This window comes from Ochotona princeps, chromosome 11 (assembly GCF_030435755.1).
Source record: "Ochotona princeps isolate mOchPri1 chromosome 11, mOchPri1.hap1, whole genome shotgun sequence".
Classification (NCBI taxonomy): domain Eukaryota; kingdom Metazoa; phylum Chordata; class Mammalia; order Lagomorpha; family Ochotonidae; genus Ochotona; species Ochotona princeps.
The window spans coordinates 14,538,174-14,826,531 of NC_080842.1; the positions used below are offsets into that span (position 1 = coordinate 14,538,174).

General features: G+C 41.8%; 2 protein-coding genes and 1 long non-coding RNA gene across 3 annotated transcripts; 2 read left to right on the top strand and 1 right to left on the bottom strand.

The window, feature by feature from the left end:
• The first annotated feature begins 21,343 nt into the window (after nucleotides 1–21,343).
• On the top strand, nucleotides 21,344–34,124 carry DUSP4 (dual specificity phosphatase 4). Its single transcript, XM_004592688.2, has 4 exons — nucleotides 21,344–22,204; nucleotides 31,036–31,181; nucleotides 32,734–32,953; nucleotides 33,467–34,124. Exons 1-4 carry the CDS (start codon nucleotides 21,793–21,795, stop codon nucleotides 33,850–33,852), a joined length of 1,164 nt encoding a protein of 387 aa, XP_004592745.1. The 5' UTR covers nucleotides 21,344–21,792; the 3' UTR covers nucleotides 33,853–34,124.
• A 13,272-nt stretch (nucleotides 34,125–47,396) lies between these two features.
• Nucleotides 47,397–220,784, bottom strand: TNKS (tankyrase). The gene is made up of 27 exons (XM_058669847.1): nucleotides 219,992–220,784; nucleotides 196,070–196,294; nucleotides 169,608–169,703; nucleotides 130,090–130,126; nucleotides 129,304–129,379; nucleotides 112,940–113,034; nucleotides 111,598–111,664; nucleotides 110,714–110,900; nucleotides 109,680–109,801; nucleotides 107,883–107,974; nucleotides 107,711–107,789; nucleotides 94,783–94,954; nucleotides 88,449–88,528; nucleotides 85,794–85,939; nucleotides 82,977–83,142; nucleotides 81,342–81,561; nucleotides 80,915–81,024; nucleotides 72,522–72,710; nucleotides 66,261–66,498; nucleotides 65,188–65,270; nucleotides 59,177–59,297; nucleotides 57,703–57,800; nucleotides 55,478–55,552; nucleotides 54,605–54,710; nucleotides 53,846–54,032; nucleotides 50,722–50,878; nucleotides 47,397–47,651 (listed from the first exon to the last, which is right to left on the bottom strand). The coding sequence occupies exons 1-27, from the start codon at nucleotides 220,644–220,646 to the stop codon at nucleotides 47,565–47,567; spliced, it is 3,966 nt and encodes a 1,321-aa protein (XP_058525830.1). The 5' UTR covers nucleotides 220,647–220,784; the 3' UTR covers nucleotides 47,397–47,564.
• Nucleotides 86,614–89,776, top strand: LOC131481370 (uncharacterized). The gene is made up of 3 exons (XR_009246257.1): nucleotides 86,614–86,674; nucleotides 88,457–88,597; nucleotides 89,669–89,776. It is a non-coding gene; the product is annotated as an uncharacterized LOC131481370 (long non-coding RNA).
• Nucleotides 220,785–288,358: the final 67,574 nt, after the last annotated feature.

Sequence of the window (288,358 nt, forward strand, 5' to 3'; positions counted from 1 at the left end):
ACAGCGCTGCAAAATGAGAAAAGCCACCTGTCCTAAAAGGGAATGTTCTGGGACTGTAGCAGGCAAATTTCTTTCTTTAAAAATTAAAAAACAGGGCCCGGCGGCGTGGCCTAGCGGCTAAAGTCCTCGCCTTGAAAGCCCCGGGATCCCATATGGGCGCCGGTTCTAATCCCGGCAGCTCCACTTCCCATCCAGCTCCCTGCTTGTGGCCTGGGAAAGCAGTTGGGGACGGCCCAATGCATTGGGACCCTGCACCCGCGTGGGAGACCTGGAAGAGGTTCCAGGTTCCCGGGATCGGATTGGCGCGCATCGGCCCGTTGCGGCTCACTTGGGGAGTGAATCATCGGACGGAACATCTTCCTCTCTGTCTCTCCTCCTCTGTATATCTGACTGTAATAAAATGAATAAATCTTTAAAAAAAAAAATTAAAAAAACAAAAACAAAATGATCTGTCCTGTTTATTTAAAAGACAAATCTGAGAGAGGTAGAGAGAGTAGAGGAGAGAGAGGTCTTCAATCCCCTGGCTCACTCCCCAGATGGCTTCAATGGCCAGGGTGGGGACAGGAACCTGGAACTCCATCCAGGTCTCTCATGTGGGTATAAGTGGTCTAAGCACTTGAGCCATCTTCCACAGTTCTTCCAGCCTTGGTCCTCCATGGGAGCAATACCATTCTTGGGTCTGTGGATATCCAGGGGTACAAGTGGGGCAGGGGAGAGCACTGTTTATTCCTCACTCTGAAAATCCATGAACTCTGTCCTTATGTCCCAGGACATGGTCTAAACCTCTCTCCCTCGCTCACATGATCCTCTGCATCCTGGAAGGCTTGTCCTGCTGAGGAGCAAGGCTTTGTGGAAGCAACAGGATTCAGCGTGTCCGATGGGACAACCTGCTTCCTCCTTTCCACTCAATGATTCATTTAACATGGGGTCCTTCCCCTTAATTCATGGGAGGTTTGTCCCAAGACTCCCCTAGTGGGTGCCTGAGATGGCAGATAATGCTAGACCCTACATAAACCAATTCTTTTCTTCCATAAATGGAGACCTATGTTAATATTTAATTTATAAATTGGGCACAAGAAGAGATCAGCATTAGCTATTACTAAATTGAGCACTTAAACATTATACTATGAATAAAATTTATTTACAACTACTGTGCCATTTTTTTTCCTGGAATGTTCCATTTAATATTTTCAGACCTCGGTTGATGACAGGTGACTGAAAGAGCCTTGCTTTATTGCTGAATTACCTTCATGATTTCCTGAAGTACCTGGCAAAGAATTCTGCGACTTTGTTCAGTGCCAGTGACTATGAAGTGGCTCCCCCTGAATACCACAGGAAAGCCGTGTGAGAGGCTCGCTCAGTCACTCACCCACTCACTCACTTACTCACTAATGTTTGCATCTCTGTAAACACGTTTTTGTTCTAGTCCTCTTGTACAAATGATGTACTTTGAAGATGTTAGTGTATAACAGAATTGATGTTTGTTTTCTGTTTGATTTTAAACAGAAAAATTAAAAAGGGTTGCAGCTCCCTTTTTCCTTTTCTTACTTTACTCATTTCAAAGTTGCTGCCAGTGTATTCAGTGACGGACAGCAGAGGGACGTGCTGTAGAGTATTCTATTGCCTAGTTGACAGCTGCTTTTGAATGCTGGTGGTTCTCGTCCTTTGACACTGCGCACTTTTATAATATGTGTTAATGCTCTATGACAAGATGCTCTGACTCCTAGTGCCAAAGGTTCAATTCCGTGTATATAACTGAACACACGCATCCATTTATGCTTTTTTCTCCCCCCTTTTCTTCTTTTTTTATGGTGCTTAAAGTAAAGAGCCCACCCTTGGCAAGTCATCCATGTTGTTCCTTAGGCATTTTATCTTTGCTCAGTTGCACACAGCCGCTGCACACACCGGGAGCACTTCTTGTGTGTGTATGCTCTCTCTTAGTGCTGAGTGTTATCTTTTTTATCCTAGTACGCTGACCAGGACTGAGTCTCAGCCCTCATTCCTTGAACAGGCTCAGGGAACTCTGCGTTTCCTATTCTGGGTCTTTCACCCACTCAGCAAACATGCAGGGTTCAGGACCCCGTGGGAGTACACCCACAAGTCAGGTAGGCGTCCACTGCCTACAAGGGGAGAGGTGCATTGCAAAATAAAATATCCACGTGGGTTTATTTCCATTTGGACCTATTATGAAAGAAGCTATCAGTTAGTTTTGTGGACACGTAACTTCCTTCACCTTGGGTTAATACACTGACCCAGCCTCCATTATTGGATGAATAGATCAATTGTGGTGCATCCATTCAACGGAATATTATTCAGAAATAAAGAGGAATGAACCACTGGTACTTGCAGCCACATGGAAAACTTCCAAAACCATTGTGATAGGCCAGAGCAGCCAGGCACAAAAGAGCTTGTTCTGTATGCTTCTATTTATATAATGCTCTGGAATTGCAAAACTCATCTGTGGTGAGAGAAATTGGGACAGGAGTTGCCCTTGGCTAGTGGGGGGTGGAGGTTGCCTGGAAAGCTGCAGGAAGAGAGGCCTTGATCTTGCCCAGAGAACTGGTTACACAGGGGCGAATGTTCTCCAAAACTCACCACACTGTGTCCTTGATACCTGTGCCTTTCACAGACAAACTGCACCTCAATAAAGATGCACTTAGGAACGTAACTGGTGCTAGGTTCAGGTGCATCTGCAACAGACATGGCCAAATGTTCAGGTATGGTGGGATTGGTGCTGGAAACACACGTGTGTTTGTCGTATTGTTTTTGTGCTTTTTCTTATACTTGAAACAATTCATAGATTTTAAATATTAAAAGTGAAGAAAGGGGGAAGGGGCAGTGCAGTGGCTCAACAGGCTAATCCTCCACCCTGTGAGGTCAGCATTCCATAGGGGCACAGGTTCGTGTCCCGGTTACTTCACTTCTCATCCAGCTCCCTGCTTGTGGCCTGCAAAATCAGTGGAGGATGACCCAAAGCCTTGGGACCCTGCACCCACATGGGAGACCTGGAAGAAGTTCCTAGCTTCTGGCTTCAGATCAGCTCAACTCTGGCCATTATAGCCATGCGGGGAGTGGATGAGCAGATGGAAAATCTTTTTCTGTCTCTCCTTCTCTCTGTAAATTTGCCTTTCCAATGAAAATAAATAAATCTTTCTTAAACAATGGAACTAACAGAAATAAAATTCATACTCACCAGAGGAGTGGAGAGCAGCCATGGGCTGTGTTCTTGTGAAGAACAGAGCTGCAGTCAGCAGGTGCATGTGGTGGAAAAGTCCTGCTCTCTCCTCTTTGCCCAACACATTCTTCAATGCCTAGCCCTGATTTACCTCCACGACTCTTAAGTGCACTGATCTGGAAGACAGAGGAAGCATCAAGAATAGAGAGACAGTGTGGAGCCTGATCTGATAGCAGTCAGAGATGTGAGGCCAGCTGCCAGGGCCAGCCCTCTTCGTTCCACCTGGAGAGAAAAAGATAAACGGAACATTCTGGAAATGGCCATCCAGATACAAAGGGCCGGGGGCGGGGGTGTAGTGTTGGGAGGTACTAGCTGTTCCATGATGTCACAGAGTGAATGGCTCTGCTATCAGGGCACACCTGCTGCCAAGTGTAACCCTAACTGCAGACCTGCTCCTGTGTCACCCTCTCCCCTGCAGGAACAGGCGGACCCAGTGCACACTGGCTTTTCTATCACTTAGGGTTCTAAAGTTGTCAGTAACAGAAAACCATGCTGGCTAACCTGAGCAAGAAAGCAAGGCAGTTCCCACAGCAGCAAGGAGAGTGACTAAACCATCAGGCCTGGAAGGATGGGATCTGGAGGTATGCAACACAGTCAAGTTCTCGGTCCCCAAGGGGTCTGCTCAGGAGCCAGAGCCTGGGGACCAGCACTGTGGCATAGCACATAAAGCCGTCATGTCCCACATGGGCACCAGCTTCAGTCCTGGCTGCTGCTGCACTTCCGGTCCAGCTTCCTGCTAATGTGCCTAGCAAAGCAGTGAGCCAGAGGATGGAAGATCTTTCTGTCTGTATCTCCTTTTCTCTGTAAATCTGCCTTTCCAATTAAAAATACGTAAATATTTAAAACAATAACTAAGAGTACATTTAAGTCTCTTTTTCTAAAGTTTATTTGAGAGGTAGAGAGAGAGTTCACATTATCTGGCTCAAGACTGGGCTGTGACACAGGCAGAAACCATGCACTCAAGCTGAGTTTCCCACACAGGCGACAGGAATTCAGTCATTGGAGCTGTGACTGCTGTCCCCAGGGTAAGTCTTGGTGGGAAACTCGAATTAGGAGGTGGAGCTGGGCATCGAACCCAGGCATCCCAACATGGGATACCATTTAATACCCCTCACCAGAGGGAATTTTAAATGTTCGCACTCAAGTTAACTATGCAAAAAATCACGTTCATCAGCCCAGCTCAGCCTTTCTACAATTTACATGTTTTTCAAAAGGTCACATAAACATGTGTAATTTTTTGCTAATTTGTAAGCCACTTTTTAAAAAAGATTTATTTAATTTTTTATTATAAAGTCAGATATGTAGAGAGGAGGAAAGACAGAGAGGAAGATCTTCCGTCCATTGATTTACTCCCCAAGCAGCTGCAACAGCCAGAGCTTAACCGATCCGAAACCAGGAGCCCGGAGCCTCTTTTGGGTCTCCAACACAGGTGCAGGGTCCCAAGGCTTTGGGCTGTCCTTGACCGCTTTCCTAGGCCACAATCATGGAACTGGATGGGAAGTAGGGTTGCTGGGGCTAGAGCCAGTGCCCATATGGGATCCTGGCACGTGCAAGGCAAGGACTTCAGCAGCTAGGTCACAGTGCTGGGCCCCACTTTCTTTTTTTAAGACTTCTGGTGCTCCCCTTTGCAAAGGGACACAAGGTCAGCATCCCGTGCAGGCCAGGCTCAGTATGGTCTTCAACTACCCCGATCTACAAGGCACAGGCCAGGCCTCTCAGTCCTGTGCACAGCCTCTCTTGCCTCTGCCGAGACACTTTGTCCTTTAACCATAGCTGTCACCCTTCCTGCACAACCAGCTGGACTGCCCTGACTTCCTGCCTCTTTCTGCTCCCACAGGCCCTGGTGCAATCCTTCACCCAGAGTCCTGGTCGTCACCTGCAGAGGGCTCTCCTTGGTGAGTGGTGGCTCCTGGGAAAGGCATGGAGCCCAGCTTTGATTTGTGCCCCAGCATGCACAGGGCATGATCGCAAAACAAAACAAAACAAAACAAACAAACAAAAAAAACAGTGTGATTTGTTGCAAATAGTACTTCAAAGTCAAGGCTGTGCCTTTCATGTTTCTTCCTGCTTCTTATTTTCTAAAGATTTACTTATATTGGAGTTTTTTTTTTTTTTTTTTTTTTTTTTGGAAAGTTTTACAGAGAGGAGAAACAGAAATATTTTTTATCTGCTGGTTCACTCCCAAAGTAGCTGCCATGGCCAAAGCTGAGCCAATCTGAAGCAGGAGCCAGGACCTTCTTCTGGGCCTCCCACGCAGGTACAGGTTCCCATAGCTTTGGGTTGTCCTCGACTGCTTTCCCAGGCCACAACCAGGGAGCTGAATGGGAAGTAGGGTAGCTGGGACACAAACCAGTGCCCATATGGGAACCTGACTCTTGCAAGGTAAGGATTTAGCCACTTCCAATGGTCAGTAAGTCCCCTCAAACTTAGAGTGAAAGGATCAGCTGTAATGTGGGGGACGGGGAGCAGTGTGCACATTTCCAGTTGATTCACAACACAGTTTGAAGTCTCTTGAGATGGGCTCTAGCCCTGGATTTGCGTCACCGAGGTATGGGGCAACCCTTGGACATTGCCAGGATTTGCATAAGGCTCTTGTGGGAGTGCACAGAGAGCAGGGGAGGGTGAAATGGTGTGAGCACCCACAAAGCTTGGCAAGAGATCCAGGAGCAGGGCATGCGGGGGTGGAGAGAACAGTGTGAGTGTAAGTATTCCGGAAGGGAAACATACAACAAATCCTCCATGACACACAGCTCTAGAGAACATCAGGGTCAGCCTGGCTGGTGACCGGGCGACACTGGGACAGGGAAGGGGTGTCCCCCTGTAGAGTACATGCATGTGGTAGGCCCTGGAGGATCAGAGATCATGGGTACTCAGGAAACAGGATCAGAATCTGGAGCTTGGGGCAAGGAGACAAGAGGCTGATGCAGTCTTCTAGGCGAGCAGTCAGGAAGCCTGGATTTGGGCATGGGGAGAAAGGCAGGTTGCCAAGAAGGTGGTCAAATATGAGGCTGTGAGAAGTCAGGGGTGGCAATGAAAGCGGCCACTGCGAAGTGCACCTCCCCATGCTGACTGTCTGGTGATGCACAGATACGGCCACTCCTGGAGGCATGGTGGCTGCCTGGTAGCCTTAAGGATGGACTGCTCCTCAGTGTGGGGATGGAGGGACAGAAGGGCAGGAAACTGCAAATTACAGTGGCAGTTGACAATGTGATCAGCCCTAACACATCTACAGCTGACACTGCGGTCCCTTTGGGGTCTTGATGCTCCACCCAGTTGGAGCAGCTTCTTCTCCAGAGAGTGGGAGTTCAATGAGCAGCATCAAGTACAGCTGGGAAAGGCCTGACCAGCAGACCCAGACAAGGCACAGATGCAGGAGTCAGAACCCAAGCTCACCAGCGACTTGGAGCAGCAGAAATCAGTAAGTCATGGTTAAAAAAAAAAAAAAAAGCCAGATCTGGGTGCTGACCAGGACCATTGTAAGGCCACCAGACCAACTGAGGAGTCTACCAACTGGTGGGGGAAGGCTCCAAGCATCGACGCAGGCTTGGCTGATGGACAGCGAAGCCAAGGGACAGCTGTGTCCTCAAGGACAAACTAGGGAGGCTGGGAAATTCACTTCCAATTCAATATTCTCTGCCCCAAGCAGACTGGTGCTCTGGAAAGCCCAATGCCTATTTAAAAAAAAAAAAAATTCCCCCTTTTTGGAAAGGGAGATTTACAGAGGGCAGGAGACACACAGACAGAAAGATCTTCCATCCACTGGTTCGCTGCCCAAAAGGACACAATGACTGGAACTGAGCCAATGTGAAGCCAGGATACAGGAACTTCTTTCAGGTTTCCTATCATGGGTGCAAGGGCCCAAGGATTTGAGCTATCCTCTGCTGCTTTCCTAGACCATAACCAGGGAGCTAGATCAGAAGTGGAACATCCAGGACTCAAACCAGAACCCATATGGAATGTTGGCACCATAGGTTGGAGGAGTAGCCTGTTGAGACACCCCGCTGGCCCCAAATCAATGCTTATTGAACCTTTATCCATTTTCTGGTATGGAGAAGACGATGCTTTTGAGCCTGCAATACCTTTAACCACTTGAACACAGAACTACCCCTGCTTAGCAAAATGGACTTCATTTCCAGTCTTTTCTTCCCCTTTTTGCACTTTCTGCAGAAGATGGGAATGAGCAGTGGAAGGGCAGGAAGACGGGAAAGGATGTGGCCATGGTCAAGTGTACCGTGGCTGCCGTCCACATGGCTGGCCTCATGTGCACTCTGACACTATTTCTCCACCACAGCCCTCAACCTCAGGGGAACCCCCAATCTGGCAAAGCTGGTGGAACAGGGTAGAGGGGTGGGGGTGGCACTGCGGGTCCGAAATCCAGCAGCCCTGGATGCTGCCTTGGAGTAAAGAGCGCCCTCCTGATCTTCAGTTGCGCCCTCCTCGCATTGCCTTCTGGAGTGAGGAAAGCCAGGCTCTCCTGCTTCTCCCCCATGTGTCTCAACTGCTCTGAGCAATTCCTGCTGACTCTCCTGACAGAGGAACAGGTCATCTTACCAGCCTGGGAAGCTGTTGATCACTGGCATCTGACAGCTAGTACAAGCGCTGTTTGCCTTGGCCCTTCTCCAAGGCTAGTGCGTTCCCATTGCAATCTGCAGCCACCCTGGGATCTCCACCAGATCTCTCCCCTCCCCCTGTGGGTCTCAGGGCAAATGTCCCTTGGTGGGAACCTAAGGCCGATCAAGCCTTGGCTGTACTTGTGGGAACCTGGACAAGAGATATAGACTCCAGGAGACTACAACATGTCAAGAAGTAGGTGTTAGAGATGGGCCCAGGAATAACGCATCTCTCTCATCTCTAGGTGAGTGAGTCCTTGGGGGCCCCCCAGAATTGCAGGCACATTCCTAGGTCTAGAGTCAAGAGGACTGGATACGGAGCCAATGCCAGTGCCCGACAGCATCAAGTACAGTGGTAACACTGACTCCTCAGGTGCTTGTGCAGGTGGTCTATTTTGTTTCCACCTCTGAGCAGAAACAACTGGAGCTCAGAGACACTAGGAAGCTGAGCTAAGGTCGCAAGGCTAGAAGGGACAGAGTTGGGGTCCAAGTCCAGCTGTAGCTGTCTCAGGAACCCCAGCACTATATGCCACATGGAGCTACCTCTGGCAGGAGGAAAAGGAAAAGCAGTGGTGAGGGGCACAGGTTCCTGCCGGGAAAATAAGCACAGGATGTGAAGTCCTAACCTCCCACTCCCTCGAGCCTGATGTACACGGAGATAGAGTCTTCAAGGGGTGACTATGTTAACATAAGTCATTAAGAAGAGGAGATTAGGATCTGGATGTACCTCCAAGTTGGGGTCCTGTGTGATGGCTGCCCTACCAGACACAGACAGGTCCCAACCACAGAGGAAGCTCTTTGCTTTTGAGGCCCCCTGGGGGCATTTACTTGGAGTTTGCTTCAGAACGGGATCCCACTCAATAGGAAGGGAGGGAGCTTGAGAAATTGTAGGCATTCACAAAACCCTTTAACTGACTGCATACTTGGTACACAGTTCAACCTGTATCACACGTCCCTGGCCACCATTTTTTCCCCATCAGTCCTCCTAACAGCCACCATCCATAATCTCCTCTCACACCAGGATCTGAAGGAATGAAGAGTGGGATGGACAGACACTGCTCCTTCTTGGCTCAAGGTCAACACAAGCTGGCCTTGAGGGCATTGGCCAGTAGGACAAAAAGCACTTCAGCAACTGCTTTTCTCCTCCATAACAGTCACAGGGAAATGCAGCGCATCCCATTGCTGGATGCTCTTTCATCTTCCTTGTTCCCACCTGTCCATCATCACCCTGCAACTGCTAATGGCCTTCACGGATGACTGATTCTGGAAGCACCAGCAACTGAGAAACCCAGACTGGAGGTAGACAGTGTGCAGTGCCTGAACTTTACAGGCATTTGATTTGAGCACATCCAGTGATGGGTGGACATGAGTTAACAATCGCAAAAAGCCCTGGGGATTGCCGGGGAACCAGAGGATCTCGTTCTCTCCCATTCAAATGCAATGAAAGTACTGCTAACAGTGCAGTTAGCTCCCCTGTTTTCCACCTTATACATCCTGGGGGAAAGATCCTGCTCTAGAATCTTTTATACTAACATCTGTGCACAATATTTAATGGCATGCTTAGCCTGTTTCACCATTACTTTCATGTATAAAACAGAATCAGGGGGAAAAAAAATCTGGTACCTGCCCTAGAAAAAATGTTCCACTTAGAATTTCACTACAAGCATGAAAATAATCCCTTCTGAGGGGAAAGAAGCCGTGGATGTGGTGTTTACGCCCCAGGCCAGGAAGTCACCCTCTAACTTGACTTCTGCTCTCAGCAGCCTTGCATACGCTCAGTGCATACCAGTGGGACAGGTGCTGCGCACTTTGGTCAGACGGAAGCAACTCATTTGCTCAGAAGTCACCACAAAGCACGCAAGATCACTAAACTGGCCAAAGTGGGGTGAGACTGGGAAACACCTGGGGCTCTTAGATTATTGATCAAGTACAAGGACAATGTTACAGCTTATCAGATAGTTTAGGTTCCACCCGAAGGCACATGTGCAGGAGGGTGTGCCCCAAAATCATGTTAATGGTGAATACTTGATCTATTTCAGGCATCCAAGAATGGACCCAGTGGAAGGTTTTTAGGCTGCTGGAGGTCTGGCCTGAGAAGGCAGCTCTCTCTACAAAAGCCAACTTCAGCCCTGCTGCTTTCTCTCTGCTTCCGTTCATGGTGAGCGAGCTTCCTCCATCCATCACTCTCATCAGGTGCTGCACTCATGAAACTACCAATCTCAGACTTTGAACCTCCAAAACCAAGGACCACAAAACCGTTTCCTTTCCTTTGTTGTCAAAGGACCAATATGAAGTCCAGGAGAAGCCGGCCAGGCAGTGCCAGCCGTGGGCTCCAATGTCTGATCGGGTCACTCCAGGGAGAGTTGTGGCCTTAGGTACCCAGGTGACAATGATCACTGTCATACAAGCTGAGTAGCCTGATGGCACCAGCAACAGTTACAGAGTGTTTGAAGGAAGGGAGGAAGTACACTCTGGGCAGGGGGACCGGCAGGCTGGGCTGCAGGTCACAGGATGACTCTTGGCATCCCCTCTGCCCAACACAAAGGTGGAGAAATTAGTAAGTTCACAGATCTATGTGTCATATCTTCTGTGTATATCCCTGGTCTGAACATCCAAGAATAGACCTGGCCGTAGCTGGGCGGAAAATAGGGTAAGGGCTGTAACGTGAACTGGCCAGAATAGTATTAAGAATATTTTAATTATGTTACAGAAAATAGGAAAAGCTGAGCTGGCCATTGTAGCACAGCACACTAAGCTACCACCTGCGATGCCAACATCCCTTAAGAGCACTAGCTACTTCCGGGATTGACTGCTCCACATCCAGTGCAGTTGCCTGTTAATGTGTCTGGAAAGGAGGCAGAAGACGGCCCCCTGGGGTCAGAATGTTGGTTCAACAGGTGATCCTCTGCCTGCAGCGCTGGCATCCCATTTGGGTGCCCGTTCATGTTCTAGCTGCTCCACTTCCGACCCAGCTCCCTGCTTATGACCTGGGAAAGCAGTCAAGATGGCTCAAGTGCTTGGGATCCTATAACCATGTGGGAAACCAAAAGAAGATCCTGGCTCCTGGTTTCAGATCAGTTCAGTTCTGGTCACTGTGGCCCTGTGGGGAGTGAACCATCAGATGAAAGATCTTATCCTCTGTGTTTCCTTCTGCCTATATATATATATTTTAAAGACTTATTTGTTTCTTTTATTGGAAAAGCAAATATACAGAAGAAGAAGATACAGAGAGAAAGATCTTCTGGCTGCTGATTCACAAGTGGCCACAATAGCTGGAGGTGAGCTGATCTGAAGCCAGGAGCCAGGAACTTTCTCCAAGTCTCCCACATGGGTGCAGGATCCCAAGGCTTTGGGGTATCCTCGACTGCCTTCCCAGGCCACAAGCAGGGAGCTGGACAGGAAGTGGAGTAGCTGGGATACAAACTGGCAGCACCCATATGGGATCCCAGCACACGCAAGATGAGGATTTAGCCACTAGGCTATTGTGCTGGGCCTACCTCCTTCACTCTATAAATCTACCTTTCCAACAAAAATGAATCTTAAAAAGAAGAAGAACAAGAAGCAGTGTGGGGAGGAAGGGGAGGAGAAGAAGGTGGCTCCAATACTTGAACCTCTGATACTCATGTGGGAGATCCAGCTAGTTCTGGTTCCTAAATTCAGTCTGGCCTAGCCCTGGCCCTTGGGGCCATTTGGGGAGTGAAGAGATCTCTCTGTATCTCTGTCTCTCCTTCTGGCTCTCTAAATATTCCTTTAAATAAAAAGCAAATCTTACAAAAAAGAAAAACTAATGTTAGCTGTAGAAAAACAAACAGAGCTTAAGAATACTGTACCTGGAATGAGCAGGGTGGCATAACGAGCTAATCCTCTGTCTGTGGAGCTGGCATCCTCTACAGGCGCCAGTTCATGTCCAGGCTGCTCTGCTTCCTGAAGCAGCTCCATGCTTATAACCTGAGGAAGCTACTGCTTATGGCCTGAGAAAGGATGGGCCAAGGCCTTGGGACCCTGCATCCGTGCGGCAGGCCTGAAAGGAGCTCCTGGCTCCCAGCTTCAGACCTGCCTAGCCCTAGCCCTAGCCGACGCAACCAACTGGGGAGTGAATCAGCAGATAGAAGATCTCTCTCTCTCTCTCTCTGTCTCTGTGTTTCCCCTTCTCTCTGTAACTGATTTTTCAAATAAAATACATACATTTTAAAAAGAGTACTGTACATTGACTTTCAAAATGATAAAATAGGTGATTTTGCTGGAAAAGTTAAATATAGAATTAATTTATGATCTAAGAGTTTCACTTTCAGATATAGTCCCCCAAACAATGGAAAGGGAGAATTTAAAGAGATATTCACACCAGTGTTCACACTTCCATTATTCATAATAGCCCAAAGGTGGGAACAACTCCAATATTCACCGACAGATGGGTGAACAGTGTTCTGTTTTTTTTTTTTTTCTTTTTAGTGTGCCATATTATTCAACCTTTAACAGGAATGAAATTCTGCCACATGCTACAGGATGGCTGAACCTTGAAGACACTATGCTGAGTGAAATAAACCAGACATCCAGGACAAATATCAAGTGATCCTACTTACGCAAAACACCTGCAACAGGCACAGTCAGAGACAGCGAGGTTGCCGGGACCTGGGGGAAGGGGTGACGGGATTTACTGTTTCACGCCTAGAATTTGGGATGAGGAGAACGTGGGATAGTGGTGATGGTCCCTTAGGCCGCTGATTTGTAGCTAGAAAATGGCTTGAACAGTACATTTCACATTCTGGTCATGTCATCAGAACTTTGAAGCAAGGATGAGACAAAGAAGGCCTTGGCTGCAAGAGTCCCAGTGGATGCGATTATGCCGTCTGTGGGATGACAGCTGTGTTATCCCAATGTCAGCCACCGTTGGTGACACCATTTGCTTCCATCTGGCACTATGTGTGCTTTCCCTCGAAACACAGAGCACACCAGTGAACGGCTGCTTAGCCGCCATGGACTGGCCAGGCAGCCTCACCCCTTTGTCTGAGAGTGCAAGGCTGCTTCCGCTTCAGGCCCCTTTGCCCAGCGGAGCCTCTCGCTCGGTGCTGGCTGTGCAGCTGCCGACAGGGCAGGGGACATGGGTCAGTTGGACACTGGGCACCCAAGGGCCTTGCGGTAAGGTCCTGTCACTTGCTCACACTGTATCTAATGCTTTCACTACGGCACTGATTCTACATCTTAAAAACAACAACAACAACAACACATTAATTTTATTTGAAAGGCAGAATTACAGAGAGGAGAGACAAAGAGAGAGAGAATTTGTCATTCGTTGATTCACTCCCAGACAGCTGCAGCAGCCAGAGCTGGGCCTATCTGAAGCCAGGAACCAGGAGCTTTTTCTGGGTCTCCCATGTGGGTTCAGGGATCCCAAGACTTGGGCCACTCTCTGCTGCTTTCCCAGGCCATAAGTAGGGAGCAGACAAACAGTGCCTATCTGGGATGCTGGCACCGCTGGCTGAGGCTTAGCCTACTGTGCCACGGCACCAGCCCCGGCTCTCAAATCTCATTATGGTCTGAGAGCCTTGTTCCACGACCATAAGGAGGGACTTGCCAAGTAGCCTAATTGGAGGTGACCACTGCATGGAAGAGGTGACCACTGCATGGTGAGGTGACCACTGCATGGGTGAGGTGACCACTGAATTGGTGATGTTACTCATATGCTGCTGGAACAAAGATGAACACAGCAACAAAGAGAAAGCAGTCAAAGCAGAAGACAGCAAGGATCGAAGCAAGTGAGATCAGGAATGGAGCATACTTGCTGCAGGAAAGACACTGCTTGGCTAAACAGGGATGGTGTGGAGGCATACAACGGGACAGAAGAGAAGGAAGATGAGCAGTCCAGCATGACGGGAAGCAGCAGGTACAACCTCAGAGTCTTTCTATTACGTTGTCCAACAGGCAAACACCTGGGCTAACATCTGGGCCAGTTGAACAGCCTGGCTTGATGACAGACAGAACACACCTGTGCTTTGCAGCACGTCTGTAGTTCTGCCGCCTGCACCTCCATGGAGAGCAGAACGCATCGGTCAGCAACGCCACGCCACTGACACCTCCTAGTGTCTAGGAGGTAGTGACGATGCTCGCCATGAATCATCCAGCTAACGTTCCCCACAGAAAGATGTAGAGCGTGAAGGTCAAACTCACCCAAGGGTCCCCAGCTACTGCCATGGAAACCCATGTCTACCTGGCTGCAAGGCTCCTGCCCTTGGTCAAGGCACCCAATTAAACTGAGGTATGGGGATGGGGCAGCTTAAGTTCAAGGCAGGGGCAAGTTCCAAACCTAGAAGAGAAGACAGATCTGGCTCCCAGGTTACTTGGTGGGGACCATGACAGAGAGGATGATGAGATACACTGTGAGTTTGGGAACAAAGAGAAATAAATCAGACTGAAAATAGAGTTGGCTGGGTGCTAATTAGCTACCCTCTAAAAAGCAGGATAAACAGCAGGATGTAATTACCCATTGCTAAAAGGGGACCCAGGGTGTTTCCCTGGGTGGGTAAACCCCTGGGGGGTGGTTATGCTAATTCCAACTGCAGAAGGAGGCCGCAGCAGACAGTTTTCTGCAGAAGGTGGCGCATTTTGCTAGGGGGGGATCCAGAAAGCCCAAATAATTGTTGCAAAAGGAGAAAACAGAATTCTAGTAAAGACCAGATTTTGAGGAGAGAAAGGAGTGGGGGTAGGGTGCAGGGTGACCACGTCAGCTGTGGGAAGCGAGAGCAGAGGGGGCATGGCCGTGGTTCCTCATCAGAGTGACAGCCTGCTGAGAAGCCTGCAGTGGGATGGGGATGGGGGAGGGCTCTTTGCTACCCCCTGCCTCTTCCTTTTTTGTCCCCTCCCAGGGTTCCTAATCCCACTAGCTGGGAGAGGCAATTGGAGACCTCTTGACTTCTGAAAACCACTATTTCAGCTGCTGGAGTTTCCAGTTGCCGGGGTCGAAAACACGACCTTAGAAAACCACTTGCTTTATGCTAAATGCTATGTTATGGACTGATCTTTATTTAGAAGTAGTTGGTTCTTTCTACCTACCCAAAAACTCGGACGATAGGGCTTTTGAGCCTCAGAGGGACCACAGTGTTTCCAAGGCTTCTGATGAGCTGGACGGCACCTGCTCTAACCAAAGCTCTGGCTGCAGGTACTGCTGTTTCCCTGACTGGATTGGACCATTTATTGTTACTATGATGAGACACCTGAAGAAGGCTAAACTGCACAGAGAACAGAGGTTACTGAGGTCACACTTCAGCTCTGAACATTTCAGGTTCAAATGGTTTCGGAAGGGTTTTGGTGAGGACCTCCTGTCAGTGACGTCAGAACTGGGCATGCATGTGAGAGGAGAGGTGACATTGGTAGACAGGAAATCAGAGAGACATTCAGTGTCAGGCTTGGGTTTTTATCACAAGTGCTGTCTGTGGAACACACTCCAGGAGTCTAGCATCTCTTCCCAGGGCAACACCCTGAGGACCTAAGGATTTCCCACTGGGCCTCGCCTCCCCCCTTTTAAATATCTTTTGCCCACTTTTATTCACTTAAAAATCATTCTTTTTTAAAGTTTTAGATGAAAGAGATCTCCCATTATTTGGTTTGATGCCTCCAACAAATCAAGGCCAAGCCGGGTCAATGGCAAAAGCCAGGAACTCCATCCTGGTCTTCTACATGTATGGCTGGGACCAAAGTACTGGAGCCACCCACCTGCCGCCCCCTCCCAAGGTGTGCATTGGCAGGGCGACAGAGGCAGGAGCAGAGCCCGGAGTCAGATCCAGGCACTCCAATGAGAACTGTGGGTGTGTTAAGCAGGGGCTTCACTGCTCTGCCCGGCACGTTGTTCTTGTTTTCAATAACAGGAGATTGACTTAAGTCAGCATGATTTTTGCGTTCACTTCTCAATATGGCATGTTAACAATGCATTTCACAGCTCCAAAATGAATCTATTCTGATCACATACTTTTAATATTTGATCCAGAGAATATATCCACAGCTGGATCCTTAGAAAAACAAGGGAGACGTTTTACTGTCCTCTAAAGGGCACCTCAGGATTGCGCCCTTTCCCCTGCTTTACAGATGGTAAAGCTGAGTTACAGGCCAGCCGGCTGCAGTAGGATGGCGGGGAAGCGAGGTGGGGCTCACACCTGGGTCCTCTGACATAGCTTCTCCGTCAGGCTTCCCATCATCCTGGCTCCCTCATAGTTTCAGACAACTGCTCACTCGGGTATTTTTAGCAGCCAGCCCACTGGAGAAAGGAAAGGGGCGGAAGGCCCAAGGGCAGCATGAATGTCAGAGTTAAGATTACAGTCTTAAAAAATAAATTCGAGCCCTATAAGGTCAAAAACAACACTTCAAGGGTCACACTGAAGCACTGAAGCACACCGATGCCTTTTTCTTCTGAATCTGGTCGGCGTTCGTCTGTCCTCACTGCCTCCATCCTGCCCTCTGACAACATACAGCGGCAGGCACACCCAGCATGCTGCGTGCCTGGGGAGTTTTCTGAAGGCACACTCCACTGTGTTTGATACCTTTGTTGCTCCCGGCAAGTTCAGCATTTGTGGAATGAAGGAATGAAAGCCCAGCAAAGCATCTATACACAACTAGAGAAACCAACACAAAGATGAACACACTTTGAATTTCCTGCTTAGAGAAATATCTACAAAAAACAAAACCACTTTGAAGTTTTTTTTTGTTTTTGTTTTTGTTTTTTAAGAAACATGATTCTTCTTTAGGATCTTTTGGGGCATTATTTGAGATCTGATTCAATAGTAACAAAAGAGCCTGGCACAGCAGCTGGGCGGCTAAAGTCCTTGCCTTGCATGCACCAAGACTTCTTATGGATGCCAGTTTGTGTCCCAGCTGCTTCATTTCCCTTCCAGCTCCCTGCCTGTGGCATGTTAAAGCCATCCAGGATGGCTCAAAGCCTTGGAAGGAACCCTGCACCTGCGTGGGAGACCCGGAAGAAGTTCCTGGCTTTGGATTGGCTCAGTTCCAGCCATTGCAGCCACTTGGGGAGTGAACCAGCACACAGATGTTTCTCTCAGTCTCTTCTCTCTGTAAATCTCCCTTTCCAATAAAAATAAATAAATCTTTAAAGATATAGTGACACAATTACAACTATGTTCTCTGTGAGTGTATATGTTAAAGAAGAGGCAGAAGGGAGCTGGCGATGGTTTTGGGGTCTTGCTATTTCAGTGCACAGGCCTTGGGCTGCAGAGATGAAGAGTTTGGGGAACGTTGGGTTTGTGGCTTGACAAGAACCCTCCTGATTGCACAATGGCAGACCTGAGACGCATCCCATCTGAATTCTCCATCTGGCAGGGAATAGGCGAAAGCCTCCTTAGGGCTGTGTCAAAGCCGCTTAGCGATAGGGTGACAGTAGACACTGAATAGTTCACACACACTGAATAGGTCTCAAGTGAAATATAATATATCAAATTTTTTTGGCACCAAAATAAACTCATTTCAGTTCTTTAAAGACTTGTTTATTTGAAAGCGAGAGTTAGAGGGAGAGAAAGAGACAGATGTTGGCAACGAAATCACTTGAGCGCATCCCTTAGAACATGCTCCACAAGGGGGGGCCTGGGATGACAGTATACTGGGGAGGGTACTGGGGAGGCTGGGCGTGGTCTCTCCCATTGTAGACTCCCTTCTCTCAGATATAGGAAGAAAAAGAAAATGTGTAAACAGTAGTCTTGCCCATTTCCTCTTGATCCTTGACCCTTCCCATCCCAATCAACTATGTAAACATCATCAAGGGGGGAGGGGGGGAGAGGCATCTGCTGGTTCACTCTCTCCCTCCCCCTCCCCCCTCTTCAAATGCCTGTCACGCACAAGGTTGAGCCAGGCAGGTGCTAGGAGCTTCTTCCTCCTAGGTGGATGCAGGGGCCCTAGGACCTAGGTGTCTTCTGCTGCTTTCTCAGGGAACTGGATCAGAAAAGGAGCAGCCAGAACTGGGATGCCACCATTGCAAGTGGTGGCTTTACTCTCTGTGCTGCAAAACTCATCCTTTAATTTCATTTTTCCATGCATTTTCCGGAGCCCCCTAGGAGTAAAGGAAGCATCTGAGAAATTCTCTGCAGAGACAGCGAATTGAACGCCTAGCATTTAAATCATTAGCACGGGCTCCGGTTAGTACTCAGAGAAACAGGGGCTGCCAAAGACCTCAGTCACCAAACCAGGGCTAAAACCCCTCCAGGCTAGGCTCCTGGCCTGTGGACCACGCTTGGGGCCACTTCTCGACTCTTGGTTTATAAAGGCTGAAGGAGAACGCACGATGTGGGTGGGCTTTGCTGAAGCCTGCTAAGTTTGTCCAAGCTACCTTCCAGCGAGCCCTCCCTCCTCCCCCAAAGGGAGAGCCACCTGCAGGATTTTTCTGTCTGCTGCACCTGCATTAATTCATTCACGATGTGTCAGGCAAGTCCTTCTCAGGTACCCTGGGCCCGGGTGGTGAGTCAGAGGCTGACATGGAAACCAGAATAGAAGCTCCGGTCCTCTCTGGGGGAGCTCTGAATTCCCAGATCACCCAACTCTCTAATTGGAAAGAAATGTTCAAGGGGAGCAGGACTGCTTCCAGAGCCTCACGGCGACGAACAAGGTCCATGGAAGCCGCGGCGGATGAAAGAGAGGCTGGGCTTAGTTGTCAGTGAATTTTAGCAAGTATTTTCACCCTGGGCTTTACTGCCGAATGTAAACAAAATGCCTCTCCGTGGAAAAGCTAAGCCCGAGTAGTGCAGATCTGCGTTAATTAAATTAAATTTGAAGACAGTCCAGCTCTGTATCTTCCTATGGACGTCTTTGTTTACTCCCAGATCTGGTGACTGACAAGCGGTTCCGCAAGCTTCCTGTGTTAAGTGATGGTTTTCCCCCTCCCCAGCCCGCTGGGCAAGTGAAGGAAGTTTTGTTACCTAGCCTTCAGCGGCCGCGAAGTATCCCTTACGTTTTGTTTATTACACGGTGCACCAAATGGTGTATGCACTTAAATAAATAAATAAAAAGACACACACGCGCGTGCTAATCTGGGGAGCTGACATAGTAACCAAACAGAATGCCGTCATTAAAATCTCATTTGCGGAAATGCAGGCAGCTGAAGGCTAATTCCCGGACCAGGGGACTGCTGCCGTTAGTTTCAAGACTCCAGGCCTTCGGAGTTCGCAGGGGAAGCGACTCCAGCCTTGGACGCCTGATTCAAGTCCGTCGCGGCGGCCCTCCAGGGAGCAGGGCGCAGGCGCAGCGCGCACACGCGGACACTCACACGAGCCCGCCCACACGCCCTGCCGCGTGACTCGCCCGCGGGCTGCCGGACTTGGCCAGTACGGACGACTGTCAGGTGCAGAAAGCAACTCTTTGTTCCCTGGGCATTCTCCTCCTCCTTCTCCCCCCGCCCCCGGGCCCCGAACTGGACTGTTACTGGCGTGCCGCGTGAGCGCTGGGCGCTGGTCGGGCTGGTGAGGAGGCGTCCACGGCGCAGAGGGGCGACAAAAGGCAGGCAGAGCTGGGCCCGGGGACCTTACCCTTCCCCGTCCCCCTACCTCCTGCGACACTTGCGAAATTGACTCGGACCTGCCCGCCACTGAGAGGCTCTCTGAAGAACTGTTCTGGCGAAATCTTTGTAGAGAAATCGGGGTTCTCTTGGGGACTGTTGAGGGCCGCATTTCCGAATCACCAGGAAAAGCGGAACTGTCTGGAGACACCTTGGACAGGGCGCATTCCTGGCGCACCCACGGGATCAGGTTAGACAGGGTCCGGAAGCCAGCCCTGCAGAAAGAGGAATGCGACGGGGGGCCTGATTCATCGTCCCCCCCGGGGAGGTCGTACTGTGCGCCTCTGACCGCCAACGGAATGCCCGGCGCCCCGGCTCCTTTGCAGGGACTAGGGTGAGCGCGTCCCTTGGGCGCACAACTTAAAGGGGCTGCGGAAAAGTTCCTAAAAAAAAGTCTTTGTGCCCGTGTACTAAAACATGCAAAACTTCACAATGAACGAAAAACTAAATTAGAAAGTAGAGACAGGATCCGTGCGGTGCGGTACTGATCCCCTTTGGAGCCCCCAGGCCCAGCCAGCCACGACCCCGGGAGGTAGGAGTCGAGGCGCTGTGGGTGGGAGGCTCAGGTCGGAGACCTCGGAAATGGAGGCCCCGCTGAGCCCCGGCTGGGGGTTGGGGCTGGTGGCCCGGGGGACCGGAGGTGAGAGCTCCAGAAAGCCGCTGATCCAGGAACAAAAGCCTGCGGGGAAGGGCGAGCGGGGAGGTCCCCGCTGGGCTGGGGCGGGACCGGCGCGCCTCCCGGAACGGTCCTGGAGACCCAGCTCCTGAGGATTCAAGCGGCTGCGTCCCTTAATCCCCCCTCGCTCGGAGATTAATTCTCACTAACAAGACTTGGCAAGATGTCGGGCGAATAATTTTTGATTTCCGTGAGGTCTCCACCGCGTGCGCGCACCAGCTCCGTGCCAAAAGCGACCTCGGGGAAATTAAATGCATTAAGCACAACGGGAGGAGGTGAGGGAACTGGAACGCGGGATGCAAAGAAACCTGAATCGGCCCTCGCGCTGGCGAAATCCTCTCCAAAGGTCATTGCTCGGCCGCTTTTCAGGATTTCGCCCCTCACCAAATGCGGACCCCAGTTGTCATTTCCTGCGGAGATAATTCACACATGTGCGAGAAGGAGCAAAGCGTCCCCCGCCTCCCAAAGCCAGAAACGTCAGCCAGCCAGGGTTAAACAAACATCTTTCGGGAAGCGTGGACAGATGCGAAGCGCGGAACCACACGCGGGCCATTCACGCTCCTTCGGGGTCGTAAAGCCACCAGCCCCCACACCTCACCCCCGCTCCTGGGCAGCGGGGTGGCGGGAGGGGGAAGAGCCTTCGCTTTCATCTCGTAACTTAGGGTTTGCCAACGTTCCGTGGGAGCTACAAAGCTCCACGAGAAGGAAATGGATCGCAAGCTAACGCCTGCGTTAAGAGCGCGCCTGTTGGGGCCGGGCGCACACGCTAAGTTCGGGACGCTGGGGGCCAGGGCGAGGGATTCCGGGCAGTGCCGGGTGGTCTCCGCGTCACAAGCCCCTCTTCACTTGCGTTCGGGGGAGAAATCTGCGGCTGGCTTCTAAGGGTGCGAGGTGCGGAGCACGGGATCCAAATGGAAAGAGCCTCAAGCCCTGGCCTGCTAGTGCCGGCGTCCGTTCCTCTGTGCCCCTCGCGGCTGCGGAAGCGGCGGCTCAGCCACTCCGGTCGCGCCGGAGGCGAGCGGCGGTCTCCGGGCCCCGGGGCGGAGGGCTACGGGCGCCCCCGCCGCGCTCCCATTCACAAAGTCCGGGCGCAGCCGCCTGCCAGCAGGTCGGAGGCCGCCTCCCTCTCCCTCCAGGTCTCACTTTTATGAATGGGCCTGGCTGAGCGCAGCGAGCGGCCTGTTTACTCCGCTCTTTGTGACGTCGCGGCCCCGTGACTGGGCGCGAGCCGCCGGCTGCTCCATTCACGCGCCGGGGCGGGGAAGAGGCAGGCGGGAGGGCGCGGGGCCGAGCCTGGAGGAGGCGGAGCTTCTCAGGGTAGTAATGCGTGCCCTCCCCGGGGGAGCCAGAGGAACATTAATAACCCTATCCGCCGTGGAGGGAGCTCAGCCGGGTAGTGCGCGCGGCTCCGACCGTGCTTGGGCGATCCGCGGCGCCGCCGGCCGCGCCATCGAGCGGGTTAAACGGACACGCACTCCCCGCCACTGCTCGCACCTCCGTCCGGGTCCCAGGCGAGCCGCCCAGCCCGGGAGCCCGAGGCCGCTCCGCCTGCTATGTAACCGAGAGGTGGCGGGAGGAAGGGGAAGGGGAGAAGCTGGCCGGGCGAGGAGCGTCTGGGGGTCCAAGTTTGCGGCCACTTGAGCAGGCGCCAGCGCGCAGCCCTCGCCTGACCCTTCCTGCATCCCTGCTGGCCCGGGTGCCCTTGGCTTCCTCGCGTTTGCCGGCGACCATGGTGACGATGGAGGAGCTGCGGGAGATGGACTGCAGCGTGCTCAAAAGGCTGATGAACCGGGACGAGGGCGGCGGCGGCGGCGCCCTGGGGCTGCTGAGCGGCGGCAAGTGCCTGCTGCTGGACTGCAGACCGTTCCTGGCGCACAGCGCGGGTTACATCCGCGGCTCGGTCAATGTGCGCTGTAACACGATCGTGCGGCGCCGAGCCAAGGGCTCCGTGAGCCTCGAGCAGATCCTGCCCGCCGAGGACGAGGTGCGCGCCCGTCTGCGTTCCGGCCTCTACTCGGCCGTCATCGTGTACGACGAGCGCAGCCCGCGCGCCGAGAGCCTGCGGGAAGACAGCACCGTGTCGCTGGTGGTGCAGGCGCTGCGCCGCAACGCCGAACGCACCGACATCTGTCTGCTCAAAGGTAAACGCCGGCGTCCCAAAAGCGAGCGGAAGCGCGCTCTGGGGCCTGCACGCCTTCGGGGGCCGGGGAGAGGCGTCCCCATGGCGACTCGTTGGCCCTGGGGCATGACCGCGTGGGGGTTGCCGGTTTTGGTGTCTCTCTCTGCTTTGGGGGGCGAGCTCCCAACTTCCCGGGTGCTGTGCAACTGCGTTTCTGCCCTTTTTGTGGCTACACCGCTTGTACATGTACTCGCTAACGCTTCTGGCCTCGTGGGTGAAGCCAGCCGTCTACGTGGGACTTCTTTGAGTCCGGGGGAGTACTCCCCGGTGTGGGAATGGGGTAGATAGAACCCGCCGTGGACGAGGGAGCGTTCGGCCCCGTCGTCGGCTCTATTGGAAACCAACCGTGGGCAAAATACAGCAAAGAGGCATGGGTGGCAGACGAGGTGGGAAGCGATTTTCGCGACCAACTGTCCAACTCCGGACGCCTAGTGGGAAATGGTCGGCTTGCCTCCCAACACACACCCCAGTTCACACACACACAGTCACATGCACCCGCGCAGGGCTACTTTAGGGTTCTGGGAGCCGGCAGCTGGGGGACGGAAGAGTAGAAGCCTGTCTCTTCACCTCCGCAGTCCCTGGCAGGGGAGACACCCCCACGATCTTTTTGTTCAGACCGGGTCTCTGGGCTATCTGACGGCGCGTGCCTGATGGAAGAGAACCCTGGCCAATCTAGGCTAGCGGCGCCGGGGCGCGAGCGTAAGAGAGGGGTTAGGCCGAGTCCTGTGGTCTTTGAGCAGGCGGAAACCCCTAAATGACTCCGAAGTCGTTGCCGCCAAGGCGCGCCCGCCGCACCTGCCGGGCCGGGGTTGGTGGGGGAGTCTAGGCTCACCCCCACCACTTGCCGCGCCGCGCTCCTTCTCCGCCTCTGCTTCCCGACCCCGACCCCGACCCCGGCCGCAGCATTCCGCGCATTCCTGTGTCTCGGCTTCCGAAGTCGAGAGGCGGTTCCGAGCCGCGCCATCAAAGAGCCGCCCCCCTTTCCCTGAAGGCGCCTTTTGCCCCCTCCCGCTTCTCCCCCACCTCTCTCCCTACCTGTTCTCCGGGGAAGGAAGGGAGAGGAGGCGGAAACCTGGAGACCTGTCCCCCTCTGCCCTCTGTAAAGCACGACCAGGCCGAGCTGCGCCTGCCAGCCGGGATACCCCTGTAACAGCGGGGGGCTTTGTTCTCCGCAGTTGTTTCCTGACCATTTGACCTGTCAGCTGCTGGGGAAAAAGGCTGTCTTGACCTTTGGTTGAACTGCTAAGGCGATTTTGCTGGGGCTTTTTTTCTCTTTATTTTTCTGTTAGGGCTGCCTTGGGCACCTCTGTTGGGAGACCTAGACCCACCCACCCCCCCGCTGCCCTGGTTTCCAAATTGCTTTAAGAGACCGCGCCGGGGAAGCAGCGACTTTGCGGTGCCGAGAACCCCATTCTCCCGCCTCCCACGCGGCAGGTACCTGGGCGACCTCCACGGTGGGCATCTGCGACGTGGTCTTAGCGCTCAGGCGCCAGTGTCAGGACGAATTGGGAAGGCACGCAAGGCCCTTCGAGGCCGGGGACCGGCCGCCAAGCCCGAGTGCGCGCGTCCCCTCGCGGACCTATGCGCGCAGGAGCATCCGGGAACGCCGGATCGCTCGGGCCCCACGTGCAGTCTGCGTTTGTTTTGTTTTGTTTTCCTTCCTGCGGGGACCTCCCCAGAGCGGCAGCTCGGGGACTCTAGGCCTTGGTGCTTCAGGAACGCCAGCAGTTAGATCCCGGACATCATGGGCGGTTACCCTCTACTGACAGCGTTCTGCGCCACGTAGATGCTGAGGTCCCCACTGGATGAGACAGGAGGCTTCGGGGAGAGCGCCAGTTTCCTGGCAGGGGGTTCGGGGTGAGGTGCCTGGCCGTCTCCCGAGGCCTGCACAGCCTGCGACGCGGCCAGGGGGGCCAGCCTTTGCTGCGCGCCAAAGGGGGCAACCTCAACCTCCTGGGAGATGGAGATGGGATGGGGTTCGGGGTGGGGGGCAGTTTTAGCATCTGACAGGGAAAAGTAGCGCCCTTCGAACAACCTCCTTTCTCCCACTGCCCCCAGCAGTAGCCAGAAGTTGAACTGGAACCCGTGCTTTTTTTTTTTTTTTTTTGGAGGGTGGGCTACTGCCCAGCCTGTTGGTCAGTGGTGGGCGAAGAGCTGGGAGGTGACCCGGCCACGCTGTGTGGGGCTTCCCAGGGAGATGTTTTCTTGGAGCCGAGGCCGCCTGGTAACTCAGGCCCTTTGTCCTCCCTGCCCTCTGTGTGCGAAGGCTTCCGCAGGGAACATGGGAAGACAACCCCCCTTGCCCCCCCAACCTCCCTGCTCTGCCTCCACGCCGGCGAGGAAGGTGCAGCCTGAGGTTGGGGTGGTGGGAGGGGGTATGGAGCTAGGTCTGAAGGTTCCCAGGGACCGGAGTTCTGCGTGTGTGTGAGGAGGGGGAGGATGTGGCTTCCTGGGGCGGACCTGCGGTGCAGGGATCTAAAGAGAAAAAAGACCAGAGAGCAGAGCCTCTCGGCTAATCTTGGGTAAATGCCTGAACTGATGAAGGTTGGCATAATCTGGTTCCCACCGGAGCTGCTAGTTTGACTCTTACTAGAAAATGAAGGCTTTCATTGTGTCTCATTTCTCCCCTCCGGTGGCAGGGACTTGGGTGAGCAGGTGGGTGAGGGCGGTGATAGTTCGGGTCGCCTCCCTGGCTAGGGAGGCAGACAGTAGAAAGCCATGCCTTTCCTCCCAGCCAAGACCTAATCTGAGGCTAATCATGCATCGCATTAAAAAATCCGGTTTCCCTCTTGATGTCACTTGGAATGGCAAACTGTTACTCAGGGTTAGTGCCGAGTAACGGATTCCATCCTGGAATTCCTAAGATGTGAGTAGTTTTGACTTCAAGTCCCTTCTGGCTTTTTTCTACAAAGCCTCATGTTTTGTTGAAAGCAGTAAGTCACAATTTACAGGATTTTCTTTATTTTTGCTGGTCAAAGATTGCCATTGCGATCACTTTTTAAAATTATTTTACTTGAAAGAGTTATAGAGAAAGGTCTTCCGTCAGCTGGTTCTCATCACCTGGCTACAGTTAGCAGAGCTGAGCCAATCCAAAGGCAGGAAGTAGGAGCTTCTTCAAACTGTCTCTCATGCGGTTTCAGGGTCCCAAGGCTTTGGGCCATCCTCTGCTGCTTTCCCAGGCCACAAGCAGGGAGCTGGACGGGAAATGGGGTCGCTGGAAATCAAACTGGTGTCCACATGGGGGTCGGTGATGCTTTGCAAGTGTTAAGATTAGCCAATTGAGCCATTGTGCCAGGCCCTAAAGTCTATTTTAACCTAAAATCCTGTAAGTAATTTTCAGGAAGGGTTAAGGGATTTCCAATCTTGTTTCTGTTTTGGGTGCTGGTGGTGATTTTATCCCAGCACATGTTTCCTTTGGAATCCCTTCACGCTTCTCTGATCTTTCATCTCTGACATAGAATTTGAACTCCTGGTTTAAAGAAAGGAAAAGAAGATAGAAGTTAGTTGTCAGCTGGGGTGTGTGTCCTTTCTGACCAAGTTGGGAGGAGCACCTGGGGTTACTCCAGTGTCCCCCTGAAGGTTGGAATTCATGTACCTGGTTAGGACTCTGCCACAAGCTGCTTTCCCTGGGCCCGGCCTTTGACCTCTGCTGCCTTGGCAATCAGGAATGCCAAGGCAGAGGGTGGGACCGAGCAGGCCTGCAGCTGGCATGCCGGGACCTGCCTTGTGGCATCCCTCTGTGTGCTGCGTCTCTGGGTGCCTCGGTCTCTATCTCCGGACCTCCGGAGGACCTGCCCAGCTGGCCCTCATTCTGTACTGGAAGTGGAAGGGCCTGACTTTTCTTGTACCTGTGCAATGGGTGACGCTCCTTACAGCTCATGGTGGGAGACACAGTTGAATACCCACCTATTGGCATCTCATAAAGGCACTGGTTTGAGTCCCCGTTACTCCCCTCTCAATCCAGCTCTCTGTCAATGTGGTTGGGAAAGTAGCGGCGGACGGGCCGAATGCTAGGCCCCCTGCACCCACGTGGGAGACCTGGAAGAAGCTCTTGGCTGCTGCTCTCTGTCTTCAGCCTGGCCCAGCCCTGGCCGCTGTGGCCGCTGTGGCCATCTGGGAAGTGTAGCAGCAGGTGTCCATCTGTCTCTCTCCCTCTCTGTGTAGCTCTGCCTTTTTAATAAGCCAGTTTATAAGGAAAAGTGGACCTGAAAGAGAATGCCCACCCGCTGTCGTCATTTGTTAAGGTAATTACCATGATTGGAGCAAGCAGACTGTTCCTTGCAGCCAAGAGACATCTCCACACTCCAGGTGTGCCTTGGGGTATGCGCTTGGGAGAGCACTGGGCTTCCTTGGACCTGTGCTGGAGAAGCTGGGCAGGAAAGGTAGCCTCAGGAAGAAGCCGAAAAATGCCATGGAGAAGAAATCTGCATGTCTGAAATCCGATAGCCGATATCCTTACCAGCCCACAGCTCTGGGCTAACCAAGAGGAAGCGGGACAGGAAGCCAGCTTCTGCATCCAACGGAAGGAAGCTGGCGTGCCGAGCATAGCCGATAGCGTGCAGGGACTGGGCAGACAGCAGACATGGGTCATCGGCCACACTGGGTGAGTGTGCTCCAAAACCAGTGGCCTTCAAGTAACCCCAGACGTCCAGGCTAGGCCGGAGAGCAGGGTCCTGAAACTTGGGTGGGAACAGGTGATTTTTCTGAGCATGGAGAGGATCATGGGAAAAAATGGCCATCCCACCAAGAACCATGCCCACGGTCCATCCGGGAGTCCACTGTCGGTAGTCCCTCAGCACGTGTTGGTGTATCTGCTGGTGGTCGGTGACATTTATGTATGGTATCTCCTGCGAGTGAAGGAAGTCACCAGCAGGGGACAGTTTACTGGGAGAGTTGCTTACAACTGCTGGGCTGTGTGAGAACGAGAGACAGAGAGAGCGCGCGCACACGAGAGAGACAGAGAGAGACAGAGAGAGGAAGGGAATTCATACTCCTATTTAGTTTTTTTCCTGTTAGACTTTCAAGTGTTAGCAGTATTAAAATGAAAGATTTAAAAATCAGAAGTGCATCCTAATTAAGACTTGAGAAAACCGGATCAGAGCGAGTCAAAGGTTTTTCTTTTTCTTTTCTTTTCTTTTTTTTTTTTTTTTCTGGAGTGAAACAATTTATTGGCATGTTAGGATATCTTATTTAGGAGACAGATACGTCCATTGCGGGCAACTGCTGCTTTTGAAATTGGCAAAAATGACCAGCATGAAAGTTGGTTCTGGACATTTAGAATCCTGTGATATGGAAACTGAGAGAACTTGGTTTGCTGGTATCCTTCTGGGTCTGGGAAAAAAGGAGTTTGCCGGGGCAGGTGGCTGCCCACGTTCACAGGGCTAGAGCTGCCTTCGCTTAGCGTGGGAAACTTGCAGGACGCGTTGGTTGAGCTTGTCTGTGTCGGCAGCTGGCTGTGCTTCTCAAGAGTTTTGGATAAAAACTTACTCTACTTCTGTGACTGTGGCTCCGCATGGGTAAGGGGCTGGGGAGGAGGGATGGAGGGCAAGTCTTAAAAGAGTCTCTTGTCCCACCCCACTAATGGTGAGAAATCTTATTTTAATTCATATCGGGTCGCTGTAGAGGGATGCAGGATCCAGGGCACAACACCCTTTTTCAGTGCAGTGGGTCCTAACTCACTCCTGGGAGAGGACGAATGCTGGCCCCGACATCGTTGGCAGCTTGATCTGGGAAGCCGGTGGCTAGAACCAGTGCGGATGTCCTGGCCGGGTGGCCCAGGAGAAGAGGGCCGTCGGCCAAGGTGGGTTAGCCAGCTGAGCCCCACAGGTCAGTTTCCAAGTGGCAAGAGGAACAGTGCACTCGTCTTGGCGAGACTGAGGCACCCATGTCTCCCCACGGTCTGGCTGCACTCGTGTGCAAGGACCTGTCATAGCAGTGTCTGTGCTCTTCGCTGATGCAGAGCTGAGCCCGCAGTCCGCGCCGGCACTGGCTTTCCCTCCGCTGGCACCTCCCAAGTGCGTGGCGCTCCAGGGCCGCAGGAGCCACACAACCACAGGCCTGTCCTAAAAAAGCCAACAGCAGCTCAGTAAGCTGGGCACCTGAGTCCTGGAGCAGAGCCTTCCAGCACGCCTGCTCCCCGGACCAAGCTCTTGCTCCTCAAGTTCTTTTTGGGGGAGCTTGTTCCATAGCGTTCACAGCAGCACTACCGTCTCTGCTTTTCCAGCAGCTGCTGTGTGTCAGACCTGCCTCCCACATGATGCTCGGGAGCTCAGGAAGCTGCAGGCCTTGCCATGCTCCCCCTCTGGGGCCTTCGGGGACGTCCACGGAGGGCTCCCTCGCCATGGGTGCCAAGCAAGGACCTCCATAGGACATCTGCCTTTCCAACATTTTTGGGAGGGTGACTCAGGTTAAACGAGGGGCCCAGGGCACACAGCTGCTGCTTTAGGGGGTTGGGGTTCTTTCTGTTTCGCTCGTAGTGAGATCTGGGGGATCCCACTGCTCTTTCCCTGTGACCTGTTGAGTCCCCCCCCAACACTTGGTTGTCTTCCCTTCTGCGGGTGATCCCTGTATGTCGGCCTGTCTGGGAGGTAAGCTTTTGGAGGGCACCACTCAAGTCCTACATTAAAAAAAACCATGCATTTTCATAGCTTACCTCATATGTAGGCCCCAGGATTGTTTGGGTTAACTCCGCTGGAAGCCTACAGAAACATGTGGCGTGACAAGAGATGACAGTGGTGCAGGTGGTCACCTGCCAGGACTCATTGATTGTACCTGTCCAGCTGTCCCCTTTCTCCAAATAGGAGTGATGGTCAAAGCTCCTTGGTCCCAGAGGCGCCCAGCGGAGGGACTTGGGCTACAGACACTTCACCCATTTCTTCCCTTGTTCCACGATGTCGGGGGGGGGGGGGCAGTTCTTTAGGGAGATGAGGGCTGTTCAGCCCCCTGGCATGACCCAAGCTGGCCACAGCAGCCCCAGCGTTCACTGTGAGTCAGCAGGAAGGAGGCTGTGACTAGAGAGAGAGCACATGCCATTTATATCCTGCAGGCAGGAGTGGAGGGGAATAGTGAAACCTCCGGTCAGAGAAGAAAACGGAATGCCCTGTTTCTGGAAACCTTGTGATGTGGCTCTCCTGGGAGCCAGAGAAAGCTGTTTTTAGGGTGGGGATTCAGGGCCAGTGCTTGCCTAACCACGTGCTGCCCCCTTTCCCCAGAGTGACATGAAGGCACAGCTCTGTAGCTCCCTCCTGCGGATGGATACTGTTGGCTACATCTGGGACCCACGCCCAACGTGGCGCCTAATTTTATTTCTCTAATGTTAGAGATTTATGTATTTGAAGGGGGAGAGAAAGATCTTCATCCACTGGTTCATTCACTATCCAAATGGCTGTAACATGTGGGGCTAAGTCAAGCTAAAACCAGAAGTCTGGGATGCCATCTGGGTCTCCGACATGGGTGCAGGTGCCTGAGCACTTGGGTCATCTGCTGCTGCTTTCCCAGGCCTATTAGCAGGGAGCTGGATCAGTAGTGGAGCAGCCAGGAGTCTAGTACTTAGACACATGTGGGCATAGCTTGCGACGTCCCAAGACCAGCGCCCACTTTCCAACTTAGCCTTGAAAGGGATGAATGGCTGTTTCCAAACACGCAAAAAACCCATTGTGTTAGTAAGGTCCTGTTCTAGGCCGAGAAGGTATTTGGCAGAGTGGTTAAGCCACCTCTTGGAATGCCCATGTCTCATTTTCACAGCTCCTGGGTTCAAGTATGACTGTTTTCCATCTCCATTTCCTGCCACTGTATGTCTGGGAAGCAGTAGTCCCAGGCCTGAGGTCCCTGCCACTCACCTGGGAGATGTTGGAGCTCCTGACTCCTGGCTGCCAGCTGGCCCAGCTCTGGAAATTGCCAGCAGGTGCAAAGTTGAGCCAGCGGATGTAGAAGATCCCTCTCCCTCTGGCTCGCTCTCTGCCATTGAAATAAGCACAACCAAATAGAAATAGATAAAAAGTCCAGTACTGGGCCTGGAGAAACCATGCAACAAAAATGAAAGGGGAAGGAGTGGCAAACAAAGGGTGCCCATTGCCCTCAGCCAGGCAACAGGCTACAAGCTGGAGAACAGACTGATGCCTGTGCGTCTGTGTACATGATTCTGCCACTCCCAGCCTCGCTGCCTGGCCTGGCACGGAGGCTGATGAGGCTTCGTTACAGTTAAAAGGCCTCCCTTCTTTGAGGATGAGCCCTCAGAGGGCCCTGCCAGGGTTTAACCAGTTCTCGGTCAGTCCCAGGATCTTTCCACGCTCCTAAGGGACCCAGGTTCCCCTTGGCATCTGCCCCACCCACCGTGGGCAGGCAGCAGGGCTAGTGGCAAAGGCAATTGTCTTTTCTGCCTTCCAGCACGGTGGTAACTGCAAGGGAGCTGGGATCTGGGCTGGGTGCGTATGTCAAAGTGACAGGTGACTGCAGGTGCTTCTGCCCCATACCCTGACTTTCCTCACTTGAGCTTCCTCATTCCCCCAAAAGAGTCGCCCTGTCCGGCGTGTTCTCTTTAGCTGAAGCCCCCACATCTGCACTTGAGACTTTCCAGGGCCAGCATCCTTGCAAGCATCTGTGCTGGTAGGCTGTGCATCTCTGGAAACATTGAGCCTTACGCGTTATCGATAGGCCTACAGCGCCACCCAGTGGCAGCTGTGCAGCCAGCCAGTCTTTCCAGAATTTCCTTCTTGCTCAGCCTGGTAGGATTGACTGGTTGTGGCTTCCGGTAGGTGACTCTGTTAACCTAGACTGCTTTTTCTGCTTTTACAGGTGGCTATGAGAGGTTTTCCTCCGAGTACCCAGAATTCTGTTCCAAGACCAAGGCCTTGGCAGCCATCCCACCCCCTGTGCCTCCGAGTGCTACGGAATCCTTAGAGCTGGGCTGCAGCTCCTGTGGGACTCCCCTGCATGACCAGGTAGACTCCAGGCTCTGGGCTCAGGAGTGAGAGATGGGAACCGGGCGAAGCCTCTTAGCAGAATTTGGATTTTTTATTGTTTATTTTATTTTATTTTTTTAACAGATTTCTCTATTTTATTACAAAGCCAGATATACAGAGAGGAGGAGAGACAGAGAGGAAGATCTTCCGTCCGATGATTCACTCCCCAAGTGAGCCGCAATGGCCGGTGCGCGCCGATCCGAAGCCGGGAACCTGGAACCTCTTCCGGGTCTCCCACGCGGGTGCAGTGTCCCAATGCATTGGGCCGTCCTCGACTGCTTTCCCAGGCCACAAGCAGGGAGCTGGATGGGAAGTGGAGCTGCTGGGATTAGAACCGGCGCCCATATGGGATCCCGGGGCGTTCAAGGCGAGGACTCTAGCCGCTAGGCCACGCCGCCGGGCCCGAATTTGGATTTTTTTAAACCGGTGTTTAAATGAACCTTTAAAAACTTTTGGGGTTTGAGTCTTGGCTCCACTCCCAGTTCCAGGTTCCTGCTCACACACACCCTGGGAGGCAGCAGATGGTGGCCCCAGCAGTTGGACCCCTGCTACCCAGTTGGAGTTCTAGGCTGCTGGGTGTGGCCTGGTCCAGCCCTGGTGCTCACAGGTGTTTGTGGAGCCAAGCCTTGAGTGCGAGCTCTCTTAGCTGTGTCGCTGCCCCTCAAATGAGAGAAGAATCTTGCGGAAGATGAAATGTGAAGAAAGTACACACGGATGCAGAGGTTTTTGTGCCCAAATGAGCTTACCTTTTAATTCAGGTTTTCATAAATGCCAAGCAGACGAAAGGGGACAACCATTCTACTTCTCGCAAGTGCAGGTCTGAGCTGCTGCATTTCCTGCAAGCGCATTTGCTGCACACTCCCATGAGATAGACAGGGAGTGAGTGATGGGGTCCAGCATCTTATCTGAAAAGAGGGACAGAGAGAGAGAGGTAGAGAAATCAACCATATGCTGGCTCAATCCCTAAATAGCTGCTGGTTAACTCTCTAAATGGCTGCGGCTGCTAGAGTTGAGCCAGGCTATCGTCAGGAGCCAGAGGCATTTTCAAGGTCTCCCACATGGGTGCAGGGGCCTAAGCACTTGGGCCATCATCTGCTGCTTTCCCAGGCACATTATCAGGGAGCTGGATAGGAAGGAGACTAGCCGGGACTCAAACCTTCCACTATACAATGCCGACTTCCTAGGCAGCTGCTTAACCCTGCAATGCTATAGGGCCTGTTGCTAGGGCTTTGGTGTGGGAGGGCACTGTTGTTGTTTTTAAGGACAAGATGGCATCTGTTTTGTTCGCTAAGTGAAAGGGAAGTGCCCCTCATTCAGTCCCTCAGCCATGCAGCAATGGCTTGCTGAGCAGATGTAAGCTCGAAGGGTCGAGCTGCTGCAGCCTGGCTTCTCTGCCGCCTGCAAGTGTCAAAGCTCTGGTGGGGATGGGGAGCCACAAGCCAGGCTTCCCCCACCATCCTGGCCTGAGCCTCCCTCTGCATCTTGCATTCATGTTGTCGTGGGCGGGTGTCTGTTTTCTTTCCCGGCACAGGGGGGTCCTGTGGAGATCCTTCCCTTCCTCTACCTCGGCAGTGCTTATCACGCTGCGCGGAGGGACATGTTGGATGCCCTGGGAATCACAGCTCTGCTCAACGTCTCCTCCGACTGCCCGAACCATTTCGAAGGTCACTACCAGTACAAGTGCATCCCGGTGGAGGACAACCACAAGGCCGACATCAGCTCCTGGTTCATGGAAGCCATCGAGTACATTGGTGAGTGGCTCCCCAGCCTTGGCCTCCCCCAGGGTCCAGGGACAGGGGGAGGAAAGAAGGGTGTGACAGACAGCCCTGTGTGGCGCCTGCAGGGTGGGAGTGGGGTGGGAGACAAGCAGCCACCGACAGCCCAGCAGGAGACAGGAAAGCTGGACCATTGGTTTCTGCACTCGGACGCACTTGCAGGCGTGATGGCCCCTGACCGGCTGCCGCTGCAGGTTCCGCCCAGATGCAGTGCTGTGGGTGGGTTATGTGTCAGAGATGCTTTGGCGGGCCTGAGCTCATGGTGATGCAGCTGGTGAAGTCACCACTTGGGACGCTCACGTCCCCTGTTGGAACGCTGGCTCGAGTGCCTGTTCTGTTTCTGATCCAGCTCCCTGTTTACTACGCCTGGCAAAGCGAGGGAGGCAGAGCAGCTTGGGCCTGAGACACCCGTGGGAGTGACCCCGCCACCAACAGGGGTGGAGGCTCCGTGGTGACCCTGAGCCCCACTGTGTCCCCCTGCCCCCGCAGATGCAGTGAAGGAGTGCCGCGGCCGCGTGCTGGTCCACTGCCAGGCGGGCATCTCGCGCTCGGCCACCATCTGCCTGGCCTACCTGATGATGAAGCAGCGTGTGCGGCTGGAGGAGGCCTTCGAGTTTGTCAAGCAGCGGCGCAGCGTCATCTCGCCCAACTTCAGCTTCATGGGGCAGCTACTGCAGTTTGAGTCCCAGGTGTTGGCCACATCATGCGCTGCGGAGGCCGCCAGCCCCTCGGGGCCCCTGCGGGAGCGGGGCCCAAGCACCCCCACGCCCACCTCGCAGTTTGTCTTCAGCTTCCCAGTCTCCGTTGGCGTGCACTCGGCCCCCAGCAGCCTGCCCTACCTGCACAGTCCCATCACCACCTCCCCCAGCTGCTAGAGTCGCCCCCTCTGGCCCCGGGACCTCCCTCTCTACCCCTGGGACACCAGAGCTGGCCCTGGGCTGGGCTGGGGGTGTGGAGCCATGTGCTTGTGTGGGCGCAGGGCAGGTGCCTCCACTGCTTGACCCATCCACCTCTCCTTGGCCAACCACAGGGCCAGCTCGAATGGCAATAAGGACTTCGACTCCGATTTCTAACAAACAGCCAAACACTCCCAACTTAGAGCAATAACGGCTGCCTCCTTGGCTGCCAGGGAGGGCCTTGGCTTGGTTTTTTGTGTCTTGTTTTGCTTTTCCAATAGAAAATTCTTACCTCATTTTTTTTCCCCCTAAGCAGTTAAGGCTTGAAGTTAGGGCAGCCTCAGATCCTGGCAAATGAGCTCCACCCAACCCGTTTCATTCTGGGGAGCAGGAGTGAGGGGAGGCGAGCGAAGAGGCCAGCCAAGTGCCTGGTTCTGTGTGCTGACTTTTTGTTGGGGGTGGGGTGGGGCTGTAGTTACAGGAATTTTGTTTTCATCGAGGAATCTTTGCTTCCGAAGTCTCCAGCAGGTAGATATTTATTATGAAGCGTCCCCATGGCTTGTGCAGGTGCAGAGGCCGCGAATGGAGAATTTGTGTAGTATGATGTCCAACAGTGGGCAGAGCCACAGGCCGGAGTGAGCCTGATGAACATCCCCCTTGCCCAGAACGAAGGCGGGATGGAACAGGAAGAGAAAGTGATGATCTGGGAGCTGGGCACACACAGACCGTGAGGCTGTGTCAGATTCCCTGTCCCCACATCTTGTCTCTTCCGTGATCACTGTGGGGGTGAAACGTCTTTCTTGTGGTCCTCCCGGAGGCTTGGGGTGTCACCTTTGGTAAGGCCATCTCATCTAAGGTGCTCTTGGAAATTGGGTGCAGTTCAGCTGTGCTTCAAGCACCTCATGGGGCAGGGCAGCGGGGAGAGCCGGATCCCCAGAAAGAGACCAGAAATGAATCCTTTCCCCAGTTGCAGCCCCCTGGTTTCCCTTGCTTGTAGTCACCAGAGGTGTGCTGGAAAGTTCTAGTGTCCCGAAACTCCTGGTTTTACCTTGGAATGATGGGAACTCAGTGGATTCGCATCCCAGATCTCTAGAGAGGCTACTGAGGGAGGTGGGGCCAGGCCTGCTGGCTGCTGGCTTCCAAGGTGTCATTGCCATTGGTCAAGTGGAGAAGTAGCTTTAGGGGCAGAAGGCCGTGTCTTCTGGGGGTGGGGTGGGTGGGGTGGGGCAGGTTGTGGGGAGGGGGTGGGGCAATCTCTGCGGGTGAATTGCTGTGTTGTGTTGTGGGGCAGATTAGCGCTGTAGAAGTGAGAGCCTGTGTCTTGTAGCCCTCCGTGGAAATGGACATTCTTCCTCCCCCAGAAAGGACTTTGTGTTTCCCAGATAACACCAGGCTCCATGAATTCTAAAGCTGCATTCTCCCACCCCTTTGGCTGGGGCCAGAGGCTTGCCGCTTAGCCCCTGGAGGTGCTTGGCTGAATAGTTTCAGAAGGGGTGTGGTGGGGTTGGGGTTACCAGACAACTGCCCGTTTTTAGAGTGGGCAGAGGTGGAATGCCCCTGATCCCTGGAGGTCAGGTCCCCGCTGAGGGTCAAGGGGGTTGGTCCGTAGCTGAAACAGCAGTTGTGTGGGGCAGGGAGGGGCTGCTGCGAGGGGAGGGAAGTTGGTTGCAGGACTTAATCCTTCTTTGTAGATTGAGTGTGCATTAGCTAAAAGCTCCCTTGTTCTCCTGGCCAGACTTTGACCAGCCTGGAACTGGCTGCCCCAGTGTCCTCCACCTGCTTGTCAATTCACATCTTTGGATGTCAGGCAGTTGTTTATAAAGCCATTTCCACTGCACCTGCTATCAGCATGAGCCCCAACACTCAGAGAGGTAAATGAGACATTGACTTGATGGGAAAGGGGGCCTTGGAGCTGTTGCCCCCATCCGAAACCTACTGGATGACCTGAACCGCTCTAATGAAGCCACACTGCGTCAGTGTGGCCCTCAGTGAAGTTCAGATGCCCCCTTCCTGTGCGGTATCTGCTGGGGCTGGGAAACCTCTGGAATGGCCACAAAGCACTGCTGCACTTCCCCAATGACGGACTCTGTTGTTGGCCCCAAGGAGACTGCAGGTGCAAAGCAAGGTCTGGAGACCAGAGGACCAGCCACCACAGACTTCTGTGGAGCAGATCCAAAGAACAGTGAGGCTGGTGCTGTGCAGAGCAAGTGACCCAGGCCTCTTTGGGACTGTCTTCCTGGGGCCCTGTGATGGGGTGCTCATTCCAGGTGGATTCCAGAGAGATCCCAAGAAGGTTGGGGAGCAGTTACAAATCCTTGGGAGAATGGAGTGAAGGGGGCTGGGATGGTTGGTTGAAGCATGAAGAAGGAGCTGGGAGTTGCCCACGAAGCCTGCAGCTCTGGAAAGCGGTAGCTACCCTCAGCTGTTCATAAGGGCCATCAAGGGGCTTCCAGACTGGGAAATCTACCTCTTCCCACACAAGGCCAATCGGAGTCCTGGTGGGTGGGACCCAGGAGCAGTCGGCAGCTGGGGTTCTGGTGGGAGGGAGGCTGGGTCTCACTGCCACAGAGCTAATAGGTCATTTCAGCCAGGGTTTGCCTCTGGCCCAGCATGGTCAAAAAGGCCAGCCCATCCTGGTTTCCCCTGAGCTGCTTCTGTATGGGAGTACCTGCTGTTGTTCCTTGGGAGCCTGCTGATGATGTAGAGTGTTGCCGGAGGACTCGGGGCAGTGTGGGGCTTTGACGTTTTGGCTGAGGCAGGTCCATCTAGCGCGGAGTGTCCCTCCTCTTGCGGGGCGCCTTTCCCCCTCCAGGCTGGAAGCCTTCAGGCAAGGAGACTCCATGAAGACAGCAATGCAATACTTGGAACTTGTGTAAATATAGCCTCATCTTTCGGAGTGGTGTAATTTCTACATTTGATATGCCTGTCCTGTAGGATGTACATAGTGTGTAGGGAATTTTTTTTTTTTTTCAGAAAATGTTGACATGTCTGTTTTTATTTATTGCTCGAAAAAGATCATTTGAAGAAAAATAAATACATTTTCAACCACCTCTGGCATGGTTTAGTGTGTCCTTGGAGTTGCCTTGCTGTCTTGGGCCGTTTTATAGTCCTACCCTGGGGGCGTGGGCAGCAAGCCTGTGGGAAAGACAACAGTGTTCCACACCAGAGGCCCTGGGTGTGCTCTGGCTCCTGATTCCAGCTTCTGATACGGACCCTGGGAGGTGATCCTGCTGGCCCAAGTCCTTGAGTTCCTGCTGCTTCCACAGGAGATCTGGATCGAGTTCCCAAGTTTTGCACCCAGCCATTGGAGGCATAAGAGGTGGGAATTCTTGATCTCTCGCTGTCCTCCTCTGAAGTACAGATTCATATGTATTTTTTGAAAGCCCTTGCCCACTTGGTCACTGCAGTGGAGACTGGCTGGTGAAGTCAGCCCAGTTTTGCTCATCATGGCAGGTGAGAGGAGAGGGCAGGTGATACTTTGGTCCCTCGACTTTCCAGTATCAGCCAGGGAAGGGAATGGTCGGAGACAGGAAGTGTCCTATGGGAGAATCAAGGCAGGATTTGAGATAAGCATTCCAGACTCCTAGCCTTGCCTATTGCAGCCATTGGGGGAATGAACCGGAGCATGGAAAACCTATCTCTTGGGTTCTCTGTGTTCCTACCTTCTTTCCTTTAAAATAAGGCTTTACAGATTGAGACAGCTCTTGGACTTGATGGTTAAGTTGCTGCTTGGGAGACTCAGATCCTACACCATGGTCAGTGTTGGCTCAGTTTGCTCCTGAATGAGCTTCCTGGGAGGCAGCAGGTGATTGCCTCAAGTGGGACAGCCTGGTTCAAGTCTGGGCATTTGGAGAGAGAACCAGATGACAAAGGACCTGTTTCTTGCTATCCTTGCCTTTGGAATGAACACACACACACACACACACACACACACACGGAGATAAGAATGGCATCTCCATGGGAGCAGTCTCCTAGAGACAAGGAGATTGGGGCAGTACTAGAAGAATGCAGAGGGTTACTGCTGACAGCAAGGGGCTCTGGCCGGGCTCACAGGATCAGATTTCACTCAAGTATTCTTATGCGATCATCAAAGTAGGCAGTATGTTTCAGGTGGGGAAAAGTTAAACAAGCCAGTGATTTCCTACACTGCTGAGAGATGGCTCATGGGTACAAAGGTTTACTGGTCTACATTTCCCAAATCGGAAGCTAAAAGTATTGGTAAACATGTATTCCCCCCCATATCAGGATTATTTAACTTAGTTGGATGCAACTAGCTGGGGAAAGAAATGGAACTATTGAGGTCAGAATACTTGCAGATGATTGTGTCTGGAGAAAGAGTGAATACAGTGAACATTTCAGATCAGCAAGTGACTAACGGTAGAACTAATATGAAAAGAACTCATAACTTTCCCATGTGAAATCACAAATGTGATAGAAGATCCCATTTGCAACAGTGATGTCAAGATGAAATAATTGCAGTAAACTTTACTAGAAATTGGTAATGTGTATGGTAGCGTGGAAGTAGGAAATAATGGGTATGCAAACTTTTGCAGGGGACATAGGAAAACACTGGGAAAAAGCAGGAAAGCAGGTTGTATCTTGAGTAAGAACCTCAGTATTGAGAAAGCATGATTTCTCCATCAATCAACCCCACATATATATAAAGGTTTATCTTACTGGGAAGGTAGATTTACAAAGGGGCTACAGAGAGGAAGATCTTCCATCTGCTGGTTCTCTCCCTAAACAGCTGCAACGACTGGAACCGAACCGATCTGAGGCAAAGAGCCAGGGGCTTCCTCCAGGCCACCCTTCACTGCTTTCTCAGGCCACAAGCAGGCAGTTGGATGAGAAGTGGAGTAGCTGGGATACTAACTGATGCCCATATATCCCATATACCCCTGGTGTGTGCAAGAGCCACTGTGCCGGGCCCCAACCTATACATTTAATGTGATCAGGGTTAAGAAAAATAAAATTGGCAAAAATGATCTTGGATTTCACCTGGAAAAATAAACATGCAGGAAAACTAAAAGTAATACAACAGAGAGTGAGTGGGAGTGAAGGTTGAGTTGGGGGCACCTTCGTTTGCTGGGGACCACTATAACAGTGCCCCAAGCTGGGTAACTTGGAGCAATTACTTCTAACAGTTCTCCAGGCTGGGAAGTGTTGATAAGGGGGGATGTGTTGATAAAGATGTCCTTGCTGCATCACCCCATGGCAGGAGAGTGAAGGGCACAAACGCTTGTGAGAGTCAGACGGTGGTCAAACTTCTTTTGCCACAATAACCACCCCCTCTTAGTAACAAGGTGGTTCCAACAACTTATGAGGTCAGAGCCCTTCTGTCCTAACCACTTCTTAATGTCTTCCCTCTCAACGCTGCTGCCCTGAGGGTCAAGTTTGAATTTGGGGAGACAGGTTTGAACCATAGCCTTCAATCTGTACCTGCAAAATACGTGTTCTGAGAGCAGCAAGATGCATTCCTTCCTTCCCCATAGCTGCAAAGCTTGATTCAACCCAGCACCAACTACCAAGCCCCGGCAGCTTCATGTCAGTCAGACGTGGGGGGACTCGGCACGATTCACCCAGAGACAAACTTGCTTTCATTGTGAGCCTATGAAATTCAAAAGGGACAGGGCCTCCAAAGACACCCATGGGACACAAACAGGATAGTAATGGAGTGAGAGGAAAAAGTAGCTAGCATCGTGCAAATTCAAAACTTAACAGGGCAAGCAAATATCATATCTCAAAGCTGGGAAGAACCCCTGGGGCACCATGTTTGTGTTCTATTCTGGACATGCTGGAGGGTCTGCCCCTACTCCCTGCCTCTGGCAGCCCAAGCCCTGCAGCTTGGGAGGGCTGGTCCGCCCAGCATCCTCTGCCTGAGATTGGCATCTTGTGTGGTATGGGCCTGTTTGGGGTATTTTAAGAGGCTTATCGGGGCTGGCACTGTGACATAGCCTGTAAGACCACTAACTGCAGTGTGGGCATCCTACACGGGTGTCGGTTGGAATCTGGCTGCTCCACTTCCAATCCAGCTCCCTGCTAATGTGCCTGGGAAAGCAACAGAAGATGGTTCAAGTGCTTGGGCCCCTTCACCCACGTGGGAGACTCCAAGCAAGCTCCTGGCTTTGACTGGCCCAGCTCTGGCTATTGTGGTCCTTTGAAGAATGAACCAGCAGATGGAAGACCTTGTTCTCTGGGTCTCTTCTCTTTAACCCTGCCTTTCAAATAAATAAATGCTTTTTATTTCTTTTCAAGAGGATGAATCTACACTCCCTTGATTAAATATCATCCTGCCAACTGTGAGAGAACTTTCTTTTTATGTTTGATGTTGTTTGCATAGTTGATTAGGGTGGGAAGGGTTTAGACTTAGGGGAAAGTGGGTGAGAGCATTGTTTTCAAATTTTCTTTTTCTTCCTCCTGTATCTGGGGAGGGGGCGGGAGATAAGGGAAGAAGCCACATCCAGCCTTCCACCTGCCTCAGTATTCAGGGATGGAAAATAGCCACCTGTTATCATCCCAGGGTCCTCTGTGTGTAGACATGTTCCTAGGTGTGACGGCACTTTCAAATGTGACTTGAAAACAAAACTGGTGTTCTCTGTTCAAGGTATTGTGCTCAGTGGCGCTGGAGATCCCAGTGTTCCCAACCATTAAAAAAAAAAAAAAAAAGAGAGAGAGAGCCATTTGATCAGACTAAGTCATAAGCACCCCAGCGAGGTAAATACTCATCATCAAGGAATATAAAAAATGAAACTCATCAAAACAAATTGATGTGGAAGAGTTCCACTAACAGTTTGTTGACTGGACCAATACAAACATTTGATTTTTACTGATGCGTGTACCAAACAGTCTGATAACGGACTCTTTGGCAGACAGCATCTCTGCTTTGCAGACACAACAGCAGCCACACCAGCAGCCACACGGTCCTTCTAGAAGAGCTTCACCACTGGGAAGCCATGTAGTACATTATGGCGGGCACTGCTTTCCTGTCAATTTCAGCCTTTACAGAAAAAGCAACTCATTCACAGCTACCTTTGTTTCGTGCTGTAAGTAGAATTATGAAAATAAACACACTGGATTTACAAATCAGTGCTCGAACTCAGCATGCCATTAAATGGGAAAACCATTTACATACTGTTTTATGAAAATCTGTTTTATCAGCCCTGTGAGATGGTGGTGGGGATGGGGAGCTGGGGAAAATAAGCAGGGACACACCACCCTCCTTCCATTTCTGCTTTGTTTATTTGTTCGTTTGTTTGTTTAAATTTTTAAGTCATCAGAGCAGAGGCTAACCAGAAAACTTGGCACTTCGGTTCCAACTCCTCGGGATCGGATGATTTTATTATCTTTAAGTCCTCCTCCAGAGATTGGAGGCCAGTGATTCTGTGTCATGATTAGGAAATGAGAGAATTGAGCCAAATCCTGAAGGTTTACAAATGGGGCCTGCTGCCCGAGACTGGGGCACAACCACCACAGGTACACACCTACCTCCGAAGCAGCCCCCCAGCTTGCTGCCCAAGAAACACTCCTCCTTTCCTCTTAGTAATTGGATTTAGTTTACCAGCAAGTAATTTCCTTTAGAAGATGTATGCAAGCGCCCAGCGCAGTCACCTAGTAGCTAAAGTCCTCACCTTGAAGGCGCCGGGATCCCATATGATCACTGGTACACAGCACCTGGTACTCAGTCCTCTAAGGAGAGTATTCTGTGCTCTAAGAGGCACTCCCACACCCCGGAGCTCGGTTGTCCCTGACTCAGTTAAGCAGCCACGCACAAGTTTACCAGAGTGCCAAGTACTGTCACCTGCTTGCAGGTGAACAAGTTCCAGACGCAGACGTGGCTGTGAACTTGCGGTCTCACAGATCTCCAGGCCGGGAGAGCGTTAGTGAGTGGCTCCCCCTGGCGGCCGGGAGGCCACCTGCAGGAAGAGGCGCAGTTTCCCAGCAGTCAGGCTGTGCCGAGCCACCTCGCTGCCCCGGAAGCAGTGGTCGGTCTGACTCCACAGCTGCGACTTCCTTGCTCAGGGGTATTTCTGGAAGAGACCTGGGTTTTTCCTGTTATTCCCCAGAAACTCTCATGCAAGTGTAGAGGTGAGGAGAAGGCCCTTCCAGTTCAGAGCCTGCCACTTAGACTGCCAGTGTGAGATCAGTTGTGTTCAGGCTGATCAGGACAAAAATGAAAACTTTTAGGAGACACTAAATGCTAGGCACACACAGTGTACTTTAAAAATGTTTTTATTGAATATTAATCAGTTACAGTAAGTTAGACGTTAAGCCAAAGCACAATTACAGGTTAAATATAATCACAAAGATGTTTTAAATAGAAACCCACCAGAGGCAGGTTACGTTCCTTGACGCCCTCTTGAGGAGGTAAGCAGAGGGGAAGGGAAGAAGGGTCTGCTGTTCCTGGTGGAAGATAATGACGCCTACAAGAGTTCACATGCTGGAAGGAAGTTTAGGTGACCAAAGTGGTAAGGTTGCCAGATTCACAAAAACAAAGCAAAACAGAGCAAAAAACCAGGACACCCAGTCAAATTTGAATTTCTGATAAATAACAAATACCTTTTCAACTGTAAGTATATGCCAAATATTGCATGAGACACATATAAGCTAAAAAAATTGCTTATCTGAAATTCAAATTTAATTGTGCATCATTTACTTTATCTGACAATCCTACAAATAGACAAATACGAGAGAAGAGAGAGAGAGAGAAAGAGCGGTGTGTGTGTGTGTGTGTGTGTGTGTTGGAACCCCCTCGCACTGGTGGGTCACACACAGACTAAAGAAATCAAAAGAACAGCAACAGTGAACTCAAGAGTTGCTACACTGATTCCTACACAGACCAACATCACAATGAGAAAACATAGTAATTACTCCAAATGCTATTGCGGGAAAACATCATATATTTCCTCCAAGCCGGTTTTATAAATGTTTTGAGAAACCTTGTTGCTAAAAGTACCTTTTTTTGTTTTGTTTTGTAGCTATCAAAGACAAGTATGATTACCACAAACATGAAATTAAAACAGGAGCAGGGACAGGTATTATATGTGCACGAAGAATTAAATGTTTTGTGCAGTGAATACAATGGTTATATAGTCAAGGTCATCTTCTAGGTCCAGGCTGTTAGCCTGTACAGATTTCAGTTCCTGGCTGACTTAGGCTGCCGTGCTTTTTAGCTTTTCATCCTGAACTTCAGGAGGGGCATGAAGGTGTGTGAGGTAATAAACCCACCACCGGGGACCACCTGACTCAACAAAGGGCTTCCAGAGCTGCCTGTAGAAATGGGGAGACAGATAAAAAAATAACAAAACCATCTGAATCCTGGAGCACGAGGAAACTCTACTGGCAAAGTAGGTGATGGGGCAGGTGTGGAGCTAGGAAGTGAAAAGCAGAAGAGCATGTGAAAGAATTTTGATGCTTGTCAAAATGCAATCATCTCTACAGTGCGAATGTTATTTCATAGGAGAAAGAACTCTCTGGCAAAGGTATAAAACTGGCCAACACCATAACCATATTTGGTCTTAAAGAGTATATAAAATCTTTAGCTTCCTACAGGTTTTCACTTTAATATATCTTCATAGGTTATAGCTTAAAATGATTAAAATACGGCTTGCACATCACTCAGACTCTACAAGGCATCACAGTTGTCACTGTATCCTCACATACACAACTTCACGGGCTCTGAAATCTTCCTAGAATTTCTCCAAACCAGAACTGGTAGCTGAGGCATTTCAGATACGGAGAAACTGGATAGACTGATCCTATCAATTCTGCTATAGGTAGTATTATTTATGAACTATACCCTCATCAAGTTAGCAGGTATGGAACACACCGAGACATGCCTGACCCACGGACACCTTGCAAACACAAAGAAATGGATTTACAATGTCTTATTTATTAGAATACAAAAGTTTAAAAAGCTTCTGCCACAGTTAAGGCTTTCTTAAGAAATATTTGTCTATTAATTGCAGAATGTGTGGGTTGCCTGAACAAGCCTTCCTTTTTAGAGTGGTAATTTTCGAAGGCATTTGCTTTTCATATACTAGCTGGGTCACATCACACATTGTATGCCACTTTCACAGTTATTTTGATTTCTCTGTCACTATCACTCATTTGACATCATACAAATTGAACTGGATTCTTTAAATACATTTCCAACATATAATGGCAGGTTTGAGCCTTTGCTTGCTGATCAGTCCCTGGCCCTATGCAAGATAATTAGCCAAGCAGATACACACAGTGAGAAGGCCTCTGATAGGTATTACCCAAACCGTGTCTGGACACCCTGGGGAAAGGTTCTTAAACACACACCATTTCTGATTGCAAGGTCATTTGCAGGAATCCAGAGAACATACAGGGTTACAGAGGGAGAGGAAATATGCCCAGTAATCCATCTGTAATGGGGCAGACACCGAAATACAGAAAACCTGAACTTGCTGCATTCTAAAGCCATTTTTCCACTGAAATCAACATCTCATTTTTTTTTCTTGGCATGTGGCTACAGTAGCAAAATGCTAATCTATATTACTTTATTGTGTGCCACATTCGGCATATCTCAATGTACTCTGCTATTGTGAGAGCAGAGGGGGAATTAAACTAATCCCTAACATCAAGCTCAAAGAAGTACAAGGATGCTGTTTCATGAAATGTCCAAATATTGTTATTCTATTTACATTGATTGGAAAGCTAGAAATTCCAAACTGCAAGAAGAAAAAGGTAAATAGGAATTCTGGTGCAGTGCTATTATTTTGCATAGAGTTAAAACTCTAGGTTCCATGCTTTTCACAAAGTGGAAGAATCTTTGGAGCAGACACTGCATGAGGCCTACGACCCATGTTTGATTGTGCTATGACAACGGAATGGCACCTTCTCTGTAATCCTAGAAGAAAGGAGGACAATGAACGGGGCCATGCGTCATTGCTGGAGTGCATTTTATTTCAGACTAGCAATCTGGGGGAAGGGAACAAGGCCAAGGGTAAGGACAAAGTGTCTAGGTCAGAGCACTTGATTGTTGCCTGTGTCAAGCGTCCAACTGGACAACACCAGTGAACTGAGGCCACCAGGCCTGGAGGAGCCCTGTGAGACTGGGGCTGTGGTAGGGCTGGTGGGAATATGCTGATTCTGCGCTGCATACAGTTTGAGAAACATGGGGAGGGGCATTTCAGAAAGGCCAACATGGAAGCCCCCCAAATTCCATATCATGTTTATGCAGGAAATTAAATAGACTTCAGCTTAATTCGATGCCAAGTTTTTATATGCCACAGGGTTCTCAATGCCGCTGATGGAAATCCAAAATGCAATCAACTGTGATAACTTCTGAGTACACTCATGATGACCTTTGGTCTTCAAATTCTGAAAGCTACTGGCTCCTAAGATATACCCATTAGCACTCCCTTTAGCAATGAATAACACATTCTATGTTCTTTCAAGAACTTTTCTATACTTGCATCATTACAAGACAAGAAGCATAAAAGGTCTTCTTTTCACAGTACCCTTGATGTGGCATAAAGAACATCAGACATGGACAATGGCAGCTTAAATACTGAACCACAATTTAATTTTTCAAGTCTAAGGTGCAAGTTTAAAATTGGCATATCCAATAGCCTGGTTAGCATCCTGGAAACAACATACAACCATAGCTGGGTAATGGTTTATCTTTTTAATAAAGTCATAAAGGTTTTCATATCTATACCATATCAACTGCTTAACTAACAACCGCAGCTACTGTTGACTGTTTTTAAACTATGTCTAAGGGAGAGGGGGAACTACTCGAGGCTCCTGAAAATGACACAGATGGCAATTTCCTCAGCCCTTTGCTACACACAGCCAAACAGGAATGGAGAAAACAAGGTCCCCTTACTGAGTCCAGGAGTCTGAAGCTCCGCCTGGAATTCTAGTGCTCCCGCCCAAGCAGCCATGACAGGCCACTGGACCGCCAGCTGAAGCAATGACGCAGGGACCTTCTGGATTGATCTGCGAACGCCTCTGTGAGAATCAGCTACAGAACTCAAACGTAACGCAGAGGTCTAGTTCTAGCATTGGACTCCAGCCAAAAAAGAAAGAAAATGGTGCATCTTAAGAGGCTATTTCTGAAAATTTTGCACGTAACCATTTTATTTCACTTCATATTAAACCAGCCCACATTAAAAGTTCTCTAAATTATTTTTCAAGGCTTTGCATTGAACAGCAAGTTTATGCCATGCCATTTTTCTGATTTCCCCCACCCTGTTTGAATTCCTTTTGCTTTAAAGTTGAGTGGATGCACAGCATGTCAAGTAAACTGAAATCACTGTACTCGATTTGATACTTAGTTAAGGTGGAAAGTGAGACCTGTAGTCGACAGTACTGTGTGAGGGTTAGCAGGCGCTTGGCGAGTGCTTGATCACAACACTCAGTGATTTCATGAAGATGGGACTGGAATTCTCCACCACCTTCATTAAAACAAAATAAACTGAAAAGGCTTTGGTTTTGATTTTTTATCTCTTTGCCTAAATATTAAGAACTTTTTAAAGTTTTAAGTTCAAATATTTAGTACATGGACCTTTATATATATAAACTATTTGTAATCACTCAAAATGGACCCCAAATCTGGATTAAACTAAAAAAAAACCAAAAAAACCCTGCATTGTGTGTATCTATCTAAGCTAAAGAAAACAGTATGATAGCTCTGTGGCTTTTGTGAAGTATAATAATTCCTCTGATCTTGGAAATAAGGCAGCTAATTTTGGGGCAGCAACTCTGCGGGGTACAGATTAACTGAAGAACTTACTGCTAGAGGACCCCAATCATGTAAAGCTTGCGCTCCTCCCCGTCTGCCACTGTGCCTCCCTGTGGCCTGCTCTCCTGGCACGGGATGTCACGGTGCCCTCCCCTGGTACCTGTCTGGCCGTCCTCGAGCCTCTGCCACGCTGCCCTGTGCAGCCCTGCAGCAGGCCTGGGTAATGCTTACGGGGTTTTGACTTCTCTCAACCTTGGGCTCCTAAGTTGGGCCAATGTCTTTGTCTTTTCCTTGTAAGATAGGCCAATTTGCAAAAGAAATAAAAATTGTTTTTCCTTTTCAATTCACTTATGTTCATAAGAAGCACAGGTCCAAAAATCAAACAAGTGTAAAAAAGAAACAAACAAAAAAAGAAACAAACAGAAAGAGTGGTAGAAACTGATCTTGCTCAGCCAGAAGCTTGGGTAGCCTTGCTAATGACTTCAGTTAGTGTAACTGTGCAAAATACCCTTCAGAAGGTTCTGGCTCATTTTCAATGTAACAAAACAAAACTAAATACAAAGCGCCAATGACGCACATTTGGAAACAATTATGTGTGTGTCTGCTACGTACATGTGTGGTGCCTAACAAAGCAAATGTAGTGTGTCAATGTGGACCTGTGGAACAGTATTGGGTTTTTTGTTCTCCATTTCCCAGTCCAGATCAAAGCAATCTTGTTTTAGAAATGGATAATTGCAATGAAAATGAGCCTGAGATATGTTAAAAGGCCACCCCTGTAAACATTTCCTCAAAGGGAACAGTAGCAGTTGAGTATGTATCAGTTCCTCATACTATATTCATCACTAGAGCAATGCTGTATAAGACAGCTTGTTTCTAGGCTGTCAGGGATTTACAGAGTATTCATTTGTTGTTGTTGCAAACAATGCGCTGTCCTCCAGTTCCAGGCTCCATCCGATCTGCCTTTAACCGTGGGCGTTCACTAGGTCTTCTGCTCGGCAGCAGTCGCGGTCTGGGAAGGCGCCTCGGGCTTCATGATCTGGTAGGTGATGAGATACTCTGGGTACGCCTGCGGAGGACACGAAGAAAGCGCTTCACTTTCCAGCTATGCTTTCCACAGAAGCCTCAGAGGGTCTGCCGGTCCTACACAAACTCCATACAGACCCAGCAGCCTGGAGACCCGGTCTATCAACAGGGGACTTAACAATTTGCGAACACAAAATCTACTGAGTTGTATGTGAGTATGTATACATCCTACACGTCAGAGAACTGTCTGGGTGTTACTTTTTCTTCAAATACCATTCACAATGCTCTTGGCTTACTAGAGAGCCACACGCCACAAAACCAAGGCATGAAGCAGTACTAGTATCTTTCTCCTTTACCTTAGACAGTGCTGTCACATAGCAGGTGCTCAACTAAAGTTACTAAATGAAAGAATAATTCTGCTGAACTGAGATCAAATTAAAGAAAATTAGGTGACTCACTGAGCTAGAAAGAATAAGGGTGGGACATGCTTACTTCTCAATAGCCCAGAGGATACCATTTGGGCTCCAGTTTGTATCCTGGCAGCCCCACTTCCTATCCAGCTCCCTGCCTGTGGCCTGGGAAAGCAGTCGAGGACGGCCCACAGCCTTGGGACCACGCATCCGTGTAGGAGACGTGGAAGAGACTCCTGGCTCCGGACTGGCTCAGCTCCAGCCACTGTGGCCACTTTGGAAGTGAACCAGCAGCAGAAGCAGAGAGCCAGAAGCAGTTCTGAAGCATGATCGGTAGAAACCAGGTGTTTGATAAGGCCCTTTAAGTAACTGATGGCATTAGAATCTGTCCCAAATGTACGTGTCTGGGATTACATTGAAGAGTATATGAATATGCTAATATCCACCCATTCCAATTTTTTGAATATTTAGGATATTCAAGTTTTTCAATAAGGTAATTAAGACAATGGTTATTTCTTTTACAGTATATACCTGTATGCAGTGTGTGAATAGCAATGACTAAATCAAACACAAATTTCTGTTCTCTTTTTTCAAATAAGTATTGCAGCAAACACACACATGGGCAAATATTTGGCCTAGCAGTTAGCAGCCCTTCCTCCCACGTCAGAGTGCTAGGGCTCAGTTGATGGTTCCAGAGCCTCAACCCCCACAAGAGGTGGCAATGATGCCCCCAGTGCCTGGGTGTCTGCCCCCAGGGGAGACCTGGACTGAGTTCTTAGCTCCCGGCTTTCTCCTGGCCGAGAGGTTGTTGTGGGCATCTGGAACGTGAACCAGGGAAAGCCATAAGCTTTCAAACCCAAAGCCTTGAAACCCTGCACCCGTGTGGGAGACCCGGAAGAAGTTCCTGGCTCCTGGTTTCAGACTGGCTTAGCTCTGGCTGTTGCGGCCATTTGGGGAGTGAACCAGTGAATGGAATATCTTCCTTTCTGTCTCTCCTCCTCTCTGTAAAACTCCCTTTCCAACAACAATCAATAAATAAATAATAAAAAACCCAAAAACCAAAATCCCCCCCAATCTATACTTATCATAATCCATGTTTTCTATTTTGGAAACCTTCTTACATGTAGATTGCAGCACTTTCAGGGCCAGCATTGTGGCACAGCAGCTTAGGCTGCTGCTTGTGACACTGGTATTCTATATATGAGCCCTGGTTCAAATCTAGATCACTCTGCTTCCAATTTAGCTTCCTACTGATTTGCCTGGGAAGTCAGCAGTATTTGGGCCCTTGTCATACATGATGGAGAATGGGATGAAGTTCCTGGAACTGTACTTTGGCCTGGCCCAGTCCAAACCCGGTTATTGAGACCACATGGTGAGTGAAGCAACAGATGGGGCTGGCACTCTGGCATAGTGGGTTAAGCTGCCAGCTGCAGTGCCTGGATCCCATATGCACGTCAGCCTGAGTTCCTGGCTGCTCTACTTTCAATCCAGTTCCCTGTTCATGTGCCCGGGAAAGCAAGCAAAAGGTGGCACAAGTGCTTAGACCCTTGTACGCATGAGGGAGAAATGGAATATAATCTCCTGGCCAATTGGGGAGTGAACCAGCGGATGGAAGAACTCTTTTAACCCATTCTTTCTCTGCAATTCTGCCTTTCAAACAAGCAATTTTTTAAAAGATCTCTTTGTCTTCCCCTTCTTCCCTCCCCCGCTCTCTCTTCTTCCTAACATTCCTCCTGCTCCACTGCAATCTCTCTCAACAACAACAACAACAACAGCAAAGCATGCAAACACCCTTGGCCACTAATGGCTTTGGTTTGATTAACTATGACATCTGTTCAGGCTTATTTTCTAGAAACCAAAGGAAAAACTTAGGAACTGACATGAAATTATTAAAAAAAAAGAATTTTATCTTTTGTATCAAAATAAATATCTTATAATTCCACTTTCATGCATGTATTAGAAACCATAAGTTCATTGTAAAGACATCCATCCCAGTCCATCCCTACTAGGTTCTGCATTCTCCCACTCTACACCTGTATGATCTGCAGTGAGAGTGTTAATTCCCCTAATCAGTACAGCCACTCTTCTTCAGCACAGTGACAGTATTCATTTAAAATTCAGTTATGTTCCGGTAAGTGAATTGTTATTTTCAGAAAATTGGTAAGACACTATGTTAAGGACTGAGTTGAATATACTGATGAATTTTTCTATGTATAAATTTCTGTGTATACATCTCCATGTGTGTGTGTATTTATTTCTAATTCTATTTTGGTACCTCAGGAATTGGCAGAATTAAATGTATCAGAGCTCTATGATTCAGAAAGCTATAGTTCCACATAAATATCATGATCACAGCTCATGCGACAAGCCTGTGGCAGGTCCATCCCATGGCAGCTGCCCAGCTCCTCACTGCCAGGTTCGGGAATGGAGGGGCAAAGCATTCACTCAGGGACACAGCATGAGATCCTACCTGTTCTCTGGTTCACACTGAGTTATCTTCCTCACAGTAGCTAACAGATTCCCTGTATAAAACTGATGTCAAAGAATACTTTCATTATCTTTATTCTGTGCTCAAAGTGACTCATGCTATTACACTGTAGGGGACATATTTCAATAAAACATTTTCTTAAATCTCACACGGTATTTGCGTTCTGTACTGACACGCTCACTATCATGGACATGCTCACTGAATGCATCGCATACCTGTTCTCCTCTGTAGATGACATACTCAGCATATGCCAGCCCATTAACACTTGGTCTACCAATAACCGAGTGATGTCCTGGAGGTGCGTGAGCCATTTTCATGGTGCTGAATTGCAGAAAGGATTTTCCAAGGGTCACTCTGCAGAACAGCATTTGCCTGAGGAAAAAAGGAAAGTGCATCTTTAAAGAAAATGTTACATCTGAGAATGATATAACTGTTAGGTTCCTTTATTTTTTTAAAATTACTTATAGGGACTGGCACAGTAGCCTAGTGGCTGCAGTCCTCGCCTTGCATGCACTGGGATTCCATGTGGGCACTGGTTTGTGTCCCACCTGCTTCATTTCCCATCCAGCTCTCTGCTTGTGGCCTGGGAAAGCAGTCAAGGAAGGCCCAAAGCCTTGGGACCCTGCACCCACATGGGAGACCCAGAAGAAGCTATTGGCTCCTGGCTTTCGATCGGCTCAGCTTCATTGTGGCTACTTGGGGAGTAAGCCAGCGCAGAGAAGATCTTTCTGTCTCTTCTCTCTAAGACTTTCTAATAAAAATAAATCTTTAAAACAATTAATTGCAGGCAAGCTAAGTTAAATGTCATTTTCAAATGTATGAGCAGGAGTAGAATGGGACATGATAATATTGATTTACTATGAACAATTACCAAGCTCAGTAGTTACATAAAAGTTGGAGTTGGTGTTGTGGCATAGGAAGTTAAGCTACTGTCTGTGATGCCAGCATCCCAAATGGGCAATGGTTCATGTTCTGGCTGTTCCACTTTTGATCCAGTTACTTGCTATTTGCCTGGGAAAAGCAGTGGAAGATGGCCCAGATGTTTGTGACCCTGCCACACACAGGGATAATTCCTTTTAATTCCTGGCTTTGGCTCAGCTCTAGTATTACAGAGTCAACAGCGGATGGAAAACCCCCATCCCTCTTCTATTTTTTAAGATTTTTTTTTTTTGGAAAGGCAGAGTTACAGAGAGGAGACAAGGAGAAAAGATCTTCCATTTGCTGATTCACTACCCAAATGGCCACAACGGCCAGAACTGAGCTAATTTGAACCTCGGAGCCAGGAGCCAGGAGCCTCTTCTGAGTTTCCCATGTGGGCACAGGATTCCAAGGACTCAGAGCATCCTCTGCTGCTTTCCTAGGCAACAAGCAAGGATCTGGACTGGAAATGGAGTAACCGGGACAAAAATTTGCGCCCATATGGGATGTTGGCACCATAGGGTACACAATTAGCCTATTGAGCTACAGCACTGCCCCCATGCAAGACCTCTTTCTCATTCTCTCATTGATCTTCAAATAAATAAACTGATTTTAAAAAAAAGTTTAGGGCCCGGCGGCGTGGCCTAGCGGCTAAAGTCCTCGCCTTCAACGCGGCAGGATTCCATATGGGCGCCGGTTCTAATCCCGGCAGCTCCACTTCCCATCCAGCTCCCTGCTTGTGGCCTGGGAAAGCAGTCGAGGACGGCCCAATGCATTGGGACACTGCACCCGCGTGGGAGACCCGGAAGAGGTTCCTGGTTCCCGGCTTTGGATCGGCGCGCACCGGCCATTGCGGCTCATTTGGGGAGTGAAATATCGGACAGAAGATCTTCCTCTCTGTCTCTCCTCCTCTCTGTATATCCGGCTTTCCAATAGTAATAAATTAAAAAAAAAAAAAAAGAAAAAAGAAAAATGTTCCTTTTAAAAAAAAGTTTAAAATAGTTTTAATGCAGCTTAAAAATGAAACAGAAAATACATGAGAGTAAGTTTTATCTGATGAGAAAAGTTTCTTTCTAGAAAATCTAGGCTGACACATAGACTTAGTGTCTACTTTTTATTTTTATAATACTTATTTTTATTGGAAAGGCAGATATACAGAGAGAAGGAGACACAGGAAGATATTCCATCTGCTGGTTCACTCCTCAAGTGGCCACAATGGCTGGAGCTGAGCTGATCCAAAGCCAGGAGCCAGAAGCCAGGAGCCAGGAGCTTCTTCCGGGTCTCCCATGCGGGTGCAGGATCCCAAGGCTTTGGGCCGTCCTCAACTGTTTTCCCAGGCCACAAGCAGGGAGCTGGATGGGAAAGCAGCAGCCAGGATTAGAACCAGCATCTATATGGGATCGCGGCATGTGCAAGGCGAGGACTTTAGCTGCTAGGGTACTGTGCTGGGCCCAGTGTCTACTTTTAATAAGAGACTTTCCAGCCTTATCTCAATTCATTTGCATTGACTAACGTTCAGTTTGTTAACCACAGGAGTCTGGAAGCAAGCTAACTTTTGATGGTCTATACACCATTGTATTCTTGAGAATTTCTGTGTTTTTAACAGCAGAGGTTTTACTGGAAACAATTTCCTTTTATAGCATGTATCTCAGAATTTCTGATAATATAATTCTCATAATTTTTTTCATAACTATGAGATAATAATGTGAATTTCAAGATCATATGGGTCTTTTTAAGGCCTTAATTCAATAACAAGATATCTCATTAACTTGATTTGTAAAAATAAAGTATCTGACTGGTTGAAAAGAAATGTAATTCCACCCTTCCTGAGTATAATCTTTCATATTTTTTTCGTTTGGCTAGGAAGGGAATATTTCTTTTTCACTGACTTTAGAACAAATGTACTATTATTATTTTCAATTTCTAAATTTTAAGATCTTATTAAAAAGTTGATATTCACTTGTTTGCTATTGAGTCTGAAGGTGCTTATTTTGAAGTTGGATCTTGCATGGTTAATTATATATTTTGCCTTAAGCAACAGCAACATCAAAAGTAAATGAAAGAGTCTGTTTTGTAATAAGTCATAGGTCCTAGTGCATCCTAGGCATTACATAAATCACTCTCAGGCTTTCCATGGTGTAATTCGGAAGCAAGGACTGCAGAGCACGGGACAGTCATGATCCTGGGAGCATCCTACCTGATGTCTGTGGAGAAGAATCTGGGCTTTGTCACGTCTAACAGGTCTGCTTCATTGCTCCTGGGAGAGCAGAGGCAGAGGAACTGTGGCTACCGAAAAGCCAAGCCTATCATGTTCAGAAGGAAGCTGACGCTAAGGATAACCTGTAACTGCTGCAGACGCCAAGAAAGCAAGCTGGTTTACCTCGAGGATGAAAACCACTGCATTGAAGGCAAGATGCTCACCTGTGACATATGTAACAAGACCTGTCTTTGTGTGTGGGGCAGCCAGTTCCTCCTCCAATGCCATAAACATACTGGTTGCTTTTTGAGGAGTTTTCAGCAAAGTAAATTCCAGCTCCAAACATTCCTCCTATGTACGCATGTCTCTCATCAAATCCTTTATGTATAATGGCATTAATAAAAGGAGAACCTGAAAATATAAAGGCAGATAGAAAGGTTGGTTTTGGAACAATTTTCTATCAGCAGAATTAGTCACAGACTACCTGTGTCAGGTAGATGCATATTACATAATAGATGATGCTTAAAAGAAAAGTTTTATTTTTCTAAGATGGCTATTATACTGGACTGTAACTGAATCCTATCAGTGAACTACAGTACCTGCTAACATGGTGCTGTACAGATTTTGTAGGGGCCTGGAATTTAGATAGCTAAGTACAATGTGGCTTTAAAAATGCCATTTAACTTAAAGCATAATCTAATACATGGAAACAATTACTACATTAAGTTAGGGCAACAGTACTTTGCTAGGTGGTTCAACTTGTAATTTAAGTTCCAAAGCAATTTCAGATAAAGCATGTTCATTTATACCTCCTGGAAAGCCTGTGCTAACGTATAACGTGTGAGAAGGTCCACAACAGCAATTATTTGAGAACAAAAGGAGCCACTCTAGACCCAACTCTCTCGTTGTCACTGTCGCAGGACTGTCACTTTGCTGAGCCCTGTAATAGCCCACGTGTCTACCACAGCTGCAGCCTTGCTCACCGTGAAACAACATGCGCTCGTTGTGATGGTTGTGGTTCTCCTCCGACACCTCCTTCTGCCTGTGACAGAACCGCTCCCGCAACTTCTTGTTGACAACTTTTTGAATCTAAGGATCAAGAAGAAAGAAGCTATTTACCAGCGAAATGATACACTTATGACTTCAAAAGTACTCTTTCCACTTGAAAGGTTCTGTTTTCACTGTGTGCTTAAGACACAACTTAAAACCACTGACTTTCCCATCTCTTTGCAATTCAATCAGTAACTGTAGGTTTCAGTAACATGACTGTTACTTCGGTTTTTCTTGTTCTATATCAGACCTGGCTGATACAGAGGGTTAGGAGTTAAAAAAGTAAAAAAAAAGGCTATTTCTAGGCCTTTCCTTGGCTTGATGGACTTTATGTCTGTAGATCAGTATTTAAAAAAAAAGGGGGGGGGTCCCAAGTAATTCTAATGTGCATGACTTTCTTAGGTCTGGTAGTTCAACATGTTAAACCAGTTCTCAAAAAATTTTGCTCATATTCCTACATTTAAAAAATGGTTCTGTGTTATAAATTAAGATAGTGAGATTAAGAGGTAAATACAAACTGGAATCATTTCTAACTCAAACAGATTGAAAACCTAGGCCTTTCATGTCACTATCAAATGAAGGTGAAGGATGGCTGTCAGCAGGGCTCAATGTGCGGCACATGTCATCCAGCTGTAGCACAGCTGCCTCCAGGTGTGTCTGTTGCTAGGCAAGAGCAGAGGACAGTGACATCTATTTTGGGTGATGGAGCCCTGATTATGAGTTTGAAAGCTGAACTTGGAAAAAAAGACTGCATTGCCTAGATTTGTTTTTTAGGCAATGTTCTGCAAGAAATTTTAAAAACTTACTCGGATGACATTGTATCTGTTGAAGATGCCTCCAGCATTACCACCATCTCTGTGTTCTCGAATGGTACTTTGCATCTAAACGAAATTCATTAATTAACTTGATGAGAATCCATTACTGCGTAATTCTAAAGACATCCTATTGTTTTCAATGTTTCAGTTGTATTACATTGCTTCATTGATGAGTATAAAATTAATCATAACAACCAGGAATTCATTATATATGGGTCAACAGATTTAGTGGATTGCATATTTTTGATAAGAAAACAGTCCCAAATATAGATACTAAAGTTATATGCTTTCTGTTTTATTTTCTGATAACAATTCGGGAAGGCTTTTCTGTAAACATAATTGGAAAACTACAGAAATACATCACATTAAGTCACCTAGAATCATTATTACCATTTCATGTTATTGAGAATGAAAAACACTGTGATTAAGTCAAAACCAAACCTCCTCATATTCAGTTAACACCCTATGGAACAAATTTTTAAAAACAAGCACTTTTTCAGGGCTGAGACTGTGGTGTGGCACATTCAAACACTGCTTGCAATGCCAGCACTCCACAGGGAGTGCAAGCTGTAGTTCTGGCTGCTTCTCTTCCGATCCAGCTCTCTACAACAAGACTGGGAAAGCAGCAGAAGATGCTCTTAACTTGGGCCACTGTTACCACACAAGAGACCCAGATGGAGTTTCCGGCTCCCAGCTTGGCCTTGGCTCACCCTTGGCTTTGTGTCCATCTGGGGAGTGAACCAGTGGATGTAAGATCGTTCTCTGGCTCTCCTTTCATTCTGTAACTTTGCCTTTCATACAAATATGTCTTTCAAATAAATAAATACTTTCCTAGAACAAATATTCTGAATGCTCCCTAGGTGCAATATTGCATGTTAGTTCAATAATTTTTAACCTGGGAGCAGAGCAAGTTGAATATAGCATTACACCTAAATGAAATAACTTCCTTCTAATCACTAATCTTTCTTCTGCTCTCCAAATTAAAAATAAGTATTATGGAAAAGTGTTTTTTTTTTTTTAAAGATTTTATTCATTTTTATTACAGCCAGATATACACAGAGGAGGAGAGACAGAGAGGAAGATCTTCCGTCCGATGTTTCACTCCCCAAGTGAGCCGCAACGGGCCGATGCGCGCCGATCCAAAGCCGGGAACCTGGAACCTCTTCTGGGTCTCCCACGCGGGTGCAGGGTCCCAATGCATTGGGCCGTCCTCAACTGCTTTCCCAGGCCACAAGCAGGGAGCTGGATGGGAAGTAGAGCTGCCGGGATTAGAACCGGCGCCCATATGGGATCCTGGGGCTTTCAAGGCGAGGACTTTAGCCGCTAGGCCACGCCGCCGGGCCCAGGAAAAGTGTTTTAAAGACCCAAGTGTCTTGTAAAATGGTAAACTCCCTATCCCATGCTCTATTTGGGAAGAATATTCATTTATTTGACATTATAATCAGACTTTACTGCCTTCTAGAATAATCCAGCATGAGACACTAGATTGGGACATAAAGCCTTGCTGAGACTCAGGCTAAGTATGAGCTACAAGACTATTCTAGAATAACTGGTCCTGAGTTCCCTAACATGACTTTGAGCACAGGAATGGGAATAACATAAGTGCTCACTAAAACAAATGAATAAATAAATGAAAATGTCAGCATACCTTCTCTTCCCAGGTATCTGCATAATGGAATTGGGCATTATGAGCTAAAAGAATTAGGCACTCTGTCATCACAGGTAGGGAGTGAGATCCAAGTCGTTAGCAGAGAAGAGCTTTCTGTGCTATCTGTGAGGAGGGTCCCAGATAGCCTTACCATAGGGCACCACAGAACTGTGACTAGAGAAACAGAATTGTGAAGCAGGCCTCACAGGCACACAAAAATGAGGCATGCATTTTATAATCATACTCTCTAACTACATTACAAAATAAGGATTAGAGGATATTTGAGCTCTATGAGGTAAGATGCTCACCTTTAGGTACCATTCTAACATTCTGAGAAACTAGTTCTAATAGGATCTTTACTTGCATTCATCTCAAGAAAACCTACAGAATAAAGACAGATATTCCCAACCCCTGCAGAAATTGGTGCTATTCCACTTCCATAGCTGAAGGAGAATGAGTAATAGATAGGCTGGTGACCACAGGACAATGTACAACGATCCTACTTTGGAAAGTAGGTTTAGCCACAGGTTGCAGGAAAACAAAATTTCACATTTTTGATATACATTACCTCTTCTTCTACGGACTGATACTCTTTATCTTCTGGAACGAGATCCAGCAATATAGTCCCCTGGTTAACACAGTGGAAAGTCAAATAGGGATTGGTTCCTGTAGAAGAGAGAGGAAAAAAAAAATCAGCATATACAAAGAGTGGACTGCTCAGGCCCTAGTGTAGAAAAAGTGCAACACAAACAGCTGAACTTTTGGAATAAAACTTTGTCTAAACTCCTTGTAGTTCAAACCTAATATGTAAGGTTACATTAAACAAATACATAAAAAACAAGAAACGGAGATGTGTTTGTAGGTCCACACACACAGCGAGGCTTAATAAGTATTTGAGTCAATCACCAATGAAGTTATAGCTGACCCAAAGGAGAAGCACATACTTAAAAAACAATGTGGGCCCAGTGAAATAGCATAATGGTTAAAGTCCTCGCCTTTAATGCACCAGGATCCCACACAGGCGCCGGTTCTAATCCTGTCGGCCCGCTTCCCATCCAACTCCCTGTTTGTGGCTTGGGAAAGCAGTTGAGGATGGCCCAAAGCTTTGGGACCCTGCACCCCGGTGGGAGACCCAGAAGAGGCTCCTGGCTCCTGGCTTCAGATTGGCTCAACACCAGCCATTGTGGCTGCTTAGGGATTGAATCATCGGATGGAAGATCTTCCTCTCTCTTTTCTCTGTATATCTGCCTTTCCAATAAAAATAAATAAATCCTTAAAAAAAATGTAACCAGCTCTAAAATATATCATCCTTGTTAATTTTATGGATGGACTGAAATATAGAGAAATAAATGACTCAAGCACAAATTCTACTTTGTCACATCACTTTTGCAATTTTATTAGCTCTGTGGATTAATCGGACTCATTCAAGTTTTTTTCTTTCCTTGCTTTATTATAAATTGTTTCTAACAGAGAAATGATGAAGCTGAAAGAGAAAGACTTGGAACAGCAAAGCCCAATGGAAAAAGACTGACCTGACAGTCATGGCGAGAGAGATGTTCAAGAGGAGGAACGAGGCAAAGGACAGATCACTTAAAAAGAATCATGTCTAAGTGTCTGATTTTTATCCTCCAAGCCCTAAGAGTCCATTGGAGGGTTTTAAGCCAGAGTAAACTGACCAGACACTCACGTGGAAGAGGTCTGGGGTCACGGTGGGGAGAAGAAAAGCGGGCCCAAGGAGAAGGCTGCAGGTACGCTGGATACGACAGTCCAGGGAGGGACAGGACAATGGCTTGGGTTTGGTGATGGCAATGGGAAAAGACAGATACAGAGATCCTAGAAAAATTTAGGATATAAAGTGCAGAGAGGGTGGGGAGGAGAAGAACTGTTCTCAGACTTTCCAATTACAGGGAACACAGTATCAGTAACAGGGCTACGACCGCGCTGTGTGTCGGCTCTGGGTCAGGCAACCTCACTTCAAATGCCAGCCCTGCCATTAACCTCATACCTTCCAGGTCTGGTTTATTTTTTTCTAAATGGCTTACCTTGTTGTCCACCTAAAAGTCTTTCTACTCCTTTGATTAATTTGTGGCGATGTCCATATGCGTTGATACCTATTTCTTTCAACTCTTCATGACCCATATCAGCCAACACATCTAGTGTAATCTGCGAAACAGAGCAACACTGGTTGGTAAATCTTTCATAACTCCTCAGTCTACAAAAGGAAAGCTCTCTCACTTTTCCAAAATTCTTTGATTACCTTACAAGTTAAGGACATTTTTTTATAAGCATGAACTTACAATCTATTTGTCACTGTAGCAATCAGATCAACATTTTTGTTCACTTGAAATATTTTTTCAGTCATTGGAAAATTAAAAACAGTATTGTAGAAATAAAAAAAGTTGCATTGCTATATTCCTTCTGATTACTGTATTTAACTCTATCATATCTTGCTTACTCATTACAGGAGGCAACAGTAACTTGAAAAGATGGGGAAATATCATATCTTTGAATCCAGTAGGAAGCAGACACACATTGCAGGGGAAAGGGAGAAGTGTTGAGTACAATTAGTGTGGAAAAGAGTAAGTAGTTTTGTTTCACTAGATTTCAGATAAAGATAAGGAAGAAATTCCCAGTGTTAAGAAATATTCAACCCTGGTACACAGTACGTAAGAAAGTGTTAAGATACTCATCGGCAGGAAGTGTTAAGCTAAACTGCAGACCAATTTATACAGACCATTAAAAAACTTTTTTTTTTTAAATGAAAACGAATAGGCATTTTTTTTTTAACTGTCTCAAGAAAGTAGTTGATTTAACAACCCCTGCTGCTTAACATATAGTTATCTTTTAGTCTTTGTAGATGGAGATGATCCGAACAGCTCAGAACCACCTACTGCCTCTGTGGCCTACAGTGACTGTCTGCACTCCCACCCAGAGGCAGTGCCCTGCACAGGGACGGAGTCCCGACAGGGTCACTCACTGAGGCTGAGGCAGGCAGCTTCTCAGCTCGTGGAAGCCGGCCCGGCTAGCCCCTGACTTCCTTCTTCCTTGAAATATGGAGGAAAACCCTTTACAAACACTCTTTCTCAAACACAAAGGTGTTATTAAAAATCTAAATAGCTTTTTCCAACTTTATACTTACATGTAACATTTAAAAAACTGACAAATTAGTCCTGGAGGAGCTTTGATGACTTTTATTATCAGAATGAAAAATGCTATGATGGGTCTGATAGCCTCAGTGCAATGAACATAACATCACTCACTTTTTGAAATAATTTACTAGATTGCTTCTAAGTGGCCATTTAAGAAATAATTGCTTCATTGTACAGAATGGGCAATTCACTTTCAACCACTCAAAAGAAGTTTTTGGCAAAGCTTTTAAAAGACATACATGAGACAAACTTGGTTAAAAAATAGATGTCTTCATATTTCTATTTGGATGTGATCTGAATTAGAAAACCATGTTATTGATATTCTATTTTCCTCTGGTAAACATACTCTGAGCATCAGTTCAAATATGGCATACATAACTTATATGTATGCGCTAACTGCAAGATAAACAATTAATGAATTTATTTTAAAAATTTATTTTATGATATAGTTCTGTAGGCTCTTGGTGTTCCCTCCTGCCCTCTCCAATCCTTTACCTTACTAAACTGACACACACAGAAGATTCTGCAGGAAACAGAAACAGACCAACAAACCATAGATTCTCTAAACTGTTCTAGCAGCAATGGACAAAGTTCATATAATTGTTTACTATAAAGCACTAAGCATGAAAAAAAATTAAAAACTTACATAAAATCAACAACACATCTTAACAGAGTGTAACCTGTTATTTAGACAGTGAAGCCAACAGGCTCCCCACTTACTGTGGCCACAATGACCTCGACCTCTTCTGTGTCTGCATCCCTTCCTCTGGAACATAAGCTGGACTTACTGGCTCATTCTAATAAAGGCAGCTGAAGTGAAGAGATACCACTTGGAATGGCAGGTTGTAAAAAGATGGCAGTTTCTGCCTTGAGTGCTTCCTCGCCCAGACTGCTCACCTTAGGGAAGTTGGCTGCCATTCTGTAGTGGACAGACTCAATGAGTCCCATGTCCTCTTATTTACACTCTTGTGGCATCTGGGTACAAGAGATGGTGACTGCATGTTGACTAGTAGGTTCTTCCTCTCCCTTGTTGGCTTTGATCAAGGATGATTACACATTAGGCCCACAAAGTAAGGAATGGAGGTTTCCAGTCCAACAGGTTGCAAGACACTGAATCCTGTCTATGATTTTAAGCTTGGGACAAGATCAATTTCCTAGTTGAGTTCTTGGATGATATACTAGCCTTGGTTAGTATCTTGACTTCAGCCTGTGAGAGACTCAGAAGCAAAACTAAGCCATGCACAGACTCCTGACTCACACAAGTGTTATTTGAAGCTCTATCTGTGACAATTTGTCAAGCAGCAACAGATAAGCAAAGTGTGTCATATGCTCTTCCTGTGAAGGGCTCCACAGGGTAGGGATGCAGACAGGCTAACACTGTGAGTGAGGCTGGAGTGGATCCCCACTTGGGCCAAATGAGAGCCTCCAGATGACACCACAGACATGGCAGACAGCTGTCTGTAATTTCATGGGAAACTGAGTTTGAGGCAACCAACTTCATTATGCTTAGTTTCTGGGCCCTTAGACACTATGACACAGTATTTATTTTGGTGTAATTTATCACATAGCAGTAAATAAACAACCTATGCTATCTTGGCACCTATCTCATTTGAGAATTACATAGCTACATAAAAAGAATATGAAAATAGTAAAAAAAAAAATTTAATAGATTGTAATGAAGGAGACATAGGATCAAAATACAATAATATCTGAAATTGGAAAAGCAAAGAAGGAATGGAATAATTTTCTAAACCTATAACGGAATTTATAAACATGCATTTTTATTATTGTGATTCCATCCATTCACCATGCATCTTCTTATTCCCCCAATATTTGCTGCTCAAAACACCCTCACTCCTTCCATCTATGCAAATCCCTTCAAATGTTATCACACACTATTGGCTTGATTTGTAATGGGAAAATTCTAAGTTATGGGAAGGGTCATCAAGTTTATTCCTTTATTTTTTTATTTTTAAAGATTTATTCATTTTATTACAGCCAGATATACACAGAGGAGGAGAGACAGAGAGGAAGATCTTCTGTCCGATGATTCACTCCCCAAGTGAGCCGCAACGGGCCGCTGCACCGATCCAAAGCCGGGAACCTGGAACCTCTTCCGGGTCTCCCACGCGGGTGCAGGGTCCCAATGCATTGGGCCGTCCTCAACTGCTTTCCCAGGCCACAAGCAGGGAGCTGGATGGGAAGTGGAGCTGCCGGGATTAGAACTGGCGCCCATATGGGATCCCGGCGCGTTCAAGGCAAGGACTTTAGCCACTAGGCCACGCCGCCGGGCCCAAGTTTATTCCTTTATAAGTGAAGGCTAGATAAGTCACAGTTGCAATTGAAATAAAAATAAGTCTGATGACTGATTGGGTCCAAACACAGGTCAATACAATGGACAGCAATATTGTTTGGAGAACAGGAAGTGTGCGATAGATAAACACACATTAAATGCAAGAGTCAAGGTACTGATCAAGAAAAGGCAAAAATAAAATCAACAGGACTATTGATTCAGAACAAAACAGCAGTGAAAGGAGAACAGGAAACTGATGAAACCAGGATCAACTTTCAGCAGGGCTGGGAGATTCAACTATTATAATCAATAAAATGAGACAAACATGTCAGAGGAAATCAGATAAGTAGAAAAAATGCATACTGACTGAGAGAGTGGAAATTGGAATTCTATGACAAATTTTCAACAGTCAATAGAAGTTATTTGAGTCAGAGCCTCTGATTTTTATGTAAGACATATGATTATTATGGATATAATTTGGGAAGAAGGAATATGTTATAATATGGGTAGAGCACAGGTTCATGTTTTTAAAACACCTTTAATAACTTCGGGGTGCGGGAAAGAAAAAAATGATGCTTTATACTCAAGATATTCTTATAAAGAATCTCCAAGCCAGAATATGAATGGTAGAAAATGGAAATTATTCCCACAGTCTGGAGTCCTCACTGCCATACAGAAGACAAATGTGAAGTTTTGCTAAGCATATTCTAAAAATGTGCACAGAGGCGGACACTTGGCTTAGGAGATAAGACAATGGACTGCATCCCACATGGAGGACCTGAACTTAAGACCCAGAGAATGGAGGATCTTTGTCTCTTTTTCTTTCTCTTTGTGACTCTGATTTCAAATGAAAATAAATCTTTTCTTTTCAAAAAGAGCATTAAAGGTAAACTATAACAAACAAGAAACATTTTACTGAAAAAATACCACAGAAAAAAATCTTGTAGTATAACTGATATGAACAAGATAAACAGCTGATGTTTTTGATTGACTCCAAATTTATGGTAGATCTAACAAAGAAACCAGAACAGGGAAGGACAAGTATTTAACTTGGAAGTGATGGCATATTAAGCATCATTGGAAAAAAAGAGGTATACAAATCCGAAAATAAGGGTAGATTTGTATAGGTGGCTGGTTGGGATGGTGAAGTTTACAAACTGATCAAGTCTAAAACGATGAAGGGCTGTGTAACACGGTAGTACACTGAATCTGGCTCATGAAAAGTCACAGGTTTTAATCCCCAGAATCCATAAGTGACCTTATTTGGGAAAAGGGTTTGGAAATATGTTTCTAGATAAATCTCGGGACCTGAGGGAGCTTACACAGGTTTATAAAGGCAGGTCCTACATTCAATGCAGTGTCCGTATACGTGATACATAGAGAACACAGACACTAAGGCGTATGAAGATGAAGCCGAGCTCGAAGGCACATCACTGCAGGCTGAGCCAACCACCAAGCGCCCGAGGCCAGAAGGCACAGGAGGGTTGTGCACAGAGCCTTTACAGGGGGTGCAGCTCTGCTCCACTGTTGGTCTCAGACGTCTGGCCTTCAGAACTTAAGGGACACATGTCTATTAAGCCCCTATGCTTATGGCAACTTGTTATGGTAGCCCTTCAGAAGGTAATACATCATGTAGATTACCAATGAAGCTTCCATGGAAAACAGGGCAAACATTAAATCCAAAACATACGAACTGATTATATTCAGGGGTAGATTTTAGTACACTTTCAGTTACAATTATTCTGTTATACACTTGCTGCAAATTTAAGTTACAGTTAAAAGGGTGACTAATCTGTAAATAAGTTTTCCATTGTTAAGATTCTCTGTACATCAGTAACAGAATTTAAGCTCAGGGAATTTCAGGGAATTATTATAATTCAATAGTTCATGTTTACCATGTTAGTAAAACTAATCAGTACAGTATTAAAAAAACCTCATTATCATGTATGAAAATAGCATGATAAATGAAAGCATTCTAATTCACAAACGCCCTAATGACGACTCCATAACTGATGATGTAGACATCTACAGACATTTAACTGAAAATAGGATGGTCTGAGTGTACAGCCATTTTCTGCTACATAATTTTAGACTCCAACTAAACAACAGAAACTCCATGAGGGAGCAATTTTACAAAGGTATAAGTGGCTAAGTATTATTTTGCTTTCCAAGATTGTGCTAAGAGTTTCTCATTGTCTTGTTTTTCAACATTTTAAAATTGTTATTATTTTCCATGATTCGGTTTTCATTGGTTTGAAGGGAATCCAGTCATCTGCAGTAGTGGATGAGATGTATAGATGCCCATGGTTTTGGACAAAACAACAACAACAACAAAACTAAAAGTAATTTAGCAGTACACTTGTGAAGTGGTTTTATGGTTTAAGTTGTGACTTATTAAAAAGTATACTAAAGTCACTCTATTTGTAAATATACAATAAAATAACAATTCTCAGACAATTTAGGAAAAGCTATAAAATAAAATATGGGGCTTTTTGGCTTCTATAGAAATGTGTTGTGGGTTACAAAATAGGTTTAAGAGGCAAAAAGAAGAAGTGGAGATTAGTAACTTTTAATTTTCAACTAAAAGATTCAAATATATACAAGAGTTTACCTGTTCTGTTTCAAAGATATCCCGCAGATGTTCAAGGCCAAGGCTTTTTAGGAACTGGCTGATATTCATGTCAAGACCCGCAACTAAAAGAGAAGCATATTAAAATTTCTCAAAAAGGATTTTATGAATACAAGGGAAGTTTCAATTTCTATTTAAAATCATTGGCTCTCTGGCTTTGGCTGTGTGATGATTTTACATGCATAATATAGTAGAGAGTAGACAGTCCCCACTTAACGCTGGCTCTATTTATGATTTTTCAACTTGGCAGTGTGACACTGATGTACATTTAGTTGAAACCAGAATTCACATCTTGTATTTTGATATTTCCCTGAATTAGCGGTATGTTGTCTGAACCTTTCAAGTGATGCTGGGCAGCAGGAGCAGTTGCAGCTTAGACAGTCACGTGATCATGAGGGAAAGCAACCAGGATCAGCAGTGGGCTGTGTTGCCGAGCCAGGCTGTTCAGTAGGGTAGGTGGGTTACATGTGTTTCAGGCTTAAAATTACAAGTTGTAATCCTATAACAAGCTGAGGACCATGTGTATATGAATTTAATTCAGACACTTCATAGTTATTCCTAAATTTGACACCTGATAGTCTTTCACCAAATTAGTAATATTTACATTAATTTTAATGTTATAGTCAGAATTAGATTCACATTATAAAATTTTAGACTAATCGTGTAATTACAGAATGCTATAATTAGCACATTAACTATGATTCAAAATTAGAAGATACTATTTTATATAGGAGAATTCAAAAATATCAATTTCTTAATTGACCTCCCAACAGTTTTCAGTATGTAGACTCAGCAGTTTAATAAGATACTATGGTGAGAAATGGACACACCAGAATATACCTAAATAAGAACAACATGGATATTTAGAAATGTGAGTCTTCTGGGAAGAAGTATATGATGTCACGTGTGTGAAATTTACAGACAGATGTCTCTAAGTGAGGCATTTAGTAACTACCAACAGAAAAAAATGGAATCTTCTCCATCAAAACAAAAGTATAAGGAAGTAAGGGTTCAAAGCATAAAAAGTCTAAACCAGAAAGGGTCCCACTTCTCACCTTCCCCTTCCTTCCTTTCTGTGCCAGCTGCTCCATCGCCTGCATTCGAGGCTCCTCCTACTGCCAACTCGGCCAGAGGGCCCGTGAGGTTATCTATGCTGCTGGCAGCGGACAGGCAGGAGGGCGTGGACGCGGGTGAGATCAGCGAGGCGCTCACCACAGTAGCCTGGGGTTTAAAGCAGGTAGGTAAGGCCTCTGGGGGCATGGCGTCTATCAGCAAAGCTCTGATATCATCTGCCTGAAAGTCACAAGCGAAAAGAGACAAACACAAATTACTGCAGCTTAAAATGTTACTTTCCATTACATGCCACATATTTTTTTTTTACTTTTTTAATTTTATTTTTATTGTATTGTTGTTGACAATCTTTACATAGTTAATTGCGGTTAAAAAAAAAAGGTTCAGGGGGTATAGGGAAGTGGGTAAGACTATTATGTCCATATTGTTTCCATCATGTATCTGAGGTAAAGGGGGATATTGAGGGAGAAGCCCCACCCGGTTTCCCGCCCACCCCAAGTCCCAGATGTGGAGCATGCTCTGAGATATGTGCTCAAGTGGGTTTAATAGTTCTCCAGTTATGAATCGCTGCCAGTTTCGCTCGATGAGGTCATCCACTGATTGATATGGTCCATCATAAAGTCTCCGTTTGCCCCATATTTTGCTGCCAACATATAGCTGAGATGAATGATTGACCTGTTCTGTCTTTTGTCCTTTCCTGTTAGAGTTCTGAGTCCAGCAGTTCAATTGGGGAGATCTCCAAAGAAACCTTGAGGTATTCCCAGACAAGATTCTTGTATGTTCTAGCAAGCACAGGGCCCGGCACAGTCCATCACCCCGATCAGCTGGTGGTTGCAATTGCTGGGTTGGTTCTGTTTTCAGTCCTGACTTGCACTGGAACCAATGGGTGTTGCATTCCAGTCTGGTTCTGCCCAGCACATACTCGGCCCTTACATCAACCAATGGGAGCTGCAGCCTAGTCGGGGCGACCCACAATAACCCCCATCAGGCCCACCCCCTACCCTGGTTTGCCAGTATGTGTAGCAGAAGACCAGTCTGTCCCCCATCCCATTTGGCTCTTGTACTTGTCAACGGGTATTAAAGCTTAGTTCTATCTAACCAACTCAACCATCCAGTCCTCACGGATGTTGTTGAGTGCCTCTCTGTCTAGCCATCCCAGCCCCCGTCCTAGTTTTCATGTCCTCCTGCGGGACTAGCGACCCAGGAAGGGGGAACCCACTTTTTCCCTCCCAGGTCTCTCTCAGTCCTGGTTTATGCACTCTTTAGGTGGTTCTGTGATTTGACTTGACAGAATTAGTCCCCAGTGCCAGCTTCTGCCAGCTGATGCTGCGGCCAAGCCCATACATCCCTCACCCGCTCCAATTTATGCTTGCACCACAGGAATAATCAGCCCAGCCTGGCTTTTCCCTGATCTAGTCCACATGCAGCGCACAGGTGCTGCAGCCTTGCTTAGTCTGGTCTGTCCCCATCCCAGCCCATGCTCTCCAGTGGGAGTAGCTGTCCGGCGAGGGGACCAGCCCCTTAATCCCCCCGCCAGCTCTGTCCCTCCCTTCCTGGATCTCACGTGTGCTGGTTGGGTGCTGCAGTCAAATCCAGTACAGGCAACCTCACCCTGGCATTCCATAATGTGTACTGGTTTTGTCGCAACCAAACCCGGCTCGACCCACACTCTGTTCTGGTGTTCGGATTTGCCAGTGGATGACATGAACTGATTCAGCTTGGTCTGCTCCTGACCCATGCCGAATGTGTGCCAGTGGGAAACTTTCCACGGCCTATTCTGGGCTGTTTCCTATCATGCTTCTTGCGCTTACCTGCAGGGACTGTGTCCTGCCAGAGGAGTTGCCCAGGCTCCTCCATCAGAACCCCTCCCAATGCCAGATTTTGCGCATACCAGGGGGTCCTTGAGCCAACCCTGCTCAGTTCACCTCCTGTCCTAGCAGAAACAGTGACATGCCACATATTTTGTACATTTTTTCCTTAGTGAATGCTTCATTATTGCTCATGATTTCTGGTCACTGCACTCTCTCTCTTTCATGGCTCTAAGAATCTCAGCAGTATCAGCAGATACAATTTTAAGTATATTTCTTATTTTTTAGAATACTTCAGAGAGAGAGTCTCCATATATACTTAAAACAATATTTCTATTTATTTGAAAAGCAGATTTAGAGAGACAGAAGGAGAACTTTCATCCATTGCTTCATTCCTCCAAATAGTCTCAGGGGTTGGGGCTGGACCAGACGGAAGCCAGGAGCCTGAATCTATTTCTGGGTCACAAACGTAGGTGATGGGGTCCTAAACAACCAGGCCACTTTCTGCTTTTCCAGGTAGAGCAGCAGGGAATTGAGCTGGAATCAGAGTAGCTGTGACTTGAATGGAAACTTATATGGAAAGCTGGAAATGCGCAACAGCAGGTTAATACAGTTTTTACTTTTTTGAATGCTTAAAAATATAATCTGGTCATTCATTGTATTTAGTGTATATTAAATTTAACTTACAGCTAGCATATGGCAAAAATCTTAATATTTCTGTTATTAAAAAAATTTAGATGGCAAAGTGGCAGAGAGATGGAGAGAGACACAGAAATCTTTCTTCCGCTGATTTACTCTCTGAATGACCATACACAGCCCGGTGTGGGCTGGCCTAGACCAAAGCAAGGGCCAGGAACTCCATCCATCTGGATTTCCCACATGAGTGACAGGGGTCCGAGCCCATAGGCCATCACTTGCTTCCTTCGTAGGCACATTAACAGAAGCTGGACTGGAAGCAGAGTAGCAAGCATTCCTGTTAGGTCACAACACTGGCACTTGGCTAAAGTTTTAGAAGGATCTTAATTGGCTAGTTTATGGACAAGCTTTACACTTCATTCCTATCATGTGAAGGTGGTGTAAAAGTATGCAGGATACAGCTTCCAAAGTTGGTCAGCTATTAATTCCTTCCCTAAGTAGATATGCATGCCACTCCTCCACCAACAGATGGCATCAATTTCCTTCTTGAATCTGATTTGCCCTGGGAAGTTTCTTTGACCAATAGAATACTTAGTTGTGATGTTCTGAGTCTCTGAAACAGGCTTTAAGAGGCCTGGCAGCATGTTCTTTTTTATTTTCTGAAGCCATGCTGCAGGCCCCTGAGTAGGTGGGCTGCACCTCAGAGTGCTGAGATACATTATGCAGGGAGAGGCTCTGCAAGCTGAAAGGCCACCGTGGATGTTCCAGACTCAGCAGATGCTCCACTGAAGGTAGCCACACAAACTCCAGGACCACCCACCTGAACCCAGTCAACCCCAGAGCAGAAAGACAATAAATGCTTGGGTTAAGCTGCTCTAGGTTTTGTTATGCAGCAAGAGATAAATAAGGAAACTGGTACCAGGAAGTGGAGTACTGTTATAACAAAAACCTGAAGTGTGGCACAGTGACTGCTAGTAGAGGCTGTAAGATAGATGGCTGCACTGAAAGACTAGACAAAGGGACACTGGTGCTCTGGAATGGAAATTTTGGCCACACTGCCACCTGACATACTCTGTGAGGTAGAAATTGACCCTAACAAACTTGTGGACTGGCTACTGGCTAACTCAGTCAACTGCGACTGCTTGTTCTATCTGGCCTTGGAAAAAGCACAGGAAGAGAGAAATGAACTATGAAAAGAACTGTTCAGTTCTCCTTAAGGAAACAGTCACCCTTTTGTTAGGTTTGCCAGCCTCTGAGGAGCCAGCTTCTCAAAGTTAGAGCCTCAGACCAAAGATGAAACCTAGCCTGTTGATAGTAAAACATGGCCTCAGGGTCAAGAGCAATTCAGAGGTATAGAGGTACGGGCATATTCCATAAACCTTAAAGACCTTTAGGGTGGTACCTTGAGAACTATCTGCTAGATGAGAGACTAGGACTCTTAAAGGTGTTGCCCCACAGCACCTTGGCTTGTAATACAAATTAGAGAGAGACATGTAAGGCTGCCTTTGTCTGATGGAGGAGCAAACAACTTGGTAAGAAATTGATAAAAGAGTTGAACAAAAAAAGAGACAAATACATCAAAAAAAAAAAAAAAAAGCTCACACATCTCTAGGAGAGATGATCAACAGGCTGAGAAAGCCTTCTTGTTTAGAAAGCTATAGCCATGGATTCTGTGTAGGGAAAGAGAAGGATGACTCAGAAGGCACAGCCAAGAGCTCCTTAAAACCACTCCTCAGGAGAACCGGGCCTTAATCAGGGTTAATTCCTAGAGTCCACTGTAGAAGACGTTAACACTGCCATGGTTAATGGCAGCTTCTGTTCCCTTTTTTTTTTTTTAAAGATTTATTTTATTTTCATTACAAAGTCAGATATACTGAGAGGAGGAGAGATAGAGAGGAAGTGGAGCTGCCGGGATTAGAACCAGCGGCCATATGGGATCAAGGCGAGGACCTTAGCCACTAGGCCACGCCGCTGAGCCCTCTGTTCCCTTTTAATAGGGAGTGCACTAACTTAAAAGCAGAAGGCATAGAGATAATTTGCCTTTACCAATAGGCCTGTGATAGATTATAGATAGACACAAAATCTCTGTTCTTTTCCCTTCAAAAAAGTGAAGTCTGTTTTGCTGTTCCTTGAACATGGATTGACCTCATGAATTGCTTTGTCTCAGAGAAGGAGGTGTTAGCATGCCAGTTCTTGGCTTAGTCTTAAGAGGCACAGCAGCTTCTGCTATTCCCTTTTGAGATACAATCATCCGACAGAGATATTCTAGCAAACATACTGAATGGCGAGAGAATACGTGGACTAGACAGAGAAGTCTGATTCTTCCAGAGATCTCTGCCAAGGCTTAGTTAGGTAAATGAGTGGAGACATCCTTACATTCCTGCTGCAGCCACAGCTGGATATAGGCCACAGCTGGATACAACTGAGGCAAAGTGAGGGCAGCATTAGCACCTCCCAGTCAGTGTTTAGAATCACGAGAAACAAACACAAAATCATTATTAAACTGTTAAGTATTTTGGAACTTTGCTACTTAGCAATAGATGAATGACACAGGCACAATTTGGAGAAATATTCCTAGTTTAAAAATTAGAAATCAGTGTTAATTTCTTACTTTCTGAAAGTTCAGAGAAGATGATATAATATTTATTTTTGCAGTTAAATGATATTTAACCATAGAAACTTCATTCTTATTTTTTTAAATGTATTTTTACTTCGTTTGAAAACAGGGAAAGACACACATACACAGAAAGAGGAATCTTCCATCTGTTGGGCTCACTTTCCAGATGAGCACAACAGGCAGGAATAGGCCAGGGCCTAGCCAGGAGCCTGTGAGTTCCAAGCCTCTCACCTGGCAGGCAGGAACCCATCTCTTAGGGCCTCACCGGCTAGCTCCTGATGCACAGAAGCATGAGCGCGGAATGAGAAGCCGAGCTGGCACTTGAATCCAGGCACTCTGGTAGGGGGCTCAATCACCGTCACAATCACTATGTCAGACATTCACTCTAGTTTTAAATAACCCGATGTCTTCTTCACAGCAACAACACACTGCTAACTTAATTCTTCTGTGACTATCTCGCAGACTTACATAAATTACTATGAACATCAACTGTCCTACAATCAAAAAAACCGCTCTCAAAAGACAAAAACATAAACAAAAACCAACCAAAACAAAACAAAAAAACCCCTGGATCCACAGAAAGTGCAAGATACTTTACTGAATTTGACTCAGTATCCTCTTGTGAGGATATATTCTAAAATGTATTTTCCTATGATTCATGTTTCCATTAAAATACAGTATGGTATCAAAATTAAGTTGCTTACTATTTACTTTGTCTTAATGGTTTTAAATTATATTTATTTTAAACATTTTTAGTCACATTAGAAAAATTTATCTGGGGGACGGACAGACACACAGAGACAGCCAAGAAGAGCTCTTGTTCACCAGTTCACTCCCCTAAAGCCCAACAGCTGGGCTGGGCCAGGCTGAAGCCAGGGGCTGGGAGCCTGATTCAGGTGTCCTTCCGGAGTGGCAAGCCTCCCAGGATGCACTTTCACAGGAACCTGGAATCAGGAGCAAACCTAGGACTCCAATCTGAGATAAATGTGTCCCAACCAAGTTTAAACACTAGGTCAAAGACCAGCCCCTTAATTTTAGTAGTGTGAACTTGAAAAACATTTCAGAAAGAAATCTCTTTTCCTTCTAAGCAGAAAAAGTTTACAAATGGTAAACTTTCTAAGCCCTAGAATTAAATTCTCTAATAGTGTAATGAACAATACTGAATATTTAAATTGAAAACTTACTGTTGCCAAATCTAAAGGCGTTTGACCTTCTTGGTTCTTCATAGTGGGATCGGCACCATGTGCTAGAAGCAGGGCACATAACTGTGTCCTTCCTTTCTGGGCTGCTTCATGAAGAGGAGTAAATGCCCACTTATCTGTTGCATTTACACATGTGTTGTATTTGATCAGTAACGCTGCTATGTCGACATGCTGAAGAACAAAAGGAGGCAAACAGTGAAATCCCTGGGAAGGCTACATGGTGTGCACATGTTCTTCACATGTTATGCTCTCTACACGTTTACCTCACATATATACATGTTGTGTAAGTGACTGCAGTCCCATCTGTAATTCAAGCTTCTTCTGGGGGAAAAAGATCATTTCATTCCTCTACCTGTACAGTGGACTTTATTCTTGCCTCCTCTATAAACTGAATTCCACGATCATTCTTTTATCTTGCAATTATTCACGGGCTTAAAAATTTCAGCCTCCTGACATACTAGGATTTACCTCAAAAACAACCATCAGTGCACTCTACAAAGTTCATGGACAAATGGAACTAAGAGATATGTTTATGTTTGTTTTGGTGTAAAATTTTCAAAATCCACACATTTTCCACAGACTTTAAAACTTATTGTATATAAAATGAACTAGTACTTGACCCTAGATCATCTATCTAAATCAAATCTGTCGAACTTTTCAAAATCCAGCGTGTACTCACTGCTTTTCTCATTGCTTTCACTGCAATCTGATCTATTTACTCAAACACTTGTCTCAAAGACTTTCAACTTTTTTTTTCCCTTCAGCTTCCAGGAAAGTAACTAACAAAACATTTTACAAAAATTAGTCTGTTGTGTGCAAAATGATTTACGGGTGCAGGAAATGTTAGCAGAAGACACACTAATACCTTTGGCATGAGGTGATGAGACTCAGAACTGTCAGTTACAGAAGGCTAAATTTAAGACATTTTGAAAGGAACACAAAATTAGGGTTAGACAAATTCACTCCATGTAAAGAAAGAAAAAATGAAAGTAAAAGATGATGACTACATTGGGGGTGGGACTGGGGTCAGTGCCCAGAAAATGAAAAAACAAAGGTGGAACCATTAGCAGAAAGCTAGTGGCAAAAGTAAAGTGAGAATGAAACTTTAAATGAGGCTCACTTGAGGGAGGTAGATTCAGAAGTAAAACAGTAAAACAATGATGCTCTACAAACAGCCTGCCAGCAAAGGCTGGAGTACACATAGCTGAGCATCACTTCTTCACCTGCTTATTCTCCCTGCCCCACTCAGTTACCAATCAAACATGTGCTGAGTGTCTACCAAGGGCCTGGCATTCTGAAGAGGAACTCTAGGGAGACTATAAAATGGAATATTAAATTAATAGTTGTCACTACTTGATAAACGAGCTCACTAAGAAAGGGAATACAGGATAAAGCCTTGAGAGCATATTTTAGAAAAAGAGAAAGCACAGTCCTAAGAGGGGGCAAATGGGAAATAACTGTAGAAGAACTGTAAAGGTGCAGAATGATGAAAGCCAATCCAGAAAAAGATGCAAAGCCAAACTGTTTCTCGTGATGAGAGCTCCACACAGCGATAGTTCTCGGCTCCTTTCCCAAAGTCCTACAACATAAAGTCAAGATAACTGACTCTGCATGGGTAACACTGATTCAACAATGAGGCTCTATAGAACAAATACTGAAAAGCAGCTTATGTGTTTATCAACACATTTACACATGGTAGGTACCATTAGCAAATTCTTGAGCTCTCATTCAAACTCAATATTCTTTAATTTTGTATGAATGGCATAATTGTGTTTCTTATGGATACATTTTTTAGTATACCCTGGTCATTACTGGCAATGAACTCAAGAGGCGCACTGTTGGTTAAAAATACATTTCTAGCATATGCTATGGCTCAGATGAGTAAACTCCTAAGAACAGTTTCCACATTTGTTCTGATGACATAAAGTTAGAAAACAAAAACCAAAACAAAAAGCCACATACTTAGGTGAGACTTCCGAGAACAGGCCAGTTTCGGTGATTGGTTGGGATTAAGGAGAATCTATAAAATTGATTCTATAGTTAAACTGTCATCAGGTCTTCTAAAATAAAACGTGAAAACAAAAGTACCATATGTGACACTATCAAAATCTAACAAACCCCTTATTTAAAGCTTATATTTTTTTGGGAAAAAAATTTGTTCAGTTAGCCCAAATGCATGGACTAATCTCAAGTTTCTCTCCAGTGGGGTTATACACTAATTAAACCACATTTTTTTAAGATTTATTTATTTTTATTACAAAATCAGATATACAGAGAGGAGGAGAGACAGAGAGGGAGATCTTCTGTCCGATGTTTCACTCCCCAAGTGAGCACAACGGCCGGTGCTGCACCGATCCAAAGCCGGGAACCAGGAACTTCTTCCGGGTCTCCCACACGGGTGCAGGGTCCCAAAGCTTTGAGCCATCCTCGACTGCCCTCCCAGGCCACAAGCAGGGAGCTGGATGGGAAGTGGAGCTGCCGGGATTAGAACCGGCGCCCATATGGGATCCTGGGGCTTTCAAGGCGAGGACTTTAGCTGCTAGGCCACGCCGCCTCTGGGCCCAATTAAACCACTTTTGATGACTAATTTTATTCTACTCCCATGTTTACTGGAAGAACAATATAATTTGGTATACTAATCTTTATAGCCTTTTAAAATTAGATAATGCCGGGGAAATGATGCAATTTTGGATGTGTGTGTGTATAAAATGAATTGTATATCTCGTATGCACGACTGAGTTACAGTTTATTACAGCTGAATTACAGTTTATACTTAAAGAAACCAATTTTACATTGGTTAAATTTGCTGACAAACATCTGAAAGAACAACGGACAAGAGGAGGTATATGATTACCCAAGTAGGCAAAAACCACAATTCTCAAGATGTTTAATTCTTTTAAAAACCTAAACCAGTAGGAAAAGATACAACTAAACTTAAGGCTGACAAATGCAATCAATAAGACACAGTTCAGCTTTTTCTTTTTTTAAATCAGATGTATTTTTTATTCAAAAGGCAGAGTTACAGAGAGAGGAGAGGGAGACATGGAAGACAGGGCTTATCTGTTGGCTGTTTTACTTCCTAACTGGGTGCAATAGCCAGGGCAAGCTGAACCAGGAGCCTACAGCTTCTTTTGGGTCTCCAGGTAGTGTGGAGGTCTAAGTACTGGGGACATCTTCCCCTGGATTCCCAGGTGCATTAGCAGGGAGCTGCATTGGAAGTGGAGCAGTTGGGACATGAACAGATATCATAATGGGATCCCAGGATGCAGGCAGAGACTTAACTTGCTTTATCACAATGCTAGCTCTTCAGCTACTCTATTAAATCTGCAGAAGCAATAGTCTGAACTGGTAGGTTTCGAAAAGAACCTGAAGGTTGGTGGAATATTTCCAGGGGAAAGAGACAATTTAATATAGCTTCAGAGTCTAACCTTAGATGACGAATACAAGGAAATATTAGGAAGGCTCTAAGGCTGTAACTTAAATCTAGAAAGGTGGGAAATAAGGAGAAGACAAATGTCCTTGGGCTCTGGTGAAAGCCATTTAATTGTACAGAGGCTTTTTACTGCAATGATGTCATGAAATTCCCAGAAGATACATTTTAGAGAAGACAACGGGAAAGAAAAAAGAGGTGAGAGAAAACTAATTGGCCCAATGATTTATTCTTATGAGAAAATAAAATTGCATACTTTGTGCTCATAAGTACATATCAGTACTTTACATTTATGGAAGAGAAAATAAACAGCCCTTTTGGTGTAACAATACATTAAAAAATAATACAAGGCACTGTACTATAAAGAACACTAAGGAGAACAAGGCGTATTACATTAATGTAAATTCTCATGAAACTTGCAATCTATACCTGAGCTTCTTTCTCTATTTGCAAAAGTTAAGGCAGCAAGTGGTTTTGACATTGAGAAAGGTTTGAATAAAGGAGACTGATATGCTTTAGATGAAAAATAGTAAATAGTCATAAAAATTCCCAATAAATATAAGCAGAGAGCTTTTTAAAGCTTCTCAGGTACATTATTACTACTTTCAATTACTGGAAAGGCAGAGTGAGGATGGGAGAGACAGAGAGATCTCTCACCCACTGATAAACTTCCCAAATGTCTGCAACAGCCCTGTCTCGGCTAGGCAAGGCTGAGTGTCAGGAACATCTGTAGGGTATTCCAGTGTGACGGGAGCCCGAGCACTCGAGCCATAAACTCAGCACACATCAGCAGGACACCGAATGAAAAGCAGGGCAGCTACAACTCCACCTGGCACTCCTATAGGGGATGTGGATGTCACAAGCTTTGGCTTAACCAGCTACAATGATCCCTCTCCTGTTTCTACGTATTTTATGTCTACTCTAGTCAATTAACTCATGGTAATTTAATAGTGATTCTGAGCTGATTACGTATACAAATTACTCCTAAGGCTGTGAGATACAACAGTGACACACAGCTCTTGTTCTAATTGCGGCAAATGAGTTACCCATAAACGGGATTACACTGCATTTTTGTACTGCTTTAGGTTAGAGGGTCCCTCTTCCACATGCATGGTCTTCTTTCATCATTATAACAGCCCTGAAAAAAGTTCTCAGCATCCAACTTTCTCTAGTGAGAAAGTCGGCAATTGAACATCACAGGCTTACTGAGCACAAGAGCTAAGATTATCTTCCAGGTGCTCAGATCCCAAGTTCAGGCCTTCCCATCTTACCCCAGATACATGCAAGATCTTGCTGGACTAAAATACAAGAAAAACTTTCCTGACAAGATAAAAATGGGCATGAGCAAAGGCATTTACGTAGAAATCATTTGGTAACACGATACTTAAAACTGCTCTGCAAATTGCTTTATTTCTAGTACAGAAAGATAAACTGCTACAAAAAAATTATATATATTCTTCAAAACTATTATTTTAGGACAAGCATGAAATATGCACTATTTGGCCACACGACTAAGTGTGGATTAGAGCCCTCCAATGTCATTAAAACATCTAGCTGAGGTATGTATGTAGCAAGAACAAAAAGGAACACAGGAAAGATACACAAGTTCATACATCTGTGGATAATAAAAACACAATTATTTATTCCCCTTGTACACAACAGTTATATCTGTCTTTTGGGCCCAAATTAAAGGAATACAAAGTAGCTTTTTAAACTTTCATGCAGGACTGCGAACATTAGTCCTCAGTTTAAGTCAAATGACCAAAATTGAGAGAAACCCTGCTTTGATATGGGCACAGGTTTACAAATGGCATGAAATACGATTATGCTGGAGAGCCAAGATTCTTGGGGAGGATGACCTCCCTACCAATTAAGAATCAGAAAGGCAGGCGAGATTCATAAAGTGAGGACGCACCCAGGAACATATAGCAATGGAAATAATAGGGCAATAAGCTACCCAAACAGGGTAATTATTAAGCTGGATATCTGCGCTTTAAACTTAGAAATTTAATTAATATATTAAGCCAATGAGGTAAAAATATCTACTATAAACACACTATGTAGCGCATTTGCATTCTTCAGAACAAGATGGACTGAGTTGGAACCTTTATCAAACACTCTTCAGGGCCCAGTGGTGTGGCCTAGCGGCTAAAGTCCTTGCCTTGAACGCCCCAGGATCCCATATGGGCGCCGGTTCTAATCCCAGCAGCTCCACTTCCCATCCAGCTCCCTGCTTGTGGCCTGGGAAAGCAGTTGAGGACGGCCCAAGGCTTTGGGACCCTGCACCCGCGTGGGAGACCAGGAAGAGGTTCCTGGTTCCCGGCTTTGGATCGGCGCGCACCGGCCTTTGCGGCTCACTTGGGGAGTGAAACATCGGATGGAAGATCTTCCTCTCTGTCTCTCCTCCTCTCTGTATATCTGGCTTTCCAATAATAATTAAAAAAAAAAAGTAAAAAGAAAAACCAACCAACCAAACAAACAAACAAAAAACGCTCTTCAGAGAGCCTGGAGAATCTGCAGTTCCTTTTCACTTTGGTAAGTTATCTTTGCTTACAATAGGGTGGATCAGATAGCCAACAGGATAACATAAAGAGAGAAGGTGAAAAAGACGTTGGTCATTTCTCCTCCCTTGGAGCTGGGAAACAAGGGCAGGAGCAGGGGCAATGGTGAAGTGAGCATCAGGACAGGACAGCGGGTTACTGGAGAGGAGCTGGAATGCACTACACTGCTCCTCAGCCAACGCCAAGACAGTCTCCAGAGAACACCACCAGCCAGGCTTGCCGTGCACGCTGTGTTAGATGTCGGCCACAGCAAGGAACCACTGCGAATTGTATTCCCTTTATATGAATTATCCAGACACAAATGAGGAACAGGTAACATCTCAGTCCTTTTCCCATCAGTAGAGTGGGAATTACTTAATAACTTAGTCTTACCTTATCCTAGGGGACAGCTTACAGCTTGTGAAAGGAGATGACTGACGGACTAGCATGTCCCTACATCTATAATATATGGGATGATCAGCTTCAGTCTAACCAGGCTGCTAGTACAATCTGAGTTTTGTTAGATGAGGTCATTACTTTCTCCCTGGTGGCTCACAGACAACATAAGAGTGATTTAAGCTCCAATGATCCTATCAAAATTGTATAAGCTCTTGACCGAAGCTTAGTGAAGGGAATTAGTAGAATATAGTCTGGCAAGTGTGGAGAATGTCCTGCCCACTGGCTTATGTGACCTGCAAAATCATACGGTCTGACTGCCAAGACAACCGCAGGCAAGACCTGAAATTCAGGAAGTCTACAGCAGGTTAATTTTTAAGCTGATTATTTTATATGGCCCACAACTTATGTTAATAGATATCAAAATGCCTTTTGCATAAAAGAAAGGGTCCCTATTTCCCCAATATGGAGATAGTTCATGTTAAGTATTAAAAATTAGTTTCCAAATGATGCATGATTTTAATTATAACTGAAGAGTAAATGACTTACATATAAAATATACAAAAGTACTTCATAAATAAATATCATGAAAAATGGAAAGATGAGTTTTTTGTGGCGCAAAAAAATTCAGAAATCCATGTAGAGTTTTCATATTCCACGAACTTCCAAAGTTTTGCTTTGTTTTTAAATCTGAAAGTGGAAGTTACACAGAGAAAGGAAGAAAGGGAGAGTCTGATCAATTCAATCTGGTTCATCCCCCAACTGACCCTGTACAAGGGCAAGTGTTGGCCAGGCTGAAGCTAGCAGCAGCGTAGAACTCGAGCCGACTCTCAGAGAAAGCACACCCGTGTACTTGGGCCACCTTTTGCTGTATAGCAGGCAAGTGGATAGGAAGTGGAGCACCTGGGACATGAATTGGTACTCTTATGAAACTTTGGCATGTCAAATGACAGCTCAACGTGCTGTGCCACAATGCTGGCTCCTTCCACAAATTTCTCAAAGACCTCTTAGAGTGTAGTTTGCAGCAAATAGTTACCATGCCAGCTCTTCTGTAGAAATACTTGTTCAGTGAAAGTGAGAATACATGCAAAGGAAAATTTTCAAAGGGAATTTCTAACACTTTTAAAATTGAATCATCTCTGGATAGGAAATTGTGTCTTCTCAAAAAGATTTTAGTACCAATAATACATTTATGAAATGTGATAACTTTCATTATTTTATTTCCTGTCTGTCCTAGTCAAAACTATGTTGGTTTGTTTTCCTTAAGGGTATTCCCACTCAGATCTGCTATTTTCCTGAAGTAGGAGTACTAGTTTCTGAGGAATGGACAAGAAACTATGAAGATATTCTCACTGTGAATAGAATAGAAGGCAAACTCTGGAGATGAAGGCACACAAGCACATGAGTCAATAGCCCTGAGTAAGGAGTGAGTCAATAGCCCTGAGTAAGCCTTGGTTATTTCTAGACAAGTCCGTTCTGCCAAATGGCTGCAAGATACAGCAAGAAAACACTCCTTTTGCTCTTATAGATGCTGATGAGAGTCTCTGTGTTGGGCAGGATACCTTGGGATTTCCATGGTGGGCTTTTAGCTAGTCAGCTGAACTCTATGAACTATATACATCATTTCTTCAACCAAGTTATTTGAATATTTTGAAGATTGCTGATAGACATAAGCCTTAATTTTCACGGCTTCTGGCTCTGTTGGTTTATAACATCTACTTCAGGTAGAACTGAAATATATTATGTCCATAATTATGAACAGAACACCTATTACACAGCTATTATTGTACAAGATAACATGGAGAGATCAAAGTTATGAAAGGAATCATGATTTGCTAAAAGACAGTTAAGCTTAATGGGGAAGGCAAAACAAAGCTTTATATATGAGATTAAAATTCAGACAGATTAAGTTGCTGGCTAGAGCTTGATCTACTTACTGCATATATTTAATGTGGTAATAAAGGGAGTAGTAAGAGAAATATTCTAGACTTTAACTTTAGCATGCTTACCCCATAAGATGCTGCATTATGAAGAGGGATTAAACCACCCTTATCTTGGGCATTAACATCTGCTCCATGTTCTAGAAGATATTCAGCTACTTCCAGGTTATTGTAGCCTGCTATTAGAGTGAAAAAGATAAACATGTCAGATTAGAGGGAGAAAACACACACACACACGTGACAAATAATAGGAATCAAAACAGCTGAGCACTTTTTGCTTCAAAATCTAACACTATGCTCAGATAACTGAGAGCCTTCATAATAAGAAATTATATGAAATTAGGTCAATCAAAAGCATGTTACTATGTGGTCCCCTATGTTATCCTCAGCATTGTTTTTTGGTTGTTGCTCTTTGCTTGTTTGTTTTTAATATTTTCATGAATTGCTTTAGCTCTAAGAAAGGACAATGATACTTGAAGGCCCCAGTGACACTTACCTGCCAGGTGCAAGGGAGTAGAATTTCTGCCCTGGGTGTCTCTGCAGTTGATGTTCTCTGGCGTGCAGAGCTTCTGCACTCTGGCCAGGCAGCCCTTCTTGGCAGCATCCAGTAGGGCAGCATCCCCTCTTAGCAAGTCCTGAATATCCGTGTCTCCTTCTTTTACCAAATCTAAGGGTGTGTTTCCATCTCTGTTCTTTTTAGTTGGATCTGCTCCGTGCTACAGAGAAGAAAAACCAAATGGAGTTTGCATCTCAGATAATGTCTTTCTGCTGGCAGATGAGTAGTTAGGTATAAGTGTGTGTGTGTGTGTGTGTGTGTGTGTGTGTGTGTGTGTGTGTGTATTTACTTTATTTAACTTACTCTAGCTCTACTCATTTGAGGAGCCTAACATTTACATAAGCATTTGTGGCGGGGGGGGGAGGAGGTAATTTCTTCTAAATTTCACAGATTCTCCCTACTTGCCAATACATTCCATCAGGCCTCTATTATTTCATCAGAACTTGAGTAGTCATGGTGATAATGAAATGGGGGAGGGATGTGGACACCTTCACCCTTCACATAATATATTCTTTCTCAGACTCAAGTTGTCCTTGGAAAGCTTTCGTCCTTTCAAGAAGGGTCAGGATGCTAATTTTGACCAGGTTTAAATTACAAAAGGATATGGAGTGGCTATCGTAAAAAGGAGAAGAAAAAGGTGTGGTAATATTTTTTATGCTTTCATTTTAAGTCTTAGTATTTATCACAAAACTAGGTATAATGAATTAAAAGTTAGCTTGATTTAAAAAAACATGTAAATAAGATAGATACAAGTCAAGAATTTTTATTATGGACCTCATAAAGACTGCTTTTGACCCACTCTGAAAATTAGGAGTAAAGCAGGGTAGACAAGATTCAAAATCATCTAGAAGCTATTTATCAGCAACCAGTGACAATAAACATGAGATCAAATTGTTTTTGTAAAACTGTTAAGGATATGTGTTTGAGCCCAGAAAAAGGTGCAGAATTTTACTTACAGCTGGCCAAAAAAAATTTTTTTTCTCTAGCTCAAGAAGAAAACAAAGGGTAAAAACCAGAGCGTGAGGTCATTTTTTTATATTCCTAACTTTCAAGAATAAAAAAAAAGGCAAAAAACAAAATCTTTGTTTCTCTCACATGACTCTAAGCTTCTACACTCTTACATATATCTCAAAAACCTGTATGGACAACTTCATTTAGAAACTACCTTATACTCTAGTAAGAACCTGGAAATAACATAATTTCTTAAGATAAATGTTTAAATAATATTTCATGATGAGAAATGAATTAATAATAAAATAGCCATTAAGAAGAAAAAAATCAACGTGACTGAAAAACTTCTTGTTCCCCGATTTCTTCCGATTTTAATGAGGTATTGAGATAAGCCATGCAAATGGGTCCAGCTCCCGTTCCAAAAAATAATCAGTTCAGAAAGGCATTCAGGTACGCCTAAAGCTATGTATAAGGCTCACAATATCATACTTAACCATGCCTCCAAAACAGAATGTTCAAGTCTCTATAATATTTACTTACAAGTTACTCCAGCTCAATTTTAAGTAATAACCGAAAAGCACACAGAATTAGATGATATTGTATAATTTTATGTAAACTACATACTTTTAAAAGGAGCTTGCAGATTTCATATTTTCCTTTAGCTGCTGCTTCATGAAGAGGGGTAAATTTCCATAGGTCCGCCACATTCACAGAAGCCCCATGCCTTACTAAAAGCTCAGCTACCTCATAGTGTCCATATGAACAGGCATTATGAAGAGGCACCAAGCCACTAAACAAAAGAAAATTAAAGTCACAAAACAAATATCAGAGTAAACTTTTTTTTTCTGTAATAAAAATAATAAATGTTTCTATGGTACTGACTATATTAAACACCCATTCAAAAAGAAGTAATTCCCATCTGGTCTTTCAGCCATAGCCATCTACTTGTAAATAACTACAAATTCAGATTTCCACCTTGGTAAGTAGAGTAACTTCAGGAGAAGTAGTCAACTAGTCAGCAATCGGATTTTATTTCCTCCCAGATTTTCTTCCAGCTGTATTTTTAGTAACAAAAATTTAAACTGATACAATATACAATGCAATTTATAGGCCAGACCTGCCGTTAAAAGAAAAAAAAAATTTTTTTTTTTTTTTTTTTTTGGTATTAGAAAGGGAAATTTACAGAGAAGGAAAGAAAGATCTTTCATCCACTGGTTCACTCCCCAAGTGGCCCCAACAGCCAGAACTGAGCTGATCCGAAGCCAGGAGCCAGGAGCCAGGAGCCAGGAGCCAGGAGCTTCTTCTGGTCTCCCACAGGAGTGCAGGGGCTCAAGGCTTTGGACCACCCTCAACTGCTTTCCAAAGCCACAGGCAGGGAGCTAAACGGGAAGTGGGACAGCTGGGACACAATCCAGGGCCCGTATGGGATACTAGTGGATGCAACGTGGGGACCTTAGCCACTAGGCTACTGTGCTGGGCCCTAGATCTACCTCTTCTTTTAATCTGGTAGTTTCTGTGCACCAGGTAAATCGAGGTGCCAAGCAATGAAAAATGGTGATCCAAGTGAGTCAAATGTACTCAGAAAGGAAAACAATGATGGCAATTACAAATTCTTCTCAGAAAAGAAAATCTCATTGATGCCACTTGTATTAGCAAGCTATAAAGAGTGTAAATTCTGATTAGAAGGCAAACTGGCATTCTAAAAACACAGACACTTCTATCAAAAAGGTAAGTTCAAGCTACATTTAAGACATGGTAAAAACAGGTGTCAAGTGTCCTTTTGTTTGACGGTTTTTGCATTCTTTGTAAAAAATGCTTTCCATGAAATGTAATAAATTGAAAATAAGTGACAGAAACAAATATTTTTTGCTCTCCAATGCACTACAAATCTGAACAAATTAGTGATATGACTAGTGAATATTCATGTCTGATTTATCACTAAAAAAATGAGCACATACATAATCTATAACTGAAGTTTAAAGTGTGCAGTTTAATTCACTCTGCTATGCAGTTACACAGAAAGGTGCTGGCTGGTTTTAAGATGATATAAAATTGGGGCCTGGCGCGATAGCTTAGCGGTTAAAATCTTCGCCTAGAATGTGCTGGGACCCCATGTGAGTGCCAGTTCTAATCCCAGTGGCCCTGCTTCCCATCCAGCTCCCTGCCTGTGGTCTGTGAAAGCAATTGAGGACAGCTCAATGCTTAGGGACCCTGCACCTGTGTAGGAACCCGGAAGAGCTCCTGGCTCCTGGCTTCGGATTGGCTCAGCTCCAGCCATTGCGGCTGCTTGGGGAGAGAACCATGGGACAGAAGATCTTCCTCTCTGTCTCTCCTACTCTCTGTATATCTGCCTTTCTAATAAAAATAAATAAGTCTTAAAAAAAAGATATAAAATAAACTCAGAATATGGAAATCACTTAGCTAAAACCCCTTTTTACATTTCTAACTAGCTTCCATGGCAGCTTTATCTAAATAAATTCAAATAATTTAGACAACTAATATAAAAATACAGAATACTGGAATTAACAAAAATAAAATTATATTTCAGTGATACTGCTTAGCTTTGGAATGGGTGGCTTCTTTTTGGAGGATATCATATAGATTTAGTAGCAAAAAAAAAAAAAAGATAAAACAAACCTCAAAGGGATAAGCACTGAATTACAAACTAAATAAAACATTCTAAATATTAAAATAAAATACTACAAATAGGCATTAACAAGATTATATGAATGATGAACCATGGGGTAATAAATGATAAAGCACTTGGTGAAAAGAGAAACCACAAAGCCGACTATAGGACTACAGGGAATGGTATCACTGTTTTGTGCTAAACACTGCCACCACTGGGACTGGGTGTGAGGCACAGCAAGCTAAGCTGCTGCCTGCAATACTAGCATTCCATACGGCAGCACAGGTTAGAGCCCTGGCTGCTCTACTTTCAAATCCCTAATGTATCTGGAAGACGGGGAAAATGGCTCAAGGGTTGGCCCCGGCGAACCATTTGGGAAACCTGGATAGAACTCCAGGCTCTTGGCTCCCACTTATCCCAGACCCAGCCATTGTGGCCATTTTGGCAACAAACCAATTGGATGGAATATCTCTCTTTCTGTCTCTCCCTCTCTCTGTAACTCTTTCAAATATATAAAATCATTTTTGAAAAAATTAAAACCATCACCATCACCAGCATCCCAGTATTGCACATTCATTTATTACTTACTCATTTATTACATACTCATTTATGCTACTGAAATATCTGCATTAGTTACAAATTTAAATTTAATGTATATTTCCAGTAGGTGGGCTGACAGGAAATTTCCACTTTCCATACTGTACATGTTTATAATATTTTAATTAGTTTGAAACAAACAAAAAAAGACTCAAAGGCATTAGAAAAGCAAGTTTTTGCAAGACATGGAGAGCTGAAGCATGGCACGTACGTACCCTTTGTCCTTGGCATGGACATCTGCACCATGGTGTAGCAGGTATTCCACGACGGACACGCGGTTATAGCCTGCTGCAAAGTGTAACGGCGTGGAGTGCCGGCCCTCTAGGTCTCGGCAATTCACATTTTGAGGGCTGCAAAGTTGCTTTTTTCGTTACACAAAAACAAAAAAATTAACATTCAGATGTTTTACTCTTAAATTATATATCTTACAATTTTCTGATGATTCTTTCCAACAATCAGATAATACCAATAATGTTTAAAATTTAGCACTGTGGTTGGATTTACAGTGATCACAAGCATTGTGTATCAAGTAATTTAATCTTTCCCAACACTTCCTGCCTAAAATCATGGTCAAACAGAAAAACCCACCCCCGACCAAGAAAGGCACATGATGCCTTGTGTTTTCAGCTTTCTAAGTCTTTTCTCCTGGGGCTTCTACTCATGGCACATGTGTTTACATAGCATGCTTTTAGCCACACTTTGTTCTCATGAGATCAACTCAGGCTGACTAGAGAACAGTTCTGGCCTTTCCATGAATCAGACAAGCAAAAACGTTCTGGGAAAAAAGTTTTTCGGCTTGGATCATTTACTGGGTCCTTTGACCTATTGCAGCAACGCAGAGGACAATACAACACAGCCATACAGTGAACAGTGCTTTGTATCACTTTTAAAGTTTAACTCGCAAGTCAAGCTGATTTTAATTACACTCGAATTTATGGTCTTTACTTCCAGCTTCCTTGAGTTACTCTCCAAATCTATCACCTTTGACTCTTTGAGGCTACCATGTCTATCCAACCTAAATTATAAGCTCAACTCTGTTTACAAAACAGTAGGAAGTCAAATAAGGAATGCCAAGCTGTATCACTGCTGGTAACAGGTGAATTATAATAATACTTTCTAAACACCAATTTACAGTTTATGAAGAACATCATATTCTTCCAGCAGGAAACTTATCTATAAAGATGATCACTATTTCCTTTTGATAATTAAATAAGGTAATGACCAGGGAAGTTCAGTGATATGCATTTGAGCAGCAGGTAAGGGAAACAATATCAAAGACTTCAAGCTTATTTTGCTGATTCTTAATTTCTTGATCTTCTTGTTATATAATGTATCACTGCTCGCCTTCTTAAGTGCCCAAATTCAGGGCAATGGTAAGAAGAAACAAAATAAAAGGAAGAAAAGGAAAACAATAGAGGAGTGGCATTTTCCTGGCCACAAAGTAGGACGGCAGGACGTTTCTGAGCATTTGGCTGCTGAGTTATCAGTGTAGAAGCAGTAAGAATTTGATAGACCTCCATTCCATTTCTACAGATCCTCAGGAGGGATGCAAACATTTAAACATCTGTGTCCTTCCAAAACTCCTGGTGAAACTTCTTCTTCATTGTAACAATCAAGAAACAAGCTGCTAAGAGCTTTGAGGGCGCTTCTGTAGCTGGGATTGAGGTCCTTACGATAAAGGCTTCCCACAGCATTTGGCCCTTCCTGCTCCTTCGCTTCCTACCATGTACTCGCCTCCTCCATTTCAGCAGCGAGGTACCATCTGGGAAGGATCAGACCAGCCCCTCATCACACTGTACCTGCTGGCACGTGGAACATGAACTTGTCTGCCTCAAGAACTAGGAGAAATGTCTCTAATATTCATAAGTCACCTAGTCTGTGGTATACTACTACAGCACTGCAAATGGACTAGGGTAAAGAACGCTCATTATAGTAATAGTAAAAACAACGGCTTTTGAGATTGTAAAATTTGAACATGATGGGAAAGTCTGGGTCACAGGGAGAGCCAACAATCCCCAGGCAGGGCTGAGAGATCCCAAAGTGCCAATATTTTCAAATGAAATTAGTTTCCAGGCAATTCAGCTTTTCGACCACTGCGTTTCAACAAGAAGACTAAAAGTAGTCTTCCAAACATCATGTTAGGCTTAATAAGAAGTGGCACACCTTAGTCTGTGAAAAGCAATACAGCTGTCAGTACCAATTTTACATCACAACTTTCTCTAAAAGTGAAAGGCCATCCCTTCCTGCTAACGTTATACCTAAATGAATTATTACAGAGGGAGGTGTCTATGTGTTTAAAAAGTGTATCTTGTTTTAGAATAATAATATAACTTTATATTTGAAAAAAATTAAATCTATAGTCCTAGTTTCTATATCACAAATAAAGAGTGAAAACATTCCTGGCAAGCAGAGTTTCACAGAAAGGAAACTCCAGCTGCACAGAAGCGATTGCAGATGGCAGGACCACAGGATGCTTCCCAGAGCAAATTCCGGAATCTCTGGGGAAAGGTCAAGAACCACATCCAACACTACCCACAAGCACCTGGGCTTGAGCTAATTCACATTTATGATTGTGGCCAAAAATATTTAATACTTTAATTAATGTAAGTGAAAATAAAGGAGCCTTCCTGGCATCTGAAGAAAAATCACTGGAATCGTGTGTGTGCGCATACCTCTCTTTTTGATGGCTCAATGGCAATGAAGCACAGCATGGGAAGAGCTTCCGGGTAGTTAGATTCCTTCTGTCCTTGGGTCTACTCTGCCCAGTCTTTTCACTGCTCGGATTTGGGGAGTTTCACTTAGAAGCTTGCCAGTGGATTGGACTGCAAAGCCCAACAGCATGGCCTCAGGCAGTAAAAGCACTCGCTTACCTTCACAGTTTCCAAGTCTCCAGCTTTGGATGCTTCTAGAAGCCTGTAGTCAACATCAGATGTGCGTACAGGTGTACTTTCTGCATAAGAGAAGGTTTATTGTTACTTTTTAAGATACTGCAAAGTCATTAAGGAGGGAGGACTATTTGGTGAGTGCAAAGAGATTAAGGCATCAGGAATTTCTAAGCTCTAACATGAAGTTGTCCTTAATCTTTTTTTCCAATTGGAAGTTTTTCCTTCCTTTAATCTATATTTCCTCAAGCCAAATGTAAATATGTACCAATACACACAAATCCTTCATGCTCCTACTACTACTTCCTCAAATATTCTAATAAAAAAATTGAGTGAGGAAGTCTGAAAACTGAAGATCAAGAATATATTTATGATACCTTGATTTATAAAAGTGCTACAGCAAAGCTATGTCAGTTCTGTTATAGAAACCCATTGTTGATTTTTAATTTTTAGCTTCAATATAAAATTATTCCTGAAATCAGAATTATCTTAGAAAATATATTTGGTAACTAAAAACGGTCTGTATTTATAGACACTTGTTTAATTCACATTTCAGGGAAAGGCAACTTACAATGTGTAATTGGAAAGTATGAGACTGTTAAATAAAATACAAATGGGCAGTCAACTCTAGAGGCTGGGACCGGTGGTGTAGCAGAGTGGGTAACGCTGCCACCTGTGATACTGGCATCCCATATGGCACATGTTTGTGTCCTGACTGTTCCACTTCTGATCAAATTCCCTGCTAAATGTCTGGGAAAAGCAGCACAAGATGCCCAAAGTATGTGGGTCCCTGCCACCCATGGGGAAACTTACATGCTAAGGCTCTAGCTTTGGCCTGGCTCAGCCCTGGCTGCTGTGGCCAGCAGGGGAGGGAACGTACAGTGGATCTTGGTCTATTTCTCTCCCGTCACTCCTGCCCCTCTCTCTGGAACTCTGACTGTCAAACTGTAAAAAACAGAAATCTAGTAGCTAAAAATTGAGGTATTTTGATTAATCCAATATAAGCCAATGAAAATTCATTTTGTTTACTCCAAATATTATACATTGAAAGAAAGCAACTTATATCATTCAAAGTATGGCCATGGACATTAGGTGTTGCTTTTATAAGGAGTGCATACGCATATAATTTGAAAAGATTAAGCTCCATGAAACCTGGTCTTTGGAATGAGTTTCATTTTCTGTCACTTGAGAACTGGTTTCCTTTCCAGTGTGTTTCAGATTTAAGATTGCTCTATCCTATGATCAGAGATACCTTTTAAAGCTCGCTGTTCAAGTGAGAAAATCAAGCGATGCCACGAAGAGGTTTTACATTTCAGAAGAAACACTTCAGTTCTTATAGTTCAAAGTGCTTTGTTCAGGAGAGTAGCTTTCAGACAGGAAGTGATGAAAATTCTTCAACAGAAGACAAACTATTTGACTATCATCATCCTACTAATATTTACCACATAAAAAGCCAAGATTAAAGAGGAGAATGCTTCATAAAATGAACCACTTTGTAAAATTAACTATTCCTTAAAAAGACAAAGCTCCATTGCCTCTGTTAGTTTGTGCAATTTATTGAGGAGTCAGATCTTGCACATCTCTACATTATTTTCCATGTGGGAAACAGTCACAAAACGCTTGCTGAATTAACTTCCATACTAGTTTACTTTGGGGTTAATGTGAATGTTCAACTTTAGCTTTTTCTTTTGCTGCCTTTATTGCTTCATCTATGTGCAAACTGCATGAAAGTTCTTGCATTTACTGGTGAAAAAGTCCATGTGTATTATATCTCTATGATAGTGGCAGTTGATAAAGTTCACTGATTATTTATCTATCTGATACTTTTAATAACTTAAACAAAATAAAATGGTGATTATTACCTTAAAATTTTGGAAATAATATGGCAGAATTTTTGAATTCTAAGAACTTGTTGGAAGTTGGCATATACCTATCTTAACACACAAATGTGTATATTTTCTCATTAAACAAAACATTTTACGTAAATTTTAGAATGTTCTTGAAAAAGGAAAGGTTACTCCTGCTCAAAGTGTAGAAGGAACAAAAGCTAGTTAATGGTTAAATAACTGTATTGATTGTTGAGTATATATGTATACACACACACATTGACGCAAGGGATTTTGTAGTAAGGTAAATTTTATACTAACATTATGGGTATTTAAAAAGTGAAGTTAGGGTGGTACGTGGCCAGGAGGTTAAGCAGCTGCTTGGGATACCTACACCCCATAGCAATGTCTGGGATTCAGTGCCAGCCTCTCTTTCTTTCCAATCTGCCTTCCTGCTACTGCACCTGGCAGGTAGCACTTGGATTCCCAGTGCCTTGTGGTAGGCTCCTGGCTTTAGCCCGGCCTAGTCCTGACTGCTGCAGTCATTTGTGGAGTAAACCAGAACATGAGAGAGCTCTCTTGCTCACTAGTACTCTCTTCTTCTCTCCCTCTTGGTCACCCACCTGTTCAAATAAACAAATACACAAGTGTGCATTTTAAAAGCTGCAGTTAAAAAAGGAATACGGGTAAAGGAAGAGTAACTGCTATGCAAAATATTGTATTACTAAGATCCTTTTAAAGTATATTAGCTTTTGTAGAATATGAAATTAAAGACTTCACCTAGGGTAAAAAACATTGACAATAGATCTCTAATTTTTTTTGTACAATCCTACTTTGGCTTACCAGAAGAAGAAACAAACAAAACAAAAAAAACCATTTCAAAGGCTGGAAGGCAGTTTTTAACAAATTGGTTCTTTATTGGGTATTAGACTACTATCCTGGCAACAAATCTTAGTGGTTTATTTTGATTTGTTACTGTAACTGTGATTTTTAATGTTTAATTTGGCTGTCATAAGCCTCTAAGTCTTTACCTGCGTGTATGACTACATCAAAGTAATGCTTATTACATGCCAGGATACACAATCCAAAGAATTTGGGTCACAGTCTACCCTAAAAGTTTTGTCTAAAAGAATTGTGTGTGATGCTGGAAATACTTGTTATCTTTGCTAACATGGAAGCCACTGGCCACATGTGACTGCTGAGTGCCAGAAATGTGGTGTAAGGGATGAATGGATTTTCAGTTTATTTAATTAATATAAATGTAGTTCAGATGTAACTAGTGGTCTCCCAATCTAGAGAAAGTAAATTTTATGATGTTTTTCAAAGGCTGATTCATAAAATTCTACTCATCTTGTTATCTTTACTCCCACATTAATTTTGAAAACTATTTCTAGTAACTTAGCAATGAAAACTTAAGATACATACATATCTATTATAAATATTTATATAATTAAATGCATAAATATTTACTCATCTGAAAGGGAGTGTAACAGAAAGAGAGGGAGAGACAGAAATGTTTTCCATTCACTGGTGCACTCCCTACATGGCAGTGCCTCACCAGGCAGAAGCCAACAGTTAGGGATTCCATTCAGGTCTCTCATGTGGGTGGCAGGGTCCAAGCCCTGGGGCATCTGCTGCATTCATAGGTGCATTAGCAGGGAGCCGGATCAGAAGCGGAGCAACTGGGGCTCAAACTGGAGCCCACAGGGGATGTACTGTCTCAGGTGGTAGTTTAATTCCCTGTACCACAATGCCAGCATCTACATTTCTGTTAATATGACTGTCTAGCAACTATAGACTTTAAGCTTCGAAAGTCAATATCAAATTCAGTATAAATAAGTGTGTTTTAATGGGTCTTTAGACTCAGAACAAAATCCCGACAACTTATTATTTATAATTTATATCATCAACACATTTTTTCAGGAGACCACAGATATAACCTGAAATTGGATTAATAAATGAGTTATTCCTGAAAATTTCAAATACATGGTCCATAGTCTATAGAAACAGAATTTCCTGGTACCAGTTTAAATACCAGTATAAAAAGTTATACTCTTAATTGCTTCTCGGCCTTTTGGCTAAGATCAAATGTAAAAAGTTATACTCTCAGGGACAGTGTTTGTGCAGTGCCAGATCCCAATCTGGAATGCCTGAGCCAGAATCCTGGCTCTTCTCCCCATTCTAGCATCCTGCTGCCACATTCCTGGAGGCAGACACTCTGGGTGCTGCTTTTCCTGTTACGCTCTCCTGGAATCCCACCTCTGGCTGCAGTGGGCATTTGGAGGTGCGAACCAGCAGATGGGAGAATGAGCTCTCTCTTTCAAAGAATGAAATCAATTAAAATTTTAAGAAATCTATTTTCTATCAAACAAGAAACAATTCCCATAAGGAAACAATAATAAACCTTTCTGAAGGGCAAGACTAGACCATGCATCTCTATTATTTACATTATCTTTTCAGATCAATGATTAAAAATGTACTAGTATGTTTAAAGTTAAAATTATATATATATAATGTCTTATTTTACAATCGATTTTAAAGATTTGTTAAAATAACTGAAAACCTTTTTATGTATAATTCAGCATTTTTAAAAAAATATTTATTTTTATTGTAAAGTCAGATTTACAGAGAGTGAGATCTTCTATCCTCTAGTTCATGTCCCATGTGGCTGCAACGGCTGGAGGAGAGCCGATCTGAAGCCAGGAGCCAGGAGCTTCTTCCAGGTCTCCCACATGGGTGGGTGCAGGGTCCCAAGGCTTTGGGCCTTCCTCAACTGTTTTCCCAGGCCACAAGGATGGAGCTGGATGGAAAGCAGGGCTGCCGGGATTAGAATTGGAGCCCGTATAGGATCCCGGCATGTGCAAGATGAAGACTTTAGCCACCAGGCTATTGTACTGGACCCATATGATTCACTATTTTTAACTGTAGAACTAATACACCTCAGCAATACTGAGAAGACATTTAAAAGTATTTTTGTGGCTCTAACCTGCTTGATTTATTCAGTTCTTTCTCCCCCTCCAATTTGTTATGCACAGTAATATTAGAAATCTTGATGCAACAGTTGTACAATTGATTCATGGTTACTATTTGCAGAAACCAGCAACATTCTGCACGAAATGATGCTTAACAGAAAATTTTAAAAGTCAGAGTATTTCAACTGGAAACACAATTTGTAAAAAATTACTAGAATTTATGGAGAAAGACAGAAACACTTCTTAGTCACAGAGGGTAGCTACTTTAAGCAAACTTTCTGTTGCTCTATAAAACAGGAAGTAAAAGTCATGTTTTTAACAGTTTAAGCTGGTAATCCTATAACAGCAAATGTCATTCCTTTAGAGATATCATAGGTAGGTTTTGCCTATGAAGACATCAGCTAATGTTCACCATATAAGAATGAATTTTCATTAGGAAAATAAAGTCTACTGAGTAGTTTTCACAATACTACACGCCGCGATTTCTGAGGGCCTTGGAAGACTCCATGTTGCAATGCTGTAGTCACTTTCAACTGGGCTTCACTTCTTGAAAGCCCTTTGACAATGTATGGGGTCAATTTCTGTCTCACGGTGTGGTCACATCCAAATTATTACTTGATAATTATTGATCATTTTATTTCACTTACTGTTAGTTTCTGTCCACATTATTTTGCGTAATTTGGGGAAGACAATGGTGTTGTCAGATCACAGTACCCATGAATGTCATTTTGGGATAGTAATGTAGATATCACAACATATTTGTTATAAAAAGTGGGTACTGTATGATGCAGAGTAAGACTCACACAACTTAGGACTCTAAATCGGTAACTTTTCCATTTTGTTCTTCCAGGTTTTTCTGTCTGTAGCAGATGCAGTCCATAGACAAAACCAAAAAGATAGCAGAGAAGAGTTGATATTAAGCTTGTTTTGAATGTCATTAATCATTCTTCAGTGGGTAGACTGTGTTTAGGAATCAGGAAGCCAGAGTCTATTTGCATATTAACGTTTGATCTTCTTCAACAAACTAAACAGTCAAAATACCCAGCACTGAACTAGGCAAATACTGTAACACTGAGCAAGATTTTGTAATTACATTTAAATCAGGAAAAGACAAAATAATTTCACATCAGTACAATGAAGTTAAGAATCACAAAAGCAGGTTAGAACATTCTACATATAAGAACAATTAATTAAGCATCATTACCATATGAATAACTTATGATTTTTTGTCTTTGATTTTAGAGCCATTATTATTTTTACATGCTTATATGAGTCGTAAATTATCTCTGATCACAACACCTGTAAGTCAGGTTTTCAATCGTAAAATAAAAAAATGTGGTTTTTCTCAGGATATCTACATCTCACTCTACCAAAAAGAGAGATGGGAAAAGGTCAAATGCTAAACTGCAAGCAAGCACAGGTATGTGGGGGGGCGGGAACAGGCAAAGAAACGCTCTAAGGACCTACTTAAAGTACTTCAGTGGAAATGGGCTAGAAAACACAAGATATATTGTTTGGACTCACCACTCAGAATCTGCTGCACTGCTTCATTCCCCATTTGTGCTGCTGTAAAGCCTTGCAGGGAGATGATGGAGGGATCCGAGCCGTAGCTCAGCAGGAGGCGACAGGTCTGCAGGTGGCCTGCTAGGGCGGCTCTATGCAAAGCAGTCTGACCAAGGGTGTCCAGTGCATTCATCTGAAAAAAATCATCGAGTGGGAAAACAGAATTGAACATCTATTTTTGTTCCCGTCTGTACTTTTGCAAATAAATTCTTATGAGTGAAATCAACTATCAAAAGCTTTCAGGAAAATGCCATGGATATCCATTATGTAAATTGTGCTCAATGAATTTACAGAAACATTTTCTTCCTTTTAGACATCCTGCTCTGACCACCTGCCTGAAAATGACAGCCTCCTCCTACTTCTTCCGTCCCTGAATGATCATCTTTCTGCTTTCCAACCCTTGTCACTTTGCCGACAGCCACAACCTGTCTGTGAGGGCAGAGACTCTCATGATCACTCCTTGACAGCTAAGATATGCACCGAGTACCTTGAATAAATGGGTTTTATCAAGCTTATTCCCACAAAACATAAAAAGAATATGTACACCAGGGTTGTCAAAGCAGCTGATGACATTTCCTTCCTAATTTCAAGAATTTTCTAATTTTAGGTTGGATATCCCAAAACACTTGGGATCAGAAATATTTCAGATTTTAGGTTTTTGCCTCTTTGCATGAACAGAGAGATATCTTGCGGAACAGGATCCAACTCTAAACATGAAGTTTATTTATGTTTCACATACACACATGGCTTGAGGATAATTTTATACAATATTTTTAGTGTACCGGCCTTGTGACTGTGATCCATCAAATACGTTCAGATGTGAGATTTTTCACTGTGTTGTTAGTGTTTGAGTAGCTTTGGATCCTGAAGCATTTTGGATCTGAAACTTTTTAGCTAGGGTTGCTCACCTTGGAATAGAATACTCCAGTTGGATTATAAAGGCATTTAACCAAAAAATTACAAGGACTTAAATGCCCTAATTTTAAAGCCTTGAAGAATCATGCAGGAACAATAATTTTCTTAGTTTCAAGAATATGAAACTTAAGAGAATGTGAAACTTTGGGCTCATGTTCATGATTTAGTCAAGCGTAACTGATTCTAACCTAGGATGTGATAGGATGTCACTATGAACACAGTCCACTCCAGTCAGCTAACATCTGTGTTCATTTAACAGCTGCTTCTTTTGGACTTCTTCTGAATTTACAAATGATGAGAACTAATTCACATTCAAGTCCTCCCTCCTCTAAGAAGTCTTCCTTAATTACTTGAAGCCTTGATTACTACCCTTCTGAATAGCTGTCAGTTTAGCATCTCTTTGACAAACTTTATTTATTTATTTCTATTTTCATATCAAAGACAGACACAGAAGAGACAGTCTATCGGCTAGCTCTTTACCCCCATGCCATGAACCGCTGGGACTGAGCCAACCTAAGTAAGCAGCCTGGAAATCTACCTGGGTCTCCCATGGGGGTGACAGGGACCCAAGTACTTGATCTGCTTTCTAAGAGTGCACATTAGTAGGAAACTCGATTAGAAGTGGAGTAGCTGAGACTCAAAGCAGACACTCTGATATAGAACAGAAGCATTTTAAAGTGGTGAAACTTACTTATTATTTGAAAAACAGTGAAAAACACAGATCTTTCATTCACTGTTTCCCTTCCCAAATGGCTGCAACACCCAGAGCTGGGCCAGGTAGAAGCCAGGAATAGGGATCTCAGGACTCAAGTACCTGAGTTAATACTTGCTGCATCCGAAGGTGTGTATGAGTAGGGCACTAGAACAGGAAGGAGAACTTAGACTTGAATTCAGGAACTGCAATAACAGGAAATGGGTATTTCAAGAGTTGGCTGAACTGCTAAACCAAATATCTGCCCCTCCGCCTCCAAGCCCCTGCCAACTATATGTAATATTGGGAAAGTTTTTTATAGAGTACAACTAATGTTTAGTGAGACCATGGATTGTTTTATATACATTACTGTCAGGTTGTTAAACTGTTTCAGGTAAAGGTTCATCTAAATTCTTAATGGCTATTATTCACAAAACTCACCATGAACTATCAATATATTTAATTGTATCATAATGGTTTTCAGAAAAATGGCTGTTTATAACGTAACAACATTACAGTAAAGCCAATAAATAGCACTCGTCACTGGAAAAAAAATGGCTAAACTAAACTTGAATTTCTCTATTAATATTTCTTTGCTACTCTTCACCACAGGAGAAAAGTTTTGTTATGAACATTCTAATCATTAACATTTCCCCCCCCCCCGGGAAATTGGATAAGAAACACACTAAATTATTGAATTACAGCAATGGAAATCCCCAATCAGCTTATTAAATACTTGGAGAAATACTAAAATATAGACTGCAACAAATTTTTCCTCAGGCCAGAAAAATTATTATTTAATGCCTTCAAATAAAGTTGAATCCTTCAGCATGTCATTTCAAACCATATGCAATTTACTCCTATGCCAACTTACATTCCTACTGTCATTTTTCTTTAAGATTTATTTATTTATTTTTTCTTTTTTTTAAAAGATTTTATTATTATTGGAAAGCCGGATTTACACAGAGGAGGAAAGACAGAGAGGAAGATCTTCCATCCGATGTTTCACTCCCCAAGTGAGCCGCAACGGGCCGGTACACGCCAATCCGATGCTGGGACCAGGAACCTCTTCTGGGTCTCCCAAGCGGGTGCAGGGTCCCAAAGCATTGGGCTGTCCTCAACTGCTTTCCCAGGCCACAAGCAGGGAGCTGGATGGGAAGTGGAACTGCCGGGATTAGAACCGGCGCCCATATGGGCTCCCGGGGCTTTCAAGGTGAGGACTTTAGCCGCTAGGCCACGCCGCCAGGCCCAAGATTTATTTATTTTTATTGAAAAGTCAGATTTTAGAGAGGAGAGAGAGAGAGAGAAAGAGCTTCCCTCAGCTGATTCACTCCCCAAGTAGCAGCAAAGGCCGGAAATGAGCCTATCTGAAGCCAGGAACCTGGAACTTCTTCCAGGTCCCCCACATGGGTGCAGGGTTCCAAAGCTTTGGCCGGTCTTCTACTGCCTTCCCAGGCCACAAGCAGGGAGCTGGCTGGGAAGTGGAACAACTAGGACATGAACTGGCACCAATATGAGATCCTGGCGCATACAAGGCAAGGACCTTGCCACTAGATTACTGTACTGGGCCCCACTATCATTTTTCATCACAACCTGATAGGCCTGTTATGCCACAGCTTTATTATATTACAATGAAGCACTACTATACAACGACAATGGTAGTTTCTAAAGTCATTGCTAAAAGTATGTCTTGCCTTTGGTCAAGATTATCCTTGAAAATGCATTAACAACAGACTATATTATAGAAAGGTCATGAAACTTCTCTATTTCTCTCATTTCTAGTCGGTTTCTCTTCTTTGTCAAAGCAGATCCATGGATCTAAGGTACGCATAGTACTGTTAAACATTCAAAACACATTATAGAACTATGGTTATGCAACAAGGTGGAGGAACCCACCATGGGGGGAGGGTGGGGGGGAGAATCCCAGATTCTATGTAATTACAACACAATGTAATTAATGAATAAATTTAGTAAAAAAACACATTATAGATGAAGGAGAGTCTCTCTATAAAATATATATGGTAGAATTGAGCATAACACACAAAATCGTAGATCCAATTCTTCTATCTATTACTTGGGACATGTCCTCATAAATAGAAATGCAAATTGTAACCTAGGTAAGAGCACTGATTATGACGCAGTCCTAAGTGCCACTTTTTCCCATGCCAAATCTCAAGAAACAAGGTTTAGGACATAGCTGCTGCTTCATAATATCTTCTAAGTGAATGAAAACATAAAACGAAACATGGAGGGTTGTTAGAGTTAGCTGATAAACAAGACTTTGTATATTTAGCTGAAAATTTCCCAACCATTAAAAAAGAAGTAATTGGTAACTCTAGAAAGTTAACAACTTGATCATACACTGACATGGTATGCCCTCATCCCTCTGGCTTGCATATATTGGGGCATTTATTCATTACTATAGGTGGCACTGTTTTCTTCTTATATTTCGAAAACCAAATTTCCTTAGACAAAGTGTAAGACCGTTTGACATAAAATTGGCTTTCAGTAAATGCAGAATCTTTTTAAATTATAAAAGGGCAGTATTGTTTCCCCCAAGCTTTAAAAAATATCAACAATAGAAGAACATCAATGGAATGCCTTACCACACAGCAAAGCTAAAGTACTAATGGAAGTCCCTGAAGAGCCATCAATGAATAATATCATAAAAGTATTTACTGCATGGAAACAAACATGGTAGCAATACTTCCACAATTTGGTTATATGCCACACCACCAGCTTGAAGACTAGGTAAGAGGGAAAATAGTAAACAGACATCATGTAAGGGTTTTGTGATGATTATTTTTCACTAGAAGTAAATGTCAAATTTATTAAGTCTTTCCATATTAGGATTCCAGGTTTTCATTTTCTGATGACAAGATGAATGGAGGCAGGCATTGTGGTGCAGGGGGCTGAGTCATTGATATGACTCTGCTCTGTATCTCAGTGTTGGTCTGAACCCCAGCTACTTGCAGCTAATCTAGCTTCTCCTAATATCTACTGAAGCCAGCAGATAACAACTGCACCCTACCACTCATGCAGGGGGGAGAACCCAGATGGGAGTTCTAGGCTTCTGGTGTCAGACTGCCTCAGCCCTGACTGTTGTAGGTATTTGGCAAGTCAATCAGTGCAAGATTTTCTTTCTTTAACTTTCCGTCTCTCTCTCACTTCTTCTCTCTCTCAAGTGAATGAAATCTAAATAAATAAACGTACAAAAAAGATGAGCGGGACAGCTACATTTTTAAAAAATAAAGAATATACTTTAAATAAAAACCCCAAATCAGGAAACCAAAGGAATTTGTTTGTTAAACAGAAATTTAATTAGTTCAAAAGGTACATAAGAGGCAAATACTGAAAACCTGAAAAAATTAACGGGAGCAAGATCTTTGAGGTGTCAGAGAGGATTCAGCTCTTATCCTCACAGCATTTGGGCAGACCTAGGAAAACTCTGGAACAGACAGGCGGGATGAGCAGAATTCAGCTTTAGGGAGGCAAGATATTTCCTAGGAAACTACCTTATATCAGAAAATCAACTACAGAAATGTAATGTAAAATCGCTGGTATGTCATTAAGCAATAGCCAACCAAATGAGCCTTTTCAAAATCTCTATGACAACAGATGATGTGGAGACAATATTTCCTACCTTCAAGCCCAAATGGTTTTACCATGGCTGCTCCTTGTTCCCCAGAGACAGGCTCTGCCTACCCGGACACGGGCCTGTTTCAGATCCCTAACCTGGTTTCATTTTGGTAGATGGGAGTTCAAAAATGGCTGGCAAACAAATTGCTCATAAGAGCAAAAATTCTGTGAATCATGGTGATAACACTATTTGCAATACACTATTTTGTACAGTGAATAAACATCAGGAACTACTAAACTACTCCAATTTAACTCAGAGTGGGGAAATCCCAGTTTGCAAAATCACTTGGTGCGACTCTGCCAGGACAACCGCAGGTGGGATTTGAAATTCAACAAATCTATGGCAGGCTAATTTTTATATCAATAATTCTGTATGGCCCGTGAATGACATTATAAATACCCAAATACTCTTAGCAAAGAAAAGGTTCCCTAACCTGTGATCTAAAAAAACCTATGCAATCCTCTTTGACTGGACAATGAGGGGGGGAGAGGAGTTAAATGTCAGTGTTTGCTGAAATGCTTCATATTAAAAATAATCAATTCACTGTCTGTTATAAAAGTTCAATTTAATTTGATTCTGAAGTTCTTAAGGGTATTTACAGGTCATTATCCTTGCCGATTTCAGTACATAGTTGAAGCATTTCTGGTGAATAATAAAAGAGGCCAAATGAATGCTAATTCAATTCTCAGCTAGAATTTTGATATGGTAATTGCTGCATTATCTTTAAGGCTTTTTAATCCTTTACGTGTTATAATTCCAATGACATAGTATGGGACTAGATCTTGGTGTGCCAGCTGAACTTGAATATATTATTATTTATAAGCCTTCAAGCTTCTTGTGAAATTTTATTGTTTTTTTTTTCAATGTCTATTTTTCTCTACTTGAAAGGCAGAGTGACAGACATAGGGACAGAGATTCCCCAAATATCCACAACCACCAGGACTGAGCAAGACAGGAGCCAGGACTGTCCTCTGGGTCTCCAATGGGGGTGAATAGATGACAGAGGCCCAGGACCTTGTTCCATTATCTGTTGTCTTCACCCTAGGATGCATCAGCAGGAAGATGGATCAGAAGCAGAGCGGCTGGGACTCCAATTCGCACACTGAACAGGGTTGTAGCTGTCACAAAGCAGTGTCTTACATTAAACTGCTGCAGCACAATATGCAGCCTTCATGTGCAACAGTGGGGAGAACAACCACGCTGTATGTTCCTCAATAAAGCAGACAGGTATTACAATGCTGTGCCTTTCTTTGTTAAAGGGGATCTCACTTTGTTCCTACACCCTCAGAAATACAAATTGATTAGACTAGATGCTGTGAATCAAGTGGCTATTGTTAAGAAGTCTGTCCCATTCATGCTTTCCTCGTCTCACTCCTGAGAGCCTGTACCAGGTACAGGAGGTATACCTTTAGATCAGGTAAAATGAGGTTGAAAAGAGAATCAAACAGAAAATTCAGTCTGTAGAAAGAAGAATAAAACAGATGAATAAAAAATAAACCATGCTATGCAGAGGCTGGGGGAGGGGAGCAATGCCAAGGTGCCTGACAGTCTCCAAATTGCTTGTCAAGTTCAACTACAATTCCTACAGGTTATTTCTGAGGGTTAACCACACTGATGACTCACAGATGTAACAGCTATGCATTTATATTACTTAGAGAATAGATTCCCAATTGTATTTTTAATATAGGGTCAGTTACATGCCACAGGTGACTGAGATGTCTCTTAAAACACTGGCCACTTTGGACTTTATTTTGATATGATTGAATCTCCATAAAAGACGTCTAATATCTTTAAAAGCATTTGAACATCTCGGGGCTAAAAGAACCTATTTATTAATCCACTTCTAGGATAGTATAATAAAACCCTTATAATGAGCTAACATATTCACCCAAAGTGAACAGACTTGTAAGCACTTCTCAATGTGAGAAATAAGCCTATTAAGTGTGAATTTCTATTGTCACAATATCTTCTTGCATACAGTATGAATAAATCTGTCAAATTAAAATATGAGCAATCAAAGAAATTCCTTCATGTTGCATGCCCTTAACAGATGAACAGTAATGACAAAAGAGCAATGTTTGAGTTATAAAGTATCTCTGAATTAAAGCTTGTGCTTTTTAAGAATACCAGCATATGCAGTTATAGCATAATTCCCTTTATTAATAACAGCAGACATTTCACCAGTGGTGAAGGTGGATCCCAGGGTAGAGAACAATAGCAAAGAAAAAAATTTCCCCATCCCCACCAAGGATAAAATCTTGTCTTTCTTATCAGGCTTTTATTCATCGTACAGAACAGGGCATGGCAATCATTTTTTTAAAAACACAGCAGTCTGTTCCCAGTAAAAGTAGATTTCTGTCTTACCTCTAGTATAACCCTCCTTTTCTTATTGGGTGTTTGTCTTCTAACTTTTGGCTCAGCACTGTCTGCTTGCCCCTCCATGTCTAAAACCAACCTTTCCACCTGTTCTGCGTCCTGAGAAAAACCACTGGTAGGGACCACATCAACAGGATTTTCTGTTGTAACTTTTTGCTGGACTTGTCACATGGGAGGCACCAGTAAGCAGTGGTGGGCAGTGTGAGTGAGACTACAGGATAAGGCTAAAGGTACCATTGGATGGCTCTCACTGGACAGCTCTGTGTTTCTGCTCTCAGTGACCTCTCTTCCTTCCTCTGCCTCTTTAAGTGGGGGGTGGGAGGACCATCTCCCCATGTGCCACTAGTCCCTTCTCACTCCATACTGATTAAATGCTGCCTATACCTTTGTAAGTATTCCTTTTGTTAGGCCTTTTGTGGAGTTTTTACTTTGAGTTTACTGTTTCTTGCCAAGAATGCAGCCACTATAAACTTCTACTTCCATATCTTTAGAATACCTTCCAAAGCTACCAAAGCCCTCATATGAAAACTAGCAAAATGAAATGTTTCCGTCTGACTTGATTTCTTTGTGAACATGGGTCACCTACTCCTTTTTAACATTCCCACCTGTACTCGGTAGATTCTGTGACAAAACTTTTAGTTTCCTCCTTGAATCACTGCTCTATAGACAGATTATTCTCAAAACCTCTGAAGTTCATCCTCAATCTTTCCATGGTTCTCTACCAGAGAGCCTACCTACACTCACAACGAATGTATGATTACTGTGTAAACGATTTCAACAGATCTTAATAATGCTAAACTCTTTTAAATTGTATTGTCATATCCCTAGTTTTTGGTGTTATCTAAATGTCCATCCATTATATCAAATCTATGTACAAACTTTTTATCAAACCATACAGGCTATTTTTCTCTAGCTTTCTAAGTCCTTTTCTAAGTCCACTCTAATACCCAATTAATTCCTAAGTATTACAATCATCCTTTCTTAAGTGGCTTTCATCTTTCTCTTCCTCTTTTACTAGTTATGCCATTAAATCAACTCAGGATTAATCAAATTTGGTAACTGCATTTCTTCTGAACTGGCACTTTCCACAGTAATATGCAGTCTTAATCATTTCACATGCTAATAAGGATTAAACGTGTTACACAAATTACACAAGTAAATAGAAATAAACAGTACAGAAGCTTTTGAAAAGACAAATATGAAAAATGTTCATAGCCAATAATGCACTGCTTACATACTAATAATGCTACTATATGTTTTAATACATAAAATCATTGGAGTTTTATAAACAGTACTGTAGGCAAAATACATATTTTTGCCTATCACTGATAGATCAATTGAGGCTCAGGGAGATGTAGTATGAAGTCACAGAACTATAAAGTAGAGGATTCTAAACTCAAAAAAGTGTGTCTATTAAGGCTATCTGTGCAGAACATTTAATTTCATTTGCATAATGAACCCAAAGTTTGTTTTCATTACAAACCTTTGGGAAAAAGAACATTTTGACTCATAAACATATTACTAAATTCTTGACAAATTAGATGATGACAATTAGTCTCCCTCTATATTTCTTCTTCCTGAGCCTGAGAAATGAACCCATTAAGGGGATGGGAGGGCAGTGGGGTGCTGGAACCAGCATAAGCAGGTTGAGTCCTAATTAAAGGGTGATAAGCACCTTGTTCAGAAGATGCTTCCAGAATGAAATGGAAACAGTAACTTGCCTCAAAATCAGTTAGAAACCATGAGTTCCTCAGGGGTGGGGAGGGAGAGAGTGTTGAGAAAACTGGAGGCTGATAGTAGCTACAAAAGTTTTTTAAGGGGTGTTTTTGCTATGACATTAATTCCCAGACACACCCACCGTGAGGGACAGCATCCTGCCTAGGAACAAGCGAGTGAGTGAATGGGGTGGATGTGGTCCCTGTGATCTCAGAGTACTCAGGGCAGTGCTGATCAAGTGACTCATCACGTTGATGAAATCTGACTTTCACTCCCCATTTTATTTTTTTTTTAAAGATTTTTTATTATTATTGGAAAGCCGGATATACACAGAGGAGGAGAGACAGAGAGGAAGATCTTCCATCTGATGATTCACTCCCCAAGTGAGCGCAACGGCTGGAGCTGAGCCAATCCAAAGCCAGGAGCCAGGAGCTCTTCCGAAGCCGGGAACCAGGAACCTCTTCCTCACTTCCCATTTTAAAGCGCCAGTTAGCTAAGTTCTCAATTCAGCTGAAGTCTAGTAGAAACACTAGGGAGGCTAGGCAAGTCTAGAAGCCATTCTGTCTCACTAGCAGAGCGTTTAAAATGACCGCACCTCACTGATGAACTAAAATATTACTGATGAGAATGTATTATGTACATGAAGGGCAGATAAAGATTGAGAGCCACAAAACTAGGTAATGTTAGCTAGGATGCTTAGAAAATAATGTTGCTTTACATTGAATGCTTATGAAATAACATGACTCACAGGAGATGATACATTTATTATTTTCCTAAAATGAAGGGTATTATTCATAATTTTTCAAGAGCATAATAAATGTCATAAATATTTATAAAACAGACATGCCAACAATAAATGTATGATGCCCCTAATACAGCAGAAAGCCTGCTTAGCTTAGTATTTTCTGCTTGACAGGGCAGGTATAATAAGGCAGTAGCTGTACCTAAACATAAGTAATAAATCTGTAGAACTCTGTTCCTTTTTTTTTCCCCAACTGTATTCTATTTTTTTTTTTTAATGAAAATCACCAAATGCCCTTTTGAAGTAGTGATTTCAATTTCCGTAAAAAATGTTTTGAGAACTGTCAAAATACACATGTGTTCCATCCAAGGAGTGCTACATTGGATTTAAAAACTCTTACGGACATGAAATCATGAAGGACAAGATGATGATGATAAAATAATTTTAAAAGCTTAAAATATTTTAATTAAGAATGGTACAAAATACCTGTGAACATTAATTTTAAATATTTATTTATTTTTATTGGAAAGTCATATATACAGAGAGAAGGAGAGAGAGAAAAAGAGAGAGACAGAAAGATCCTTCCATCTGTTGGTTCACTCCACAAGTGACCACAATGGCAAGAGCTGTGCCAATATGAACCCAGGAACCCGGAGTCTCTACTGTATTTCCCATGCAGGTGCAGGGTCCCAAGACTTTGGGCCATCCTCAACTGCTTTCCCAGGCCACAAGCAGGGAGATTGATGGGAAGTGGGGCAGCAGGGACATGAACTGGTGCCCATACGCGATTCTGGAGAGTGCAAGGTGAGGACTTTAGCCACTATGCTACTGCACTGGGTGTTAATTTTTAAAATTTTAAAAATCTTACAGGAAACTGTGTCAGAGATTTGAGGGTCTGCGGATCTCAGTTTTTGACAGCAGGGTCCAATGGCTTTGTTTTCTGAAAAGATTTCACAGAGATATAGAGCCAGTGAAAGCAGTGCATTGCTAAACTGTGTCTTCTAAATTACGCTTACATTTTAATTGAAATTCTGCCATAATGTCCTATCTTAAATTTTGAGATTTTTGGCAAGTTATTAGGAGATGTTATATTGTGAGGGTTTCAAAAGGCTTAAAAATAACCTAAATCACCCACATACAAATCAGGTGATTTTTTTTATCAGGTTAGAAAATCCTGCTTTTATGTCTCTTATTTTTATAGATAAGATGGTCTGATGACACATTAATATCAATTTTTAGAAAAATCACAATGGTGGACCTTTTCTACAAATCCATTTGCAAAATGTGTGTTCATTTATAAATGTCCTCTCCAAAGTAGTTATTTCCTCATTTACTCTAAAGCATCACTGGGACCAGTGTGGTAATACAGCATGCTAAGTCATGACTGCAGTGCTAGGATTCCATATCAATGCCTGGGTGAATCTGTGCTCCTCCATTTTTGATACAGCTCCCTGCTGATGCTCCTGGGAAAGCAGAAGACAGCCCAAGAACTTGGGCCCCTGCCACCCATGTGGGAGATGTGGACAGAGTTCTAGGCTCCTGGGTCAGGTCTGGCTCAGTTCTGACTATCACAGCCATTTGAGGGGAGAACCAGTGGATGGAAGATCTCACTGTCTCCTTCTCTCTCTTCTAATTCTGGCTTTCAATTAATAAATAAATCTCAAATTAAAAAAGAAAAAACAGATGGATTATTTCTTTATACAAAAGTACTTTCGTACTTTTGTACAGCAGTCATTTATCATCACGGATGATTAGTAAATCTAGAATTCTCAAGAAAACTCTTAACAACTGAGTATTACTACTCTTTAAGATGAAACGTCTACTATTTAACATAACAGTCCATAAATCCACTCAACTAGACACATACAAAGTACAGTATGCCACATAACATGCTGAGAGTGAACAGATTAACTGATTTCACCATTAACATTACCCCTATTCTGTGGAAATCCATTCTTCCTCATAAAGGTTTGGTATCTGCCATGACTCACCTTGGTGGACTCCCTAGACCCCAGGCAGGCATCAGCATCAATCTCAACATTAAATACTAGTAACCCTTAGAAGTAGGCATTTGGTGTCGTACTTAAGCCACTCCTTGGGATGGTTACATCCCACACTGCAAAGTCTGGGTAATGTGTTCTGGCTCTGCTTCCAATTCCAGCTTTCTCCCAACGCATTCTTTGAGTGACAGCAGATGAGGACTCCAGTATGTGGGCACTGCTACGCACATGGAAGATCAGGACTAAGACCCAGGTGTCTGGTTGCAGCCTGGTGCAGCACTAGGTACTGCAGGTATTTGGGGTGGGTACCAGCACACAGGAATATCTCTCTTTGCCTTTTAAATAAAATGAATAAAAAAATCCAATAAACCTTAATTTCCTTACTCTTCAATATAAAATTATAAATTAAATTTTAAATATTTCCACCAACATCCAAAGGCAATCATCTCAACACTTTTTTTGGAGACTAATGCTTTAAATATACACTCTCAGGGACTTAAAAATTTGCCAGTGCAAGTCACTGCTGAAAAAAAAAAATCAGTTTGCTTCCTTCTATCCTCTGTTGTGTCTCAGATTATGCCTTTCACATAATGTCAATTTTTTAAAAAAATGCCATATTTCTTTAGTCTAAGGGTATATTTGGAGAAAGAATTTTCACTACTTATTTGAAGGAATGCAAATATTCTCTAAGTCAGGCTCCTTGGGCAGTCATTTACATAAATGATCTGACAAACCATCAGAGAAGCAGCAGGCTTGTTAGCAGCCAAGGCCTGCGCTGCTCCGGCATGCACGTCCAGCGTGGGCCTCACCTTGGCACCGTGCTTGTGCAGAACCTCCATGACGTCATTGTGGGCTCTCTCTGCTGCAACGTGCAGAGGGGTCATGAAGCTGCCAGGAAGAGAAAACAAAAGGTCACCTCCGCTCTACTTTTATCGTATTTCCTCTTTAATAGTGAACAGCTCCTTCCCCAATTACACTCACTCTTTGTTTTTCTCATTCACATTTGCTCCTTTTCTAAGTAACAGTTCTGTCACTTGCTTTCGTTTGGGATGCAAGGAAGCCACGGCACAATGCTATAGTGGAAACAAAACTAAGTTAATAAGTTTTTCACAAGTAGTTTTCAGAATTAACTAGCACCTGTTGATTATTTAGAACATGGTTAGTCTTGAAGTATCAGAACACAATAATAAATTTTACCTTCTGGAGATGAACAATATTCTTTCTAAACAAATTAAGAGTAAAAAACTTAAACCTTTAAATAAAATTATGTTCTTGTTAATGTTAAAATAAATTTTCTTTTCTTTAGCTAATGAATAATTATCCAGTATACTAATAATGAAAGCACACTGACACAGAAATTTTCATCTGAAATACTCAAGGCTTCATTAGGACATAGGTCAATATTTCGCAGCCTCCCCCCTAGACATACTGTTACCACTATAGGATAATAAGCTTATATCCTACGGATTGGTTAAGAAAGTAGTAGACTCAGGGAGGTAGATTACAGAAGAAATGTTCTCAGAAATTTTATATGGTAAAAACAAAATGTACCTAACTTTCATATTCTGCTTTACCTTAATGTTTGGGAGTGGGGAATGTGACACAGTAGTTTAAGTCCTTGCCCCATATCGGAGTGTCTGACTCATGTCCCTGCTACCCTGTGTATCTGATCCGACTCTGTACTACTGTATCTGGGAGGCAGGGGATGATGGCTCAAATACATGAGCTCCTGCCAACACGTAGCAGATTCTGATGCAGTTTCTGACTCCTGGCTTCAGCTGGCCCAGACCTGGCTGATGTGGGCACTTGGGAAAGACGATCAGTGCAAGGAAGATTTCCCTCTTCTCTCTCATTCTACTCTTCAAATATGTAAATCTTTATAAAATTACATTAATATTTGTAATAAAATGAAAAGCTACTTACTTGCATCCTTCTTTTGGGCAATTATATTGAACGGTGATCACTTCGGATGAATACTCTAAAAAGGCTATGTGTACTTCTTGGCATAAATTGTGCAGCTTGAATCCAACTGAACCCATTTGAAGAACATGGATTACAGTGCACATACAGTTGTTGTAGTTTTGCTTGTGAATATTTTAATGCTTTCAGCAGAGGTTGAGTAAAATTTAACTTTTGTGGGCTAGATATGAGCAACACCATTGACTGAGAAATATTCAGAAATGGTGATCTAGGTATTTAAGCTTTGAATTAGAGAGCTATCATTAACTAGCCCTATGCGTTTGTCTTAATGCAGTTAGTGGTAGCGAAAATATACATTTACTTCTGAAGGCTCATTAGAAGAAAAACATGAATGATTTTAAGCACACTATTCATAATGTCATCATTTTCAGGATGAATATAACCAGCATTTTGAATATAACTGCTCCAAAAGAATGATGCAAGCATCTTTGAAAATATATCTTACGATTCTCTACAGGTAAAAAAGTATGGGAGTTGATCTAATGAATTCAAGAAAAAGAAGATTCTATGAGGAAAACAATATATTGCATATTTTAGAAGCACTGGCCTGTAAATTTGTTATACTAAGTTATGCTAAGTTTATATAGACAAAGGTAAAAATAATTGCCAAATGAAGATTGACTAAATGTGTCTCATCGATGAAAAGTCATCACCTGAACCAAATCTAAAAATCAGGGCAACCAACAAAGTATAAATTGTTGGCAATTCTCCAAGAAAAGTTAAGGTTTCTCAAATGAAAGTCATGTTTTGTGCTTCTACTGCACAGACCCAGACAGAAGATGAGCAACAACATCTTACCAACGCTGTTTCATGAGACTGCGGTTGTTTGAAATTAATGATTTCCAAAGCAAGAGTTTTTTTCACTTTGGCTAGGTCTGCTTCTCTGGCTGCTTGCAGTAAAGAATGACCTTTAAATTCATCTGTCAATGAAATAATGATTGACATAAAAAAGATTTTAAGTACATAAACTATCATGATTATAAATAAGTAGGAAAAATGACCATTTTTACATATTCCTCTACTTTTAAAAAAAGAAGCAACACAATAATGACAGGAATGCAGGATAAAGGTGTGGATTACTGTAGAGTCATAAAGATACATATACAAAGACATTTCCTGCAATAACACTTTAAAACTGGCAACCTCATATCTATCTAAAGAAAATTAGGAGCCAGCACTGCGACACTGCAGAAGGAAGTTCCAGGCTCTTAGTTTTGGCCTGGACCATGCAGGACTGATGTAGCCACTTCAGGAATGAATCAAAGGATGGAGGATTTCTCTCACCACCGCTCTTCCACCCCTACCACCCTCCATTATTCTGTTTTTCAAATAAACAAACAAAAATTTAAATATATTAAAACAAGACTGTAATCTTTCAGGGCTTGGGAAATAGTGAATGCTCTAATATTTTTAATATAATCCATTATTATCAATGGTCCATGATCTCAGATATTCTTCCCTGGTTTGTACACTGCTGTACAGTGTGCAATGTCTAGCACACAGTAAGCATTCATAAGTGGTAACTGACAGACTCACTGTCCTTAGCCTTAAAACAATAGCAGCAGCAGTAGTGGCAGCAGTAACCCACTGTACCTTTACAAACTAATATTAGGTGTGAGGAAACATGAAAGATACATAATATGCATATGTAAGATTCCTGTGGAAGTTATGAAGGTAAAAATGTACGATTAGAACTGAAGATTATATAACAGTGTTCTTGTAAAAAAGGAAGAATGACATCTAAGTTAGATAAACTACAGCCCTAATAAATGTGGAAAGGAGCTACTGCAATTTCCATTAAGCAATAGTGACTTTAGGATACAGATACCTACAAGTCAGCCTCTCCCGGAGCTCAGGAGTTGGAGCCATGTCCACAGCACTCTTGCCATGGCAGTTGACTAATGTGGGGTCAGCGCCATGGCTAAGTAACAAAGAACAGACTTCCACACGATTCTTGGAAGCTGCCTCATGTAGCGGAGTAAACTGCCAGAGATCCATAGCGTTCACACAGGCTCCATGCTGGATCAGGAAAGAAAGTTTTATGTCAGTAATCATTTTGCTGGATCAAATGAAACTCACAAGATATTTCATTGTAAACTGCAGTAATCACTTTCTGAATGGAATAACTTATAGTTCTTTTAATTTCAAGTGTTAAAAACAAATTAAGCATTTCAAAAATTTTAAGGCAATGGTAATTTCTAAAATTATTTTATTCTGTTAAAAATAGTTTTGGCCAAGAAACACAAGATAGGAAAAATTCCCTCCACCCCCTTAAAAAATACAAAAGGTATTTGATTTAAAAAATGTAAAGGGCCCGGCGGCGTGGCCTAGCGGCTAAAGTCCTCACCTTGAACGCCCCAGGATCCCATATGGGCGCCGGTTCTAATCCCAGCAGCCCCACTTCCCATCCAGCTCCCTGATTGTGGCCTGGGAAAGCAGTGGAGGATGGCCCAAAGCTTTGGGACCCTGCACCCACGTGGGAGACTCGGAGGAGGTTCCTGGTTCCCGGCTTCAGATTGGTGCAGCACCGGCCGTTGCGGCTCACTTGGGGAGTGAATCATCAGACGGAAGATCTTCCTCTCTGTCTCTCCTCCTCTCTGTATATCTGACTTTGTAATAAAAATAAGTAAATCTTTAAAATAAATAAATAAATAAAATAAATAAAAATGTAAACATGTAAAAATCGTATTTTGCTATTTGATGTATTTTCTCTTACCTTTAGCAGCAGTTCTGTGACTTCATAATGTCCATACGAGCATGCATTATGAAGAGGCACAAGTCCACTAAATCAGAAAAAGACAAATTAAAATACTTGAACTTTGGACAACTTACAGTCGTATCGATAGAATACCATGAAACAAATCCTTCCAAATTATATTAAACTATCTCTACTTAATTATAAGAATTAGAAATCTAATGTTCATACCATGTGTATATTTATGGTTTTTTGTTGTGAATCCTTAAAGCTTAAGACAAAAACACCAATTAGAAGAATATTTAGAGACAAAGAGGAGATCATATGCTGATAATTGCATACTTTATCTATCAACTGTTTACAGGAAACAAAATTTAGTTGGTAGTGAATTGAAATTTTCCTGCCACTTTAATTCACTTTCATGATAATTTCTAGCATAAGAATTAAATATTCAAACTTCAAATTTGCATGTTAAAGTATCCTATTTTTGAGTCAGAATTCCCCTTTTTCCTGGTGATATAGAGATATCATCAGAGATTTTACACGCTTACACTGTTGGGACACCAATCACATAAGGCACAGAACCTGGTTCAGGCAAAGGAGAAGCAGCACTGAGAAGAGCAGACTTAAATGGATGCATTTCCCTTCTCATAAATGTCTCAAGTGCCAGGTTCATTTTGATGGTTTTTGATGTGGAGTGTGCCAAGTGAAAGAAATGTACTCAAGGGCATCCCTTCTTTATGCTGCCAATCACAGGAGAGCAAAGCAATCTGTCTCAGCTGGCACTAACAGGAAACGTATATGGGATAGCAGCCCACTGTTCCTGTGAGACAAGATAAGAAACCAGCGCAGTTTTCTAAAGCTCATCTATTGAGAAAACAAATGATACAACTACTTTCTGAGCTCCCATCCGTGCCCTTCCCATATTTTCCTGTATAAGGTCCCCATAGGTCATACTTAGCTCAGATACCCATGATTTCATCAGGGAAAAATCCTCCCACCAAAACAGCAGTGGGACTCCCTAACACATTATTAATTACAAAAGATAATCCTTTAATACCTGAAAAATATGGTAATTATGCTACTAGATTAAAATAATTCTGAATTTGTTTTTCTGAAATGCTCTTTAGGAATTGAGAGATAATTATTGTTTTAATTCTCAAAAACAAAATTTAACTTCAAACAGCAGAATGGCTATACAATTAAATGAGGAAATTATAAGTATTCTTAATAAGTGGGTATATAATAAAAATAATCTTGTTACTAAACTTGTCTATTGCTTAAAAATTTAGAAGTAGATGACGAAAATAGGTATAATAACTAAAAATGAGATCACTAAGAGGAAACAAATCTTTACACCTACCCTTTGTCTTTCGCATGAACATCAGCACCATGCTGAAGAAGAAGTTGAACTATTCGAACTCTGTTGTAGCCAGCTGCTAGATGTAAAGGAGTAGACTGAAAAAGAGAACACACATACATTCCTTTGTCAGGTCAACAAATTCTTGCTTTGTCAGTAGAATCTGAAGTCAGATTTAAACAGAAGGAAAATTAAGACAAAACACTGGTTTGAAATGCCAAAACTTCACCCTTTGAATCTGCATGACAATTTATTCTCCTCAGGACTAAGTTTTTATTTCTGTTGACATTTGCTGCAGTTTGATGATCATTTGTCCCTACCAAAATCCATGTGAAGGCTTGGGCTCAGTGCAATAGTGCTGAGATGTGGTTCTGCACCATGCTGTATGAGGCAGTCAGTGGGCTCATATCAGATATAGGTGCTATGCCCACACTCTGAACTTACTAACCACATGACTGAGAATTAAATTTATTAATTCCTTGGTGCTGATATTTTGTTATAGTGGCATAAAACAAACATTACAGATTTCCCTATTTGTTTTTTTAAGAGCTTCAGTAAGAACCACAATAGGGAGCAGCCCAGACTAGGCCAGGTAATGATACCCACTGGCATACATTTGGCACAGATCAGGGGTGTACAAGGCTGGGCCAGTTCATATCACCCAATGGCGAATCCGAGCTCCAGAATGGACTGTGGGTTGGGGCAGGCTGAGTCACAACACAACCCAGTTCACATTAGGGCCAGGACTGGGGGCCACCTGGGCTAGGCCAGGCATGAAGACAAATAGAAACCACTGAGGCACAAGGAAAGATATTTTTCTTCCAAGTAGTGTAAAGAACATGTTAATGCCGAAGGGATGAGGTATACTAGAAAAACTGGAGGAAAAACAACACCCAGCAGCTGAATTTAGTGTATGAGATTAGGGAAGATCCTAAGAACAAGGGAAAACCACTGAAAGATTTCAAGTAGAAAAGTACTTAAGAATGGCATTTAGGAAATACCACCTTGGTTATTACACAAAAATAAAATGGAAGAAGCAGAGCAAATGTCATGGCAGGGATATCTGACCAGAATCCTATAGGTCTAAGCCAGGAGACAAATGATTATCCTCAAGCTGATAGCAGCATCTCCCTAGAGGCAGCCGAGCCATGGGAGTGGATGGTGGAAGAGCGAGTGAAGAACAAGTTGGATGAGACTTTCCAAGTAATCATTCCTGTGTGGGGATACTCATCATGCAACCTGAATGCCATAGCTAGCAGGCACATGGAGGACTGGTGAAACTCATGGAACACATTTTAGAAACGGCAGAACACAGGGAGAAAAATACAAATTGAGAAAAAAGGATTATTTGAACAAGTCTACTCCACTTCAGGCCCAAAGATTTGCCCAATTCTAGAAACCAAATTTACAAAATTAGTTACCAAATGCTGCCTCCTAATGCAAATAATTAAACCAGATAGTCAAAGACAGACCTCAGTGAATGGTTTCTACATAGTACCAGATTTATGCCTCAATTGTCAAATAGTAATACAACAATAAAAGTAATTTTCTAAATGCTGGATAATTAACAGAGTGTAATTGTGGCTTTCAATAAATAAAGCAGACCCATTTGTAACACTCACACATGTTACTACATAATTTGATAGTGGTTGTAAACTAGCAAATGTGAGAATCAAACATCAGTGCACACAGGACAGCAACCAGTTCGTAAATTGAAGATTTATTCTAAAGCAGATGTTTCATTGGGAACATTTTAAAAGACAAGCATGCAGAGTGGTAAAGTATGGAAAAACTGCAAATACAAAACTTCCATATAAATATTACTCTGATGTAAGAGAAATATCATCACTAATATTTGCATGTTACAAAATGTTTACAGAAAAAAAGGGATTATTTACTGAAGTCCTGTAACTAAAACCTTCTTCTTGGATTTGGTTTATAAGAAGAATAAATTAATTTTGTTTTTCATAAAACAGCAATAAAGCATCTCTATAAAAAATAAAAAGCTAGCAGTAATATTTCTCCATTTTAATTCCACATATGAATTCTTCATAAATTCAAACAGTAAGGCAAGGCAAAATATTCCTGAACATTTATATAAAAATTAAAAAGATCCACTTTTGAAAAACCTATGTTTTGTTACGCACCTAGTGAGCATGATGACTCAACAGGCTGAGCCTCTGCCTTGCAACACCTGCATTCCATATTGGTGATGGTTTTAATACAGCTACTCTGCTTCCAATCCAGCTCCCTGATAATGGACTGGAAAAGCACTGGAGGATGGCTCAAATTGTGAGCCCCTGCACCCATGTGGGAGACCCAGAAGAGGCTCCTGGCTCTTTGCTTCAGAGGAGCTCTGCTCTGACCATTGAGGTCACTGGGGAGTGAACCAGTGGATCGCTCTCTAAATCTGTCTTTCAAATAAAAATTATTATTGTAAAAATGTAAATTTAATTTCTACATTATCTCCACTGAGAAAAGAAATAAAGACAACTATCAATATGCCTAGATCCAATATTACATATCCAAACCCCATGGAATTTCAACACTTAAACACATAAAAAATATAGTTATATTATTATTATTTGACTTTTGTAAAGTATTAAACTTTGGGGCATTCTTCAACAAGATTTTTAGGTAATACTCAAACATTCCAAGACTACACACATTGCCTGTTTTCCTAAGATTTATTTGAGAGGCAGTGACAGAAGAAGAAAGAGAGAAAGAAAATACCTTCTATTTTCTGGTTTACTCCCCATGTAGTCACAATAGCTAGGTATGGGCCAGGCTGAAGCCAGGAGCAGGAACTCCATCTGCATCTCCCACACGGGCGGCAGGGGCCCACATACTTGGCCCATCTTTCACTGCCTACTCAGGTACATTAGCAGCGAACAGAATCAGAAGGTAAGCAGCCGTGACTTGACCAAGGATTGATATGGGATGTTGGTGTCACAGCAATAGTTTAACCCATTGTACCATAACACCACCCATGCACATTTTTCTTGTATTTTTGGAGGCTTTTACAATAAAAATATGAAAATTTTAAAGGCTGGAATTACAGTTATTTGTGGTTTCAATTCAACACTGTGTTTGCTGACAACAGAGAATATATTTTGTGTTTTAAAGGATTAACATAGTACCTAACACATAGCAGGATATTTTCAAAAAATGAGTGAGTCATCATCAGACTGATGTATTTTATTAAATGGACAGAGGACATGGATAACCCAACATAGTGAATTTGACTTTAAATCTGTGAGCAAGATTTACTCTTGTCATGTCATCATGGACATGTGTGATGTCTGATCATTCTTCAGAAAGAATAAAACTACAGCTCTGAAGTCATTAATGTAAATCATCAGAGCACTGTCTACTGTCTGATGTGTTGTGTATTTTCTTTTCTTGAAGATGAGTACTGAGCATGAAATCCTCAATGCGGCAACTGTGGTGACCAAATTGCCCCGATTTGCTGCGGACTTTTCTGGACTGGTCCCAGACAAACTGGGGTGACTGGTGCGTGGTGACCCCAGTCTGACACTGAATGAGTTTCTTGGTTTCTGGAGCTGTCCCTAAGTCAGAAAATTGTGTACATGCATGAGCACAGTATTATTTATACTCTGGATAAGACCTATTGTGCTACCACTTGGGGGAAGAATCTTAAGAAGAGATAGTTCGGGGCTGGCATGATAGTGTAGTGGTTAAAGTCCTCGCCTTGCACGCACCGGGATCCCATACGGGCGCCAGTTATAATCCTGGCAGCTCCACTTCCCATCCAGCTCCCTGATTGTGGCCTGGGAAAGTAGTTGAGGACGGCCCAAAGCTTTGGGACTCTGCATCTGCATGGGAGACCCGGAAGAGCTGCTGGCTCCCGGCTTCAGATTGGCTCAGCTCCAGTCATTGTGGCAGCTTGGGAAGTGAACCATCGGACGGAAGATTTTCCTCTCTGTCTTTCTCCTCTCTGTACATCCACCTTTCCAATAAAAATAAATAAATCTTAAAAGAAAAGAAGAGATGGCTCAAAAGTTACTAAAACCTGTCTATTTTTCCATAGAACAATTCATTTTTGTCCAAAAGACTAAGGCATCAATTTGTAGGTTACACAAGAGCTTAATAGTACAACACATATTATTCAAATTCATCTTCTAGACTCTTGCTTTAGTTACAAATATAGAACAGTGACATAGGACAAAGCTTTATGATCTTTTTCAGCACTTGATCGTTTGCTTTATTAAAAATGGGCCTAAAGAAATATGAAACACTTAAGTACTCATCTCATAGATTCAATAATCATTTATTATAACTTTGTTACACTGGCTTCTGCTATCTCATTTGTCTTTTTTCCTTCTGAAGTGAAAAGACATCTGTACTTATCTCCATAGATGCCTCTATAATATATAGATGTTTTCTTTCTAAACTCTAACATGTTAAATACTACATTTAATAAAAGAGCAGAAAAACTGTGTTATTATCTAATGCTCATGTCAATAATCAGATTTCCTGATGATCTCAAAAACAGTGGCATTTTAAAAGCTGTTGTGCTAGAATCTGGGAAAATGTATTTGGCTAATGTGACTCTAAAAAATACTCTCTAATCTTCACTCTCTCCATTTTTATTCACATTATGGTACTGACCTGTCATGTATTCATTCCCTTTCTTGTATGACTGCTTAACTTTTGGATAAATCTTCCATACTACTTGTTAATGGGAATTTAACTCCGCTCTATCACATGATAGCATGTGATATTATTTCATATGTAGTCCTATGTTGCATAAGGTAACCCAGGATGGCTGGATATTCTTTCACTTTAAAAATTGTTTACTGTATAATTGAATCTGCAAGGATTATCTCTCTAGAACCCATAAGGTCCAGAGATTATCTTTGCAACTTTTAACTTTATGTCTCTTTAAATAAGAAGCTATTTAAAAAAGCCAATACTTCTGGTTTTGGACAGGGAAAATAATGATTCTTCAAGTCTGGCTTTAAAGATGAGGCACTATGTGTGTATTTTCTCAGTTTTAACTGGTCTGGATTATAATATAAGCTACACTTATTCACCATTCTTTTCCCAATCAGTTTCCTTTTTCAATTATAAACATAATAGATGTCCCTTAGTCAAAAAGTACAGAACACAAAGTCAAAGGCTTTCGTAAGTTCTCCCCACAGCCCAACAAGTGTTCTTGTCAAAAGTTGTCAGTGTTTAGTTTTTTTTTTTGATTTTTTAAAATTTTTTTTAAAAAGATTTTATTATTATTGGAAAGCTGGATATACAGAGGAGGAGAGACAGAGAGGAAGATCTTCCATCCAATGTTTCACTCCCCAAGTGAGCCGCAACGGGCCGGTGCGCGCCGATCCGATGCCGGAAACCCGGTCTCCCACGCGGGTGCAGGGTCCCAAAGCCTTGGGCCGTCCTCGACTGCTTTCCCAGGCCACAAGCAGGGAGCTGGATGGGAAGTGGAGCTGCCGGGATTAGATCCGGCGCCCATATGGGATCCCGGTGCGTGCAAGGCGAGGACTTTTAGCCGCTAGGCCACGCCTTCGGGCCCGTCAGTGTTTAGTTTTACAAGTGTCTTTTGAGATATTCTTCCAAGTACAAGGGTACTTTAAAAAGTTTTTGGAAACACACAACTAAAGGCAATATACATTTTCCATAAACTTTGTGAATATCCCAATTGGAAGTATAGCCTTGCTCTATCTCCTCAAAATGCAAAACGTTTGACTCTGTCACAGGTTCTTCCTTCTACCAATAAAATACTGCATCAGCCATTAGGTAAAATTCTCAGGAGAAGACAGACTTTGAGCTCCATGAAATTTCTATCAGGCAAGATGGATTAATCTGCTGAGAAGCTGTTTGAGACAGTGTTACTAAGATCAGAATCTAAGCAAATCAGAAACTACAGAATCAATATGGCATGACTCCACCAAAATAAATATACCTATTGCTGATGTCTGTTCTTTAAAAGTGATATTTTAAGTAGTAGTATAACGAAAGACTAATTTCCTTGAAGTTTCTTAACACTTGTACTACCTCAGAATTTAAGAAACTTCCAGAGAAGGGAAATGATAAAGCAGAGACAAAACAAAGAAACAACGCTATTTTATTGTCATCATTCTCAAAAACTTGACTTCTCTAATTTGTCTCTTCTACAAACTACATATTAATCGATCATCTAACATTAGGATGGTCTCCATACGAAGTCTTTACCTCTGGTTCGGGGCCTCAAAAGCACAGCGCTAGAATTAAAGACACTCCACCACAGCTTTGATCTCATCCAGTGGACCATCCCATAAACATGGTACTACCTCAATAGGCCAAAGTTAAATGTAGCAATGTGTCCTTAGTCCCCATCACTGTAATAGGGAGGAGTAAGTGTGGGGCAGACAGGCAACAATAAAATATTTCTTCCTCAGAATATCTCCAGGTTAAAATGACATATAGGATTTAATACAGTTTTTTTTTTTTCGGATTACAAAATCTTTATTGAAAACAATAACAAAGATCTATGGAAGCACTTTCATTGTCCTTTCAAGCCCAATACATGTATTACCGTGCTTACATTTTCTTTTTCACAAGGGTTTATTGTATCCATTTCAAACACACAGTTATAGAGGGAAAGTTGGAGGACTTCCATTCGTGGATTATTCCTCAAATAGCCACAATGGCTGGGGCTGGGACAGGTGCCTAAAATTCACCCCAGGTTTCCTACATGGGGGTAAGGGCCCAAATACTTAGGCTGTCATGCCCTGCTCTCCCAGGTGCATTAGCAGGAAGCTGGACTGGAAGTAAAGCAGCCAGGACTTGAATTGGCATGCCAGCATGGGATGTGGCATCTCAAGCAATCTGTGTCAGAACACCAGCTCCGCCTTGTTTCTTCTCTATAGCCTGAGGAGAAACTACTGTAGCTTCTATGCAACAAATGAAGGAACTAAGGATCAGAGACATTACTGAAACAAGTTAATAAACCAGGGGTCAGATCAAGACCGTTTGCATTCATAACTATTATTCTGGGCCCAACATGGTAACCTAGTGGCTAAAGTCCTCACCTTACACGTGCCAGGATCCCATATGGGCGCCGGTTCCAATTCTGGCATCTCTGCTTCCCATCCATCTCCCTGGGAAGGCAGCTGAAGACGGCCCAAAGCCTTGGGATCCTGCACCCATGTGGGAGACCCAGAAGAGTTTCTGGGCTCCTGGCTTTGGATCAGCGCATTTCTGGCCGCTGCGGTCACTTGGGGAGTGAATCAAAGGACAGAAGAGCTTCCTCTTTGTCTCTCTTCCTCTCTGTATATCTGACTTTCCAATGATATAAATTAAATCTTTAAAAAAAAAGAACTCTTATTCTGTCTTCCTTCTTTGCTAGTGACTGGGTGCTCAGGTTGTAGACAGGATGCTCTGAAAACGACCGGGAAGGCTGAGTGGTAAGAAGCATCATTGTCATTAGGCAGGGACCTCCTTGGTTCTACCCAGTTCAGCATCACTTCAGCACAGGTCATCAAATGTTATACCCACTCAACTACGACAATATGACTACACCCTTGGATGAGGGTCCCAGATACATGTAACTCCTTAATAATACATTGCCCAAAAGCAGGAAATAAAACAAGATGAGAAAGAACACTACTGAACCTGGAGAAGGTAATTTCTTTTGCATGTTTCCCTAACTGATAGTCAGCAACTGTAACATCCAATATTAGGCACTAAATTCAGATATGATCTGATCCAAACAAGCGAGCTAGCTTTTATTTTTTTAAGCATTCGAGTAAAGCCTGTCAGAGTCAGCAACACTGGTATCAGTGATGGTTCCGAGTTTGTACTGGAAGGCTTCTTCCAGAGAAGTCTCTGGATTCTACAAAGACTACATGCACAGGGACGATGGCTGATACTTTACAGCCAAAGTAACACATATAGTCACCTTTATGAAGAAACTTGGTATTTAAAAAGCTACAAAATTTATGAAATATGTTACAAAACAAAGTTTCTGTGCTTGAGCTGCCTTAAATACTAAAAATTTATTCTGCAACTTAAGATATAAAAGACTGCCTCTAAGCTTATGTATTAGGAAGAGAAAGGGGAAAAGGAAATGAAAAGGCAAGAAAGAAGAGGAAATCCACAGGGTAATCTTTGCGAGAAAAAAGCTCTAAATGCCAACTTAATTCAATTTTAATTTAACATTATGCTTGTGGAGATTCCTAAGGGATTCTTCAACGGCCTGCAACTGTGTTTCTCATTTCCAGCATCAGATCAGCAGAATTGAAATATGTGCATGTGAAAATGAATTTCTGGCATCCTCCCATAGGATTTGTGTTGTGCAGGGAGGGGAGGAGGTGTCTGCTATTCTCAGGGGGCAACATTATTTCTTCGTTGCTTAATAAGAAACTGCTGACTGATTTTATGGGATCCAGGACTCTTGGTCTGATAGCAACCTGATGTTTTTTAGACTATCAGGAGGAAAATAGTCACATTACCCAAACCTCATATAAAGTCTTTTTTGTAATTACTGTGAACAGCTTAGGTTTCACATCTAAGAATCAAAGATTCTATGTAAAACAGATAGATGTCTTGTTCTTGAACAAGGAAACAAGCTGCACTAATCGTCTTTGGAAGATTGCACAGGAGGGAAGCATTCTACCTCATATTATCAGATGGCCATTTTAACTGTAAGCTGCAACACCGGCAAATTCCTTCAGATCGTTTTGACATAGTTAAGAACTCTAGGACTTTAGGGATAACACTGCTGTTTAATCACCAAGTTCCTTGGGGGTGCTAAGTTCTTGTTTCTTCTGGATTTGAGTGCAAGAAAGGATCCAAAGTTGGGAGAAGGTGACTGAACAGGGGTGAAGTAGGCAACTAAGTTTTATCACCTGCTTTATAACACTATGGTCTCCTTTCACTAAAAACTCATTCCTCAAAGAGAAAAACAGCATAGCTGACACAGATACTAACTAGCCTCACTAGTAGAAATGGCATGGTTGACAAACCAAGATTGGATTAGTGGAAGCAATTCTCTAATGAAAGGTAAAAAGACATTCTCAAACCATCATAAATGAATATACACAAATATAAAGAGACTTTTTATATAATATATCCCAACACAAATAGGGAAGAAACTTGCACTAAGGGATTTCTGCATTACTGCAAGACATGCATTGCTCAGCAAGACACACTCTATCAAAGTGATTTGATTAGATGTATAATTAAACCTAAAGCACTTGAGGAATTCCCTAATGTAGACTTAATGCATTTTCACTTCTTGTAATCACAAGCAACATCTGAATTATGATCCATAAAGTTGGAAATTAAAAAATGGTATGACCCTCTGGCAAGAACAGAGGAGGCTATCACAGAGCACTGGTGGCCAGAAGAGCAGGACATGCACCCTCAAGTCATGCTAACACTTTCTGAAAGGGCACCAAGTCTCCACATGACCTCTATTCCAGAAACCCTGAGTTCTAGCGAGTGAGACGCCGCACACCCTTGAGCAATGCAGCTCTGCACTGCTGATATTTACTATCCCCTCTGCTGAAAAATAAGCAATAAAACACACTGCAATATCGTAAATGTTAGAGTTGAGAGGTACTTTAAAACACAAAAAGCCCAAAGTCTTCATTTTGTTAGGCCAAAATAAATAAATAAATAAATAAATAAATAAGAACTCAGCAATACAACAAACTTGCTTTTCTAGCTTCAAGTTTCTGTTTTTTCCCACAACACCCTGAGCTGAAGAGACACACATGGAGTTTTTATTTTTTTTTATCAGATTGTAAGTAACAACCCCCCTCCCAAAAAAATCCAAAGACATAAATATATCTGGGGAAAGATTTTTAAATCCTTACTAATTCTTTTAAGCAGTTAACAAACAATTATTTTCAGTTAGCCAATTTCTAGCCCAAAAGATAAAGTTATGTTAGGAAATTAATAAATCATCTTAAATTATAGGTGAGTTGCCTTGCAGATTTTCTGTTCTTTGTAGTATGAGCTAGAGTTTGCGAATGGCTGGTGGCACCAAGAAGTTTGACTGGACCACAGATGGCGCTAGAATGTCTGGGATACCTGAATCAATAAAATGACCTCTATGGGCTCAGGAGGGTGCCAGGCCTGTCAGTTCTCTTCCCCTGGCTGCCTGGGAAGCCTCCTGGTATGCCAGCTAGGTCCAAAAAGCAGGACATCAATAGCCGCCAGGTCAATTCAAAGACTTGTTCTGAAATGCATATGGCATCACTTTTGCCTTATTCATACTGGCATTCCATGTAAAGCTCAGAGTCTTTATGGCAGGTAAGTAAACAAGCACATGAATTCAGAAAGGCATGATTCACTCAAAGGTCTTCCAAGTAATGATCTATCACATGGGGAATATCAAAATCTGAGTCAAACATGACATTTGGAGAAGAATTCTACCAACGCACAGGGCTACTGTTCAAGGATACTAAGAAATTTTACATATTATGACAAATGTGTATAAATCTAGATCTCCAACAAAGAAGCACAAAAAATAATGCCATTCTGTCCTTGTATTTCATGAGATGCAACTTTTGGAAGTGAATGTTGTAGCATTATTTTCAGCTAGATATTAAGTTTTGAGTAAGTATACAATGAAAAGATATATATCTTGAGAACACACTTTTGAATTTACAAGTTGATAATCCAAACAAATTATTGTACGTTATATTGGGTGGGAAAAGGAGAAGGCCAAGCTAAAAAGGAATTAATTCAATTATCTGCTTTATAGATTATTTGGTACCATAGTATATCTTGTCAAAATGGACCTGGTAATGGGCTAGGATCATTAAGACAATTTAAGTGAATACATGGGGAATGTTAGAATACTTAGAAATGTGTTAGGTGTCTATTTCTAAATATGTTTAACAGCTTCAAAAATGTTATCAACAGAGGATTTACTGAGGTTCTGCTTTGCACTACGATTGCAGGGGGCAGCTGGATCACAGGTTATCTATTAGCCCAGGAAATGTCTTGTCAATGGGCACAGTTACACCCTTTGTGAAAGACTTAGTTGAAAAAGCAAGAGCCACAGTCCTGTCTTTCAAAGTAGGAGGGTCAAGAGCAGAACTCAACACTTGAGTCCTTATACCATATTTGTTATTTTAAGCCTATCAAAATTCTGTCAGAATTTTCGAGGTATACTAAATTCTATTTGTTTCTGAGTGATCTCAATTTGAAAACAGTTTTTAAATGCTTTTCTGTTTCTAGACTCTTATTCATTATGAACTATTTTGGGGAAGCAAACACATTTACACAGCAGAAACCTGACATTTAAAGAAACCCTTCAGTTAATTACTCTTAACTTAAAATGTGCTTCTTCAATTGTTGGTTCATCTACGTTTGCGTTTTCTTATAGAAGAGCACAGATGTCAAAAATTAATGCTTTCATAATAATAATAGGGCCTGAAAATACTTTCACCTTAAATCTACAGCTTATAACTGCACCTCAGGAAGATGACAATATTTTTCGGTGCATTAGCTTCCATGTCTTAGATAATGTCTTACTAACTTTACCAATTTGTTCCAAGAATTTTCTATTTATTTGAAAGGTAGATTTATACAGAGGACATACAGAGAAGAGGAGGGAGTGAAGGAGGAGGAGAGAGAGCAAGACCTTCCATCCTCTGGTTCATCCCCAAAAGGCCACAAAGCCAGAGGTGTGCTAGGCCAAAGCCAGGAGCCAGGAGCTGAATTGCTCCCATGGAATGACTCAAGAGACAACTATACCCACTAAGTCACAGTGCCAGATTCTATCCTATTAATTTTTTTTTTTTTGGCAAAGTGTGAATCATCACCATTATATCTCCCATGACATGTAGCACAGTGACCAGAATATCATAGTAGATACTAACATTTGTTTGAACAAATGAGTAAAAGAAGTAGAAAGAAACTTGAAATATCATAAATTATACTGCTTTATAAAACAAGTACAAATCAAACATCAGTTATTTTCAGTATCTGTTGACACATAATCAGCAATAGTAGGCATGATGGATGTGCACCAAGATACATACTCTTCTTATTTAGGACTGTGTACAGTAAGTAATCCCTAACCTCAAGTTATTTTATGCTATGAAAGGGGTAAAAATAAACAGCAAAGCAGATGGGGCTGGCACTGAGGTGTGGGAGGCTAAGCCTCTATCTATGGCACCAGCAGCCCATAAAGGTGCCAGTTCCAGTCCCAGTTGTTCCAATTTCCATCCAGTTCCATGTTTATAGCCTGGTAATCAGTGGAGGATGGTTCAAGTTTTTGGGCCCTTGGATCCATGTGGAAGACCTGGAAGAAGCTCCTGGCTCTGCTCTGTTATGGCTGTTGAGGCCACTTGGGGAGTTAATTAGGGCATGGAAGACCACTCCCTCCGTCTCTACTTACTTTGTACCTTTGCCTTTCAAATAAAAACAAAATAACTCCATTCAAACAATCAGCAAAGGGGAATAAGATAGTGAGGGCTCAAACAGAATTCTCAATAGGGCTGTGTTAGAATAACTTGGGATGTGTTCAAATATTTACTTTTGTCTATTGTAAAAAACTGTCCTCATGAAAATAAACACCGAAAAATTAGGCAATACTACCATCTTAAATTTAGATCTCAAACAAGCTCAGAACATTTATATAATCCTTAGTAAAGGACATGATATTTACAAAAACACTACAAAGAAAGACTAAAAGTCAGGAAATCTGGGTTTCTCTGGCTTCCTGCTTGTGGCCTGGGAAAACAGTAGAATAAGGCCCAGAGCCTAGGGATCCTGCACCCTTGTGGGAGACGCCAAAGTAGCTCCTGGTTCCTGGCTTCAGAGCAGATCGGATCAGCTCTGGCTGTTGCAGGCACTTGGGGAGTGAACCAGCGGATAGAAGCTCTTTTTGTGTCTCCTTCTCCGTATAAATCTGCCTCTCCAATAAAAAGAAATCTGGGTTTGAAAATACAGGAATAAAGAAGTCTAGAATGTCAGCAACATAGCATAGCACATTAAGCCACTACCTGTGACTAAGGATTCCATGTTCCATATTTAGAATGCCAATTCTACTTTTGATTCAGCTTGGTGTTAATGTACCTAGGAAGGCAGTGGAAGATGGCTCGAGTTGACCCCTATTGATCATGTGTGAGAACCAGGCAGAATTCCAGGCCCCTGGCTTTGGCCTGGCTCAGTCCAAAACAGGTGAGTTACATCCAGCCCAGGGAAGTCTCCTTAGCTTTAACCTTTACAAGAAAGTAAATAATCTGTTTTGTTGTTGTTATTGTTTTCTCTCTCCATTTCTTCAGGTATTTTTTCTGCAGAGCCAATCTTTTCTGGTCAGCTAACTGGAATACTCACTCAGAAAGCATTGGTTCTATTTTATAAAATAGCACAAAGTGTTTCCTGAATCTAGAATTACAAATAAAAGCTAATCATTCCTAAATGTTTTTATAGTTCTGTTTTGTCACAAAAATGAAAGTGTAACAATTATATAAATAAGCTATATGTAAGGCATTATTGAAATTTCATTATTTTCAGAATTCTACAGATGAGAAAAATGTCTACAGAAAATAAAAATTAAGAACTCTCACACATCTAATTAGATAATCATCTAGTCATAGTGCAAAAAGATTATTAGAAATTTATATTCTCATGGAGTACACTAAAAAGGAATATTAAAGCCTCGAGTCCCCACATATCCCCAGGGTAACTCTACCAACTAAACACTGTAAAAGAAACATTTCTTGCTAAAAACATTATGAAATTAATATTTCCATAGGCTTTTTAAATTTATAAACCAGGAATTGCAGTAAAAACCAAAACAGGACTGGGCTCAGTCAAGAACTTGTATGTTGTGTTCTAAATTGGAATTCAAGCTATCAAACTTTAAATACCTAATGTATATGAAAAAGTGTCTTTCTCATTTCATTTGACTTCCTAATTCTACGTTAAGAGCTGCGGCAGGACAGTGTCTTGGAATTTAAGTTTAGAAGCTAAACTTATTTACATGCATTCTTGTTACTAAAAGCAAAAACAAAATAACAACTCAGGTTATCAAGCTCAGTCTCCACTAACATCCAGGACATTCACTGCTCCGCAGCTTTACTGCAAGCAGTCCATTTAATAAGAATCATTCTGTGCCATAAATGAGGATAATACCTAGATATGGGTCCAATTTGAATTATGAAATTTGATTTGCATTTTGCATACAGATGAACAATTGTGAATGATTTCCTACGTTACATTTATAAAAATAAATCCTAATAAGTGTTTAAGTCCAATTTCCCTTTTCTATCAAATTTATTTTTCAAAACCCAATTTTTCAAAATGCATAAGAGCACACATTTGGAAAATTACTGAATTATTTGCTAGTTAGGAATTCTTCTGTGTAATAATAACACTTGAGATAACAGGGTTCTCCAATGTGCTATAACTACCTAATATTAAATAACAGAACAATTCTTTTACTAGTAATAACAACAGAAAATATAAAATCTCTCTTTCATATGCTTCCAATTTGTTTTTGAAATGGCAAAAGTGCATATGATTTTCACACTCATAAAATAAAATTATGCTTATCAGAAAACAGCAGAATTATATCCTGTGATTCTGCCACCTGAAAACTGTCAGCTTTGGACCTGTGGAAAATACAAAGATAGCTAGCAGAAGCAGAAGAAAATGGTATGGATGAATATTACAATTTATGAAACTCTTCAACTCCAATAAAGCAATTACCATAGAGCAATGTAGATAAGAAGTCTTGGAAATTTGGATGAGAAAGACATTGGTTCCAGCTAAAAGAAAGTGTATATATTCTTTTTTTGGGAGAACAAAAAAATATGGAATTCCATTTATTTGCATTGGAGAAAAACAAGGAGAGCATTTGTTAAGCATATCTTCCTTTTTATCACGATTTATTGCACTAGCAATCGGGCCGTCACAGTACAGTGTAAGGCTAAGGACAGTAGGATGAGGCTGCACATCAACTCTGTAGTAAAATGCCACGGAAAACTCAAGCAGGCTGGCCTGGACTCTCAAGGATCTCCGCAGAAGAAATAGAGCTGCACTTGCTACAGACACAATAGACTTTTCTGCATAGTGAAGAAGTCACTTTGTCTACTCAAAAAATTCAAACAGAATCCGGAGTTCAAGCAACAAATAAAAGTGTTGAAATCCCTACAAAACAATTTCCAAACTGAAGAAAAAATAAACAGTTACTAGTTACATATACCTGCTAGAAGTCAGAAAATCTGCTAGTTTTTTTTAATATATGTAATTTAATCTTCCATGAGAGTAGAAGTTTTTCCCCAAGTTATCCAGAAAAACTGAACATTTACTGAGTCATGTGGCATAATATACAAGCTATCCACAGTACCATATAACATATATTCTGAAGGAATCAATTCCTTGTGTCACCATTATTAGATTTCATTAGAATGGGAACAATCTGGGAAGAGAACACTGAAGGAAAATGAGCAATTTTGATCTGTAAAATTATCACTTACAGAAAAGTTATTTTTTGAAAGCAAAATAGTTAATTATTTCTAAGGAGTACTAACTTGTCACTTGTCATAATATCTTTAAATATAAATTTCATTTATTTATCAAACTCAAGCACAAGATAGTTTCTTCTTAATATTAACAGTACACCTTTGAAAATATTTTAGGCTTTTAAACTATCAAAATAATCTTTATACTAAAAAAATCAACTTAAAAAAAAACCCTAACAATATAGAGTGCTTTATTTTTCAGTGTATTTTAGGTAAATCAGTGCCAAACTTTGTAGTTAATTACCAAACACTTGTAAAGGATTGCATTTCAGTCCACATTCAGCAAGAATAAGAAACAGATAATGAATTTACCAGCTGTGCTTTATATACTTGCTTATAGTTTTGACAATTATGTATCAATGCAGAATATTGGTACCTATTTTAATCTACTTTCATCACTGCAATTATGAGCCAATAAAACAAATAGAGCAGTTACACAGGTTTAAAAGAATTATTAACATTTTCTCAGCATAACAAGAAATGAGACAAGCAATGTTTTAACAAAGGTGGGAAAGCAGCACACAAATAAATATCCCAAGTTTCCCTTATCATACACAAAACAATAACATGTTGTTATAATTTTAATCAGCAACAAAGTTGCAGTTCTATGTAACAACTTCAATGTTTGACATTTAAAAGAAAAGCTTACTTAAGATCCATGCTCCACAGGCTCTATGTGGATATGTCACTACTGCCAATAGCAGATAGAGCAGCATTCTGTTTACAGTGAAAAGATGACAGCAAAAATACAGCCATGGATATATATGCATATACATGTGGATTTACAAACAGATATATGCCAAGTGCAGAAATCTTCACTGCAAGGCAAATACAAATTGTTCAAAGAGATTATAAATAACTTACCTTTCGTCCATCGCTTGCATGGCAATTCACATTTAGAGGAGTCAGTAAAGCCATTAGTTTCTCTTCATTACCACTCCTATAAAAAGGTAAGTCAATTTCTATGAAATTATAGAGTTCTAATGCATATAGATTTTTTTTCACAAGACAGCGGAAAATAGATTTGCTTTGAATTTGTCTCACATGGATCATGAAGTTTTTGCAATGTTCTTATTAACATTTTGAATTGATTCATGAATCACTATATAGTAGTATATATCTTTGATAATGTAGCTTTCTACATTTTCACTTGCCTTATTTATCTGCATAGTCATCTTCTTAATTACAAACTTTATTCTAAAAAAATGATCTAATACACTAGTGTTAAATATGCATAGAAAATCCAGAAGAAATAGTCAATTAAATTGTAAATGACCAAGAACAAAAAATATGGATGAGGACTTTTGCTCCTCATGGAAGCTTTGCTGGAAAAACCTTCAAAGGAATATGAAGATGCAAGCATTGAAATACTCCAAGAATACCACTGAAAATCTGGGCAACTAAGGTTTGCAGGTATCTTAAGAAATGTTCCAAATAAAATTAACCTTATAATCACCACCATATTGTAAGAGTTTTCACTACACCAGTCATGCAAAATATTAAGAGATTTATTATAAGATCCTTCCTCTATTACTGCACAAAATTCAGACCAGACAATAACATGTTATAATGTTTATAGTCCTCCACCTGCCCTCCCCTTTTTCTCCCTTAAAAGCATTAGATTCACTGAAAATGAATGGAATCACTTACCTAGCAGCTTCTAGGAGTTCGTCTTTCTTGTATTCACCTAGATGATTGCAAAATATCATGCTGTTAGCATTTGGCAGAAGACAGATTAAGGAATGCAGTAGGCAGCAAATAGAGAATTAAATAGAGAAGAACAGAAAAAGAGAGTCCACACCCCGCTGGGTGATGGAGCCGTGACGTTAGCCAGCTTGTGAAGGCAGCATCACCAGTGCCTTGGAGACGGGCAGCAAATTGACGCAGCTTCTTGTCCAATCCTCAGATGAAATAGCTTTCTTCAGACAACCAATGAATGCTAAATCTCATGTCCAGAAACACGTTCCCTCTGATAACAGCATGCCAGTTGAAGACAATGTCCCCTCCCCCCTTTCTATTCAGGCTGTCACAGTATACTTGTGAAGCATAATGCATTCTGAGACAAAAGCAAAATAATGTGGCTCTTTAAACGTACAAATTAGAAGGCTTCAAAAAACTCAGTTTTATTTGTAATGACATGGAAAGTTTTTTGTTTTTAAATTATCATTGAGCTTTATAGCAACAGAAAATGCAAATATCAGAACCACGAAGCCTCTGCCTTGATAGGGAAGGTCTGTAGACTAGAAATACGTGAACTACGTACCAAATGCTGCAAACCTCTTGGAGGCAGCGCTCCCAAACCAAAAACTGAATACATTCTTAAATGACAACAATACTCAAACATGCTGTGATCTTTATACGTCTTACAAATTCAATATTAAATTCTAACGGCAAATCTCAAAAAATATTCTGGAAAGGACTCTGGGGTCCCTGAGAACAAGATACACAACTACCATGATGTGGATAAATTTTCCCCATTCTATTTTTCACAAAAGATTTTGAAAAACATATCACAGTGTATAATTAGGAACATAATAAAAGTATTTCATAACAAAATTCTTAGGGTGTTCACAAAACCTAGCAAGCAAGTTTATTTTGCAAGTTCAGTTGAAGGACAAAAAAATTTTAATAATACAGCATTTGTTCATGCAACAAATTAGCAAAAATAGCCAGGATGATGATTCAGCTCTAATAAACTAACTCAGTTTGCTGTATCATTTAAGAAGCAATTATGTAGTGTCTCAGCAAGTCATCATAAGAAAACAAGCGTTAAGTATACTTTAGGAAATTAAATTTTTAGATTAAATGAAAAATTACAATATAAAATAAAGCTCAAAGAATTTTTTGAGATCCTGTTTGCATATACAGACTTCTTGCCCTCGTCCTATTTCACTGCAGAATGTATTATCTTGACACAAACACATGAAGGTAAATCAGTACTACCAGCCACATTATTTAAATTCTACCATGGTACTTTAGGAAGTTAGTGGAAAACAGAATTGAAATACAAGCTTAGTTTGGCACACAAAAAAAAAATTTTATCCATGCATATAATGGGGATTCAAAAAGCTCAGGAAAATGCAAATTATGAAAAGAATGATGCATGGGCTTCAAACATTTCTGCGCCAAAGTAAACATTTTAAATCAATTTTTCCACAGACTTTGAAGTTCCATGTATAACTGATATTTAGCCAGGAATTCTTACCTGTTAGGCTGTTTTACCTCTTGAATTAAAATGAGGTTGAAATCTACAATAGTCATTTTCTCTTTTAAAGCAATTTTGTATTTCAATAGAGCCACAAGCTAAACAATGTGCATCTATATGTTAGAAAGTGAAGTCCATGATCTTAAGAGTTGGTCTTTCCAATTTCCCGTAAATTACGTTCCACATTCTTTCACTAACTCAAGCCAATTACATCCTCCAGCCAATAAAGCTCAGAGCCCAAGGCCCACCTCTACATTTCAGTCAGCAATGTGAAGTTTGAGTCAATTTACAAAGATGTTTGTGAGGAAAATGGTATAACCTGTATCTCAAATACCTGAAGAATAAAAAAAAGGAGACTAAAATGATAGGCTATCTCCCTTAAATATCCTCCAGTCACTGAATATTTATTCAAAAGACCTATGAACGCGTCAGACTGAAAACCAAAGGTACCATCATTTCTGACCTTCAGGAATGTTATTCTGTTAAACAAGCAGCCAGAAAAGGACACAAATGGTTAGATTTAAAAAAGGAAAAAACCCTCAGGAAATGGCTTTCAGGGACTAATCAACTAGTCTAAATGGGATTCCCAAAAGTCCTAGCAGTTGTGATCTGCTGAAGGCTTCCTGCAGGGGAAAGGGAAAGACACTTGAAAAGAGTTCGGATAGAAGCACCTGCGATCACTCTCAGGCCAAGAACATGGGAAAAAAGGAAGCAACCATGGTAAAAGATATGGGGAAGAGGATGGTTGCTTGTAAACCTAAAGCAAAGCACACTTGGAAAACGACGGTGCAGAAGGCAAGCCAAAGGAAAAGTGGAAGCTCTGTTTCTAAAGCAATGAGAAAACATGAGCAGAGTGAGGCGCAAAGGATATTAAAAAATCTGTAACGTTTGTGGTTGCATAAAAATACTTCCATACCCTCTTCCAGGAAATTTTTGTTGGGGAAAAATGTAGCCAAAGACAGGGAAAAAAGGGAAAATTTAATTCTGACAGTTTCTATTTTAAAATATAAATTCCCTTAATACACAATAGAAGCATTAAAATTATGAACCAAAAGTAGCTATTAAAATTTAAGTCACAGTGAAACATGACTCCAATAAGCAGTTATTTGGGATCCTCAAAGTTCCAATCAGTCGACCTGCTTTTCAAGCACAGCTTATTGACATTTCCACCAAATGGCATATTGTTGCAAAAATGTTATTCCTTCCTGGATAAGCTGATAATAAACCAAAGCATCCAAACAGGAATATATGAGTGTATCTGATAGAGTCAGACACGGGTGTTCCAAACAACTGTCTCCTCGTACCATTAGAGATTCTAGTTCTGCAAACAGCTTTTCTGCAGTACATTCCAGCATCCACTATCTGGTGCCCAAGGACCACAATCTATAAAGAGTTGAAATTTTTCAAAAGCTACCTCACAGTAACAACGAACATAATGGATTTAGAGCCCCTTACACACTCTGACAGCAAATCTGAGCCACTTACTTAGCAGCCAAACCATCAGTTCTGCTTTGCTTTAGCTGAGAATCTGAAAATACCAGTGATGGTGCTCTATGGGGGCATTTATATTCTTTAATAACATTCAGATAAAGTCTGGCTATAGATCAGCCAGAAAGAAAACTAGCAATTATAATCAAGACAATAGCAGCCAGAAATGGGGGAAATAGATGGTCTCAAAGATTTTTTTTCTTATTGGAATAAAGTAATATTAGAAAAAAAGTTAAACAAGTTTACTTTCTCAAGTCTGACTTGTTAGTCAAACAAATAATGCTGTGCTACATGTAAAGATATCCACATAAACATATACAAATACAAGGTGATGTATTAATTAAGCTATGAGGTAAAGGTTAAAAAGCAAAACTGTCCTAGTACTTTTTGGAGTTTTCGGAACAGCCTCTCTGTTTTTTGATGGTAAAGGCAAAGTTAAGGCAAATGGAGAAAACTTAAAGAATAAATGTTGTCATCAATGTCATACTTCAATTTCAATACTTTAAGGGGCTGCTTACTATCGTCAGCAGCTGACACGATGAAAGGAGATTTAATTTTGTAAAATCAGTCATTCAGTTTAGTTCAGATGGATTAATACAGAGAGAGATTATGTGTATGGAATAACAAATTTTTATAGCAATAAAGGACAAAAAGAGAACTCTGATCTTTCTGTTTTTTCAAACCACACATAATTCACACCTAGCAATAACATATCAAGTTCATGAAATGGGGGAACGGGAGACAAAATTTGAAAATTACCCTTTGTTCTTCTCGGCTCACTCCAATCTCAAAACTGCTCTCCTAAGGGATCATCTACAACATATTCCTTGATAGTTAATGAAACCGGTGCTTGGGTATTAAATGAACTGTCTAGGGTTTACTGAGCAGTATCCACTACCTACTAGGTCCTGAAGGTGGCTAACAAATGAGCACAAATTAACCAAGTCTGAGTTGAAAGAGGCAATGTAAACGAGTATCAGAATAGCAACAACAATAAAACATTTTTAGAACAGTTACAATACCTAGCTTCAAATAATCTGACCACATTAATACAGCAAATCACAATTTATCAAAGCTACCTTAAAGCATCTGCCCTTTCAGATGAGCTTGTAAGCAAGGGCCACGCAGGGCCACGGAAACTGGAGTGACTCATTCTGGGTCTATTCCAATGATCAATGTGTTCTGCATTTCCCACAACACATTTTAATTTCTAACTAATTTGAAATCCTAAAGGAAAAGCTAATGCAAAAACTTCAGTCTCACATGCTAAATGCAGCATCTCTCATGTAGATGAGTGCCAAGTAGTGTCAGGAATTGGTAATCCTGAGACCAATATTTCCTCACAAGGTAAAAGCAACAATAAGAGAGGCTTTGATTCTTGCAGCCGAACTTGGAGCCTATGTGAGGAATGAAATATTTGTTTTAGTGACATATTCCATTGTGTTTTCAAAAATAGATTTAAAAAGTTGAAAGCAGCTATGTGATCTTGGAATGGAATTATCTAAGGCACTATGAGATGATCTAATCTCAAAAAGTCAAGTTAGATTTTCCACCAAAAGCAATTTTAAAACAGATGAATATTCTCCTATATAAAAATGTGGGCCTCAGGAATACCTGCATTTTTCTCTCTGGGATCTTTTATGAATATACTCAGAATAAGTAAGGAAAAATTACAAAGATATCAGAGCTCTCAAAGCCTTCTGGCTACTTTTGAATCTTATCAAACCCTTCTACTTATTCAGAAACGAACTTGCAAGTTTATATCATCATTTAAGCCTAGACTCACAGCCAAATTTCACATACACTTTAAACACAGAATAGCTTGGGGTCTTCAAATTCTAGGCTTCAAAAAGTTTCTGAAGACAATTTAAAAAGCCCACACTGTATTCTAGTTTCATGTTCCATGAACTTTTAAAGGTACCCTTCTATTTTCCTGGCATAGACCTCCTATTATCTCCTACAATTGTGACTTTTTAACTAGCTAACATTAGCTGGCATTAAATATCAACTGTGCCTACCACCAACATAATTCACACACTTTGCTGGATGACACATGTATTATAATCCTTAGATATATACTGAAATTTAAATAAATTAAAACAAAATAGAAAAAAGAATTCTGTTTCTTAGCCACACTAATTTCAAGAAGCATTTATTCTGTACAAAGCACTCTCTTATTTCTAACAACATATAAGACATAAATTCCATTAACTAAACTTCAGCCGAATTTCATGTTATTTATACTTATTTCGGACAAATTATCAACTCTATCTGGAGAGAAATTCAAAACTTTTCCCTGAATTTTAAAATTTGAGTTCAGCTGACTATCTACTAAGCTTCCACATCAATGAAGTGAACCAACCATGGATTGAAAATATGTGGGGGGAGGGGGGGAAATTACATCTGAATTGAACATGCACAGATTTCTCGTCATATTCTAAACAATACAGCATAACATTTATACTGCATTAGGTATGATAAGTAACCAAGAAATAACATAGAAGGAAGAATATGTATATGCTATATAAGAGACTTGAGTAAATGTTGATTTGGATATGTGTGCGTTTGGGGCAGTGGCAGTTTCTGGGGCCAATCCAAGGATATCTGTATTAAATTCAGACATAAATATAAACATACACATGCCAAAGAAAAGTTGTATTATGAAACACATACATGTGTTTTTCTTTTTTCCTGACTATGGTATCCCCTGCGCTGACAGACATGTATTCTTTACAGTTGGATAACACAAGCCAAAATGGTATTCTTTAGGCATAGCCATTCTGTAAAGCATGTCCATAACTTAAAATGGCCTTTTGGATTATTTTGTAGAGGAAAAAATTCTGATACATCAGAAAGAAGAAGGGGAGGAGGAAGGAGTGGGGGAAGGAGAGAACTCATTCTAAGCAATGTAGTTGAAGGCACAACTTGCTGAGTCTAGAGTTCAGAATGCCCACTTTTACTGAAGCCATCAAACCATCTGTGCTCATGGCAGGTGTGGGCAGGGGACACAGGACATTACATTTTTATCCATCACAATCCTGGCTCCTAAAAAAGTAGAGTGGAAAAGTAAACTCTATAGCTGATTCAAAACAGTCTGGCAACAGTTTTATGTTTTGTTCATATCAGTGGTCCTTTTCCTCTGTCAATTCTTGTTACCTGATTTGCAAACCCCAAATCCAAAAAGCTGTAAAGATTCATTTGGCAGTGAAACTTGACCTACTTAGTATATATAGCTATCATATGTTTCACAGCAAAGATATTAATGTTATATAGTACAGTCTGACTCCATTGGGGATATTTTGAAATATATGGTGAATACAGTGTGTCTTTCATTAATTTTATCTATTTCAGATGTCTGATTTTGTGAATTCTGACAGATTTATACTGTTGTCTGAACAACAGCTTCAAGATGGAAAACATTTCAACCACTACAAAAAAATTTCCTTAGGAATTTTCTTGTCTTGGAGCCTCTCTCCTGATGCTGTACAGGAGGGAGGCTTAGTATCTTTACACTTAAATTTTTTTTCTCAGGCACTTCTTAAATCAATCTTCTGTCCTAGCCCCATTCTATGATAGTCACAGATCTGATTTCTTAACAAAAGGAGAGAGAGAGAGAGAGAGAGAGAGAGAGAGAGAGAGAGAGAGAGAGAGAATGAAAGAATGAATGAATTTGAGAACTGTCTATCTTCTGGTTCACTTGTTAAATGCCTACTAGAGAGAGGCATGTAGAAACCAGGAACTCAACCCAGGATTCCATTGGCAAGGAAGTGCCTGGGATATCACCTGCTGCTTCCCATGACATGCATTATCAGGAAGCTGGACCAGAAGTGCAGCAGCTGGGGCTTGAGCCAGGCATTCTACTACAAAATTCAGGCTTCCCAAGTGGCAGGCTAACCGCTATGCCAAATATCTAGAGAATCTCCTACAAATTCATTTTAGAGAACATCAAAGGAACAAAATCACTAAATACATAAACATTTGAGTCTGTTTTTTTTCATTTCATAGTATGTTTATCCATGTTGCTCAACATATAAGTGATTGGTTCTTTTTACTGTATTTTATCATGTGGATATTTCTGTTTGCATACCTACTCACCAGCCATGTGGGTTTGAAGTTTCTGGTTATAAATAAAGTTACTACAACCATCCATGGACAGGATTTTTGTGAACATAAAATTTCATTCTGTTTGGGTGAATCATTAGCAAGGGAGATGCTAGGTTGCATAAGTATATTCTTAACTTTGTACAAAATTGCCAAGCCATGCCTTTCATTGCAAAATCTGGAATATGGACTTTGTAGCTCACAGAATGGAAGAGTAAGAAAAAAGAAGTTGACTACTGAGAAATATAGTGCTGAGAAATTACTACCACCACACATCACATCTGCAAATTCTAACGTTACTTCCTACTTTGCACATCTTCTAAAAGTCTTCATTTCTCACTCATTTTGTGTTTGCTGGAAAAAACTGACAAAAAAATAACATTTTTTATCTGGTTCATGGAATACATGCATTTCATATATGTTTAGAAATGACAGTAAATAGTTTTTATGGGGAAAACGTAGAGTGTAGATAATGCATAAACTAAAAGCTAATCCTGGGAAAACAAATGTCACCATCAGTATCTGAACATCACAGCAAGGCTGTATGTATAATGGAATGTATGACATAGCTTAATCGAAGTAGCTTTCTTAAAAAAAAAAAAAAAGGAACAAGGAAGTTCTGAATAGATCATCCATTAGAAAGATAATACCAAACACTGAAAATTGCACAATCTAATTTTGATACTCTAAGAAATGATAGATACGTATATAATTTAATAGCAGCACACACAAAGGGATGATACATTTTTCATATCTTCAGTGTATAGGTCACAATATCACAATAAGACAAGTTTAAAATTATCTGAAATTGAATTTTCCTCCTCCTATGTCTTTCTTGTTACTTCAAATAAAATATTCAGTCATACTGCTGCAATTTCCCAAAATGAAGCATTGCAAATAAATTTTTTTAAAAACCCCAGAAATATATACACTTGTTTACTCGGAAAAGCTTTCCTCTGTATCTTTCTGAAATCATTTAAAACATATGGTGAAACATCTCAACTGAGCTACCAAAAAAAAAAAAAAAAGTGAAAAGAAGCAAGTATAAACCAAAAGCAATAATATAATAATAGCCCACAGTTCTAGCTTTATAATACAAGAATGGTTAAGCAAGTTTTTAAAGTCCTTGTTCTTTCAGGTATTGTTTTGAAGCTAACTTTATGCTGAGAAAAGGAGTAAATTGGCTTTTGAGATATTATATCTAATAGCCCTCCTTATAGTCTTTGAGATAACAGCATTTTCTAAAACTTTTCAGTAATATTTTAATTAACACATATGAAGCTCCTCCCAGCTAAACTGTGAATGCTCAATATCTGTGTTGAAACTGACTGTGTAAGAAATAAAAATTTCAATTTCAGTAACTAAAGTATAGTTCAATAAACTAGCTATACTATTTAAATGGATGGTTCTAAACAAGCCTGAATCTGGGGATACACATCCATTAAGAGGAAGCTGCAGCAACAAAGCAATTATTCTTAAGACTATGTATAGAAGGATTGTTGAACAAAGCATTAATCTAATTATTAATCAAAATATTCTCAATCTTGCCATTAATTTCTGGTGATAAAACATCATATTCTTTGTCACACTCAGCTAATATATCAGGTTACAAGCTCTACTATATTATGATCCATTTAATACCGTCACTTCCCTTGAAATTCTTTCCATTCTTACTGCCATCAGTTATTTAACACCTTTTTATTTCACCATCTCCTTCAACAAGTCTTGTTTTTTTTGCTTTTAAAGATATATATATATGTGTGTATATATATATACACACATATATATATATATGGCAGATTTACACAGAGAAGGAAAGATGGAAAGATCATTTACCCACTGGCTCATTCCACCAATCCACAGCCAGGAGTTTCTGGTAGGTCTCCTGCTTGGGTACAGGGTCTCAATGCTATAGGCCATCCTGTACTGCTTTCCCAAGCCATGAACAGGGAGCTGGATGGGAAGTGGAGAAGCTACAACATGAATTGGCGTCCATATGGGCTAGGATTTAGCCACTGGGCCATTCTTCAACAATTTTATAAGTTGACCAATAAGGTCTCCAGCTCTGAATTTAGAACTGTCGTGCTATTTTTTGTTTTATTTTGCATACTACTGTAAGACAAGAAACTCCATGCCCCTTCCCGTATACCTTGCCCTCCATGCCTCCTCAGTAAGCTGGCTGCAGCACCTTCTGCAGGCTCCAGGACAGAATTCACTTGCCTGCTTCTTCTAGTTTATAACAGCTGTTTACATATTGGTATTTTTTTATTTATCAACAGAAATCCTTGCAAAATTTGACTGAAGGTTAATGTGCATATCAGTCATGGTTCTAAGGTTTGGTGTAAGTTAAAAATAATTGATGGTTAGTACTAAACCTTAGTCCTAGGGAGTACGCATCTGCCTTGTTGATAACGCCCATTCCTAAGAGGACATGGACAAGCTCACACAGAACAATCTTCCCAAGCAAGGCTACATCACAGCTGTACAGGTGGACAACAACTCTTTTTCTAGGTGATGACATCAGGACTCCATCTGCTTTCTGAGCAGATGTTTCTAAACTACTGAATCGCTTTATTTTAGGACACTATCCAGTCGAGAGCAGACCCCGATTTCTTTTATCTCACTTTAGAAACATGCAGGACCAAACTGTCTTCCACTGATGGTATTCAACAAAGAATATGCATGGACCTATACAGGGAACTGTCATGCTGCCACAGTATAGTCTACTTTCACATCAAAACAAAACTTCTTCAGGTTGAATATGAACCATTTAACACTGGTTGCTATTTGTTTTATTCCATTTCCTAAAATGGGAAGGAAGCCTGAATACACTTATTTTTCTTAAAAATGAAATTATGCATTACTCCAAATAAAAACTGTTAGTTATTACTCACTTTGTCAGTATAACCTGTTTCATAGTTACAAGTAAAGTGTATAAAAATTCTGTATAAGGCCTCTAAAAAACTGACTGATCTTCACTTTTTCTTGTAATTTGTTCTGTGTTCTCCAGAGAAACAGAAGATGAAATATCAAGTTTGCTGCATAATATAAATGGCTACACATTTTTGTTAGTCTGTTCCCTAATGTTAATTTTCTCCCTCCCCAAAGTAGTTCAAACAGCTCTCTCCTTAAAAATAATTGCCTTGTTTTCAGGCATAAAAGATGTCTCAAAAGCTAGCAAGTTATAGCAAGTCAGCCTAGATATTGGAAAATTTATATATATATATATATATAGATAGATATAGATATAGATATAGATAATAACTTTTTCACTGAATTAAAAGCCTAACACTTTCATTCAGCAATTCCAAACTGACTCATCTCAACTGGCATTTATCCTGTTTCATCTATGACACTATTCTATAAATCTATACCCTATATTATCCTGTTGTGTCTTCTACTTTGGGAGTTTCCTATGCAATCCTGTGATGCTTTCATTTCACGTCTAAGTCGAAACAAAACAGTTTGCAGTAAGTCATTTTTAAAAAGAAATATCTACAATTCCAGAGATGGGAAAACCATGAAGACAAATAGTCTTTATTCAGCAAAATGCAGTAGAAACGTAAGAATAACACGGAAACAGCCACTGACTTCAAGCAGCTCAAGAGAAACCTACAAAAGCTTTTAATACACACTGTCAAAAACATGGAGCACAGAACTCGTTCACTGCACAAACTATGCTTTCAACGTTTGTGGTCGTCTTTCCCTCATTCCTGAGCTCACAAGTCCAGTGACCAGTCCCATGTAAACAGTACTAAGAGAGTGGAGACTTCACCCAATTGTGGTGAGCTGGGTTGGGAAGTGTTTAGATTGGGTTGAGCTTCCATGAATGAACTTGGGTGAGCTCATTAGCAGAAGAGAGAGACCACACAGAGACGCAAGTGCCACGTGCTCCTGGTCACTTGCCATGTGATGTCCTATGCCATCTCAGCACTCTATCACTCAGAATGCCGTCAGTGAAACCCAACCAGAAGGGCCCACCTGCTCTTAGACTGAGTTTACAGAAGCACGAGCCAGAATGAGTTAACTTTTATAGAGTAACCTGATAGGAGACTCAAGATGGAGGAATAGGGTAAGGACACATTTAAACGGGTGGAAAAACATTTAATCAGGATGAAGCAGAGAGGACACATTCAGGAAATAGGAAAGGACAGAACAACAGCAGAGGGGTACCTGGAGACTGACAGACACAGGAAAGCAGTGGACACAACGGTGTGGTGTTGCAGAGACTGATACTCCAGCACGCAATCTGAACTCCACCAGCAGCTGGAACTCCACCAGCAACAAAGTGGGGAGGGACTTTCACTGCGAGCTTGAGAGGTCAAGCCAAAGACCTGTCCGTCCTGCTGGTCCGTTTGATTTGACCAGGAGCAGAGACAGAGCAGCAGATCCCTGACGGGCAGTGCGAGAACAGGGTGGATTTCACAGCCCGGTCAGCCCCCTAGAGTTGAATTGGGCACCATTTTGCGTAAGGAGGCAAAGGCAAGGGAAAGAACTGAGCATACGTCGAGCTGGGGGTGAACCCATTTCTGACTCAGTGAACTGCAGCAACGTGGCATTCTACAGGTTCCGCCCAAGACAGGTCTGGGTGGCCCTAAGACCTGATGATGGCCAGCTGATCAAGAACTCTAGTAGTGGTACGTCAGGCGCCATTTTGTACACTGTGGCAATAGCTTTAGGAATGCAGGGGACAACAGCGAACTGCGTATGTGCTGAGCTCGTGAGAACTCACTGAGGTCCGTGGATTGCACTGGTCCCGCAGGAAAATAATACTGACTGTGGCATCATACGGGTCAAAATAGGTCTGTGTGGTACTCAGATCTAACGTCCAACAGGTTCCGACAAGATCAGTGCCACCAACAACCTAACTATATAGGACACCTTGTGTCTCTCTAATCCTGGGACCTACTCCAACCGGAAGTGGGCGAAAGGTTGCAGAGACAACGGTGCAGCCTCAGCACAGTATCACAGGAGGTAGAGAGTGGTGAGCCAGGAGCTGGGGCTGTGGAGATCACGGTGGAAATCTGACATAAGAACCCAGACCTGGAACTAGCTGGAGGTTGTGGCGCAAGTGGCTGCAAGCAAAAAGTTGTGTACCAACGGCAACAAGTAAAATCGCATTGTAGACCTGTGGGTGAGACAGCTTAGAAACCTGCCCCAAGGAGAAGAATCTGCTAATCAAAAGTACAATGACCAAGAGCAAAAGAAGAGACAGAGGGACAATGAATATTACTGAAAACTCCCCTGCAAAGGAGCAAACCCTATGCCAACTTCAGAGTTAACTGAGGAAGACATTGAAAAAATGGGGGACACAGAATCCATAAGACTCATTTTAAAGCTTCTGATCAAAAATGAGAAGCACATACAAGAGTTCAAAGAATTTAAGGAAGCAATAAAGCAAATCAAGGCTGATATATCAGAAATTAAGAACATAGTAGAGCAAATTAAAAGTACAATGGAGAATCTCCAAAATAGAATGAAGCAAGAAGAAGAAAGAATCTCAGAATTGGAAGGTATTTCTTGTCATCAGGGGGAAGCAAACAAAAAGCTGGAAGCAGAGCTGGATCAGGGCAAAAAAAGTATTCAAGAATTGAAAGACACTATTAAGAGGCCAAATATGAGTTATGGGAGTCCCAGAAGGTGCAGAAAGAGAAGCCAAGTTTGCAAATGTATTTAATGAAATAATAAAGGAAAATTTCCCTAATCTGGAGAAAGAATTGGGAAACAAAATCCAGGAGGGGCACAGAACTCCCAATAGGCTTGATCAAAAAGCAATCTTCACCTCGACACATGATCCTAAAACTCTCTTCAATCAAACATAAGGAAAAGATCCTTAAATGTACACATGAAAAAAACCAATTGACATATGAAGGAATGCCAATTAAACTCACAGGAGATCTCTCACAGGAAACTCTACAGGCAAGAAGAGAATGGAGCGACATATTCCAGAATCTAAAAGAAAAAAAAATTGTCGTCCTAGGATAACATATCCAGCAAAGCTTTCTTTTGTCTTTGAAAATGAAAGAAAATTCTTCCAGTCAAGAAAAGTTAAAAGAATTTGCCTCTTCCAAACCTGCCCTACAAATGATACTTCAAGATGTTCTCTTCACAGAGAAGAGGAATAGTACCTACCAAAACCAAAGGCAAATGGGAAAAACATCCCAGTGAAATGACAACAAAAGACTAAACCAATGAACAACCCATTCCTAAAATGACAGGACCAAAGTACCACCCATACATATTAAGCACTGAATGTAAATGGCTTAAGCTCCATCAAATGTCATAGATTAGTAGACTGGATTAAAAAACAAACCTCGGGCCCAGAGGTGTGGCTGTGTCCTTACCTGATTTTGGTTTGCTATAAACTAATGCTGGTCTCAGAATGCATTTGAGAGAATTTCTTCTTATTCTATTTTTTTCCCAAGAATAACTTAAAAAGAATCTATGTTGGTAGAATTCAATGGCAAGCCATTTGATTCTAGACTTTTCTTTCATAAAGACTTTAACATGAGTCAAGCCACTACTTATTACTAATCTGTCTTAGCATGTTGGTACTTCACTATTTAGTCTGGGGTAAGCTGTATTTGTTAAGGAATCTGTCCATTTATTCTGAGTTATCTCACTGTCGGGAGCACTGCACGTGTGCCCTAAGATGGCGCTGAGACCTATCCTCCCTCCGGAGCTTGGTGGTACACAGGTTTCAGGAAATGCCTTCTGATTGGCCCGTAGCTGCATGTTTAGCGCGTGTGCTACGCGTGATCAGAGCCATGATTGGTGTGCCTGCCGCGTGCATCGGTGACCTTTAAGCTGATTGGACTAGGATTGTATTTAGTGGTGGGGGTTTCAGGAAGAAGGGGGCCAGGACAGGAAGAGGGAGACGGAGACGGAGACGGACGGACGGACTGAGACGGAGGACAGAGTACGACTGGGACAGACGGACGGACGGACAGAAGACTAGGGGTGACGAGGAGGTTGGGGAATGAAGCAGAAACTAACGGGAGGAAAAGGGAGAAGTCGAGTCGACTGGCTGGGAAACGGACTGGTTGGAAGAATAAAGCGCCTCAAGATATAGAACCTGGAGTGTCGGGTGAATTCTTCTGCGGGACGGAAGACCCTGACATCTCACATTGTTCTATAATTTTTTTTAAGATTTATTTATTTTTATCTCAAAGTCAGATATACAGAGAGGAGGAGAGACAGAGAGGAAGAACTTCTGTCTGATGATTCACTCCCCAAGTGAGCCGCAACAGCAGGTGCTGTGCCGATCCGAAGCTGGGAACCAGGAACCTCTTCCAGGTCTCCCACGCGGGTGCAGGGTCCCAAAGCTTTGGGCCGTCCTCGACTGCCCTCCCAGGCCACAAGCAGGGAGCTGGATGGGAAGTGGAGCTGCTGGGATTAGAACTGGCACCCATATGGGATCCTGGGGCTTTCAAGGTGAGGACTTTAGCCTCTAGGCCATGCCTCTGGGCCCCATTGTTCTATAATTCAATAGCATTTCCCTTTCACTTATGATTTTAATTATTTAATTTATTGTTTTTCCCCTTAAATTCTTCAGTTAAGTTTGTCATTTTAAAAAATATTTCAAAGAACCAGATCTTAATGGTTTTTCTTTCATTTCATTAATTTCTTACGTGAACTTTATTTTTTTCCTTTTACGAATTTTGGGTTTGGACTGTTCTCCATCCAGGTCTCTCATATGGGTAGTAGGAACCCAAGGACCTATTAGCTATTAGCTACTGGTTCACATACACATTAGCAGGAACCTGGTTCAGAAGCTCACAGTGGGACTAAATCGGAGGCCTCCAATATGAGGTGTGGGTGTCCCAGTGGTAGCTTTACTTGCTGCACCACAATGCCTGCTCTTCTCCTTTGCTTCCCTGAATGAAGAACTGGTTGCTCAGAACTTCCCTCTTAGAATTGCTCAAGCTGAATATATATTTTGGTGTGATGCATTTTCATTTTCATTCAAGATCCTTAAAAATTATTTCTTCCCGGCAGCACGGCCTACCGGCTAAAGTCCTCGCCTTGAAAGCCCTGGGATCCCATATGGGCGCCGGTTCTAATCCCGGCAGCTCCACTTCCCACCCAGCTCCCTGCTTGTGGCCTGGGAAAGCAGTTGAGGACGGCCCAATGCATTGGGACCCTGCACCCGCGTGGGAGACCCGGAAGAGGTTCCAGGTTCCCGGCTTCGGATCGGCACAACATCGGCCCGTTGCGGCTCACTTGGGGGGTGAATCATCGGACGGAAGATCTTCTTCTCTGTCTCTCCTCCTCTCTGTATATCTGACTTTGTAATAAAAATAAATAAATCTTTAAAAAAAATTATTTCTTGATCTATTGATTGCTCAAGAATATGATACATAATCTATATAGTTTCACATAGTTCCCAAAGTTTACTCTATCATTGATTTCTAGCTTTCTTGTATTATTGTCAGAAAAGATACTATAATTTGCATTTTTTAAACATTTGGATTTGCTTTGTGATCTAAATGGTGATCCATCCCAGAGAATGATCCAAGTGCTATGAAGAAGATTGGGTAGCTGCTGGATAGCACATTCTCTAGCCATCTGTAAGGTACAACTGATCTCAAGTGCCATTTAACTCTATTTCTTTATTAATTTTCTGTCTGAATGATCTGTTCATTTTTTAAAGGGGAGTGTTAAAATATTTCACTCCCTTTAATTCTGCTGGTATTTATTGTATATATCTTAGGGATCTGTTATTGGGAGCATATATACAAAGAACTTTTATTTCTACTTTCTGAATTGAACTGTTTCATTATAATACGATTTTCTTGACTCGTCATTACTTTTGACTTCTTTTATCTGACACAAATATGGCTGCTCCTGCTTTCTTTTGGTTCCACTTGCATAAAATATCTGATGTCATCCCTTTACTTTCAATCAATATATGTTCTTACAGGTTAGGTAAGTTTGCTGTAAGTAGCAAATAGTTGGATATTGTTTTATCTGTGCAGTCACTCCACATCTTTTAACTGGTGAATTTAATCTATTCCCATTTAATGTAATTATTGAGTCATTTAGATTCTTCTACTACCATCATTTAATTTTTTTTTTCTAGAATCACTGTATTTCCCTTCTTTCTCCCTCTCTTAAAATTTTCCTTCGTGGCTGATTTTCTTTAGAAGTATGGTTTGACTTCTTGCTTGTTTTGGGTGTTTATAAATTTCTGTTTTGCAGTTACCAAGAGACTTACAAAAATATTTAAGTTACAACAAGCTATTTTGAGGTAACAGCAACTTAATAATGACTATAAAGATAGACAAATATAGAGCATCTAACAAATTTGTTCACCCTTGTGTAAAAGTCATGTTTATTTTCCTTGTATTGTTCTAATTTTTAGTTTATGTGCTGCTAAAATGAGTTCTCTGGTAGAAAACTATGTGTTAAGCAGGAATTTCTAAAATGAAGAGACAGATTACACCACTGGTCTAGACCTAAATTCCTAAGCTGAGAGAAAACTGCAGAAACTAGGATGGGGTTTGAAGCAGGAAATAGCAAACAACAAACGTTGTAGAACACAGAGATTTTGCTAAATCAACGCATAACTGCAAAAAATAAGGAAAAGAAGACAACTATGAGTCAAACAGCTGAACTGTTAAAAACAGATCAGGAAGGAGAAAAATTTCTTCAGTCATCAAAATTTTAAAATGCTATTAAATATTAAAGGAAAAAGTTATTTTAAAATGACAAGATAAAATACAGCATTCATTATTATTCATTAAAAATACCATTCTAAGTGCCAGGAATGTATCAATAAATGAAACTGCTTAAAAAAATTCTTGCTTTGCAGAGTTATCAAAATTCTAAAAGAACTTTTAAAAAATGACATTAAAAAAAAAAAAGCCAGCAGCTTAGTTTTGTTAAAAGGGAAAACACACTCGAGAAAAGAAAATTAGCTCCCTCACATACTATTGTGGGCTGAATAATAGTTCCCCAAAAGACATGGCAAGAAGTTTGCAGAGTTATGTCAGCAACTAGACATTAATACAGGTTCCAAACAATACAGGAGTCAAGTAAATTCAATAAAAACCTTGAGAAATACAAGAATTTTATATGAAAGAGTTATAGTGGTAGACTAAAATTACTCCAGGTAATCAATCAAACTATGGTAATGTGGGTTCAAGCAAGCAGAAAAATGCAAATATAAAATGGATATAACAGACCTATTTCGATAGTGGTTGAGTCAAATACTGTCTTTGAAAGAGCCAATTAGCACTTTACCTAGCGACCGGCACCACGGTACAGTGAGGTAAGTCATCACTTGATGCCAGCACTGGAGTACCAGTCTAAATTCTGCCCTCTGCACTCTGGTCCCATTCCCTGCTACTGCACCTGGGAGGGCTGCTAGAAGGCGGCCCTCACACTCGATCCCTGCCAACCATTTGGGAGTCCACAATGGAGTTCTGGGCTCTTGGCTTCTTTCTGGCCCAGTCCTGGTCAAGCTTTAGACAATTACTGGTATACTCATACATATGATATATTCATAGGCATAAATAAATATTTTAAGAAAAAATAAATAAGTCTCTAAGTTTAGGGACTTTGAATATTGAAAGAAATCCTTTTACTTCCCTACACTCTTTGACCCTCTGTCATTCCAATACAACTGTAATTGGCCAAATTTTTCCATGCCTTAAGAACTCCTAATGCCTGAGGAACAGCCTCAGCAGTTAAATAGGTTCACTCAACGAAATCAAGATATATGAGTTACTAAACTACACAGTGAAAGATCTAAGTATTACATTTTAAATGACCATATGGACTTCATCATCTCAATTTAAAAATGTTTCTCAGAGAAATTAGTGGTCAAAATCAAAAGAAAGTTGCTCTCACATTACAGCAATAAAAATATGGGTCCCTTAAAAAGCATAATTGGTTTTCATACCAATTAAATGTAAATCTCTTTAAAAAATTAGCATGTAATGAAAAAAAAAAGAAAAAAAATTAGCAAGTCTTCCTGAAATTAGAAGGAATGTTTAAAGCAGCACTGATTTGTTCTAAAGAACAACATGGAGGACATTATGGCTTCCTCATATCACACTACTAGGCCAGCGGCAAATCTACTGGCAAAGTGTGATGAAAAAAGTCCAGTAATACTTTTCAACAGGTTTTAGGTGTTTGATTTAAAAACAGAATGTAAAAAATAATTTTGTTTTTCAGGGAACACTGCCGGAAGAAGCTGATGTGTACACTTAAGTCTTCTAGCAGTCCGTGTAGTTTCCTAAGCCCCTCCCTCACCTGGCTCTCTGAGTAACGTTTACAGGACTTCTCTGCTTCCCAATTAAGTTTATAGAAAGTTCTCTCAAGTGTTCTCGTGTCATGTGTGCTGCATTGTATGTGCATTCACTTCTCTTGCAGGGTTTTCTGTATATCCCTGCCTTATTTTTAATATCAAGAAAGTATGACACTCTCTTTCCAGCTCTGAAAAATTTTAATGCATTTAAAAATTTTTTCTACATTATATTTTCAATATTTCTAATATGAAACTGCCTTTGTTTCCACTGTTTGGTTAAATCATGTTTAAAAATGTTATCCCAAATTTCATCTAATATTTCTCTGAAAATTATCACATAAGGATCTAAAATGAGAAATATTTAGACTAATATTTTCTATTTCTTTTCTTTCAGAAACAAATTATATAAACTTACCATTCAATAATGTTAACTCTGAGACTGGTACAATGGTATAGCAAGCTAATCCTCCTCTTGCAATGCTGGCATCCCATACAAACGCTGGTTAAAGTCCTGACTGCTCTATTTCCCACCCAGCTGCCTGGTTATGGCCTGGGAAGGCAGAAGAGGATGGCCCAAGTACTTGGGCCCCTACCCACATGGGAGATCCAGAAAAAGCTCCTGGCTCCTAACTTCAAATCAGCCTAGTTCCAGATACTGCAGCTCTTTGGGGAGGGAACCAACAGAAAGTCTCTCTTTCTCCTTTTACTCTCTTTAATACTGCCTTTCAAATAGAAATACATACATGTTACAAATTTATATATATATATATATAAAGATACACACATATATATGTAAACAGTAACTCATTTATTTCAGAAAAAACACATAAAATATATGCATGCATAAAAATACATGAACAAGGCTATATGATCAAGGATGGTTTATTTTCCAGCATGAGGAAGGTAAAATCAGGGATAAGTACAAGGATCCAAGATTCTGCTGTGAAACTCTAGACCTTCAAGCTGATAAATGTTCCCTAAACTAAAAGCTAACATATTGAGAAGAGTGGGCATAAAATTACAGCCTTATGAGAAGGGAACAAATATAATCATAAACTTCTGATATGATGATCCTAAATACAAAGCTGGCTTAAATTTTGCTCCCATTCTTAATTGAGCTTCCTCTCTCTATTCCTCACAAGCCTTTATTTTTATAAATCATCATTAATATTTCCATTTCATATGTTTTGGTTTTCTCTCACAAAGAATACAATCAAGGGGTTATTTTATTTTCCCTCATTAGAGAAAAGGAAATGAGAAAGAAGATTTACTTTTCAAAGCCATGCTGCTCTTTGGGAGAGTACTCCATGTCTGTGTTCTTGCCATTGCATTCTAATAACTTCCTAAAATCAAGATTCCTTTTTATGTCCCATCAAAAGCAATAAATCATATACTCTCAGTGCAATGGAGAGTAATAGGTAAATAAAAAACAACAGATGAAAAGATAAGACCATGAATAGAGGGGAAATAGTTTTTTTTCCTTTCACTGACCTGGGATCCATTTCCAAACACTGAAGCCAAACACAAATAACTAGAATTAGAAAAAGCAATACATTTTCCCCCACCAACAAACAACCCGAAGGAAAGAATGAAATGCACAGAGAAATACTAGGAACATGGCACCCGGCCCACCTTCAGATACCAAGGCAGAAGAATACAAACCAGAGATGCCCACGTGCTGAGAAGCCACAAATTAAAGGACAACCCATTCTGTTAAGGTGTTCCTAATCTCTGATTCCCTATTTGATCTCCTAAGTATGACTTCTTTTAAAAGAAATTCCCATCCATTAAAGAACACTCAGTCATTTCAGACAACTGTACAATTTTCATTTTCATTCACAAAGAGTTGACCATGTGATTCAGTCTATTTCTGTCTCTGTGTACAGGCATTATTCGTCAATTCAGAGGACTTCCCATGTCCACATCTTCACAAGTCTAGCATTCTAAAACTGCCAGGGGATGAGGATCAAATGAACAAGATTAACACAATCTGCACTGCTTGGTCATTACCTCATTAGTTACCTTTATTCTGGACTAATTTCTTAGGCTTTATCTCTGAAGATACTTACTTTTTTCAGGAGGGGGAGTAAAATACAGGATAAAGTTTTGTAGAATGTTGCTAAGTTTGGATTGGTCTAACATTTTGTGTTGAAACATGCATCCCCAGCTAGAACACAGCAAATGGATGAGGAAGGGTATGTCCCTTTCTCAGGTATGAATTCCACCTGCCAGCACACACGGCTTATTGAACTCTCATCTGTAATGTCCATTTGATTACCCAATCCACGTACTGTCAAATTTCTCTAGTGTCTTCCAGGGATTAAGCTATCCATGGGTAGATATACTTAGAAGCCTGCAAATACCCTGCTGTTCATCAAAGCAGGCCTGGGAAATTTAGCATCCATTAATGACTCCTGCCTTGAGTACTCTTTACTATGATGTCTGCAAACGGTGCTTTCCTTCCTTTCTTCCTTTCTTCCCTCCTTCCTTCCTTCTTTTCCTCTTTTTTTTTAAAAAACAATATTTATTTTCAATGGAAAGGCAGATTTATAGAGAAAAGAAGAGAAAGATATTCCATCCATTGGTTCACTCCCAAAATGACCACAATGGCCGGAGCTAAACCGATCTGAAGTCTGGAGCTAGGAGCTTCTTCCCGGTTTCCCAGGTGGGTGTGGGGTCCCAAGGCTTTGGACCATCCTTCCTGCTGTCCTAGGTAATAAGCAGGGAGCAGAATGGAAAGTTGAGCAGTGGGTACACAAATTAGTGCCCATGTGGGATGCTGGTGCTTGTAGGCAGAGGATTAGCCAGTTGAGCCATTGTGCCAGCCCCACAAATGGTGACTTTCTAGGTACATAGTCCATCTACATGGATTCATTGGCATTCCATAGTAAAAAAGATTTATAGCCACTACTTGTTTCATTCATACACTCATGTATGAATATACTTATTTTAATCAATGGTTATATTACTACCATTTTATGGTGCAACTGTCCCAGATTTGGATAATGGCAGTCACCTTAAGTTGGTCTCTGTGTTCTGATACATTTATTTTTGTTTCAACGCCTCCTTATTTTCTAGTACCACAAAATATCACCTGATTTCATACCCTCCTCGTCCTAACTCCTCCACTTAGACTTCTGGTACCTTTAAACAGGGTGAACAGCATGCAGAAACCAAGATCCAGGGTATATGCTTGCATCACTGCCATTGTGGTCTCATTGTTTTCTAGCTTCTTTTTTCCCCAGCTAGATACTCCCCCCCAAAAGATTATTTTAACATATACAACATCAGTCCAACTCTACAAACTTCTACTTTTTCTTCTATTTCCTCATTTGCTTGTTGATTGTTCTATAGTAAGAGTCCTGGCTCCCAACATGTTCACTACAATATACATATCACTGGTTCAAAATTACTATGGCACACAGAATTCCTATACTACGCAACATAAAAACAACAACCCCAAATGGGATGGGAGTTCAGTACAATGGCTTACGTTCCCACGTGGGACCCTGGTAACCATATCAGAATGCCTAGTTTGAGTCCTGGCTATTCTGCTTCTGATCCAGCCTCTTGCTCATGCGCACCTGGGAAGAAAGCAGAGGATGATGGCTCAAGCACCTGTGTCCCTACCACCCACATGGGAGACTCCTGGTCTCTATCTGGCCCAGCTCCATCTACCCGGGACAATTGGGCAGTAAGCCAGTAGAAACATGATCTCTGTCAACAGACCTTCCAAATAAGATGAAAATAACTAAGTAAAAATTAAAACAAAGTAATTAAAATTAAAACCCCTCAATTATTTTTAAAGTACTTGGATTAATTCTTGATTTATTTCAAAAGTTACTTGAAACACAGTTCATTTGTTGATGTTGTTACATTCATAACTTACAGGCTTTTTCTTTCTCTGATTGAGTTTTTTATAAGATTTGTATATTCATTTGTAAGCAGAGTTATAGAGAAAGAGACCTTCCACCCAGTGGTTCACACTCTAAATTGTCACAAATATCAGAAATGGGCCAGGCCAAAGTCAGGAGTCCAAAATCTCAATGTGGGTGGCAGCAGCCCAAGTACTGAGATCAACTTCCACTATTTGCCCAGGTGTATTAGCAGGGAGCTGGATCAGAAGTGGAGAGGCTGGGGGCCAGTGTGGTAGCATAGCTTGCTAATCCTCTCCCTGCAGTGCTAACAGTCCATGTGGGCACTAATTCATATCTCAGTTGCTCTACTTTGGATCCAGCACCAAGCTAATGGCTTGGGAAAACTATGGAGGAAGATCCCAGCGCTTGGGCTGCTGAATTCACATGAAACCTAGAAGAAGCTCCAGGCTCCCAACTTCACATGTGTTCTGTTCCAGCCATAAAGGGTATTTGGGGAGTGAGTCAGCTGATGAAAAACACTCTCGGCCTCCCCCCTTACCTCTGTAATTCTGACTTCCCAGTAAAACAAAAAAATCTTTAAAAAGTAGCAGCAAGACTGGAGCTCGAATCAGTGCTCACACAAGATGCTGGCATCGCAGGTGGAGGCTTTCAACTGCTGTGTCACAGCGCCAGGCATTAATTTTTTTTAATAATGTAGTATATTAACACACTTACAGATATTACAATTATACACAAATGCTATAGGAAACACCTTAACTTTGCAGCACTCTCTTTCCTGGAGTGCTACCCCCTTTTAGGGAACCAATTGGAATGTTTTGTGATTTACCCTTTTTGTGCTCCATTTTAGAAAAGACAAAAGGCATTGAGCAGTTAATTGAATGCTTCCGACTCTCCCAGCATCTCTCCCAGGCTGCAGCCAGGCTGTAGGCTAGGGTGACAAGCCCTCAGGGTTTATCTGGAGCTTAGGAATCAGTTTCCCAGTATTCCCGTGTGGTCCTTGCCAGGCCCTGGCTTCTCACTGGCTATTAGGCAGAGGCTTTATGCTTTCCTGTAGGACAGCTTACAACATGGCAGTTTGCTTGCTCCACAGCAAGTGAGGCAAGACAGTGAGCAAGAGAGAGACCAATACAAGCTATCACCTCAAAAGTGACACAGCATGCGTTCTGTGCATGCTACCCATCACACAAAATAACCCTGGCACAAGGTGGGAGGCAAGTACATAAACGTGTGAATACTAGACAGGAGACAGGGGGACCAAGGACCTTCTTGAAGGCTAGTGACTACATAAAGTCTCTTATGAAAAGGAATGCATTCATAAGTACTCCTTTCAAACTTTCTCACTATGCTAAGAAGCAATCCAACAGTAGATCATGAAAGTGAAATACTCTATTATATTCATATACCACAGGCTATTCAACCAATTTCCTGTATTGGGGCCTTTAGGTAGGCACCAATATTTTATCACCTCAAATAATAGACAACATACTTCTTATACATTTTTACTGTAGAAAGTTATAAATTATTAGAAAATATTGTCCGGGTAACCAGTGCATTGTATTCCTTTTGGGAAGATCATTAACATATTTTTAGCATGGCAATTTAAAATTCTTTTTTTTTTTTGGCAATTTAAAATTCTGAATTTCACTTTCTGAAAGGCTCCATAGAGCATTTATTCCCAAGTTTTAACGATTTTGCCTAATTTCATTTTTAATTGGAAAGGCAGAGACAGAGCTTTTCCATCCACTACCTCAGTCTCCCCCAAGGCCCACAACACCTGGGGTAGGGCCAAGACAAAGCCAGGAGGCAGGCACTCCATCCAGGTCCCCCTGGTGGGTGGCAGGAACTCAAGTGTTTGAGCAGGAGGGTGGATTAGATAAAAGCCGAATCAGAAGCAGAGCCAGGACTGGAAGCAGGCACTCTAGTATGGGATGCAGGAATCCCACATGGTGTCTCAAACATTGCATCCCGTGCCTGCCCGTATCCCGCATTTCTTATAAGTGGTAATGTACTATGATTCATAATTACTAGAATTAAAACAGCTTTTTAAAATTTTTTTACAAGAAAGCAAACATCTCAGGGGATACAAGCTCACCTGTAGAAAGAGTGGTAAAACAACTAGGTAGAGGTCAAAAAATTTCAGTGCTCATGAGGAGGTTCAAAAAAATCCAAAGATGTTTCAAGAAACGGAATACCTCTGTATTGATGAAAAAGATCACAGGTCAAGAAGTATCTTCATAAAACAGTTGAAAGATGAATTGCACAATAAACAGCGCTGTAGTAAGTCCCAAAGGGTGATAACTGCATTACTATTAAGTGAGTGAATATGCCCTGTTTTAGGGAGACACATGCTAAGGTACTGAGGCATGAACCTCCACAATGTCTTCACGTAACTCAAATGGTTTAGGGATAAGAGTGAAAGAAATATACTTAGAGAGAAAAAGATACAAAACTATCTTGGAAAGCGTTAGCAAGGGCCAAATCTTTGGGAAGAGCTGATAGGTATTCATGCTGCTGGTGGTTGTTAAACTTTCTTGTAAGATGAATATTTTTCAAAACAAAAATAATAAAAACTTGTGAAAAACAGCAGAGAAGCTTGATATCAGCAATAACATACAACACATGCAATTCTGATTGCTCAAGTTCATTGCCTGATGGCTTAAAGGGCAATTTCGAAGCAAAAAAATAATACTAGGACTTAAATTATACTATGTACTCAGTTAAAGAAAATACACCATATTTGAATAATGCAAGGTCTGGTATATAGTTATGAAAGCTTTGATTATAAGTTTCAGATATGACTAAGTTTTCTGAGGACACAAAAATATCAAATAAAACTCCATTATTATCTAGTCAAACCTTGTGTAAGAATTCAACATAGAATCTGATTACATTTGCAGATACAAGTAACATTAATCTTCCCTTTAAAGGTTTGTCAACACATGCATCAAGGCCATTTCATGAAAAATGTATCTTCATTCTAAAGCTGGATTCAAGTTGAAAGTTCTTAAAAACTGGACACTTTTTCAAGAAAAAAATTTTCTTGAAGGAATCCTTGTATAAAATTGTGAAATATTGTTTTAAAATGTTCAGGGTCTATCAACAGCATTAGGCAATCAATAAGCATCAAATGAATACAAAGTTTCTCAATTTCTTTTTATTTTCAGACTGAACTCCATCTGTTTCCCATGTGGCGGTACTTAGCCATCATCTGCTGCTGTGCTGGCACATGAGTTGGAATGGCCTCAGAAGCGGAGTAGCTAGGACTTGAAATGGCACTGATACAAATGCAGTGTCCCAATCCACAGTTAAACCTGCTATGACACAATGCCTGTCCCACAGTTTCTTTCTTGGTATTTACTTCATTTATCTAGGAAACAAAAGCCTAATGGCAATATTGAATATAGTCAGTGCAACATAATCTTTTGTATTTTTCCTTGTTAACAAATGTGATTACAGTGGCATAAAATGGACCAAACATTACATACTTTATGGCAGGAAAGTTTTATATACCATGGATTTATAATGGATTTATAGTTAAGGCATATCCCAACTCCTCCTTAAAATAGGAGGAATTTAATTTTGTATTAAGTGAGCTAACTAAAAATACATTGTTAGCTTATTTAACAGCAGCTCTTAAGTAGAAGCTGCAGACTGTGGCATGACAGAACAATACAGAATTATCAAAAATCAAACAAAATGTCAGATCACATGACTTATGAAAGCACCTTTCCAATCTTCTTATCAACTTTAGCTTATAGTTACTTGCAAATGTGGCAAAACACAGCACAGTGACCAGCATAACGTAAATGCTCAAGAAATGTGGCTGAGATTCTGCCAGGAATTTGAACAGCAACTTGCACTGCCACTGAAAAATAACAGGAACTATACATACACATACGTTCTCTTTCAGCTTCTTAGCCACCTACCTTGTTCACCCTGTTTAGATTTGTGAATGCTGCTAGTGATGCCTGCTCCTCTGTATAGCAGAAAAGGGACTGAGAATACTGCTGTGCCTCCCAGGCTCATCAATTACTCGCTTCCTGTCCCAAAGCTTCATTAAATTGCTCCCTAAGCAAATGGGGAATAATCTGGTTAGCCTCATCCCACCAGCTAGCACATGCTCCTCACCGACAAGTACTGCAATTGCATGCTGGAAGGTGTTAAATGCAGTTCCAAGGACACTTCTGCCCGGAAATACCAGGCACAAAAGTAAACATCTGTTTGAAGACTTCTGTTTTTAACTCAATTTAGATCCTTTGCATCATATCCTGCTCCGATTTCCTCACCCTCATGAATGAATAACATTAAGACAGGCACACTGGCAGTATACTGCAAAGTTGGAAAACCGCAGAAAAAAGGCCAGTATCTATGAAATATCCACTAGTCAATTCTTCAATGCTAAGCTAGTTAACTATGCATCTAACTTGATCCTAAATTACTTTTTTTTATATATATATATTCATTTATTCATTAGTTACATTGTATGATCCTAAATTACTTTTTAACGTCACATTCAATAACACCTCCTATATTTTAATAAAGATCTCATGCCATTTTTTCAGTAACATATTAAAGTTTCAGCAAAATAGGTCTTCTACATTAAGACAAACAAACTAGGAAAATACGTGTTGTTCAAGGGCTGAGCCAAAGAACAAAAGGAATTAATAAACAACACAAAAAACAATGGACATGCAGAATATGAGCTTCTACCCATTATCAACTGATAGCATGGTAGTTGTTGATAACTCTGGTTTTTTAAGTACTCTTTTTTATACTTCAATTGTAAATACTAAAATCCAAACCTTGCTTTTAAACGTTAAAGCATTAAACAATTTTACCATTACATTAATAGTATTGTGGGTCCAATAGTATTCTCCTTACATCTGTTATTTAAATCTAGGTTTCTGACAGATTTGGAAATACGGGCAGGCTGGTTCAATGGGTGTACCAGACTAAATCTCCACCTGTGGCAACAGCATTCCATATTGGCACTGGTTTGTGTCCTGGCTGCCTCACTTGCAATCCAGCCCCCTGTTTGTGGCCTGGGAAAACAGGAGAGGATGGTCCAAAGCCTTGGGACCCTACACCTGCATAGAAAACCTGTAAGAAGCTCCTGGCTGTTGGCTTCACATGAGCTTAGCTCTGGCCATTGGGGCCATTTGGGGTGTGAGCCAGCAGATGGAAGATCTTTGTAAATCTGTCTTTCAAATAAAAATAAATTTAAATATAAACAAACACATGAAAAAAGAAGAAGAAAAATGGTCTATCACAAGAGTTCCTACTGCTCATGCAATTCTATTCAATGCTTAAATATCCTAGTGAGTGTCTGTTAGAGTAATGATTGCTTCCATATAGTAATGACTAACTATACTTATAACTAACCAACTAAAAAATAGTTTTAGGGGGCCTGGCGGCTAAAGTCCTCACCTTGAACACCCCGGAATCCCATATAGGTGCCGGTTCTAATCCTGGCAGCTCCACTTCCCATCCAGCTCCCTGCTTGTGGCCTGGGAAGGCGGTCGAGGATGGCCCAAAGTCTTGGGACTCTGCACCCGTGTGGGAGACCCGGAAGGGGTTCCTGGTTCCCGGCTTCGGATCGGCACAGCACCGGCCGTTGCGCTCAGTTGGGGAGTAAATCATCGGACGGAAGATCTTCCTCTCTGTCTCTCCTCCTCTTTGTATATCTGACTTTGTAATAAAAATAAATAAATCTTTAAAAAACATAGTTTTAGGACATCTGAGGAAAATGTAATAAACACATGTTTCCCTATTCTTCTCACTAAGTACATCTAAAACTCCTGTGTATCACTTATAATAGAAACATGTTAGAATGTTCAAAGGCGAAGAGAAGAAGCCAGACTGACTGGGGGCCCTAGAGCTCAAGAAATGATATGGTAATGTGTTCCCAAGGTCTTGTCTTACATAACCCAAGTTTAAGTGCTAAAGACGAAAATGACTTCAAAAAAGCCAGCTCTCTCTACTCAAAAGAACAGAAAGGGCTGAAGCTAGCAAGACAGAAAATCTTTACATATAAACCAATACACTTAACCAAACACCAAACAAAGGAAAACACCCAAACTTGTCCCGCCCCTCCCATGTCAACACAGATCTTACAACTCTTCCTAGAACTGCATTATGAAGAGCCTAAATTAGCATTCTCACCATGCTATAATGCAAGACTCTCAAGGCAGAACTACCACTTCTGCCAGGCAATTACTAGTTGCCTTCCCTCTGGTGTTAGTGGCAACTATGGAGCTCCACTGTCACCTGGCAATAGCAATATGCCCTTATATCTTTCCCCTCGGGTGGTGGCAGAGGAGACCTGGTAGACAATTAGGACTTTCATTATAGCCCATAGTAATGGCAATGAAGCCACTCTTCACCATACCATACGGGTAAAAGAAGCAGTAATACAGTTCCCAAACAAGAAGGCAGCAGTGCAGGCCTGGTGGGAAGGCAGAACTCCTATCCATACCCAACAGGAATGACAAATTCCCTCTTGAGTATTAAATGTATATGGGTGGGGAACCTACACTTCTAATCACAACTGACTGAATGAAGGCAGCATCGAATTAAGGCAGCGAAAACAGGTACAAGCCAGATCCAGAATCTAACTATATTCAAAATGTCTAAATTTCAACAGAAAAATAACTTGCCATACCAAGAACTAGGGATGTTTCAAACCAAACAAAAGCAACAACCTATAAGTACTGTGTTTGCTTCCTATTGCCACTATATCAAGTTATCACACAGTAGCTTAAAACAACAAAAATTCATTATATTACAGTTACAGTGTAGCACAGGTTTCAGAGTCTAAAGACACCAATTAAAAACCAGAAACTGACAGCAAAGATAAGAGATGTGACTAACTGACTATGGGAAAGGAACTCAGGTCAAAAATAGTGATATTGGCATGTCAAAAGTAAAAAGATAAAACAAATACCTGTCACACAAATATCAATGCCAAAAAGCAGGTGTGGCTATATTAATATCAAATGAAGTAGAATTTAGAACAAAGAAAATTATCTAAAATAATCTTTATATTATGAAAAACGGGTCAGTGTACCAGGAGGAGGTAACAATCTTAAAAATATGTATGTACCAAATCACAAAATTGGAAAATATATGAAGCAAAAAAAATTTTTAAGAGGAAATCTCAAGATAAAAGAATACATCGAATTAGACAAATGGGAAGATAGAACACTGTATAAATCACTTTGGGTAGTACAAACATTTTGATGATATTAATTCTTCTAATTCATGAACATATAAGATTCTCTCTCGCTCTTTTTTTTTTTTCCTTTGGTATCTTCTACTTCTTTCTAAATGTTTTGTCACTACAGAGATCTTCTATACCCTTGGTTAAATTTTTTCTAAAGTGTTTATCTGGGGGGAAGAAGGTAACTGCTGTGAATAGTACTGGTCTCACAAGTTCTTTCTCAGCCATGGCATTGTCTGTATATACAAATGCTATTGATTTGGTGTGTTGATTTTACAACATGTAACACTGTCAAACTCTCTTATAGGTTCCAATTGTCTCTTAGCAGTCTTTCAGTTTACCTATATGGAACATTTGTCAACTGTAAAAGCAAGGATAATTTGATCTTCTCCTTTCCAATTTGAATATTTTATTTTTTCTTATCTAATGGCTTTGGCTTAAACTATAACTATACAACAACAAAGAAAGAGGACCTCCTTCTCTGGTTCCAGATCTTTTCTCCATTCAATATGATGTTGGCTGTCAATCTATAATACTGACTTGACTGTGTTGAGACACACTCCTCCTATGGCTAATGGATGTAATGGAAGCCCACAATACTTACTGAAATAAACCAGCTAGAAAATGACAAATATCCTAAGTTTTTTTTCTGATGAGTTGTTAATCAAAACTTTAAAAAAAATGAAAAAGAAAAAACTCACAGTGTTAAGAATGGACATCTTACAGTTTGATTACTGTTTCTAGCTATTGTCTATATTCCTGTGAACAGTGATTTTTCTACCTATACTTGTTCAACATTGTGGTTAGTGGTGTTTTAAGCCAGTGATTATAAAGTAAATTTAAATTGTTATTGTAAAATCAAAACAAAAAAAAAAGAGGAAGGGGTTTTAGAGAATGGTAGATGGCAAGGAGGAGTGAATAAAGCTATCTTAGAATTATACCTATGAAATATATGAAATCTGTCCTCTTTATAAAAATCAAAATTTAAAAAAACAAAAACAAAATAGCACATATGAAATTTGTGGGACACAGCAACAGCAGTGCTTAGAGGAAAACTTGTAACATTAAATGTGTACATTAGAAAAGAGGGGGCAAGTCTCATTCAGTTCTCTGAGCTCAAGAACCTAGGAAAAGAACAAAATAAGCCCAATATTAGCAAAAGAAAAGAAGAGATAAAGGAAAAAAATTCAAACAGGAAAGAAAAAAATCAATGAAACAAAGAATTGATTTTTAAAAAGATCAATAAAATTGACCAGAGAGAAAAAACAAAAATAACTGATATTACCACAGATCCTGCAGACATGGATATCTAAGAAGAAAACCTTAAACCCTACACACAAATGTGACAGGTTAGATGAAAGTGGGTAATTCCTGGAAATATAAATTATCAAAACTCAGAAAAAGAGAAATAATTAATCTGATCTGTTCTATACCCGTTACAAATTTAATCAATAAATGAAGAAGTAATAGGCCCAAAGAGTTTCACTAGTGAAATTTACCAAACATTTAGGGAAGAAATAAGACTAACTGAAATGCAGACCCTATTCCTGAGGCCTTTAATGTAGACTTTACAACTCCTGTGTCTTCACTGTGATGATCCTAAGTTAACTCCCTACTAAAGATTTACTCAAGTTAAGGGGCTAGTACAAGGGTCAGGTGGAATGTGCAAGACCTGAGGTCACAAGATTCAGAGTTCTATTATCTCTTAGTATCCTAATGCTAGACTCTACAGATTGCACAGGAACTCAAGGCCCTGGTTAAACAAACAAAAGATCACAGTCCAATCTGTTCACAGCATCTGCAGAAGAATACACCAACCTCCTATTGCTCACCAATCAAAGGAAGGCCACAAGCACTGTGGACCATTAAGTGGGAAATAGAGCCAGCACTGTGGCAATGCAATACCTGCAATACAGGCAGCCCATAGCAGTGTTAAGAGTCCCAGCTGCTTCACTTCTAATTCAGCTTCCTGTCAATGAGCCCGGGAAAGCAGCAGAAGCTGGCTTGGGGCCCTGCCATCTCCATGTGAGACACAGATGCATCTCCAGGCTTCTGATTTCAGTTTGGCTGGGTCCTGGCCATTATAGACATTTGGGGAGTGAACCAGCAGATGGAAGATCTCCCTATCTTTCTATAACTCTGCCTTTCAAATAAAGAAATTTTGTAGAAAGATTTATTTATTTTACTTGAAAGTCAGAGTTACAGAAAGAGGAAGGGAGAGAGGAAAGGAGAGAGAGCAGGAGATCTTCATCTGCTGGTTCACTCCCCAAACAGTTGCAATGGGTAGAGCTGGGCTGATTCAAAGCTGAGAGCCAGGAGCTTCTTCTGGGTCTCCCACGTAGGCACAGGGGCCCAAGGCCTTGGGCCATTCTCCAATGCCTTCCCAGGCCATAACCAGGGAGCTGGATAGAGCAGACGGAACTTCAGCCCATATGGGACGCCAACAACACAAGCAGACGACTACCTTGCTATACCACTATGTGGGTCCCATAAAAAGAAATCTTGGGACAGGAAACATTAAAGGAAAGTAAAAGAAACCCGCATATAAGTGTGAAGTGATAACTTGCAGACCCCTTGTTCTGTTCATTATAAAATTATCTTCCTCCACTCTCCTGAATGTCAGAGAGTGGGTTTTGCTCTGTGTTCAATGAACAGGTATGCTTTTTTTTTTTTCCAGGTCCATAAAAACACTCCCTTTTTTAGTTCTATAAAAACACAATCTCTTACAGAAAATAAAAAAGCTGCTAAAGTAGGAAAAAACTAGAACAATAACTCTGATGCTGGAAATGTTCTGTATCTTGACTGTATTAATGTCAATATCCTGGCTGTGATATTATATCACATTTTTTGCAAGACCTTACCACCGGGGGAAACTGATAAAGGGTACAGAGGACCTTCCTATACTACTACTTAAAATTGCATGTAAATCTACAATTACACTAAAATAAACACTTAGTACAAATTTTTAATGACTAGAGTTAGTAACCATTATAATACCAGAGCATTAATGAATTCTGTCAATGTGTTATTTTATGAAAATAAATGTTAACAGCACTTTATTATAATAAAATTTTCAAAGAATCATTTTAAACAGCAACAATTTGGTTCTAGTTAAGGCTCAAGTACAAATTGCAATGAAAATAATACACAGTTGGTACAGTTTATTAGAGAAAATGCCAGCTGCTCACAGAGTATATTCTAATAAGTTATTATGCTTCACAAATATGTTGTTGCAAAGAGTTGAAAGATCATGCTGTTCCTAATGATATAAGCCTAACCGCTTTACTTACATAAAACAGTTGATGGGAAGAGCTTAAAGTCTAGAGTGCTGGGGTTGTTTAAACACAGTTCTGGATCCCTTCCATTCCATGCGCACAGATCGTTGTCTGAAACTCATACAGAGCTGAGCTGCATTACTTGGGCTGCCCCTAAGAATAACTCAAATGCCTTAAATATTGCTACTACTGCTTTTTGTAAAGCACTGAGTGTTAACCAAGCTGACTGATAAATTACAGCAAAGACAAGAGTATCTACAAGGTTTGATAGATCATCTTATTACCAAATTAGTTCAGTTTATTATAATAATACAGTGATGAGCCTTGCAGGTAACATAAATTAGGTAAATACTACCTTTTAGAAAAGAAGACTCTTTAATAAAGTAGAAAAGCATTATATTAAATTGGATTTGAGCCCTGAGTTTTTCAGCTGATCTGATCCTATTTTTACATTGGGCACGACCACATCCTTCCAAATGAATAAAAAGATTTACAAGGTGAAAAAAAAAGCAATAATAAGTACAATGATTATATGTATATAAGAGCAATGACTTGAGGGACCAAAATACATTAGTTCAAATCCTAACAATTTCCTTTAATCACCCTATGTACAAGTCACAGGGTAAAAGCAACTTAACCTCTCCCCCTGTGAAAACGGGAACAACGAAGTCTACCCAGTAGCTTCCTTCTGAGTATCAAAGCCCCAGAACACAGCACCTGGCTCACTCAGGCTACAGAGGGTATTTGCAATTATTGGTACATATTACATAAAGTCATTTAATTCCTTAAAGGAAAGTCTGGTTTGTTAAGTAATATGAAAAAATTTCAATATAAAGTATTGAACAAATGCTAAAAAAGGAGAAAACCAGTTTCAAGAAAACCTCTGAATGTTGCATTCAAGGAGCAAATAATATTTCTAAAATTTAAATTAATGTGTCTTATGTTGTTTATGTTTTTTTAAGAAGGTATTAGCTTTATATTATTTTCATTTTCATGGTTTAAGGTTTCCAAAAAAGTGTTTCAACCACTTTTTTTTTTTTAAAGATTTATTCAGTTTATTACAAAGTCAGATATACAGAGAGGAGGAGAGACAGAGAGGAAGATCTTCCATCCGATGATTCACTCCCCAAGTGAGCCGCAACGGCCGGTGCGCGCCAATCCGATGCCGGGAACCAGGAACCTCCTCCGGGTCTTCCACACGGGTGCAGGGTCCCAATGCATTGGGCCCTCAACTGCTTTCCCAGGCCACAAGCAGGGAGCTGGATGGGAAGTGGAGCTGCTGGGATCAGAACCGGCACCCATATGGGATCCCGGGGCTTTCAAGGCGAGGACTTTAGCCACTAGGCCACGATGCCGGGCCCTGTTTCAACCACTTTTAATAACAATACCTTACCTTAAGCTATCCTACTCACATCTGAAATTACAAACAACATTTTCTTCAAAATTAATTAAGGGATTAACATTTTCAGCATACCTTTAAAATAAGTATTCACACTATTTCATTTCAACAATAACAAGTTTTAACTTCCCTTGCTATGACATTAATGGTAATTAAAAAAAACCCAGGAACTCATCTTAATATAATAATTTCCCTTTATAAAATTCAGGTGGAAAAACACACCACTTATGTTCAAAAGTAACATGTGGTTTATTTCCTCTTGGGGCTTATTTTCTAGGATGCACTCTGAACAACTGCACTTCTTAACAACTTACATAACTAAATAATTTTAAACTTCAGTGTACCAGCATCAGAACCTGTCTTCAAATTTGTAGGTTAACAGTAAAAATATACTGCATGTGATGTACAATTTGCCACATTAGAAGAATCATTAAGAAAAACTGAAGAAAAGAATCAACATCAGGCCCTGGTTACATCTGAAGTTTCATGTGATAGCTACGGGCAGATTAATCTTTCTAGAACTGAAATGCTTTCAACCAAGGAGACAAGAAATCTGTTGATAAAAATCAGTACATTTTTCACTTAAAATATCAACTGAAACATTCTGAAGATGCATTTTGTGTGGAGTGGGCATCAAGACTAATGTATATCAACACCCCAAACCAGAGTGTCTAGGTTCTATTCCTGGCGCCACTCCTGTGTCCACCTTCCTACAGATGTGTACTCTGGAAGGCAATAGGTAGCTGGATCCCTTCCAACCAAGTGGGAGATCTGGATTGAGTTCTTAGCTTCTAGCTTCAGCCTGGCTCAGTCCCAACTATTGTGGGCCTTTGGGGAGTCAATCAGCACACAGAAAACATTCCTTTATCTGTCTGCTTCTCAAATCAAAAATAATTCAGTGATGTGTTAAGAAGCACACATGACAACAAGAAAACCTAAATCATTTTTTAAGGCTATTGTGTGACATATGAGATGTCAAATAATGAATGGCTAACATGTTTCTAGGGTCTGGAAAATACGCTACCTTCAGCTACTCGTGATTAGAACTTCGATGTTTTCATGAAGTGAATAAGAGCAAGAAGAGCCCAAACTCTTACGAAACTTCCATTCAATTGGGGCAAACAAGAACAAAACAGCAATTTCAGATATCAAGAAAACAAGGTAACAAAGTCATAGAGTGAGAACATTGCACCCTGAGTAGATGTTTGAGCAGAGGTTTAACTAACACACCATGTGAAGTTTGGACTGTTCATGTCAGTGAACAGCCAAGGGCAGCCCAGATAAAACGAAAGGGCAGCATCAGCTGTTTAAGGACTAGCAAGCATTCAGCTGCGGCCGAAGCAAGAGGTCCTTCTGCTCAGGGTCAGTGAGAACTGACCAAAGAAGTTTCAGATCATTTGGCTGATTTATGCTTTAGAAAGACTTCTCCACCCCAGTGAGGAGCAATCAGGGAGGTTCAGAGCCCCACAAGGTCAGTGGGGAGAAAAATGAAGGTGTGGGCCCGAACTGCTTAAAGCAACAAAAGGAATGACCAGTGGCCCTCAATGAGTGATAGGCAGGATGCACAGTGTGAAGAGGGAATCCTAAAGTGTGGTTTAAGCTGATTCTGGCTACCAGACCTAAGTGGGTGGGGTCCAGATCATTAAGTCCACATGGATCATGTTGAAGACTTTAAGTCTTATCCCAGCAGCAGTGTAAAGTAACAAGATAGGATAAGGGAAGGTAGGGTCCCAGGTATATTATGCTGGTTTAAACAAGCCATGGTAAGTAAGAACACAGCTGACTCCTCAGGGTGAAGGCTGCTCATCAATCATAGCTGTTTCCTTTGACGTAAAATGAACCCAGGTTGAAGCTTATTTATTCTTGAGATGGTCTAGTATAAATTTCTTTTCTCATTCTCCTATTTTTCCTAGAAACTACTAGGACCAGTCACCTCAGCAGCCGTGTGACAACTATACTGCACCCACCCATTTTATAATCCCACCACGCTTGCTCCTGGAACCTCTCTGTGGTCACCAAACCTCTTCCAAATGTTCAGCTCTTATCTCTGTTCTTGACTCTGCTTCCCACTGCCATCATCTAAGCTTGATAGTACCCCCAAAAAATGCCCTTTATTTGGGTAAAAGCCCTAGCCCTCTGCAATGAACATTGCTTTGCCAACCACCTTTAACTTCAATGCAGTTCTCCCATGATTATATCACAGGCACTGTAGCCCTTTAAATGGGAAGCCCCTTCATTCTCTAAACATGAAACTCCAGAACAAAGAAATACACCATGTTTATGGATGTTGGGATTCAACATGGCAATAAAGCACAGTCAGTTCCAGTGAACTGGTAAAATGACTCTAAATTCACAATGAAGAATAAAGGATAAAAGCAATGTAAATGTTAAATACTAAGGGATTAAAATATATTCATAGAGGGATGCTATGAGGTAATTATAAACTAATGCTGAGCAAAAATACTATATGGCTTCTGGAAACATCTACATAGCTAAATTAAAAGTATAAATATCATTAAGCATAATATAACACATGAGGATCATCTGATTAAAAAGGAAGAGAATATACATATTCACAGAAAAAATATATAAACTACAATGAAATGCTATCTCTAAGTGCTAGAATCACAAACGACTTTTTTCTTTATCATGTTTTTCTTATTTTCCCCATTTCAAAATGCATTTTTATAACTGGGAAAAAAAGGCTAAACTGTTACCTGTTAAAAACCATAATCATAATACATCAAAGCTCCTTTTCAATAAAATTTGCGTATACTCTTCTAAGCTTCTCATATTCACATTTCTTTTTTAAAAAATAAAGTAAGTAAATCAAACGCTAAATACTTCCAAATCCTTTAGCTGATGACCTAGAACTTCAGTCATTATCACATAAAGGAAAATAAACAAAAAAAGATTTCTCCTAGGCATATCATCATCCTCTTACACAATACTGCAGCAGTTTGCTCAGTCTGTCCAACTAAAAGTTCTTTTTTGAATACCTAACTGCACTTTTCTAAGCAAATGGTTCAATGTTGGGAGCTCCTTAACTGCAAAACCAAGGCTATTCTGTTGTTTTGCATAACTTCCTAAAACTCCCTTCCTTATGCATAAAAGGGGGTGGCCCTCTGTCACATACTTTTATTTGTTCAATAAAAAGACATGTTCAGACTGTTAGTTTCTTTAAAGAAGATACATGCTCACTTGTACAGATTTGGGTAAGGCACAACAGTAGCCAGAAAAATAGGATTTAAATTTTCAGTAAGAAAATTCCCAAAGAAAGAATATTTAAGAACGAAAACTTCAGTGCAAAGTAAGTAGTGGTACTATAACTGCATCTGGCATAATAATGAAAACATAATAAATTAAGACATTTCTTAAAAAGAAAAAAAAGATACCCTCCTAAAAATGCTTAATTTTTAAACTTTAGCTTTAGAAATAAAACTTCCCCTATATATTTACTGTAAATAATCTAGTAGCAGAGAACCTGCTTTTATTAATTGACAACACTTTGGAGTAGATTTCACTGTTACATAACACAAGCATGTAAGTAGAACTAGGTTATCTTTTCATCAGAATTAACAACTATTACTAGACTTAGTTTTTTGTACTTGAAAAGTTACATATTATTTCCAAGAGTGGACCTCCTTGGAAAAAAAAAAGATTAACTAAACCAATATTATGACCAAGAAGAATTTAATATCTTCCTATCTAAGCAAAGAACAGTACTGGATGGATTTCAAATCAATTTTAATGGATATGGCATCTGTCCTCCAGGAATGTCTAGTCCATATAAACTAACAACAGACAATATAAACTTCCCTGAAATTTATTACAAAGAAAGGCAACATATCATCAATAACTTACACAAATGTCTTTCTAAAATGTAAAAGCAGACCTAAAGGCCATGTTGCACTGAATGGAAGAAGTAGTCACCGCAGGTGTTGGGAATCAGAGAGAAGGAAAGGTCAGAGGGAGGACGCCTGGATACACAGCCAGCCTTGCTCAGCATTTATAATAGACCGTGGCTATGCTGCCAGGAGCTCAATTTCTCCTTGGGTCGGAGACCACTGTGAAGCAGCTCTCCCTGCTCTGGGCTTCGGCAGGAGACTGAAAGACTGCACAACCTAAGCAGGCCTGAGGCTATGTATTTCCATTGCATTATTTAAAGCAGGACATCTATATTTAAATTTCTTTTCATCGACATTGATTTAAATAGCTTTAGTCTTCTTGCGTACATAAGCTTGATTCAGTAACTGAAAGCACCTAACCTTTTATTAATTGAGAAAAATCATAATGCTGAGATTTACCAAGGGCTATATTAGTTTCAGCACAGTGGGAAGCTGTCTTTCTATGCAGAGTAACCAAGCAAAAACTCCACATATTTTCAAAGATTTCTGTATATCAATGGTTTCCATTCACCTCAAAATCTTTGTTAAGATGCATAGCACAGACTTTGAATTTAGAAAACAAAAGGCTTATTATCTTCTAACACTGGCAAATTGAAAAGGTGGTTAAAAGTCATTTACTCTCCCATCACCTAAAGCAGCTCTGTTGGTACTGCAGCGACAGTGGCTCCGGATTCCAAAGGTCAGTTCAGCAAAGAGGGCAAAGGCAGCAGGACTCAGAGACCGGTACTAACACAAACAGATCCAACACAGCATCCAGAGAGTGAAGATCAACGAAAACAGCTGCTCAACATCCTATCACCAATAGCATTATTTTCTACATGGTTATGAGAGCTCCCTTCTATGGAAACAGTTCGTCTTTGCTGGCTCTTGACATTTGCTTGAATAAAACTAATACTTAACACAAAAATGTGCAGTTATCTAAAGTAAAATGGTAATATATTGGTTCAGTTAAAAACAGCTTAGCATCATGGTAAAAAGTGAAAACATACAGTAGAAATACAAACAGCGAGGAGGCAAGGGTGAAGCAGCAGCATATTTAACTCTCAGTCCAAGTAATAAGGCAGCAGGTTGTCTTTCCAATCAAAGCTACTTTTATAGTCATACAAACGTCCTTGCTGGCTCAACAGTAAAGGTCTTTAAAAGAAACAACTGGCAGGCTGAGGTTCCACGAAATTATATAAATCACAAAAACGGCTAAAATATGAGTGAATAATTCAGGTTATGATTTTATATTCCAATTCTAAGTAGAATAAGCAATCGCACTGCTTATGCTTATGACAGCACAGCAACTGAGACATAACAGATCAATGAGAAGGCAGTAGATGACACATATGTTTGTTAGATTTATCAGGGAAACAAAGAATCCCATGCATAAAGATGTTATGAAATCAAGCTACTGGTCCCAAAGACAGAATGGTCTGGTAGCTCTCTGTTTCCTTACCTGTCAGGACAGCTTTGGCTGAAGGATCTGCCAGGTCCAAGGCTGATTTCCCATCGGTGTTCCGAATGTTTGGATCCGCTCCGTGCTGCAGCAGCACTGTGCAGGGGAAGCAGAAACAGTATCTTACCTCCGGGATACAGAGATTATTTACTGGTAAGTGTCGCCTCGGCATGGTGTAGGCATAAACATACATTGCACACTTCTTTCTCTTTCAAGAAAAAGAAAAAAAGAAAATAAAGAAAGGAAAAAAAGAGGAGCTAAGCACTGCAGCAAAGGACCTTCTCCAGAGTAAGGTGAAGTTGGCAACTTAGGGTACAGTAGTGTCACATGGTCTAACATCATAAACAGGAAACGAGAACAATCTTGCAATCGACAGCTTCAGCTTGCCTGCTTTAGGCAGCAGCAGGGGAAGCTCTGTGCTCCCTGACTCTCTGTGAAGGATGCTAACTCTGAACCTGCCCTGTCTTTACTACCACTGTGGCTGCTTGTTGCTGCTGCTGCTGCTGCTGCTTTACTGATGAATTTCCCAATGCTTTCTCTCCTCAGTAGTTATGAGACTGTGCAAGCCTTTTAGTGGCTCACCGCTTCCATATGAAACTCACCATAATACGCTGGCTGGCTTCCAGGAAGTTTAACAGACATGGTAATGCATGCAACTCTGGTCCCCTGCAGTGGACCTGCAAAAAGATCTCCCTACAATAATTCTTTCTATCAAAAATTTTTAGAAACAGAAACTCACTTCGAATACATATGCTATGCTGGGTAGAAAGTAGCGAAATTCTTAGATGCAGAGGAATCTATGACAGAATCACTGCTTAAACAAAATCCAGAAGTAACATTTTATTAATCTGAAACATTTCTCAGCCACATCTGGCTTGTAGGTATGTGTGTGAATGAGGAGAAAGCTGCTGTAACATTATCTAACCACTGACTAATAAACCCAGGCATTGCTAATCTGAAAATTCAAATTGTTCCAGAGTCCTAAACTTCTTGGGCACCCACAGAACAGCACAAACGGAAAATTCCACACTTGACCTTATTTAATGGGCTGCAGCAAAATGCAGGTGTACTAAAAATGCTGTATAAAATTATCTTCAGACTACCTGCATAGAGTGTATATGAAGCACAAATTAAACTTATGTTGAGATTTTCACTCCAACTCCACGATATCTCATTCTCTAAATGCAGATATCCCAGAATTGAATCAATCTGAAATCAAACATTTCTGGTCCAAGCAGAAACAAGTTACTCAAGTACAGTTTAGTTATAAGTTATGAGCTACTATCATTGATGAGCTCCTAATATTTACTTATTAATAATCCCCTGCTAAAGTAAGTATAAGAATTCTCTTGGAATATGTGGAAATCAATCCTCCTAAGTGGTAAGCTGTTTATAAAGCTCCTTCTCTTCCTTGGATGCACAGGTCAGGGTGTCAACGGCTTCGGATAAACAATAGCCTTATACAGAATTAGAACACAGCTGCTAGGAATGTGAACATTTGTTATCTCTTGTCTTACATCTGCTTAGGCTGTTTTGTACTTAGGATAATAAAAGTTAGCTGTGGCATGAGAAGATGCAGCGCTATCTTGCAAAGACTTTCTACAGTAAAGAGTCTATTCTTACCTACAGGTAGGTCTCCTGTGGTAAGTTACCCATGGTCAACTGATGCCTAAAAAACATCAACTGAAAAATTTAAAATAAGTTATGTGTTTTAAGCTAGCACCTTTCTGAGTAGCATGCTGTGACGTCATACAGTCTGAGTCCAGAGAGGATGTGAATCATTCCCTTTGTCCAGCATATCCGTGCTATATACATCCACTGCATTCATGCTATAAGTGTGACCTGCTCATTCATGACTTAATAGTGGTCTTGGTTATCCAACCCACTGATACACTATCAGAATGCCAACTCAAGGAATCTTCACTCTACTTAATAACAGCCCAAATGCCCAAGAGTGCTGATAATGGCAGTGTGGATATAACAAAAGAAATGTCAAAGTGCTTCCTCTAAGTGAAAGCTCTTGACCTAACAAGGAATGAAAAAAAAAAAATTGTATACTAAGATTGCTAAGATCCATGGTAAGAACAAAGTGTCAGTAAACTTGTGAAGAAGGAATAAACCTGTGTTAGTTATGCTGTCAAATCCAACTGCAAATGTCATGGGAGATCACATTTCTACAGCTTTCATTACAGCATACTGTTAGTTATACTGTACTAGTTACCAATGCCAATCCCGTATTGTGCTGAATTTACAAACCAAACTTTCTCATACATACAAGGAAAAGCATGATGAACATACGGATTGAGTACTACTCAGTTTCTGGCATTCATTCTGAGGCTTGGAATAAGTCCTCCCAACATAAAGGGAGACTCCCTCTGGTACAGTATTTCATTCCTGAATGTAAGAAATGAACACTATTAATTTCCAGATGTTTGTAAACTGACTTAGAAGTTAAACAGGGTAAAATTATGACTACAAATACCAGACAATAGTGGGTTGTTTTTGTTTTTTGCTTTTATATGTACATAATTAATAGTGCCGTTTAGAATCTCCCCCATCCCTGGAGAACTTACAATGTGAAAATATAATTTATAAAGTCTTTATCATAAAGTAGGCTCAGGTTTCAAAGTTGATTACTATCTATATTTAAATGTTGAGTAATAATATGCAAAGAAATAAGAAAACAAAGTAACGAATACCATAAAAATCGGAATTTTTAATTGCATGTCCCAGAAATTTCAGAACACGCTCTCAACAAGAGATAAAGGAATATTTTTATGTAACAAAATTTGACAATTTGATGATGGAACTTTTGTTTTGCAGCGGCAGAGGAAAGTACTGAAAGCCAGATGGCTCTTCAAAAAGTCACCTTAAACTTCAGTTCCTTTGTTGCAACCTGCAGTTTACAAATTATAACTCTCCTATTTGGCAACAGAACTTTGTCATTACATTTAGTTACAGCTTTGTTTTATTTTAGGTGACTTTTAAAGGAGTAATCTTTTTCCTTGGAATACGTTTTCAACACTTTGAATTCCTACCTGCTTGTTCACTACATCTGAACATACAGACATCCATTACAGAGGAACACAGCAACAGGAAAGAAGTAGCTGCATTTTCTGAACATGATTAACACTATCTTTTGTTAAAGAGTTCAGGGAGCTATACAAGTATCTGCAATTAGACCAGCAGGAGTCTGAACTTCTCTAACTTTTATAAAAGATAGTGGGATTGCTGCAAGGATGATTAAATGAGAACTAAAGCATAATGCAAAGGTGCTGAGCACAGAGCCTGACAATATCCATCAGCTAAAGCACATTGAGGAAAGCAGACCTCGTTTGTACTCTCAGCCACGCCAATAATTCCAGGCTTTGTTCTAAAGCAGGAATCAGCAAACTGTATGTAAAGGGCAAGATGGTGAATGTTTTAAATCTTGTGGACCATCTGGTCTCCCTCTCAACCACTCATCTCCACCCAGACCCTACCTTTATGGTGCAAAAGTAGCTGCAAACAAAACTTACATGAGTGAGTATAACTGTTTCAACAAAACTTACTGGAAATTTTTAGGTCAAACAATTTTAATGTGTTTTGAAATACTTTTTATTTCAAAAACCCTTTTTAAAATATAAAAATAATTCTTAGAAGGCATGCCACACAAAAACGAAGAGTAGGCTAGATTAGGCTTATCGTTAGCAAAGTGTGCTCTATGGACCGTTAGAGGGTCCATACCTATTTGTAATCCAGCTATACAACAGGTAAGTATAGAAACTGAGGGTAAGTATTCAGAACTGTCATTTAATTACTTTTTACAGTACTTCACTTTATTTGTATTTCACAAAATCACTCATCCATCATACACTGAGAGGAAAAAACCTCCGGTCCTCTCACACAATTTGAGAAGCACTGAGCCAGGAGACATGTAAGACTGTCAAGGTCTGGCTTGCCAGCTCTGGAGGTAAAAGAGCTGGATGAGGTAGGTGATTTGGTGAGGAAGCCCTCAGACCTTTCAGAGTCACAAACAACTGAGACACTAAGACTTGAGATCTTTCATAATAATATTTTCAAAAGATTTGGTTTCGGTAGAACCTTATCCTCCTACCTTCTTTAGCAAAAGAAAACAAAACACCAAGCTGAGACCACAGCCCCTGATAGTTGCTGCATACATATTAGAATGTCCCGGAGTATTCCCAAGAAATTCCTCAGCTGGAACTTCCCTCTGAAGCGCCTCTACACCTCTACTATATCACAGGGGACATGTACTGGGCTGTTCTCTAACACCAGAAGAAAGGCACATGCGCAAGACAAAGAAAACAACTTCAAGAATGCCAAACTGTACTTGAGGTGGCAGTACCTAAGATTTTATTCTGGATGCTTCAAAATATGTTTTCCAAGTTCTGAGTCATCAAAAGTGACAATGAAAAGTGACTATTGAAACTTAATATAATTAGAAATTCCATCTTGTGAAATCAATATGCATTTATAGCACACTAATATAAAACAGGTTTTTCTTTAACAGTAGCATAATGCCTGTAGCAAATTTCCTAAAACAATCCACAAAGTAAAATTTGCAAAAAGAAACTAAAATCTGGAAAATATCCCATATAAAAATTCAAGCATAGTCTGGCCATTCAATATGCAACCAGAACATGATCAAACCTCAAATCCAATTTAACTCTTGTTTCTAGTTATTCAACTTGTGCATAACAAATCCATTTATCTTCTTCATGAGGTTAGGAGGGATTCTGATGCATGCCCAAATCTATTTATCATCTCTATGAGGTTAAGAGCAATGAAGAACACAGAGTAGGAAGAACCTTTAGTAAGCCTAACAGAGGACCACTATATTCAAAATCCAGCTTAAAATGAGTAGGAATGGTATATTACTTTCCCATCTCTCATACAAGCATGTAGCTACAATGAACCAGATTCAGAAAGAAAGACTTGAGCTACTTAGTTGCACACCATTCCTCAAAACTATCAAATTTAAGTGTTCATTTCATTTTAATGTGTGATGGCTCAATTGGCTAATCCTCTGCTTTGCAAGCACCAGATCCCATTTGGGCACCAGTTCATGTCCTGGCTGCTCCATTTCCCATCTAGTTCCCTGCTTGTGTCCTGGGAAAGCATGAAAGATCGTCCAAAGCTTTGGGACCCTTCACCCATATTGGAGACCAGAAGAAACTCCTGGCTTCAGATTGGCTCAGCTCCTGCTGTTGAGGCCAATTGGAGAGTGAATCAGTGGATGGAAGAAGATCTTTCCCTCTGTCTCTCTTTCTCTCTGTAAATATGCCTTTAAATAAAAACAAGCAAATCTTTTTAAAAAAATTCTTTCAAATAAAAAAATATTCCTACATTTTACAAAGCCTTATTATTATGTCAAATTCCTAGAAAAATATGAAGTAGTACAGTTATGATAAATTGAATGTATCTACAGGCATTATTAACTTTAGAATACAGAAGAAGTGGAAACAACGTGAACGTTCCAAGGTACAAACAGCAAATTTTCTAGAACAAATTAGGAAAAGAGGCTTAGTAAGTTTTCACTTAACACCACACACACTATTAAAAACAATGTAAACCAGTTTGAGTCTAAAACTATTCATAATAAATTCTAAAATAAATTTTAAACAAGTTGTTTATGTTGAAAATTTTTTCTATTTTATAAACATCTTACTACAAGACACAGAGATACTTAACTATTGGAGTGAGTTTCAAAAACTGAATCATATCAAGGACCAAGTTCCTCAGATCTTAAATAAATTAAATTTGAAATTTTATAACAAAAATAGCAAAGAACCAAACTATTGACAACCTTCAACATATATGACTCTCACCAATATACAGTGGCTTTGAAAGATAAACTCTGTTTTGAAACCCTGAAATATATGATATATCCTGGAGTATATATTCATAAATTCTCTGCCACAGAAATACATACAGTATTTGCTGACATAGTTAAGCTGTTATAAGACTGTATATATACATATGACAAAGATTTTTTAAAAGCATTTATCTGTTTAACCAAGACACATCTCATTCATTATGGCACAAGAATAACCAAATAAGCATATTTTTCATCATCAAGGACTGATTGGTCCATAATAGTAAATATGAAAATTCAGGTAACTAGTGTGATTCCACACAATGGTACGGCTTGCTGGGGTTAAATCACAATTTAAATAATACAAGCCTTTGTATCCAGCAATGATAGATTTGCTTATTTGACCCAATTCTTCGACTATAAACAATATACAGAACTGGATTTAAAACAAAATAAAAATAAATCTAACATCAGCTAAGAGCTAACTAAACCATTAAAGAATTGTCAGCTGAAAACAGGTGCAAAAAAAATCTTTAGGGTAAGCATGTTAGAAACTGCCATCATTCTAAAGTCAATTATTGATCAAGTAAACTGATCCTTCAATGATTAATTAAGGTAAAAGGAACAATAAGAGCCGCAAAAGTAAAGAATACAACACTGTCCCACACGACAAAGGATGAGGGCAAAATTATAACTATGGGTAGGAATAGCCTTGAATTTGATTAAAAGTGATCCCAGATTACTGGTAACCTCCATAAACATAGTAAAATGTCCAACTGTTGGCTAAGAAATCAGGTATTTAAATAATATAGATACATTCTAAGAATTAAAGAAAACATACACAAAAAATTAAAGAAAAGCATGGCTGTAAGAAGTGAACAAATACAGAGTATCAAGTTAGAAACGATAGTTTTTAAATAAAAAGTTGAAGGATTCATCATATCTAATTCAAAATTTATTATTTATAGAAATCAAGATAATATCACGCTGGTGTAAGAACAAATGTGCAAAAAATGTGCAAATGAATGAAACAACTCAGAGACAAACCAACAAAGATAAAAGTCACTGTTGTTTCGTTTTCGTTTTTGTTTTTACAATTTCATAGTAAACATCAGTAGAAAAATACTGTATTTAACAAATCATGCTAGAACAACTGGTTATTCATATAGAAAAGAAAAGCATGGAACATTATGCCATATTATATACAAAGTAAACCCAAGTGGACCATAAGCTCAAACCTAAAAACCAGGACAACAGAGCCTGTGAAAAAAACAGGAAGGAAGACTCTTCACAATCTTAGCACATGTAAAGATTTCTGAACAGAAAATGAATTTGAGACGTTAAAGAAACTACCAATAAACTGTATTCCAGTAAAATTAAGAACATCTGTCTTCAAAAGTTACCATTAGAAATGTGAAAAACTTTAAGCCAGAAGAAAGTATCTCCAACATAAAGATATGTTAAAGAACTCTTCCAGATTTTATAAGGAATTCTTTAAAAAATCATTAAAAGACAAACAATACTATTTGAAAAAAATGGGTAAAAAATTTCTTTGCAAAAAGAAGTTTTGCTACTTCAATGAAATATATGAGGGAAGCTAACTTGGTAAAGACAAAAGGTTGATTCTACTCAGTTTGAAAGGATTAAATACCACAGTGATTGGGTGAGGGAGTACATGCAAAAGGCTCCCATGACAAGCCAGAGGATGGGGCCCAGCTCAAGCTACCAACTCTCACAGAATAACCCTGTCTGTGCAAACTCCACTAACATAAGTATCTTTACCGTATTCACCATACAAATACTATCATTTATCCATCCACACCCTGATTATCATCAACTTGGAGTTCAAACATCTCAGAGCCCAATTCTGTTCAATCAGTACCACTGGCATATCAATTACTAAAAAGAAACATAAAACGATGATGCTCAACATTACTAAACAACAGGGAAATAAAAGGTTAAGGAATTGTCAGGGAGCCGCGCCCCTTCTGGCTTGCTCTTCTGCCCAGGTCGTGGGGTTGTGCTGAGTGTTGTCCGGCCTCTGAAGCTCAGGCTACGCCCAGCGGTAAGAGCCAGTGGATGCTCTAGCAGCCGCTCCACTGTTCAGAGCTGGTGTGGGGACTTCTGAACCCCAGTCCACGGCCCCACTGCGGTTCCCTCTGCACTCTCTTGGAGCTACTGAGGAGTGGGGAGGCGCTTCAGGGGACTGAGGGCAAAGGCTGTGGACAAAAAAAGTCAGATGCTAAAATCCCAAAACAACAGGAGGCAAAACACAATGAGGAGAAGTATCAGAAAAAGCAATGACCCAGAAGAAAGATCAAGCACTCCCTCCCAATACAACCAAAAACTAATCTCAATATCTGAGATGCAAGATGAAGATATAGAGGAAATACCAGAGAAGGACTTTAAGAAACTAGTGATGAAATTCATCAGAGACAGTGAGCAGCATTGGGAAGAGTCCAAGGTATTTGAAAACCATATCACTGCAGAAATAAACCAAGTCAAAAAGGGAATCCTCGATATAGAGCACAAAATTGAAAGCCTAACCAACAGAATGAACACAGCAGAGGACAGAATATCAGAATTGGAAGACAATCAGAATGAAAGGCAGCAGCTCATCAAGCAGTTAGAGACAAATCTAGAGAAAGCCAATAGGTCCATACAGGAAATGAAAGACAACCTCAAAAAATCAAATATTAGAATAATAGGCCTTCCTGAAGGAGTGGAAAAGGAGACAGGCTTGCAACGGGTGCTCAATGAGATAATACAGGAGAACTTCCAGAACACCGGAAATATAAATCCAGCACAAATCCAGGAAGGACAAAGGACCCCCAGTAGATATGATCCAAACAGATCGTCACCCAGACATGTGGTCCTCAAGCTACCCTCAAGTGAACATAAGGAAACTATTCTAAGACAAGTAAGAAAAAAGGATAAGATTACTTTCAGGGGAAGGAAAATCAGAATCACGGCCGACCTATCAGAAGAAACGCTCCAAGCAAGGAGAGAATGGGGTAAAACCTATCAAATCCTGAAACAAAACAACTGCCAACCAAGAATAATGTACCCAGCAAAGCTCTCATTTGTATTTGAGAATGAAATCAAATACTTCAACAGTAAAGAGAAACTCGAAGAATACATCAACACAAAACCAGCTCTGGAAAATCTCCTTAGGAAGGTGCTAAACCCAGAAAGAAAAAATGAAAACCAAAATCAAAGATGGCAAATGGGAAGACCCCCCCATTGAAACCCATACAAGGAAAGTCAACCAGTCACAAACTCTAATAATCGCAAATACACACTTGCACACTTACACACACTCATGGCAGCCCAAAATCAATTTCTCTCAATATTATCTCTAAACACAAATGGCCTAAACTCACCAATCAAAAGGCATAGATTAACGGAATGGATCATCAAACAGCACCCAACTATATGTTGCCTACAAGAGACACATCTAACCAGAAAAGCCTCTAAGAAATTTAAAGTGAAGGGATGGAAAAAGACATTTCATGCCAATGGACGAGAAAAGAAGGCTGGAGTAGCTGTTCTAATCTCAGATGACCTAGACTTCAAGCTGACAGACATCAAAAAGGACAGAGAAGGACATTATATAATGGTGAAGGGTCTGATCCATCAGGAAGTAATTACAATCGTGAACATATATGCACCTAATTCCAATGCACCTAGCTACGTGAAGCAATTACTTACAGACTTAAGGGGAGACATAGATACACACACAATAATAGTGGGCGATCTTAACACTCCGCTAACAACTATAGACAGATCAACAAAACAAAAACTCAACAAAGAAACAACAGAGCTCATACAAACATTAGAACAATTGGACTTAGTAGACATCTATAGAACTTTTTATCCTAAGACCACAGATTGTACATTTTTTTCAGCAGTGCATGGCACCTTCTCCAGGATCGACCACATGATAGGACACAAAGCAAACCTAAATAACTTCAAAAAGATAGGGATCATACCATGTACCCTCTCAGACCACCATGGAATGAAACTGGAAATCAGCAATTCAAAAAGCCCAAGGAAATACAGAAACTCTTGGAGGTTGAACAATATGCTATTGAATGAACAATGGGTCAGGGAAGAAATTAAAGATGAGATCAAAAAATTTATGGAAACCAATGAAAACTCTGACACAACATTCCAAAACTTGTGGGACACTGCCAAAGCAGTGCTACGGAGTAAATTCATCGCAATTGGAGCTCATGTCAAGGCCCAAGAGAAGCGCCAAATACAGGAACTAACCACACACCTCCAGGAATTGGAAAAGCAGCAGCAGATGAGCCCCACACACAACAGGAAACAAGAAATCATCAAAACAAGGGCGGAAATCAACCAGATAGAAATTTAAAAAACCATACACAAAATCAATGCATCAAAAAGCTGGTTTTTTGAGAAGATAAACAAGATAGACACCCCACTGGCCCGACTGACAAAGAAAAAACAAGACAAAGCAAGAATTAGCAGCATCAAAGATGAAAAAGGCAACATAACAACAGACATTACAACCATTAAGAACATAATTAGAAATTACTACAAAGCACTGTACTCCAACAAATCAGAAGACCACCAAGAAATGGAAAAGTTCTTAGACTCACACCACCTGCCAAAACTTAGCCCAGAGGCAACAAACGACCTGAACAAACCCATAACTGAAGCAGAGATTGAATCAGTGATTAAAGACCTCCCAACAAAAAAAATCCCAGGCCCAGATGGCTTCACTCCAGAATGCTACAAAACATTCCGAACAGAACTAACCTCAATCCTCTACAAACTCTTCAAAACAATAGAAAAGGAAGCAACCCTTCCAAACTCATTCTATGAAGCCAACATTACCTTAATCCCAAAACCAGACAGAGATCCTACAGAGAAAGAAAACTACAGACCTATCTATCTGATGAACATTGATGCTAAGATACTCAACAAAATCCTAACCAGTAGAATTCAAAAAATCATCCGACAGATCATTCATCCGGATCAAGTAGGATTCATCCCTGGAATGCAGGGGTGGTTCAACATTCGGAAATCCATAAATGTGATACACCACATCCAAAAACTGAAAAACAAGAATCACATGATAGTATCAATAGACGCAGAAAAAGCTTTCGACAAAATCCAGCACAACTTCCTGCTAAAGACCCTAACCAAGGTAGGCATAGATGGAAAAATTCACAATATAATCAAAGCAATATATGAAAAACCCAACGCCAGCATCATACTGAATGGAGAAAAACTAGAACCCTTCCCACTGAAGTCTGGAACAAGACAGGGATGTCCACTTTCTCCACTGCTATTCAACATAGTTCTAGAGGTACTCGCTGAGGCCATAAGACAAGAAAAAGAAATCAAAGGAATCCAAATGGGAAATGAAGAAGTCAAGCTCTCACTATATGCAGATGACATGATTCTTTATATGGAAGAGCCAAGAGACTCAATACAGAGACTGCTAGAACTTATATGGGAGTTCGGTGGAGTGGCAGGGTACAAAATTAATGAACAAAAATCAACAGCCATAGTGTATGCTAATAGCCCCAAACTGGAAAAAGATCTAACCAGCAAGATACCATTCAAAATAACAGGGAAAAGCATGAAGTATCTGGGAATAAACCTAACCAAAAATGTAGGAGACCTATTTGAGGAAAACTACAAACTACTTAAAAAAGAAATTGAACAAGATCTAGAAAGATGGAGTAACATCCCATGCTCCTGGATAGGTAAAATCAATATCATTAAAATGTCTATACTGCCAAAAGCAATATATAAATTCAACGCAATCCCAATCAAATTGCCCAAAACATTCTTCATGGAACTGGAAACAATGATCCAAAGGTTCATCTGGAAACACAAAAAAACACGAATAGCTAGAACCATCCTGAAGAACAGGAAGTTAGCAGGGGGAATTACAGTCCCGGACCTCTGGACATACTACAGGGCAGTGGTTATCAAAACAGCCTGGTACTGGCACAAAGATAGAGAGGAAGATCAATGGAGCAGAATAGAAACGCCAGAAGGAAACCCACACAGATACAGCCAAATAATCTTTGACAAAAAGACAAACGACAACCCAGGCAAATGGGAAGGTCTGTTCAATAAATGCTGCTGGGACAACTGGTTGATAGCCTGCAGAAACAAAAAAATAGATCCACATCTCTCACCATACACTAAGATCAGATCTAAATGGATAACAGATCTAAACCTACATCCAGAAACCTTCAAACTTTTGGAAGAAAATGTTGGAAACACACTGGAACACTTAGGGGTAGGCCCTCACTTCCTAAAAAAGACTCCAGATGCAGTAGAAATCAAGACCAAAATAAACAATTGGGACCTCATCAAACTAAGAAGCTTCTGTACAGCTAGAGAAACAATCAACAAAGTAAAAAGGCAACCCACAGAATGGGAGAAGATCTTCGCACACGACATAGGTGATAGAGGGCTAATATCCAGAATATACAAAGAGCTACAAAACAACCAAAATGTCAAAACAAACAAGCCACTCAAGAAATGGGCACGGGAAATGGGCAGACACTTCACAAAGGAACAAACCCAAATGGCAAATAAACATATGAAAAAATGCTCAAGTTCCCTGGCAATAAGGGAAATCCAAATTAAAACATCAATGAGGTACCACCTAACGCCAGTAAGACTGGCCCACATGAATAAAAGCACCAACAACACTTGTTGGCGAGGTTGCGGGGAAAAGGGAACCCTACTCCACTGCTGGTGGGGCTGCAGGCTGGTACAGCCTCTATGGAAATCAGTATGGAGAATATTCAAACAACTCAAATTCAACATACCGTATGATCCAGCAATAGCACTCCTAGGAATATATCCAGAACACTTGTTCTATGAGAAACCAACATGTACTCCTATGTTCATAGCAGCACAATCAGTAATTGCAAAAACATGGAAACAACCAAAATGCCCATCAAAAGAGGATTGGATAAGAAAGCTATGGTTCATCTACTCCATGGAATACTACTCAGCTATTAAAAAAAACAAAATGCAGTTCTTTGTGGCCAAATGGGCCAAACTGGAAACCATAATGCTAAGGGAAATGAGCCAATCCCAAAAGGTTAAATACCACATGTTTGCCTTAATTTAAGATGATATGATGTTATGTATAACATGTTATGTTTTGAATGTTATATGTTGTGTATAAACTAAAATTGAAGTATAGGTGAGGTGGTCACAGAAGGTGGCTGGGAACCCGCATTTACTTTTAACATATTGGTTACTCATTACTATGTCAATTAATTCCATAATGATGTAAATTTTTGCTGATGGTATGTTGGAGCTTTCAATTGACTGGGATGATACTCTGCTGGCTCTGTCATCAGACCAGAGAGGGTATACCTAAGAAACCGTTGAACTTGACGGGACAATAAGATGCTGGACTCTATGTTTGGTATACGCTTGCAATGGGGAAATCTCAACTGAACTTGAGCTGTGGTTATGCAATAAGGTGGAGGAATCCACCATGGTGGGAGGGTTTGGGGAGGGGTGGGGAGAACCCAAGTATCTATGTAACTGTGTCACATAATACAATGTAATTACTGAAGTTAAATAATAAATAATTAAAAAAAAAAATGCTGTTGGGACAACTGGTTGATAGCCTGCAGAAACAAAAAGATAGACCCACATCTCTCACCATATACTAAGATCAAATCTAAATGGATAAAAGACGTAAACCTGCATCCAGAAACCTTCAAACTTTTGGAAAAAAATGTTGGAAACACACTACATCACTTAGGGGTAGGCCCTCACTTCCTAAAAAAGACTCCAAAAGCAGTAGAAATTGAGACCAAAATAAACAATTGGGACCTCATCAAACTAAGAAGCTTCTGCACAGCAAAGGAAACAATCAATAAAGTAAAAAAGCAACCCACAGAATGGGAGAAGATCTTCGCGCACGACATAGGTGATAGAGGACTAATCTCCAGAGTATACAAAGAATTACAAAACAGCCAAAACACCAAAATAAACAAGCCACTCAAGAAATGGGCACGGGAAATGGGCAGACATTTCACAAAGGAACAATCCCAAATGGCAAATAAACATATGAAAAAATGCTCAAGCTCCCTGGCAATAAGGGAAATCCAAATTAAAACATTAATGAGATACCACCTAACGCCAGTAAGGGTGGCCCACATGAAAAACACCAACAACACTTGTTGGCGAGGTTGCGGGGAAAAAGGAACCCTACTCCACTGCTGGTGGGGCTGCAGATTGGTACAGCCTCTATGGCAATCAGTATGGAGAATATTCAAACAACTCAAACTCGACATACCGTATGACCCAGCTATAGCACTCCTAGGAATATATCCAGAACACTTGTTTTATGAGAAACCAACATGCACTCCTATGTTCATAGCAGCACAATCAGTAATTGCAAAAACATGGAAACAGCCAAAATGCCCATCAACAGAGGATTGGATAAGAAAGCTATGGTTCATCTACTCCATGGAATACTACTCAGCTATTAAAAAAAACAAAATGCAGTTCTTTGTGGCCAAATGGGCCAAACTGGAAACCATAATGCTAAGGGAAATGAACCAATCCCAAAAGGTTAGGTACCACATGTTTGCCTTAATTTAATATGATATGATGTTAAGCATATCATGTTATGTTATGGATATTATGTCATTTGTAATATATAAACTAAAACTGAACTGTGAATGGGGGGTCACAGAAAGTGGTTAAGAAATCGCATTTATTTTTAGCATGTTGACAGCTCAATATCATGTCAATTCAATCCATAATGATGTTAATTGTTGCAGATGGTATATTAGTGCTTTTATTTGACCGGGAGGATGCTCTGCTGACTCTGCCCTCGGACGAGAGAGGGTCTTCCCAATAAGTAGATGGACTTGTCTGGACTATGGGATGTTGGACTCTATGCTTGGCAAATTCTTGCAGGGAGGGAACTTCAACTAAACTTGAACTATGGTTATGCAGCGGGGTGGAGGAACCCACCATGGGGGGAGGGTGGGGGGGAGAATCCCAGATTCTATGTAATTACAACACAATGTAATTAATGAATAAATTTAATAAAAAAAAAAGAATTGTCAGGGAATGGGTATTTAGTGATTAAGATATTCAAATTCCATATTACACATTGCGGGTTCCATTCCCAGCTCCTAGCTAATGCAGACCCTGGGGGCAGCAGTACCTGCTCAAGTAATCAGGTTCCTGTCATCCTGGTGGGAGACTTGGATTACAGTTACAGCTCCAAGTTTCAGCCCAATATCAGTTCTTGGGGCATTGGGGGAATAAACCAATGAATGGAAGATTCCTTCATTCCTTCATTCATTCACTCATTCATTTCCTCTCACTCACTTTTTCTTTCACTCTCTCACCCTCATTCTCTCTCCTTCTCTCACCCCCACAGCCACCCTGCTCCGTCTTACTAAATATCAAATAAATAACTTAAAAAAAAAGACCAGCAAAACCAAGTTATCAAGGAAGAGGTAACTAATCTGGAATTCTAAATTTTTGATGGGAATCAAAATTATATTTTTGTCATAACCTTGCGAATTGAAATATATAACAATGTGTTCCACACATAGCTAAGTTTAGGTATTTTTTTCCAAAAAGAAACAATCAAATCTATGTATTCATAAAAAAGATTTGTATGTGAATGCTTACTTATCTGTAATAGTCAAATAGTGGAATAAGGGAAATATAAGCAAATCATGGTATAACACAATATTACCTAGAAATAAAAAGAAACAAACACACACACACACCAGGGTGAAATCTCCAAAGCACGCAAGTAAAGGCAGCCAGACACCGGAGAACTCAATTCTGTAATGCAAAATTAATCTACGTGCCAGAAAAACATCAATTATTAACTGGAAAAAAGTAAGCTGACTACAAATGAGCACCAACAAACTTTTTGGAGTGATGAGTACGTCCTGTTATTTTAACGATCATAGCAGTGATACATTTGCCAAACTCATCAAATTGTATACTTAAATGGATTCATTATATATCATTATCTCAAAGTCAATAAAACTGATTTTATAACTCAATATAGTTTATTTAACAAAAATCGATAGATGATTTAACTGAAGGTTGAAACAACTGGAAGACAAAATTATTGAATTGGGAAATACATCGATAGATATTTCCAAGAATGTAGCAACAAGAGGAAGAAAGAATATAGCAGACAAAGGATGAAATTAAAGGGTTTAACATGCTGTGGTCAGTTAGAAGAAAAACAATTAGCCATCATATTGTTACATAATTACATAGTTATATATGTGCATATATGCACGTAATTTCAAGAGATAGTGGTGAAGTATTTCTAGATCTAATATATAAAATTTCAGGAGCCAATGCCTCAGATTCTACATCTATATAAAGACAACAACCTACAGGTTAAAAAAGCCCAAACAAGAAACACACATAATCACAACCAAAAAAAAGAACATTTCACATATAAACTGGGAACAACTATAAGAAAGCAGCTGACAGTTCAATAGAAAGCAAGTAAATATATTAATTGTGTATAACCTACAGTGAAGACATATTTGTGTGCCTATTTTAATATACATGTCATTACAACATGTATTATGCAGAAATTTAATTATGATTCTATATTATAAGCACAAAAACACTTTATACCTACATTTAATTTAAGTAACACCAATTGAGCAATGGTATACTTCAATAAATATTTTAAGTAAATGGTAACGTTACAGTGAAGTTTCCTATAATACTGCAACCAAGACCATAGCTGGTCTCAGTCTGACTGACCATGTTACACAAGGAGAAAACATACACATACAAGACAATAAAGAAAAACACAACAAAACTCTTTTCATTTGGCAAATTTTAAACATGTTAGCTCTTCTTAGTATTTATTTTCAGAATCCTCTGCAATTATTAAGATCTGCTTTATTTTTTTAAAGATTTATTTATTTGTATTACAAAGTCAGATATACAGAGAGGCTAGGCCAAACCGCCAGGCCCAAGATCTGCTTTATTTTTACAGGACTATTTCAACTTATGAAGAAACGATTCATGTAACTCTTTGAATTCTGACCTACATGGTAAATAAATACCGTTTACAGCAGATTAAATTTGGGTCTCAAAAAGAGTGAGTGGGTCTGTTCTCTCAGCACACCAGGTTTACAACACGTTTCTCAGGAGAAGCTAACATCAGTACTTGGATGCTCAGTGATGCCTCCTTTTGTAGTGACTCAGCAGTACCACTTACCGAAGGAAGAGGGCCTTTATTCCTCCTAATTAATAGCCTATGAGGAAGCTCTGGGACTCTCATTATAAAAATGGATAGCCTAATGTAATCTGCTTACAAGATCTTCTAAAACAGAGCCTTAAGGAGAGGTATTCTGATAGAACAAACAGGGGACCAAGCTGGATTTCAGGAAAAAAGTTTTGAAATAACAGCTGTGTGGTCTTTTTAGCTATTAAATGAAAGGATGAATAATGTCCTTGTGTTCTAGAGCTACACTGTCTAACATCTGAGTATTGCATCCTGAAAATGTGATTGGAGACTGATGATTGGATTGTTCAATTTCAATTAAAAAATTGATAGTTTATTCAGCTACTAGAAAATGCTTATTTGGAACATCATAGACATGAGAGTTTACTTCTCAACAGAAAAATCCAGATATAAATTAAGAACTATTTTGGAAACTTTTGTGTTGGAACCAAAATGGCTTAAAGTATAAAATATATACCAATTTCCAAAACTTATGGGGAAAAAAAGTTTAAAATTTCACTGATAATGGATTATACACTTTACATGTTAAATATTTGAGATACACAGGGTTAAATAAAAATTATTAATACTAAATTTGATATAAGTTGTTGTTAATGCAGGCATTAGCAAATTTTAACTACATATACATCTATATCTATCTGTCTGTCTATATGCCATTTCTATTAAGCAGTGCCATTCTAAATCAAAGGCGCTCACCTTTGGAACTGCTGACATCTTAGACCAGATAATTCTTTTTGCTAAGGCAGTATGGCATAAGTTGTTTAGCAGCAACCCTGATCAGGGCACACTAACTGTCAGTAACGACCTTTCTCTCATTTTGACAACCAACACAGCCCCTAGATAGTGCTATAAATCCCTTCAAGGGGAAAAAGTACCCTGATTGAGAACGTCTGCCCTCTGGCTTCTGAAGAACCCTTGCCCAGCATCTGCAACACAGCCTCTACCACCCTCACACACACACTGTATGTATAAGCCTATGCTTCCCCACCCTGTGAGCACTTACACGTTAAGTTACTGTACTAAATCTTCTTTCAAAAAAGATTTCTGAGGTTTAAAAACACAAAGATGGGGCAAGCACTGCGGCACAGAACTACATCACCGCCTGAAGCAGCAGCACCCCATGGGGGAACAGCTCAAGTCCTAGCTGTTCCACTTTGGATTCAGCTCCCTGCCAATGCCTTGGAGAAGGCCTTTTGTGGTTGAATCTGCTTGGGGTTCTTTGAACTTGTTTTAAAAAAAGATTTATTTTTTCATTGGAAAGTCAGATATACAAAGAGGAGGAGAAACAGAGTGAAAGATCTTCCATCTGTTGATTCACTCCCCAAGTGACCACAACAGTGGGAGCTGTGCTGATCAGAAGTCAGGAGCTCATAGCCTCTTCCAGGTCTCCCATGCAGGTGCAGGCTCTATAGGCTTTGGGCCGTCCTCGACTGCTTTCCCAGGCCACAAGCAGGGAGCTGGATGGGAAGTGGGGCCACCAGAATTAGAACCAGCACCCAGATGGAATCCTGTCGCTTGCAAGGCAAAGACTAGCTGCAAGGCTACCGCGCTGGGCCCTCTTTGAACTTCAAATATCTAGATTTAAGATCTGTTATAATTTCAACTATTCTGTTATTTTATTAAACAAGTTCTCAACACCTTTTTCTCTTTTTTGTTCTTCAGGAATACTTACATATGAGTATTTGGTCATTTAATGCTACCACATATTTTGCACAGACTTTCTTCATTTTTTAGAAATCTTTTTTCTTTATTTGTGTTATTTCAACATTCTTGTCTTTATGGTTAACAGTTCTTCCCTTCACCTGGTCTGCTCTGCTATTAAAGCTCTAAATTGTATTCCTTACTTCTCTGATTGAATATTTTATCTCCAAAATTTCTATTTGTTTCCTCTTCATGAGTTCTAGCTGATTCACTCCCCGTATTCCTCAAGACAGCCAGAAATGGGTCAGGCTGTAACCAGAAGCCAGAACTCAATCTAAGTGCCACCATGGGGGTGACAAGGACCCACTAAGTGGAGCTATCCTTTCCTGCCTTCTAAGACGCATACAACCAGGAAGCTGCATTTGGAACAGGATCATGGACTCAAACCCAGGCACTGGTGGTAAGGAATACAGGCATCCCAATCAGCATCTTAACCATGTCCAGTGCCTTCCCTCGAAACAGATTGTTCTGTATGTATACAGAGTAGATTTTTCTTTCTTTTTGTTTTTATTCTTTGATTTTCTTCAGGGAAGAGTTTTAGATCCAAGATTAACTATACCCTTTTGCAATGAACAATTATATTAGTGAAAATTACATTATATACTTACTCTCTTTCACCCTAGAAACACTGAAGAGTAAAGCCTGAGGGCCCACCATAGTGGCTCTATTGATTGGTTAATCCTCCCTCTTCATGCACTGAGATCCCAAATGGCACTGGTTCACATCCTGGCTGCTCCACTTCCCATCCAGCTCCCTGCTTATGGCCTGGGAAGGCAACGAAAGATGGTCTAAAATCTTGGGACCCTGCACCTGTATGGGAGACCCAGAAGAAGCTCTTGGATGTTGGCTTCGGATTGGCTCAGCTCTGGTCCTTGAGGCCACTCAAGGAGTGAACCAGTGGCTGGAAGATCTTTGTCTCTTTTCTCTGTAACTCTACCTCTCCAATAAAAACAAATAAATCTTTATTAAAAAAAAAAAAAAAAAGGAGAAAAGCCTGAAAGAAAATATTTTTCTAGGATTCCAGGGGTCACACAGGCCTGAATTTTAGAATACTGTCCTGCACTTGGCAACTGTCTGACCTCATGCACGTTACTTTACCACTGTCAATCCCAATTTCCTGCCATAAAACATTTGCAAACTTAGAGAACTACTGCTATAATTAAATGTGAGAATACAAACAAAACAAGTGTGGTTCTTGGCACATAATAGGAACTCAATAAACACCCTGTCACATCTCAATCAAGATTTTTCATCTGCCTTTCAAAAATAGAATCAGGGTAGACTGAAATAAAGGCAAACTGGTAAAAGCCCTAGGAACAATGAATTCATTTACGTCATACCAATTGTCTTATGCTTCCTGGGATTTTGCAGAGAGATTACTTTTTCTAAAACTTGGCTAGATTCAGCTAAACTGAACTAGTCATAAAGAACCAAACAAGTAATAATCTGATCATGGGAGTTTATAAAAGATCACAGACTGTTTACAGCTGTCAATGTGAGCACTGAAAATGTGTTTTCCAACCTGTTTCTGGGGAAGCATAAAGGGCAAACTCTGGATATGCCTCCTGTCCTGCTTAACTGTTTCCTGAAATATTAATCATATCTCTGTCTCAAAATCTCAAAGCCTAACTGATATTCCAGACTCCCATGTGTGTAAAACATCATGACCAATCAGAAACAGGTTTCTTATCACTAGCTATATGATTGAAAGTTTCTCATTTTTTTTTTTAATTTCGCCAAGGAAAACAACATTAAACTTATACCACAGTATTCAGATTCTACTTGGAACTTTGGCTTCTTACAAAAAATAGCATTTTTTTCCATTCTTATCCTAACTCTCTGGGAACTAATTGAACAGACTGAAGCCAAGATACTATTGTACTTTCAATCTGAAGAACAAATAGAATGCAATGCAAAGTTTTGATTCTTTGATGGATTCAACAAATGATCCTACTCTCAACTGACCTTAATGAAACAATCCCCAGTCAGGAACCAGAGCTCACTCTAGCTCCTTACCCCCAAGCCTAGGAGGAAAAGATCTCTAATGTAATTCCTCCTCTGCCCTTCAAGCAAAACACAAAGTCATTAGCCTTTGAAATACTGTATTTTAAGTAAATATATTTTAACTTAGGTATTTACATGACCTCTTTACCAATCCTGGTTAAATATTCCCAACGTTCTTACCAGCTCCCCTTTTGGCTGAGGTAAACTGCTACTTTTTATTTGGTTTACAGGGCCTCTTCGATCTAGCACTGTATTATCCCATTGTGGGAATTCTATGAACCTCCACGACCTTTGTTTGCTGTGGAAGCTTGCAAGCTGGCCCTTCCCTATCGCAGCGTGCAGAAGAAACCTTTAGTCTTAAAGGAATACACTCTATCCATTTTACCCTTGAGAACTACAGGGTATAAGGAGGGGTGGACGTACAAAACACATATAAGTAGCATAAAATCAGTGAGAATTACACAGATGTAAGAGATTTCTGCGTTGTCTAGAAGCCTGATTGTGCTACTTTCATTTAGCTGTCTTTTCAAGAGTTCTCCATCAGTTACATTCATTTGCAATTAATAGAGATCAATGTCTATCTTAAACTAAATTGATAGGAAGACAATTGAACAACCTTAAAGCACAAATAAAAACGTGCAGGAAGTGGAAGGAAGCATAGTTGTGTCTTAGCAGGGACATTATGGCCATGGCTGTTGCCCACAGCAGCCAGTCTCCACCATGAATGATTCCTTAGTATCTGTAAGACTTGACTCAAAATTCTACATTACAGAATGGAACGTCACACTAATTGCATTGTGGCCACCTCTGCTACTTTCTACATTCCTCCCTGTAACAAAACCCAGTCTTAAATCTCTGAAATTACGGGCCCAGAGGCGTGGCCTACCGGCTAAAGTCCTCGCCTTGAAAGCCCCGGGACCCCATATGGGTGCCAGTTCTAATCCCGGCTGCTCCACTTCCCATCCAGCTCCCTGCTTGTGGCCTGGGAAAGCAGTCGAGGACGGCCCAATGCATTGGGACCCTGCACCCGCGTGGGAGACCTGAAAGAAGTTCCTGGTTCCCGGCATCGGATCCGCACACACCGGCCTGTTGCGGCTCACTTGGGGAGTGAATCATCGGACGGAGGATCTTCCTCTCTGTCTCTCCTCCTCTCTGTATATCTGACTTTGTAATAAAAATAAATCTTTAAAAAAAAAATCTCTGAAATTACAAAATGAACTGGTTACTAGTAAGTCAAATACAAAAAGAAAAAAGTGCTGATTTAAGAACCCCAGATCTTACTATTAGCTGACTCCAGAAAAGGCATGACTATAACTTTCCTTCAAAATGTCCTTGGAAGTACTAGCATTTAAGATTACCCCAAGAAATTGTATGCCATATATTCAAAATGAAGATAGCACTGTTCGATTTTTTTTTTTGGAAGACTTTATTCTGTGCATAAGAAAAAATTAGTAAGTTTTAAAGACAGAAAATTTGATTTCTGAAGTACACCAGCTTTCTTACATGCAATATAAAAATATTCTCAACTTTACCATAATGAACCACATAAGCTTTGTCTTAAGTAGTTGATTTAATTATGCAAGTATTTAAGCTTCATTTCAAAATCTATTTTGAATCTCTATTTTCATCTTACAGGAAGGTAGCAAAGTAGCAAATATGAAAGAAATACATGGGCTAAAGAATTCTTTTTAAGATTTATTTATTTTATTACAAAGATATACAGAGAGGAGGAGAGACAGAGAGGAAGATCTTCCGTCCAATGTTTCACTCTCCAAGTCAGCGCAACGGCTGAAGCTGGGAACCAGGAACCTCTTCTAGGTCTCCCACATGGGTGCAGGCTCCCAAGGCTTTGGGCCGTCCTCGACTGCTTTCCCAGGCCACAAGCAGGGAGCTGGATGGGAAGTGGAGCTGCCGGGATTAGAACCAGCGCATATATGGGATCCTGGCATGTTCAAGGCGAGGACTTTAGCTGCTAGGCCATGCATCTGGGCCCAGGGTTAAAGAATTCTAAATTGCTCTTTAGAGAAGTATTGATAAAGGACAAACAGAAAACCAGGAAGCCAATATCAAACGATAATTCAATCTGAGATCTCACCAATAATATTAGAAGTAATAATAGCAATTTGTATTTATTGAATGTGTTTGCAACAGGTCCTCCTCTAAGTCATATTGTGATGATACTTCCTTCCAAAAGTATACTCATGGCATTTTTTGAAATATTTGCATTTTTTTTCCATAATACACATTTTCCATGAACTCTTTGAAAACATCTTGTATTTGCTAATCCCCTCAAGGACCTGACAACGAAAGCATAAATAGCACTCCCTCTCCACTAATGAAACACAGAGGTGAAGCCTAGAGCATGTTTTGTACTGCAATCTGCCCAAGCTCCCTGAAGCCTGTGTTACTGTGGCTTTATAAATATCAAATGTATTTGCTAATCTTTCTCACCGTAAAGAAACCTAAGTCATCTTCAAACAATTAGGTCATCATTTTCATCATCTACACAAAAACCTTTCAAGAACTGATCTGGTATACTAGTCCTTCAAAAATACTAAAAGTAACCAAAAAGGGAAAAAAAACAAAAACACAGACCAGAGAGGGTATACCTAAGAAGCCGTTGAACTTGACTGGACAATAAGATGCTGGACTCTATGTTTGGTATATGCTTGCAATGGGGGAATCTCAACTGAACTTGAACTGTGGTTATGCAACAAGGTGGAGGAATCCACCATGGTGGGAGGGTTTGGGGAGGGGTGGGGAGAATCCAAGTACCTATGAAACTGTGTTACATAATGCAATGTAATTAATGAATTAAAAATAATAAATAAATTTAAAAAAAAAACCCAGCTTCCAATTCTTAAATCTAACCACCCCAAAATTAAAACTGGCCTCACAGAAATCCCCAGGAATTCCTTAACTATGCTGGGATTCAGGAAGTAGTGGGCTATACATGTCATCACAGGATTCTGATGAACAAACCTCCCACAACATCCCAAAAAGCTAAGTAAGGACACCAAAAGGTCTACCACCACTTTGGATTTCCATAATTCCTACATTGCATACTTTCAACAGAAGCTGCAGCACATCTTAATTATAGCTTGGTTACAGGTGTGAAGGTATTCTTTCCTTCCCCTCAACTTTTATACGGCTTCACCAGAACCTCAGAAGGGGGTCCGCAGTAATGGCTTATTGTTTAAAGTCCTCGCCTTGAACCCGCTGGGACCACATATGGGCGCCGGTTCTAATCCCAGCAACTCCACTTCCCATCTAGCTCCCTTCTTGTGGCCTGGGAAAGCAATCGAGGATGGCCCAAAGCTTTGGAACCCTGCACCCATGTGGGAGACCTGGAAGAGGCTCCTGGGTTCAGATTGGCTCAGCTTCAGCCGCTGCAGCCACTTGGGGAGTGAACCATCGGATGGAAAATCTTCCTGTCTCTCCTCCTCTCTGTAGATCTGCTTTTCCAATTTAAAAAAAAAAAAACAAAAGGGCCCGGCGGCGTGGCCTAGCGGCTAAAGTCCTCGCCTTGAAAGCCCCGGGATCCCATATGGGTGCCGGTTCTAATCCCGGCTGCTCCACTTCCCATCCAGCTCCTTGCTTGTGGCCTGGGAAAGCAGTCAAGGACGGCCCAAAGCTTTGGGACCTTGCACCCGCGTGGGAGACCTAGAAGAGGTTCCTGGTCCCGGCTTGGGATTGGCGCGCACCGGCCCGTTGCGGCTCACTTGGGGAGTGAAACATTGGATGGAAGATCTTCCTCTCTGTCTCTCCTCCTCTCTGTATATCCGGCTTTCCAATAATAATAAAATTTTAAAATAAAAAACAAAAAAAAAACCAAAAAATAAACCTCAGAAGGAAGGCAACATGTCCCAAAGACTCAGGGAGCTGTGGGGATCCATTCTTTAAAAATCCAAGCCCTATTTCTAACTCTTTATTTGAAAAGAATCTAGAGGGTAGAGGTATATTCATTATGTACTTTCTGGCAGGAGGTTAACAGGAAGAAGAAAGAAACATTAGGTTCAGTACGACATTCAAAATGTTCATAAAGTAAAAACGATTCAGAGAGGCAAAGGTAGGAAAAAGCAGGACACTGAAGATTGTAAAAAATTAAGGTGAAAAGGGTGTAAAATTTAATGACTAGTAACCGACAAAAGTCCAAAGATTAGCACAAGATGAAGCAAAAAGAGATGATGGCAAGAAAGCTTGAAGTCTGAATAATTACATAATAACATGGTAACAACCAAATGGGAGAATCAAATGAAAAATAAAAGGTGTCAAGGAACTGGGAAACAGACTATTCAAAGGTCATGACAACAAACACTGAAGTCACAAAGCTTAGTGAGAGAATGGAATTAAAAAAAAAGGTGTGTATCAACTGTTGCAGTCATTTGAGGAAAAGTAAAACATCACAGAGGCTGGAACAGCAAGCTCTAAAGAATGATCTAAATAATTCAGAGAAAAATTCTATTACTGTTTTTAAGAATGACGTATATATTTCGTTATACAATAAAGAATATAGATAACAACACTGAAATGGATTTCATCCAGGAAGATCACAACTATGTAAATTTACTGTCACACATTATGGGCTAACTCAGCATCCACCATATCAAGACATGGATGATGCACTTAAATCCTGCTTGACCTCTAGAATCTTATTTTAGAATTCAAGACAATTTTAAGGGACTCGGTACAATGGTTCAATTGGCTAATACCTCCCCTTTGCAAGTGCTGGGATGCCACATGGGTGCCTGCTCGAGCCCTGGCTGCTCCACTTCCCATCCAGCTCCCTGCTTGTGGCCTGGGAAAGCAGTCAAGGACGACCCAATGCTTTGGGACCCTGCACCTGTGTAACAGACCCAGAAGCTCCTGGCTTCTGGCTTCAGATCAGCTCAGCTCTAGCCGTTGCAGCCACTTGGATCAGTGGCTGGAAGATCTTTCTCTTTGTCTCTCTGTCTCTCTATAAATCTGATCTGCATTTCCAATAAAAATAAATAAATATTTTAAACGTGTTTTAAATGTAGTATAATAAACCAAATCAATAAATGCTGATTGAATATAATCTCACATAATGTAGATATTTAAAATGGATGAAAAGTTCAATTTTGTTTGAAATCGTTTTTTCTCCAGACTGGGGCACATGTTGAAAATATTAAACTTTGAGCTATTGGATCTGAAACACTCCGAGCTTTCCAGCACTAATAAACTGGCTGGTGTCCAATACTAACAACATAAAGAAAAAGCCTTTGCCTTAGTACTTGATGACTTTCCTTGAATAACCTACAGTATCCAAATATGTCATCTAATTCAGTAAGAATTTGTATTTTATAACAGCTCTCATTAATGCAGGAATTGAAATTTGCAGTCTTTTAAAGAGACTGTACATTAACCAAATTTGACAACAGTAATCCATCAAAATTAAGTTCCACACCAGTTGGCATTTGACTTGTACTTGGAGTTAATGCTCTGTCTTGTACTTACTCCACTCTAGATTACCACATTACAACTTTCCTTTAGTGTAAAAGAACTGCTTCTGAAAGAAGCACTAAGCTCCTCATCGATAATGAAGAAGCACTACCACACTACAATAAGGAAATAAGAGTAAACCTTCATAGATCTGTCATGCTGACCTCAATTTATATATCATCAAATAATACTCACCAATGCATACATCGATCTTCCCTTTAATAGCAGCTTCATGCAGAGGAGTATAGTTCCAGTTATCCCTGGCATTTGGATCAGCTCCTTGGCAGAGTAACAGACTCACCACCTCAGCATGGCCAAAAGAACAGGCATTATGAAGTGGGATGAGACCACCGTCATCCCGAGCATGAACATTAGCACCCATCTGCAGTAAGTGTTCCACAACATCCTTCCTTCCAAAACCTAAAAGGAAAGAGGAAAAAAGTCTTAAATATGACATTAATTTTGTAAAAAGAACTAGTACCTTTAACAAATCAAGTGCACCTTATAGCAAAAAAAGGCTAAAGAAAAACAAACAATATTAACTCTATTCACACTGTCTTGCTTCATTTCATGGAACTGGCAACCAAGAAAGCTCTTATCCTTTGGACAATTCATTTTAAAAAGCACTTCTCAGGCACTCATTCAGTGTTGGACAGCTACGCTGGGAAACACAATAAGTAAGACTCCTACCCAACAAGATACCCATTTTCCCCTACAATTTACACGACAAAGTTATAAGTATAAAACTCTTCTACTTCATAAAGACAACACCATTAAAGACAAAGTTATAAAGACAACCAAACTGAAGACAAAGCCCAACACACAACATGTCAGGAGTACCTGAAAAGAAGTGCATGGATAGCAGAAATATATGGTGAAAGTTTGGCTGCAAGGGATTTTGAAAAAGCAAAGCTTAAGATCACATCAAAATATTTCTTCTTGGAACTGGTAGCCAAGCTACACAGGATGGGTGGTAAAATGTAACAATTCAAGCCTGAGTGTATTGAGTTTGAGAAAACAACGTGGCAAACAGCATTCAGGAATGTGGCAAACAGCATTCAGGAATACAGAACGCAAACACTGATAAGAAATATCAATCTTCAGGCCGAAAAGGGGAGTGGTGTCAGAAAGGATCTGAAACAGTGTAATTTACTAAGTAAACACTTAAAAAGATGAGGAATACGAAGAAGTATGAGATCATTGCAATCAAGCAGCAACAGCATCATGAAAAATCCAGAATGATCAGAACTTAGTAAAACCAGTGAAAAAGGGGGAAAATGGTCATTGGTAACTTTACTTTTTGATACAGTGATAATAAACCTGCAGGGCTAAAGAGAGAAACTAGAAACCAGCATCATTATCTTTACAACTAATGCCTTATTCATTCTTCTTATTCACTTTAAATCTTATTAGTTTTTATTGGCTAAGTATCACTGCCTCCCCTGCCATTATTCACCACAAAATGTTGTTAGAAGCAAGCATCTTATGTAAAACTAAAATGTGGTTAAGAGTCATATCTTCTTCCATCTTCAAGATTTATTTCAAGATACAGCCTCTATGCGATCTGCAGAAATTAATTCATTCAAAAAATGGAGGCTATAAGAAAAGGTCTCCAAAATAACTGATGTGTATCCATAGACATTAACCACAAACTTAGAACAACGTTTCAATGGGAACTACTTCAAATTAAGCCAAAAACTTTGGGTAAAAGAGATCAAGGCTGTATTAGAGACTAGAACCACAAGCAACAGTACAAGACATACACTAGAGGAACTGTTACCGACTTGTCCGGGTTCTGTTTGGTTTTTTGCTTATAATCCCTTTAGAACGTGATAGCTACCAGGTTATGCTTGAACTCTAACATGCTTCTTACACCCTGTAAGGAATTAACCACAGCAAGTAATATAATAAAATAGAGCAACTGTAACAAAATGATCAAAGTGGTGTGGGCTTGTTGCAGTTGGCTGTCAGAATCTACAACTGTAGAAAATGAAGGTATGCATTAGGGGGGAACTACTGCACACGTCTCAAATCTGTCTGTTCTCCAGCGCTACCAGCTCGGTTTAAAATCTCATGATCTGGGGCCCGGCGGCGTGGCCTAGCGGCTAAAGTCCTCGCCTTGAAAGCCCCAGGATCCCATATGGGTGCCAGTTCTAATCCCGGCAGCTCCACTTCCCATCCAGCTCCCTGCTTGTGGCCTGGGAAAGCAGTTGAGGACGGCCCAATGCCTTGGGACACTGCACCCGCGTGGGAGACCCGGAAGAGGTTCCAGGTTCCCGGCTTGGGATTGGCGCGCACCGGCCCGTTGCGGCTCACTTGGGGAGTGGATCATCGGACGGAAGATCTTCCTCTCTGTCTCTCCTCCTCTGTGTATATCTGGCTGTAATAAAATGAATAAATCTTTAAAAAAAAAAAAAATCTCATGATCTGTGTCTAAACTTCAACCAACTGATCTGCTGCCACATCTGCCACCCTAAAACGAATTCATACAGAACATAATACGCATAATGGTATTTTCAAAGCATAAATTAGACCAAGTTGCTTCTCTGCTTAATATCTTGCAGTGGGTTTCTGAAAGACATATATAGCAAAATGTTAGTACAAAACGCTAGTGACCTACAATACTTATGTGAGCCTGCTCCTGTTACCTATCCAACTTCATTGAGCTTCACTCATCATTTCACTTTCTGTTCCTTGAATAAGACACTCTTCTGCCTGAGGGATTTGCGCTCACTGCTTTCTGGCTTAAGCCCTGGCCTCACATCTTCACACAGGACAAGCTCCATCTGTCATGCAGTTGTCAGTCCAAAGGTTAGCAACTCAGACATTCACTGAGCTATCAGTTTAAAGCCACACACATACATACATACACATACACACACCCTATTTTTAACACTGTCCTGTTTTACTCTGTTCCTGTGCTGAAAGCACCTTGTCCGTTTATTCCTCTATCTGCCTATCCTCTATCTCTCCACACAAGACATTTCAGGAAAAGATGGTAGCTGATTTGCCAGGGAGCTTGACCTCATCGTTACAGTAGTGCCTGACATACAGCATGGCCTCCATAAATCCTGCTGGATACAAAGTGCTTATTTGCTTTGTGGTATTTAAAGCTAAATAGCTCTTAGTTTTACTTTTCCAATTCATAAAAGGAAAACAGGTTTAAAGGTTCTCAAAACTAAAAATATTAAAAATATTTACTTTTTAAAAGATTTATTTTTATTGGAAAGGCAGATGCACAGAAAGGAGAGACAGTGAGAAAAATCAAACAAAACAAGTTTTTGTTTTGCCACTGATAGATTAAATACAATGAACATATTGATTAAATTTCCAGGTGTCTTTATTGCAAATGTGTATGTGTTCTAAACATATGGTTTTTTCCCCCTTGTTTTTTGCTGTTCAAATACCATAATCTTTTTTTTTTTTTTTTTAATTATTTATTATTTAACTTCAGTAATTACATTGTATTATGTGACACAGTTACATAGATACTTGGGTTCTCCCCACCCCTCCCCAAACCCTCCCACCATGGTGGATTCCTCCACCTTATTGCATAACCACAGCTCAAGTTCAGCATAATCTTTTTAAGTAAAGATTTTAAGTATATCTCACCCTTTATGGATCTTTAAGCATCTATGACATGTGGCTATCATAGTTTATTTAATTGGGTGGTTCCACCAATGATAAAGCGCTCGCCACTACAAAGCTAAAATAAATTTTGTTGCAGAAACATCTTTTATAGTCTTTAAGATAAACACCTCTTCATTTAAGATAAATGCCTCAGGCATTTGGCACAACTGTTAAGATGCTGTTTGGGATAACACATCCAGTTCCAGTTCTTCAACTCCAACTCCTTGCTAATATACATGATGGGAGGCAAAGATAAGGACTCCAAGTATTTGGGTTCCTGCCACCCATGTGGAAGATCCAGACTGGGTTCAAAGTTCCCATTGCAGCTTGGCCCAGTCCTAGCTACTCCAAGCATTTGGAAAGTAAACCAGCAGATAAAAAAGATCTGTCTCCTATATGGTGGTACGGATCAAAGCATTTGGGCCATCTTCTGTTATGTTCCCAGGCATGGTATTAAGAAGGTAGATCAGAGGCAGAGCAGTCAAGACTTCAACTGGCACTCCTGTAGGAAATTCATTATCATAAGCAGTGGCTTAATGCACTGTGCCAAATGTATCATTTCTGTATTTATATACCTCCTATTTCAGGTTTACATATTTTTCACATTCTATGTTATTAGAATATATCACATATTCATATATGTGTTATTACTGTTAATATCATAAGGTTAACATCAATATCATTAACAAAGGGTCAATAATTGTCTCAAACATTTTCCCTTCTTATTCTGGAGGAATTGGGCAGGAACAGGCTAAATGAAGATTAACCCTTTCCCGGTGTAGAGAGTGACTTCCACCTTCTGATTGGCAGTGAGACATTAAAGAGAAAGACTGAAGCTTCTGGAAAGGCATTTCAATTAAGAGAAAGGGTAAAGAAAGATGTCCCTCTCTCCTCCCCCACTTCTTTGGACTTTGAGAAAGCTCAAGAGAATTATGAAAAGGCCAGCACAGAACCCTTACTGCGCTACCTGAAAATCTCCCAAATATACTTCTTGTCAAGTACAAAGTGTATGCCCCTCAGACTTTAAGGCACTGTTGGCTAAAGTTTTAGAACATTCAGCTGGGTCTATCCAAAGCATCTGTTCATATGTGTACTAGTCATCTAAGTTTCATCTCTTGCCAGCTGTCAGTTCACTCTCTTGACCCAAAAATCTTACAGACTCTTTGTCTCTTTCCAAGTATTTTGTAGGAGTTCCTTATGTAGCTCTTAGTCCTAACACTGGATTAGTTATTGAAATCATAAACATTTTCTATACTTATGACTTACTTTGAAACTGATTACAGTTGTGCTTATTATTTTAAGTTTTAAATTTAAACATATAGGGCCCGAAGGCGTGGCCTAGCGGCTAAAGTCCTCGCCTTGAAAGCCCCGGGATCCCATATGGGCGCCGGTTCTAGTCCCGGCAGCTCCAGTTCTCATCCAGCTCCCTGCTTGTGGCCTGGGAAAGCAGTCGAGGACGGCTCAAAGCTTTGGGACCCTGCACCCGCATGGGAGACCCGGAAAAGGTTCCTGGTTCCCGGCTTCAGATCGGCGCAGCACTGGCCGTTGCGGCTCACTTGGGGAGTGAATCATCGGACGGAGGATCTTCCTCTCTGTCTCTCCTCCTCTCTGTATATCTGAGTTTGTAATAAAATAAATGAATCTTAAAAAAAAAATAAATTTAAACATATAAATTATCAGTCTTTTCCTACGTAGTTTGTGCTTTCTACATAAGAACCATTTCCATTTCTACACTGCTCCCATGTTTTCTTATAAATGCAGATGGTTCTTGATTTACAATGGGGTTGTGTCCTAACAAACCCAACATAAGTTGAATATAAATTAAAAATGCATTTAATGCACCTAACCTACCAAATTTCTGGGTTAGCAGCAACACAGAACCCTGTGGATATACAGTGTTGGCTGTTGCCCCATATAACCCTTGGCTGCCTAGGAAGCATGGCTGGATGCCACTGCCCACACCGTGGGAAGGAGGATTGTACCACATACCACTACCAGGAAAGTATTAAACTTGATTTCCAGAAACACCTCTTTCAGATCATCTGTACATTGGGAATGTCTTGTGAAGAGCCTGGAAGTTTTCTGCCCTTTGTGATCCCGCCTTGATGGCTTGGCTGGGGGCTGTGTGGATTCTAGGCCTGATACCCAGCAGGACACCTGGCAGGTCACATAGGCAGACCACTCCTCAGGAAGGAGGTACCTGGTGTTTGATAAGATCCACCACCCTATAGCTCATCGATTTGTACTTTTTGAAAGTTGCTAGTTTCAAACCCACCAATAGAAGCCTGCTAGATCATGACTGTATAATTAATAGCCTGAAATGTATAAAAACTGGGGAGCTTGGGCTCTGGGGGGCCTTTTTTTCTTTCTCTCTCCCTAGCTCACTGGCTTGCTGTGGATCCTGCAGCGGCTGCCCCTCCCCCGCCCGGCCATGCTGGGCTGGGGGAGGTGGCTGGGAGACCTAGGTTAGTTTGAATAAACCACTTTTATGCCTTAGCACCGGCTTCAGACTTGATGATTATCTGGGGATTTCAGAAACCAGCACAACACTTGTGTCTTCACATTTCATTTACATTTAGATCTTTAATTTATCTGTAATTACAGTATGATTTAGAATTTTAACTTTACTTTTCCACATCTTCTCTTTGGTTGGTCAGATTTTCTCTGGATTATTATAACTAGAAATTAAATCTAGAGGTGTATTTTTGCACAGCAGTTAGGACGTTACTTGGACCCCTATATCTCACACTAGAGTATGCTGATGTTTGGAGCCCAGCTCCCTACTTATTTTGCCGTCTGCATTGGGAGGCAGCAGGTGATGCCTCAGCTGAGGCCCTGCAGCCCACAGGAGCAATTAGATTGACTTTCCAGTTGTTGGGCACTTGGGGAGTTGATCAAAGATGGGCAGTCTCTGTCTCTCAAATCAAATTAAGTTACCCTTAAATGCCAAGTGGGGCAAAGTCAATCACCTTGTCATTTTTTTTCACTTTATAATTTATTTATTTATGTACTTATTTACTGGAAAGTGAGTTACAGAAAAGAGCTCTTCTATCTCCTGGCTTACGGCCAGATGCTCCCAATCTCCATCCTCTGATGCCATCCCAGGAACATCAGCAGAGAGCTGGATGGGAAGCAGAGTGTCCAGGACTGGAATTCGTGCCCATAATAGATGATGTTGCTGCAAGCAGTGACTCAACCCGCAGCACCAAATGCTTGTCCCTTTATAGACATGATCTAAGGTGACCTTGGATGTGACTGATAGAGATCAGCCTCATAAGGGATGAGAGAGGTCACTAGGGAGTCAGATAAAGTGAGCAGGCTCAAGGGAACAGCAGGTAGACAGGACAGCCAGAGGCTGGCTGGTCCAAACCAGACTAAAATCAGAGGTGCATCTGTAACTGTAATCTCCAGGGGCAATTTTTCGTAGTCCAGCAGGATTTTCCGGTTAGCTAATTTGCTTTTCAGTTAGAGCTAGGGAGTTAGCACCACCTTTAGCTGGGACAAGTGCCCCAGGGCAACCCTCCACATTAACTTACCTGGTTTTTTTATGCTTAACTAGGAATGTCAAGTTCAAGAAGAAACCTGCTGGAAATATTTAAAGCTCATCAATATCTGACAAATTAACAATGCTGAATCTTCCAATAAATGCAGAATTATCCCTCAGTATTCTAAAAAATTGATTTGAGGATATCCCCTGGCCCGTGCTTTTTACAAGTTAAGGATGGAAGTCTAGATTTCACTGTAAGTACATGGGAAGTCATTTACAAGGGAAATCTATTCATTCTATTTTTAAGCCTTAAAAGGATTTTCATTCAGCTGTGGGAAAAACAGATTGGTGAATGTCAGGAGCAAAATCAGACACCAGTTTAATGTCAGCCGAGGCAATGGGAAGAAATGGCAGTGGCTTGAGACAGAACTGTGGCAATGTGGACAGGTCGAAGGAGATAGAATTGGGATAATCCTTCAAGCAAGGATGACAGGCTTCCAGACTTCCGGTTTGAGGAACTCATCCAATGGTGCTACCGTTTGAGGAAAGGTTGGTGCAACCAGGCACCAATGAGAAGTTGATTTTGATGGCCTGCTCCTCTTCAGCAGCTAAATTACAGGATGTGCAAATTCCTGCACATCCTTTCCCCCTCACAAGGTGATTTCACATATTTAGAGAAATGTTAAAATACACTATATAGAAAGCACTATGATGACACAATGAACAAAACCTGAATTTAAAACACAGTTTAACCCAATATACTTTAAAATTCTTCCTTCAAGTTTTAATTAATTCCACTCAGAATGTTTCAACATCAAATGTAAAGTCGTTGGTATCTATTCCCCAGGTCTGAATTTAAAGACAAAACTGTTCCCTTTACGTTCTGCATCTTAAATCTAAAGCATTTTAAAGCTTCAAAGGAAAAACCCTAGCCAATATTAAATTTCTTAACTCAGTACTATGGTTTCCAAATTTTAATAAGAAGTGAAAAACCGAAGGTACTTAGAGTATTTTAAACTGATCTTTTTATTTATAGTGCAAAGTCACAGCTTAAATACATTTTCTCCCTAATTAGACTGTCAGAAAAGCCACAGCCTTGTACATCATTGAAACTACTAATTCACAGGCCTACACTAAACACCCAGCAAGAAAATTTATACTTACATCTTTCATATTCAAAAAAATTTCCTCAAAGTGCGAAGGGATCCAATTACACCAAAAAACCCTAACCACAAAGTAAGTTTGGAACTGTCTAGGAAAATGACTCATAAATATACTATTTTGCTGATATGGTTGGAAAAGATAAAAAGGTACTTAGTGATAATATTTTTTCATTAATGTCTTCAAAAACATTAGGAAAAATTAGACTCCAAACTATCAGAATGGCCTCCTTATTTTATATATTTTACTTCCTTAAGAATTATCAATCCACTTCCATCCAAAATCAAAAACCAAAAACTCAACAATACAAATACACTTACTTTCAACAAAACAAAGCTCTGTCATGATACAATGATATGATGATGGCTAAATGGTTATTTCACGTTTAAATTATTTAAGAGGCAGGGGAGGTAGAGGGAACTGCCCATCTGCTGCTTTGGTTCCTAAACCCAGTGAGGACTGGGGCTGGGCTGAGATGAAAACCAGGAACCCAATACAGATAGAAACAGGTCTGGAAGGAACCCAACCTTCTGAGCTGTCACTATAATAAGCCCAAGGGCTCAAATCAACAGGAAGTTGAAATAATGAACCAGAAGCAGGCATCTGAGCCAGACACTCTAATCTGGGACCAGGGTGTCTTCACTTCCAAATCCAAACACCCACCCCTGATGTTTTCGCAACTATAGTATAGAAAACAAACTACAAAATAACCGCTGGGATTTGGAGTGGGGAGTGAAATGATGGTAAACTTCAATGGGCAATGATGAAGACAACAGTAATTGGCAAAGGAAGGATGGATGGGGAATCATGGGTAACCACAGTATGGTGGACAGCAGAAAACACCACCCCAAGGATTCCTTCCTGAGGCCATGTCCATATTCTCCCCAAACTACCTGGAGGAACAAACCTAGAACGCAGGCCTTCACCACTCCATAATCCAACCTTTTCAAAACATATGATTTGCTCAAATACTGTGAACTCTCAACACAAAATAACAATAAAGCCAGAATTAACAAGGCAAAAAAACAAACAAAAAAACCCAGACATTTGAAATAAGCAAACCTAATAAAGAATACTTGAAACAAGACAGAACAACAAAAAAAGCCTATCAAGTAAAAACAACAAGACATACTAGCAAGAAATATAATAGGCAAAATAATTAATTGATCGAATAGTAACAAACTCCTAAGAGCTCCAACTTGAAGAACTTTTCCAAAAGTTACCTGGAAGGGTTTAACAGATGGATGAGGACAATAAGAGAAAGAAGTAGAGGATGGGGAAAAGAGAAAATAATGTCAAGATTTCTCAAAATGAAAGGATGTAAAATTTAATTCTTGTTATATTTCACATAGGAGCCATCAGAATGGGCAGACGCAGTGTAAAGAAGTCTAGTGACACCAAAGACTAGGACATTTCTGATTCCTTCAGAAGAAAATACCAGTTACAACAAAAGCAAAACATCCACCAAGAATCAGTTGGCAACTGAAATCAACCTTATCAGCCTTAAGAAAAATCATTTTGCTGTTCATCTTCAAGTCTAGCTAGCTTTATTTATATACAAAACAAAAATGAAAATAATTGCAGGTATGTAAAAATCTCAACACTGAACACAAGAAGAACCTAGTCCAAAATAAAGTGCAAAAGCACTTTAGCATGACAAAAACACTAATTCCATCTTGTATGTGTAGCTGTACATCATGGATTCACTCAGAAAAAATCTACTCTTGTTTAAAGAAACAATGGCCAATTAAATATCTTAACAGATAATAATGCTTATTAGGTAACAGCTCACACCAATGCAAACATTTTTTTTTAGATTTATTTATTTTTATTGCAAAGTCAGATATAAAAGAGGAGGAGAGACAGAGAGGAAGATCTTCTGTTCGTTGGTCTACTCCCCAAGTGACCGCAACAGCCAGTGCTGTGCCGATCTGAAGTCAGGAGCCAGGAATTTCCTCCAGGTCTCCCACATGGGTGCAGGATCCCAAAGCATTGGGCCGTCCTCGACTGCTTTCCCAGGCCACAAGCAGGGAGCTGGATGGGTAGACCACGCCGCCAGGCCCCACCAATGCAAACTTAATCAAGTCTGGCATAAAGGCCTTTCCCTAACAAAGGGATATTCTGAACTAAGATCTAAAGATTAAACAGTGAAGCATGCAAAAGCACAGGATGTTCTCAGAGAGGACCAACTATAGAAAACACCAAGATTAAATGGTACAAAATATATTACATATTCAAATCCCTAAAAGATGGCTCAGGATGGTTCAAAAACAGAAACAATGAATCAAATAGCATTCTGCCACCTGAGATCAGCTGTCAAGCTAATACATCACAACAAAATTTTTTTGTTTTACACATCAGTGAGAGCACGACCATTCCCTATCACTGTAGCATAATTCAAATTTCTGCTATATGAATTTAAATAAAGAAAAACTAAAATATATAAATATTTATGGATACATCCATCTCAGGAGCAAGAGGGTAAAAAACTGCTAACCAGTGTTGAAACACAGATGAAAAATTTCAGTCACTCTCCCTTTATTTCAACGTGGAGGTATTTGAGGTTATCTTCACTTCACTAGTAAGAAGGGAAAAGGTAAATACAGTACAGTGAGTGAATTACAATAACTGCAAGTCAAAACAAAAAGCTGTAAAATGTTCCTCAACATAGTATTTCAAAAGACTCATCTTCATTTTTATTTAAATAGCTGTATGCATTATTCAATAAGTGGCTAAGAAAAGCTGGTACCTAAAAAAAAATCTTTTATATGTCTGCCTCTCCATACATTGCCAAAGAAATTTAAATTGGATTGAAAGCATGGAAAATTGAAGTGAAATCTTAAAAAGAAAAAATCTTAGGTAGACATTTGTACATTCTCAGGATAGAAAAAAAAACAGAAGAAAATAAAAAGAGAAATTTCTAAGGCAATAGATTTGTAAAGTTCATAGATACGATTAAAAAACAAACTAGGAAAATAGTTGCAATAACCATTAAAAAAGGACAGATAAAATCAATACTAAAAAGTAAAACAAAAACTAAAAACAGGAAGATAATTCACACAAAAAAGGAAATACTGACTTTTTTTTAAAGTAAATTCAGTGATCCAGAAACAATGAAAACTAAAACATGAATAATGAGGCAGGAATTTGGCCTACTGTTAGGCTACCAGTTAGGATGTCCAACACCCCACTTCCCTGGCTCTCTGGGTGGGAATCCTGATTCTAGCTTCCTGCTAGTGCCTCCCTGGCCAGTAGCATGGTGAGGACTCAAGTGGTTTGTTCGTGGGTGGCAGGAGCCGAGCTCCTATCCTCTGGCTTATAGCTTTGCCCGACACCTGCCACTGCAAGCATCCGGAGGATTGAATGGCCATAGGGGGCTCTGCCGGTTTCTCTGTGTCTCCAAATACTCATTAACAGAATTAATGAACAGTGGCATGTTCACACAAAACGATTATACACAAGAGAGAAGATAAACCATCCTAGAGCTCCAATTTGATATGCCTGGAACCATCCCGGTTAAAACTGCCATCTTCTCCTTCAGGTAAGATGATTATTGATGGGATAATCATAATCAGTAAAGTAATCTGCTTGGGACCAGCACAGTGACACAGCCAGATCATCCTCCACCAGTGGTCCCATATGAGCACCAGTTCATGTCTCGGCTGTTCCACTTGTTATCCCTGGCAGCAGCATGAGACAGCAGCATAGGATGGCCCAAGTCCATGCACCCACAAGGGAGACCTGGAAGTTCCTATGTCCAGCTTCAGACTGGCCCAGCTCTAGCCGTGGCAGCCATTTGGGGAGCAAACCAGCAGATGAAAAGATCTTCCTATCTCTCCCTCTTTCTCATTGTAATCCTTTTATAAACAAATCTCAAAAACAAAGAAGTAACCTGCTTAATGATTCCTGTGATGTCCCTTATCTGACCCTTACCTGATGTCGGAAGTGTTAGTATTTCTTGGAAAGTACAAGTACGTTCCATCTGGCCAATGACTAACCGAGTCTGTCCTAGCGTTTAAAGCCTTTTGTACTGCCTCCTGGCACACAGAATCCTGTCTTCTTGCCAATGTTCAAAACGTGCTGTATTTGTAAATTCCAAATAAATTCTACTCTGCATAATCTTCATTTGTCTACGTTTTTCTCCTCCTGGCACCTTCTGCCTTTGGTAATCGGCTCTAATATGCCAAGGTTTTCCAAAACAAAGGAAAAAACTGATCTACGGGTAGCAGAAGGGTAGTGACTCGAAAGTAACTTACAAAGAAAAAAACTACTTTCTCTCAAGAAAATCCTTCATAAAATTGTAAATATTTATCCTATTAAACTCTAACCCTTGAGATCACTAAATATACATATTATACCCTTAAATATATACCAATATGGGGGCCAGTGCTGTGGCATAGCAGGAAAAGTTGCTGCCTCTGGTGACTGCAACCCATGTAGTGCCAGTTCAAGCACTGGCTGCTCCACTTCCATCCAGATCCCTGCTAGTAAGCCAGGAAAGACCAAGGAGGATGGCCGGAATGCTTGGGCACCTGCAAGCACGTGGGAGATCTGCATGAAGCTCCTGGTTCCTGGCTTTGAACTGTCTCAGTTCCAGCTGTTGCAGCCATTGGGGAGTGAAGCAGTGGATGCAGGATCTCTCTCTGTTTTTCCCGTTCTCTCTGTAACTCTTTCAAATAAATAAATCTTGATGATGGCTAACTTGGCTCAGTTTGGCCTTTGTATTTGAAGACATTTTCTCAAGAATGAATTAATTCTATCACTTCAAAGAAAACAGTTGACAATAGTTTCTGATTAGATTTGAGCCTTCAAACAAAAGTTAGAATTTCGAAACACTTGCATTTGCCACCCACCATAAGCTTAAAGTTTCCAAATGTTTAAATTCTTTTTCTGATGAGACTGGTGGTGATACTAGCAAATGCATTTATCAATTTTTACTATAAAGCAAAATGTGCCTGAGAAAACTAGTTAGCTTACTGAATATTTTCTGAATGATGAACAATCAAAACAGATAAAGATCCACTTGTGACCCCCAAATTAATGATTTTTACATAGCAGAGACAGGAAAGCACTTATTTGGTTTCAGATTCTGTACTGCAATTTATCTTTAGAAAATTGCAAGTTACCAAGGTTGGATATGTTGTCAAAAAAATCAAATGAAAATTCTATTACAATATCCTTTGTTTTCCAATTACATTCTTTGTTTGAGGAAGAATTTTCTCCATATACTTCAACCCACATAATATATTACAACACACAGCAGGCAGAGGTAGCTGAAAACTTCAGCTGTCTTCTAAGTCACACACAAAATCAAACTGGAAGTGTGAAATAGCACCACTCCTTTCATTATCTTTGTTTTAGGAAACAACTTCTTTTAGTTTAAGTGTTATTTGCAAGGCAGCACCATATATGAGGCCCTCTTCCAGCCTGGGCTGCTCTGCTTCTGATCCAGCTCCCTACGGAGACACCTGGGAAGAGGCAGAACAATGGTCCGAGTGCTCGGGTACTGTTAACACATGGGAGACCTGGATGAAGCTCTCAGCCTCTGGCTTCATCCTGGCCCATTCTCCAGCTGTTGAGGCCATTTGCAGAGTGAATCAAAGGAAGGAAGATCTCTCTATGTATCTTTCAAAAAAATAAATGTCTTTTTAAAAATGTTGTTTAAAAAATTTTGGAAAACTAAAAATTATGCATGCTAACATACAATGGAGTTCATTATTTTTGTTTTTGCAATTGTTTTGATTTCTACTATAATATCTAAAAACCGTTTCAATTCTAGCAGTTCCTGCCTACCCTTATCCATGTCTTCAATTACAGTACTTTGTTACCTATAGTTAACCAAGATCCAAAAACAATAACAAAAATATCTCCCAAATAAATGCCACCATGAGTGTGCACCATTCCAAGCAGCTGGATGAATTCTCCCAAGGATCTTCTTGGTCTTGCCAGGGGTGTCAATCACCTCTTTGCCTGGTGCATCCACACTGCATATGCCAGCCACCCCTCCAGCCATGACAAAGCTACGCTGGGTAGCAGATCAACTACTGAAGTTTCCCAGTGTTTACGGTCAAATAATCCTTACTGCACATAATAATAGCCAAGAAAAAAAAGTGATGGTGGCAATCTAGATTTGCCTTTCAGCAGGAAAGGAAAGGAAAACTCCTCAATGTATAATCATTTTGGAGGGAGATTTCAGGTAGTTGGGACTGATAGGCTCTTACTGTACTTAATTGAGAAATAAAACTTATAATTGGCATGAACACAGAGAAAAAAACAAAACACAAAGAGTTTGGTATTATCTCTGCTTTCACGCATTCTCATATCACTGTGGATAAGGAAGAAATACTGTTATTTTCAGAGGGATCTCCAAAACAAAAAACTTAGGGAACTACATTTGGACTACCAGCTTCCTCAAAGGCAAAAAGGAATACCATTTTCCTCATCTGGCTCCTTTTAACATTCACCCTTTCTGGGCCGTTACTGAACTTGTTAAAACTGTGGGGATCATGCCAGATCCCCAAGGAACAGACTAAGGGAGGGAGGAGTGCAACACTTCATGGAATTGTACAGAGGCAGTTAATTAAGCAAGTTTCATCAGGTTCCTTCGAATTGCCACAAACGTTTCAGCACCGCTGAGTTTCACCTGGACAGAGAAGGACTACAGCTTCCCTGAGATTCGAACTCAGAGAGAGATGTAAGGGCTGATCAACACAAGCCCTGAGATGTGCTCTAATGAATATATCATCTACCACAGTTCATGATGATCATATTAGAAAATAACCTTTCTCTAGGCCAATAGAAAAACATATGCTAACCATCTTACCTCCATTTTTTTCTACTTTATTTGGGAAAATATATATATATGTTAAGATGTATCACCCATTTTTAGCTATGTAGTAGTTCAATGTCATTTTTACATACTCTGAAATTGCTGGGATTTACATATATTTTATTTATTATTCAAAAAAGTTTAATTTGACTGCCTCTGTCAGTCAAAAGATGTAACAAAAATTAAGATTTTCTTAAGAATCTTAAGTAGTCTTAAGGAAAGGAGTTGCTAAAACATCCTTCCATTTAAATATGAGGTTCTTCAAAGATCACTGCTAATCACATTTTTTAAGTTTGTCAAGCAAATGAAATAAAGAACAGATGGTGCAACATTCTAATAACTGCAAATTTTTCAACAGCCTACTTAGCTAAAAATGTTATCTTTACTGACTAGGTAAAGAGGAAACATAAATCAACAAAACTCACTATTAGCTGCCTTGAGGTAGCAACACAAGAGACTACTTTTCTTGTTCTTTTCCAAGTCTGCACAATGATTTTCAGTATCAGAAAAATGATAACAATAATAGAAAAATGGGATAGTAGTAACAACTGTAAACTACAAACTATTTCAGAATACAGATTTTATTTGTCATTGCTACCAAGTTTCCACTTGAGTATCATGAGCCAAAAGATTTTGGACAATGAGATAAGTGTTTAAGTTTGTCCCATCACTTAGTAAGGCATCTGTGTGACCTTGGACTTTGACAATAAAGGACTGGATTGATATATGAGGGTTATTATGTTTTATAGTTAAGAAAAGCAAAGGAAGGGGCCAGCAGGTGAAGCCGCTGCAATCCAGTCCCCTGCTAATGCACCTGGGAAAGCAACAGAATATGTACTCGGACCCCTGCACCCACGTGCGACCCTAAAAGCAGCTCCTGGCTCCCAGCTTCAGACAGGTCCAGCACCAGCCATTGAGGCCATGTGGGGAGGATGCCGGCAGAAGCAGGACAACTCTCTCTCCCTCTCTCCTTATAACTCAGTCTTTCAAATAAATAATGTTTAAAAAAAGAAGAAAATCAAAGTATCAAAAATCTAAGAATTCACTTGTTCACATATAGCAATTCCTGTGAATGACTCACTGAATTAAATATCAAGGTTCTTTAACTACATAGTCCAAATGTATCTGTTTTTTTAAATCAAGAGGATTTTACACTAGCAAAGTTGGCACAGTTTTATAATTTTCTGGGAGGAGAGACAACCACTTTTTAGCTTACGTATCTAATTTTTAAACTTAGTATAAAAGTTTCTTTGTAAAATGGGAATTTTTTTAAGTAAAGAAGCAAAACAAACTGGCATATTTTCTCATAACATTAAGAAAAAATAGCTACAGTATATTCATTAACTGTAATCCAATGTCCTTTAAAAAAAGAAAAAAATCCATAAAGAATTATACCTCTTATTAAGAAGTTAAATAGTCAAAATTATGCTTTATATAACTTTGAATATATCCTAATAAAGGCATCTGATCTTTACAGCGTCTACTTAAATGCATGTATTACCTAGCCTTTCCAACCAACGAGGCATCAAGAGCTAGCATCTACTTCTAAACTGTAACTGAAGAAATGGAAGTTACAGCTATAAGGTTTTTTCCTCAATCAACAAATTCAATACAAGGTTTCTAGTTTGGGTTGGTGTTACAAGAAATCATCTGCTAACTACCAAATTATTGCTCACACGCCACCTTTGCCCCAGCTACACGTACCACTGAAAAAAGCTGTGAGTCCAAACAAACAAAAGCACAGCTGGCACCAACTAATTCTGTAACAAGGGAAAGGCAAAAGGGAGAATAAATTCTACACCATTTCAGTTCCTCTATTCCCACAATCAAAAATAACCTCAAATGTCTAAATTGACTGAGAAGCTGATACATGCCCCCAAATCTCAGTGCCTGAAAAAAACAAAAAAAGAAAGAAAGAAAAAGAAAAAGAAAAAAGCTTAACCTGAAGCTGCTACCATTCTACAAAGAAATGCCTGAACAAACAAGCCAAACAAGTTTCCACACAGTCCAGAAACTCACTGCCTGAAAGGTGATCTTGGCCATTTGATGGTGTTTGCGAGAAAAGCAGTGAGCATGCACAAAACAGACACTCCAAACTTGCCGCATTTACTTGAAATCAAGACACCTTGTAAAAAGTGAGGTTCAACATTGTCCTGAGAGCCCAGCCTCTAATAGAAATCATTTAAGAAACCCACTCTACTGGATTGTTCAAGAATACAGTGCTTTTTGCTCAACAATACATTGAAAGTACATGTCTAGATTTTCTTAAGCACACTTCCATTTGTTTTATAAATAAGCAAATTCTCCTAAAGGGAAGCTTCCACCGAATCTTCAGACTCCAAGCCCTCTTAACCTGAGCTAAATTAGTCAGCTCTCCCTGTAAGTCCACATCAACACATGGGAACAGTCTGTTAACCCTCAACACAAAGCCACCCATTAAAGAGCTCTCCTATAAATACTGCTATCACGAGTGGCAAATACATGTCAACATCACTTTTGGGAAGACACTCTACACACAGCACACAATCTACTCTCAGAAGAATAAACAGTCATTTCAAGGCCCCCCAAGACAGTGGGAAAATAAGAATTTAGGACACATCCCCTCTTTTTCAATGTGCCTATACATATTTTATAGTCACCTACCCAAAAGATTAATCTGTGAAGTACACAAGGCCTTTAAATACATTTACGGCTCATGATTATATTTCCTTCTAAAACCTAGCACTACAATATATTTTATTGTATATGTATTGTAGTGCTACATTTTAGAATCACTGACATTCCTTGATTCTTGTCTTCTGGACTGTTTACCCAAGATGGCACTTTTGAAAATCTTAATGCTCACAACTTAGGCCTTGATGACATATATTCTAGCCTCAAAATGTTTGTTTCTCTATCCTATTAATTGTCAAGAAGTCACCTCACATTTGGAAGGAACAGACTTGGTCTATGATCTATCCAATTCATGAGGGAAAGAGGTAGATATTCGACAGGACAGAAAATGTTGCAAATAACTGATCTAAACTTACCCCCCCACACACACACACAAGACTCCCATGCAAATAAATTCATAAATTATGGCATAATTACATGCTGCTACCCTAAGTAGTGATCCTTCAAACCTTTCAAGAGTCCTCTTCTATTCCAGGCCACAAACGCATGCCCAGCATGAGAAAACAGGTCAAAGGGAGCTATCCTTGACATCCCAGACCTTTATTTTTATCCTTCAAATTATTTAATATCTACAAAAATGAGTGATTTAAAAATTAAGATCAAATTCCACATGTAAAGAACCTATGAGAACTTCAGCAGGAAAATATCTCTACAATTAATATGCATAAGAAAATGTCCACAGAACAGACAAGATTATCTCAACATCAGCTAAAATATGATAACACATGAAGTAACAGCATACATCTGAAACATTGTTTGTATTTCAATAGATAATTCCAAATAAAATTTAAAAATTATTTTGAAAAGAAAAAATTAGACAAGTGAAATCCAAATATTATTACACATTCAGCCAAACTGACTTTCAAGAATAAGGCGATGAGTGTTAGTGACAGAAAAAACAATTGCTCAGGGAATACTGTTCCCAGGAGAGTTTGTAAACAAGAGGTAAAGAACTGACCCTGAGCTCACCGTCAACTAGGGGACACTAGGAGGCATAAACAGTTACCTGGACAATATTGCCACTTAATCAATCACTCCCCCAATTCTGTGGCCTAAAGTCACAAGCAGCACTGGTTATTTGTGCTGTTACTGTGTGTGACTATGGCAGCCCAGCCCCTGGAGGCCCCGGGTGGCTGCAGCGACTGGAGTGGCATTCTCACTCCCTCAGCTGGCACAAGTGTTAGCTGAGAACCACTCTTTTTTCTTTTTTAAGATTTACTTTTTATTACAAAATCAGATATGCAGAGAGGAGGAGAGACAGAAAGGAAGATCTTCCGTCTGATGATTCACTCCCCAAGTGGCCGCAACGGCCGCTCTTACTCTTCTCCTATACACCATCTTTACCCCGCAGTGGCAGGGTTCCACACAGGGTTTCACAGGAGAGCACCAGAAAGTGAAAACTGCAGATTCCTGAGGGCTCAGGTGTCATACCACTCCTGCCCTTTTTCACTCACCCTAGCAAATCACAAGTCTAACTCGCACAAAAGCAGAGGAAAATGGGCTCTACGGTACCATAATGCCCCCCAATAAATATTTTTAATATCATTAAGTGAATATCACTAAGTTAAAAGGAAACATTTCATGATCACTACAAATAAAATATTCAGGGTAGGTATTCAGTGTGGTTAGGATGCCTGTGTCCCACATGAGATTCCTGGGTTCTGGCTATGGGTTCTGATGCCAGCCTCCTGCTAATGCACATGTGATAAACTGGATTGCTGGCTTAAGAAGTAACTGGGCTTGGGCCACCTAGGTGAGATCCAAACTGAGGCCCCAGCCCGGCCCCAGCATGTGGAGGGATTTGGGAAGGGGACCAGTGGATGTGTTCTTTTTGGGGGGAATACACGCTGTTTCTGTGCTTTCCAAATAACTAACTTTTAACTGATAAAGACGTCAACTCTTCAGGAAGACACATGTATGGACTGAGCACACCTTTGGGATTCCTAAATGGAAATTCTAATCCCCAGAGCTCTTATGAGAGACAGAAGGGACAAGTACTCCATTTTTTTATGCTTCATAAGAACTGTTCCTTGTTGTATTTGGATATGCTGATATACAAATATCACTGTATTACAGCTGCCTAACAGTATTAAGGACAGTAGCATGATGCACAATTTGCAGTCCAAGAGCAACCGGTCCTATCATGTGGCCTAGGTGTGCAGTGGGCTACAGCATAGTCTGTGGAAGCACACACTGGGATGGCTCAAAGTAAAATCACCTAATGACTTGCTTCTCAAAATGTCTGCCTGTTACTGACAAAAAATTAAGCTGATACATATCATGATCAAAAACATTACACTCTCCAAAAGAATTATTGTATGATTCCATTTACAATAAAATAGACAACTCTTTATAGTTAGAGAAAAAAAAATCAACAGTATTCTCTAGTGGACCAGGTAGAAATAGGGATTAATGTACAGAATTGTCTATGTCATGATGGCATCCTCAAGAGTTTGAGTAACAGGTGTTTACACCTCTCAAAACTAACTGAATGCACATATAAGATCTGTACAAATTTTACAATAAAGACAAATCTTCAAACACCAAACTCTTCTGACAATGATACAACTATTGGTAAAGCTGGTGAACCTTCATAGATGCCTGAAATTTACACTGACAAGCACTAAAAAATGGTTGACAGATTGAGAAACAACAGCAGAGATATGTAATAGGAACCACACAGCGACATAATTTATGTAAGCATTTCTCTTTGTTGAACAGTTTGCTTGTCATCAATTTTTTCCTTAAGAGATATAAATTTGATATCTTACAACCAATTTGTTCACTAAGTCATTTGCTTCCAAAGAGTAGATCATTAACTTAAAAGAAAAAGATATATAACTTATACATCTTTCCAAGAAAAAGTTCTACATTAATATTTTTCTAGGGCCTGGCGCCGTGGCCTAGCGGCTAAAGTCCTCGCCTTGAACACACTGGGATCCCGTATGGGAGCCAGTTCTAATCCCGGCGGCTCCACTACCCATCCAGCTCCCTGCTTGTGGCCTGGGAAAGCAGTCGAGGACAGCCCAAAGCCTTGGGTTCCTGCAAACGCATGGGAGACCCAGAGGAAGTTCCTGGCTCCTGGCTTCGGATCGCCGCGCACCGGCTGTTGTGGTCACTTGGGGAGGGAATCACTGGACAGAGGATCTTCCTCTCTGTCTCTCCTCTTCTCTCTATATATATATATCTGACTTGCCAATAAAAAATAAATCTTTAAAAAAATATTTTCTAAAAAGGGAAACAGTAAGTTTTAAGAAAACACTAAGATAATCATGTCTGTAAGCAACAATTTCAAATCTGGGAAGGCATTTAGGAAAGTAGTTCCTTTTTCTGTTGCTATATCAGACCCCTCTTAAATCCTAACATAGAGTATTTGTCTGAAAATATAATCTAGGTCTTGCCAAACAATGAAAAATACAAAGATTCCTCCTCCAGGCCTTAAGCATTCTGACTCATTTTCCTACCAGCAACTAGCTAGGCAGCAATTTAGAGCACACAGTACTTTTTTTAAACTAGGGACTACATTTATACAATCAAGCAGGGTCATGCTGAAAAACAAGAATGAACCAAGCAATCTCGGTAGGGTTGAATCTTTGCTGTGGTAAATATTATCCAGATCCAAATGGGGGAAAAACCAACTGGCATCTCTGTTGTGTAGCTTTGACACCTTGTATTACATCATAACCCAAATCACTTGTCAATGAACTCCTTCTCTAATTCTTTCAAAGAAAAACAAGGTAAATCTTTAAAAATATATAGTATTTGCCTAACCTTTATTAAATACAGAAACTGAAGGTTATGTTCTAACTGTGGATAAAATAATTCAATTGACACATTCTCTTAATTTCACTGCTAGAAACTCATTGGGAAGTCAGAATCGCATACTGGAATGCTGGTTCAATTCCTGACTGCCCACTTCCATTCTAGCTTCCTGGTAAATGCACCTGGGAAAGCAGCAGACTTGAGCGCCCTACCATGCATGTGGGAAACCTGCACGCAGTTTCAGATACCTAACTTCAGCTTTGCCCAGGTAAGTAGGTGGGTAGGTAGGGGGATATGTGGTGATGGTGGGTGTGTGCGTGTGTGCGTGTGTGCGTGTGCGTGTGCGTGTGTGTGTGTGTGTGTGTGTGTGACTTTGCCTTTCCCTTACAAAGAATTATTTCTAATGACTCGGCTTCATACATAGTCAGACTTAACAACAAACAGGAAAGCAGTAAATTAACTATACATTTTTATATCATAGAAAACCGTTATTATTTTGCCTGTTTTCCATAGATACGCTAAAAATTTAAAAAAAAAAACACACAACCCAAATACAAGACTGTTACTGATTGCCTTCTGCCTTATCCAGGTACACAAAAAACCCTAAAACGAAAGTAAGAGTAATTTGTGGCAAACTAAAGACATGATTTAAAAGACAAGCTCTATTTGAGTGCTGAAGCCTAAATTTTAATCTTAGACGTATAGTATGCAAATAAACATAATTACATTTACATTTGTAAGTGATTACTCACAAGAAAGTAAAATAAAAGCAGAATGAAAAGGAATGACAAGATTTCTGAAGCAATGTGAAAATAATCAGATGTGGAATAAAGTTTGCAGAACCACAAGCTTTGGTTGATTTTTAAGATCAGATAAAACTTATACTTAGCCTAAAGAAAGAGATGCTATCTCATTTAAAACAAGCAAGGCCCTTACCGAATATCTAGTTAAGTAAAAACCTGCTTGCGATTTGCTTCACTGCGTTCCTAACAGGAGTGCCCACTTTACCAAGAACGGATCCAGTGACCTATAATGATTTCCTGTGTTTCTTACACTACTGGTCGTGGCTCCTTAATGGATCACAATGGCATTTGCTCCAAATGAAATGAAGTGGAATACAACATAAAATATCAAAGCAGAACACATGTAGTAAGGTAAGGCATAGCTTGATTAAACTTTTGATTTAGTTTTGTTTCTATGACAATATAAAACACACTTCCAAGTACATAGGGGTTGCAATAAAAAAAAAAAAAAAACATGAAAGTTACCCTTACATACAAGTTCCCCACTGGCCTTCCTCTAATCCTCTAATACACCACAAAAATCAGAAACTCTGCACTACACCCAGAAAATGAAAAATGATCTTCATAAGTCAGGTACAGTTTATGTTCATCTATGCTTGATTTCACAAGTTCTACAATCAAATTGCTTGAATTCAAATCTAAGTTCTATCACATCCTGCGTGTATATGGCCTTACAAAGATCATATGATTCACATTTTTAAAAATTTTATTTTTACATTTGTAAAATTAGGTTCATAGAATTTCCAGAACTGCGATAAAAAATAAGTACCATATACTGACATGTCTACTGTTAACAGAACTAAAGGAGTGCTTTACTAATATTAGAAATGTAGCAAGAAACTTAACAGAGCATCTTGGATTTGTTAACTTTGGGTGTGTGTGTGTGTGTTTTCATTTCACAGGTTTCTTTACGACTTAAACTTGCAATGTATATATAATGTATATGCTTCCAAAGTAATATTTCTAATGTATAGCTTTTTTTTTACATTTCTCTGTAATGTATTCTTATACATTATTCTAGGTATTTGTAAAAGAAAATAATCCAAGACTTGCTAAGACAAAAAGTAGAGTGCTGTGCCCAGGGCTCCGGAATTTCCACTTCCTAAATAGACTTCATTCTTCTCACTAGGTCCTGGCACAGCCTTGGTATAATCATTTTCACCCGTGAGAATTAAGATAAATGGCCTGCTAGACAGTAAGTGGCCTTTAAAGCCTGTAGCCCTTCTTCTGTCACACAATGCATCCAAATGTTTTTCCCCCCGGTTGTCTCACACCGGCCTATCTTGATCTCCTATTCGAGACAGCCAACTTCTCCAAAAGGAGTTGCACAAAACTTGAAGCACGCCTTTACTGAGGCTATTCAAACACATCCTTCCACACTGGCCGGGTGACGCGAAACTTCTTTTGATCTGGACTGTCCTCAAGGGACACAGCCTTGCTCTTAAAAGAAAGAAAACTGGCACACAAACGACAAAGCGACTTTGAAAGCTGCCTAGATCTCACTTTATTCCTGAACACTCAGAACTGTTAAAAGTTCCAGTCTCTGCAAGACTCGGCCCTTGCTAGATGTATCACTGCAAACAGTCAAGAAGGAACGGATTCGCACGTCCCCTCCCACGCCCCTCACCCCGACACCTCAAGAAAGGTAGTGAGGTGTGGGAGCACCACAGCCACGCCTCCCCCAGGCTGCCCCGTCACAATTCCCTGTTGGTCCCAGACCCCCGCCCCGGGCTTCGCCCAAGTACCATCAAAAAGCAATGCAAAGGTCTGACCTGCAGCGAAGTGCAGGGGCGAAGACTTGCGGCCGGCCATGTCCTTTGCGTTCACGTTGGCCGAGTCCACCAGCCTCTTGACCCGGGACACGTCCCCATTGCGACAGGCCTCCAGCAGTTCTCGCAGGGCCCCACTCACTGCCGGGACCCCAGTCGTCCCGGCTCCCAGTGTGGCGGTGTGGCTCACGCCGGCTGCCTCGGGGCTCTCCGCCAAGCTCGATCCCGGGGAGGACGGAGAGGAAGAAGTCGGGGAAGAAGAGGACGACGGGGAATTGGTACTGCCGCCGCCGGCTGGATGGGAAGCAACCCCGACGGCCAACGAAGCGGAAGCCGCCGGGACCCCGGCAGCAGCGGCCACAGGACAAATGGTGCTGCTGCTGGTATTGCCACAGCTGCTACTGTCAGCTGTGTCCGGGGATCGGGGCCTGTCGGGCGGATCCCGACTGCCATCCCCCTCGGGCAGCGCTAGGCCGTGCCGCGGGGAAGCGAAAGGGGCCAGGCCGCCGGCCGTGGGGGAGGCTGGGGTGGTCGCTGGGGCCAGGCCGGGGCTGAGAGGCGGGGGCGGCGGCGGCGGCGGCGCCGAAGCCCCTGGGGCGGGCTGGAGCTGTTGTTGATGATGGTGGTGATGATGCTGAGAGCGACGCGACGCCGCCATCTTCGGACTCCCCCAGCCCTGTCACTGCGGCAACGGCCCCACCGCCCGCCCCCACTTCCGACCACTGGGCCAATCCGCGCTCAGCGCACAGGAAATGATGCTGGCCGGAGGGGGCGGGTCGAAGAGGAGGGAAGTGTAGGGAGCTCTGTAGAACTTCAGCGGCGGTGGGCGTGGCTTCGTGGTCGAGGGCGTGGCTTAGTGGCTGAGGAGCCTGGCTTGGTGGCTGAGGGGCGCGGCTTGGCGGTAGAGGGCGTTGCTTGGTGGCTGAGGGGCGTGGCTTGGTGGCTGAGGGGCGCGGCTTGGCGGCTGAGGAACCTGGCTTGGTGGCTGAGGGCGGGCTCTGTGACAACCTGGCGGGCCCGCTGTGGAGGTTTGAATGCTGGAACCTGGCTCTTCCTGCATTTACCACCTTCTGCCTGCTTGCCTGACCCTGCTCAGTTCTATTTCCATGTCTCCTGCAGTCTTCTTTTCCTTGCTCCGGAGTCAGCAGCCGAGGCGCAGCTCAGGGCCAGGTGTCTTGGATCACCAAGTATTAAGCATTCGCCTCACAGAATCCCTGACAGGATTAAATGAGCTCCATGGTCAGCAATGCATAACTACAATCAAGCCCCTGGTAATTCTTTTTAAGAAGTTCTTCCCCCATTTCTCCCTTGGCCTCTTGTTCCTTCCCTACAAGTGTACCCACTGTGTGGGTGGACTTTGTTAATCTCGTATTTTTAGATAGTGGTTCGGATTGCAAGACTGAAGTTTAAACTCTACCATTTCCTAGCTGTGGAAATTTCACAAGCTATTTAACCGTTCAATAACTCTGTCTCCCACTGTGGCCTTGTGAAATGGGAATAACAGTAATTCAACACGTGTTAATTATTAAAATCGGAAATTTTCCCCGCTTTTAGTATCTTATTTCTCACCCTAAATTTAACGAATTGTGAAAGCATTACTTTCTTGTGAGTTTTAAAATTTTATTATTTTTTAAAATAATGATTACATGGATGATCAAGGTGGGAAGGATCGAGGTTTAGGGAAAATTGGGTGAATTCATTGCTTCCAAATTTGCTATTTCTTCTTGTTCCTGGGGCAAGGGGAGAAACAAAGGGGAATACCACTCATGACTTTCCACACATCCCAGGTGATTTTTTTTCATCTCAGTCTCTTCCCATTCTTTTTTAATCTCTTCTGTCATCCCATTCTTGTCTCACCTTCAAATTTATATGAAAACATTACTGTTGTTCCGCATAAGCCTTCAAAAATGTGGATTTCGATAACTGCTTTTACATTTTAGGTTTTTTCTAGTTTTTTCCGTCAGCAGTCAGCAGAGATGTTTCCATAAATGGGATAGTAAAATGGCCACAACAGCCAGAGCTGAGCACATGTGAAGCTGAGGAACCTCAGTATTGAAATCCCAACTGTTTGCTCATGGCTCATTGCTACTAAGAAACTGTGAGCTTGCAGGCCATATGGCCTACATGACCCTTTAGCGGCCTATGCAACCTTTAGCGGCCTATGCGACCTTTATCACTGATGAGCCCCAATTCTCTTAAATCAAGGCCCACCTAAGTCTGGTTATCTCACAGGTGCCTCCAAGTAATCAAGTGGGTGCTTCCCTTAGTTGCTGGAGGCATAGGCTGTCCAGCTGAGATAGATAGGGAATGTGTGGCATTTCCCCTCACCTTGCAGGTTATTGTGAATTACCTCGTTTTAAGCTATTGTGAACTGCCCCTATAAAAACCCTATGAATGTGCTGTTCAGGGCTGCACTCTGGTAAGGGGTGTTAGTCCTGGTTGGTCGGTCTGCAGGCTGCCTGCTCTGAACCAAGAACCCAAGCTCGGACATGCTGAGCTTGAATAAACCATCCTAGTGCACTTGGATTAACTTCAGACCCCCGGTGATTTCTGAGGATTTCAAAATCTGGGCACAACAAAGCCAGGAGCCAGAACTTTCCTCTGGGTCTCTCATGTGGGTGCAGGGTCCCAAGGTTTTAGGCTGTCCGTATTGCTTTCCCAGGCCACAAGCAGGGTGCTGGAACAAAAGTGGAACGGCCGGGGCACAAACCAGTGCCCATTTGGATGCTGTCTATATAGGCATATGATTAGCTAGCTGCATCACCACGCCAGCCCCACAGTTTTGAATCTTAAATAAATTTTAGAAGATTTTATTTATTTGAAAGACAGAGTTTCAGAGAGAAAGAAGGAGAAACAAAGAGATCTCCTTTCACTGATTCACTCCCCAAGTGGCTGCAGTGATTAGAACTAGATCAGTCCAAAGCCAGGAGCCAGGAGCATCTTCTGGGATTCCCACGTGGGTACAGGGACCCAAGCACTTGGGCCATCTCACACTTCCTCAGGCACATCGATTGGAAGGTGGATAGGAAGTGGAACAACTGGGACGTAAACTGGCACCCATTTAGGAGGCCAGGATTGCAAGTGCCACAACGCTGGTCCCCAGTCTTCTTCCTGCCTAACAGGATTGCATCCAGGACCATCAGCATGTCATACTGGCTACCTAGAGCTCACCACATGTCCCCTGGACTACAGCCTTCTTAACTGTGAGGCATAAGGAAGAGCTAACCAGGGCCCCCACTGGCTTGTTATTCATAAATCACAGAACGAAATAATATTTAGGCTAATGCATTTATTGTGTCTGTTTATTGGTCCAAAATAAACAAATCTCGGTGGGAGAGACAAAAAAGATTGAATTGCCTGAATTCTCCTCCTGGCAAGCCGTGTCTGCAAATGCATTTGATCAATTGAAAATGGCTTTTTTCCTCCTCCTCTGGAGAGTAGTAAAAGTACTTAACATTAAGTATTTATAAAGTTTATAGCTTTATATGGATTGACATTGAATTCTAAATGTAAAAGGGCAGATACCACTATCTAATCTGTGGTTAAGCATAATTCCACAAGGGACACACTATCTCGTAGCAGAAGCAGCAGATCTGGCAGCCTGGAGCCAATTCTGGGTTTCAATCACATCTTTGAGTGGTACCAGCTGAGTGTGTTTGGCAGCTACGCGCATCAGCTCTGGCCATTGAAAACCCTATTTTGGCATTGCAATAAAGATTTAAGCACTCCATGAATGTTAATTCCATTCTCTGGGTGTTATACACAAAGAGTTAAGGGGAGCTCACAGCCAATGTTAATTGCTTTCTAGTTCTAACTCCCTTGATGATAGAGATAGGGACTTGAATATAACCAGAATTTTATACAAAGGAAGATTTCATTTAGTTGGCTCTTTAGCTGATTATACGGGATTCTTTCTCCAGCCACAACCTCCCCCTAAGAATTGTTGAGGGTTGTAGTATTTTGTTTTCTAAGTTAACACTCCAGTCAACAATACCAATAGTACAAGAGGTCTATACTTCCCTAAGAACGCATTACTGCATCTTACACCAGAGTGCTGAGTTTGATCCCAGCTACTTTGCTTCCGATCCAGCTTTGCTTCCGATCCAACTTCCCAGAGGATGGCTTGAGGATCTGGGTTCCTGGCATCCATGTGGGGGACCAAGACCGAGGTCCAGACTTGGTTTCAGCCTGACCAAACCCTATCCAGTGAGGACATTTGAGGAATAAAACGGTGAAGAGAAATTTCTATGTTTCTCTGCCTTTCAAATAAAAATGAAAATGTCTATTTTTTTAAAAGGATTCTATTCTCAACTAAAGTACCATCCAGAAATTCAGGTGAATCTGCTCTTAGGAAGCCACAAGCGTGCGGCAATTCCAATAGTTACAGCGTACCAAGTTGATTGATCAGGGCAAACTTCATTTATCGCAAAAGCAAAACAGCTTATTATAAGAGAAGAAAATTATGGTAATTCAAATATAAATTTCTTTTTAAAAAATATTTTACTTGAAAATTGAGTTAGAGAGAGAGGGTAAAACAGAAATCTTTTATCTTCTGGTTCATTCCCCAAATAGTTGCAATGGCCAGAACAGGGCCAGCCCAAAGCTGGAGTCAGGAGCTTTTTCTGGGTCTCCCTTGTGGGTGCAGGGTCCCAAAGCCCTGGGCCATGCTCTCCTGCCTCACCAGGCTATAGCAGAGACTAGAACTAATACCCTATGGGACACTGGTACCACAGATGTAAGATTAGCGTGCTAGACCACTGCACTGGTCCTGTGTATGAATTTCCTCACAGCTTCCCTTTGAAACTTTCAGTTTCTTTACCTCTTTTACGTAGCAGTGTCCTGTGAATGCTAATATCTGTCGCCTGTCCTGTTATAACTTGAATTTTTCTCCTCTCATCTGTACAATTGGGAACAATTAGTTCAAAGTGAATGACTAGTTCTGAGCAGAAAGGCAGTGTAATATAGGTGTTAAGAATGTGGATTTTGCCTGTAGAGTGCTTGGCTATAAATCTGAGCCTTGTCTTCTCCTAGTTGTATGTAATGCTAAGATGCCACATCCTGTATTTTAACAGGGATGAATGCAAACCTGTTTGCTATGCTTTAAAAATGGTAAATTAGCTGTCCCACCACCAAAAAGCATTCCTCTTATAAGCATTTTTTTCTAAAGTAATTAAACATGTGAATACTCTTAACGACAAGCATATGGTCACCTAATTCCCTCTAAAGCTGTAGACCTGTTCAGGAAAGTTCTAAAAATTCTGGAATGTGTTGATGCGGAATGTTGTCACTAGCTGATAATGCATGCACAGTGATGTAATGACTTTTCTAACTGGATGTAGCCAAACAGAAGGGGGCTGGTGCCACTGTAAGCCCATAGGTCATGCATTGGCACCCAGAGTACTGAGCCTCCCCAATCCACATGAGACCACCAGCAAGCCTTGGTGCACACTGATCAGCCCTGCCACTGCCACATAAAGTGATTTCTTTTTTAATAGGTTTATTTTTATTTTTGAAAGGAAGGAGAGCAAAGAAAGCCAAGCTAATCTGAAGCTGGGAACCACGAGCTTCTTTCATGGCCTCTCATGTGGGTGCAGGGGCCCAAGGGACTTGGCCAGCTTATCCTATAAACTTCCAATCACCTCCAAATGACCTCTACTATCAAGTTGTGTGTGAATACTATGAATAAAGTTGTTATACTGTATTGTCTATGGAATTGTGATCATAAGTCTCTAATTGTTTAATATAGACTGGAACCATCCTCCACTACTTTCCTAGGCCTTAAGCAAGGAGTTGGATTGGAAGTGGAACAGCCAGGACATGAACAAGTACCCATGTGGGATGCTGGCACTGAAAGCAGAGAGGCCTTAGCCTACTATACCATGGTGCCAGCTTCTATTAAGCAACTTCTCTACCTGGCAAAAACTGGCATAAAGACCTCAGTCTGAAAGAACCATCAGTTATGTTCCCCTCTGTGACTCCCACTCAGTGGTAGTTGAGCAGTTGAGTACTAGTCAATCCCCAAAGAGATCGCAGGTGCCTTCCACTAACTCTTTTTCCTCATTTGCTTCATCTTCCACTTACTCTTCTTCATCAACCTGTCCAATGGAAGGAAATAAGTGAGTGAAGTCTGTTTAAGTGATATTCAAGTGCTATTTCTCTTGGTATTACCTATTGCCCCATATCCTATATCCTATTTTAATATTGAGTAGTTCATAATAAAGCCTTGCGTGATACAGCGGAAGTCTTTGAACCTCTTTGGAAGCTCATCTTCACGATGGGAGTATGAATAGTCATTAGTTAAAATAAGCCAAAAGCCCAGGGCAGTTCTGGCATGTTATAAACACTATGCAAATGTCACTATTATTATTAGACTGAAGAAGACCTCAAGTAGAGGCTACAAAAAGGTTACCCGAGTGATTAACTTTGCCTGCCAAACCATAGTTTCTTTCTTATTTAATAAATGTCATTTCTTTCTTATACGTGGGTTTTCTTTTTTACTTAATAGTGCATTAAATGTCCAATACACTTGGAATCTAAGAGAGCCACTTGTTTCTGGAGAATGTGAATAGTGCCTTCTGGCTGTGGTCAGCACTTGAGGGAGGTGAGGATGCTGAAAAGGAGGGTTTCTTGGAAGTATACAGGTTTTCTTCAAAACCTCCTGCCCCACAGTGCTGAAAAAGCACTATTGCTACTGGGTGGGAAACTGTCACAGATGCCATGACCAACTGGGAAGAAATCAACAAAGTTGTGGTTCCCAAAGTCCTCATGGCCCAGGACATCTGCAGAAAAAAAGAAGATTATGCATAACCACAGATCATGAAATACGTGCAACCGTATTGAGAGAAAAGCAGCAAACCAAAAATCAAAGCCTACAAGCCATAGAGCAATGTAAAGTTTATATTCATATCTGAGGCTTGTGGTAGGCAAACTATGTCACCTGAAAGACCCATATCTGAATTCCTAGAATCTGTGAGTATGTTAGTTCATTTGGTAAAGTAGCTTGAAAGTTTCAGTTGTTGCTAAAATTGTTGGCTTTAGAATACAGAGATTTCTTCCAGATTATGAGTGTATTGGATATAATCAGAGGAGACCTTAAAGGTACAAAAGGGAAACCAAAGGGGAAATTGGAGCAATGCTATGTGACAACTCAGCCAGACATGGCTACCTTTGTAAATGAAGGAAGGGAAAAGATGAGGAAACAAATTATACACCGATAGTCTCCAGAAAAGGAGACAGCCCTGCCAAAACCTTGGTTTTAGTATGCCGGATCTATGTAGAATTGTGAAACAAATTTTTGTGAAGCTCCTAAGATTGCATTAAGTTATTAGAGCAGCCATAGAAAATAAATGCGGGCTTCTTTGGAAAATCAGATGATAGGAAGGCACTGGGCTATTTTTCCACCTAGCAATGGGTTAAAGCTGCATAGTTGCTATAGCTGAGTATTGACAGAGTCCCATTATTCTCCACCATTCCTTTGCTCAACTTACATCATGATGGCTTTATTCAGTTAAGGGCCTGGTTCTTACAATTGTGGGAGTATTTCCTACATGTCAAGTGTCATACCAGATAATCAAAAAATATTTCAGAACATCCCAGTGTACAACTGGCTGAGAAAGGCAGAAGGTACTAAGAGGTAGAAGAAATATACAGATGACTCCAGGATTACAGAGAGCAGAATTTATTTGGAATTTATGAACAGAAGCATTTCTTTGTCTGCCCCAAGGCAAGAGGATATCCTCATCCACAGAAGTAGGAAGTGGATTATATGCTAAGCAAGATAAAGCTGGCTCACAGCCAAAACAAATGCAGCTGAACTTTCTCAAGGAATTCACACGTCAGTGCGGAAGACATCCTAGTTATCAGAAGCCCAGCACAAAATTCTCGGGAGACTTTTTTAATGACTTTTTTATCCCATGGATTTTGAAATGGGTGCCACAATCACTCAGTGGACCAAATGACAGTTAACACTAAGATGACTATAATCATGTCAAGCTGGATTCTTATGGGGGAAAAAACCAAGTCTACTACTAGATGTTGCATATGGATGGTCTATCGAATAGATTGAAAAAAACAATTTCAACTCAGTATTTTGAGTTAGCCAAGAGTAGTGCATGTACAGTTCTCTGGAAACACAAAGTAGTATTTAGCCCTCCTCAGGGAAGCATTGGAGAATGGGATGCCTCCATTTATCTCACAAATGAGACCTTGGATGCAAACTGTAGCCATAACTTACACAATACTTACTGTATTTCATACACCATCCTAAGCATCTTGCTTCTGTTAATTCATTTAGTTCTCATATTGATAATGTCTACCATTATTAGCTAGGTTGCAAAGCTGATAAAATCGAGGAGCTGAAATTTTAGCTAACTTGCCCTACAGCACATAAGTAGTGAGTGGAGCCACAAAGTAAGCCAAGCTATTTTGGCTCCAAGGTTTGAAATTTAATACCTTCCTATAGGATCCTGCGTAACTTTTGCTTGTGCTTACAGTGAGGTTCAGCCATCTTTCATCCTTTCACTTTTCATCCAGAGATGCTGAGATACTAATTGTCCTATAAGTAACTTCCCTTAGCTTCAGGATATTTATTGGAAATACCTTCTAAAGAGAAACCAGTCTTGTACTTCTTAATGATTCCATCTACACCCATGGCTCTTGTCACTATTAGACATTCAAATATGGTTGTGTGTAGCCTGAAGTTCAGGGAATAGAATGGAATGAGGAGATAAACTTGGTGTGGGGATGGGAGATGCACAGGGGAGTGGAGGCATTGTGAACAGACAATTATGGAAACCTTGAAACTAGAGGAGATCATCAAATGAATAATGCTAGCTGAAGATTAGGCTATGAGACACTGTATTTCCCCTAAAGGAAAAGAGCAGCCAGTGGAGGAAAAGTAAAATAAACAGTGAATAAAAGGGGCCACAAAGGAGCTTGGCATAGTAAATTATTGGCCCTAGTTCTTCGCCCCTCCCTCTATTTGTGCTTTTTGCAATTGCTTCCCCTAAGGATAAAGTACAGTTGCAAGCCCTTTGATTTTGGCTTCAAAGGCATGATTTTCTTTTATGAATAGATTGTTGATGGGCTTCCTACTGGCCAGTACCATATCTGAGATCAGATATTAAGAGCATTCATGTTTCCATTTGTCCTTTCACATTCTATTATCACCATGAGAGAAATGTGGCACAGTTAGCGTGCTGGTTTGAAATGTGTGGAGACTGTGGACTAGACAGACTTGAACAGATCCTGCTGCTTAGAGCTATTCCAGCTGAGCCCACCTACATTTGAAGACTCACTTGACCTGCAAATGAATAAGAAAAAGTAAATGTCTAAGCTACACCTGGAATTGTTTGTTAAACAACGCTGTGGTGATGATGGTGGCTAACATTTATTGGCTGATATCAAGGAAGTGGTAAACTATCAAATGTGACTGAAACTGATAAGGAGAAGTAAGAACAGGCCTGGAGGCTTATAATTAGATTTAGCTACCGGAAGGTGAATGATGTCCCTGAACATCAGTTCAAATAAAACAGGTTCAACAGAACTTGGGCGAAAAGAAATGAAACAAAAACAGTGAAAAAAAGGAAAAAAAGTGAAAACAATCTCTTCAACAGATTGCAGGAAAAAAAAAAAGAAAACAAAAGTAACATGTGAAGAAAGAAAAAAAAGTGATGCCAATTCAGGGCTGCTTTTGTTTTATGCATATACTGTTGTATTGCTATCTCAGTGAATGAAAAACTAGAAAAAGAGACCTTGTTTTCACCTCCTTGCTTCTCATTGGTCTGAATTGGGTCACACGCCTAAAACAATCCCTATTTGCTAGGAGAACTTGTTTTTGTGATACTCTTAGTCTGTGCTCCTGAATCAACCAATTGTGGTTTGAATTGAGTTTAAACTAATCATGACCCATTCCTAGGATCAATTCCCCCAATACCATGGCTACATTGTAGTTGAGGGAGATGGAGTGTGTTCTGGGAATTACCAATATATCTTTCTCTTCCATGGTTGCAATTCATAGCACAGGGTTAACCCAAGCCCTAATCAAGAGACAGAGTAGCTTTCTTTGACTGCCATAACAAGCCTCCACTTGTTTAAGGGTCTAAAGCAATACAACACAAATTTATTCAATGAAAGAGGGAGTAGCACCATGCACTGCTAAGCTCTAGTGATCACTAGTAATATTTTTGTTCCTATCCTGAAAACATGATGCTCTACTAGATTCAGAATGCTTAGCTCTAGGGACCAGCATTAGGGCAGGCACATCAGGTTGATTGTTACAGCAGCACTCAGTCCTGAATCACCGGTTCAAGTCCTGGCTTCTCTGGCTTCTCAGCTCCCTAATGAGGAACCTGGGAAAGCAGCAGAAGGTGGCTCATGTACTTGGGCCCCGGAAGACCTGTATGAAATTTCAGGCTCTTGGTTTTGGCCTGGTTCAGCCTTGGCCATTGAACTTTTTCGAGAATGAAATCAGTGGATGGATGATCTTTCCTTTCCTCTCCTCCCCCTGTTACTCTGCCTTTAATATAAAATAAATAGAATAAATATTTAAGATAGAAGAAGAAGAAACATGAATGTTTCCTCAGTAGATATTCTAATGATTTCATCAACTGCAAGGGAAGGCTGCCACCTGGCCAAAATGGACTTGCCAGCCTTGTGAATTAATTAAGGCAAGGAACGGAGTTATTGTTATGGCAGAGGTGATTGTTCCCAGTTACTAAGGGGAATTGGGTGACTACCACAAAATGGAGATAAGGACAGGTGTGTCTGGAATCTTATTATGAACCCTGTGAGTGAAGTCAATGCAACGAAATACACCAGCCTAATTCAGAGTTAATAATGGCCCAGGGGTCATTTCACCATGCAGAGAGACTCAACAAACTGAGGTTGATCAGTGGCAAAAATTAGGAATGTAAATGTTATGAGCAATTTTTCTTTTTTTAGTGAATGTGTTTATGTATATTCTGTTTTATTCCTTACCACCTTGTCACTTACTGTATATATAGATAGATAGATAATAGCTTTATATCGAAATAGTTATGCTGTGAGATATCAAATAGGGGTATTTAAAAATGTTTATTTTGTAAATTTTAAAAGTTAATTGAATAATGTAGTGGCTATTAGAAGAAGAGATTCATGTAGTTGTGTAAATAAATAATATGTGCAGCACATTATTGTATTCCTTATTTATCTAGTGACAAAGAAAGGTAGGGGAAAATTAATTTAGAAATCCCTTAGAAGTAAAAGTTATTCGCTTTGATTTTTTGGAGCATAAGCTCTCACAAAGGGAGCCAGTGGGTAAAGCCATTGACTGAGACACCAGCATTTTGGATTGGTTCTGGTTTGCATCCCATTTGCTTCACTTCCAATCCAACTCCCTGCTTATAGCCTGGGAAAGTAATGGAAGATGGCCCAAATGGTTAAGCCTGTGCCAGTCAACCTGGGAGACCCAGATGAAGCTCCTTGCTTCTTTCTTCAGCCTGCCCCTTCCTTGCTGTTACAGCCATCTGGAGATCCAACCAGCGGATGGAAGATCTCTATGTGTGTCTCCCCCATCTTCCTATAACTCTGCATTTCAAATAAATCTGTAAAAAAAGGCAATTCCTACAAAGCAAATTATTAATCTTATCTCTTCATCTCCTCTATTGCAGAAAACCTGAGAATTTATTCCAAGGATATAATTTATGGAGATAAAAGCCAAAAATTGTGACAAAAATGTTATTTGTAAAAGTAAAAATAAAATGTACCATGAAGATGAGCAATTAGAGTTAGTATTCAGTTTGACATATGAAATTGATTAAACCAAAGTTCTGCTAAAATAAATATGCAGATGCTGGAATGACATGGAAAGGATATACAAAAGCATGCAAATCTAAAATGACATCTTCATTTCATCAAGAGACAAGAAGGAGTGGTATTGGTGGGTATTCTGACATAGCAAGTTAAGCTGCCACCTGCAGTGTCAGCGCCCCACGTGGGCCCTGGTTTGTGCCCCAGCTGCTCTACTTCCAATCCTGCTCCCTGTTAATATGCCTGGGAGAGCAGCAGAAGATGCTTGAAGTACTCAGGCCACTGCACCCACATGGGAGACCTAAAAGAAGCTCCTAGCTCCTGGTATCAGACTAGCCTAGCTTTGGATATTGCCTGTATTTTGGGAGAACCAGAAGATGAAAGATCTCTCTCTCTCTCTTTCATTCTCTGTCACCCTGGCTTTCAAATAAATAAATCCTTTTTTTTTTTTTTTAAGGAGAAAAGAAGTAGTGTGAAGAACAGGACTCAGAATCACAGTGAAGCCCTCATTCTCCCACTTACCTACCACCTGACTTTGACAGATGAGCTTCAGATTCCCGTCTGCCAGTTACGTCAAATAATAGCTAGGGTTCTGTTGAAGAACCAGTGAGACAAGCTATATATATAAAACACAAAATGTAAGGACTAGTATAAATTGTAGGCAGGAAGGAACTAAAGTAGCCAGCCCCTTCTGCAGCCTCACCTGAACTGTGGCTGTATATCAACTCCTCTTGCCCTCCACCCCACCACTTCCAAGGAGCAGAAAAACCCCAGCTCAACTGGCTTCCTGAATTGCAACTGGGGTGCTGGCTGGAAAGAACCAATATGACTGCTGATTGCATTCCCATAGTGACCTTTGTCTAATTATAAGGTCATTATAATAAAATTAGCATGACTGACACACCTACTCCATCATACACCTGAAGGGAGGAGGGTGCTGGGGAGAGCAAATGGAAAGTACTCAAGTCCTGCCCCAGGCTGCACCTGCTTTAAACATTGAGTAAAGGCCTACTGAAGGCCCAAGTACCTGTTTCCAGTTGCAGGGGTGGGGAAGGCCGGCCCACAGCCAGCAAAACATTTGGCCTAGCCCCATCAAAGCAGTCATAGATGGGAATCACAATGCATTAAATCTATACCAGTCTAAATTTGACAATTTCGTGTATAAAATGATGTTATAAGTATCCAAATGGGCGTTTGCAGAAAAAATCGGTTTGTCACTTCTCAATGGTATAGACTCAAGCTATGTAGAGTATGACTCTCTCTTGAGCATGCTCACACTCCTTTCTTGAATGTGTACTTGCATTTTACAAGTAAATATTGCTTCTTTGCTGTCAGTGACCTATGTTTCATCCTTAAATTATTTTCTTGTATCAGAGATAAGAAACTGTATCCAGCTATCCTGTAGCTATCCCCAGCAAGCTTTGAATAAATGTTAATTTCCTTTCCTATACTTCTACTGGGAAAGCATGAAAACTGTCACATGTACTACTAGTGATGTACAGACAACCATTATCTGTTGAAGATTGTAGTTGGTAATTATGTGAATAGTCCTGACTAGCGACCCCCTACCCTTTGCTCTTTAAAAGACATAAAGTATGAAACAATAGTTATAAACAGAAAGCTCAGCAATGCAGAAAAATTACATCAACTCTAAAAATCCAAACCTCAAGAGAACCTGAAAAATACAGAATTGGTATAAGCAGAAGAGTGAACTGCATTCCTTCCAACTGCCTTGTGTTCCCTGAAATAGAAAAGTGTTGTCCCCAATGTGATGGTATTTGGACATGGGGGTCTCTGGGAGAAAATTAGGTGAAGTTTAGGTCATGAGGTGTAGTTAAGGATCTCGCTATAGGACTGGTGCCATAATAGGAAGAGACATCAGAGTGTTCCCCACCCTGTGATTGCAGTGAGAAGGCAGGTTTTGCAAGCTGGGACGCAGAAAAAGGCCTAGGCCACCAAATGTATTTGGGCCAGATATGTTTGCAACCTATGTCTGCAGAACTACTATGCTAAAGGCTTCTTGGAATCACATCTTCAATAGCTTTGTTATTTTAAAAAGTAGATTTATTCATTTTTTATTTGAAAGGAAAGGTGACAAAATGAGACAGAGAGATCTTCCATATACTGGTTCACTCCCCAAGTAGATTGCAATATTTGAGACTGGCTGGGTTGAAGCTAGGGACTATGTCTGGGTCCCATGTAGGTGCTGGTGACTCAAGTGTTTGAACCATTATCTGTTGCTTCCCAAGTGCCTTAGCAGGGAGCTGAATTAGAAATGGAGTATCTAGGACTTGAGCTAGTGCTCTGATATAGGATGCAAATGTGTCACAATACCCTCATCAGTGGTTTTGTTGTTTTGTATAGCACTGGAAACATCGGCTGCATTTGGTATATTCTAATCATCCAAGTGGATGCAGTATGTATTTATAAAGTTTCTTCACTGATGGGCCACATGTCATTATGAATGGTGGGAGTCGGTAATGGCATTGCTAACATTCAAGGAGCTTCTCTCCGGCTGCTTAGGCAGAGAGAATACAGCATTGTTAATTGCATCCTGTGTGCAAGGTGCCTGGAGTCACACCACAGACTCCCTGGAGAGCTCCAGGCCAAACCAAGGCACCCCAGGAGACAGCTGCATAAATACCATGGATTGATATTTTATAGACTTCCATCTCAGTGCCTAACTAGGAGTGGGCATCTGAACCACAATCACTACGCCTGTCCCCACAGCTAGACCAGTGTCACTTGATTTGTATCTCAAATGTACTGACAGTTCGTGAGTGGCTTTATTTTATTATCACAGAACATTGCACTGGATTCCCTTGCTAGCCTCTTAGGAAAAAAAAAAGCACAAAGAAAGAAAATAGATAAAAAGTGACTAATGTGTGTAACTGTCTTTTTTCCAATTCTCATCAATATAGCACTTGAAAATTCTTTCTAGAATTTTCCTTTTGACTCTCTGAGAAATAAATCTCTGGAATCTCTGCCTTATTGAAAATCTATAGGCTTCAACCAACTCTTTCTAAAGAGCAAGAGCATCATGATGGCTTTCCTGAGGGTGAAGAGAGGAGCTGGGCTTTAATTATTCCTAGTTTTCATAGACTTGGCTGGCTTAATATCTTCAGCTTTGCTTAACATTGGAGAACTTATAATGACCATTTTTCAGACTCAGAGAAATACAGGAAGAGAAGCTAGGAAGTTAAACCGCTCCAGTGGCAGTGACCCAGATTAAGACAGGGTGCTTGGGTGGGTCTCGGTAGCTATTGAGAACACACAGGTGCTTATTGATTGTGTGAACTCAAAGCAGATGTACATAACCTGCAACTCTTCAAAAACTTCATGGAAAACGAGTATTACAGAAAAACACACATAGATTTGAAAAACATTGTGACAAAATAAGCTTATGTTTTAGTTATATTTTCTCTGATCTTTTCACAGAAAAATTCTCAGAGTTCTTTCAAAGAGTTTTTTCAGAGGTACACTATGGGTAAGCATGATGTTTAATAGCATCCATTGACTAGTTGTGTGCTATGAGCTTCTCAAAGCCCCTAACAACTAAGCCTAGGGATACTGGCGGAGCCATTTTAAAGTTTACCACCCCCACTTGGACCGTCTTGAGGGTCTGGTGTTTTGGTTTTTTATCTATTAGATTTTTGATTTTACCTTTATTGAGTCACCTGGCTTCTAAAAGGACAGGGATAACCAGATACTAGTGAATCAGCTACAAATACTCTTCCTGCTATGATTTATTTACTTATTACAGCTTTACTGACCACCTGAAGTGCAAAAAGAGAGAGAGAGAGAGAGAGAGAGAGAGATTGCTTCCATCCTCTGGTTCACTCCCTAAATGGCCACCCTGGCTGGAGCTGAGCCAATCTGAAGCCAGGAGCCAGGAGCTTCTTCTGGATCCCCCATATGGGTGCAAGGGCCCAGGGACCTGAGCCATCCTCCACTGCTTTCCCAGTCTATGAGCAGGGAGCTGGATTGGTAGTGGAGCAGTCAGGACTCGGACCAGCTGGGATGCCAGCAATGTAGATGGAGGTACACTGGCCCGTATTATTTTCTTTTGAAGCACTGATGTCTTGGCCTACTTGTCTATGACAATGAAATATGATCTGGTATCTATGCCTAAATATGATAGCATCCTTTCACTTATTGCAATTAAGAAGTCCAGAGTTGTGATGTAACAGGCTAAGCCAATGCTCATGAAGCCAGCATCACATATCAGAGGGCCAGCTGAGTCAAGCTAGTCTGCTTTTGATCTGGCTTCCTGCTAATGTGCCTGAGAAGCAGCAGATGATGTATTAAGCACTTGGTTCTCACTACCCATGTGGGAGACCCAGATGGATTTCCTGGTTCCTGGCTTTGATCTGGCCCAGCCCTGGCCTTTTTAGATATTTGAGGAGTAAACCAACATGTGAAAAACCCCATGCATTCCCTTTCTTCCCCTTTCCCTCTTTCTCTTACTGTCCCCCTATTTTCTTTTTTTTTTTTTAAGGATTTATTCATTTTATTACAGCCAGATATACACAGAGGAGGAGAGACAGAGAGGAAGATCTTCCATCCGATGTTTCACTCCCCAAGTGAGCCGCAACGGGCCGATGCGCGCCGATCCGATGCTGGGAACCAGGAACCTCTTCCGGGTCTCCCACGCTGGTGCAGTGTCCCAATGCATTGGGCTGTCCTCAACTGCTTTCCCAGGCCACAAGCAGGGAGCTGGATGGGAAGTGGAGCTGCCGGGATTAGAACCGGCGCCCATATGGGATCCCGGGGCTTTCAAGGCGAGGACTTTAGCCACTAGGCCACCCCGCCGGGCCCGTCCCCCTATTTTCCTGACACTCTGTCTTTCAAAAAAACAAAATACACAGATCTTTAAAACAAGCAACAAGTAAACAAATGCCTTATACTTTGCCTAAGTTTCCCTCTGCAAATATTCTATAGGATTCCCCAGAGTTGCTTTTGCCTTTCAATGAATCAATATTTTTCTTGGCAGCTGCTGCCTTCTGGCAAAAGTTGTTATAGATTGGACTGCACTGTTCTCTGGCTCTGTGAAGGCCCCACCTGTCTTAAATGTCTCTAGCTGTTTGGTCTTGCTGAAGTCACTAAGTGTGTTGCAGCCAAGGCCTGGGTCTCCCACATGCATTCTGGGGCCTAAAGACTTGAACCATCTTCTGTTGCTTTCTCAGGCTATAAGCAGGTAGCTGGATAAGAAATGGAGCTGCTGGGATAGGAACAAGCATCCATATGTGATGCCAGTGTTGCAAATGGATGCTAATGGCACTGGCCCCTAAATTCCTGCTTTATGTTTGAAAATTTAGTTTTACCTTCATGTCAGACAGTGGCAATCTATCTCTTGAGTCCAGACATTGTTACACCAATCCAGAAATTAATTTCCCCTCTGTAGTCGACTCTTTTTTGAAGGTAGACATCAGATCATAGATGATGGAGCATTTGTGTCTGACTTGGTATGCTTTCCAGTAGGAAGAAATGCTTCCTTTTCACTCATGTCATGTACGTCCAATAATGGCCAGTTGGTACTCAGAGCCATCCCTGCTGCTTCCTTGCCAATGTGCCACTCATGGGACATTTCTTCGGATCTCATGTTCCCAAGGCTTCAAATGGACACTGGCTTAAGAATAAGAGGAAGGGAGAATCAGAGTAATTCTCTGCATCTCTGTTTCCTGTGGCCCATCTAGGCAGGGGCTTGCACAGCTCTGTCTCATGCTTTATCAGAGTCAGATGTCTCAGGGGAGCTCCTCCTAGACAGCATGGGTTTCCAGGGTTTGACGTGTCACTTCCTCCTGTTGACCCTCTAGCCCAAGAGGGGGTAAATCACTTCCTGGTATTTTCAGTCTCTGGGTTTCTTTGCTATCTCCCTGCTTATTTCTGTAGTCTCAGCACTTGATGCCCTGTATTAAATTATCAACATGTGAAGGATCCGGAGTGGTTTCTCTTTTGCTGGATGAAGCCTAATTAGTAAAACATGTCAACTCCATTGAGTTCTTTTTTTTTTTTTTTTTTAGAACTGTGTGCCATTTAGTTTTTTTTTTAAAGATCTTATTCATTTTATTACAGCCAGATATACACAGAGGAGGAGAGACAGAGAGGAAGATCTTCCATCCGATGATTCACTCCCCAAGTGAGCCGCACGGGCCGATGCATGCCAATCCGAAGCCGGGAACCAGGAACCTCCTCCGGGTCTCCCACGCGGGTGCAGTGTCCCAATGCATTGGGCCGTCCTCAACTGTTTTCCCAGGCCACAAGCAGGGAGCTGGATGGGAAGTGGAGCTGCCGGGATTAGAACCGGCGCCCATATGGGATCCCGGGGCTTTCAAGGCGAGGACTTTAGCCGCTAGGCCACCCCGCCGGGCCCTCCATTGAGTTCTTATAAAATAGAGCTACAGGGGACTAATATTCTTATAGAGGAAACCTTGGACATAAGAGGGAGTATGTAAGACATTGGATGGGCACAGATTTTGATTCTTGGCTCTAAAGAAATGATGTTTCCACATTGATCCTACTTGATATTTGAAATTACATGGAATTTTCCAAGTTGAAGTTTCCATCAGGTCTTTCTCACCCTACCCACCTGTGTTGGCATGCTCTTTGAGTTTCCAGAGTACAAGTAGTAATTAGCAATTGGAGAACAGGTACTGACTGTATTTCTGAGGGGAGATTTTGCCTTGCTTCCGTTATTCTGTCTTTGACACCAGCTTCAGATCTCTTTGCATTAGTGGTTCTCAAACTCCAGCATGCATCAGAATCACTTAGAAGGTATGCTGAAGCACAGATGGTGGGCCCACTCTCCAGCACCTGGTTCAGTAGATTTGGGATTGGGTTCAAGAATTTGCATATTTTAAGCTTTGATTTAAACAAATATGGTAAAATATGTAACATAACATTTACATTTAAGCATCTTTAATTGTACAATTCACTGGCATTAAATATACTCTCAATGTTATATGACCATTCCCACTATGGATTTCTAGAACTTTTCTTTTATCATCCCATATAGAAGCTCTGCCCTTATTTTAAAAAATACTTTCCAGAAGCAGGCATTTGTTTCAGTGGTTATGACACCACTCGGGATGCCTACATTTCATGTCAGAGTGCCTGGGTTTGAGTAGTAGCTGTGCTCCTAATTCCAGCTCCTTGTTAATGACCACCCTGTAGAGGCAGGAGTCAGAGATTTTAATACACCTTGATAATGAAGGCTAAAAACCTAAGGAAGAATAACTCCATCACAGAACCCACAGGACAAAGTTGTGTCAGTCACACAGATCCTGAGTGCCGAGTTTCTGAGTGAGCACACCATCCACTTTTCTAAGGAGAACAACGTACTTTTTGATCGAGTGCTGTAGGCTTTGTGGCCCAAATCTAGTACTAGAAGTTCTCACTTTATTAGCATATACAGCAGCCAACCAAAACAGCCGCTAGCCAATGCCTCATTTGCATCTCTATGTCTATCATGAGAACTTCCTCTTTGTAGCCTACAAAAACCGCTAGACAGCTTCCCCTGTCAGCCACTCCTTCTGGGACCCCTAGTGCTGCCAGAGATTTCTCTTTGGCTTTTGCTTTCTCTTAATAAACTTCTTTCACATTTCCCACACTTCTTTATCCATGTGCCTAATTCTTCTGGTCACCAAAGAACCAGGTGAATGTAACAGCCACTACATGAAAGAACTGTAACATTCCTAAAAATTGAGCTGGAAGAAAAGTCTGCCACAACTTTACAAGGTATATGGTTTTGCTCTTGCCACCCAGATGGGAGGCCTAGGTTAAGTTCCAGTCTCCTGGCTTCAACTTGGCCCCACCCTGATCGTTACAAGCAGCTGGTGAACAGGCCAGCTGCTGGGAGATCTTTGTGTGTGTGTGTGTCTGTAGGGAAGGCTCAAGACATTATCCTTCCTCCATGAGCATTTTATGCCTTGCGGGTGTCCTCTGACTTAGTCTCCCCAACACCCTGTCCTCAAGGAAGACATCCAAAGTGGAATCTAGTGGGGAAGGCCAAGGTGATCCTCATAACACAGCACCTTGTAGAACACCAGGGACCATTCCTCACTGCTGGGATCATGAAATGAGTGAGCTTATTCATTCCTGCACTGCTTAATGCTGTGTACTCTGGCTGAGAGTGACAGTTTCTTAATCCATTAGCTGCCATGTGTTCTTTCAGTGAGTAAAGCAGATCTCTTTCCCAACTGGACTTTTGGGTGGTTCCTTTGGAATTAATGAGTGCTACACACAAGCTTAAGACTTTGAGCACCCGTTACACCACCTCTATCTTAGTACACAAATAAACAACACAACAACAAAATAGTTCAGTACACCTCAATTCCTCTCCAACCTTTGGTAATCCGTTTTATACATTTCTCACTGTAAGTTGTCTATTGTAAGTACTCTGTGTAAGTAGAATCATATTTGTCACTCTGACATTTCATCTAACATGTGTTCAAGTTTTGGTCTTATTTTTTTATGTGTTGGAACTTTCCTTTTAAGGATGAGTGATATCCCACTATATTTAGGAATATATATCACATTTTGTTTTTCCATTCTTCTATGAATGCACATTTGAGTCATTTATGCTTTTTAGTACTTGTATATAATACTTCTGCAAACATTGGGGTAAAATGATCTATTGAGTCTCTATGTTCTTTTGAAGTAAAAGTGCAACTGCTAGATCCTATGGCACATCTATGTTTAACTTTTTGAGGAATCATTATACTAGCAGCAGTGCCCAAAAATTCTTATCTCCCCAGCACTTGCTACTTACTGTTGTGTGTACATGCATGCGTATGTGTGTATGTGTGTTTGTGGCAGTCATCCTAGCAGATGTGAGGTGTTTTCTCACTGTGGTTTTGGTTGTGGCTAGGATTGTTGAGTATCTTGTGTGCTGATTGGCCACTTGCCTATCTTCTTTGGAGAAATGTCTGCTTAAGTCCTTTGCCCATTTTTGAATTGGGCTTCTATTCTCGTTGAAGAATTGTTGAATTGTTTGAATTGTATGCAAAATCCCACGTGGCAGAGCTCTGCTGTCTCTGAGATTGCTTTACAAAATTCATTGCTTTCGGGCCTGGCGGCATGGCCTAGTGGCTAAAGTCCTCGCCTTGAAAGCCCCGGGATCCCATATGGGCGCCAGTTCTAATCCCGGCAGCTCCACTTCCCATCCAGCTCCCTGCTTGTGGCCTGAGAAATCAGTTGAGGACGGCCCAAAGCTTTGGGACCCTGCACCCGCGTGGGAGACCTGGAAGAGGTTCCTGGTTCCCAGCATCGGATCGGCGCGCATCGGCCCGTTGCGGCTCACTTGGGGAGTGAAACATCGGATGGAAGATCTTCCTCTCTGTCTCTCCTCCTCTCTGTATATCCGGCTTTCCAATAACAATAAAATCTTTAAAAAAAAAAAAAGATTCATTGCTTTCTATTTTACATATCAAGTGAATACCAACAAAAGCTAGTTGAAATCTGCGTGGTGTATGGTTTTAATCACTTCTTGGCTGATAGGCTTTTGGTAGTTCATGTACTGTGGCTTTTCTGGAATTTTTGATAGATTGCCTTTTTCACCACCCAGCAACAGTGGAACATAAGGAGCTCTCAAGTGGGAAAGTCCCAGTACCATATCCCTCAACATGTCCAACCCCCTAGAGACTGTGTCTGGATGTGTGCCAGTGCTCTGGGAATCTTTGTGTTACCAACAATGGACCCAGAAGATTGTTAATACTGAACTAGAGACTGGGGCAATTCCTGTTCCCTGCACCTCAAAACCCCTGACCAACGGAATGATTTTATGCATATGTTTTTTTTTAAAAAAGAATAATTACCTTAAAATACCTTTGCCTATTACAGCAAGTTAAAAGAGTCATCATTGGCCATGCAAATATGTAATTACTGTGATTTATTTGTCAAATACTGCAATAGGTAAATTTCCTCTATTTCTATTGAGTTTGAGAAGTTAATTAGTATGACCATTAAGCAAAACCTAGAGAGCATTGCATGTGAAATACGCCCTTATAATTCAAATAAATTGATTTAAAAACCTATTAGGGTTGAAATTTCACTCAATAGTTTCCAAACATTTTTTTTTCCTCAGTTAATGGATCTCTGTACTTAGGCTTATCACTAGAAATATTCCATGGGAATTGAAAAAGTTTTATAATAGTTCTGGCTATACATATGTCATTTAGTTTATTTTCTGTGAAAATGTCTTTGGAATTAATGGAAAAATATAATTCACTTTCTTATTACTAACTACTTATGCACTGCTTTGTATTTCTAAAATAATATGTAATTACAAGTTCCTTTTGAGTCGTTCACTTAGAGTTATTCATTGTACTGTTCCCTACCATGACCTTTTGATACTGTATTACTACCAAAAGTTTGGTTCCTGTCTCTCCTGTGCCAATCAAAATAATGAAGACAGGGTTTTGGAGGAAGGAAAAGGAACATTCATTCTGTCCTCAGGAGAGTGTTCAGCAAACTTCCAGATCTCAAAAGTCTTCTACTCTGTGGGGCAAGGGTGTTTGGGGAGTTGCATAGGGGCACCCAGGAAATGGGTGTTGGCCTAGTGGAGTCACACCAGTGCTGCAGGTCCCTGGCCCCACGTGCCATGTCTCACATTAGATCCATTGGGTGGGTGATAATGCATTCCCTTTCTGTTTTTTCAGGGTGGTCCTTGAAGTCCACAGATGGTAAGATGAGATCTAGCCTGACCAGATTCTCCTGCACTGGAAAACAAGTAGAGGTAAGAAAGGAATTGGTGCATTAGTAAGAAGCCAGTAATACATCCTGGAAACATCCGCTTCCATTTAAGTATTGAAAATTGTCTGCTATTTGATCTTATACCCAGTTACAATATGCACTGGGTTTTTTATACCTTTTGATTTATTTTATTGGAACAAAGAACTATGTGGGTTTTTGGTAATCTGCTTTGGGGTTCCAGGAGCACCCACAGATTTGCTTATTCACTAGGCGTATTCCCAGGAGTACCTAGCATGCTACCACAACAACAGAATGCAAAGCAATATCAGCAAAGGAAAAAGCCACACGGGATGAAGGTGCCAAGCTGTCGACGGTCCTTTCTCAGCAGAGTCACCCCAGAGGTGTTCTATTTCCCTGGCAACACTTAGGAAAGGTTTGAAAACCAGAAAAACTCGAATGAGAGATTTGGTGTCAAGAGTTTTTATGGGGAACTATTCACACAGACAAGCTTGTGTCTGACTTGTGTGAAATTTCCAGGCTTCCAGAAAAAGAGCAGATATTCATCCTTATGACAGTTAAATTTACATATCAATTTGATGGGGCTACAGCACTCAGATACTTGGTCAAACACTTTTCTCCTTGAGGGTCCTTTTGAATGAGATCTGCATTTAACCTGGTAGACTTTGTGGAGCATACTGTTCCATTATGGTTAAGCTTTGTCAAATAATTGAAGACTCCAACAGAATAAATATCTGACTTTGGAGCAAGAAGTAATTCTGCTAAGTGTTGGCCTTTAAAATGCAACAGAAGCTGTACCTGGCACTCTGACCTCTCTCTTTTTCCAGATTCACATAAGCACCTTTCATTGCTTCTCTTTCTCTGGATAACCCTGACTAGTGTAAGTAGACAGTTTGGGTGTGGTAAGCCATACCAATCAGCAAATGATGGGAGCAAGTCTGAGACCCAAATTCCTGCATTCTGGTCAAGAACCAACCTTGGAAGCAGGCTTTTCCAAGTGTCAGTGGAGATTAATGGGATAGGTTCTTGTGTTCATGCAAGAGAGAATTCAGTTGTGACAGCAAGAGCCGTGGTAAGCAAGGGAGTAGAGCATCTGTCAGAATGGACTGGGCTGCTCTGACTTGCCTTAAAGGAGAGAACACACCACCAGGATGCCTGGAGGGAGGTCGAGAGTTGATGGATGGGCTTATCAGGGACTGAGCTGCAGGTTTCTCCTTCCAGACCACAGGGTTTACTGAATGTGAACAGCGAATATTCCTCCTAAGTTTTTCCTATTCTGAGCTGTCAGACTGGGCACAGGAGCTTCCTCTAGGGCGCCTTCCTAGGGGAGAAGAGGAAGGAGGTGAAGGTTATTGGGCCAGGTAGCCAGTTTGGAGCTGTATAGACAGGATTTACCTGGAGAACTTTCCTTGGGAGGGCAGGGGGACTGGGCCTTTGGTGAAGTTGTGGAGTCTCAGCAGGACTTTGTAGTGTAAGATCCAGGGCAGGTTTCCAGGTGTGCTTCCAAGTTCCTGCCCTTGCCTTGATAACCATAGCCATTCCCCTGCCACCACCCCTGAAATACACAGGTTAATTTCTCACTTTCCACCTAACACAAAGACAACAGCTCAGGCCTGCTGTGCTAACTTTTTACTCCATATACCCTTATCTTATATTCTTTACTTACATCATAGAATTTGCCATAGCAAGAAAAGTGAATACAAAAGGTGAGGGTGACGACTCGGCGCAGTGGCCTAGTGGCTAAAGTCCTTGCCTTGAATGCGCCAGGATCTCTTATGGTCTCCAATTCTAATCCCAGCAGCTCCACTACCCATCCAGCTCCCTGCTTGTGGCCTGGGAAAGCAGTCAAGGACGGCCCAAAGCTTTGGGACCCTGCACCCGCATGGGAGACCTGGAGGAAGTTCCTAGCTCCTGGCTTAGGATCGGCACAGCACAAGCCATTGCGGTCACTTGGGGAGTGAATCATCCGACAGAAGATCTTCCTCTCTGTCTCTCCTCCTCTCTGCATATCTAACTTTGCAATAAAAATAAATAGATCTTTTTAAAAAAGGCGAGGGTGAGGTATTCCAGTCTCTTTCCTGACTGCTTGTGTATGTATATCTTGTTCATAAATCAGGAAGCATTTTTTTCTGTCCAAAAATCTTGAGAAATATTCTTGTTATATATAAATCCACCAACTAGCTAAGCCACTGTGTACCCATTTTTCTTCACCACTGATTGGTGTTTTCCTTCTGCTATAACCTGTCGTACTTCTGACCTATCTTACCACCATAGTGCATTGTCCATGGGAAAAAGGTAGTGTCAGGAAAGGCTGATCCACCCACAGCTATAAGCTGTGATGCTGGGTGACTTTTTTTCTTTGATTTTTTCCCATCAGGCAACACAACTTTGTTTTTTAACTTCATAGGAAATTCCATGCATGAAGGTGTCCAGGGATATGAAGCATGACAAGACCTCGTACCCAAGTACTTGTCAGAATAAAACTCATTTGACAGCAGTTCCTCTACGCCGTGCTCGTATCTGGCAAGCTGTCAAAAGTGAAGATGCTGCTGGGGCGGGAAGGTGGAACCTTCCCAGACATAACCATTGTTTTTCTGAGTCTGTCCTTGTTGACTTAGCAGGTCTAGATACAGGTGAAGACACAATTGAGCCTGGTGGAAATATCTCTCTATTTCTTTGCCATCTCAGGCCTTTTTTTTTTTTTTTTTTTAAGATTTATTTCTTTTTTATTGCAAAGTCAAATATACAGAGGAGAGACAGAGAGGAAGATCTTCCATCCAAGGATTCACTCCCCAAGTGGCCGCAACAGCCAGAGTCATGCCGATCCAAAGCCAGGAGCCTAGAGCCTCTTCCAGGTCTCCCATGTGGATGCAGGGTCCCAAGGCTTTGGACCGTCTTTGACTGCTTTCCCAGGCCACAAGCAGGGAGCTGGATGGGAAGCGGGGCTGCCAGGATTAGAACCAGTGCCCATATGGGATCCTGGCGCATTCAAGGTGAGGACTTTAGCTGCTAGGCCATGTCAGGCCCTCAGATTTTTGTTTTCCTCCCGATTTTGGCAATGTTTGAGCTTGTCTCCCTGGGTCTTCTCTTGTTTTCAATTTATTGCATTCTACCACTGTAAGAATTTCTCTGCAAACATGGATCTGGTTATGTTACCTCTATTAGTCCCCATCCATTTTCTATGGGCTGCTGAATAAATTCTCTAGTTCTTGGCAGTGCATTGAGGACACTTGGCATTGCAGGTTGGATCTGTCCTCTCAGCCACATTTCTGGTCATCCTTAACCAATAGTGAGTCATTCATTTCCTTTTGACTGAAATCTAAAATTCTATGGGATTTTTAAGACCTACCATTAGTAAGACATGCATTTATCTCAAGTAAACTTTCTGAAATATGCAAACAAAAAATACCCCCACACAATTGTTGTGTGTATGTGTGATAACACCCCATCCCTTACTAGACTTATTTCAGACTCTTACCTCAGTGCTTGAATGAATCAAAGGAGGGACCACTGTTATGGCACAGTGGGTGAAACTGCTGCCTGTGACACACATTCCTTGTGGGCAGAGGTTCGAGTCCTGGCTTTTGATCCACCTCCCTGCTAATGGCCTAGGAAAATCAGTGGAGGATGACTCAAGTGTTTGGGTTCCTGTATCCATGTGGAAGACCTGGATGAATCTCTCACATTTTGGCTTCAGCCTGGCCTAATCCTGGTCATTGCAGATATTTGGGGAGTGAGCCAGCGGATGGGAAATGTCTTTCTTTCTCTTTGTCTCTCACTCTCTTTTCTTGTAACGCTTTCAAATAAATACATATTTTTAAAAAGAATTCAATAAGAAGACATAAATAAGGGGGAAAGATATGTCAGATTTATTTAAAGGTAAATAAAGGTATCCACTGAAGTGGGAGTGCAGGGAACATCAGGAGGAGGTGAGGGTTATGGTTTATGGGATGCAGGATCGTCCTGTTTCAGGGTGAAACCTAGTGAGGTTGTACTACAAGGTGTATTTTGGAGTGGGTTTGCAGCTAATATGATGATCCGCAGGGATGTCATAGTGTTAGAATTGAGCAAGTTCACATGGGCTGGTACAGGATGAGGGGAGAGGCTCAGACACATCATGGAGAGCGGGTGTTCTGAACTTGTGGCCATGTTGGGTTGGCCTGAGAGGGGGTTGGGTTGGGAAAACATGATCTTCAGCTCCTCTTTGCTGCCTTCTTCCTTATAGCAACACCATAGGTAGGCACCTTCGTTTTAGAATGAGCATATCTATGTAAACCATGCCCTGATCAGGAATTGGCTATCACCAGCATCCCTGTAATTCTTTCCAGAATTGGTTTCAATCATTGTGCCCTAACTGCTATCACCTATGATTAGTTTTTGGCTTGATTTTTGAACTATATACAAATGCAATACATCATACAGGATGTATATCTGGCTTCATAAAAAAAAATTCAACACTGGCTCAATGACTTATCAGGCCAAGGCTCCATCGACAGTGCCAGCATCCCGTATAGTGCCAGTTTGAGTCCCAGCTTCTCCATTTTTGACCCATCTTCTTATACATGGCTTGAGAAAATTATAGAAAGATGACCCAAATCCTTGGGTTCCTGCATCCATGTGAGAGATCAGTAAGAAGCTTCTGGTTCCTGGCTTTACAGTGGTCCAGCTCCTGCCATTGAGGCCATTGCACAGTAAACCAGCAAATGAAAGATCTCTCTGTCTCTCCTTCTCTCTCAGTAGCTCTACTTTTCCAATAAAAATAAATAAATCTTAAAAAAAAACTTTTCAAATGTATACAAGGTGAACGAATGTCATGTATTTCATATGTATGGCTGTATCAGTGTAATGATGCTTCCCACCTTCAGTCCTACTCTCACCCCTGCCTTTCTTATTTTTTCTTTCAAGTTTTACAATGTCATACTTTGGCTGATTTTATAGTTATAAGTGTAATTCCCTATTAAAAGTAGATTTCAACAACCAGTGGTTTCTTTGGTTCAACACTACAAGGGCTGTTCATGGAACAACCACTTTAAGATGTTCATGGAAATAGAATTGCAATGCATGTTTATTTTGGGTAGAAAAATCTTTGAAGTCCATGCAGTTTTTTCCTAAGATGCATTTCCCATGAACTTTCAGAGGCTGCCTTGTATGTATAGAGTCCAATTTTTTTTTGTACTAAAATAAGTTCATCTTTTACTTGCATTTTCCACTCTCTTAAATATTTTCATACATTGGTGAAATTTATCTGTGTTGATGTGTGTAACCATAGATGGTTTGTTTCTATTGCTGCATTGTGAATTTATTTATTCATTTTCTTTCGTGGGACATCAAATTATTCCAATTTTTGGCTATTAGGAATAATGGTGTAGCATATACATGCATTATTGTTGGTGTGTAAGGGCTGCAAGGCCTTAGTGGGCAAATATTTGTCCTGCTAAATGATTTACTAGGTGGTTGTGCCCATTTATAGTCTCAGCAGCAATTAATAAGAGCATCCAGTCTCGTCTCATACTTACTAATATTTGGTAGTGTAAGCTGACTTTTTATTAGTTATCTTGGTAGATGTGTGGTACATTATGTCACTGTACCAAGGTAACCACTGAATTAGAGCATCTTTTGATACATGTAGGCACATTTTAATTTTTTTCTTTTGTGAAATGCTTATTTGAGCTTTTGCTCATTGAAGATTAACTTTAGAAGTTCTGTTTTTTGTTAAGATTTTATTTATTTTTATTGCAAAGTCAGATATGCAGAGAGGAGGAGAGACAGAGAGAAGATCTTCCATCCAAGGATTCACTCACCAAGTGACCGCAATGGTTTGTGCTGTGCCGATCCTAAGCCAGGAGCCAGGAACTTCCTCCAGGTCTCCCATGCGGGTGCAGGGTCCCAAAGCTTTGGGCCGTCCTTGACTGCTTTCCCAGGCCACAAGCAGGGAGCTGGATGGGTAGTGGAGCTGCCGGGATTAGAACTGGAGACCATAAGAGATCCTGGCGCATTCAAGGCAAGGACTTTAGCCACTAGGCCACTGTGCTGGGCCCAGTTATTGTTATTTTAACAGCGATTTTCATATCCTGGACATAGAAAATTGTATATATATACATACATATTTCTCTCTTTTTATATCTTGTCTTTCTACTCTTCAAGTTATTTGGACAGATAACTTGTTTGGTGGACAGAAGTTCCTAATACAGTGATACCCAAGTGTCCAGCTTTAATGATTCATGATCTTTGTGTTATATAGAGAAATCTGCTTGCCTCATAATTATAAAAAATATTCTCATCCAGATAGTTATTGTTTTGTCATTTACATTTAGGCCAGAAATAATTTAGAACTGATTTTTTTTTAATGTGAGGTAAAAATGATTTTGTATATGCATATCTGCTTGACCGAAAGTTTTAATTCGTCTTTTCTCCCTTCCCATCACAGTGTCACCCTGTCATAAATACCACACTTATTTGCTATGCATCTACTTCTGTTTTCTTTTTCTTTTTTAAAGATTGATTTAGTTTTATTGGGATGACAGAATTCCAGGCCAAGAGCCTGGGAAGATTTTCCATCTACTGGTTCACTTCCAAAATGGCCACAGCGACTGCAGCCAGGCTAATCTGAAGCCAGGAGGCAGGAGTTTCTTCTGGGTCTCTAAAGTGAGTGCAAGGGCCCAAGGACTTGGCCATTTTATGTTGCTTTTCCAGAGCAATAGCAGGGAGCTGGATTGAAAGTGGAGCAGCTGGGACTTGAACAGATACGCATAAGGGATGCTGGCACTGTAGGTAGAGGCTTAACTTGGTACGCCACGGCACCAGCCAGCCCATTTTTGGATTCGTCACTGGATCTTAGCCAAAAGGCTGAGAAGCAGTCATTTCTGGATTCTTAATACAATGCTCTCAATTTGTTGATCTAGCCTATGTCCACACCACTCTTTTTTAAAAAATTTAATTTCTTTTTATTATTATTATTATTATTATTATTATTATTATTATTATCATTTTATAATATAGTTCAATAGGCCCTGGGATTTCCCTTATCCCCTCCCCAATTCTCTCCCCTCTTAGTGAGTTCCCCTGTATTTTTTTTTTAGATTTATTCATTTTATTACAGCCAGATATACACAGAGGAAGAGAGACAGAGAGGAAGATCTACCGTCTGATGATTCACTCCCCAAGTGAGCCGCAACGGGCTGATGCGCGCCGATCCGATGCCGGGAACCTGGAACCTCCTCCGGGTCTCCCACGCGGGTGCAGTGTCCCAATGCATTGGGCAATCCTCAACTGCTTTCCCAGGCCACAAGCAGGGAGCTGGATGGGAAATGGAGCTGCTGGGATTAGAACCGGTGCCCATATGGGATCCCAGGGCTTTCAAGGCGAGGACTTTACCCTCTAGGCCACGCTGCCGGGCCGTAGTTCCCCTGTATTATTACTGTAGTATAATTCTTCATACACATTGCGGGCATGGACAATAGCAGAGTCCAGCATCCTATTGTCAAGATAGAGTAAACAGTTTCACTGGGAATACATCTTTAGTCTGGAAGTAGGGATGCATACTTCATTGTATCCTCACATTTGGATATGACAGTCTCCATTACACAGTTACTATACATCCCCTTAAATGAAAAACCACAATACAAAATCAACAACAGGAAGAAAAAAGAGAAATTTGCAACATCATGAACTTAAATAACATGCTACTAGCTATGATAGTCTCCAGTACACAGTTACTATACATTGTTGCAGCTCACCAAGGCAGAAATGAGTTCACTTCCAGGTCAGCACATGCTCAGTACTATCCATAGCCTTTGCTTCTTTAAACAAAATGGTGCCTGATTTGGCCTTAGGGGGCTGACTGGGCTGTGAAATCCACCCTGTTCCTGTACTGCACCTCTGGGATCTGCCACTCTGTCTCTGCTCCTGGTCAAATCAAACAGACCAGCAGGACAGGCAGTTCTTTGTCTGGGTTCACCTCCTGAGCTCCCAGTGAAAGTCCCTTCCCACCTTGTTGCTAGTGGAGTTCCAGCTGCCGTTGTAATTCAGATTGCCACTCGCTGACGCTGTGGTATCAGTCACTGCAAAACCATACCGTTGTATCTGCTGCTTTTCTGTGTTTGTCAGTCTCCAGGTACCCCTCTGCTGTTGTTCTGGCCTCTTTTATTTCCTGGAATGTGCCCTCTCTGCTTCACACTAATGTTTCTCCGTCCTTTAAAAACATGTCCCTACCCTATTCTACCATCTTGATTCTCCACACACCACTCTGTCTTAATTGCTATAGTTTCATTGTGAATCTTGCTGTTTAGTAATGGTAGTCTTCCAGCTTTTTTGTTGTTGTTGTTTGTTCTCCTATGATTTATTTTTTAGTTAACTAATTTATTTGAAAATCACAGTTACAGAGGAACAGAGGCAGAGAGATCTTGCATTCACTTGTTCACTCCCTGGATGGCTATAATGGCCCAGGTTGAGCCAGGCTGGAACCAGGAGCTAGGACCTTATTCTGGGTTTCCTATGTGGGTGCATCATTAAAAACTGCCTTCCTAGCATATTAGCAAGGAACTGGATTGGAATTTGATCAGCCTGGCTGGAAACCACACCCATATGGGATCCTGGCATCACAGGCAATACCTTTACCTGCTTTGCCATAATGCTACCCTCCTCCAAAAGATCCACTTACTGATTTACTGGAAAGGCAAAGTTAAGGGAGAAAAAGAGATCCTCCATGTGCTACTTCACTTTCCAAATGGCTACAGTGGCCAGAATTGGGCCAGTCTAAAGCAAAGAGTCTGAAACTCGACACAGTTTATTTGTATTAGTCTGTGTTTATGTGGCCACTGCTAGAGCCACCTCTAGCTGCCTTTCCATGAATACAATCAGGGAGAAGGATCTGATGTGAAACAGCTGGGACTGGAACCAGTGTTCAAACGAGATGCTGGTCAGATTTGTTCTTCAAAATTGTCTTCGCTATTTTGTATTCCTAGTGTTCTCACATACACTTTAGAATAATTTGGTAAACTTCTCTAAAAATAAGTGATGAGACAGAGAGAGAGAGATTTTCTATTCAGTGGTTCATTTCTCAAATGGCCGCAATGATTGGGGCTAGCCCAGGCCAATGTCAGAAGCCAAGAACTTCATTTGGGTCTCTCTGTGGGTGTCACGGACCCAAGCACTTGGGCCATCTTCTGCTGCTTTCCCAGACCATTAACAGGGAGTCAGAACAGATGGGACTTGAACCAATGCCCATATGAGATGCTGGTGTGGCAGGTGGGAAATGTGCCCAGTATAGCATGAAACTGACCCCCTAGTTAGTTGTGTTTTAAAAATATTGCATGAAATAACATGTGGGTTGAGTAGGACTTAGCTCCCCAGAGCTCACTCAGATGCTTAAAATCTGATATCTTAGTGTTAATGATTATTGGAGCAAGGCTGGAAATATGATCTAATTGTGGTATCTGAGTGGTGAGGCTAAGTAAGTGGTCTTTAGGTCATTGAGGGCATACCCTAGGAGAGTGGTTCTTCCAACAAGGTTGGCTATTTGAACCCAGATTTTGCCCCAGTTGGTCTCACTTCTTCCTGGCTCACTGTATAATCATTTCTCCACATTCATCAGGATAAGCTTCCACCATATCATGGAGCACCCCATCCTAGTCTGTGGCACCTGAGCCATAAGCTAAATAAATCTTTTCTTTCCCAAGAAGCTCCCCTTGGTATATTAGTTAAGGCAACAAAAGTGGGCAAATACAGGAAACTGGTACCAGGAGTGGGTTATTATTCTTAACGGTGCCTGAAGAAGTAGGTGAGGAACCTTGAATTGGTTTCTCGGGAAAGGTTGGAGGGACTTGGAGGAACAGGCAAGAAAAAGCTTAGCTGTACCTTACTGACAGTTCTGTGGAAAGCTCAGCAGACCAGAATGCTGGTAGAAAACTGGTTAATGTAGACTGTACTGTTGAGGTTCTACATAGAATCAGGAATTCTATCAGGAATCTGACTAAAAATCTCTTTTGCTACCGTATATCAAAGGACCTGACCGTACTGTGGCCCTGTCCTAAGGCTTTGTGGGAGGCTGAATTTAACCATGTTGAACTGGATTGTTTGGCAGAAGAAATTTTAAGCCAGCCAAAGGTTCAGCACAAAGTGTGGCTGTCAAGTGGCTGCCCTGAGCTGGTCTGAGAGTGAGAATCAGAAGCAAAAGGGAAGAGAGCAGAAAGCTTTGGAAAACTAACAGGTAGAGAAACCTGTGTGTTTGATTCACAAGAGCTCCATGGAGAAACTGCTTGCTACCTAGATGAACTCAGCGTAAGTAGGCCATCTGTGGTGGAGTAAGACCATCAGGGAAAGACCCTGAATGAGTTCCAGAGACCTTCAACTGTAACAGTTGCATCATGAACACAAAAATGCACATTAGTTTCTGTTATCTTCTGAATGGAGTGCTTTCATGAAGCAGCTGCAGACATGGCACCTGCTGGTGGAAGACCTGAACACTGTCTGCATGGTGCTGGCTTTGCAGCCACAGACAACGTAAGAGCTACTGATTCATGGCAGCTTCCATCCAAGATTCCCAAGGAAAGTCTAGAGGACCAAGCAGAGTGGTGTTTCAGGGCTAAAGTCCTTGCATGGAGCTCTGTGTACTGAAATTATGAGAAAGGAACCACAAAACAGTAGAGGTGCTTGTGCTGTGAGACACCCTCTAAGAAGGACCATGAGAATCACTATAAGGAGTTTTCATTATGGCAATGCCTGTTGGAATGGCTGAGACGGGATTTACGTCTGCAAACATGAAGTATGACAACTACCGCTGTGGGTCAAGCGGTTGGGAATTCAGCCTCCTCCACAGTGTGAAGATGCTGTATGTGATAGGATTTAACATTTGTCTTGCTGGTTTGCAGTCTTGCTTTGACCCACCTCACAGTTTCTATCTCATGGTCTCCCTTTTTGTAATGGAAATGGATACCCTTTGCCTGTCTCACCATTGTTAAAGTGTATAACTTATTTTTGACTTTACAGGTTCTCAGCTGAGAGAGTCTCAGGTGAGACTTTGGGCCACGGACTTTGGAAATAATATTGTATTGAATTGAGGCATTGGGACTCCTTTGGGGATGGAATGATTACATTTTTATATGTGAAAAGAACCTGAGTTTTAAGCAGCCAGGAGCAAAATGCTATAGACTGAATTCTCACACAAACTGTTGCAGAGGTGTAAGCTTTGATGTCTTGCAGTCAATTGCCGATGAGCTAAAGGTGGAGACTTGATCTAATTCTGGCATCTGGGGACAAGTGTCTGGGCCTTGGAGGTGTGCCTTTGGAGGATGACTCTCCTGAGACGACTGATGAATTGAGTTCAAGTTCTTCCCAATTGCTCCTTCGGTGCTTGGTGGTTCCACCATGTTACCATTCTTCTACGCTTCCCTTAATGAGCTTCCACCGCACACCAGACGATGGGGTTGCCTAACCCTGAACTAAAACCTCTAAATGAAGCTGAAATAAACCTTCTTTCCGCCAAGAAACTTTTATTGTGTGTATTACTTAAGGTAACAAAAATAGGCTAATATCAATGGGAACAAGTATGACTTGCATTTTAAATATTTTCTTTAGGTTGCTTCATTCCACTAACCTTTTTGCCCCATTATCCTTTGTGTGACACATTTTAAACTCAGGCCCCCTAACAAGTTAGGGCTACAGATTGTTATGGGGACAGCATCTACCATGTAGAACTCTGGCCATTAGTATAATTAATAATGTATCAATTCAAAATGTTGTCTGGCAATGCGAATCATGTTATATGCATCAAGTTATCAGAGAGTAGGAAATGACTGAGCACTAGAGATAAGGAAATCCTGTGGCATGGCCTTGGAAATATCATTTTCCATGTCCCTTTGAGGTTAATTCGTTAGGAGAACTGCTTTTGCTTCCTAGGATTGCCTTAACAAACTACCACAGACTGGGTGACTGAGAGCCATAGAAATGCATTGTCTCAATGTTCTGGAGGCTACAAGTCTGAAATCTAAGTGTCAACCGAATTGTGCTAACCCTGAAACCTTTCTTTCATTATCATAGCTCCTAGTGGTTGGCTGTCGAGCTTCGCTGTTCTTTGGCTTGTAGATAGGTCACTAGAATCTCCTGCTGCATGAGATCGTCTTCCTACTTCCTTGCTCTGTATTCCCATTTCTCCCTTTGATAAGGGCAACTCTCTTACTGTGTAGAGTCTAGTCTAATTCTCTCACTTAGTTGTCTTTCCCAAGGCGCTCTTCCCAAATAAGGTTGCATCCCGAGGGGCTATGATTAGAACTTCAGTGAAACTTTCTGGAGTTAACACAGTTCAACAAACGATGCCTGGTGAGAAGGTGCTGGAGGTGGATACATGGAAAGTCAGCCAGTGAGGAGGGGAAGGAAAAGCCCCCACTGAGCATCAGCTAAAATGTTTCCTTTAGACATTGAGACACATTATTCCAGTAATGGAAGTGCTCTTCCTCATGGCTTCACCAACCTGCTCAGGCAAGACACTTTAAAGCATGTGACCACATTTGTTTTAGTCCCTGGAGTGAACACTGAAACACATATAACTCCCAGGTGAACAAATTACTTGGGTCTGAGACGCAGATGCATCTCTGTGGAAACGTGGCTCAACATTGTCATGTCAAATTGTATATGTTGCTTTTAAATCTACTCATGTTAGATGAGATCTATATTTCCAAAGGGCAGTAACCTTAAGGGGAAAAGTCATTTTTCAGGAAACGATCAGAAGTTAATGCATGTGCTTCTAGAATCCACTGAGATTTCTCTGCAGCAGCTCTTACCTTTCAGAAATTTAGTACCTCTTCTGCTCCTGTGGCTCATTTGGTTGTCATTAATGTTTCTTTCTAAATTGTATGGTCGCAGGATCACCCCGTAGGCAACATCAATAGACTTTTAAGACCAGAAACAGAGGGGCAACTGAACTAAGAATAGCTGCATTCCTGGGCCAATGAAATTCGACTTGACATCCTTAGTGTATCTGTAATGTGATAATAAGAATGATCTACTTCATAGGGATGCTGTGAAGAATAACAACTGAGTGATTGTAAAGCACTCTGAAAATAGGAAGAGCTCAATAAAAGTATGTAATTATTAATGGTAACTGTTTGAGCTGACCAGGAAATTGCTGTTAAGTTATAGCACACATCTTGCAATCCCTTCTTTTCTTGTCATTTTTGGTCTCCAGCCACAAACTTGATGCTGAGCAAGATTTCATGGTACTGCTTTGCAGCTCTCAGGAGTCTTGTACACAGAAACTTAGCAGCAGTATCATTCCTCTATCTCTTGCTTCTGAAATGCTCCTTTTTATTTCTTATTATTGAAATTGTAGATGAATCTTAATATTTATTCATTTACCCAATTGTTATTTATTGAACATTGCAGGCATAGGCCTGAGTTACAGGGAACAACAACAACACCCCTAGCCATGATACCTATTATTTCAGAATTAACATTCTAAATAAACAAAATCATTATTCTGGGGTGGGTGTTTGGCACAGTGGCTAAGATATTGTTTGTATCCCATGTTAGAGTGCTTGGGTTTGAGTCCTGTCTCCACCTCTGATGCTGGCTTTTGATCATGTGAACCCTGGAAAACAGGTTTACCCTGGGCAGTGATGGCTCAATAGTTGGTCTCTGTCACCCACAAGAGAGATTAGGATTGAATTTCTGGCTCTTGGCCTTGCCCCAGCCCAACCCTGGCTTTCGGAGGCATCTGTGGAGTGAACTGGTGAATAGAGTATCTTTTTGGGGGCCTAGTGCAATGACTCAACTGACTGATTCTTTGCCTTCAGGATCCCATATGGACACCGGTTCATGACCGAGTTGCTTTACTTCCAATTCAGCTCCCTGTTTGTGGCTTTGGAAAAGCAGAGAAGGATGGCCCAAAGCCTGGGGGCCCTGAATCCATGTGGGAGACCCTAAAGAAGCTCTTGGCTTTTGGATATTGGCTCCTTGCTTTGGATCAGCTTAGCTCCATTGTGGCCATTGTGGCTCCGTTGTGGCCATTTGGGAAGCAAGCCAGCAGATAAAAAAATCTTTCTCTGTTTCTCCTTCTGTCTATAAGTTTGCCTTTCCAATATTTTTTTTTAAAAAAAGAGTATCTCTGTCATCCTCTTCCTGTTCCTCTTTCAAATAAATAGAAATAAAAATACACAAAAACTATACTGATACAACAGCAATAGATGTGTTCAGTGTACTGAAATTGAAATGCAGAGTATGTGAGAATGGGACATGCACTCTACCCTGGGAGCAAGAGGATTCAACTAGTAACTGGACAGAGCCTGGTCTTTCGGAGTGATCTACCTCCTTTCCCTACACTTTGCCTATGGATAAACTGAGCCATTACTTCTCTGCAGATGCCCATGAATCCAATGTCTTTTCTTCTCTCATTAAGGGGAGAGGCAGTTCTCATACCAGATTAAGGAAGGCTCACCCATTTTCCCTACCTCTGCACAGGGTAGAGTAAGCTGATGCCCAACCACTAGAAGGATATACAACAATCTATTGGGTTTCTGCTTCTTCTGGATCTTGAGCATTCTTTGTGATGAGTATGGAAGCATTCCTGGGGGTCTAGCTCCATCCTAGGACTAATAATGCCCTAATTAGGGGAATATCCTTCTTGGAAGACTCTGGGGTATGAATTTTACTAACCTCAACACCTCTGTGCCCTATTACCCTGACTGTTCCTTCTTCCAGGGTCCTGCTCATGGAAGCTTCTAATTACTTTTGCAGTTCCTTGGAAGCAGAATATTTGCTTCATTCTTCCTATACTTTCTGGTGATTGGGTCTTTTATCTTTGTGAGTAGGGAGTCTCAGTCACCCCTACAACTGAGAGTCCTTTTCGGATGAGGCCCATTGCACAGCTGGGAGCCCGGTCGTTACTTTTCTATCTCTTCCTGACCCATATGCTACAGTTCAGACTTGCTCCAAATGATTTGTTAATGGTCTTTGAATAGGGTCTATTCACTTCTCCTTTTTGTTTCTTCTCCATCCTCTGGTCTCACCACTATGTTTAGCCAAGGAACACAAGATTTAAATGAACAATAAGGCTTCCCAATACAGCATTTTTCGGAATCAGTGATTGTTGGCCATATCCCTGGAAGAATTTATGCAGCTTCTTGGCCTATTGGAGTGAGAAGCCATTTTAAAAGGCCAGGGAAGACCAGGTTTTGAAGCCATCACTTCAAAAAGTGACTGCTCACTCCCTGGGTACTTTTCAGGGCAGTTGCCTACTGACTCAGACCTGCTTGGGGCCCTTTGTTGTGACTTTTGACGAATTCAGCTTCCTCTCAGCTCTGCCTAGCTCTTTTTTGTCCTATGGGCCTCATCTGACCCAATCAATGGTTGCTCTTTCTGCTCAGCACATTCTGTGGTTGTTCCTGGACTTTGCAATAGGCTTTACTGCAACCGAGAATATTTCGCTGGGTTTAGTTTTTTAAGAATATTTATTTATTTTTATCTGAAAGTCATATTTACAGAGAGGAGGAGAGACAGAGAGGAAGGTCTTCCATCCAATGATTCACTCCCCAAGCAGATGCAACAGCTGGAGCTGAGCCAATCCAAAGCCAGGAGCTCGGAGCCTCTTCCAGCTCTCCCACACGGGTGCAGGGTCCCAAGGCTTTGGACTGTCCTAGACTGCTTTTCCAGGCTACAGGCAGGGAGCTGAATGGGAAGCGGTGCAGCTGGGATTAGAACTGGAGACCATATGGGATCCTGGCATGTTCAAGGAAAGGACTTTAGCTACTAGGCCACCATGCCAGGCCTACTGGGTTTAGTTTTTCTAAGGTCCCAGAAGGAAGAAATTTAGCTTTGAGTTAAATTTCTAGAGGCTTAGTCAAAGATGTAGATTCTAGCATACACAGATTGGAGTCTTTTCTTTTTAAGAAGATTTATTGATTTTTTTTATTTAAAAAGGCAGTTTAGATTTACACAGAGAAGGAGAGACACAGAGAGAAAGATATTGCATCTTCTGGTTCACTCCCCAAAGGGCTACAGGGGCCAAAGCTGAGTCAATATGAAGCCAGGAATCAGGAGTTTCTTCTGCATCTCCCACAGGGGTACAGGGTCCCAAGGTTTTGGGCTATCCTCTACTGCTTTCCTAGGACATAAGCAGGAAGCTGAATGGAAAGGGGAACAACCAGAATACAAACCTGGTGCCCATGTGGGATCCCAGTGCATGCAAGTAGAGGATTTAGCCACTGGGCCATTGCACTGGGCCCTAGGTTGGAGTTTTACCACCTGGGTGCTAACCTGCCTTCTCAGCTGTACCCATCCTATATCACAGCAGGTTTGAAGAGGGGGACAGACTCAGTGATTGTTCTTAACAGGATCATGAAGGTAGAGAAATGGTGTACTCTGAGCTGTGTGAGATCAGCCTCCCCTACATGCTAGTTAAGCCTCAAGCTGTACTCTGTTACTAGAGGGAAGTGAAAAATCTGTTTCAGCACGTTATGCATATTTAAGAAGAGAGTAATGGAGAAGCTGACAGCACAAAGCCTGGCACACAGCAGATGCTCAGAACTGCTGTTTCCTTCTTTATTTGTAGAGTTGCTGCTTCATAGCTATAATTATCACCAACTTGACCTCTCACATCTCCACAAGGTTAGCACTTGGCTAATTTCAGGATCCCCATGTTGTTATCAGGAAAGGCATTTCTGAGCTAGATGCAGGTAAGAGAGACAAAGGGCTGATTCAACCAGATGAGAAAAATCCATGGGAAGAGTCTTTTATCTGTTTAATTCCAAATGACTCAGAACAGTGTCATCTAATTGTACTTTGTTATATCTGTTAATTCTCAGAAAAGAACAGAAGATGTAGCTGCCTTCTTTGTAGAAGAAGACTTCAAAAAATTAATGAATAATGAAATTGAAGGGTAAGGGACAAACTTTCAGATTAGTGGTTGAGACACCCATGACCCACATCAAGGTACGTTGGTTTGACTCAGGCTCCAACTCTCCACTTCAGTTCCTGCCAGCGCAGATTCTGGGAGGCAGCAACGATTGCATTCTAAAATACATTTCCTGCAGAAGCAAATGGGGTTGAGGTCTGATTTCCTTGCTTTGGCCCTGACCGGGCACTGGCTGTTGTGGTCACTTGGGGCTGAGAGCTCTCTCTCTCTCTCTCTCTCCCTCTTGTTCTCTTTCTCTTTCTCCTTTTCTCAAATAAATACTTAAAGATTCAGTGCAAGCATTTTTGAAATCCATGAAGAGTTTTTAAGTTTCTGTTTTGAATTTCTTGAAGACTTCTCTCTGCGTAGATTCCAAAATTGTTTTTGCATCACAGTGAACTTCCTTGGGGCCTCTGAAGTAGACCCACATAACTTGGATATCCATCTGTAGGGCCAGGTTGGCTTTATCCTTCCCTGCTAATCTTTTAACCTTGAGGGTTTGAAAAACATCACCTATGTATGTATTTGAAAGTTGATTGGTAAGGGAGGCTCATAAGGCCATAGATTAGTACACTTAAGAAATTAGATTTGTGGGCTGCTAACCTGGCATTCTTGTGACCTCTCCCAATCCCCAAGGACAAATTAATTTAAGGTGGAACTACAATGATTAGCCTTTGTCTGCCAAAGAGTGCTTGTTAGGAACAAAATGTGCAACCAAATGCTAATAATGATTCTGCAGGCTGAGCACTTTTGAATACTTTAGGTACACAAATTGCTTCTGGTTGATGTAACTCTTGTTTCTTGTGAAATATACTCCTCAGGGGGAAGTGTAAAGGAAAAATGCAAGTCTTTAGGTCTACTGTTCAGGGGAAAATGGCATTGCTTTCTGATAATGGGGAATAAGGAAAGCAGGGGGATGGTTATACCACAAGTATTTACATCTTTGTCATTTGGCATTAAGGACAGCTGAGAGCAAGGGCACCTGAAAGTTATTAAGGAATATGATTGCTATAAATGAAGTACGTTACAATGGTTATTTTGGTAATATAAATCATCATCAACAATTTGGAATTGGCACCAATGGGAATACAGCCCTGCTTCTTATTTGTTTATTCATTTATTTTTATTGCAAAGTCAGATATATATAGAGAGGAGAGACATAGAGAAAGACATTCTGTCCGATGATTCACTCCCAAAGGGAATCCCAACCACTGGAGCTGCACCAATCCTAACCCAGGAGCTTCTTCCAGGTCTCCCACGTGGGTGCAGGGTCCCAAGGCTTTGGGCCATCCTCTACTGCTTTCCCAGGCCATAAGCAGGGAGCTGGATGGGAAGCGAGGCTGCTGGGATTAGAACCAGTGCCCATATGGGATTTCCGTGTGTTCAAGGTGAGAAATTTAGCCACTAGGCCATCGTGCTGGGCTCAGTCCTGGTTCTTTAACCTTTCTAGACAGAACCTTGGTTCTGGGTCCCAGCCAAGGCCCATTCCAAGTGAGGTTAGGTAATGCTTGGAAATGCAGGTAAGGAAGTGTTGTGATAAAACAATAACACTTTGGGTTTGTGCAGTCTTTCCTATGACCTGTTACAACATTTTCAGGCATTTTCTTTCCTTTAAAATATTGAAAATATCTTCCATATTTTAGGAGGCTTCAAAATTTGCTCTACCTTTTAATTCTATTTTACAATAATTTTTTTTTGAAAGCCATTGTATACACCTCTCCCTGTTCAAGCCAAAATCATTTGGCTTCATACACTTCAAGGTCTACATGACCTGTTCCTCTAGGGATAGCAGGGGAAGAGGGCATCCCTGTGGAATGACTAACCCTGGGGCTGGAATCTATGGCATAGGGCTTCAGGAACCTGTCATTCGCTGTCTGTGTTAGAGATATTTAGGCACCATCCTTAGCTTTTGTTTGTCTCTCCAGAAAAATGTGAGTTAACATTAACACAGAAAAAAAGCAGTTTAGTTTCTTGGCTTAACACGATTCCCTATGCAGTATGCTGTCGAATGTCTGTTCAGGTGGGGAAGAGGTTGATGTTGAGGGGATGCAGAAGATGCTAGTGGACATCCCACCAGACACTCACCTGTTCTTGCCCTCCATATGTGCATGTAGAACCCTCCCTCTGGCCTGAGACAGGAATGGGGATCTGGGTTTACACTTGCCGTGGTGGAAATAGCCCACATAGTGGCTGCATTGCAGATGTGGGTGACACTTGAACAATGGTTTTCTGGGCAGAGACCCACGTTATTCGCAGGTGGCTGCTGCGCTGTTGTCTTTTGTGCGCCAGGATTTATGACCAGCTCCAGGACTGTCACAAACTCAGGGCCAAAGGGGATCCACATCTTGGTGCCTCTGTTTTTCTATCAAGAATTTCTTCATTCTCTCATTTCACTCTTTATTCTTTTGCAAGTTGGACCTCAACAAAGTACTCCTTTCAACATTTAATAAGTTCACAATTTGAAAAAAAATTATTTATCTTTATTGGAAAGTCAGAGAGACGAGACAGACAGAAGCATCTTCTCTACTGATTCATTCCCCAAGTGGCTGCAATGGTTGGAGCTGCACCAGTTTGAATCCAAGAGCTTCCTTCAGGTCTCCCACACAGGTGCAGGGTCCCAAAGCTTTGGACTGTCTTCTACTGCTTTCCCAGGCCACAAACAGGGAGCTGGATAGGAAGCAGAGCCACCAGGTTATGAACCAGTGCTCATATGGGCTCCCAGTGTGCAAGCAAAGTCTTTGGCCACTAGGCTACTCTATTAAGCCCACAGATTCACAATTTTACGTTCAAAAGGCTACTGGATGGTGCGTATTTTTAAAAGTCGGGTGTTTATATGACGAAACAGAAAATTAGCAGACCTGCAGAATAAAATCTCATTCTTTCTTAGCTCTTCCCTTTTCTTAAACAGAAATATGACTAGAAAACTTTAGGACAGAATGAAATTTTCAACGCTGCCACAAAATGACATCATCTCATGCCTCACATTGAGTTTTCTAATTTAGGAGTATTCATACTAATGTTCACACTGACAACATTCCAGCATAGTGTTCCTGGTCCTGCACATGTGATTCTTCCATTGGAGCCCTAGTCCTGAACTGTGGCAGCAAGTGGAAGGACCTGGCAAAGGTGGACGAGTGGGTGGAATAGCGTTCTTTTCTCTAAAGGTCTGAAGCTGGCACTTTCGTCGTTGGCTTTCTGCCAGCCTTTCTGTTGTGAAATCCAAGCAGATACCTCCCCACTTGACGATAAGTATACCAGGGAGACTTCCAAACAGCATCGAAGGAGACAAAGCTGCCAAGAAATAGTAAATACATTCAATAAATTGAGCTTGTTTGGGCAAATGCCTTCTGGTGTTGAATATTTTGATATAACACTTGGAGATTTTTCCAGCTGCTTAATAATTGATGAGCTGTGAGTGTTTGAACGCACTGAGGTGCAAATACACAAGTTCTAACAGAAAACCTGTGTGCCCCGATTCACCCACCCTTGGACCCCAGACACAGTGTACTAATGATGACCTTCAAGTGTAGCTCTAGAGTCTAGGAATGCATTAAAAGGTGATTTTTATATCTTGATGAATTGCATACTCTCTCCAAAGGATTGACATCATCACGTATTTTTATAGTTACTCTAGTTAAAAAGGAATGGTGGGAAACCTTTTTAGAATAGCAATTACTTAACAAGCCATTTTTCCAAATGTGATAAATGAGAGTGTGAATGACTTGGATCCTATTTTATTGGCAGACATGAGGCTTTTCCAAGTGTTCTAGAAAGTTCACTCAAATTTCTCCATATTCTGGGATGGGACCAGATGAGTCTGTGGAAGCTGCAGATTCCACCATGGCTCCTGCAGCCACCAGGCACACAGCAGAATCTCACAGAGAGAAAATCAAGTGTCAACTGTTCATCAGGATGATTAGAATGGAGTAGCTTGGGAGCATACATAGATACCAACGATATAGAAAATCAAATAAGGAAATGGAGAGGTGATAGAAGGAGAAGAGAGAGAGGAAAGGAAGGATTAAGATGAAACTGAAAGTGGAGAAGATGCTGAGCTCATCACTTAGGCACTGTGTCCTTCCCCACAGTACTTAACCTTGTTGCCTGGAGGTGGTTCTTATCTCAGGCTTCTATTATGCAGACCTGGAGAGGCAGGGCTCAAGTTGAAGGTTTCTGCCCAGCATAGGGGAGACTGGGGTTGAATCTCCCTGTCACACTATTGTGGGCATTGTTGGGAGTGAACCAGTGTAGAAGAAAGAGCTCTCTGTCTGTTTCCTCAGTCTCTCTCAATTCAAAAAGAAAAAATATGCAACAAGAAGCACAGTTGTTATTGAAAATCCAGCTCAGGAGGCCAGCACACATGTAGAGGACAATGTGATTGGCCATACCTACAGCTGGCTGATGGGCAGTGTAGTTCTTCTCCATTTCCCAAGCAGAAAGAAATTCACCTCTCAGTTTTTGTCTGGAATATCACCAACAAACGTACAGGTCAGATTTTTCTGTGGTTCTTCCATGTCATTCTTCAAATGTAGGTGTCATACAGCTCGCAGCTCTGGGTTGGGAGATGTGTGATGTGCGTTTTTGAGACTCACAGTGATGTAGCTCTCCTCTGCTGCTTTTCTCTTTAACTCCCCCTCCACAAAGCAGGATAAGGGAAAGGAAGTGAATGTTCAGCCCCCTCCCCTGCCCCTGCCAGGTATTAATTGCTGGGCTAGGAGATTCACATTATTTCACTGAGTTCTCACAGTAAACCTATCAGGGAAATACTACTGTTTTATCCCCATTTTATGGACGAGAAAAGAAGGTCCAAGAAATGAAAACGTTTCCCCAATGCTGAGTTAAGTCAGGGGCAGGGTGTGGATCAGCACTTGACTTAGATGATAAATCAAACACAGTTGTGATTTCTGCTTAGATGAATGCCTAACACCAGCTTTCTAAGTGTCCTTTCATACTCTGTCTTGGATTTTCCTTATCCTACCACCCCTCTCCTGCCATCTTCCAGTATTTACTTTGTGAGTAAAAGAGGTGGAGGGAAATATCTGTGGATGAAAGAGGAGTAAAAAGGATGTGATTTTTATAATCCTCTAGTGGTGTTCCATTTTTCTTCCTTATGCTTTTTAAAAAACCTGGTCATTCTCCTTTAAGCAGTACTAGTCCGAATATTAAAAATGAACAGACAACCATTTTCCCTTTATCTAAGCAAGACGTAGCTCGCTAGAGGCTATTTCAATCCATTCTGGAGAGATGGCCTTCCCTGGCATGTTTTTATTCCTAATACTGCCAGGCAGGGGATGAATCCAGGGCCAGGGAGGGGGAAGCATCTTCATTGTATTATGTGTGAGAGACACAGAGTCAAAGTCATGTTAACTTTATAATGAATAGCATTTTGTCAGAGTGAATATTTGGCTCCTGGGAGGTTAAAGCAAAAGCAGGACTAACATGCTTTAATAGTCCGGAGAGCAGCCCACTGAAATGGATTTATTGCTTTGAGTCGAGTTCCCGGAGGACAGCGCGTAATGGAACTTGCTATCTGATCGGGACAATGGAGAGGAAGATCTGGGGTAGGCGCAAGCAGCATATTGAATAGTGGGCTGTCGGGAAGGCTGAGATGACCCTCACACCAGAGGCAGCACTGGTGGCTTTCTCCACTGCCTGCATCAACTACCTTGTAGAATAAAAGCGCCCCAAAGAGGATCATCGACCCAGCTGGAACTCTGCCCAGGACCACCCATAGTCAGGGGAAATCTGACCACCTGGATTGGACATGAGGTGAATCACAGCAACTGAGTTCCTGGAGGGAGTATCTGGAGCACACCCAAAAGTCCACAGGAGGTGTTTGGATATTGAGTGAGGAGGGAGTGAGTTTGGCAGCCTGACCTCCAGCCACCAGGTCACTGCCTGGACAGAAGCAAACCGATGGGAGGAACACACCAGGTGCCTAAAGGACTAACCGTATTTTTGTGCAGAAAGAAAATAATGGTTTTAAGGAGGGGGTTTTAAAAGGTTTATTTATTTTTATTGAAAGTCAGATTTACAGAGAGAAGGAGAGACAGAGAGAAAGACCTTCCATCCACTGGCCACAGCTGAGCCGATCTGAAGCCAGGAACCAGTAGTTTGGGACATCCTCTTCTGCTTTCCCAGGCCACAGGTATGGAACTGGAAGGGAAGTGCAGCAGCCGGGATTAGAACAGGTGATGTCCATATGGGATCCCTGCGCATGTAAGGTGAGGACTTTAGCCAGTAGCCTATATCGTGCTGGGTCTATAAGGAGGAGTTTTACCAGGAAACCAAAGGTGCAGCCATTTCCATAGCCTTGAAGATGGGGAAGAAGCCAAAGGAATCTTAAGGTCCAATGTCAAAAATCTCGGAACACATCTGTGGCAGGAGAGAAAAGTTAACATTGGCGTAGACACAAGCCCGGTGAACAAGGAGGCAAATCCATTTGCCACTTTCTCCTTGTTCCTAATATGTATAACTCAACATTTTTATTCTGTTATTGATCCATTTATATATGTGCAATATACAATCATTGCATTAGTTTATCTTATACTTCTTTGGATTGAATGGGTCCTATGGATAGGGACAATGTTACTGAAGGAAGTAGCAATGGTGCAACTGCTTGGGAAAACAGCTGATACCTACCCACCTCCTAATGTCAGATCTTATTGATCTTGATGTTCTAGTACCAAGCAATTCCATTCTTGGGTATATGCCCAAGATTGTCTCTGGCACATCACCAACACTGAAAATGTAAAAGAACATTCATAATACTGAGCTTTAGAAGCAAAAACCCATGGTTGAAGGGAACAAATTAATAGTAGATTCACAAAATTGAATATCATCTCTCTGGCTCTTGGTTTATGGATATTTATTGTAAATTCTTTCAACTTTGCTCTATATTTGATATATTCATTATGAAATGTTGAAAGATAAATTTTGGAACCTTAGGAGAAAATGATTTCTTCCCACAAATTACATCAGCGCTTGATTCAAGACTTGCAAATCTGGACCATGAGGTGTGAAGGATCCAGTCATATGAGCTGCAGTTATTTCGCAGCACTGTGCACACACTTTTGTAATATGATGCTAGATAGAAAGCAAATGCCTATCAAAACAAAACACAACTTTTTATAATGTTAAAAAGGAAGTAAGAGTATATATCTTTAAAGGGTTACATATATGAGGGTATCACAAAAAGTTCATGGAAAAATTAGATTGAAAGATAAATGGAGGGGCCGGTGCTGTGGTGTAGCAGGTAAAGCCATCTCCTGTAGCACTGACATCCCATGTGGACGCTGGTTTGTGTTCTGGTTGCTTTACTTCCCATCCAGCTCCCTTTTCATGTGCCTTGTGAAGAAACAAAGGATGGCCCAAGTGCTTGGGTACCTGCACCCACATGGGAGACCCAGAAGAAGCTCCTGGCTCTTGGCTTTGGACTGATCCAACTTCGGCAGTTGAAGTTGTTTAGGGAGAGAATCAGTGGATGGAAGACTTTCTCTCTCTCTCTCCCTCAGCATCATTCTGACTTTCAAATAAACAGACAGATCTTTACAAAGAAAGCCAGCATTTTACAAAGAACGTCCACAGATCTACCACCTGTGTTCTACCATTCACTTTGTCTTCCTTACTTAACATGTGTCAGGCCCAGCACAGTAACCTAGTTGCTGAAGTCCTCACCTTGAACACACCAGGATCCCATATGGGCACCAGTTCTAATCCCAGCTCCCTGCTTGTGGCCTGGGAAACTGTGTACCCATGTGGGAGACCTGGAAAGAGGCTCCTAGCTTCGGATTGGTACAGCTCTGGCCATTGTGGCTGCTTGGAGAGTGAATCATTGGACGGAAGACCTTCCTCTCTGTCTCTCCTTTGCTCTGTAAATCTGACTTTCCAATAAAAATAAATAAATCTTAAAAAGAAATTTGTATCATCCACCTGCTGTCCTTCTAACCTATGTATCAATCCATGTTTTTTTCTGCATTTCATAATAAATTACAAATGCCATGCATTTCTCCCTAAATACCTCAGCATTCATATCTTTCCCTAGATTCAATATTTATTTTCATTTCTGATTCATAGAGGACTACAATTGAGAAAAAAATTCTAAGCATTTCTAGAGTGAGAAAGAAAATTGAATGTCAAGTGTATCGGAAACTGAAAGCAAAGGAAAAGAACGCAGTGTGAGGAATGTTCTGACATAAATGAGCTCTGGTGTTTGGATTGCAACGTGACATGGGCACAGAACACTGTTCTGTCTTCGCAGGAAGACAATAGGTGCTAGATGTGGCCCGAGAGAATGCCTAGCCAGAGCCAGGCAGCATATAGATAACTACACCTTTGGAACCTGGGAGAGGCCAAATCCCCTGGCTGAACAGCCTGCGTGTCTGTTGCTGTGAATACTGCAGGTGTGTTCACCGTCTCCCCAGGACAGGCTTGCTCAGTTTTTGCTTCTGAGCTGAGCTGGCATGATCCTTTGGCTCTTAGAAGCCTCCTCACAAGCCAGCAAGACAGACAAAAGGCACTTTTTATTTATTTATTTTACTTCAGCTTATTGGATAAAGGATCTGGTGACTAGCCACCACTCTTCTGTTTCAACTTCTTCTTCCTAGGGACTGCCAGGTTGCTTGGAGCCAGGCTGCTTAAACTGCAGTGCAGAAGCAGATGCTAAAGACAGACTATGCCCCCTGAGGTTAGTTCACTACACAAATCCTCTACTTTCAACCAAACATTACTCTCCTGGATTGGGCATGCCAAAAGCGATCCTGGAAAAAAAAATCAAGGCTCGATTCAGCTAAAATGAATAAATGTATCTTGGATGGCGAGGGAGGTATAAAATACAAAACTGTTGCTTGTAAGATGAACACTGATTTGTTCAGAAGTGTGTAATGCTTTACAACAGGTGCTGGCCAAGAGGCTGAAAGGTGAAATCTGCTGCGGTCTGCTTTTGTCTACGACTGCTTTGTGTCCAGGGATAGTGATGTAGACTTGTTCCAATAGAGCAAGTGATTTCCAAAGCCTAAACTACTTATTTTGTCTTATTTTTAAAATGAGTGACTTTTATTTATTCCAAAGGCAAAGTGTTAGGGAAAGAGAGAGAAAGTGAGAGAATGAGAGAGAGATCTTTCATCTGTGGACTCACTCCCCAAATGGCTGCTACCACTGGGGCTGGACCAGGCTGAAACCAAAAGCCTGGAACTCCATCTGGGTCTCTTATGTGAGTGGTGATAGAGGCCCAAACTCTTGGACCATCGTCTGCTGCTTCCCCAGGCACATTAACAAGGAGCTGGATTGGAAGAGCAGCAGCCAGAAAAGAAATGCTGGTTTCACTGCACCACAACACAAAATCCCAACCTCTGGTTTAAAGGAGCAGCCTTCAAGGAAGGTACTTTTGTTTTTCAAGATTTATTTATTTTTAATGGAAAGACAGATCAGATTTACAGAGAAGGAGGAGAGACAGATCTTCCATCTGCTCGATCACTCCCCCAAGCGGCCGAAATGGTCAGAATAGAGCTGATCAGGAGCCAGGAGCTCCTTCTGGATCTCCTACGTGAATGCAGGGTCCCAAGATTTTGGGCCATCCTCTACTGCTTTCCCAGGCCACAAGTAGGGAGCTGGATGGAAGTGGAGCAGCCAGGATATGATCCTGATTCTGTGTCCATATGGAATCCTGGTGCTTGCAAGGTGAGGATTTAGCCAAAGAACCACTGCACCAGACCTAGAAAAGATAATTTTGATGAAGTGGAGAAGACAGAGCCTTGGGGTTCTATAGAATCCCCATGAATATGTATTCCTTTCCACACTAGCATTTCATTAAATTCAGAGAAACTCTTCTCTAATTTCTCCTACGCTTGAGAGCCTATCAGAGTTCACTTGTACAAAGACTTCTATGGCTTATATGATTTTTTTTTCTGCAAAAACATCTAAAGCAGTCACCCTCAACCATGACCACAAAATAGAATTTTCTGGATTTTTTTAACAATACCAACACCTGTCCCAAGTTAGTCCTTAAGATTCTGATTCATTGAATCAGGAATGGAACTTGGGCATTATGAAGGCAACAAAAGAAAAACAGAAGCAGACTTCCTCAGCCATTTTATGGAACCTACAGCTTACAAAACTGCTGGTCTCCAAAAACAAAGAAATCAGGAGCAGGAGAAATGCTGCATCAAGGTCTTGTGCAGTTAAGAGGTCTGATGAACCTGCTGAAAATGATCAGGGCTGAAAATGATCAGGGATGACAAGAAGGACCCCATCGAGAAAATAGAAGTGTCACATCAGGACCTTCACAGATTCAGGCCTCTTACAGTTATTGCATAGGTAACTGTTGTGCCTTCATTGCAAGTCACCTTAATATATTCCCTTTAGGCCACTTAACCTGGGATGACAGCTGTTGCAAGTAACAGTTCTGAAACACATTTACTGTCGACCTGGGTTTAAAAGGGCAATTAATTAGAATTGTAGAATTTGTGTTATCACTACACAACCATACTGGAACCTAGCCCAGTCCTTAGAATCTGGTAGGAGGACAATTCAGGCACTGGAGAGGATGATAAAATGGCAGTGAGGGAGAAATATAGAAGCAAGCAGTCAGAAGTCAGGCAGCATTCCCAAGTTCAAGTGAGATTCTTTCTGGGAAGTTTCCAGCTGTGCTCCAGAGTTTTTTTCCAAGGGTTCTTGGGAGCTCAGAGGGTCAACCACAAAGGAGGGAGGAACATGGAGGGACTGGTAACAAGGGTCCTCCTGGGTGGAAGCATCCCATTTGGGCACAAGTTTGTGTCCCAGCTGCTACACTTTTGATCCAGCTCTCTGCTTGTGGCCTGGGAAAGCAGTGCAGAATGGTTGAAATTGAGCCCCTGTGCCCATGTGAAAGAGCTGGAAGAAGCTTCTGGCTCCTGACTTTGGACAGGCTCAGCACCAATTGGCCATTGTGGCTAATTGAGGAATAATCCAGTGGATGGAAGAACTTTCTCTCTGTCTTTCCATTTTGTGTGTGTGTGTGAATCTGCCTCCCCAATAAAAATAAATGAATCTGTAAGTTTCATTAGGAAACAAATATTTAGACAAGAGTGGGTTGAGCTCCTTTAAGCAGCGAGGAAGAGAGAAACTTGCTACTCTCTCCTGCTTATGCAAGAAAGACTGCTGAGGAGAGAGCATGAGGGTTTAGGCAGCACGAGCACAGAGGATCTTGTGGGCAGGTGGCAGCAGGTGGGGGCATTTCAGAGAGCCAAGATCTAGACCCATGGCCGGGGGAGTACAAAAATGCACTCTTAGTTGATAGCCCAAAGGGGTCCCTGCTCTCTTTTACCGGGTCCCCACAGTTCTGGAGGTGACCATTCTCAGAAGAGGAGAAAATGACCAGTCCTTCCGCTCACTAGTTTGACCCCCAAATTAGCAACCCTTCCATTTGAAGGGACCGTGGGATAGAAAAACCTTTTTCTGGGACAAAAATGAGTCCCATTTTACAGCCCCCTGCTGGCAGTCACAGTGCTCCTACGGCATTTTGTGAGGGAGAAGCCAGTAATTTTAGGGTGGGAAGTGATCCATTTAGAAAATGAGAGAATTTCTTGCATGCACAGAATGTTCTGTAGCAGTCTGTGGCCTCATAGAATGCCATTTATAGCTCCCCCAGTGGCAGGAAAATTAGGGGGCAGAGTGGTTATAAATGCTAATCGCAGAGCTGAAGAATGCCTCGGTCGCACAGGGCCACTTTCCCTTTCACACCGGGAGGGCCTGCTCTGCTGTTTGCAACATCATAGAAGCAAAGTGAAGGCCAAGGAGCTCCCCTCCCAGATAGTATCCTTCAGCTTAAACATCTCATCATCAGTTGCTAACGATAGCCTGGGGTGTGAAGGCTTCATTCAGAATAATGTTTTATTTCATTAATTTTTTTGTGTGTGCGCTTAGTGCTGCAAGGAGTGAATCTGGAGGCCGGAAACTGGTGCTCTGTGCAAAAACGAGAGGTCCCCAAAGGACTGACTATAAGACAAGGCACCTCCCCACCCTCACTTCAAAGCAGTGCATTTAAATGTTGTACTTTTGGGCCCGGCAGCGTGGCCTAGCGGCTAAAGTCCTCGCCTTGAAAGCCCCAGGATCCCATATGGGTGCCGGTTCTAATCCTGGCGGCTCCATTTCCCATCCAGCTCCCTGCTTGTGGCCTGGGAAAGCAGTTGAGGACGGCCCAATGCATTGGGACCCTGCACCCGCGTGGGAGACCCGGAAGAGGTTCCAGGTTCCCGGCTTTGGATCAGCTCGCAAAATGAAAAAATATTTTTTAAAAAATGTTGTACTTTTATTTTTGCTAAATGCTTGAATGAGTCCCCATTTGCACTTTGTAAGGAAGAAATAAACACGATCTTTCTGCCTGCGTGGTGTGGAGGGGCATTCCTGGCAGAATCTCCCTTTGTTGTCCCCAGCTCACTGCTAATTATGTCGTGATGGATGTAAACTGCCTGCCTAATATTTCAAGCACACAGGCTCACCAGCCATTGCTTTTACTTAAAGGGAAAAGGGTAAAATATCAGGAGGATTCAACGGTATTGTTAGCCAGGAAAACATAGTTTAAATGAGTAAAACAGCCAGCTAGCAGAGCAAATGAGATGTTAGAAAAGAGGAGATCAGAGATGGGGCATGCTCAAGGTCTGTTCTGCTTTTGTAAGCAGAGGATCGTGACAAAAAAGTGAACCCCACGTAGCATGCAAGGAATGGATGCTGGAGCCGGCTCTGTGGCACAGATGATTAAGTTGCATCCCTTACGGATGTGTGGGCCTGAGTTTTGACTGCTCTGTTTCCAATCCAGCTCCCTACTAATGTGTCTGGGAAGGCAGTAGATGACCCAAGCCCTTGGGCTCTTGCCACCCATAGGGGAGACCCAGATGGAGCTCCAAATGTTTTGTTCAGAATTGAATCAGTGATAGAACTAGCAATACCTCTCCATTGAAAGGCACACACACTGCTTTCTTTCTTTCTTTTTTTTTTTTTTAAAGATTTTATTATTCTTGGAAAGCCGGATATACTGAGAGGAGGAGAGACAGAGAGGAAGATCTTCCATCCGATGATTCACTCCTCAAGTGAGCCGCAACGGGCTGGTACGCGCCAATCCGATGCCAGGACGAGGAACCTCTTCTGGGTCTCCCACGCGGATGCAGGGCCCCAAAGCTTTGGGCCGTTCTTGACTGCTTTCTCAGGCCACAAGCAGGGTGCTGGATGGGAAGTGGAGCTGCTGGGATTAGAACCGGCACCCATATGGAATCCCGGGGCTTTCAAGGGAGGACTTTTAGCTGCTAGGCCACGCCTCTGGGCCCACACACACTGCTTTCTTGAGTCATCCAATAAGATCATTGAGTGGGTCACGTTGTTAACTGCAAATTAAAAACCCAAGGATGGCAAAAGATTCAGCCAAGCACCTCCTGCAAGTTAATGGTAAATCTGTCTCATGTTAATGTGGCCACAGGCAGACCCTGACTTTCCATTGAGGGGATTTGCATTTTCTTTCTTTCTTTCTTTCTTTCTTTCTTTCTTTCTTTCTTTCTTTCTTTCTTTCTTTCTTTCTTTCTTTCTTTCTTTTCTTTCTTCTAAGAGTTATTTATTTTTATGGGAAAGGCAGATTTAGAGAAAGAAGGGAGAAACAGACGGAAAGATCTTCTGTTTGCTGGCTCATTCCCCAAGTGGCCACAATGGCCAGAACTGAGCCAATCTGAGGCCAGGACCCAGGAGCTTCTTTTGGGTCTTCCACACAGGTGCAGGGTCCCAAGGCTTTGGAGCTGAAGACAAAGTGGATCAGCCAGGGCATGAACTGTGGCACCCATATGCGATCCCAGTGTATACAAATTGAAGATTTTGCCACTGATCCACCGTGCTGGGCCTGGGATTTGTATTTTCTTTAGGGGCTCATTTTTAGGCAGGAACGTTTTACTTAGAACTTTCTCTCTGTTGCATCTTGAGGGCTGAGAAGCTCAAAATTAACTCACACAAGAAAAGCTAAGTAACTGCCCAACTACTTGTCATGCCAGAATCATAGACACAGAGAAAGCCAGCTGCGAAAATAACAGCAACCAATATTCCTGCCAAGGACATCTGCCATTGTCAGTTAATTTCAACCTTCTTTTGTAAGGGATTTTCTTTCATTGATTCGTTGAGAAGCCTTTCTTTCCAAGATAGCAGATTGTCTGAAAATTTTGTGTTTGAAATTCTATCCATAAGAATGAAACTTTCCTTGTTCTCATGCTCACCAATGGGAGTAACAACCCATCAGAGAGGTCCCCACAGTTTCCCTACTGGGGGCAGGCCTGGCTAGACCGGCAGTGGCACTCACCAGCATGAGTGTGGATTGGATAATGGGGTTAGTTGGGTTGAGTTAGGCTCCAGTGCCCATTGATGTATACCAGTGCTGAATAGACTGTGGGACAGTCTGGACCAGTCTGGGGCACATACTGATATGTGCAGGAACCAGGGCTGGGAGGTGGGCCTAGTGGGATTATTGGAGGTCACTTTTAAGTAGGTTGCAGTTAACGCTGGTATATGTGAGGGCCATGTGTGTGGCGGGCAGGGTTGGGCTAGGCCACTGGGCTGCTTAAAAGATGGGTCTGGAGACGGAATTGACTCAGCAACCACTACCACCCCCATGTGCATTGGCTGATGTGGGTGACAGGCTGAGCTGGACCCCATATTGGCAATCACACATAAGAATCAAGCCTGGGGTCACCTCAGATGAGGTTTCTTTGGGGATTCCCCCAACTAGATGGTTCTGTTTTACCAATTCTGCCCACCCCAGCCCCCATAGGAGCATGCTCACTGGTTATGTAACCCAATAATTAGCCATTATCAGCAGGGAAGTCAAGATGGAGGGAGGTGGAAACAAGACTGCCTTTCTGGTACTTCTGAACTGACCTTCTTGGGTGCCAGGTCCTTTGACCCTTTCTGCTAGAATGGTGACTTTTCGGTTTTAAAGCTGGTGGTTCTTAACCCCAATCATCTTTTCCAAGCTTGATGCTAAAGAAGATCCATGAGGTAGAGCCAGACTCTTGCCCTGTTTCTTAAATCTCATCACCATCTCTACATGTTGTTAAGAGATGTTTTAGTTCAGCAGGGATTCCAAACTCAGTAGACGGGTTGAGTTTGTTCCATTGGAAAGGATCCTCTGGGGTGTTCTAATGAACTGAGGTCCATGGGTGCTGCTAGACAATCGTCCTGCGCCAGTTATTTCTTCTTTTTTTATTCTTCCAGAGCCTTGAAATAAGAGACACAGAGTAGGGAAAGGCATTACATCAGAAACTTAAGCCTGGAATATAATCCTAACTCAGGCACCAACTGGCTGTTTGACCTTGGGAAACATTGCTGGGTCACAACTCTTTAATGTACAAATTTGCAGAAAAAAGTAGTTGTTTCCTAGGATCTCCTTTGTCTCCACATTTCCATAGTTGGAGGATGTGTAATTCCTACTTTGAATCTTAACCAGTGAAGAATCTGTTTCCCTGAATATTTATTCATTTCAATAGGGAAATTTTGGAAAAAGAGGAGTTTTAAATCTTTAAATTAAAAATAAGTTATTTATTGGAAATGGAGGGGGAGAGAGAGATAGAGATAGAGATAGAGAGAGACTTGCATATGCCTGTATGCTCCTCAAATGCCTTCACAAATTCTGAGACAAAGACAAACCTACGAGCAGGAGCCTTAATCCACGCTTCTCTTGTGGGTGCTAGGAACCCAATCACTCGATCCATCACCACCACAACCTCCCAGAGTTTGCACTAGAAGGAGCCTGGAGTCATTAGTGGAGCTGGATGTCAAACCAGGATACTGTGATATGGAACATTGTGGTGTTTTAACTGGCACCTGCACCTTAACTAGGCTAAATGTGTGCCTCCACATGCTTCAGTTTTTGATGAGAATTTTGAGCACTGTGTCAGGTTGATGGGGGATTTGTTTTTCTCCTATGGAGAAAAGAGAAAGAATTTTGAATTCCTTAGCTTCATTGCTTTCACCAGTTTGCAACTTTGATTGTGTTGAACACTGATAGGATGGCCCTGTGGTCCTCTCTCACATCCCATGTAGATCACCATTTTTTCCTCCCTTTTCTCCAGCATTTTATTAATGACTTTTGCAATACACATTGCCTGTGGTTTTGAATTTATGCTGCTAAAAAATACCATCGTAAATTAGGTACTGCTATTCCCTGGTCTTGTTTAGATCTCATCAGTGGAGCTCTATTAAGTTGGGGATATTTTCAGTCACAGACAAATTGCTCCATTCAATTTGCATTTCTGTAATTTTCTGATTTAGACATGGGGTTGGTAATGGGCATAATAATTCAGGAAGGTTGAGTTGACGGGAGGGAATCTCCTGAAATGCTTACATCTTTAGCAACATCTCACAAATAATCATGTTTTCCACTCAGCAGCATCTTTTTATATCAGAATACATTAAAGTTAATTATCTTTATAAAGTGGTGTTGGAAATGGTGTTGGCTACTTTCCTCTCGCATATATTTTTCTGTCAATTTGGACTCAAGTTGGTTTGGTATGGAGTTCTGCCTCAGGGGTGCATTTTAATAGCAGCATTTCTGATTTGTCATAATTTACTGGAGCACACACAGTCCCAGCCTTGATTCTTAAGGCTAACTCTCAGAAAAAAGGCTTCGGTCATTGGTTTTGTGTCTTGATTTCTCCCTATGGTCTTTCAAGTCTCCATTCTTCCAGGAGCTCTTTGCTGATCATTTCTTTTGTGTTTCTATTATGCTTCCCGCCTTCTCAAGGATGGACTTCCCAAAAGAGGGGCTTAGGCTGTTACTAGTGCAGGGACAGAAAATTAGTGGGAATATAGATGATTAAACAGAATTCTTGATCTATATCCTAAATAGTAGTTCTTGTCTGGAGAACAGCATTACCAGAGAGAGAGAGAGAGAGAGAGAGAGGGAGAGAAATGAGAAAGGTTTATTGATCAGTTGCTTTGTCTTCAAAATGCCACATGATCTGGATGATCTTTGTCTGGTATTGAATTTATGAATTTGTATGTAGGAGATGGAGAGCACTTAATCATCTGTTGTGACAGGTCATTTTCACCCTCAGAAAGACAGGACTTCTGGACAAAAACCAGAACCCATTAATTGATAAGAAATTGCTTTAGCTCTATGAACTACATAAAATGCACACTACAAAAATGTGTATGTGTGTGTGTACTTGTGTACACAATGTTGAAATTATAAAAGGGAGAAGACTGTTACTTATGAAAATGCTTTTTTTTAAAAAAAGATTTCTTTGTTTTTATTGGAAAGGTAGATATACGGAGAGGAGGAGAGACAGAGAGGAAGATCTGTTTGATGGTTCTCTCTCCAAGCGGCTGCAATGGCTGGAGCTGAGCTGATCCAAAGCCAGGAGCCAAGAGCTTCTTCCGGGTCTCTCACGTGGGTTCAGGGTCCCAAAGCTTTGGGCCGTCCTTGACTGCTTTCCCAGGCCACAGACAAGGAACTGGATGCGAAGCACGGCTGCCAGGATTAGAACCACTGCCCATATGGGATCCTGGTGCATTCAAGGCAAGGGGTTTAACCACTATGCTATTGCGCCAGGCCCTAAAAATGCTTTTGTCTTGTAACAAAACCATAGTCATACATGATCATTAAGGAAAAAGCACAACAGTCTCTTTTTGTTTTAAATTTGTGGATGCACTCTACACAATTATTAACAGCTTCTTACATGGCCTTACAGAATTATTTTTTAAAAGATTTATTTCTTTATTTAGAAGACAGAGAGAATGAAAGAGAGACTCGTTCATCTTCTGGTTCATTCTCCAGTGGCCACAAAAGCTAGGGCACAACCAAAACCATGAGTCAGGAATTCTATCTAGTTCTTCCATGTGTGTGACGGGGGCCCAAATGCATGGTCCTTTATCTACTGATTTCCTAGGCCTTTAAGCAGAGAACTAGATGGGAAATGAAGTATTTGGGACTCATAACAGCACTCTGATATGGGATGCTGTTGATACAAGTGGTGGCTTAAATCAGTCCCACAATACTGACCCCTTCCAGAAGTGTTTAAAGGACATACACACACACACACATTCTGTATTGACTAATTAATTCAGTGCTTGAATGTAGACAATGTAGACTCTAACACACATTGTATCAGCAACTATAATCCTCTCTCTTTCATTTTCATGACTGCAAAGCATTCCCTGATGTGGATGTATCAAATTTCTTTAAATACTCTCATATTGGGCCCGGCGGCGTGGCCTACCGGCTAAAGTCCTCGCCTTGAAAGCCCCGGGATCCCATATGGGTGCCGGTTCTAATCCCGGCAGCTCCACTTCCCATCCAGCTCCCTGCTTGTGGCCTGGGAAAGCAGTCGAGGATGGCCCAATGCATTGGGACACTGCACCTGCGTGGGAGACCCGGAAGAGTTTCCTGGTTCCCGGCATCGGATTGGCGCGCACCGGCCGTTGTGGTCACTTGGGGAGTGAATCATCGGATGGAAGATCTTCCTCTCTATCTCTCCTCCTCTCTGTATATCTGACTTTGTAATAAAAAAAATAAATCTTTAAAAAAATACTCTAATATTGTTTTAAATCTAACATTTGTTATTGTATTCAAAACTATGAAAGAAAAATTTGTTCTACATCTAGTTTGCTATACCCATATAAGAAATGTTTATTTTATTTTTAAAAGATTTGTTTATTTATTTTTAATTAGAAAGTCAGATATACAGAGAGAAAGAGAGACAGAGAAGAAGATCTTCCATCCAAGGATTCACTCCCCAAGTGGCCGCAACGGGCTGGAGCTGAGCTGATCCAAAGCCAGGAGCCCAGAGCCTCTTCTGGGTCTCCCAGGCAAGTGCAGGGTCCCAAGGCTTTGGTCCGTCCTCGACTGCTTACCCAGGCCACAAGCAGGGAGCTGGATGGAAGCAGGACTGCCAGGATTAGAACCGGCGCTCATATGGGATCCTGGCACATGCAAGGTGAGGACTTTGGCCACTAGGCTACCGCACTGGACCCAAAAATATTTCTTTTACTTTTTGATAGATCTTGTCAAAAGAGAGTGTCAGTTCACACTTTCCATCAGTAGTTTACGAAAATGTCAGTCTTTTCCTGAAGCTATAACAAAATAACCTAGACTAGGCCTTTCTTAAGTAATAGAAGTTTATTTCTCACTATTCCAGAGACTAAGCTCAAAGCACTGGAAGACCCTCTCTCTCTTGAGGGCTGCTCTCTGCTTGTGGCACCTGCTTGCTGTGTTGTGCACAGGGGACAGCGCTGTGTCCCTCCATGGCAGAACGGACAAAGAGGCAAAAAGAGCCCAGCTAGTTCCCTCCACCTCTTTCACAAGATTACACATCTCATTTGAGAGGGCCTAGCTTACCTAAGCCAAACCTCTTAAGGCTGTTGCACTGTAAATTAAATTTCAGCAAGAACTTTCAAAGACACACAAACATCAAGTCACTGCAATTCCTTTTTCTTTATGCCCTCAACAACAGTGAGTTTCATTAATATTTTTTTCCTTAACAACATTGAGGATGTTAGTCGTTACGTTTCTTCAGGCTACAAACTCTCTGTTCATAGGATTTTCATTGATTCATTCTTTGTTGACTTGTAGGAGTTTTTTGGTGCATTATATGGAAGTCTTCCACTATATTGATTTGTTCATTATTTCAATAATATGTATTGAGAGTGGTTATTACATTGTAGATGCGAGATAAAGCAACGGACACAATAGATAAAATTCTGGCTCTGGCGAACATTTATTAGGAAGACAGAGGAAGCATTTGAAACAAATAAAATGAGTAGTACTAAAGGCACTTGAGGAGGTGCGGCGAGGGGTGCTTTTAATGCATGGTGGGAGAATGAAGAATGCTCCTTCTGGTAATTAGATAGGCTGCACTGGCTTCATGGGTCGAGGGTGAGTGTCAGGGAGAAGAGAGAGGTTGGAGAGCAGAGGAGAAGGCTGTGTGTGAGAGTAATTGAACTAAGCAAACTGAAGTTGAGTTTCTCCTTGGAGCTCTTTCCTTAGCTTCCCTTCAGACTGTGTCCTGTGGCCTTTTCCCAGTGCACCCACTCTTACTGTTACAAGTATACTAGTCATTCTGGGGTTCAGCTCCACTCTTAGGACTTCTTTTACCCTTCATAATCTTCTCAAAGTCGCTCTGTCCAAAGATAGTCACATTCAGAGTTGGAGCTCAACCTATGAACTTGGGGCAAGGTTGGGGGATTAAGGGGTCCAATTCAGCCTGGATATCTGAAGAAAAAGAGGGGACAGGTAAGTTGAAGATAGATGCAAAGCAGTAATTATAATGATGGTGCAGGAGATTTGAAATAACTTGGAGGGAAATGACAGACTGTGAGAATACTCAAGAGGAACTTGGAGATTCTGCTGGAGCTCGGCTAGGATGAAGTCAGGAGCCATGTGTTTTTTTCCCTGTACCTAAGCCACTTTTGCCTGCATCCTCAAATTCATTAGCAGGGACTTGGATCAGAAGTGGATGTGAACTGGTACCCATATGGGATGCCGGAATCACAGGTGGAGGATCAGCCTGCAGGACCACCCTGACAGTCCCACGTTGAGAGTTTTTAAATTCGCAAGGAGTACCTTGAATTTACAAAACATTTGGTTCTGAAAAACCAAGACAGAGTATCAGTGTAGAGACATAAACACCAGGCTTGGGGATTGAAGCTGTAATCCATCTGGGCAGAGAGGAGCCTCCTTCAATCTCCTCTTCACTCCTCATGCTCAGAGTGTCCCTAGGGTCTTCCTGCCTCTCATTCTCTCCCTTCTCATCCATGGGCCAGAGACCATATCAGATCCTCTTTACAACAGGTACATGAGGATATGTTGTTCCCTAGCCTGGCGTGCAAGTTACCAAGGTCTCCCACTGCCTGTGTACCCTGCTGCTTGGTGTGCAATATTCATCATACTCTGCTTCTAACCTCCATTGAAGTCATATCTTCTGCCCTCTATATCTATACATCTCCACTTATTTCTGCCTGCCCATACCTCTCAAGCCATGCCCACCAAGTTCCCCATGCCTGCAATACAACCTCTACACTCTCCCTCTCCTGCCACCCGCCCTCACATCATAGAAAACACAGCCCAGTTGTAACTTGTTCCAGGCAACCTCTGCTGCACCGGCAGGCAGAATCCCCAACTTCCTCTTGAGTATTCTCAAGCACCTGGTTTTGCATCATCATTAAACAGAGCTCACTCTCTTAGAAGGAAGGTTGGGATGCTAACACTGGAGTTGTTTGGAAGTGCATGGTCACATAAAAAGTGAAACCTTTTGTGCCCAGTGTAATTACGCTCTGTAGAACATTTTGCATGCATCATCTCATTTTATTTTCCAAATGATCCTCCAAGGCCAGCTTCTCTATAATCTACATTTTCCTAAAGGGAGCTGGGCTTCTGACACATTAAGCAAGTAACGTGTGCATGGATTGTGCATTTATACATCTATTCCATGGTTGAGTCTCATGTACAGCTGTTACTCATACATTCATAGGTTGATTCTGTTTGTTTCTCTGTCCTTTTGATTCACAAACCAAATGCATGAATGAAAAAGCCCAGTTCCATGTGATACATAAAAGCCAGTGACTTCTCTTGAAGAGATATGTCCTTGTGTGGGAGATGCACATGGCATTGGGAGCCATCTTACTGTCACTGGGAAGTTACCAGATATCTCTGAGTCTTTGGGCATACAGCTGTCAGACTAAGCTAATGAACTGCATGAATACCTTGCAGGGCTTTGTAGAGGATTAAATGCAATTTTGTATGCAAGCTACACAAAGACTGGCCCAGTAGGTTAATAAGAGACACCTGCTCTCCCATTTTTCCTCATTGTGTATTGACAAAGTCACCACATTGTATTGTCTACCGTGAAGACAGGAAAAACTATGTAAGGACTACAGAGAGAAGAACTTCTATGGAATGACAAATTCAAGTAGAATTACTCATAGCGCATGTCACTTGTGTGAAAGTCTTCAATGAATAATGACCTTAAATATGCCATTGTGTTGCTTTTATCTCTCACATTCATTTTGAGGAAGCCTAGAGTGCTACAAGCAGAGAACAATAACTGGAAATTATTTCTTGCTTGTCCTAAAGGGACAATTGCTTCTTGCCAGAGTTCGGACACAAGCTTTCAAAATCAAGAGAAAAACAATCCCTTAGAGATTCTTTTGAGTTGCATGTTGGCCATACTCCAGGAACCAGTAATTTTAAAGTTTGCTGTTTTGAGATAGGATTCTACCTCCTAACAGGTGGTGAGAGAGTGGGAAAGGAAAGTTGTTGCAACACTTTGGGGGTGTGGTATTATAGACTCTGGTCTTTATTTCAGTTGTCTTTCAGATGTCAAGTGTGTGTTAACATGGACTATGTATGAGGAGAGAGTAGAAAAACAAAAGCGAGTCCCATTTTCAGTTGTTTAACTGCTGAGGCAAAGAGGCAAAAGAGGACAACTAATGGGAAGTGCTTGTGAATTTGAAGAATGTGAGCAGAGACTTCAGGGGAGCAGAAGGGCAGTCCAGCCTTTCAGTCAGAAGGTGACGTAATGATGGCAGGACTTGTCCGATGTCTTTATTATTCTGCCTTTTGTGACTACAACAAAATGCCTGAGGCAATGGTCATTCTGGAGAGGAAAAGCTTTTGTGGCTCATAGTTTTGGACATTCGAGTCCAAGCTTGAGTGTCTTCAGTGGTTTAGTCTTTATTGAAGGTGGTGGTTGGTAACAAGGGATCTCATGTAGATAAAGGATCACATGGTGAACCAGGAACTAGAGGGAGTGGCTTGACCCAAGCTCAAGCTTTTATAACTTACCTCTGGCAAGAACCACCTTCTAATGGCACATCCATGACCCAAGGATCTCTCACAAGGCCTGCCTTCTACAAACCATACTTGGATTCGGTTTCTACTATGTTGGTCCCATTTAATGAAGGGTTGCAGTTACAATGCTGAAGGCAGAAAGCCAGGCACAGGGATGAAACGCTAGCACACAAAACTTACTTGGCCAAATGAAGGAGGAGGAAGTATTACTGCAGAACTTTCTGTCCTTTCCTCGGAGTTGAGAAGCATGGCACCGAGTCTGGTGCTTCTCTAGGGCCATGGCTGCCTTGTTCATGAAATCACCTTGACTGTGCCCTTCCTCCAAGTATGTTCACCCCAAACACCCTTGTCCTTCCGCCCTGGAGGCAATACAAAGCCCCCTGAATAAACACCTTAGACTAGAGCTCCAAATACTTTTCCTTATTTATTTATTAAGGATGATTTGAGTCATGGGTGATTACCTACTAATGTTCCACGTTGGCTTTAATGGAATTAGACTCTCAAGACTCAGGAAATATCAACTGAGTAGGCTAGCATGCACAAGTTGGGGCAGTAATAACTTTCCATTAGATGGTGGAGAAAACCTGCTGTGGTGTGAAGGTCCCCAGACTTAGAGTTTTAGCTCTGGCTTGTACCTCCGCCTCTGCCTTCAATGACTGATTTGGCTTGCTGTTTATCTGACTTTAGACATTTGTGACCTGAAGGCACTCATTAGGTTTTCGCCAATAGTCTAACTGTGCCTTAGAGGTATTTAAGAATGTGTAGGTATACATGAGATCATTAAAGTTAATATGGGGGTTACACTGGCATCTAGCAGTGCCCAGGGAACCAGGAATGTTGAATGTCATGCAAAGTGGGGAATCAGTCCTTCACCCCAAGAATGAATCCCAGCCAAAACTGTAACCACATCTCCACTGAGAAGCACTGAAATCCCCACCAGTTTTGGTGGCCCCCTCAATACCAGGGTAGGCCCCAAGAAATAAATTACTCTGTTCTGCTGTGGTTGACAAGGTCAATGACAATGATGTTAAGTATAAACAAGTGCCTGCAGAAGGGGTTTCCAAGGAAGAGAAAAAACACATCCCCCAAATGTGAGTGTTAAACCCCAGTAGTCTTTGCAATGCGTGTTTGCAGACAAGGTCCTAAAATACCAAACACTGCAGCAGCACATTTTCTATGAATTATCTTAGATCATTTGTAAAGCAGTGGTTTGAATGCCACATGGAACATTAATTCTGTTAATGAATTTAGTGGCTGCATTTTCTCTGGCTTACTCATTGTGAGCTTGTCTCCATATCACTTCAGTTTATCCAAAACTGCTCAGACTTGATCAATTTGCCTTCGTGCTGCCAAGTTTCTTTTATTATAGAAAAGCTATATGCTCCTCACTGATTGTTGGCTAATTATTTCATTTTGCCATTAAAGCTAATTGTCAATAAGGATAATGAAAATTCTCCCAGGCGTTTTAATCACTGGAATCACCAGTGCCTCTTGGTAGTGTGATGTGGATGGTAGGGGCACCCCAAACCAGGTCTCCGCTAAAATTGAGGTGTGAGTCCTCTGGAACAGGCTCTTTCATAGCCCTGTATGCTCTGTGAGGTGAACAAGTTCCAAGAATCCTTTCAGATAACACAATTTACTTTTAAACCATGGGCATACCCAACAATGTTATCAACCAAATCAAGGTTTCAAAATCTTTCTCTTTTTAGAGTTAGTTCAAGCAATCTGCTCATGCTGCAACTGGGAGTAGGGCTGGGAGTTTCTCCCTCTCCACTTTCTAAAACTATCTGCCCAGACTGTTACTGTGGCTTAGTGTGGTACCGGCATCCCATATGGGCACCAGTTCATATCCCAGCTACTCTGCCTCTCAACCAGCTCCCTGCTAGCGGCCTGGGAAAGCAACAGAGGATAGCTCAAGGCCTTGGGACCCTGCACCCATGTGGGCGACCCAGAGGAAACTCCTGATTCCTGGTTTCAGACGGACTCAGCTCTGGCCATTGCAACCATTTGGAGAATGAGCCAGCTGATGGAAGAGCTGACTCTCTTTTTCTCTCCCACTTTCTTTGTAACTCTGCCTTTCAAATAAGTAAATAAATTCTTTAAAAAAAAGTCTGTCTGGCCTCATGTCCTAATTTGTTCTGGACTGTGGTGTCCATTAACATTATTGAAGGGCATTTGATCTATGTATGCTTGACTCCATCGCGTGAAGCAAACTTAGATTTTGTTTGGAATCTAAGGAATGCAGCTTCAGTTGATGGATTCTGACAAGTCATGATTAGTCACAGCAAATTTGTTCTCTACTCTCCAGCCTGGCTGGCTAAAAAGAGTTGCCAGGTTAACCAGGTCTGGATAATGAGCCCTTGAGGCTCAGTTCTTTCGTAAATATTTCTGGGAAAGCTGCCTCTTTAGCTGAGGGAGAAAAGGACGAAAAGGAAGAGTCAGATGAAGCTTTTCATTTTCTCTTAAGCATGATGATGATGTCTGGAGCGACAGTAGCTCTTTCGTGGTCAGCAGGTGGAGCAGAATGGTATCAGTAGCTTGATCTCTTGATGTCATCTGTGAGTACTTGCCTAGACCCATCTCTTCAACTCAAGACTTCCTGGAACATGAAAAAATATTGACCTCTCTCGACCAAGACAAGACCATACATTTTTTTCCATTGTTCATAAACAAATACCTCATTGATGGACCATATTTTATGTGTGGTTGAAATACAACTCTAAGGACCTGAGGAATGTTGGCATCAGAATATTGCTGGCAGCAATAGAGTGAGCAGCCATCTCAACTTTCATATTTGAATGCTTTTGCACATGAAGCACTCCTTCCTTTGCCAGCTGATGGAGGTTGGGTTGGTCAGGCATGCTTGCCCAGCATGTGGATAAGACCTCACGACTTGTCTGAAATGACTCATGTCTCTATACCTTGTCTATATAACAAACAAGTGAGAAGAAATGCATGAAATTCGATTTTATGGCACATTTACTATGCATATGTAAATTCAGCAACATTGTAATTATATCATTCCAACTTTCGTGAAACAGACGTGATCGTTTTCATTGCTTTACTAAATGACAAACTTTTGGTTTATTTCTGCTTTGGTAAGCACCTTCCAGATTGTGTAATCTACCACGATGGGAGTTTCATATGCTGACTTTCTGTACATGTGGCGAATGCAGATACCCACTGGTGTGACCTCAATCTGTTGTGTTTGAAAAACAATCCCTTAATATCTCTATATTCAAGTTTATTAAACAAGTTGCCATGCTAGAGAAACTTACTTAAACAGAGTGCGCAATTTAAAATAAGGTTTAAGGAAATGTTAACAACTGATGTATTTACGATTTTAGAAGGGAAGAAATATTCTCTATGGTCTTATTATAGAAGAAGAAAACAAAAGAAAAAAAAGGGAAAAAAATTGAGTCCCACACACTTACGAGGACCACCCACAATGCCCTCTGGGACTTCCCATGCCTTCCACATGCCCTGGCTCCTGTGGCATCTAAGGCTACAGGTAGCTTCTCTGCAAGAACCTTCACACTGGGCGACATGTGGCCTCTGCCACCCTGGCTATCATTTAGGGCACCGGGTGGCTGTTACCTTCCCAAAGTAGAGAAAACCCAGGAAGCCAGAGATCTCGGAGAACACTGGGTATTGGGGATGCTTGGACCAACAGGAGTGCTTTCTACTGAGTATTGAGAAAGCAAATGATTTCCACCTTTACTTGTTTATTCACTCATTTATGGAGAAAGTAGATGAGAAGTGGAGAGGTAAAGAGGCACAGAGGGAGGGAACAGCAACCTGGAGGTGCCATTAGTAATAAATAAACAGAGATTATGGCTCAAGGAGGGGATCAAGAGATGACCTTGCATGGTTGGCGGTGGCAGAGGCAAAGCAATGACCCAAAGGAGTCACGTTCCTCTGACTGTCAGAGTATCTCAGACAAGGTGAGTGGTGCAGGGCCATCTCCGGCAGGTTCATGAGACTGCAGCACAGAGCCCCTCTTGGGTCTGACTGGTGATGAAGTTCCTGGGGCACTACAAGGACCAAGGGCACCACCCTCAAGCCATCCCCTGTCTGTGCTTTCTCTTGCCTTTGTCTCCTGTGTTATCTCATGGAACCCCACATCTATGTTCCTATTAGCCAAAACAACCGAATACTTTATGTAGTCATGTTTATTTGTTTATATTTTGTTAGTATCTTAAATAAGTACATCTATTTATTTCCTGCTCAGTAATGTCTTTTATCTCTTCCAAGCATCCTAAGTTTCTGTTCTATATTCATAAATATACTTCATTCCCTTTATATGATGGATTGAATCCTTGTAGAAAATATCTCCCATGCCCTAATCTAGAGAAATTATAGATGAAATAATAAAATATATTGAAAAATTTGAAAAAATAAAGCCTGTATGGGGCCAGCACTGTGGAATAGTAGGCCAGTCCGCTACCTGTGGCACCGGTATACCATATGAGCACCAGTTTGTGCCCTGACTGATCAACTTCCAAACCAGTTCCCTCCTTATGGCCTGGGAAAGCAGTAGAAAATGGTTCAAGTCCTTGGGCTCCTTAACTCTTGTGTGAGACCTGGCAAAAGCTCCTGGTTCCTGGCTATGGATTGGCTCAGTACCAGCCATTGCAGCCATTTGGGGAGTAGACCAGTGGATGAAAGATCTTTCTCTTTGTCTCTCCTTCTCTGTGTAAAGCTGCCTTTCAGGTAAGAATAAATAAATCTTGAAAAAAGAAATGTCTGTATGAATCAGTATTGCTGCAGATATGGTTCTTTGTTTATGCTTTTGCCAAATGTTAAGAATATTAAGCTAAGAATGTTATTATAGTTTTAATGATCAGTGATTACTTTAAAATTTACTGTGTATGTGTGCTGTACACATGTGGTCATCTTCTCATTCGATTTTTGTTTACGGCTCTTGCCTATATTTTTGTTAAACTGGGGTATTTCACTTTTTAGTTGTTAAACATTTTAGTCAGTGGAGCATTAAGCCCTTGAGTGCAATGTAAATTAAAAATATGTTGACATTCAAAAAGAAAAAATAAGGAGTAAAAAAAAGAAAAAGAAAGGGAGAAGTAAAGAGGAAGGCAGGGAATATCATTATGTTATTTGATGGTATCTATCAATGATATTGAATCTGCTAAAAACTAAATATCAAAGGATATTGAAACTAGAAAGCTGTGCTAAAAATGGACTCATCATGATCAGAGACCAAGAGGACCAGAAGCATGAAGGGAGGGGCGGTAAGTGACCCAAGGGGTGGCAGAACCTGTGGTCCTGTAGGACCTCCAGATCTGCCCGGTTATCACAGGAAATCCTGTCTAGGGATGCTTGAAGAGAGGGAAGGGGAGCATTTGCTTGCTGATGGTGACTGAAGGCTGAAAACCAGCCTGGGCTTTCACAGCTGCAAATGGCCCAGGCCAGGGACTGGGGCAAGGCACAGGTCCTCCTTGAAGCTGGGAGTCAGATCATGTGACAATGGGCCTCTGGCTTAGAAATAGACCTCTCAGTGTGGTAGCCTAGTGGCTGAAGTCCTTGCCTTGCATGTGCTAGGATCCCAGATGGGTACTGGTTTGTGTCCTGGCAGCCCCGCTTCCCTTCCAGCTCCCTGCTTGTGGCCTGGGAAGGCAGTTAAGGATGGCCCAAAGCCTTGGGACCCTGCACCACCAGCTTGGGAGACCTGGAAGAAGCTCCTCGCTCTTAGCTTCAGATTGGTTCAGTTTCAGCTGTTGTGGCCATTTGGGGAGTGAATCAGCATACTCAGGATCTTCTTCTCTGTCTTTCCTCCTCTGTATATCTGACTTTCCAGTAAAAAAAATAAGTGAATAAATAAATCTTAAAAAAAAAAAAGAAAGAAAAGAAAGAAATGGACCCGCCTGTGTGGGGAGGGCCACAGACCCATTGGCAACAAGAGCAGTGTTCAAGGGCAGATGAGTGAGGAGCAAGAGCCTTTTACCAGGGCCCCTCGGATGTAACTGCCAAGCCAGAGCTGCCATCACCATGTGGCAGGGGCTAGAGAGAAAAGGTCAGTGGCAGAGAATAAAGAGATCACAGATACAACCTTGCACGCCAAGGGCCCTTGATCCCTGGATGGGGAGAGAGCGTTATGTGAATTAGTGTGGAAAAGCGCACCTCTTTTAATGAACCGAGTACATGCAATTGGCTTTCAGTCTTGAAAAAATAGTAAGTGTTC

Coding starts and splice junctions, on each gene's coding strand:
- DUSP4 (XM_004592688.2), top strand. CDS start 21,793: ATGGTGACGATGGAGGAGCTGCGGGAGATGGACTGCAGCGTGCTCAAA. Junction 22,205..31,035: donor CGACATCTGTCTGCTCAAAG/GTAAACGCCGGC, acceptor CTGCTTTTACAG/GTGGCTATGAGAGGTTTTCC. Junction 31,182..32,733: donor GGACTCCCCTGCATGACCAG/GTAGACTCCAGG, acceptor TTCCCGGCACAG/GGGGGTCCTGTGGAGATCCT.
- TNKS (XM_058669847.1), bottom strand. CDS start 220,646: ATGGCGGCGTCGCGTCGCTCTCAGCATCATCACCACCATCATCAACAA. Junction 88,529..94,782: donor AGTGCAGCAGATTCTGAGTG/GTGAGTCCAAAC, acceptor TCTCTTATGCAG/AAAGTACACCTGTACGCACA. Junction 55,553..57,702: donor ATCAGTCCGTAGAAGAAGAG/GTAATGTATATC, acceptor AATTTCGTTTAG/ATGCAAAGTACCATTCGAGA.